Genomic DNA, 286825 nt, shown 5'->3' on the forward strand with positions numbered 1-286825 from the left:
CCTTGTTGCAAGGGTTCTTCCTTTTTGTTTCTTTTGAAATCCCTCTTTTTGGTTTAGGAATGACTTGTGCAGATTATCTATAATGACCATATTGACAGCCTCTGTGCATCAGACTATTGAAAAGGAAATAGGAAATGCACATTCCTACCCTTCTTCCAGTGAAGTATATTTGTAAGTGTCTGATTATGTGCTATAAAAATAATGATTTTTTTTTTTTTCTCCCACTAGTTTGAGGATGTGATGTATTTTTTGCATATTTTTTTCTTCTGCCTCTAGGTTCATAATGAATTAAAGGCTGTTGAGCACTTCAGAATTACACTTTTTGGGGGACTGGAGTCTCTTCATTTCTAAGTTTAAAGTCTTCTGTACTGCAGGAGAAGGTGGCTCCCAGATCTGATGGGTAAAGCTGACCGATAAAACTGAGGCTGATGAAGAACATCGTCTTTTCCTTCCTTTCTGTTTAACCATGCAGGAGGTCTGTCCTTGCACTGCTTCCCAAAATCAAGAACCAAGCTTGCGATGCCGTTTTGTCCGAGGTCCAGGATTTGCTTTAGCTGGCTTGTCCATGAGAACCATGGTTGCTAAGTAGTCAGAGGTGGTTTTTAAATCCTTTATCTTTTACATCGCCAGTTTACTGCTTCCTTTTTGGAGTCTGCTGTGCAGCCTTTCAGTAGCCTTTCTTTCTAGCCCTTGGAGGTTGCGCTGACATTGAACCTCTTAAAATAGCATCTTCCTGAACCTTCATTTAACACCTTCATTTCCCATCCTGAGCCCTGACCCTGATACTTTTCTCCAAATTTCTCTCCAGTTGGTGCAATATGAGGCTAATGCTGCAGATTATGTGAAAGAAAACTCCAACCTCCAGCCTTTTGCAGCTTAATAGTTTTTCTTGAGATAACCTGAGGAATTATACTAGTGGGAAGAAGGTGCTGATACGAAGTCTGTTGGAATTTACACCCACGCAAACCTTACCTTTGAAATTTAAGGTCTGCTATATTGCTGTAATAAGAAGTAATGTAATTTTAAAGATGTCTTAAGAAGCAGTACATACTTTCAAGTAACTGCCTGGATCAGCGATCAAAAGGCAAGGATCAAACCTTTCCATCACTATCACAGCCTTGCAGGGGACAAGAGCCATTGCCACAAAAACCCCCTGAGTCACTGTGGGGTTCTGTTACTTGCTGAGATTGCTGTGCTGAAGTATAGATGATGTAGGGTTATAGGAAATTATGCTGTCCCCGGGGAGTCAATGCGAGTGCTACAGCTGCTGCAGTGAAGAGCTTTGCTTCTGACGCTTCCCTCTGTCTGGGACTGTTCGGGGCTGGATGAAAGAGTGTAGATGAGTCCAGCCCGGTGGCCCCCTCTTACAACCTCGACATTGTTCTTACCCCCGGAGAAAGTGTATTTGCGTGTATCTGTTCAACCCGTGCAGCTGAGCTGTCTCTCTTACTCAAGCGTGGTTCGCTTTCCTCCCTTTGTTTTCCCCCATTCTCCGCTGGTGCCAGCTCCATCCTCCCGGGGTCCTGCCAGCACGGCCCCCTCCAGCCCCGACTGGTACCTGCTGTGCCGCTCCCTCCCGCCCTGCCGGCCCTTCGCTGGGGACGTGGCTGCTGGGTTGGCAGTAGGGACGAGGTGCCCACGCACGAGGCTGGCCGGCACGAGAGGCGCCCGTCGCTTCTCAGCTGCTTTGCAGAAGCCCAGCTCGCTCGGGCTGGTGAGCAGCGGGGTGCCTTCACACGGGCAGATGTTTGTAAACCTGTAGCATAGAAGCTGATAAAAGTCCCTGAGTCAGTGTCACCAACTGTCGCAGGCACAATAAAGTCATCTGGTGATAATTGCTGGCAGCAATGAGACGATGCGAATCAACAGGCTGCCGGTTCCTACTCAGAGGCCAGCAGAGATGCGTGCCGTATGGCTGCGGGGCGGTGGCTGGAGATTCATCAACTCCTCCTCCGGCTGGAGAAGGACCTTTGGCTTGCTGAGAGGAAATGGAGGAGGCAAATCTCTTCTTACCTTTGTAAAGGACAGGATTATTTAGAAAACTAAAAATCACAGTGTTAATAGGGGTGAGGCTATTTAGCGGTGGGGCTTCCATAGAGCTTGGTCTGGTGTCTGTCACTGGGCCCTTCGCCGTGTCATGGTTCTCTTGCTCTGCACTTCTCATGGTAATTTCTAGTCCTATTGAAACAATTCTTGCAAATGCATTTCTGCCGATCTCCAGCGTGCAGAAGGATGTGAGCACGTTCACACATGGTGTTTTGTGGCTTTCCCTGGCTGCCAGCTTCCCTGCTTGTACAGGGGAGGGCGTCACGGGCTTTTAGGAGCTCCCCTTTGGTGTACTTGCTCCTTTCCTTTTTGCTTTACTTTTGTGACTGTTCAGTTTAGGGAAAGAGCAGATGATGGAAAAACCTTGTCACATGCTGTAGACATCTGTGCTTTGCCCAGTTTCGCAGAACTTCTATTTCTTGAGGTTATTCTGGTTTTTTTTTCTATGTTCCTCTTCCCTTGCTTGTTCATATTAGTTCTTCATCAGTAGTTCTCTTTCAGCTTGAAACAAATTGCACCAGTTTAATAAAATTACTTGTGAAACAGGTGCAATTCCCTTCTGGAAGAATGCCCTTGTTTGGGTTGGAGTGGTTTACTCGGGGAGTTTTAGCTTATGGTAATCAGGAGTCGTTTTAAACTAAACTTTGCTTTGAATCTGGGCATGCTGGTTTAGTTTAATAGCAATTAGAGTTGAACTAGCGGCATGTCTTCCATGGTGGTGGGCATCATTCAGCTGGGGGCTCGGAGGAGGATGGTGATAGATCAGCACGCTGCTTGTGCCAGTTCTCTCTGGCTTGAATTTCTTCACAGCGTGAGATGAAGCCTTTCCTGCAGTAGGTCCCTTTGCTAGTGACAAAGTAGGCAAGTCCTCGTTGCTTTTCTTATTTGGGCTGCTTTTCCCTGCCCTACGTGCAGCTGAAGGTGGTCTAATGAGCTTTTTGCAGCCTTTCTGCTATAATTAAACGATTGCAAAGTCCTGACCTGCAAATAGACCAAGTTGGAAGGAGCACAGGTTTGTAGAAGAGCTTTTTCAGGAATGCGGTTGTACCTGGACGGGTTAAAGCAAGGAGCAGCCCTGTCTGCGTGGAACCTGCCAAGTGCCGGAGCTGTCCCTCTCACCAGGTAGGTGTGATAACAGCTACATACAGCTCTTTCCACACTCTCCCTCTTGTCTGACATGTTGCTGCCGCTTCCCAGGGCGCTCGCCTGCGTGTCTGCCCGCGGGATGCGCGGAGGAGCCTCGTGACGAGCACCTCTTGTGACCCTTGCCGTTTCCCATGGCGCTAGTTTTGTGTTTCTTGGGTCAGAAGGACAATTCATCCTTTCCTCTTGTCACAGGTTAATGAGGGGACCCTGCTAGTGAGTTTAACCTCGTGAAATTTAAACAGCGGCTGCTTCAGAGTGCCTAACACAGGTGGTACCTGCCAGTGCTCCTTGAGTGCGCCAGCAGGAGTAGAGATGTAGCAAATTACTTGAGACTCCAGCAGAAACACTCTGAACTGAGTCCTTGTGGGTCCCTGATTTCCAGCCTCATGCTCAGGTCATCGCTCTGGCCTCTCGTCCCATCGTACTGGCACACACACGTGCACGAAAAGCAAACCAACTTTGGCAAAATGCTGAGGCTGGAATGAGTTAGAGATGTTGAGCTAGAATTATTTGGCAGTTTTGATAGCAGAAAAAGATAACTGTTTGGTTTACTTGCACACCAACAGAAAATCATTGGGAGTTACTTATTCTGCATGAGGAGCAAAACAATTACGTTTTTTGTTTCCAAGAGGGGAAACATAAAGGTCACTGTGCAAATATTGTTTGGAATTACACAGTGACCATAGCTTAGCCGCTTTTCCTGTGGAATAAATAAGAATTTGGCGATATTTCAGCACAGTTGACTTTGGCTTACCTCGATATCCTAGCCTTGCCATTTCAGATGCCAGCTGCTAATATCCCCCAGCAAATGAGCTTGCAGCCAAGCTGTTTCTGAAACAGGAGTGATACCCTCCCCTGTGCCCCAGATCGTGGTTTAAAAATAAATAAATGGACAGATCCACTGCTCATCTGCTTCATTTAATGGAGCCATCTCGAAAACACAGCAAATTTTCTTTGATTAGCAATGAATGGTCAGTTACCCATGATACAAGCCAAGATGCTGCTGCTGTTTAGAATAGCAGGGGTACATCTGCCTTACTAAAAAGATCAAATCTGGGTTGATCGTAGGTACAGAAAGGTCACTGGACAATTTTCTACATGAAGCAATGAGATGGGGAGAAGGGCGGTTGTGCAAGTTCAATTTCATGGCTCCACACAGAGCTGAGGTTTATTTCTTTTTGTTATCTTAATAGATTGGAGCCACTAGAGAATATCTAGGCTGAAGAAGTGGTGCATCTGATTAATCTGGGATTCAGATAGAACATGGAATTAGCACTGCAATCCAGTAGCTTTGTGTCCTGTGTTGCATGATTAGCGTGAGATTTCTGTCAGCGTGTAGTGCAAGATCTGCCCGAGTGCGACTGTTTTCTGTGAGATCCCACTGCTTAGGGACATTTCTGTTTTACAGGAGCAATTTGTCAGAACATATTTTACTGCTTCGGCATATAGACAGTTGGCTGCTTATTCAGCGCTCCGATTTCTCTCGCTTCTGTGCTATTCTCAAATCAAGGACCTGGTCCATTTTGTCCAAATTAATTTCTTTGCAGTTTTTCTCAGTAGCAAGCGATGTCTTAATTTTTTTTTTTTTTTTTTTTAATTTTCTATTTCTAGCTGGGATTGAGATATTCATGCTCAGACCTGAGTGGCTGAGTACCTGCAGGTGACATGGTCTTCGCGGAGCTCTGCGATGAGCAGCAGCACACTGACTTACACAGCGGCCACGCTGAAGCTCCCCTTTTTGAAAATTGCCCAGGGATTTCGCAACAACTGTGTGCTAAAGCTGGGGTGAGAACCCCAACATCCAGCCTCCTGACTTTGTTGTGATTTATGCTCCTAGGTGCTTCCTCTGACTTTGGACATAATTTTATGTTTTTAAAAGATTTACTCTCCAAGCACTAAGACCGAACTTTATGTCTAGTTGTAGCACCACAGCAATCGCTGCAGTATTTCACTCTCGGCGGGTGATGGACTGCAAGGGGAGGAAACAAAACATTAACCGCTTTCCTCTGGCTTTTTCCTTGTGCAGTTTCCACCCAGCCTGGGCTCTCGGCTGCTCCTCACCCTACACCAGAGTGTTTTCAGCCTCACGCTCCTGCCTCTCGCCCTCACCAAAAGCCCAATAAAAGGGAACGTCCTTTGGGTTTCTTTTGCCAAGACCACAGCATGATCGGCCCTTTCGGTCCTGTGACGCAAGGTGGATACAGCCTGTCAGTGCCCTGTCCCCTCTCTAACGTGCTTTTATTTACTGAACGTCAAAGCGGGCCTGCTGGGAGCGTCACGGACACTGTGACGGGTCAATGGTGGGGGAGAAAATTTGTGCCCTTCAGAGTTGTCTCTCCGATAAAGTGCAGCAGGAAAATTGGAAATCAATCCCCTAGCATGAGACTGGGGGATCGGGGGGTCGGCAGGGGCGGCTCGGGGAAGGGGCTGCGCTCCCCTCGCCTTCAGCGGGGGTCAGCGGAGCCACGGCCGCCCCCCGCAGCCCCCGGCATGCAGACAAGCATTCTCCCCTTATCCTGTTTGACTCAAGAAAGGCAAAGCATTCGGTGTTCTGTTCCTCGCTCCTCTCCACAGATTTGCCCACCTTGGATGTGTTGTGTTCCCGCTGGGGGACACCCACATGTGTGTGGACCCCCCGGCTCTGCACTGGGCAGGGACAGCGGGGCTGAGCCGGAACCCCAGCAGAGGTGCGCTCGCACAGCTCCGATCACGGGGAAGTTAATTCTCTCCCACCACTGAGCTTTTGGGGGGTTCCTTTTGGCTGCATCTGATGGACGTTCCTCACTGAAGAGCGGGAGGAACCCGTCATCCCCTGGGGACCGGGACTGAGCCTTTCCCAGCACAGCCATGCCATCTCAAATGGGGATGCTTAAACTAAAGGTGAGGTGCCTCGAGCTCTGGGGAGTGCTGGTGCTGCCAGAGCACTAATTACAGTTCCCGTACAGCTCTCACATCAAGCTGTTCATTAAGTAGCACTGAAGTCTCTCCTGATCTCAGGCATCAAATGTATTTTGGAGCCAAAATTTGATGAAATTTAATTTATCTGTTGGTTTTCTTTTCCCAACTTCTGCCCAGATACAACTGAGCACAAAAAAAAACCCCTCAGCTGAGAAGTTTTCGTAGTTGCACCAAGATCTCTAAAACAGTTTCTCCTAAAATATTCAGGCTTAGTCACCAGTGTGAAGGAACAGCGAACTTCGACGATTTGGGAGCTGCGTGCCGACACAGATGCGCAAAACGCCTCCAGCATCGCACCTGGGACCCGAAGCTCCTGTCAGCACCGGGGTGAAAATGAGAATAAAATTAGCTGCTGGGAGGCCCAGCCGAGCTGTGGGGCAAGCTGGGCTGCCTGCCCCGAGAGCTGCCCTGTCCCAATGTGGTTTCCCGATGCCAATGTTCGTCCTGCCATTGCCTTCTGCCTTAGGTACAGCATCTCACTCTTCCATGCCTCCGTTCCTAAACCCGTATGGTGATGGTTATAATCCTGCCATCCTTCTGATTTGTATGCTGGGTCTCAGTGGGGGAGGTTTCTTCTTTTGAGCAGCCTTGCTTTCAATTTGACAACTCTCTGCTTTCCTGTAGCAAATTGCAAATAGGTTCTTCCAGCTGCTTTTTTTTCCCTACACCAGGTTAATTTCTTTCCTTGGGACTTGGCTGCGCCGTGTTGGGTGAGGAGGAGGAAAACGCCTGCCACGAGCAGGCTGTTGGTGCCGAAGAGCTCCTCTGAGCTCCTGGTATTTCTCCTGGGGCTTCCTCCGGTCCAGAGCAAGGAACAAAAATTAAAATCAAGGTAGTGGAACACAATATTTTACACTTGTTTGTTTGGGTTTTTTTTTTATTTCAGTGTTTTTGTGATGTATTAACTCCAAAGCAGATCAGGGAAAGGTATCGCATTGCATTTTTGCATTACAGTAGCATCCTGTGTACATGAGTGGGATTAAGACAGGAATAATAAAACACAGTTAAGACAGGCTTGTGCCCTGGCAATGGTTTGTGGTCCCTGTTGGGGAGGTACCACAGCTCCAGGACACTGTGACAAAGGATGACGGTGAAAATAATGGGAACATGTGGCTGGCTGCACCTGTGACAGTGTGTGTAGTTTTACGAGCCTTCTGGATATTTTGTTTTAGTGATGCAGTATACAAAGAAATAAAAAAGCATCAGTGAAAACTTGAGGCAGTTGGCCACTGCCAGTGTGGTAGTGGTTACTCTTACAGAAGGATTTGAGGTTTAGAGTTTCAGGGTAAATTTGGGGCAAGAAGAAAGAGTATTACAGGGTATTTCCAGCAACCTTTGCAGCTGCCTTCTCGTGCTGACATGCACCTGGCAGTAGGGTGGAATGAGATTATGAATGGATAAACTTATTTGGAATGCTAAATTTCTTTAAAGTGATCATTTGTGTGCCAATCATCTCTGCTCTGTGCTCTAAATGGACACCGCATGCCCAAAGAGATAGATAAGCTCAGAAGAAAGGAAAATAAAACAGTGAGGTTTTTTGGCATCATAAATATTTCGGGAGTCAGATGCCGTCTCAGATTTATGAGCCGAGGTGTAAAACCAGCTTCGGTGCCGATCCAGCATCCCCCGCCCCACCCCAGGAAAGGCATGTCTGTTACCCATGAGAGAGACATCAAACGCACAGCCAAGGCTGGATCCTGCTGCCACCAGGTTTCTCTGAGAGAGAAACCATTTTAGACAGTGGGGTTTTTAAAAGAAAGAAAAAAAGAAAAAGTAAAATCCTTGAGAATTCTGTAAGGCTCCTCTGGAGTCTCGGAGGGAGCTGACATTCATCCTGCACCCCTCCTTGGAGAGGGGCTGGGGTGGGAGCCAGCTCCCACCGACAGCAGGTTAGGGACAAGGACCCAGGGGGGTTCCTGCATGGTGGGGGCCATATGTGGGGGACCTTCACCCGGGGACCCCCCACCTGGGCCTGGGGAGCTGCTGCCTTCCCCCTGCGGACAAGGGAGCAGACAAAAGCTGCCGAGATCTGATAATAAAATCTGTTTGGAACAGCTGTCTGCTGACAAGTATAATAAACTGTATTAATGGTGTCATTATTATTCCCTAATTAAAAGCTAATAACTAAGAGTTAATTGCCTTTAAAAGATGAAGCAGTGCTATGGCAGGGATTTATCTCTGTTTTTCTTTGCTTGCCTGGCTGTGCTGATATTTCCAGGCTAATTTATTGAATCAAATCTTACCGAAAACTAATAATCTCTCTGTGTCGATTGAACCAATTGAATTAAAAGGTGTTCTCTGTGCACTGGGTTTAAAAAAATAGATGTGTGGTGTTTGCAGGTCGTTACCTCGGGTGGTGATAGTCAGCAGGGCTGAGTTCGGACTCAGTGGGGAAATATTTTGGTGGGGAAAACTGTCCCCTGATGTTAAGAGGAGGGAAACGGGGCAGCTCAGGAGCCGGAGGAATCCCACTGCCTCTACGTGGGTCATTGCTGAATAGCTGATCTAGTGTAGCTGGACACGGAGCCCCTGCAGCCTTAATAAATGGATTTTATCCAGAGACAACAGAAAAATAAAGTACAGCTATACAGAGATTTTTGTCTTCAGGTTAAGGTTGTTGCGGTCAGTGTGGGATGTGCTAGGGTCTGGTTATTTTTTTCGTCTGATGGGTGAGGAGCCATTCGCCAGCCTCAGCCTTGCCAGGGCCAGGACCATTTGCTGGCACCGGTGCTGGTCTCTGCCGGCCTCCGTTCCCCCTCCGTCACTGCTGTCCCATGTGCTTGGGGGGTGGTGGTGGGGGGGGTGGGTGTACCACCGCTGAGCTGTGCATGACACCCACCCCTGCCCCCTTCAGCATCCTCCTTACAAGCTCCTGACGGTTGTACGATGCTAATTGAAAGGAACCAAATGTTCTTTTTAGAAGTTCACTTTATCGGCGTTAATCTTCTGTGTGGAGTAATTTTATTAAAGTTCCCCAAAGAGCAAATTGTAAATTCATTGGTGCCCATTTTGGACCGCACCTTACCTCATTTTGGGTAAAAAAAGGAGATTAGAAGTCATCTGGGCTCCGTGATAATTAAAAAGAAGATGCTCAAACATAATTCTTAATTAAACAGTAATGAGATAAGAACTTGCGTAGTCTGCTTTTAGTCTGTTGGAAAGATGCAGAGGTTCCCATTATAATTATGTGATTTATGATCTTCCACACAAAGATGTAATTAGGTTTTTTTACCCCCCTTTTAAAAATTTAAACATTATTTAGATAAAAAATTGCATGGCAATTTGAATCTGCTTTTCCTGGTGGAACAGTAATTTGTTTTGATTTATCTTTAGGTTTCAACCTAAAGAATTCTTGTATAGCTGAGAGGCGATATCCTAAAATACCTTTAAGGAGAGGGAGGCGGGCTGTGGGATGCAGTGGGGTGGTAGTGGGTGATGGGGAGCGAGACATTTGAGGCCAAGAGATTGTGAGAGCATTTCCTTCTGCTTAAAAAGGTGAAATTTGTGTTTCCACATGACGCCTGTGGAAGGTGTCCCCCCCTTACACCAATCTGCCATACTAATTAGACCTGTCGACGGTTTGTTTGTGCCTCTCTCATCTGCTGTGAAGAGCTGGAGCGAGCCCTGGGCGTGCTTGTGCAGGTCATCACCGGGGAGTTTGAGCACATCGACCTCAGTGGAGCTACGTTAACATTAAAAACATGCATATATATGTATACGTGTACATTAAATGGCATTCTGCTCCACAGGGAAGCATGCCAAAGGTGTGCAGACTGCTGATGGTTTCTGTGTTTAAACACCTGCTTGAGTCTCCTTTTGAAGCTCTGCTGTCTTGGACAAGCATTGCCCTGGAGCTCATCTTTTTATCCCAAATTCTCTTAATCCCATTTCACCGCGGTATGGGCTGTGCATACCGGCCGAGGTGGAAAAGCCACCTCCCTGGCAGAGGGAGAAGGGCCGGTGGTGTAAGATCTGACCGGTGCCTGAATGTGGAAAACAGCAAGAAGACCTTGAGGTCTCACCTGTGGAATAAACATCCAGGTTTGAGGAATGTGATTTTTAGACCTTGCCGCTTCACCAGAGTAATGCTAACTTGCCCTTGGTAAAAATAAAATAAAATAACAAAGTCTAAACCTCCAGACACTGTGCCTCGCACGGCTTTTGCAGAGATTCAGCTTGACATGGCAGGGGTTGGGGCAGGGGTGTTCAGCGTGGAAACACCGAGAGTGGGATTTGGTCAAAGGCCGGTCGCTGGTAGAAGAAAAACTGTTTTACAGCAGGAATTTCTCACATGTTGCCCCGTCTGGTGAGCGGGGAGGTCCCTGTGGCAGCCACACAGGTGGGTCCTGTCGTGCCCTTTGCAGCTTCACCTGGCTGGGCAGACGAGGGTCTCTCCTCCCGCCCAGCACCCCCAGCTCTGCGGGGGAGCGGGACGGACGGACCCTCCTCTCCTCTGCAGCAGCAGGGCACCTCCACCTGCCAGGCAGACGGTGCTGTGTTGTTAAAGTACCTGGGGGGCTGAGCAGCATCTTCTGAACGTAACAGCCGCCGAAGCTGGGAGCGTGAGGGTCAGCAGCCAGTCTGCTTTGCATTTGGGAAGTGCAGGTTTCTGGGAACTGTATTCTGAAACATTTTAAAGATCTTTTCTTTTGTGTGACAGCTGTAACAGCTTCTCTCTTTGCTTCTCTTTCAGCTAAAGAAGCAGAGAAGAACATTAATGCTTTTGTTCGTGGCCAGGAAGGGGCTGTTAGAGCCGCCCAGCTGCTTGGCTGCCCAAAGCCCACACCTGGTGCCACTCAGGTCCTGATCATTTCCAGCCCTGCTTTGCCCCAGCTTGCTGCTTCGTCCTCCCCGTGCTGGTCCCAGGGCAGCCAGGCAGTCCCAGGCCCTCAGCGTGTCCAGGAGGCTTCACACTGAGGGATGGATGGAGGGATGGGCCAGCTGAAGCTTCGTCCTGTTTGTGTTGCAAGACGAGGTGGGTCTGCAGCTACAGGTATCGCTGGTTTCTTACCATAGTCCTCCCGGCTTGTTCTGCTTTGACGTTATTCCCTGGTCCCTGCTGCATCCCTCTCCAGGGCTTTTTTGCCTTCCTGCTGTTTGTCCGGCTGCTGCAGGGGGCTGAGCATCGGAGCGGCTGTCGCTGGCCCCCCAGGTCGATGTTCTTTGCTAGTGTGAAGAGCCTGAGCTGCTTCAGGAGGCTCTAAGGTGGGGGTTGGTGGTGGTGTGGGAAAGCTCGTGTTGATCCAGCTCTGTCCTGGAGGTGGTGGTGACCACATGGCACCCAGGGAGACACACACCGCGCTCCCCGCACCCCCCCCAGCTCAGATGGAGCTGCCAGGAGAGGGAGAAGCACAGTGCCCTGTGCTTGCCTTGGGGCTTGCCAAAAGCTGGCGTCGCTCCTCTAAAGGCACGTCTTCAGCATCTCCTCCCCAGCCCCTAAAAATATCCCGTGGGTGGTATCTGCAGGGCCCACGGCAGGTGGGGTTTTTTCAGTCATTTGCATTTTTTGGTCGTTTGCATTGTATTTCTGGCTGTGTGATTCAGCGAGGTGCCGTATGCCTTGGCTGTCATCTCCAGGCCAGCCGGTTAGAAGGATTTGCACCTCACCCCCGAGGCAAATGCTCTGCGAGCTTCATTTCATTGTAGTGTTTCTGAGGAAGTGAAGGTGGATGCAGGTTCTACTGAAATTCCACCATCCCTTCCTCCCCCATGTTTTAGGAGAATATGTATAAATCTCCACTGTGTCCTCTTCTGTCTGTTCAATGTAGTGGTGGGAAAATGTTATTTCAGTGTCACCTATTTTAAAACGATGGTATGGATTAACAAACCGAGCAGAAGATCTCTGCTGCTGTTTGAGTAGGTGTTGCCGTGTCCTTTCGGAAGACCCATGGCTGTAGGTTGCTGCCGAGCCCTTGGCTTCACTTGTGCTTCTGCTTCGCCAGATGATGATGGTGATACTGGTGCCGGTGCCGTCCTGTTTGGAATAACAGCTTGGTAGGGTTCAGAATGTAGTGGAGATACCTTCAAAACCACTGCCCTTGATTGAGGTGTCTTGGTGCGAGTTGTGTTAGAAAGCCAAGGGCAAGTTTTCTGAGGAAAAGTCCCTTGGGTGGCTGGCAGAAATGAGTTGGGTTGCTGTAAGGGACTGAATTAAAACTAGGAACCACAAACACACGTTTCCACTGGATTGCTTTGTCCCTTGTTGTGGTTGGGGTTTGGCCAGGGAAAGCGAAGGAGGTTGCTCTGGTCTAGTCCTGGTGCTGCCGGGAGGGTGAGGAACAGCTGGATCCAACCTGGAGCTCGTTAGCAAAATGGACCCAAAGAGTTTGAGGCAGTTAAATAAACCGCAGGGTAAAGGTCTCACAGCTCCCCTTTACCCACCCCTGTCTTTAGGAGCGCGGCATCCACTGATTGTAACGGTGAGTCCTGGAAATGCAGGAACTGGGGTGGAGCTGGGGGGCTCGGTGGTTGCCGTGCCGCTGGAGCCTTCGTCCCCTCCTCCTCCACGGGCAGGCACCAGGACCACCCCACCTTCCTTCGACACGTGGGCAGGCACCTCCTGCACCTTAAGGGGGCATTTATTGTCCTGAACCCAACACGATGTCCGCGGGTGGCTCTGGGCCGCCCTTTGGTCACAGCAACAGCCGTGTGCTGTCCCCATGGCTGCCACAGGGCCAGCGGGTGTTCCGGTGGGCAGCACCTGGTGCTCCCAGCCAGAAGGGGTGGGAGTGGAGCCTGAATTAGCGATGTTAGCAATTTCCTGAACAGCACCTTACATGCAGCTCAGGCAGCATGTTAGGTATTTAAAAAAAGGAGATATTTTTTTTAATCATTTGGACATGATTTTGGGTTTGGTTTTTTTTAGAGGGGTTTATTATCCTCAGTAAGCCTGGGTTAAAACCCTTGTGTAACTATTAATCTGGCATTGCCATCTGCATATATGTGTGTGCTTGTAGGTACACGTCGCCGCATACATACACAGATGGACGGAGCCCCAAACTCTCTTAATCGGGAATCTCTAATGACTTGAAGGGAATTGTGCATGTTGGTCTTCCAGGCGATAAAGGCGCGGTGGGATAGCAACTTCAGGGTTTGATCTCTGGACAAATTGCAAGGGGATCTGGAGTTACTGCTTGGGTGGGTGGATAAGTAGACAAGAGAAAAATAAGCAGATGAGAGATGGACCAGGATGAGTATGTTAAATAGCGGGGGAGAGCACACTGTGAGCAAACAGAAATGTAGCTCTGCTGTTCAGGCTGCAGCCGTCACCCAAGGTCTGGAACAACGTGGTGGTTTGCATCCCCCCCCCACTCACACTGCTTGTGGCTGCCAGGTCGTGCCCTGGTTAGCCACCAGGACAGTGTTTTCTTCAACTTCTTCATGATTGTGTTTTCTTTATCTGCTATATCCTAAATGTGGCTATATTTATATGCCCCCCCTTCCACCCCAGAGATGTTTCAGACAACAGTAGAAGCAGAGAGGGGCTGTGCCTTACTCCTCCTCCCTGGCCTTCCTCTTGGCTGAGTGGGAAGCAAAGCTGTCTCCTTTCCGAGCCTGTTTGATACCTCCTGTATCATCTTGAACAAGAAATTACAGGTCAAGCTAAAGCAACACTTGGGATTCAGTCTTAGTCTTTTGGATCTGCGCTGCTGGTGGCGTGGGGTCCCAGTGCCGCTGTTAGCCCAGAGGGCAGCGTGTGCAGGGCAAGCCATACGTTCCCGGCTCCGCTTATATATAGATGGATTTGGCGATGGGACGTGGGGATGTGCAGGGGGTCCCTCCCTGCCGAACCAGCCCACTGCGGCCAGCACAGCACCATCAGTGCCCGCCAGCCCGAGAGGGGAACATCCATGGCCCCTCGCTCCTGCATGCGTGGGGTGGTGAGCGGGGGTCCGAGGACCATCCTTGGAGCCCGTGGAGTTAAAGGTGTCAGGCTCCTGCTTTCAGGATGCCAGTGCAGGTAGGGGTTTGCTAGCAAGCGGGGCTCCTCTCCGCCCCGTAGGGTGTTTGGCTTTGTAGGACAGAACAGCTGCCGCATGGGCCGGGGATGGCTGCGGTTGCGCTGGGAGTTGGTGCTGCATGAGCTGAGGGTGGTGCTGAGAGCAGGAGGGATGCGAGCAGCTGGTGGCAAGAAAGTGGTAGGTGGGGTGGGCTCCTCCTTCCGACCCGAAGCGCCGGCGGGTGGGATGCGAGGGGGGAGAGCTGTGGCGGTGCAGCTGCCGTGGGGCTCCAGCATGGGGTTGGCTCCTGAGCCGGGGGGTGGGTGGGTGTCCTGCACCGCCCTGGGTGAGGGGAAGGGGCAGCGGCGTCTCTGTTCGGGTGCCTGTTGTGACACTGCCATGGACATGAACTTGTTGTGGTTTCCTTCTTCAGAAATTTGGGAGCAGTCTGCCTGTATCCCTTTACCGGTGGATGAACTTGAGATAATAAGACAATTTTCTCAGCGCCTGTGAGGGTATTTACTACTTCCATTTCAGTTCTACATCTGTTCAGTTACTGACTTGGAATTTGCAACCATCTTATTTAGGAGCAGGAATTGATTTCTCATTCCGTTACTGCTTCTCTTGGTATAATTAAAGCGTATTGCAACATGAAGAATTTCTCCTGGCCTGGGAACTGGTTTGCCACTTGGGTAATTCTGTAAACCAAGAAAGGCTTTTCCTTTTCCTCTGGAATGTAAATTACAGTTACATCTACTTTAAAGTCTTTGTTCTGCTGCGGGGGACTGAAGGGGCTCTTGGTTTGTGCAGAGGCGCAGGGGCTTTTGCAAATCAGTCCCTCAGCGCTTTGGTGTCCAGGCCATTGCAAATTAAGGCTGAGGCATAAACTGGTTTTGCCCAACATGGCGTAAATGAGTATGGGGACAAGCCTGCTCCCGCCGAGCACTGCTCCGTGTGGCAGCACCGGGGGGTCTGGGGGGTCTGGTTGCCCCTCATGGCCCCAGCTGGGTGTCCCATGGCAGATGGAAGGATGGACACGCAGGGTCCCCGCTGCCTGGGGGTGAGGTGGCCAGGCTGGGGGGGGCAGGGTGGGGTTGCCATGTGCCAGGATGGGGTCTGCTGGTGGCCCTGGCAAGGGAGGCTCAGTGGCCTTCCAGGAGCAGCGCTCGAGCAGAGAAAGAGTAATTCAGGATTGACCTTTGGATGTAGCATAAATAGAGAGTTACATTAAAGGGAGAGGAGAGGGGGGAGGGTTTACGAGACATTTGTTAAACTCTGAAAAGAATTGTTCAGGGTTTGCACGTAAATGACGTCAGAAATGCCTTGAGATGCACCTGCTGCGGGGGGGAGCTGCTGGGGGGTTGGGGGTGAGCACTGGCTCCGGTGACATGGGTGCTCACCCTCAGGGTCCCTGGGGATGGGACCAGCGTGGGGCAGGGTCAGCTCCGAATCCTGCCGGGGCTCCTGGCTGCCTGCGCTGCTGCGGGATGCTGCTCCTCAGAGCAAGCACTGAAATACGCCCCGGACACTCCGAAAGGCAAACGTTCCCTGCGTGTAGCCTGTCTTGGAGGGGTGGATTTGGATCCGTTCTCAGTGTCTCTCTCCCCTTCAGTAAAAGAGGGCTCTGCTGCTGAGACTCCATTGTAAACCCACTGTGTATGCTTTAACCCTGGTCCTCCATAAAGAATCGCTCTCGGCGTACATCTAGTGCCCTGGTGACAGTCCTTTTCTGTAAAAATATTGCCTACACTGGTTTACTCCTTCCACCTTGTGCTAGCATTGCTAATAAACTTGCTGTCAAAGCTGTCTGTTGGAGCTCATGTTAAAGGAGGAGTGAGACAGAGATTTAAAAAAAAAGACCTTTGGATCAGTAAGAAACAAGAGCCTTCCCTACTGCCCTGCTGAAATTGGGCATTAATGGTCCATCACTTAATGTTTAATTAAAACGAAAGGAAAGCGAGCTGCGTGCCAGGTTTCAGGCTGGTGCTGTCTGGCAGAGCAGACCCTGAAAGGATGAGCTTTTAGCAGGAATTTGGGTTTCATTTGCTCTTTGCGGCAAGGGCCAGCGCCGCGGCACAGCCAGGGTGTCCCACCACATCCTGGAGCCCGGAATGGCTTGTGCTCAATCCCCCCAGCAGCACCTTGGCCTGTTGCGTTCAGACACCGCACGCTCGGATGCCGTGTCAGCAGCCAACGAGCACCGGTGGAGGGCTGCCTCAGTGGGGCTGAGTCGTGCAGGTTTTCCCGTGTCGGTGGTGCCTTGGCTGAGGCTGTCCTGGCCTAAAGCAGAGACAGAGCATAAAACCCGCTGGTTATCTTGGCTGATGAAATGGGTCTGTGATGAGCTTTGCAGTAGGAATGACTGAGCTAAGTCAAAGTAGCAAGTGTTCCAGCTAGGAGGGTTTTGTGGAGCGGAGATCAGGTCTCTGCAGGTCCTCTGTTGTCTCTCTTTGCCTTTAGGAGTCTGTACGTGGCATCTGCTCTTTGCTTACGGTCCTTTGGGCTTTACTGCTGGAATCTTTAGGTCCCTAAAAGCGCAAGGACCAGCGCAGTTCGGCTCCGATGGTCTGAGCCAGCCCCTGCCAGGCCCTGAGCGATGTGGCGCTTTTTTCCCAGACCAGTGAGCGTGTTCATTAGTTACCTGCGGCACATCCGAGCGCGGTGTCCCCACCTGTTCTGGCCACAGGGAACCTCAGAGCTATTTATTGGCGATGGGCATCTTGGCTCCTGTCCTTGTCGGTGGGGGTTTCTCCGGCTGCTGCAATCAGGATGCCTCAGGTGGGTTTTTCTGTGCCAGCATCGCTACCCGCAGCATCCCGGTGTGTCCGTCAGCGGAGGGCTCCGCTGCCTCTTCCCTCCCGCCAGCTCTTCCTGGTCTTATGGCGTGAGGAACGGAACGGGGGGACCGAGGTTGTTGCCACTGCTAAGGACTCTGCTTCAGTGTCTGCTCACATGCTTTATGTTTTGTGTGGAGTGATGCAATGGCCATTAGAAGGCAAAGATGGTAGCGGGATTTTCCTAGCAATGATGCTTCTGATTCCTGACCTTCCGAGAGGAGCACTGGGGGGCCATCCCCACTGCGGCAGCCTCAAGGCAGACTCAGTGTCACTCCTCACTTTGCAGCTTTTTTAAGCCTTATTCTTGCGCCGAGAAGATTTCATTCTGTGTTTGCTTCCCTAACTGGCTTCCTACTGTGTTGGCTGGGGTTTTTTTTTGAAGATTTACTTAGTTCCCAGCTGTTGTTCCAATTCTCTTTGTCACTCACCTTCCTGTACTCCATGTGGAATTTATTTCTGTGCTGCAAGGGTTTTGCATCTCAACACGGGGGACAGTCACACCAGCTCAAAAAAGGATAGAAGAAAAATAAGAGACTGGAGAGCGGTGATGAGAGCGATTAGTGTCACAGAGAGACAAGAACAGTATTGCTGAGAGTACAGGAGAGTAGGTAGACACAGGAGGGACCTAGGGAGGCTGATGAACAGAGCTTAGGAGAAAAATCAGTTTTTCCTTTCTATTCTTCAAGTATAAAACAAAGTGAGCATCAAAAATCAAGACGTTGATTGATGTAAGGCTGATGTCCTGTGTTGCGTAGCTGATCGGTAGAGTTCAGTGCTACAAATTATCCAGGAGATTATGATGAGTCAAAAATCATTACTATTCACACAGCTGCCTGGGGGTGCTCATGTACATGAGACATGATTATAAACCAGCTTTTTTTTTCTTCTTTTTTTTCCCCCTTTCTCCTTTTTTCCTGTGCCATCAGGGTTGTTGCTGTTTGATGTATGTTTGTTTGGCTCCCCCCCCACTTCCCCTCTGCTCCATCTATCACGTGGAATAACAACATTTTGGAGGTGATGTAATTCCCTGGGTTCACAGCTCACGTGATGTTTGATCACGGTTCTGTGCTAACTTGCTATATTATTATTTTTTCTTTTCTTTAAACTTGAGCCAAAATGCTGATGGTGGTGTCACTGTAGTAAGGAGAGAGGGTTGGTGCCGGTAAAAGGAAGGGGAAAAATACCTGATAGGGAATGCTTGCGTCGTCCTCCGTGTCCGCGCCAGCCCTGCCCCGCTCAGCGCCTCGCTGCCTCGACGTGGATGAAGAGGGAAGCTCGGTCTGAGCCCACCGGTGAGCAGCAGGGGTAGGAGCCACTCTTGGCACAGACCAGTTAAAGCTCCGTAGGCTTTGGCTCAGCTTGACAATGGTTTTTGAAGCAGCTCACACCGGCGTGGAGAGGGCAGCGAGGTGTTCTGCGTTCAGCATCGCCACCCCACCGTGCTGCAGCTGGGGCACGGGCTGTTCCAGGCGGTGGAGGAGCTGTGAGCTGCTTTCTGCTGCGGCTGTGGGCTTGGAGTAAATCAGTCTGTCTGTTCACCAAGTTGTTTTTTACTCCTTGCCTGCAGGCTCAGAGCCATCATCCAGAGCCAGGACAGCACCTGGACAGCGGGTGGTGGCAACCTCTTCCCACCTGGGCTCCAGCCCGAGAGCTGCTGCCTCACCCAAGGGAAATGCAGAGGAGGCAGCAGGAACTGCAGTCACCAAAGGTTTTACACCTCAAGGTGGCCACAACCCATGCACCTGTGGCTTCTCAGTCCTGCGGTGGTCCCGGCTGTCGTTCTGAGCTCGCCGCGAGCTCCCACCTGTGTCACTGCAGCTATTTGCCCAAAAGCTCTCCGAATGAGCTGGTTTCTTTGCAACCACATGTTTGGCTTGTCAAGGTGACCTATTTTTAGAAGGAGCACAAGCACAGCAGAGGGAAAGCAACCTGCTACCTGGCCCTGGGCACCAGCAAAAATGTTTCTGTGGTCGCTGCGTTACACCAAGCGGCTGCTTCGCTCCTTGCCCGCTCCTACCAACAAACAGGTTTGCAGTCAGGCCTTTCAGACAATCTTCCTTTAATACAAAGTCAATATATCTACATACACAAGTGGTATGAAAACCACTTACTGTTTCAGTTTGAAATAACAGTGTGAAAGCAACAGCACTTTGCTCTCATACAAAGGAAAAAACTTCCCCCCTCCCCCCAGCTTGTCCAGTAATTTTGCTGCAACAGACTTAGAAATTTGGGCAATTTTCACACAAATAAGAAGGAAAATCTTGAAGAAGCCTTTCGTTTCTTTCTTTTTTTTTTTTTTTTTTAGTTAAAGACAGGAAATAGATTGTTGTGGGGTTTTCTGGGTAGCACTTGATGGCCATGATTTACCCCTTCTAGAAAAATAAAAAAAGGAAAAGTCACAGGCAAGCAGTGTTCAGGGCAGTGTGTCTTCTCCTAGACTTGCTGTCCTCTGTGCACTTCTGCAAGAAAACTCCTCGTCCCGTACACCTGCAAGAGCATTATATCTACAACGCAGCGCACGATGGGCCATTACCTACGATACACCTTTGATGTTAAAAAAACCTGTGTGCGTGCTGATGTTTGCCCTGGCGCTGATATCACTGTCTTTCTGTCTTCAGTCATGGTAAGACACTGGTATTGTTTCATCTCCCAGTTCAGCCCTGGCCCAGTTAAGCCCAGAACATGGCCACAGCTGAAGGGGAGGTGGGTTGGCACTGCCACCGCCACCGTGTCTAGGCCTGCCTGCTCATCTCACACCCTTCCAGAGACATGGGGTATGTCTGCGATCGATTTAAAACAAAAGAACCCAAAAAAAAAAAAAATCCAGAAAGGACATGTTATTCTTACATGAGCAAGTTAAACCTTTTAAATGGTAGAAAAGCAATATGTAGAAGTAGCAATTTGCACTGCATTTTTATATATCACAGCCATTACACGTAACATTTCTACAGTGAAAAAATAGACTGTCTTTGAACATAATATGAACAAATAAGCAAATTTTTCTTTTAAATTCATTGACTGATATTCTTTGTCTTTTTTTTTTAAAAAAAAGGAAAAAATACACTATTTAAAAAAAAGGTAATGTCACTTGTTACAGTTACATCGATACTTTAAAGAAAGCCACTCACAGTATATGCCATTGAATGCACCTTACTTGATCTTTCCCAGTTATTTATACAGCTAGGGCACGTTCGTAGCTGTGCCAAGGAGCGTGGTGTGACATGGTACCAGGAGAGTCCTGAGAGTCTCTCTGCATCGCTCCCGGAGAGCCGCAGTGTTCAGAGGTGAGGGGTTGGCAGCAAGAAGCAGTTGGCTATTGGAAATAAAATTCTTAAGGGTGCTTCTTGGGCTCCTTTCAGGGAGATGCTCCTGGCCTTCTGCGGCAGGAACTGGTGGGGTGGCACAGCTGCTTGCAGCAGAAGTGGGGTTGTGTGAATGTGCAAAGAGAAAGGAAAGGGGCTGCCGTTCCTTGCGGGGTGTCCTGCCCAGGTTTAATGCCTTTGTGTGGTAGCTGGATGTGCTGAAACAGGGGAACAGAACCAGCAAACCCAGCCCCGGGGAGCTGCCACCTCTACCTGCCCCACTGGCGTGCAAGGGGAGGGGGCCACACCACACAGCCAGGTATGGGGTTTGGATCTCTCTCTCCCTCTCTCGCTTTGTCTCCAGAATTTTAAATAGCCTAAAAAATAAATTTTGGAATTAGAAGAAATGAGGAATGTTCCAAGTATTCAAAATGTGAGCTATAAAACCTCTCGCGTGGCAGGGGCCTTCGGTGAATGCTGTTTGCAAGGTGCCTGTAAGCCCAGAATCATCCCAATGTTGATACTGAGGTTATTAAGACTCCAGCTAGAAGAACTCCTGACCCTAAGTTTGCCTAAGTGTTGAGATTTAGTTCCTTTTCTTATCTTTTACGGAACACCTTCAATTCTGCAAGTGACTTCCTTTAAAGACTGCCAACTATATTAGTAAATAAACTGAACTCTAATGATGTAACCGAAGTCGGTTTCCTTCCCTTCTCCAGCGGCAACATTTCGCAAGGTGTGTTTTAGCTTTTGGATCTGTTTCATGATGTCCATACGTCCTCCACAGCGAACACCACTTGAGGTAACAAGAGCAGTTCACCACTTAAAGCAGTCCTTCAGCAGTCTCCTGAGCTGCCTCTTTACGGTCCAGGTTACAACATGGAGTTCCCGAAGGGGTGTTCCTTGCAATCCTTCCCCCTGCTCCCCAATGCATTGTCCAGATGAAAAGGTACTTCTTCTGATTCAGTTTGTAAGTTCAAGCGCTCCTCCTGGGTCAAAAGAGGCCTTCCAGGACTTAAGTGGTTGGTAGAGTCTGCACAACGGATGGCTTTTTATGTTGCATAGTGATCAAAGCTTCCCAGATACTCCAGAGCTGCCTGGTAACAGAACTGGTATTCATCCTGCAAACAGCAAAGGGAACAGCTTCAGAGGTTTGAAACGGCTCTTCAGCATCCCTGCCCTGCTTCCCAGCTAGCACAGGCTTGGGCAGGAGCCACACGCAGAACCTTTTATCCTCGGAGAACTGTGAACGACTGGGAAAGGAAATCCCTTCCCTTTATTGTTTGGGCGTCTCCCAGGTCGGCATTTCTGGCTCCACAGCCAACATGGGCTGTGTTTCGAGGCAGGTGAGTCGCCCCTGCCTTGGAGGTGGGGATGAGATAAGGAGCACGGCTGGCAGACTGGGATGAAAGCTCTAACAGACTTCATACATTACTTTGGTAAAAGCAGCGGCGCAGCCTGGGCTCGCTCAGTAATTTTCAGGTAAGGTTTTGTTTTGCTGTGGTTAGAAAGGCAAAAAGCACGTTCCACGCAGCCGAGGTGCTGAGGGGGAGGCTTTGCTACTCAGCCCCCAAACCTGTAGAGATGGGTTCCCCACTCCGCCTTACCTCTGTTTGCACCATCGCGGGTCGTTGTGTTCGCAGCATCTTTACTGTCTGGAAAATATCTACAACACCCTCATAACGCATTCTTTCCAGGACGATACTCAATGTGATAAACACTCCAGTTCTGCCCACGCCGGCACTGCAGGAATGGGACAAAAGAAGGAAACCGTATGTTACAGCGTTCAGATGCTTCTCTAAATGCTGACGTTCTGTACGGCTGAGCTGCGTGATGAGCATGTCAGACCCGGAGACCCTCAGTCAGTCCTCCAGGAGGTAGGACACAGTGAAACTGCCAGTGTGTGACCCAAACAAATTGAGAAAGTGAAATTAAAAAAAATCAAAAACTTCGGGCAGTGATAAACAGCATTCACTGTGGAAAACTATTACCAAATATGTCACATTAGGCTTTTAAAAATAAATAGTTTGAAGAACACGTTATCCTCTCTGGCCCAGGGGCAGGGAGGTACAATTCTTCCTACTAGCACCAGCAAACCCAGCCCAGCAGCGTTAGAGGTGCCGAACTGGGCTACGACTGGTAAAAAAAATACTTCTAATTCTGCAGGTCAAATATTGATTAACACGGCGGTTCCCATCTCCTTCAGAGGATGATCAGCATTTCCGACCTCTCCCCTAGACCTGAAGGGCCAAAGGCCTTGTGGGCAGTGCCCAGCTCCGAGGGAGACCAGTCTGGCTGGCAGAAGCAGTAGTGTTTGGCACCCTCCCCTCCAGACACCCCCAAGAAATCTGCCTGCAAAGGGTGTGGGAAAGGAGGGAGGTAGCGGTAGGGCTTTAATTCCTTCTGCACTTTTGCATCCCCAGTTGAATTAGCCATGTCTATCTGCACGTGCCTACCTGCAGTGGACAGAGATGGGGCCATCCTGGCCAAACTGCTCCTTGGTCTTATGTACCTGTCCGATGAAATCGATAAAACCTTCTCCTGATTTTGGCACACCTTGTTCTGGCCAGTCAGTGAACTGGAACTGGCGAACAGTTCGTGACTGACCGTCCTGGGGGAGAAAAACCAGTAATAGTGAAAACATCCTGTGTTTGTGGCACTGAATACAAACGGCAGCGCCACCCCCCCACCCCCTGCCCCCATTTTGTTGCTGGTTCATTAAAGGGCAGAAAAAGTTGAACCAACTTTGTGTTACGGTCATGAACACGTATATATTATCTAGCTAGATAATGATGAAGCTGCTCGTGTTGCAGCTGACATTTCTGGAGTCAGCTTGTCAGTAGAGATCTATACTTCTGGCAGGTGTGCTGAAAGCTCTGACCACTGCAACAACGGCACAGATGGAGTCCTCAGCAAAGGAACATTCAAGGTGAGGTTATGGCCTCTCTATCAATCTTCAGAAGAGTTGCCACAGTGTCAGAATTACAGCTGACAGGAAGATAAATCATCTTCTACCAGGACTGATGAGGCATCCTCTGTCTCAACCTTGCAAATAGAATTATCAGGTTCTGTAACACTGGCAACCTCAAAAGCATGAAACACTACTCCGAGAGCGAGGGTTACATCTGCTGAACAAATTTCAGAGGTACTGAAATGTTCCTTTGGGTGAGAAATCTGACGTTGAATCTGAGATTATTTGAGTGGCTGTGCCCCTCTGAATATGAGTAACAGTGGCTCCTCTTAAAGCCAGAGGAGAAATGTACGTGTTCTGTAGGGTGCAGAGCATCCTTTGCAAGTCTGGGTTTTTTACTAGCTCTTTGAGGAGATACTCTTTTCTGCTTTCCACATCACATAAGCTGCAGGTGAAACCAAAGGCTGGGTACGTCTCTAGTAAAGCGACTCGCCACCATGATTACTGAGCAGAGGTTAGAATACTTTCAGTTTGTCAGAAGATATATTCAAGTACAGTCTGTGTTTGTGTGTTTTGTTTCTTTGTTATCGTGGCTAAGCTCTCCTCCGCTGACGATAATCCCAGACTTACAGAGAAACCGTTCACACCTCAGTCTTTCTCATGGGAGCCAAACCACACCAAACTGCCTTGTTTTCTGTCAGCCACCTTCCCACCTGGCTTTGAACCACTCCAGCCCGTTACAGCCCTCGCAAGCACAGGCTGAACATTCTGCAGCACTTACCCTGGCATCAGTGACCTTGAACTCTCGCAGGATGTACTGAGGCATGTTGTATTCAGCCATGGGATCTACTACGAAGTACTGGTACCGGGCAGAACGCTCCGCTGGCCAGTACTGATGGCACTTTTCCTGCCAAGGGATAGAAAAGGTCCCCGTTAGCCCCGTGCTGCAGGCTTCTCCCCACGCTCCTCCTCTAGCCCCCGCTTACCCGACCCATCTCGCGAAGCTTAGTCAACATCACGACAATGGTGGAGTTGTTCTCCCATAGCATCCGCCAGAAATCTTCAGTGGTCTCTGCCAGGGGCCCTTGAGTAGCGATGTACGCCTTCTGCTGTCTGAAAGAGCCCAAACGCAAGGGGTGGGTCAGGGGGCTGCCGAGAGCTGCTTGGGCAGACACATACAACGGCTGGAGAGTACGAGAACAAATGGCAATGCTGGGAAAGAACTAGAACAGTGCAAGGTCTAAAGGGGCTGGAAGCGTCTTTGGTGCTAACAGTCAAAAAAAAAGTCAGTGGCGAAGCTTTCTCTAAATACCGTTTCCAAGGGGTAAAACTAGATTACTCCAGCATGATGCCTCACATGGAGGAAGGTGTAAGATGCTGGGCTTCCTGGAACTAGAATCCGTGGTTTTTGGGCCTGAGAAGCATCAAGAATTCAGCCGCCACCAGGGAGAAGCCCTAACCCCGGCGAAGAATCCTGCACAGGGGGTTGCTTTGTTCCTTTGGTGCTGGGCTCCGAGCACACCAGTGGAGGGCTGCAGCTCCTCAGGCTGGAGCTCGTGGCACATAATGCCTGTGGGAAGCTGTCACAACTGCAACGTCCCCAAATCACAAAAGTAATAAAAAGGCTAATCTGTTTTTAGAAACCTCCCAACAGCAAAATCCACCCCTCACTGACACTCTATGTTTAGGACCTGCTGCTGGAGAAGGGTTTGGTTTGCTTTAGGGGACCATGGAGAATAAAGCTATCAAAAGGCTGTATGCGTGGGTCGCTGGCCATCCGCGAGAGCTCACCTCCAGCACTGCACGCGGGCACGGCTAGGTGCCGGGACAGGATTCCTGTTCATCTGGAATTAACAGGACTGCCCCTGTTAAGACCTAGTCCAGCCCTTAGTACCTCTGCCTCCTTGCAGAGCAAACCCCCCGGCTGCGGCGGGGCTGCTTACCTGTAGCCATCAATAAAGCTGGCATTGATGTAGTCGGAGCCCTCCACTCCTCTGATGGGCTGGAGGCAGACCCGCGTGGTCTCATATGGCATGATGTTGACAAGGCGATTCTTGAATTTGTTGCATGGGAGGTTGGCGCTGATGAACCTGGAGGTGTGGGCTTTGGAGTTGGCAAGTCGCTGAAGGCAAAAGCAGAGTCACAACCATTTGTTCAGTTGGGTTTTTTTTGTTTTGATTGAGCCCTGTGCCCGCCCATTTAACTTGCCCGCCATGTTCCACCATGCTGTTCAGCCTGGTGTGCCTTGTATGTTTTTTTCTGGGGGTGGGGACAGAGTCTGAGACCCTTCCCCTAAGCAAAACTTTCAGAGAGGAAAAAAAAAAAAGAAAAGAAAAATAAAAAAAAACCCCACCCAATCTAAGGCGGGAGTAAATTCAAGCTGGATTTGAAATGACCAGACAAGCCTCCCACAGCAACAGGTAGCTCTCCTGTGAGAACTGTGGTAGAATAAGTCAGAAAAGTAATTACTTCTCTAAGATGGAACCAAAAAATTCCCATCAGCTTTATAAAGGCTCCCTGTCTGCTATGCATGAGTGCCAGCAGAACAAAGCTCCCGGGAAGAACACGGAGCCTTCCCCAGTGACTACTGTCCCCATTCAAGCATCTACCATTACCTTGAACTCCAACTCCATGCCCGTCACATGCTCTCTGACTTCGATCTGTGCCAGTTTCTGGATGTAGGTGTAGAGATTCCTAGCTGGGACCTCTGTGTTGCCGCAAGCGACAGCCTCAAGCAAGGCATCGTGTATAAAGCTGTACTGGTCTTCTGTCTGTACCATGTAGTTGCGCTGCGACCTCATGAGGGTGACATGCCCATAAATGTCCACTGTCTTCTCATGTTTTATCCTCTCTAGCATGGCGTCGATCACAATGAAGCAGCCGGTCCGTCCAACACCCGCACTGGAAAGAAAAGGGGAGACAAAAATAATAATAAAGTGATGGGTTATTCTGCCACTGGAGAAAAATATTGCAGACGGCCACCCAGCAGTGAGGACCTTCCCTGCCACAATTGGCAGCAAACACAGGGTGGAAACAGATGCACAGGGCGGAGAGTGAAGCAGAAATGCACTCAGTGACTGGGAAGGAGCCCCGGCCTTGTGAACGTGGCTACCGATGCACCGAGGCAAAGGGAATCTCGGCAAACCCACGCCCATGTGTGTCTCCAGCCCTCTCATGAGTTTTGTTGTACTAAAGGAACTTGCCCAACGGAACCGGCGCTGCGAGTGCTGCTGCCCACTCACCTCAGCGCGTTGCTCGTCACGTAGTTTAAAAACGCTGTGCTGGGTTTGGACAGCTGTATAGCGTGTGGTGGAGGACAGCGGTGACACCAGAGTCACTGCTGCTCCGAGTCACACAGAGTGCGGCACTGGGGCTGGTGAAGCCTGCACCGGAATCTAAGGAGCCGTTTTCTGTGAACTCTGCCAGTGCTGCCCCAACAGCAGGGAGAGGCTGCTGGATCAGGGCCAGTGGATGGAAAGGTCCCCTCAGCTGTGCCGGTCCGTACACAGGCTTAGCCCCAAAGAGCTCAAAAGGTTTGCTTTGCTCGACTCAGTTTAGCAAAAACTTCCCAAACCAAGTTTGGTCTTACGTCACCCGAGGACAGGACAGAAGATGAAAAAGTTGCCTCTGCTGACGAGCCTTATTGCCCCTCCATACCGATCTGCCCCGTTTCTCCTGCCTCTTCATCTGCAACACCCCCAGGACAGAAGCTCTCCTGGCAGACACACAATTATGACAATTCTAGGTAGGGGGCTCCAGGCTTGAACAAAAGGCTGGCACGATCTGAGGCTTAAAAACCACGGTCTCACTTAGATCTTCCAGCAAAATCACTCAGATCTTCCAGCAGCTCAGAAACTACCGATGTTGTAATGAGTAACTTGCATCACCTCTTTTCCTAAATGTTTTTGTGCATCAAGGTAACATCAAACTTGTATGTAGTGGCATTTGTGAATCAGCAGGGTTCTGTGGATCTGTGCATTTGCTGCTGCTAATAAAGGGTTTTGTTTTACTATGCCAGTGCAGCCCCTTTTTTCATGAAGCCCCCTTGATCTCTGTTAATTAGACTGCCTAACACCTGAACCAAGCAGGTGACTGGGAGCTTTGGCAAGAATTTAGCAGCTGATCTGGGAGCCAGTTCCTGCACCTTGTGAGCTGACAGCTCTCTTTATTCATTTTCTGAGAGGTGCACGATAATTGCCATCTGCAAGGTTAGTGATAAGTTGCCCACTTACAAAGACTGTTTAAATGGCATCCTCTAGGAGAGGCAGGGTTAGCTTCCCCCAGCAGCCTGTAAAATTCAGATGTCTTTCCTCAGTGCCGAGTAACCTGCAGGCTCCTCCACACCCTCCTGAGGAACACAGGGATTTATCCAAGTTGAGGCTGCAAGCATTCCTCGTTGGGCTGTAAATTGAATTAGGAACCTTACCTGCCCATAGGGGCCTTCAGTTGGTCATTATCAGAAAGGCTGCGGCACTCAAAAAACCCACCCCCACCCTCTTTCAATCACTGTCAGCTCTCTCTCTGACAGCGAGGCAGCTCTGCCTCCCAGACACCTGATGCAGCATCACAAAGCAGCTTCCCAGGCTGCCCGTGATCTTCCTCCTTCCCCACTGTGCCCAGAACCAGAGCCCAGTACAGCATGGACGGCTCTGGCCTGCTGGATACTCGCTGGGAGACGGTGCACGTCTCCTGGGTGCAAATCAGCACGGGTCCGAACTCCTGGCTCCCTTGCAGGTGGCCCCACTCAAGGCTTAGGTGAAGGAAATCGGTACCTGCAGTGCACCACAATGGGACCAGCATCAGGGGGGTTGCAGGTTTTCACCCGTCTCAGGAAAGCCAGGAATGGGGTGGGGTACTCGGGCACGCCATGGTCAGGCCACGCTGTGAACTGGAACTGCCGGACCTCTCGCTTCTCACTGGAGCCGTTCTGCAAAGACAGAAGGGCACCGAGAGTCACGTGAGGTGCCAGCGTGCTGCCGTACCCGCCGCTGCTGCGAACGGAGGGCACGCTGCAGCCCACCTCCAGGGAAAAACCAGAGCCGGAGAAAGCTCACCTTATGAAGGGAGAACGTTCGAACGCAGAACGTGGCCAATTCGATGGTATCGAGTAATGTCACTTGTATCATTCCATAGGTGTCGGTACCTCGGCCTGGCCAGTACTGGTCACACTTGATCTGCAAGGCAAAAGGCAGAGCTCAGTGCTGGAACAAACCCTGCGCTGCAGGGGAAGCTCGTTCCAAGGCTGCCCTACAACCACTGGTACAGGTGAAGCTGCCCAGGTCGCGAAGGGGAGGGAAGGTGCAAGAAATGTCTCTCCAAAGCACCAGGGAAGGGACAGACCCGGCATGAAAAGCTCCTACTGACTAAGCACAGGCTTTGATGCACCACATCAATCATCTAGACAATAGACTGGAATGATCTTGAAGATTAGAGTGAACGTACTGGGGTCTGTTGAACAAGAGAACTGAATGTGAAACGTGCCACATGATTAACTCCGAGACAGACCTACAAAGCATGCGATGGGATTGAGTGCCCTCTTCTCTTGGAGTTGCAAAGGAGGCTGCAGCCTTCCAGGGTGATTGGTTTGGTTTTTTAAAAAGCAATGAATCACTGAACTTTCAGGGTGCTGGCAAAGCAGGCAGAAATCCCCCACTGACATAAACGTGGGCTGCAGATCAAAGGGATTTACTGTTCCCCAACCCTACCCTCCAATCCCCCAGGATTATGACTAACTAGTCATCCCTCTCATGCATCTTACCCGTGATTTCTCCTCCAGCTTAGTCATCATAACAATAGTAGCTGAACGCTGCTCCCACACCATCCTCCAAAAATCTCCAAAGGTCTCTGGCAGAGGCCCCTGCGTGGCAATGTAGGCATTCTGCTTCCGATAGCCATCAATGTAGTTGGCGTTAATGTAATCGCTGCCCACAATTCCTGCATTAAATCAGCAAAAGCAAGTTAGTGAATTGCACAGGACTTTATACAGTTGGAAGCATGAGGAGATCTTTGCAGGAATGCTGTTAGAGATAATTCCCCTGCAAAACCACCTGAGCCTTCATGGCTTGGTGGGTTACAATCACAGCTGGGAGTAGCAGGCTCTTTGCATGTTTTTCCCAGCTCCAGCTCCCGCCTTGAAGGCCTGCATTGCAGTGAGACAAATAACTTCTTGCAAAAGGTATTAAAGAGACTGAACATCAAGCCGTGAAACCATGCTCTTCTGACTGGTGTTGCAGACAGGAGCTGAAGTCCTGGCCTCTGGCTCTTGCTTCGCTGACCTCAGATAGGACAAAAGCCAAGTCCTCATCCCGAACGCCTGGTGTCTGGGCGGCATGTGCACCTGGGGATGCACGGCACCGTCTGTAGTCCCAGGCAGTGAGCCACAGCTGGACAAAGGAAGGAATAAAAGCAGGCTTGATTCAGCCAGTAAAGGCTTTGAAATTACAGGCTTTGACTTGCTTTAAATTGTCCGCTGTCATTTCTAGGAGTGTGTTTTTTCTCCCTATTCGCATGAGTTACAGGCTGTTGAGTTACAGCTGCTTGCCCGTGTCCTTGCGCACAGGGTTCGCTGTGAGTGGCAGGAGGCGCTGCCAGAGAAAAGAGGGCAATGGGGACATGGCAGGAGAAAACTGCTCTGAACTTAAAATGGACACTGGCAAGCAGTGATGTTCGGGTTCAGCTTTAGAGAGCCTCCGAGGCTGGCACAGCAGATCCGCGCCATTCGGCCATTTGGCCCATTCCTAATTACAGCAGAGCAGCTGGCACAGCTGGCAGGTTTCTGCTAACCTATGATTAGCTCAGTACAGAATGCTTAACTCCTGTCTCGAGGGCAGCCAAGGGTGGGGAGCAGCACCAATATGAAATTGGGTTGCTAGTCCTCATCCTGATGTAGCAGTAGACATTGCTGCTTCTGTTGGCGAGGTGCAATCCACGCTGAATTGCCTGCCAGTCCTCAAGGGTACTTGGTAATTTCAGCTGCTGGTAGAAATGGCTTTTGATTAAATTTCTGGAGAGTTCCCTGCCCCCATTCCTTCTCAATCTGAAATTTCAGGAGGGAAGGTGGCTGTGCAGCAGTGGCAGGGACGTGATCAAGGCTGAGCTTCCGGAATTAATCTCCTCTCCAGTCCCCCTGGGTCCACTCTGTAATTTCAAATGGTGGCCATGAACTCCCGCAATGTTTTGCTGTGTGACAAGCCCAGTTAGAGACAAGTCACGGAATTAAAGCCAGTACTTCTTCCTGACCAAGCAGACTGTGACAATCTGCAGCCTTGACAAATCCAGATTTAAAACAAAGAGAAAGCAACAACTAATTCCTCCAACTCCTTTCATCTTCCAGCCCTCAGCGTAAAATACAGCCTGGTAGGAAGGAACGCACCAGCCAAGGCATGTCAGAGCCTCTCAGATGCTTGAAAATTAAACCTTGGCCTGTCACACTCGCACCATCAGTCCCTCACGCTGCCACCTGGGCAGAGTTAGGGCTGCTGCCTGCATCCAGCCCCGTGCTCCTGTTTTCCCGAGAGCTGAGATGAGCCCAAAGCATCCTTCATTTCTACACTGGTGCTCTGCTCTTTTCCCTTCAATGACAAGGCAACTTTTTAAAGACTGTTTTCCTTGGCTCATACAATATTAATCTCGGAAGAAAAAAAAAGCCAGAACACAGTCATCTTCACAATGAGAAACATTTAAAATCCTCTAATGGCAGACAAGACCGATCCAGATTTGTGCAGCTTTTGGCAAAACAACGTGATCTGTCGTTACCCCAGGAACGGCTCTTCCATCTCCCCACGTCCCTCAGAGCTCCCTCTTGGCAGAGGGAGATTATTCTAGCAATTCCCTTCTCATGAAGGCTTCTGACTTAACCTTTACATTCACCAGGGGGTTATTAGGACACCCCATATCCTCTCTGCTCAGATGATCAGTTCTTGGCAGTGCCAGCCTGGCTCCAAATGCTTTATCTATTCCGCACAGCCACACACAACCTGGGATGATGAAACTCAAATATTATCTCGGCAGCAGCAACCAAAGCAGATGCCCTGTTAAACTCCATCTCCTCTCCACCAAAAGCCCCTCTTACCGTAGCGTGCACCAGAGCAACTCTGTCAAGAGCCACGAGTTGAGATTTAATGTAAATTTTCTGACTGCACCATCACTCACATAAGCAGCTCAGGAAACAATTTATGACCTACCAGGCTAACGCTAACCCCTTCTTATTCTTAGCCTTTTAGGGGCCAGGACTGCAGCAGGAGCTGCATATCAAGTAATCTTTAGGTCTGTACAACTCAGCAACCACATCTTTGCTACGTTGCTGACACTCAACATTAGTACAATTAGCCCTGTGCTTACTTCTCATTCATCTGCTGCACAGGTACACTCCACATTCACCGCCACCCACTGCCCCGCTCCTGCTCTCTTTAAAGCACTATGTGGTCTGAATTCTTCCCGTTAGCCAGAAACGTATCGAGCTGGGATCTCCACGTAAAGGGAAGACAGGTTCTTGATAAACCAGCCCTTGAAATGAGGGATTGCAGCTCCAGGGAATATGTCAGTCACCAGAACTGAACAAACGCCTGCTTTACAGAGGTATCTCCTGCTTGCTAAACTCCCAGCGAGATGTTAAGAGAAGAATATAAATAGAGGGTAAGAGGGAAGGGAGAAGAGCACACGCAATATGTTTCCCTGCAGCAACTTCAGCCTAGCGCTACCGCGTAGGAGTAGAGACACTACGGTACCTTCAATGGGCAGCAGGATGACGCGCGAGTGGTCGTAGGCAATCACGTTCGCGTAACGGTTTTTGGGCTTGTTCACTTCGAGGTTGGAATGCTCCCAGGTGAACTGCTGGCCAGGGTCAATGGACTGGAGGAATCGGGGAAAGAAAATGGAAGACTCAGAGAGGAGAAAAGCAGCAAATCAAGCTCTGCGTACCTTGTTCTGCACGGGACAGATGGGGGCTCTGAAGGTCTAGCTGGGGAACGCAGCATTTCCCAGCATTTGCTTCCTTAAGAATCAATCTTTGCTGCGGAAAAGCCCCAGCTGGGTGGCACAGGGTACTCATGGCCCATATCCCTCAGTCCCAAGCACACCCAGAGTGGTACCTGCGACAGTTCCCCCTCGGGCACAATGCAGTGCAACCCCGTGGCAAAAGCATCGGTGCAATTTCAGGCTGCAGTACAGAAGCCTTGGCTCGTACTTCTGCTGAGGCCGCACCGGATTAGTTACAGCCCTGCCTCACCGACAGACAAACGGCCGGGAATTGGGAGAGAACAGGAACAATCACATCAGAACGTATTTATGAAATGATGAAGAGGCTAAATCTATGCATGGTTAAACTAAACAATTAAGATGGCATAAATATACCGGTGTCTTGTTGGGTACTAATACCTGGCAAAGAAGATATTTAATCTAGGACAGGCTTTATAACCACATGTGCAACTGCAATATGAAACATCAGGGAAAAAACTTGCTGTCACGGGCAGCAGGAAGGCAGCTGGCTGCTCTGCACAGAGCAGAGACAGCAGAAAGCGTTCCTTGGGACCGCAGACTGGGTGCCAAAGGTCTCCCTGGTGCAAAGGGAGGTGGGAAGCCCCACAGGAGTGTGGCAGGGGCAGGCACCTCCCCAGGCAGAGAAGGGGTGAGCACCCTGGCCCTAAGGAACTGAACCAACATGGCTTTTCCTGGAAGGGATGAAGGAGTAAACAACAAAATGCACTGGACAAAAATTCCTCTCTGCCCATGTTGGTGATTTACGCCAGGTTTGGTGGTTGGATTTTTTTTTCTGTCTTAAGTCCAGCTGTCCCAGATATGGAAATTAGGTTAATTACGTTTACCTCTAAATCCTCAGCCAGAGAATTAAATAAAAGGCTTAATTCCTTCATCATTTTGCAGAGCCCTAGGGGTTTGCCTCAACTGGAGGCTTGGCAGGAGCGTGCCGAGTTGTGCTTCCTGCTGCTCGCTCTCCCTGCCTGCCACTCATGGCCGGTGGGGACAGGGTCCTGCGCGCGCCTGGCTGGATTTGCCCCTTTGAGCTCGCAGGGGTCAACCCTTGCCAGGCACCCGTGCCGCCCCGAGAGCTCCCCAGGCACAGCTCGGCTCCAGCGGTCGGGGCAACGCTGGTACAAAACCACCAGACACAGACGTCCTCTCGCACCCTGGCTGCGGAGCATTTCTAACTAATGGGTATTTATACTATTGTAATGTGTCTGTTTGCTCTCTATCCCTCTAATCATGCCTCACATTCATTTCATTAGCGATGTTTGTTTAGCTCTGGCTCTCCCACTAGAGGAGGTTGTACTGGAACGAAGCCAGGGCACTTGGGATATTGCATTATGCAAATCAGTCTTTGAAATCTGGATAGAGCATATTAACGGGCTGCTGCTCCGCCCCCCCCGGCACCCCAATGTGGGGTGAAAGACCCCAGGAGAGCGAATGTGCCTTCTCCAACACGCAAACCCCCCATCACGGGTGCGGAGCCGTGAATACAGAGCTGCTTCACACATACCGATGTTTGCAAGTCAGACCAGGGAGAAAGCATCCCAGAACCAGTCCTTTGTTCAGAAAATATCCCCTCGTGCTCTGCTGGTGAACAGAACTGGGCAGTCTAGACTACTTGTTAGTCTAAAAATATCGGGGCGTTTTATGTCTTTGAACAACAACAAAAAAAATCCAGTCATAAGTTCTATCTGCAATGAAAGCAACCTGTGTACCGATGGCCCCGACCGCACCGGGCATTCGCAGCAGGATTTAACCAGCACTGATGCGGCCACGATACCGCAAGCGGGCAGGAGCAGGCTGGTGCCAGCACACAGCCCTTCCCGGCGGCAGCAAGGATGCCATGCTCGGAGCGGCAGTGATAACGCATGATAACGGGGGGTTGTGGTGCTCTTCACCTTCCCCCCACCGGCTGCCTGGGGACTGGCCTGACCTGTCAGCCCCAGCAAGGTGGGAACCGCACAGGCTGGGGGAGCGACCTGAAATTCAAGACCAGCAGCTGCGGCTCTGCCTGGCTGGTTGCCTGCAGGAGCCCATCTGAGTAACCAAACATTAGCAGCAAGGAGAAAAAAAAAAGAGCACAAACCCTCAGACAAGACAAGGAAGGTACAAATTATCCTGTTTTCTCAGCTTTAGCTCCATGGCTGCTGATCATGTCAGCTGCGGAGGACTTGGTGCTCATCTCGCTTAGCTTCAGCTCTCTAAAACTGGGTACCACATTCCTTGGCTTGGTCCTCTCCATACTCAGGAGCAAGACATAGGCACCCCCCAAGGACAACTCCCCAACCCATCTGTCTGGCAGTCATCTTCCCGAAATGCATCCCCTTTGTGAAGGGAGCTCAGACCCTGTCCCAGATGCCCACTCTTTGGACAGGAATGGCTCATGGACCAAGCCTCTTTCTTTTTTATGATCTGGAACTGAACCTAGCAAAGCAGGGAGCAAGTACTTAATTTTCAAAATGCAAATAGCTTTTTTATTTCAACTAACCCGATCCTTAAAATGAAGCTATGTTCATTTGGATGAGGGCCTGTCTCAATTTCCTAATTCCTGGCTCTGCAAACTCATGCACAGCACTCACTCTTGCTCATACCTCATACTCTTGGGACAATTTCAGGTTATCATTAGCTTTGAGATGCTCTGTGTGTTCAGCCAGCTCGGAAACGGGGATTGGTGGGTGGCTGAGCATACCTAAAAGACAAGACAGCAGGAAAAGAATCTCATTTAATAATAACAAAAATTCACAACCATTGCACATTTTATAAGAAAGAAGAAACAAGAAAAGAAAAAAAATTACAATGTAGATCTGCAATGAAAGTAGGGAAGTTAGAAGAGAAGAATTCAGGGCTCGAAATTGTGTCCTTGGAAGTCAAAAATAAAAATCAAGGAAATAAAAAAACCATTAAAATGAGTGTTCCCATGATGGCCCCATTTTCAATGTGTAAATCAGAGCAAAACAAAAAGGAAAATCCGAAGAGCAGATGCATGTTAGCAATTCCAATAGTGGACTTAAAATGAGCAAACGCTGCCAGAGGAACCTACGCAGCAAATGTTACAGCACCCGCAATGATCATAAACAAACTCCAACACAAAAGAAGGGAAGGGGCAGGGATCCAGCCAACCATGGTGATGTGGGGCAGGGGAAGGGAATGCAGATGGAGGGAAGCAGGGGAGGCTTTTCAGGAACTGTCCTTTGCACAACCTTGGCTCTGTAAGCTCCTTGGTGGGCTCAGGGACAGCTGTCTAACCTTCCCCGCTCCAAGAGTGTGGCCAGGTATGGAGGTGTCAAGCACCGGCTCCTCTTCCCGCTCGTGGCCAGTGGATCATATTCCTTCTACAGCACAGCTCAGCCACGGCCAGTGCTGCTGTCCTCCTCGCCCTCCCTCCTCCACTTGCGGGGAGGGCTGTACCAGCCCTGTCCTGCTCTGCTGGGGACGCCGTTCTAGTTTGTGATGGAAAGGCAAAAGATCCTCTTGCCCCTTTCAGTCTGGGGGGTGGGAAACAATTTGCTGCAGAGACCGATGCCTCCCAGCCCTGGTTCACCTGCTGCCCTTGCAATTCTCCCCAGCGCTTAGTTGTGCTTGTACTGAGGCAGGCAGAACTGCCAAGGAACAGACTTGATCTTCTCCAAGACACACTGGAGGGCCCCGCTGCATCGGACCGGTCAGGCTGCAGGCATATCTCGGCCACAAAGGGGCTGAGCAGCCAAGGCAGACTTGGTTTTCAGCCTGAAGCATTATTTGCACCTCGTGCTCTGAGAGGGGCAGCTGGAGCTGTGGGGAGGGCAGGGAACCTTCCCTTCCCATCATCTCAAATAGCTATGCTACAAATCGGGGTGGAAAAGCGCTCCGTGCTTTGCTCATCTGCATTGGGTTATGTTTTTCCACAGGCTTCCCATGCTGTCTGCTAGCCGATCCTGCTACAAACAACAGCGGACGGGCAAGGACAGCAGCATGCCGAGAAGCCCTAGGCAATATCCCCCATGAGAAGGACAGGAGTGGAGAAGAGATGGAAGCCAGGGAGAATTTCGAGCCCCGTGGGTGTTGGTGTGTGACAAAGCAGTGGCGGTGGCAGCAGCATGGTCAGATACTCTGAAAACTCAGCACAGAGATGGCAAAGCAAGCATGACATCCTCAGTTTTACAGTGACTTCTGGAGAGATGCTGCCTCCCCCAGGCCTGGGGACAGGACGAGTCTGCCACAGAGTGGGGATTCGAGACCACCACTCAAACAGGTGTCTCCTAAGCTAACTAGACATCTGTATTCAGCACAAGGAAGTCTGGCTGAAAATTACAAGGATGGGTGGGGAGGAATGGACCAAAAAGTTCCCAAAAATAACCCCAAGGTATTCTGGAGGCTGCACTGGCTTCATACGAGTCTGCTGAGGATCAGGGCAGAAAGTCTCTCCTGGCTCATGGAGGAAAAGCTCCCAGGTAGCCTCTTGCTGTCCTGTAGCCCACCGCACCCCAGGAAGGATTTCCCCTTTGCTTCCCGCCTGGGACTGGAAGGTGGCTGCCACCCACCCCACTACCACAGCACTGGGTGCAGACAGGGGGGGTAGGGGGCTTGGAGGAGCTCGTTGGAGGGAAGGTCACACCGGCTGAGATGCCCGAGACCAGAGATGAAACCAAAGGAGTACTATAAACACTCTTCTCAGTGTCTGTCCTGCCTCTGAAAGTAAGGGCTGAAGAGGACAGCAAACATAACTTGAGCTGTGACATTAGAGCAAAGCCAAAGCCTACTCAGAACAACTTCTGGCAACACAATAAGCCGTCTCCAGACCTCTGCAGGTCACCCCCTCACTGACTTCTCTCCCCTTGGGCTGGGAGGCAGCTGGGCAGCTCTCAGCCCAGCTGCTACCACCTGACTGCTGCAAAAAGCTAGAGATTATTTGCTGAAGTGTGCTTAGAAACACAGCGCTGTAAATGAAATCCCAAATGATGAACACGTAGGTCAAAAGGAAAAAAAACCCCAAACAATCGAAAAACGCAGTAATAATGAGCAAGCAAGAAAAAAAAAAATCCCCCAGATTCTCTTTGGCTTAGAAGTCATGGAGCAATATGTGTCATTCCCTCTGAGCAAACAGGCTGCACAAGAAAGGCCCACTGTGCCAATCTGGAATGAGAAGTCACATTCCCCTTGAAGGCATTTCACAAGTTTCCTTCATAAAAGCTCCTGGAAAAATCCTCAGTGTGACCAGCTCCTGAAAACCAGCTCTGTCTCTTTGCTGGGGAACATCCCGTCCCCACCTCCAGCCCGCTGCAAACAGCCACTGGCTGAGAGCACATGGGAACTCGCCTTGTTCTGCTGCTGTCAGAGACAGAAATCTCCTCGTGGGATCCATTTCTAGGGCTCTTTATTATAAAAGAAGACCAGAAACCTCTGTAGCGATAAACACTTCCCTGGTCAAAATGCCAAGTGCATGGGGGTTCCCATTAAGATCCAGGAGAAGTCTGATCTTAAATGAGCCAGAAGTGGTACTTCCCAGTGGTACCAGTCGGCACTGCTGTGTCAGCTGCAGCAGCTTCTCTTTTGTCTGCTTTAATTCAATAATTCTTTTTCAGACATGAAGAGAAATGGCTTGCAGGTTGCTCTGCTCAGCAGCCTCTTGGCTACCTGTGGGGCTGCCACCCAGGGAGACCTCCCGCAGCGGCGAGGATGGCAGCGGGAGCACTGCCGGGGGCCGAGGATCGGTGCGGCTTGAAAAAACACACAAACCCCCTCTGTTACAATAAGGTGGTTGAGGGGAGGTGGCAGGTGGACTGGGACAGTATTGGCAGGAGTATTCAATACCAGAGAGACCAATATTTGGATTAAACTAGTCAGAAAAAAGCCCCTGCCCTCACAGCTCTGAGCACAAGCAGCATCTGTGATTCTTCACATTTGTCAGCTGAAACCTCACATCTACTTCCCTGCCCAGCATTTAAAAAAAAAAATAAAATCAAACCCAAAACCCACCCTGCAAAGCTGGGATCTTGGCTTCTAACGGGATGAAGTCTTTTAGAGCCAGTCTCATCTAACGTTTCAATCACTTGAATCTCTCTAATCTTATCACAAAAGACTTGATTCTCTATGCACCAGCCAACTCGCCAGAAACGTCACCCTAACATCTGTTACATGGGCCCGAGCCCATTTATCCTTGCAAAATCACCGCGGCTGGATGGCACTCTGCATGAAACCCAGGGGGTGTGGAGGACCGTGGAGAGGCCTCCGGTCTTTGTGCTCCTGGAACAAGTGGATGCCAAGGAACAGACACCTGCCACAGATGGGAAACGGCCCTTTTCCTCGCCTGACATGGAAAGGTGCCTGTGCGGTTCTTTCCAAAGAGGGGGGTTCATCAGCTGCAGCTCCGGTTTTCTCTTTCCCTGCGTTACGAAGCAATGAACACAAAAGCACAGGCACGCACACATACAACGCTCACACACCAGTGCACAAAAGATCACCTTCTGCCCGTCAATAAGTACGGGGGACATTTAGCCAAGCTGCTGAAATGAAACCTCTTCAATACTGGGGAGAAAAGCAAGCCTTGAAACCCAGGTCTTTCTCCTGAGACAGCAAAAGAGACACAGAAGGACGGCCAGTGTCCCATGCTGCTACTGGGGGCTCTATTCTGCTGCTGTGACTACCCTCGTCTTGCAAAAGGCCTGTGAGTTGATACTGTAAAACTGGAAGCGCAGTTCAGACAGACAGATGGCACAGAAAAGGGATGAGATGGGCAAACACGGCAGGAATACAGAGAATTTGGCATTAGAAAAAAAATAATAACAGGAACGAAACAGAATTGGAAAGGAAAACGACAGAAGAGAAAAAAAATAATAATGGGGGGCGAGGGGGAAATGAAACCAACAGGAACAAAAACACACAGGAACTAACTTTCAAAGTCAAACTCAGGGTCACTGAGAGGGCTGCTCAGACCAGAATCTGCAGAAAACAGTAAAAAATAAATAAATAAAATATACACTTTTGTAAAAATTTCATGCTAATAAAAAAACCAAAAAAACAACATAAATGCAAAGAGGAAAAGAAAGTTATTTTTTGTGCTAATTAGGCTAGGACAGGATATCTAAGATGTGCTATGCTTCCCCCTCTCCCAGCTGCACAGATGCTCACGCACGCTCCCATCCCCATGTCGCCCCTCCGTTCTGCTGTTGGGGACACGACAGAGACTCCGCTTGCTGGACCCCGGGTCACCTGGCTGGAGCAGAGCCTACAAGCCTCTTCTAAACCACAACATACTTAATTCAAATTATTTCAATTCAGACAGCACCTATGGAGTCCTCCCCTGCAAACTGCACCACCACAAACTCTCCATCACCACCTGCACACTCCAAGCTCTGATTTTCCATCTTCAGCCAATTGTCTGCAAAATTCTGTGGGAGGCAGGTGACCAGCTCTCCCAAACCCTTTAAAACCTTTTATTGCTTTACAAACCATATCGCTGAATAAATGAGCGAGATGAACTCTTTGGCTAGATAAACTTACAAAGAAAAGGTGGCAGCCTCTTTCTAAAGCTGGACTGGACAAAGCCAGGCAGCCTTTTGAGATCTGCAGACCTTTGCCTAGCAGAGCCTTAGCGGCAGGTCTGCATGCCATAGCTACCTTTCACAAGCCTCTTAGACCAAGAATTCAGAGGTGCACCATGACCAAACCAGCAGGGTCAGTAGAAGACAGACTCACTCATCTATCAGTCGTGTTAACCGAAGCTCCAAGTGCCCTTAGCTGACTGCTATCCTGCGGGGACAGGGAGAAATACCCAGTAAGGGAAACACGTGAAACCGTACTTCCAGCTGCTTCTTAGCACCCAGGCTAAGCTGCATGGCCACAACCTTTTATCTTTATTGTTATCTTAGCCTAAGTTTTCACATGTGGGAGTGCAACTCTTCCTCTTGGGTCTCACACCACTACCTGGAGCGCCCAGAAGCCAACCTGAACACTCCCAAAAGGAGCTCCCCTTTGCACCCAGTATGTAACACTGAGCCCAGACAAATGCAAACTGCTGCTGAGCCGCAGCTGGGGAAACTCAAAAGATCTCAAAACACCTTCAGACTCTCCCGCAAGAGCACCACTAAGCAAGACCTGATTTAGGGACCTAACTGCTGCTGAACTGCTCTGCATTCAGTCCCTGCATGCTAGACGGAACCTGCTTCTATCCCTCAGCTCAGACTCAATCGTTGCTAAGCTTGGGCCGATACTAGCAGGCTGCTCCTAAATATTTTTGGTATGAAGCCCTTAGCTTGGTGCTGCCTTTGCGCTTCCCCAAAGATCCCTGCCCTCAAGGTACCTACTTGACTTGCCATGCTCACCCTAGAGAAAACTCAGACAACGCTAAGGACAGGACTGGGATGGGAAGGGGAAACAGGAGCTGCAGAAACATTACTAACAAGCACAAAACAGCAAAAAAATACAAACAAACTGAAAACAACAGCCAGCCCCCACAGAGCACAATAAATTCCCTTCCAAATCCTCAAGCACCAGGAACTCGGAGGCAGAGGTGTGTATCAGTGTGCAGGCACTGTTCAGCATCACCAAGTGTCTGTCTACGTGAGGACGTGCCCGTGCTGGGCTTTCAGTGGTGGCTTGCAGAGGTGCCATGCAGGCAGCTTAGACGTGCACGTACGTGGGGACACACATGGGGAGAGAGGAGGGTGCGTGGAGCCTCTCCGCCTGGTAGCTGAGTGCAGCTACACGCTTGCTCAGCAGCTGCCTGCAGCGGCAGCGCCTGCACTGAGCGAGGAGATGCTGCCTCGCCTGCACGAAGCAACCCCCTGCCCCCTGTCCCCGCACAGCCCGCCGGTGGGCCCGGCTCCCAGCAGGAGTGTTTGGCACATAAGCAGAAAGCTCCCGTTACAGACGTGGCTGGAGTGCTGCGTGCTGGGCAGCCTGCCACACTTCGTCTCCACCGCCCAGGGGATCTCCCAGCACGAGGCACGGTGCTGCGCGGCAGCATCGGTGCTCCGGCAAGCTTGGCACGGCCACGGCGCTGCAGCTGTGTACTCAGCCCAGAACGCAGCAGTTGAGCGGGGGATGCGGCGCAGCCCCTCCTCCCGCCTGGCTAGCAGGGGCACAGCCTGCACAAGGTCCCCGAGGTTGCCTGGCACAGGTTTCTCTCTGCCGTCTCGCTCAGCACAGGCAAGGCTGGAGGTTCCTTGGCTGCATCCCGGGCTGGCGCGGGCGCTGGCAGGCAGCACTGCAGCAGCCTCCACGCAGGCAGGAGGGGCCAAGGGAAGGGCAGTTGCTCCGCTCCTGCCTTCCCCGTGAGAAAGGCCGGTTAGCAGCCGGTTACCTGGAGTCTGGAAGTTGATGCGCCTCATTTCCACAGGGTCCTTAGGGTGGTGAGGGGTGATTTCAGCATTGTTCAGGAGGCATTTTGTCCGTGGCTCTGAATCTTTCCGTTTGCTTTAAACAAATTAGAAATAATAAAAAAAAAAAGAAACAAACAAAAAAACCAAAAAGAAAAGCAGCTTAGCTTATGGGCCTTTTAGTCTCTTCAGCTACTCAGGCCAGTCAGACCTGAGCATAGCTCCCACCAACACCAGGGTCCGAGGCAGACAAGGATGTAGATTACATAAAACGCATCAGAAAAGGGATAAGGTTCGGAGGGTTTTGCAAGTGCTGTATTTGATGGGTTTACAAGGGCCCAGCAGCCCCTTAGCAGCTTTCAGACAAATCTGGAAGTTCCCCCTTCTCACAGCAGAAGTACAGACAGGCAGCAAGGAACAGCTGAGGTGCTGTGAACTCACACCTCAGCCTCCCTGCACAGCCAAGCCTCCACTGAACTTCGCAGAGCTCTGCAAGCAGAAGCCTTTCCAATCGTGGCCAAGCCATTTTCAGCCCGAGAGAACCACAGCCAACATCATTTGGAAAATCATTTGGAAAAGTACAGAATCTCCTGACCGTGACCTTGGATGAAAAGTACTGCTATTGCTCTGTTGGCTTGTTTAGGAGCTCTCAGTGCCTTGCTGCAGACAGAGAAGTCAAAGCAGTGATTTTCAGCCTTTCTTGATCTGCAGAACCCTAAAAATTGGGTTCAAAAAACAGCGTAGACACACGCTTTCCCATCACAGCTGTGCCTGCTGAGATCTGTCTCACCTCGTGCCAGAAGCTGAAGCCCACTCCAACCTGCCAGCTGAGCTGCACATCTAAGTGCTTCCTAATATATTTTACTCAAAACGGGTTAAGTTAGCTGAGGCAGTTGAAAGTCTTCGCTGACCTAGTGGCTCATTCTCCTTGAAAAGAATTTGTAAGCAAAGCCCAGTGATGATCTGCAGATGTCATAACCTCTGGCAAGGGAACAGTGACAAGCTGCCGGGAGCAGAACTTCTCCAGTGGGCAGAGAATGTGTACCCACACCCTGCGGCTTGCAAATATTGTCCAGCTCTTCTATAGCAAGATGGCTGTAGAGCTCCTCACCTCACCTGCTAGGGTTGCACCGAAGCTTCTAATAATATGCCTGCAGCAGTAATGGCAATTACTTAGGCAGAGAGAAGGTTATTCAGTACATTTTTAGCTGTCTCTTAATGTCATTAATAGCTAGAAGAAGTGGCACGAGCCCTGCCAGCACTGCATGGGGCAGCATTTTAGAATTATACCACTTTGCAGTTTGGGAGTAGTTTATTTTTGCCGCAGTTCTGAAACTGCTGTTAATAGTTCATTGGCTAAACCCATCAGTTACTTCCAGTGAAAGCTCTCCCAGCCTCGGAAATGGTTTGAAATAAGTCTAATTTCTGCAGTCATAAACGAACTCTGTTAGAAGTCCCTGGCTGATGGGGCAAGAATAGCTTTTGCAACGGGGCGAGGACAACTCAGCTGGTAAGATTCTGCCTCCAGTATGCCAGCGGCTCAGGGACAGCCTGTACAGAGCAGTCAGACATGGAGAAACCCACTTCCACCTCTGACTGCAACACAAATGGGTGTTTCTCTGCTCCATTAACTTAACATTTTATGAGCCGTTTACTGTCACTGCTGCTCAGCTTGAGAAAGGGCCATTATATTTAGGAACAGACAAGTAGGAGAAAGCTGGGCTTTCTTTACTTTTTCTGCCCTGATTCAAACATGGTCTCATGCTAGTCTGACACAGGGCTCCTGTTAGGACAGACGTAACGGTAGGAACCATACCAACAAAGCCCCATCACCACAGACACTAAACACTGCCTGGCACACAGCAAGAAAGAACCTAAACAAATTGCAAATCTGGTGCTCTTACCTGTCTGGCTTGCTGTCCAGGAAAGCAGTAAGTGGAGAAAAGACAAGACAAATGTTCAGGTTAGAAAGACCTTGCAGAGGAAAGGGGAAGCATTTGCTCAGCTCTAACCCTGGTAGCACAGGTAGAAGGTGGGACCAGTAGAGATTACCCACTTAGATCAGGGCTAAAGAACACCAAGAACCACTGGAGTGTCTGACCCCAGAGCACTTGTGAGCCTGGCAGCTTCACACCTGCTGGGATGCAAAAGACACACCCTTGTGCATAAGTGAACACACCTGTGAGGATGAAAGATGCAGCAGGGTTAAAAGAGCTCGCTGCCATCCTGGGTATGTGATGTCCCAGGTAAGGACACCCCTGCATTGGCTATAGCTGCCATCCTGCCCTTTTTCTTGCCTTATTTTGCTCAGCATCTGCTTCCTTTCCTCTTCTCTTTCATTGCACAGTGTAGCCTGGGTGTGCTCGAGAGGCCCCCGGTCTCATCCACGCACCATGAGATGCTCAGAATGCCAAGGAAAAGGGCGAGATTTCCAGGCAAGGAAAAGGGAGAGATTGCCAGGGGTTGTTCCCTTCTCTCTCCTGCAGACTCACATCACAACCCTGCTTTCATCTCCCACCTCCAGCTGGAAACCAGTTTGAGAACAATGGGGGTCTCTGGTCTCTGCTGATCCACTGCACAAAGATGCTTTCTCTGCAGCACCCCCACTCTGCACACAGAGCACAGAAAGGGGAGCCTGAGGCTGTGAGCAGCTCTTTTGGGGGAGACAGGCAAGAGACCTGACAAACTCATTGCACATGTATAACAACAGACTGCCTGTAAGATGAGCACAGCTTTACTGAGAGTGCCATGGGTGCAAGTCCCTGCAACCCACTGCTAATCTCTTCCGTGCCACTCAGACCCCTCCATTTGTGCCTCAGGGCTCCTCTCTCTGCTGCTGGTGGAAGGATTTGCCCTCAGCTGACAACTACAGGACCAAGGAGGAAATTCCCTTTAGGGACTAGAGCTGGGGACATTCAGAATGGTCACAGATCTGGGCAAGAAGCATCTCTTACTTTTTGTAGAGTAGGATAGCGATGACGATGCAGATGATGAATACCACGGCCAGGACGGGCCCAATGACCCAGATCAGCCCTTCCTCTCCATCAATGATCGGCTGTGGGTCAGGGTTGTCCAGCTGGATGGGGTCGGAGAAAGGACTAGCAGCAAAAGTCTGGAAGACACGAGAAATTGTGGGACACAGTTCAGAGATGGAATTGGGACAGAAAACAATGGAGAAGTACTCCACAAGAGAAATTGCTAGACAGGATGTGAGCTCTCTGCAGCACAAACCATGTAATAACAGAGAAAAATGTGCTCTTTCACCTGTAGAAAAAACCCTTGTCTGTGAGCATCCATATGACAGGTATCTTCCTCCTCCAGTGCTCTGGGTAAGACATGAGAAGCGAAGATCACATCACGTGAAGTGGTAAGACTGCCTCGTGCCTACGGCTCACCTCATCTTGTAGCCAGGAGGCACTTTTAGAAAACCAGTTGACTATGCCTCTGTTCCACCACATCCCTGAGCCCTCTTCACTGCCACAAACACTTTTTCCAAGCTCTCATGCAACCATCTGGATTTTGACAGTCAGATGGGATTACAGAGAAAGAGGGAAGGGATTAAAACAAGAATTAACGCTTATAAAGAGTCTGGTCTGATGACTGAAAAAAACCAACCCTGAAATATAAATAAATAAAATGCAGTATGTCTCCTCTGCTCCCTCTGCAGTGAGCTGGGCTCTTGAGGAGAATCAGAGGCACGTTTGAACGCACCAGAATCCAAACTAATGAGCATTGCCTGCACTCTCGTGAGCGCTACAATCTCCCCATCCCTGGAAGGATGCATTTCCATCTTATACAGAAACTAAAATGCACAGAGGAGAACTGGCATGGCCTCGTTTGAGTGAAAAGTCTGGGACAGGACAAGAAGAGAAGATCTGGACTCCAAGTGCTTGAACTCTGTCAGCTCTCGGCAAGACCGAAATACTGCTACATACTTGGGAACTGCTGTGAATCCAGGCCGCTGTGAGTGAGTATGTAGTACCTTGTTTTAAAGCAGAAATTACCACAAGCTGCAGTAATCCGATTGAGAAACCCATTCAGAAGCGTGTCAGCCTAATCCTTTCATATCAAATACGCAACTAAATATTTATTTGGGGAAAAAAAACTCTGAAAACCCTTAATTTCAAATAGCTCTCCACTACAACTCCATAGGGGGATTTAAAAACAGCAAAGTATTAGACTGCTTCCTATTGTGTGTGAGGGAGGAGGCAGGTAAATATTACAAAACAGTTGTTTTCCTAAAGCCAAACACAGCACCACTGAAGCCAGCAGAGGTGCTGAAGTAGTAGAAAGCATATGTAGTTTTGCATTAAAAAAAATACTCCCCTCTCTGCTTGACAGGGAACTTAGTAATGACCAGGGCGTGTGACATGCTGTTCTTAAAGCAGGATGGCTAGGGTCATTGCTCTAAGGAATAAAAGGACAGGCTTTACAAGAAATTACCCTTTATTGGACCTAGGGATCTCTGAACTTGAGTGCAGTCCTGCGTGGATAGTTCAGTACTCCCCATTCTGGACTCCAATCTGGAGCTGTAGGTATATCAAGTCCTGCCTATGAAGACCAGCAAAATGCAGCAGGAGAGCACAAAAGCTCGCATCATCAGCCTTTCTGCTTGGGAAAACACGTTTGCTGCGTGCAGACACAAGCACAAACAGCTCCAACAGCCATATGCAGAAGCTTCACAGCTGGACTGGAAGGTCTTTACAAACACAAAAATCTCAAGATCTGGCACCTGGTGGGAGAGTTACAGCGAATGCCAGGAGGGCACCAGGGCTGCTGGCAGCTCGCAAGGGAGCACTTGCTGTCTCTGGTCACTAATGGGGACAGAGGGGCACAAGCATCTGAAGAGGGCAAGAGAAAGCAGGCAGCACTTACAGCCTCGGGTTCCTGGAGCACTGCCAGGATGAAGACAACATATTTCTGCCCTGGCTCCAGGGCTCTGTTCTCGAAGTTGTCGTAGTGCTTCATGTCCCCCAAGATGAAATGGGAGGGGAGGGAGCGAAACCGGGCAGCAATGTAGGGCTTGGGGAAGTCCAATTGTCGGGAGTGACGCAGACTTCGGCGTCGGAGCCTGGCAATGTCCTGAACAAGCTGGAGGGAGCAAAGGAACACTCTGAGCCCTGATGCCTTCAGCACCATCAAGGGAGCAGGAAGGGTGAGCCAAACCATCCCACTCAGGCTGGCCACACCATAGCTACTCAGAACGTGGAGCACAGACACCCCAAAACCACCTTCCCAGGTCACCATCCCACCCATTACAGCTGTTTCCTCTACGCCCACAGCTGGCTTCAGTTTCATCCACACTCACCTCCTCCAGATCCATCTCCTCAGGGCTGCCCAAGGGGTTGAGGAACTGTCCTCCCCGGGACTTCCTTAGAGGCACCACCACAATGTAGTAAGCCCTAAGAGTTGGGGATAATCAGAAGAAATACAAGGAATTGATCTCCTCCGAGCCACAGCAGAAGAGAGTGCATGCAATGATGCAGAAGGCTAGGTTTGCCAAAACAGCCCCACTGGCTCAATCCAGCAAGCCCCTTATTTTTACTTTAGCACAGTTGTAATTGATGCTCCTGGAGCAAGCTTGAATTCAGTGGCAGCCCCTTATGACATGTCTCCTTATCTACTCCCTTTGCATTTCTCTGCCATCCCCTGTTAGCTCTGCAAAATGGCTCCAAAAGACAAGAGTCAGGCAAGGCTACAAATGCAGGGAACGCACTCCCTGCCACTGCCCTTGCGGATTTGTACTGTGGACTCCAGCCATCAGGGCTGACCCCCCCCCAGCATGAACTGAGACCCCACATCTGCAGTTTAACAGGAACCTACTGGACAGGCACAGAGCTCTTCACGTCTGGGAGAATCACCACCACGTTGCCATCAGCATCAGGCTTGTGGGTCACCTCTGGCTTCTTTGATAACATGTCAGCAGCTGTCCAGGCAGCAACGTTCTGCTGCAAGCCACCCATGCTATTGCCCCGGTTCATGAGAACAAAGTTGTAGAACGTGCGGGGCTTCAGGTTGGTGATGAGCTTCTTGGTGGTGCGGCCATCCACATCAACATTCAGCCCGTTGTACTGGATCTGTGGGAGGTGAAAAGGCAGCGAAGCTGTACCATGAGCAAGGCTAATAATGCTCAAGCAACCAAACTCCCTCCTCCCCACTGCTCTGGTCTGCAGCGAGGGGCACAGCTTTGGCAGGAATAGAACACAGGAATAGAAGGCACATGTGTGGGGAGCCGTCTCATCTCCTGTGCCCACTGCAGGGTCCCCAAGCATAAGGTAGATGCAGACAAAAGCCTTGAGATTTGAGACTAGGAAAGAAATTTTTATTCAGGAATGGGAAAATTGTGGTAACTTGCCTAGGGAGGCAGTGCTATGGTAACAGTGGTGGGAATGCAACCCAACAGCCCTGATTTTTGGCCTACCTCCCTGTTGTAGTGATAAACCATCGTCTGCCCATATCTGAGGCAGGGATTCAGAATTCCTGCCTCTTACAACCTCGTACTCAAACCAAGAGACAAGACTCCCAGGGAACTGGGAAGAAGCACAGTTCTGACCCCTCCATTTCACTTGCCTTGTATGGGGTGGGAGAGTTGTAATTCTCAGGAAACTCCCAGCTCAAAAGGACAGATGTCTTCGTCACCATCTTCACCTTGAAGTTTTTGGGCAAAACTGCTGAGAGAAAAGTGAGGAGGAACAGGAGATAGGAGAAGAAAAGGCAGCAGAGGGAAGGAAGAGCAAGAAAGAGAAGGAAGAGAATGTCAGGCACTGGCAAAAGGGTCTGCCAGGCTGGGTCTGGCTGCTGCTGCAGGGATGGAAGACCTTGCTCCCTCCTCCACACTTTGCTCGTGTTTTGCCAAGGTCCATCTCCCCATGCTCCCTGTCCCCACGCCTAACCCCAGGGAGGGGTGAGGGAGGGTGCATGGCTTTGCCCACACACTTATGGGTCTGGGTGGCTGCTGCAGGAACGAGGTGCTGGCTTTCTGAGCATGCTCAGGTGAGGAAACCCATCCCAGGTCACGTTTTGAGGGTTTTTTTTATTTTTTCTGTTTTCTTTTGGCTGTTTGCAAAAGCTGAAGAAAATGCTCTTCCCACCTGTATAGCGACTGGCCCCCCACTTCAGGTGCCAGTGACAGAAGGGTGTCCGGACTTAACTTAGAAGAAAGTGGTAAAAGGGACTTACCTGGCACAAGGCAGATTGGAGCTGAGGGACTGAGTGTGAAACCGGAGTGCTTTCAGTTACTCACGAGCCTGGCTGAGCCTGGCTTGACCTCTCCAGCTCTCTGCCTCCCGGCACCAGCCCCGGGTACAAGGGGAGAGAGAGGGAGGAGAAACCGGTAAGTCCTACCTTGATCCAGCTGGAATGTCCGATACTGGACCGTTGGGCTGTATGGCCCGGGGCCTTTACTGGTGTGAGCACGGATTTTAACATCATAGGCAGTGTTGGGTTTGAGGCCGTTGAGGGTGTACGAGTTCTCTGGGGAGGGGGGCAGGTCTTTTTCCAGCAGGTTGCCGGGAGAACCAGCTTCCCGGTAGGCCACGGTGTATTTGACGATGGCTCCATTTCTCTCGGCCAGCACAGGGGGAAGCCAGCCAAACTGGACCGACATGGATGTGATGTTGCTCGCCTCGAGGATTTGGGGGTAACCCTTGGGGATGTCTTCAGGGGTGGTGAGTTCCTGCACAGCTTCCTCCCCAAAGCCAGCCCGGCTTTTCACGGCCAGCTTGAAAACATACGTGGCGCCCTTATGTATGCTGGGAGCGGTGTACTTATCCTCCAGGGCCGTGAACTCCAAGGTAGCCAGGGGGTCGACATCCTTGCGGCCAAACTGGAGCCGGTAGCCCATCACCTGGCCTTCCGCATCCAACGGAGGCTCCCATTTCACCAGAAGAGTGTTCTCTTCTGTCTGGTGCACAGACAGGATGGGCTTCCCTGGGACTGGGAGAGAAGAGAGACACCTCCAGTCACACGTGTGGCAGAGCGTGGCTGGTGAGGAGATGCAGACTCTTAAGCTGTGGCAACAGGTTCCTCAAATCAGGGCCAAGGTTTCTTTCAGCTCTACTCTGTGCACTTTAGTGTATCCCCTTGTAAATCAAGCTGCTGCCACCCACCAGTGGTGGGACAGGTGGACGGTCTCTATCAAGCTCAGGAAACGAGGTGCACTGCCAGCGTGTCAGCTGTGAGGTACTATCATGTTTCTGGATTTATTTTCTTCCCTTTCCTCAGGATGGGAAGGTATGCACAGCTCCTGCCTTACCACGGGACCACGGAGCCTCCCACAGCTGGGAAGAACAAACTCGGGTTTCCTGACTCCCAGCCTCCCGGCCTAATCCCCCCAGCAGACTGCTTCCCAGGGCAGTGAGGAAGGAACGCTGGAGTCCCCCAGACTCCGATCCTCTCTCTCTCTCCCTCCATTACGCAGCACAACTCATGCAGAAAGAGACGGGAACAGATTGGCTCAGGCTGGGAAGTCCAGAGCAGCTGAGGGTGAAGTAATGAAGGATGGGAAAGAAGTCTGGGCAGCCCCAGGTCCTGAGCAGCGGGCACGAGGCCAGCAAAGAGAGTCTGGCAGCATCTGATCACCCAGTTGGGTACAGAAAGAAGGAAGCACGGAGAGGATGGAAATGGTGCCCAAAGTCTGTGTGAGGCAGAGGGCAGGGAGAGTCGCTGGTTACTCTGTGCAGTTTCCCCTCTGGAGGAAGGGAAAAAGAGAGCTGAATGCTGGTGTGTTTTCACTTACTCCCTCCTTAACCTGTCAGTTAGTTCCTCCACATTTGGGGGGCTATTGCGGGAGATCAGCAGTGCCGTGCCTCTGTCTAATGAGCCTTGGCACTGCCCGACCGCTAAGCAAATCCACAGCCACAGTTAAATGGCATGTGTAGGCTCAGAGGTTCCTGAAGCTGGAGAAACCAGAGCATTAATTCCAGCAGCTCATGCGTCATTTACACTCAGCTCCACTATTAGAGATCTAATTTCCTTCTCTCCGCCTTTCTTCTGGTTGAACAGGTGGAGGAGAGAGATGGAGTTTGGAGAGATCCCGGCCCACTCTCGCAGCGTGAGTCTGGCCAAGCATCGCCAGGCTGGAGGACTGTAGCACGACTCATGAAGCAAGCAGGAGGGAGCTGGCAGGGAAGGATGCTGCCTGTGTCAGGGATCCTGGCAGAGTCAAACTGGGGAAACCACTCGGCCTGCTGCACCGACTGACAGCCGAACACTGGGATGAGGGGTAGCCTCTGAAACAAATGCTTTCTCCATTTCAAACTGCCAAAGAATGGCTAGGGAGCAGTGCTGGGAGAGTCTCCCTTGGAAATGCTTAAGAAACACATTAAGGAGAAAATCAGTGACATTACCTTTATGTTTTGGGTTTTATCACAAACGTTGCTATAATCAGCCGAGCTTGAAAATATTACATTTGCACAGCAAATACTGTTTGGAAGGAAGGTGAGAAGAAAGCACTAGGGGTGTGTGTGTGTTTTATTTTGCAATTGGTTTGGACACTAAGGGAGAAAACTGGATGTATTACTGTATTTAAATTCAGCCCCGAGCCCTGAATGATAAAGAAAGAAATCTCTCCTCTCAGAAGGTATATTGACTCAACAATGCAAAGAAGGTAAGAATGATACAGAGCCATTTGAAAGGTTTTGTGGGTTTGTTTTTTTAATAGCTATTTCAAGTTGGGGGAAATTGAGTTTTGGGTAATAGTTGCTGTGCTGGAGAAAACATCCCTCTGTGACTGATCACCTGCTCTGCAAATCCTAATGGGGAGAGATGAGGGAGGGTGACAAGGGAGGGAGGCAGAGAGAAAGGCTCCGGAAGAGAAAAATGAGAAGAGCAGAGAGCCTCGGGAGGAAGGAAACGAGAAGAGAGCACCAGGGAGCTAGTGAGAAAAAAAGGGGCAAAGCTGGAGGGGGACGAGAGAAGGGTGAGCGAAGGAAAAGGTTTAACAGTACACTGGCACGACAAGGCGTGAGGACAGGAGCCTAGATGCTGACATCCAAACGCACCCTGCTGTAACGTCTACAAGAGCTGGTGTCCTAGAAAGCAACCTTGTTCTTTTGAATACTGTTCCCTTAACTAGGCAGGAGAGGCAAGAGAGGACGGGAAGCCTGAAATCCCATTCGCTTGTCTGAACACAGGAACATAAAATGAGATGAAGATGTGAGTCAGGGTAGCGAAAAGGCAAGGGCATGGAGGGCAGCCGCGGCTCCAGCCCTGTGCGTTTCGGGCCAGGGCCCCTAAGCCCTCTCTGTCCTGTACACTCAGTGGAGTGTTTGTGCTGCCTCCAGAGCCTGAGCAGAGGTTTCCAGATTAATTATGCAGTGCTGACCAAAGGCCTTCGATCCCTGCAAAGGCAGAGAGCCATGTTCTTCCAGAAGCAAGGGATGGTGTCAGTTTATGCAGCTGCTGCAGGCAGGGTGAAGATGACTACCCCAAAACAAATAAAACAGCTAGGGTTGGGAAGTTAGTGCACAAAGAAAAGAAATAACAAGTGGAGAAGCCATCATCTGACAGCAGGAACAAGAGAATGAGCACAAGCAAAACGGGGTGAGAGAAGGTAATGGCAGTCCAACAAGAGATGGGCTGGATGAGGGACAACTCCATGTCTAGGCACCATAGCCTCCCTCCATTGCAACGAAACCCATCCCACACTGCAGAGCAGCAGTTTAGTCACTAGAGCAGAAACCACAGGAATGCAAACACTGACAGGACAGGTGGAGTGTCTCCTTTCTGCCTGCAGCACAAACTATTTGGAGGAGTAACGGATACCCTGTTGCCCTTTGTCATTCCTCTGTCTGGGCCCTGCCACCCCAGCTCAGCACCACATCCTCTGAGGCTGACAGATACTTTGCCACGAAGAATAGGTCAAAGGGAGCAATGAATCTGGGTGGTATGTGCAGACAGAGCCCAGGTCCCAGAAATGCTAGCGAGGAAAGGTCAATACTGCCCGTACTTTTCCCTCCACTAGTCCTGAGTAAAAAGGGGACTTATATTCAGAGACAATAGTAGAAGAGTGGGCAGTATAAGCTACCACTGTCTGCCCACTGCTTTTCAGATCTTTGCAAGTCAACACCACGACCACAGACCTCTGGCTCTCCTTCTTCCCGGGGTACCTGTGTGTGCAAACCATCAAAGTTACACAGCCTCTCCACTGTCAGACCAGGCAGAGAGTCTCTTTACATCTGGTGCACTGGAATTTACAGCACAAGAGATTACAACCAATTAATTAATCCTCTGTTGCATTTCTGGGTGTGTCTGAGCTTTCTGCAGCACTTGACAGAAAAGTGTGTAATTTAGTGAGGGCTACAAGTGAGGAACGAAGGGGTTTCTGCCTTCCTAGAAGTAATTCTGTATTCGGGGCAGCACAGCATTTGCTGCAAGTCTGCCCCTCATGAAGGGAGTGGGATGAAAGAAGCCAAGTCTGGAGAAAGAGCTTTTCTTGGTTTTAGGAAACTGGTGAATCCCAACAGTTCAGGAAAAGGCTCTTACCTGCACCCTTTGTGGTGACCACTTTCGGTTTGCTGCGAGCACCATCTCCCTTCATGGTGTAAGCGGCTACGGTAATGGAATAGGCAGTCTCAGGCTGGAGCCCAGCAATGATCATTTCCTGTTTGCAAGATTCCAAAGGAAAATCATGTAAATGTTCAGGTACATACACACGGGTAGATCTCTCCTCCTTGCAGGAGTCTCAGGCCTTTTCTAGCATGCAGGAACATTCACTGAATCTGAAACCAGGAGATGCTCTGGGGCAACTGGGTAGATGTGGCAATCAGCAGGAGGATGAGAGCCACGTTTCCTTAGCGAGAAGCACGCACACCCTGGCTGCAAGCAGTCCCTCTGTAAACACAGCATGTCCCTGCAGGGCCCTGGTTCAATGCCTTCTCTTCCAGATCTACCTCTCACGCATTCCCTATCTCAACACAAACTGCTTCAGCCATCAAAATGCTGCTGCGCTCTTCAAAGTGCTCCTCGTCACTATGCGGTCTCAGAGGAGGTCTCAGCGGTTTCAGGGAGATTACATTTTTTTCACCATTACCCCCTCCCTCCTCTTCTCAGAGATATTTTTTAATGCCTTCATAATATTAAAGGGATTGCTTTAACGCAAAGTGCAAGGCGACATTTTCTGCTTGCACACTAAAGCTCCCTGCTAAATCCCCAACACCCTCCTTCCTCCATCCTCTATCAGCCTCACCACACCTGGCTCCCAGGAGCTTTTGTTAGAAGACTGGCCTCAAGAATAGCCCTTCCCCGTGAAGTATTCAGCCCTTCAAAGGGCTCTGTTGTAAAAGGAATACCCGTACTACATCAAACAGGATGACAGCGTATGCAGCAGGGTTTTCTCCAAGGGCCTGAAAAGGAGGGAGATGTGAACTTTGTGCATGTTTTATGGCCTTCCTCTCCCTCACCCCCCCGCTGCCCCTTTGTGCTTTCAATATTAAATCTCAAGGCAGCACATGGGAAGAATTTGCTGGTCCTGAAAATATCTGTATTGCCCCCAAAGCTGAGCAGGGAGTGGAACAGCAGAACTTTAAAACAGCGGGATTTTGATCAAGAAGTTTGGAAGCCGTTAGCTACAGAGACAGGTCTGTCTTCTGGAAGTCAAGAAACCCGTTCTGCTTTCACACACTTGCTGCTGAGTTTTGTTAAGAATTTAGGCACGAGACTTTGCCTTTCACAGGCCTCAGTTTATCCATCTGTAAAAGAGAGGTCCCTCACTTTTGCAGGGCACTTGGCAATCGCTAGGAGACATGAATACAACCAGTTTAGTAGTGCGTTATCTTGGGATCACACCATTCCAAGAAGGAAATGCTTTCTTTACTGCTTTGTAGCTGTAAGGTCACGAAAAACATTTAGCATTTTAGCAGAAGTAGCAAATGTCGAACAGCCAAGCTGCTTTTAAGGTCTACTTAAAAGTGCCAATAGTGATTCAGAGCTTTGCATCAATGAAGTATCTAAGAACCTTGGCCCTCTGAGGGCACAAAGCATTTCCTCGTGCCCTGATAGCTTAGGACTTAGGGGGCTCTCAACACCCAGCGCTTTCCAGCCTAACCATGTTTTTCAGCCACAAGCCAGGGGTGCTCGCAGACCAGCCCATCTTTAAGTGTATGTTCAAGGTAATCCCAAATCCAACGTCCCATCTGCTTCCCCCAGGAGGAGCAGCGGACTCATCCCTCCTTCAGAACCGAGGGGAAAACCCTGCAGTCCTGCTGCGTGCTGACGGATGACACAGTCACACAGGGTGGCAGAGCAAAGTGAACAGGGTGGGGACAATGTGTGGGGACACCAACAACAGGCTTTAAAACAGGCACACTGGCACTGCAAAAAATAAAGGAAAAGGAAAATATCACACCGCAACAGGGAGTGGGAGAAGGGAAGGGACAGAACCAGGATGGGAGGGTTTTTACTTTTTTACTTACGTATTCAGCAGTGTCATCTGTTTCCCACTGGGCAGAGAACAAGAGAGGTTTTGCACATGAGAATACAAGAGGGGAAAGAAGGGAAAGACAGAGACACAGCATGAGGAAGGAGTCCCTGAGCAAGCAGCCACACAAGGTCAGAAGTTACCAGGCCAGCATGAAGGAAGAAGTAGAGTGGGAGAAATTAGTAGATTCCACTGTGGCCTTTGCCTGTCTTAAAAGACTTCCCAGACACAGGGAGGATGGATGGTATTTAGTTCAGTGCTGGGACTGCAGTTCATACTCTTCCACAACAGCTACTGTCTGGGAGTGCAAATGAACTGCAGAAAGACAACATATACCTTGTCATGGAGACACTCATCTCCCTTCTCCAGCATTATGTTGCTTGGGATGAGACAAGGAGCACCCACCCCCTGAAAGCTTCCGCGAGAAGAGACCAGAGTAGGAGGCCAGTGCTTACCTGGGCGTCAGCCAGCATGATATCCTTGATCTGGGGCAGCCCCCTGGCCTCTCCGTTCTCCATGCGGACATAGTGGACCTGGTAGCCGCGGATCTGGCCATGCTGGCGGTTCTGGACTGGAGAGCGCCAGAACACTTGGATTGCGGTGGAGTTCAGGACCTCCACCTCCACTTTCCGAGGCGGCGCACTGGGCACTGCGAGGAAGGGAAGGAAGGGCTACGAGTCACTCGGCGATTTCCATCTGGAGCCTCTCACTTCACCTATGGGACATACACACCCCAAATCTACAGCCCCAAAAGGAGGGGGGCACTTAAACTAGACATGCCGCCATCTGTCACTGGCCTTCACTCAGTGAAACAGGGAAGGAGTTCTGGGGGATCTCATCTGCATGGCTCGGAGATACGCATGGAAACAGGTCCATCTCATAGTCCAGCCACTCTTCCATAGGCTTCTTTGTCCCCAGTTTGCTCAGACGGAAGAAACCATACAGTTCCAGCTCACATCCTGAGGGTAAAGCCACTCTCTGATGCACCAGACAAGATCTGGTCCTGCCTGTGGGATGTCAGGGTGGAGAGGATGCCGAAAGGGACTTGCCCTTGGAGCAACCTGGTCTCCCAGGCAGGGCAGGGGGATGCGGTTACAGCCGCTGTGTCATCTCAAGACAGGAAACAAGAGATGTCCAGGATGAATTTGGGCTGAATTTTTGGAAATAATAATAATAATGGGCATAACAGCTTCATCTGCTAGAAAACCATGCTTAATCTGAGCAAGGTATTCTACCCATTTGGGTACGTCCAGACACTCAGGGGAACAGGACCCACACTGGGGACAAACCTCTAGCTTTTTTAAAAAAATCTTTTTATTTAGGATGGAGGAAGAAAGTTTGGAATTTATTTTTAAATTTTATATTTATATTTTAATATTTTTCATTTACTTGACCTGTATTATCTGAGGGTTCTACCTCACCCTCACAGGAAGGGTGCTCTCCCTTCAAGCACACGTTCACATCTTTTCCTGGTTTTATTTTACTGTAGAAATGCCAGGGAAATTCAAGCTTCGTTGTTCCTGTTCATGCTAAAAAGTCTCAGAGCTGGGCCACTGAACTGGAGTCTAAGCTGCTTGTCACTGAAGGATTTTTTAAACTTTAACAGAGATCCTTCCTTTCTACCACTAACCAAAACTCTGACTTAATGAGGAGTTAATAACAAGGAATGTGTGGGAAGAACTCTTAATATTTTAAAACAGTTTCTGGCAGCAATCGTCTCTGATTTCATTTCCTTGCTGCCCCAGCTGCCTCCTTGCTCGCTAAGAGCATCTTTTCAGGAGAAGTGGCGCAGTCAAGGCTGAGAGACTTGATATTAAAAAAACCCAGAAATCAAAGCCAGCCCCAAGCCTGAAGCAGGGAAGGACGACCCTTGGACCGCGGATCCTGGGGGACCCAGGGGGCAGCAGCCCCTTGGGCGGAGGCTGTGCCGAGCCCGGCAGCCTTGGCTCCTGCACCACACAGGCCAGGAGAAGGGACTGGCCACGTCCCCCCCAGCGTGGGCAAAGCCCACTCCAGGGACACGCATTCACCAGGGGGCTCAGGAGAAAACCAGAAACAGTGCAATTACCATCTTCATCTGTCCGGACGATAACCGGCGAGCTCTCCGGGCCCGGCCCCACCTCCGTATGAGCCACGACAGTGATGCGATACTCTGTCCACTTCTCCAGGGACTCCAGGAGGATCTGACTGGTGGTTGGGGGGATATCATTCACCTCCTTAAGTTCCGTGTCCTCGGAGTCCAGCGCTCGATAGTAGACGCTGTAGCCAGCCAGGATGCCATTTTGGCTTTCAGCCGGAGGCGGCCGCCAACTTACCAGAATGGCGGTGGATCTGGTGCTGACGCATTTTACGTCTTGAGGGGGGGCAGACGGTTCTACGAGGGGGGAAAATTCAGGAGGGAAAGGGAAGAGGAGGGGAAAAAACAAAAGATGGGAAAGATAAAAGAAAAAAAAAAAGGAAAATGATAACAAAAAAATCTAAAATAAAACGTACAAAAATTTGGTTTAGGAAGATAAAATTAAAAAAGGAGAGAGCTTTTTGTTGTTGTCTTTTTTTTTTTTTTTGTAAATGAAAAGAAAAAAAAGCCAACGGAAATTGAATGGGGCATCAGAACTGAAATGTTATAAAGCAAAGAACTGAAAAGCAAGCGGGCTAGCCAAGAGGGGTCCTGCTGCTTCCCCAAAGTGTGGCTGGCACAACACTAAGCACCCAGCTTTACTCTGCAAAAGACCCTTTCCTTTAGCTCCCTGGTTTACAGCAGTCTGGCAAATCCTGCCCTGGCTGGTAAAGCACTTGTTTCCAAACCGCAGTCTCTGGGATCTTGAATTTCTTTGAAGGGATCTGTGAAAAGTGAGTAAGAAGAGCAAATCTTTTGCCAAGAGGCTTAAATGGATGAGTCTGTACCTCCAGATGGAAGTTATTAGCTGTCCACAGACTGAAGAAGGCAAAACCCCATGGTGGAAACGCCCAGGACACTGCCAAGTAGTGGTCCCCAATGGGTTTAGACAGAGGGGCTTTAGAGGAAAGACTTGCAAATGAGCAAGGCACAGGGCTTCTTGAGGTACCAGATTTTCAGAAGCAGCAGCCGGTCTAACTCCCACTGCACTTGCTGCCTGTACTGCACCAGGGTATTCCCGAGAGTCCTGGGAGCACACCTTCAGAAACGCGGCCCCATGCAGCTGCCTGTTCTCACGGTGGCAGCAGCTAACTGTCCAAGGGCTGATTTTCAGGAGATGGCGAAGGTGTAAACCACAGCTTTCTAGCACAGGGCTGCTCACTTTGTGGTGTTTACTGAGCTGCAGTAGGTAATTTTAGTGCGGGCTGCTCAGTAGGACGCTGACACCAGCTCTGTCAGACGCTACGTGCTGGGGCACACACTGCCATGCCACAGCCGTGCCTTGAGATACAACTGCAAGAAGCACAGGTTTGTCGACAGAGATGCCACAGGTCTCAGACCTTGGCAAACTTGGGACAAAGAGTCTGCCACTTCTGTAACCCAACCATAACCTGGGCACCTGGGGAAATCTTAGACCAGACTTCTTTCAATCACTAATTACAATCAATCAGCCCAGGCAAGCAGAGAGAGTGATACATTTGCAAGGCTAATCTGCAAACGCAATCTCAGCCCATACAGTCAAACTGCAATAAATAGCTTTTAACTCTCTGCAGACACTGCCAGAAACTGGGGCATCTTTATAAGCCCCCAAAGCATCACCTGCAAGAAGCCTGGGAGTTGGTAAATGCTGGTTACCATTTCCCATTCCTCTGTTGCTTTTTAATCGACAAAAAGCTATTTTACCAAGGAATGATTTTTTCAAACCTCTTACTCCCATCCCTGAGTCACAAACAGACGTTTAGCCCCAGCTTGCCTTGAGGACTCTGCTAAATCAAGTCATACTTTGCCCAGTTTGCACTGGACTGGAAACCACATGCTTTGCCTGTGCCTCCATTAAACAGAAGTGGGCTTTGCAGAAAGTGTAATGATAGTCCTCACACTGCAGAGCTGAGCACTCTGTCCAGTAGGACGTTCTGGGTGCTGTCCTCCTACTTTCATGCTTTACTTTGCAGCATTTTGGCTGTATTTAAAATGGCAGAATGAAACCCTTATCCTCAGAAAACCTACTGCAGAGAGTGACGATCCCTAGCCATGGCTAGCCACGCAAAATAATACAAAATATGTCAAACAAACAAAACCAAAAGGAACAAACTGGAAAATAAATCATAAATCAAGCCAGTAATTTGAAACAACAAAAAAAAACATCAGAAAGGAAATCATAATAATAAAATAATACTGATACAAAAAGTGACTCCTTCCAGAACATTCCCCGTCTGTTTACCTACCTTCCACGCTTCAACTGCTAACTTACAAGACTTTCTTAAGAGAAAACAAGAGAAACTGAGCTGCGAGGCCAGACCAAGCTCCTGGTGGGTTTCTGCACATGACTGGCTTTTAAAATGCCACCCTGCCCCACCGCTAGCCCCCCTGGCTGAGTTACTCCCCCTGCCAGCAGAGCCCGAGCTCCCGCAGCAATGGCAGTTTTGGAGCCCAGTCTGTTCTCTTCTGCTAAGCCACCTGCACAGGGACCAGAGGGCTGGGCAGCAGGTTCCCACTACCGGATTCCCCTTCCCTGTAGCTCTCTCCATCTGCTGTGATTGACATAGCACCCACACCCCAGAAGCAACTCGAGTCCCTTTCAGCGTATGGAGGAAAAGACTCGACCCTCCTCCAGTGCCTGCCATGATGCTGTTGGCTCCTTTTTTCTCCCCATCAGGGGCTGGTAGTATTAAAAGCCACCTTTCCTGCTTAGCAGTCCAGCCAAAGCCAGCACGGCTGAGAAACCCACTGCAGAGAGGGTCTGACCTGACCTACCCTTTCCATCCTGAAACTCATTATGAAAGCCCCAGTAAGCAGAGCTGCAGCTCCGGCTGGCACCTGGGTTCACTGTTTGCACTGGCAGCTGCTGTGCGTGGCCACGCTCGCTTGCTCACTCACCCTCTACGTTCCAGCACAGGGACCTACCAAGAGGCCCTTTTGGGATGGTTTGCACTTTCTCTGGTCAAAAAAGGTGGGGTGGGGGTGGGGAGTGGGTGGGTGATGGGGGAGAAGGCCCAGATCCCACCCCGACTCCCTCCCCGTCACTCTCATCGACTACAGCACCTGGATGAAAACAGCCACCAAGTGCTGGCTGGCCATACTGGAGACGCATCTGGGGAGTTCATGGCACTGCGAGTTTCCTTCACAATCCAGCCCAACCTGCGTGACCCTGGAGACGTGCGTGTGTGGGGACAGCATCGAGAAGGTGGGAGCTGTATGCACGAGGCGAAGTACCACAGCCCACACCAGGGGCTCTCAGCTCACCTCTGCAACAAGCCCCTTTGCTGGAAAGGGAGCCACAGTGCAGACAGGAGCCCCCCCAGCCAGGAGACGACCATCGTTGTTTGCTGGCCCGTTTTTAGCAGGCAGACAGCTCTTTGGAATCCCCCCTCCCTCTGGCTCCAGGACATACATGAGCGTGTGCAGATCCACACACGTGTGTGTGAGCCTGCAGCGACAGGGTGGACTGTATTTGTGAATCTGCTTGAGACCAGCCAGTACTCACCTGAACTGCATCTTTTACATGCTTTAAAGTTGACTGTCCAAGCCACAAGAATGACCCTTACTGACCTTGTACAATACAGTGTTTTTTAACCCTTTAGGTACCATAGACTTTGTATAAGTTTTGTTCACTTTATCTAATGTAAGGAAGGGGGAAGGGAAGGGGAGCAGAGCTAATGGGTGGGGGAAACATCCTTTCTTGGGAAGGAACACAGGGTAAGAAAGCCCCGTTATTCCTCTACACCTGCACATGCAGCCTCACAGCACCCACCCTGCCACCCCTGTCTGTCGACACGTGCTTTGCACTCTCACATTTCCAAGTCGGAGAGCTGCCAAGGAGCCCTGGGAAGGTCATGGCTAGTTAGAAAGGGCAAACCAGCTTCCTCCAACCATGAGATTCTGCTGGTTTTACAATCTACGTCTCTGGTACTTGAAGAGTTAAAACCCAGCTACTTCAAGAAGAAAAAGATACTTTACCTTTAGTTTAATGGATTTTACTTTGGTTATGATGCTCAGGAGGAGCCACCCTGACAGGGAGGTGGAGGGTGTTGTGCAGAAAGGTGTGCAATGCGGGGAGGGCTGCGGCATGCAGGCACATGCTTGCCAGCTGAGCTAGGAGGGGAAGAGTACTGAACGCCTCAGCAGGCTGCGGGAGGACGAAGGAGGCTTTGCTGTTGCAGAGACAAGATGCCATCGTGGTGTGAAACCGCTCAGCGAGAGACAGACAGACAGAGAGCAGGGAGCTGGTTTCATCGGGCTGTGAGAGCATGCAGGCAGGCAAGCAGACAGCAGAAGAGAAAAGAAAGAAGAGCCATGGAGCGGGCCGAGGAGGAGCTGAACGGAAAAGGAGCTGCAGAGGGAAGACACAAAAGCCTGTCCTGAGCCAGAAGGTCTGTGAGCCGAAGGATGTCGCCCGGACCAGGGAGAATTGACTCGTTCCTCCAACAGCCAGCCAGGAAAAAATGTTTCACCATGTTACAGGACACTGACAGCTCCCAGCTGACGTTCTGAAGAGCGTTAAATTAATGAAACTACCCCTATGAAAGCTGAGCTACAGAGAAACAAACCAGGCCTCATTCTGGGCAAGTGCCGAGTTACAAAAAGCCCCAAAGCCTTCCCCTTTCCCAGATCCCCTTCTCCTCACCCTTCAGGGAAAAATTTTCAGTGTTACTAAGCCCTACTGCCATCAGCTCCCACACCCCTCCTTCCAGCCAGTTTTTATTGACCCGGAAAGCACAAACCCTCTTTTCCTCCCATCCCCACAAATCTCAAGGAGGGAAACCCCTTGAAAAACAGAAGCAGAGTGTTTTTTCAGGTCCTTTCAGTTCATTTCCCCCCACCCCACAGTGGTGCTCCCTCTGACAGTACCATACTGGGATCAGAACCAGCAGATTTGCAGCAGAGTCAGGAAAGGATTTTCTTTCAATATGTAGAGAGAATAAAGGGGAAAAAAAGGGGAAGGAAAAAGGGTAAAAAACATTTGAAGGAAGGAAGAAAACAAAGTATCTTTGAATGGACTGGAGGCCTGAGAAAGCCCCAGTAAGGAATTCTGTCTATGCAGAAACAGACTCCCCTCTCCTCCCACTCCCTGGGGGGAGAGAAAGAAGGAGAGAGACAGGGGAAAAGAGAGACAGCAGGATGTGACAATTAAAACGGAAAGACGGGGCAGGCACCCAGCTGAGAGCCTGCTGCTCTCCCTTGTTAAGGACTCTGAGAGATGGGAGCAGGCACTCTCTCTCCTCACACTGGTGACCAGAGCCATTTCTGAGTTAGTTCTGCTCCCGGCTACTCCAAACTGCAGCGGAGTGATTTAGTAGAGATGAGAGGAGACAGAAAACACAAAGAACAGCTGCCACAGCCACTCATGCAGTGAAAAAAACACCTCATTTAAAAGCAAAGATCTGTGAAAAGCCCAGGTTGAAATATTGCCATCCAGGGTTATTGTCCCCAGGGCAACAGCGAAGGGAGACAATCCATTAAACTAAAACCAGCACATTTTGGTTGCTTACACTCCATCCTGGTGTCATTAATATCCCCCGCCCCAGCTCCACATGACTCCTCTCTCCCCCTCTGCCGGAGCCCAAACGGGATCGTTCCCAGCACTTGCTGGGCCAGCAGGCCTTCCTCCCTGCGGCTACCAAGTCGCTCACAGAAAAGAGCATGAGGACCGCTTCCCCAAAGGCTGCTGAAAATGCTGGGACTTTTGATTAATCACCTTCCCTTCTCCTCTTCCTCCTGATCCCCCCACTGTCTCCCCACTCCATTGCTTGTGCCCCCCTTCCAGACAACTGCTGCTCAGTTTCTGCCAGCGGACAGGCAAGCTGCTGCACCACGGTGGGCTGCCCTCCTCCCTGAGCATGCTCAGCACCACGGGCCAGCGCAGCCCACCAGCAAGCCCTTCCCTGCTCCCCACCCCATCAAGTGGACGGTGCTACCTGGCCTCCCACCGCCCCCGCCCAAAGCATGCACTGGCTCTGCTCCCTCCTTTGTATCTCAGCTCTCTGGGTCAGCAAAGGGAGAAGGGAGCAGGTCCCAAAGGTGCCCCGCTCCCCGCCGCTGCCCACCTCCCTGCAGAGGAACCCCAGAGGTGTGAAATGCCGCAGCACCGCGAATGTCCACCCCACAGCTCCGTACCCCTGTGCCCACCATCTCTGGTTCCCTGACTGTCTTCCCCTCAGAGAAGGGTGGGAAAAGGAGAGACACCTACTAGACTGCAAGGTGCGCTCCCTGACCTCCGGGGTGAAGGCCCCCAGGCCCAGAGCCGAGCGGGCGGCCAGACGGAAGACATACTCAGTGTTGGGCTTCAGGCCTTCCACAGTGAAGGAGGTCGTTGGCTCGAAGTTCTTCGGCACCTGAGATGGGCGAGGGGGAAGAAAAAAAATAAAACCAAACAAAAAGGAGCAGAGGCGAGCCCTGCCCAGACACCTGCCCTACTCCCCTCACTCGGCCACCTTGGGGAACGGAAGGTGGGATGCTCCTCAGCGTCCCAACCCTTTGTGCTGCTTCTCTCTGGACTCACCTCCCTGCCGTGGTCTCCTTCCTTATAGAGGAGCTCATACTTCACTATGATCTCCTGGCGGGGAGGGCTCCACGACAACACGATGCTTGTCTCCGTCTTGGCTTCTGCTCGGAAGTTCATCGGCTGCCCGGGGACTGACACAGAGAAGAAACCGATGGGGTAGAGGAGGAAGGTGAGAGACAGGAGAAGCCACATTAACTTGGCTAATTAGAAAACTCCTATGCTGTTTTCCTCAAAGCCTGCGTGCAAATCAGGAGCAAACTGCCATGCTGCAGAGTAGGCAGCCCTTCCTTTAAAGCACTGGAGGGTTAAATCCCACTGCAGGACTCAAGCATGTCCAAAGCTGCAAGAGTCCTGCTGGATCATATGCCTCTTTCTTGGCACTGCAGAATCCAGCCCTTCCCACTAATCCCCAGTACTAAGGGATTCTGGAAGCGGGAAGCCCCTGAGCAGCCCGTTGAGGATGCAGGGTCTCCTCACCAGCACCCCTCGCCGCAAGCGGGGCACTGAAAGCATGCTGGGCCACAGCCTGTGGTACAACACCTTTCGTTCCCAGCTCAACACATCTGGCAAATGTGGCAATGGCAATGGCAAATAAGGCTCATCCCCCACTCATCTCCGAGAAGGTAGTTTCTGGGTACTTTAGGAAGAGTTAAGCTTCACTACTGCCTGGACAGTGAGTGTTTTTAGGTCTATTAAAGACATTTAGAAACTGGAAGCAACAAGATACCTCACTGTGAAACATGGCGCAGCAGGAATGGATTCTCTTTGCTTAATTGCTTGCCCTACCCATTTAAGCAACAACCTTTCCGAGAAAAAAAACAAATCGGAAATCATGCACCAGGCCCTCTGGCTCCAGCCACTGGACCAAGCTTCCTCCCAGAAGGTTACTTCTGTTTTAACCAAATTGAATTAATAAAGACAAAAATGCTCTGGTGACACCGCAGCCACAGCTGGATAATGTCATGAGCCACCACCCCACCTCCCGCAGCCCAGTGCCTCCCAGGACAGTGACACAGGTGCTCACCTCCTTGCTGTGTCTTAACCTGGATGGGGTCAGAAAGAGGCCCGTCTCCCACGGAGGTGAAGGCCAGGACCCGGACTGTGTAGGTTTCATCCTCCAGAAGGCTGCCCACTGTGGTCAGGAGGCTGTCATCCACGTTGTGCTTCTGCCAGTTACTGACGGGTTGATCAGGCTCCATGGTGTAATACACCCGATAGCCACGGATCTGCCCATTGGGCTCCACCGGTTCCTCCCACTGGATTATCATGGTGGTGCTGCTCAGCATTCGTCCCTGCACGTTACGGGGGGCACTGGCAGGAGCTTGTTCCCCAGTGCGAGTGACCACTGACTCGCTGGGAGGCCCCTGCCCGATGCTGTTGACTGCAGAGACCCAGATCTCATACTCAGAGTTGGGGCTGAGCCCCCCAATACTGTAGCGTGTGGTGGTGATGTCCTCTTTGATCTGATATGGTCCATCCTGGCTTTTAGACTTGTATTCAATGACATAGTAAGATACAGGGTCTGGATTTCCAGAGTCCCAGGTGATGGTGATACTTGTTGCTGTTGTCTCTGTCACCACTGGCGTCCCAGGAGCCTTGGGGAGTGCTGAGAATCAGGAAGAACAGACATTTAAAAAAAAACCACATATGCTGAAATGGTGCCTAATTGGGCTAGTTAGGGCTTGTAGAAGCCAGAGGCACAGTACTGATCACAGTGCGGCAGTTCAGTAAAGTGCTGCTGAAATATTATGAACCTAGTTATACACTCTATTATCATCCTTAAACTGCTCCATCAAAAGGGAAGTGTTCAGCTAAACATCTGGAATCATTAGCACAGACTTCAGCTGCACATCCGCCAGCTCACACGGCAGTAAGGAAAAGCAGTTTGGCAGGAGCTCCTTCCAAGCACGTAATCACATCTTCCGAAACAGTGCTGGCAGCCCGGCTCCGGCACTGCTGAATCTCTCCATGTTTAGCGTGCACGTAACGGCACAGCGCTGACTGTGCTCTCCAGAACAAAAAAACCTATAAGTACTTGGGAGTGCTTCCTCTCAAGCCACAAACATGTGTTAATACTCATCTCCCCTGCCCCTCATCCAGAAGACTACCTTTGGAGCTTGCTGGAGACAGCATGCTAAGTGTCAGACACCTTTAACAGCAAGCTTTATGTGTTTTCCTTACTACACACTTCAGACCCTTTCCAACCTCATCTTCTCTAGACTTGAGCACCTCTAAAGCTCTAACTTCTTTCATCTTCTGCCTGGGAAAGATTGCAGATGCTTACACACAGGAACATAAGGGGGAACAGAATACAGATACAATGACAAAAGGGAGAAGGTACGAGCAGGGCAAGATTCCCCGTCTGAGGAGACAGGACAGCTGGAAAGCAGAAGTAAGGTATCTGACACAGTATCTTTTGAAGTTGACAGGGTAAGAGAGGGAAAAAGGGGAAGGAAGAAAATACTCAGGGAAATAAAGAGCGCCTTAGCCCAGTCCCAGGCAGCCTTCTGCTAGCACGTGAGCCCACTCCCTCTGCAAAAGCTCAGGATGTGTCGTGGCAAGATTCACTAGTCCCTACTCATTTCTACTGTCAGACCTTCCTTAGATCAAGCGATACAACAGGATTGTTCTTCCTTAGCCCTCCCCTTCGAAGTATTTCTCCTCCTCTTCCCCCCTCCCCACCCACATCCTCTCCCACCCTCTTTCTCCCCAGATCCCTCGTGGGCAATGCCATCACTCAGAGCAGACACCAGCTCATACAAAGAGCTCTACACTCACCCAACCACAGGGGCATCCTGCTTGGGTTTTAATACTCCCCTGCTGAGGACAGAATAGATTGAAGATTGCACCCGTGCTCCTCTTGGGAATTGCTAGCTGGAAGCTGGGGTTATTCCCCTCTTGCTGAGGCAACAACAGCCGCTAAGATGCTGGAACTAGGCTCTACTGCAAGGGTACACATGCCAGAGATCCTCAGGGCCTTGGCTGAATCTCTAACCTTGGAACAGGATGGCATGCAGGCTTCAAGCCATCCAAGGCTCCTTGCAAACTGCCCAGCCAGCCTCATACCCCAGGACAGAAACAAGCATGCAGGGGTTTGAATCAGAGTTTGCTTCATAACAAACAGCTCAGTTGTCTGAAAGCGAGGAAACATCTCAAGCCACCAGCTTCCCATTCACTGTGGATTTCTTTGTGTGCGGGATCCCCAAAGATGCCTGCACAGACACTAGCACATGGCACTCATGGTGCACAAGTGTGTTTTCCTGCTCAAGCTCATATACCTATGCATGTACATACAGGCTTGTAACAACATGGACGTACATACATGCAGCCAAGCACCCACATGCCCATACAGTCACGTTGTTCTTTCTTCCATGCACACACACACTCATGCACGACTACCTTTTTACATGCATAATTACATCCCCACACTCCTCATGTGCAGATCAGTCACAGGCTCACCCCATGCAGATGCACAAAGACACAAGCAGAAAAAGGTACCCACACAGTCACACTGTGACATTCCCACTCATGCACCGGTGAAGGCTGACAGGCACGACCACAGATCTACAAAGGCTCACATGCATAAACATGACATGTGCCCACTTTTGCTTTGCGCATGTGCTCGGACACTCTGTTACAACTGTGCACCCAACACATGCCTTGCACATATATACACCCATGCAGCAGCTCGCACGCTTGTGCATGCACACTCCTACAAACATGCAGTCAGGGAACCCACGCACTCGCTCACGCAGGCGTGCTCACACTCTCTTACATTTCACCGTGATCTGAGCAACGGCTTCTATGACTCCCAGACTGGACATGGCCACACACGTGTAGTTGGCTGAGTCCTTGACATCCGTGAGCTCCAAGACATTACGGCCCACAGGCATGTCATCTTCAGGTGTCAGGTCCTCTGCTCCCTGCATCCACTTGACGTATGGCATGGGCGAACCCACGGCCACGCAGGTGATGTTGACATTGCCACCAGGCATAATCTCGTGGCTGACGGGCAAGATGGAGAAACGTGGGGCCACACGGCGAACTGTGGACGAGACGCACAGAGGTAACAAAAAACAAAACAAAAACAAAAACCAAAACAAAACAAAAAAGAAAGAAAGAAAAGAAAAAGAAGGGAGAAAAAGAAAAAGAGCAAAAGATAATTTAAATATAGATGGGGTTTGTCATCATTTATTTTCTTCCTTCATTAAAAACAAAACAGAAAACAAATGAACTAAAAAATCAAAAACAAAAACCAAAAAAATTAAACTCCAAATAAATTTTTACTTCACAAACAATATATAGAATATAGACATAAAAGCGGTATTTCATAGCAACAGGGTTCCATTGATCAAGATTAGACCCATCACAGCACAGATAATTACACAAAAATTTATTAGCAATTTCTCATCTTTACTGGCAAGAGCTGGCATGGCGTGCGTCGAAAAATCTCCTCCACAGCCGCTGGGGTCCCCAGCTCCCCGCACCGCACCCCGAGAAACCTGCTCCTCCCCTTTTCCAGCGGAGTCTGACTGCCGCAACACCTCCTCCCACAGCAAAACCAAACAGCCCCTCCACCACCACGGCCATCTCCAGAGAGGGGCCCGAGCCCACCAGCCGCTCCCTGCCCCAGGGATGCTGCAGAGGCGGGGTGGTGGCGAGGAGGCGGCTGTGATGGAGATGGACACTTCTCGAGATTTTGCCTTGTTGGACCCAGAGAATTCAACAAAGAGAGAAGTGTCACGTCCCCAAATGCCAGAGAGACACCACTTGAAAAGTAAAGAGGTAAAAAATATTTTAAAAATGGAGGAGAGGGAGTCCCCGGAGCAGGACAGAATTTAGTTAGTGTCTGCGTGTGAGAATCGTCCAGGGGGAGGCAGTCCCTCTGGAGCGAGAAAGAGTGTGGAAAAGATGAGAAACTCTAATGAAATTTTTGTGGTTTTCGGGTATAGAAACCCTAACGAAGCCTCTTTAAGATCTGACACGGTTCCATCGATAGATGCAGCTCTCAGAGTCACAAACATCATGCAAAATAGGTAAAAAAGAGAAAGAGAGAAAGATAGAAAGAGAAAGAGAGAGGAAAATGCAGAGGAATATAATTTATGGGCGGCTAGCAAATGCCCACATGGATACTGAATAGAAAGTGAGCAACAGAGAAAGAAAGGAGAACAAGAAGGGGAAGGGAGAAAGAAGAGAGAGAAAGAGAGGGAGGGGAGGGGGAAACCCACTTTAATGCTGCATACTTTTTCTAGCTGATGTGACCCAATGTGGTGGCTCACATTGTCACATCTCAGCCCTGGCGGAATAATAAATAGAATAGAATTAATAAGAAAAACAAGGTAATGAAAATTTAACGTTGAAAAAACAGTGACATGTTCTGTGCATCTCCTTAGCAGAGAGGTGGATGCAGCTTCCAGACCTTACACAGTAAGAACATGGATGCAGAGGGGGGGTGTGGTTTCCTTGGCTCCATTTTCTGAACTAACTGGGCTGGCTGGCTGGCCGAGGTGGGTGCTCTTCCTTAGGGCTTGAAAGTGGGAGAATGGACAAAGGAGAAACGTAAACGGCTCAGAGAGGTCCTAAGGAGGGAGCTGGGGGCAAGGTCCCATGCCGCAAGCTAAGACAAAGGGTACAGACCCTGAGAGGATGCAGACACAGCAGCAGCCTAAGGAGAAAAGGAGCGCAGGTTTCCTGCAGCTTCGGAGACAGCCATGCAGTAAACTCCCCTCAGGCAGGGCGGGTGAGGGGGGCAGGAGAGTCAGCAGTGCTAGGATTGGAAAAATATCTGTCCCTCCTGTCCTATTCCCAGGTAAACTCTCTGAACAAGCTCTCTAAAAAATCAGTGGCAATTGCATCCATGCAAAAGCCATGCAAAGGACACCAGAGCTTAGCCTGCTGTCACTCTTCCCAAGTCCTAGGGCCTTCAGATGTCCCCTGGAAGCAGTATCTTGGGTTTTTCCAGTATTTATCTTCCAGCCCACTTCCCTGGCTGCTGCTCAACATTACGGATCTTTTCAGATGGGAAGGGTGCTGCCAGGAGCGGTAGTGGCTGTTTCCCATCTAGTGGGACTTTGTCAAACAAAAGCCAAATATAGCCCCCCTGCCGCCTCCTGCAAGCTGACAAGGAGATGTCTTCATTGAAAGGTGTGCTCTTCCCATTGTGCTATTGGATCCTTTTCTGCATGGTTACCAGTATGCAGGAACCAGTACTGAGAGGCAAGGAAGACCTGACTTCCAGATTTGTGGCATTAGGAGCTTAGAGCAAAGGAGAATTCCTGCATGCAGGGATTTGCAAAAAGAATGGAGCGCATGCCCTCACCTCCAGCGCAGCTGGGGAAAGGACCAGAGTGTGGAGGGAGAGACTGCAAACTCACCTGGACACTAACAGTAGGAGATTACTTCCTGCTTAGACAAAGGTGTAAGATGGCATTTGCACAACCTCAGGCACCAGCACAGGCTCAAGGGACTAGGCAACATGCTCCTTCTCCCTCCTGTCACACCCTATGGAAGACTTTTAGCCCTAGATAGCGATGAGGGCATGTCCCTGTTGCCTACTCCCTCCTTCTTTCCACTGCCTGCTTCAGGAGGTACTGCATTTCAGAAAATGGAGCCACGTGAAGACCACACCGGTCACAATCTGAGGCAAGATGGAGAGAACTTGAAAAGAAACAAGTGGGGTCAACATGCAGACAGATCTGGGGTGGGGATGACTCTTTTGAGGAGGGGCTGATATGTAACCTTCTGGAGAGGGGAGGCAAGGTGGGAAGAGGTGAGGAGAAATGGGGAGACATATGCCGGACAAGATCCGGTCAGCAAACAGCATCAACAGCAACAAACAACGGCAGGTGGGATGCAAACACTGAGTTGTCATGGAAACAGAACAAGATAAGTAATTCAAACCGAGGCTAATAACAAAGAAATAAAACCAGACTAAAAGAGAAAGAAGGAAAAAAGAAAGAAAAGAAAAAAAAAAAAAGGAAAAAGGAAGAACAAACCAGAATTTAATAACTGAAAAGTGTCATTTGATGTATGGTGGAGTGCTGAGAATCGGAGTCTGAAGGGAACAGACTGCTGCTGTCTGCGTGGTTTGGAGCAGGGAAGGGCAGAGATCCACTCACAAAACACAAGCTCAGGGCCACGGAGCCGGAGCCGTGCAGAGCATGCTCCTTAACTGCGAAGCAATTCTGCCCACCCTCCTCGCAGCACCCAGGGGTTTAGAGGTCAGCTTCGCAGGGTCTCAGGGCAGCGTTACTTTTGGTTGTTTTAACACTGGCATTCGTCACAGTTAACTACTGGGAAGCAACCAGAAAACCTGGGTGCCAGCCCAGGACAATGCGCATCCTACCCAAAGGGAGAGTTCGGATTAGGGTTAGCAGCAGGCTAATGCAAGACCAGAAGAGGCAGTAGCCCTTCTGTTGTGCATCCTGGTTTAAAAAAAGCTACACAGTGTGTGCACAAATAAACAAACATCCACACACCAGTCTAGGATGTGAAAACAACTCCCAGCATTAAACGTTGCAGACCTGAGAGAGTCCCTAGGTACATCCCTGCTACGGCTCGGGGCTGCGACAACCACATTTACTGTAACAGGAATTACTTAAAGGGCTGGTCTCTGGATACTAAGAACCATGATGCTGCTGTTTATTTCAATTGCTATACCACTCTGATTTGGCTGTTGACATGAGATTTGTCAAGTTGAGAATCTCTGGGTCAGCGTTTAGGTCAGGGCCTAGGAGGAGGACAGCAGTGGTGGGAAGAAAGCTTGAAGTGCAGCTAGAGATTGAATCAAGAACAATTTCAGCTTTGGGTCCAGCTGAGTTTCACACATTAGCAGCTGTAAGAGTGAAATTTTACACGTAAAAAAAGCAGTGAAGAGATTCCTTCCATTTTGCTATCCAACTTATTCAAAGGACACGAAAGAAAAGAAGAACTGCCCTCTTTGGAAAGGAAAAGTCAGGATGGGGCAGTCGAGGCTCTACTTTATGGACACTTATCCAATACTTTTACCAATTACTGGTTTCAAGAAGCACCTTCCCTGAGTTTCAGGGATGCTGGTTTCCATGACAGCTTTGTCAGACTTGTTTTACGAAGCCAACCTTGCATGCATACACATACGTGCATGCTCCATGTGCATGTGCAACATCTCCCGATATACACACACAAGCAGGCACACATAAACACACATTTCCAATGGCCAAAAAACTCCCAGGAGCTTTTTTTCAAACAAGGATACAGCTTGTTATTGATAGAACCAGATTTTAGAACTGGAGCTGGACATTTGTGATACAAGTCAAATTACTTCAATGCAGATAAGCCATTTCAGAGGCACAGAAAGATGTCTTAAGTGCAGTTAGTTATGAATCTGTTTAGATATTGCCTGTTGGGTAAGTACTTCACACAGGCAAATCGGCACCCCAAATTCTGCTTAACATAATCTGCATTAGAAATGGAACAGATCCATAACTTCTCATACCCTTGTAAAGCCAATTGGTTTTGTTGCTGCTCACGGATGCAGAGAGGTTAACCCAGTTTGTGTTCTGTGAGTGGCACTTTCAGTGCATTATTCTTTCCAACAAGAAGGTACCAATCAACATTGCTAAGGTTCCCCACCACCACCACTCAGTTAAAAAAGAGAGCTGGGGTCCACAAGGTGAGAGATGTTTTTGAAAGGGACAGATTTACAGACCTGGTCGGAAGAGACACTGGGAGATCCAGGGTTGACTTTTGCAACACCAGAATCCATCCTTAAAATGTGTTCCCAGGACGCTGCTAGTGAGAGAAATCTGAGGACCAACCAACCAGTTTGTGCTGAGGAAACCAACCAGTTCCACTTTTTAAGCCCCTTCCAGATTAGCTCAGGGAGAAAAATGTTGGAGGAGGAGCGAGGTGGGGAAAGGGGAGCGTACTAGACAAGAACCCGTCACTTCAAACCCCGATTCACATTAAACGGACTAAAAAGTAAACATATTTTATATCTTAAAGAAGAAATTAATTGAAAAAGGAAACAAAAGAAAGTGAAGTGACTGGTTGAAAGCACCAAACAAAACCAAATGGTATTAAACATTTTGACACTCAGCAAGCTGCTGCTCCAAATGAGGTGAGAAGGCGGACATTATTGGCCATTTTGGTGAGACAGGAGTCATTCCGTCTTGCTCCAAAATGAGGAGGGGGTAGGGGAAAGGGTGCCAAAATAATGTGCAGCCTCTACATTATTAGTGAAGCTTAGATTACACCTGTCCTCCCCTCCCAAAAGGTGGTCCGTCCCTGCCCCTGTGCTGTCCGTGCAGCCGCCTCTGCTTTCTCCCTCTCCCATTCCAATTGCAAGTTCATTCCGCTGGGGCGAGACGCTGTTCGGGTTTGGATTTCCGACCTCCGTCCCTCCAGAGGACGAGATACTTCCCTCCTCATGCCCATCTCCTTCCTAATTTCCTTCACGGTAAATAAAAATAAATAAGTAAATAGGTAGATAAATAAAGAATGAGACCAAGGCTTGGATTTGGTCTGGAGGAAATCCATTACCTTCCCAATCATTGTTACTTTTCCACTTAAAAAAAACACATTAGTTGAGTGACAGGCTGGCTGAACATCTCTGGTCTTTTGCAATTCTTTTTTTTTTTTTCCTGTTGTTTTTTACAGGATTGAATATAAAATAATCAGAACCCAACTGTTTTTCAAGCAGCTCTGTAACATTCAACACAGACTTTACTATTTTATTTTTGTTATTTTAATTTGACAAGGTGTAATCTAATTTTTTTCCCCTAAAACAAAGAGAACAGCGATGCAAAAGGTGTAAGAGACACAGGCAGGCAGAGATTTCGAGATCAGTACAGCACAGTGTTCCTGCAAAGTGCCCTCTATAGAGAGATATTCATATATATACAGTTTTGATTTTTTTTTTTGGGGGGGTGGCTTTTTGTATCCACTTCCATTTCCTGATACCCTTGAGAAATCCTTCTGCAGAAACACAGCAAAGTCGTTTGTTGGCTTTGTTTGGTTTCGAACTCGAATTTCAGAGCTGAGGACACCCCAAACACGGACAGGGCGCTCCCCCACCCATGGAAGTGCTAACATAATGCTTAAAAATTGTCACAGAACTCTCCCTCCCTAAACTCCAGCACCTGGAAAATGGCACTACAGGGGCAGCTGTACAAACTAGTGGTGGTTCTGCCTCTCTCCTCTTCCATTAAAGAATTTATCAATGCTAGTCTAAAAAGGTATTAAAATTCCTACATTTTAAAATATCAGTGATTGTTCTGACCTTGTGGCTATTTTTTAAATCTATAGTGCAAGTGAAATTATTTCCTTCCAACCTCTAAATGGCATTGAAAGCGAAAAGCTTAGCAACTGTTCCACTTGCCTATTAAGGGATGGGCTGAGCCACCAGCAGCTCTGGTTTGATGGTCAAATTACCCATGAGCCAAACTTAACCCAGGAGCAAGCTACAGGCTAAATTATTTGTTAAATTAGTCACATTTTAATATATTTTGAAGCTTTATTTCCTGAGGTCCTAGGCACACTATTTCTGCATTTTCTATAGTTTATTTTAATTGATTTCAACTATCTTCGTTATTATGTGTTTAGCCCTGGCCTGTTTTCATCTTCGGTCTCTCAATGAGTGCAGGTTTTCCTGAGAGCCTTGAAAAATATTTGAAATGTTCTCAGCAGGACCTGGGCTGCAGAACCTGATTCTGGGTGACTAAGCACTGTACTTGACTCCTGCAGCAGAAGAGGGAAGGCCTAAGCAGGCACAGAGAGTGCACCGTGCTGTTTTAAATGCCTGCTGAACCATTTAAAACTCCCTGGGCTTGAAAAGAGCAGAACAACAAGAATCTCAAGTAGAGGGGAAAAAAGGATTATCCCTGCAGCACCACAACTGCTGCCTTTTGTAACTCCTGACAGGGCACCACTGTGTGAAAGAGGGGAAAATTTTTAATTCTGGTAAATTCAACCACGACAATTTGTCCTGTACTGACAGCGGCAGCTCTGCGTACTCAGAGGTTGCTAAAGCACAGCCCACACAGCTCCATGGTGCATTGCTCATTCTTCCTTTCCTTTTGTAACATGGGAGAGCACGTAGAGAGATGCGGTCCTTACATACGATGCTCTATTTTGAGCCAAGCAGCTGGCTATTTGGATCAAAACAGAGCAATCAAGGTGGAAGTCTGAAGCTTTCAAAATTAACAGGAGAGCCACAAAGTGCTCCGTTTCAAGGGGGCAAAACAGCTGTGGCCATAGATCCTGGCCAAGCAGACACATGCCCCCTCTGGGGCAAAGCCTGGACCCTGCATGTGTTCACTCACTGATGCGAGGAGAAAAATACTGTCAGGTTCAACCAGGTTTTATCCACCAAAGCGGAGTAAGCATCTCAGCCCTTCTGGGCAAGATACAAAGCCTATTGAAAAGGGCAAAAATGTGTCCCTTCCATTCTAGCCGAAAGCAAGCCACGTGGCTCGCTGCATGGGAGCTATACACAACCATTCGCTCTCCAATTAGCTCTAGGAACTGCCAGGCTCTCAACCCAGCCTCCCCCGTGCTAAGCAAGCCCCTGTTGCTGTGCAAGGAGAGGCATGAAGCTCTCCACCACTGCCACTGAGACATATTCTCTTGATACACAGGACTTTCAATCTGTCCTTTTCCTACAGTCACTATGGGCCAGAAGTTTGATAGTATTTGTGTCCCTAGGGATACAGAGAAGCATCCAATGGGACTTTTGAAAGCCAGGTGGGTTGTATAGCTCCCCTAAAAATCAGCATCCCCATCTTAAGGTGTGCTGACTTGCCTGCAAGAGCTGTGTCCTTTCACTGACTACGGGTGAAATCTGGACAACTGGCTCAGACTAGAAACTTTCATACACCCCAGACTGGTGGCAGAATCCATCTCACACCTATTTCTAATCTGCTTTTGTGGGTCTCCATAAAGATACTTCTGCATCTGACCTTGGAAATTCCCTGTTAGCAAACTCTTTGTTATTTTGGACCACGGCATGATCTGATCTGTAATAATACACAAGGCAAACCCTTAATAATTTCAAGACCATGCCCATAACCTGTGGCAAACCGTATCAGCTCTTTTAGCCAGGTATCAAGTCTCTATTTCCTCGCCCAGTGTCATTCCAGCCTATCATGACTAGATCCAATTTAGCTTTATTTATTGTTGTTGATATTATTATTTTTATTGGCTCTTATGGAATAATTTAATCTTAAAACCTTCTCAGATCACAAGAGATTCTAGCAGCAGCAGTGCAGTTTGGACATGTTAGAAATACTTCATAAAAGATAAAATAAACAAATAAAAAACAATGGTGTATAAATCCCTTTTTAATTGCACCTAAATCCTGAAACTCAAACTCCTATTAATGAAGGAAAATCTTGTAATTAGTAGTGATTATCACCTTTTAGTCCTAGGCAGGAGGGAGGTGGGATGGGATCACCTAATTTCAAATACTATTCTTTCTCTCTTGCTCTTTTTACATAGAACAAGCCTTTTCTTCTTTTCTTTTTCTTTAAATAGAGCCTTGGGGCTGGGGGATGACTTTTGGCTATTTTTGGCATCAAAGTTAGAAAAGCCACAGCTGGCCGCTTCAGAAACACATTATCAACAGTGCAGCATTTCGGAGTGGTACCCTTGTATCTAAGGGGAGAGGGGGAGAGACTTGAAAGGGGGAGGGGAGAATACCAGCACTGAGGGTCCGAGCACTGAAATCTCAGCATTTTAAGAAAAAAGAGAAGGACAGACAGAGAGAAAGAGAGAGATAGAGAAAGAAAGAGACAGATACTGTGTCAATACTGCACTGGATTTCTCAAAAATCACACAGCTTTAATACCTGTACACTAGGAAAGCCACTCCTTTGGTAGATTATTGAGTAGTGAGGACTCACGGGCAGAGGGAAATGCATAAACAGGGAAAGGAAGGACATTCAATTCTGCAAAGGGCCAAAGCACCGAGCACCAACGGTACAACTAACACACTGCAAAAAACCCACCTGTTTACTATCCCATGTGGCTCACCCACTCAGGATGCACACATGGGAGGCAACAGAAGCTTAATGGGGATAAACAGGGAGATGAGAAGAGGGAAAAGAGGCATTTTCAGCTAGAGTGTAACTTGTCAGATTTCTTGTTGCTCTATACAATAGAAATGCAGCTGCCAGATGTGTCCCGGCAGCCTCTCTCAGTGTCTAGCACTGCTGCGTTTCTCTTTCTGCACTCCTTTAGAAAGGAGGGCTCTACCTTCCCTGGACCTGGCTGGTTTTCAAGGTGCTGGCAGCCAGGCAGTAATGGTTAAATGACAGGGAAGAAAGATGGTAACTGGGGAGAGGCAGAGCCGTGAGATCCAGCTACCCTTCTGCAGAAGGCGGCTGGCTGGTTGCCCTTCTCTCCCGACACTGCAAGGACGAGGCATCACCCTCCTACAAGGGAAGCTGCCAAGCTCTGCTGACGAGACGAGACAAGGCACTGCCTGACGATGGGCTCTCCACGCACACGTGGGTGCCGAAGGAAAGGCCACTGCGTGTGACTCAGTACCACAGCGGGAAGCTTTCTGCCTCTACCCATCCTGGGCTGACGGCAGTTCAGCTCCCATACGCAGCGCCTTGGGTATTCCTGGAGGGAAACGCCAGGTACCAGTGAGCGAGTCGGCGTTGCTGGGGAAGCCCTTCAGAGCAGGGATCAGGGTTTTTCTTTGTGTGCAGGATGTGGAACAAGAGCCACACCTCCAAGAAACATGTAAGTAATAACGTGACCCAGGGTCTGTTCTAAGTCTTGGAATGACACCCTGGCTTCTTACCGTCTTTTCCACTTCCCAGATCCCTCCCTCCCCCCAAAACAAAGGCTTGTCCCAAATAGCAGGGCTTCCATGGACAGGCGTTAGAGCTGTGTGACTCCTTTCCTCCTGGAGGGATTGAGGAGTTCAGTTACCACCGGGTGGGCAGGAACACTGGCTTCTCACAATGCGTTTGGAATAAACTACAGCACAGCATAACCAATCAAAAATGAAATAGGAAATCAAGAGAAAGCAAAAAACCCAACAGAACAAAAAATTTAGAAAGTAAGAGTAAATCCACTTAAAATAAACCAGAATTGTAAAAAAAACCCAAAACTGTACATATTTTTATATAGAAAAAATAATTAATAATTAATTTAAAAAGTGGCATGCAAAGAAGATTGTTACATTCTCCTATCATGCATCAGGCCCAATGTCCAAACGGCAAGGTAACCATGACGACAAAAAAGTGCAAGAACTCAGCAACATTACCAAAGGATGCATAGAGAGGCCCACAATGCAACTCAACTCATCTCTGCGAGACCCGGGAACAGGCGGGTCTCGCTCATCTTAATTTCTTGCTTTTTCTCTTTTAATTTTTTTTCATTTTTTTTTTCTCTTAAGAATGTAAAAATGTGGGTAAAGAAAGTAAAAAAGAAAAAAACCACACCAACCTTCTCGTAGCTCTGAGGGATGTTAAGGGGGTTTGATGCGGAACACAATGACATGAGGAGAAGAGAAAAATAGGGGAAACACAGAGAGAGTAAAAAAAGGCCTTCTCAAGGCTGTCAGCTGCAAATTGATTGTTTTTTTTTTTTCTCTTAACCAAAATAAAAAGAAAGGAAAAAATGAAGATAGTAACGACCCTCTTTCCTGCCTTCCTGACTTTCCCCCTCCCATCCAGCTAGGTACCTTTTGGTTAAGACCAACCAAGCTCCGCACGGAGGTCAGACGGTGCGCAATCCTAACCCAGGATCAGCACCCGACAGAGGTGCCAACCCCGGCCGGGAGTTCTCACTTCTTTAAGTGCATCTGCTCTTTAGAGAAGGGGGAGCGGATCCTGTACCAGGCAGAGGAGACCCCGATACAAAGGAGATCCCAAGCTGGAAATCCGCTCCCCCAGCCCGTGCTCCCACCAGCCCCCACACCCAGCCCTGCTTGTGCTAACTTCACAATGGGACTGAATAAGGAAAAAGAAATAATTAGAAGAAAAGAAAAGCAAAACAAAACCAAAACATTTCCTTGCAATGTTAAAACTTACAACTCCTATCCCAGGTGTTCTATAGAGACAAGCATGTTATGGGAGAACAAGTCAATTGGAAACACAAGAGTGTTCAAGACTCTTTTAAAACAAAAAACGGGAAGAAAAATGTGCATGAACTTTCCCTCCCCCCAAAGCAAATCCATTTCAGAAATTTGTTACCTTTCCACGATATTAACACACAAGAAACAAGGAATTAAACAGTATGAAGAACACCCAAACCACAGGCTGAGCTTGCTTACACGGCGTTTCCTGCACCCTCTCGGCCGGCTAATGCTGGCTTTGTGTTCCAGGCAGGCTAACCGGGACAGAGAGCGCTATCCACCTGGAGCCGACCCTCATCCAGGTGTGGAGACAAGCAACACCAGGCTTACAACCTTTGTCTCCTGCTAGTTTCCGAGTGGCCAGAAAGGTTGAGGAAATTTAGAAATAAAAGAATAATAAAAAAATCCCCGTATTTTTTCCTGCTGCTTCTTTTTTTTTAAAGAACCCAAAACATTCCAGCTAAGCTGTCTGCAAAGGATTTTAGCCCTGAATTAGGATCACAGCCAGATTTATATTCCCAAAAGAAGAATTTTGGGGCCCAGGCAACAGGGCAAATTTCAAACGCAATTTTCCAGCTGGCCACAAAAGGCTATTTAAAAATTTAGCTTGGAAACATTAAATTATTAAAAGCCTTCTCTCCATGTGCATGTGATTTAGTGAGCGTGAGACACGAGAGAGAGAGAAAGAGAGAGAGAAAGGAGTGCACATAGGAGCATGGCTCTGCGTTTGACTGCAGAGTTAACGTGAGTGTAGGTGGGAGGCGCTTCCTCTGTCGATGGGATGGAAATGGGAACAGTTTGCTGGGATGTAACTTTTCTTTTTTCCTCCCAATGGTATTTTTCTTTTTTTTAAAAAGTGAGAAGGACCAGCCCTGCTCTCTCATTACCAAAAGGATTTTGCTGTGGAAAGATATTAAACCAAAGCTATACACAAAATATTACAGGTCAGAGAGATTAAAATGAAATAACAAAGAAAACAGAAAGGCTGTTGCCCCACTGGGTGTGAGAACATCGAGGGGGCATCAGGCAGAAGCCAATCCCCCTGTCATCTGTTCCCCGTGCTACATGGGTGAAGGAATCTGTCACTACGGCAGAGATGTCTGCTGGCCACCTCCAGCTTTCTGCGAGTCTGCCCATGGCCAGCATTCGTGCCCAGGGAACCAGTGACAAATTACTGCTGGCAAAGTGAAAACCAGCTGGGACTTAGACCAGAAGTGAGAATGCACCCTCCTGTTGCAATCTGGTGAGATCCTGGGGACAGACAGCTCAGTGGAGGGGGCTGAGAGGGTCCTCCCCTCCTCTCACACCCACACCAATAGAACTGAAACCTTCCCACTTCCAGAGAGCAGGGATCCTTTGGGAGAAAAGGGGATTATGGCTTCTCTGCAGTCAGAGCTGTTTGTTCCCCTCTGGGCTCTGCAGGCTGATGCTGGTAGACTCTTGGGCACACTATTTTGGGTCATAATTGACTTTGCTGTGGGTGACGCAGCCTTGTATTGCTGCTCTGCAATGCTGGCACAGGAGCTGAAGCCACCAGCAATGGTGAGGAAGTCAGGGTGCGTAAGGGCGCACCAGGATGCCCCTGCAAGCTCAGCAGCTCGCTGTAAGGATCCAGCCGATTAACACCAGTGCTTCCCCTGCGCTCAGGGACGGGATCGAATCAAAAAGCTGGGGACAAAGGAAGGCCACGGGGAGGGAGATATTTGCCAGTGTCGTGAGCCGATGTGCTCCCTACCTCTCACGTAAAGGTTAGCAGGGGAGGAGTAGCGCACTCCGGCGCTGTTGCTGGCGACGCATTCATACTTCCCCTGGTCTGTCTCCTCGCTGCTTTCAATCTGCAGGCCACCTGGGAGGAGAGAAGAAGACGGCAGCAAAGACACGATCATCACCATTTAGTTCTGTTTTGAAGAGAGAGCAATAGCATCAGAGTTTTGCTTTTTCCTCCCCTTGGGCTAATACACACTGGGACGCTGCCTGGGGGTCTTGGGCTATGAGCTCTGGCAGCACCAAGCCCCCTGCCCGACATCAGCTGCTGCCTGCGCTCAGTGTTACGGCTGGATGTGCACCCAACAGGCAGAGAAAACTTAATACCCCCCTCTGTACTAAGTGTTGCTCTCCATACTGAACCATTCAGCAAAACCATCAACTTCTGTGGCTTCTGCAATGCAGGCATTCTGCACCAGAACTGAACCAGTAATCCATAGTACTGTGACCCCCAGAAATCTATCAGAAGGCAGTCGCCTCTCCCCTGCTCGATTCGAAGCAGTGACCATAAAAGTGAAAGGCTTTGTCACCCACTGCCTAGGACCCCATGAGCACTTTTATCCCTGCTGCCTTTGTTTTGTGCCCAAATACCTGATTCACAGGAATTCTACAGGAGGTAAGAGCCAGTGTGAAAAGCACCTTACTGACAGTGGATATTCCTAAGGGAAAACCCTGTAAACACTGCGTTGGAATTTCCAAATTGCCTGTGTGGTTTACACCAACTGGGCCAAAAGGATTAAGGTTTTTCTTAAACCTGCACATTACTACAGCCTACAGGAACATATCCAGAGCCCATACTAAACATTCCTGTAAGCAAACATGCAGAGATATTCAGCACGTAACTACACAGAAGAAAATTGCCTCATTTACCTCAGAAGGCTTCATCCCTGCAAAACTCCAGTTAAAATACATACTGCATAAATAATTCAACAGGCTATCAAATGTTTTATGTATTAGGAGTACATGATTATACTACAGATATGGACAGTGCTCACGTGGTAAGACTCTTTTAACTCACATCTCTGGAAAAAAACCTGAATATGAAAACCAAACAATTCCAGCTCAGCGTAATATTATTGATAAAATCTTAAGCAAGAGAAGTGCAAATGATATCACTGTTGGTTGCAGATACAGCCTCTTCAGGAAGGAAAAACCAACGTGTTCACATGGGGAGGACATGGAGCTCATGTTCCCCTGTGTGTGCATGGGTGAAAAAGGATCCTGCGTGGGAAGATGTGAGGCTGTGAGAGTATTTATGACAGGGATGGGGTGTGATAGTGTGACTCCTGCCAGCATCCACTGTGCCTGGTAGCTCCCAAAAGCAGAACAGATAGAATTAAAAACCGAAAACCTTCCACCCAAGCCACTAAACCAAACCAAATTCATTTCAAAAGAATCTGTGGATATTTCAGCATAACAGGAGTTAGAAACCAAATAGAATGAAGCTTCACACTGAGACACCAGCTGAGCATATTTCATACTGAATTACAGCTCAAGCATGCTCTGTGATTGGAAAGCTCCACTTCGGCGGAGAGCTGGTCAGCGAGTTTTCCTAGAAATTTCTGTTCATTTCAACAAATCTGTGGGTTGCTCCTACTGGTACCAGACAATTTTTTTTGTGTGGCTCATGAGCAATGCTTTTTGTGCGGCTCATGAGCTGAGCATACACAAAGGGAGACGAAGCCACACTGCAGAGCAGGAACAGAACCATGAACTGCAGGCAGGCAGCTTCGCCAGGGGAGTAAGGACTCACCCCTTTCATCCTGACCACTGCAGCTTTGCTGGTGAATGCAACAGTGGAAATTATACTGTAGAGGTCAACGAGTTTTCAGCACTTGTCAGGAGCCACTAGAAATTATGTGCAAAAAAGTAGATCTCACCTACAGCACCTCCTGTTGCTTTTACCAGCAGATTATTATGGACTATTTAAATTTGCCAGTGTAGATAAAACCAAAGCAGGGTCTTTCCAGGGGGTGCACGCCCAATCCCTGCTGACTTTCAATGACAGCTTGAGGTCTAGCATCTTTTTGGCTCCATTAAAGAGACAGTGCACAAGCTACTTGCCACAAATATCTTTCCCAGAGAAACCTAAGAGTGGGGAGGAAGGGGGAAGAAGGCTCTGAAGCCACGCTGAGATGGTAAGTGTTGGAGATCTGACTGAGCAAAGGATTGGAAAACTTTCGCCACCATCAGTGGCTCAGGAGCACTTTGCATCAACCAAGAAGGTCCTAAGTATTTACCAAGCTTTGACAAAATTTAATGCTCAAGATAAACTTCGGTCCTTCACAGTCCTGGAGAGATTAGCTCTTAAAACTCTGCCATAAATCTGAGGCAGCACAGCCTGAGATATTATTAGAATAACAGTATCAGTATTACGAAGTGCACCCAGCAAACAAAAAAGGACATTATAACCATATATAAAATAAATACAGGTATAAAAAAGAAATATCCAGAGGTGAAGCAGGACAAGAAAACATAACAACAACAACAAGAATCTGTACTGAGCACAGGTCAATGAAACGGGAACTGAGTGGAGATAAGTGTTTGGAGAGTGGGTGAGTGAGTGAGCTGGGGGTGTCTTACCTCGGATCGGTGTACCTTCTGCAAAGAAAACAAAGAAAGTAAGTGAAAAGACTGCAAAACCCCAAACACCTGGACTGCCCGTGGGAAAAGGACCTGAGTCAAGGAAGACAGTTCCCAGTAGGAAACTTCCTGCTCTACCTCATCTTCAATTATAGGGACAGACTGAAGAGAGCTCAGGGTACTTAAGGTGGGGATGCCCTTTTTAAAGCAGTCCCATTCAGCTGGCTGTTTACAGAGCTTCCATGGCACTCTGCTTGAAAATTCTTAAGACGGGCTCCATTTTGTTGCTAAGAATGCAAAGAAAATCGTCAAGCTCTCAGCTAACATTACTGTTTGCTACTTGCAGAACACATGAACCTGCATTTCTCTTCATCACTCCTGGGAAAAAGGGTTGGCATTACAGCTGTGTTAGCCCGGACAGGGAAAGGGACATCCAGGTACCTTGCATCACATTAAGAGTTGCAGGTCTGAGACCACCTTTGCTGGCAAATTCCCAGTTTCAAACTTTAGTTATTGGCACAGATATGCAAGGAATTCAATGCACGTCCTTATCGGGACCTTCAGTGGCTCTGCACAGAGACTGAAGCCAGATGCTCTGCGCTGAAGAAGGCCACGCTACTGTACAAGTGAAAGGGCGACCTCATGCAACTGCTCTGGAGGCCTCTCTGCCTGCCAGTGCAGGAGGGGGTTGTATGGAGAGAGAAGAGTCCTGCTACACTTGCCTGTTGACTGCATCTCCCTTGGATTACTTTTATTCAAACCCCCTCCAGTTGTCTTTAAGTGCCTAACATAAGTCTTCTGCCTAGGCAGGTCTCACAGGTGGGAGAAAGTGCTATTGTGGCTGGTGAACCATGCCACCATCAACGGTAAAATCACTGTCCCCCCGTTTGACCTCCTGAGGTTGCAACCATCTTCCTTTGAAAACATGGCAGGTCCTTTTGCTCACAGCGGCATTCAAACTCATCACACAGCTTATCAAAGAAGGGGGGGTTTAGCTGGTTGTTTTTACCCCAATCCTGAGAACAGGGCAGATTCCGTAATTCCAAGTATTGCCTCTTACTTGGGAGAAATGCAAGGGCTCCTCTGCAGTGGTAACATTGCTGCCATTCTGCAGCACCTCCCAGCCAGGGCTTGGATAGCACATTACATGGTAAGTATCAGCCTTAGACCCTCTCCTCTCCCCCAGGGAGGTACAGCAGCATTACTACCCCCGCTTTACAGATGGGGAAACCCAGGCAGAGGTGAAGCAACGTGCCCAAGGGCACAGAGGGAAGTCTGTGGCAGAGGCAAGACCAGGAGGAGTCAGAGCCTCCTACATGCCAATCTGCCTTAACCACCAGAAAACCCCTTCCCTCCTTTATCCTTCAGCCCTGCTCATCCTTATTCTGCTGCGGTTCAAACCTCCATTCTCAGGATAGAAGGTAAAAAAATATAGATACTGATTACAGTTCACTTTTATTTTTCAAAGGAGGTGAGGGAAGAGAGGTATTATAGTGTTAGGATATTAGGTTCTAGTTATACTCAGCTTCTAGTTAAGAGGTTAGGTTATTTGCTTGAGAAAAGTTAGCATCTAGTTAGGGTTAGGAACTAGCTAAGGTTAATAAAGCAGGCTGGTTAGCTATCAGGACAAAGGTTGAAGAGACAGCGCTTGAAAGAGAAAGAGGTGGGGGAGCGTGTACTTGGGCAGATCTCCACACAGGAGACGGCAGAAAGGTTTTAAAAAGCAAGAGAGAAAAAGCAGGAAAGGGTTATAGTTCAATTCAGTGGAAATAAAAACAGCCTCTGATACATCCTTCTGTCTCAAAACCGGAGTGAAAATCTGCCATCTGTGGCACAAATATGGAACAAGGCTCATGGAAAGAGGGTTAGAGGGGAAGAGACCCCAACATGACCCACAGCTATAAAGCTTCTTTGGCCTTGGTTAAGCCTGGCACTTAACTGCAAAGGTTCACACTAATTGGCAGGAGAAACACGATGGAAGTTAGAACTATGTAAGCATAGATACAACAGCTGCTGTTACCTTCTTGTGTCATTGTAGGTTAGTTATTCACTGTTCCCTCTAAGCATCAGCGTTGCCCCTGGAAATAGGTTGTCAGCAGCTCTCAGAGACAGACTGCCTTGGAGACAGTGCTCTTGGAGAGCAAGATAAGCCAAGCATTGCCACCTCGGTCTTCCCAGTTCTAACTCTGACACACAGGACACAGAAGTGAGGAGCAAAACATGTTTTGCAAGATGCCCCATACCAGGGATGGAAGGGACAGAATTTGAATCAAAATGAGATCAAGTAACTTGTGAGGAAAGAACTGCAGTTTGAATGGTGGCGGAGACACAGATGGTAGATTTTCACTATTGGAGTTTCACATCTAACCAGCTTCATATTCAATATAAGGGCAGCAGGATGGTGCTAGAGGACAATATCAAATAGAACAATTATTCTGAAGAGCTCTTGACAGGTCCTGTAAGATTGGATATGGGGTTGTGGTGGTGGAGGCTGGCTTGCCTGGTGTCCTAAACTGTGCACAAGCAAATGCACAAGGCTATAACCACTGTCCAGGGCAGAATAACCAGCTTTGCAGGAAAACGAATGGAAGAAGTACTCACGCTGGACGCTGACCTTCCAAGTGAAAAGCTGGTGTTGAGACGCCATGTGCAAACTATTCATATCTCCTTCCACAGCCTCCCAGGACCAGGAGATCTGCCCATTTAGGGCAAATTTTGAGGCTGCAGGAGCCCAGCTGGCCAGCCTAGTGTTTAGCAGCAAAGACAAAAGGCAGCTTAAAGAACTTGCCTCTGGATTATAAAGGACCAAGATGGTACCAGGCAGAATACCCCATGCAGGTGTTCCTCTCTGTCACAGAGGACAGTATCTGCTCTTCCACCATCCCTTCCTCTGACCTCCCACACACCAAGCTGCCTACGGATTCTGCAAGCCTTGAAAACAGGGAGAGGAGGACAGTCACCATTGCCATGGTAATGACAGAAAACACATCCCCACCTTCTGTCAGGCCACGTGTGAGAACATGTGTGTGCTATGCTCCTCTCCCAAGGGCTGGAGGGCGCTTTCTATTCTAAACAAGCAAGCAATCATCAAGGGTCTTCTGCAATTTTAAAATGCCGGATCCTGGCTGACAGCTGCAATTGCTACATCTCTAATAACAAAAGGGGACTTGGCACACAGAGGAAATGTGACGTGAGTTCTGCAGACAGGCTCCTGGCTTCTCCAGGGACGGAGATGATCTGGGGGCGGGGGGGGCTTTTCCTTTGCTCAACCTTTTCCTGTACCCGATGACTTGTGATTTACAGCTTCAATTTGAAAATGTCGCATCCCCACCTCTCCCTTCTAAAAATGCCAATAACCCTGTTAGATGTGAAACTCCAAGGCCTCCTGCAGGTGTGAACACAATTATCACAGTTCCAGGGTACAGGCTATTGTGTAATTGGGGAATTACAGGACAACTGTTGCTAAGATAAAAAAGAAATACCTATCAAATATTAGGAGGTTCATATTTAGCTGTTATTCTTTATACAGATATATTATATTTAGGATGATTTTTACTCTTTTTGTAGCCTGCAATACCCCTGCAGAAATTCATTAAGAGGGCAAAATATCCCTACTGAAAGAGTTAGTAGAAGAAATGCACAGCATGCCTATCAAGAAGCTGTTACAAAGGAATTAGTTTAAAGGGCAAGGGTTACAAATCTGGACATCAGCAGGTTTGGGGTTTTTTGGTTTGATGTTTTTTTTTTTAAAATTGAACAAACTTACCAAAGGTCTCTGAATGTTAAAAAAAAGTGAAAAGAAAACAACAAAAAGAAAAAACAAAGTTTGTTATAGACAGTTATTTAGAAAACAGAAGACACACATAAGACACAAAAGGTTTTAGTGCTTATGATGCAAGGAGTGGGGGTGCAGGCTGCTTCCCGTTACACCCCTAGGTGGCACGGCTGAGTAAAGGACATCGGCTCCCACTCGGAATGTCCCGAGACTGCTTGCATCGGGGTGAAGCAGAAATACCCCTTTCTCTTCCACCACCAAGACCACTGCAGCCCTTAGACAACCTGGGTCTCTAAGGCTGAGATGCTCATGTATGTCTAAGGGAAGCAGAAGCTTGGACAGAGCTTCTTGCCATCCTCCTCTGACTGACAACTCAGCTTTTCATTCAGTCAAAACACCCAAGCATTAAAAGATTTCCCATTGCTTGGAAAGTTTATCTGGAGGTAGAAAGGAGAAGAAATAATGAATAGAGAAAAGCCACTATGGTTAATGATGTATCACCTGTTTCCCAATTATACTGAAGACCCATAACATAAACGGGTCCCCAGGATGATGTGAATATAATGACCGTGGTCTCAGAGGTCCATTTATATTGCTAGTGAAACATTCAGTTTTCATATAAATGAGAAGCAAATCCAGACACGGCTACCTGATTTTGCAGAGCTCTGTGTATGACATTTCACTTGTACCTTTTAATGAACTAATTTGCATTTTTGCCACTAACTCATATATTGATATAAATTCAGTTCTTAACACCCACAGTAATAAAGCAGCATGGCTGCTATCCTGATGACTATCTCCAGGGCAGAACCTGGGTGACTGTCCTGTCCTGCTGCTCTCTCAGCCTGGCCCAGCCTCCGTCAGGGAGCAACGCACAGGTAAGTCTGCAGAGACAACAGAGTCACTGGCTTCCATCCTAAATCTGTTAGCACAAAGTGTAGCAATGAAGCTGTGATTTAGGACCAGGGTCACTCCTCCACCCTGCACTCCTATTCACAGAGGGCTTGTTGAACACCCGTTAAGTTGGGTGTAATCGTTAATCCCAAAGAAGCTGGGCAGGAGTCATAGTGATGACCTGTGGGTGAAAGGCACTGAAGCTTATTAGCAGTGTCCTGAAGCATCCAATGCCCTAACATGTGCTAGTGTCATGCTTCTGGCAGCAAAATTTGCTTTCTGGAAAGATAAATATATTAAATTAAGACCTGACTTCAGCAGCACTCACACCATCAGCGCTCAACCAGCCATTGCCTTGCACACCACACTCAGGTTACAAACACACACTTGAATCTGGTCTGCCTTGGCCTTAAAACAACTCCTTTCCACTGACCAAAATACTAACCCAGCACAGATGACCCTAATGTTAACATGCTTTGCTCACAGGCCTTTGCATCACAGAACATGAAAGTTTTGAAAGGCCATAAAAGTAGATAAAATCAGACAACTTGAAGTCCTGACTGTTCAGGAATCTGCACTCCCTTTCACACAAGCAACAGGTTTCTGCCCCTAAGGACAACAGGGATGCTTCAGGGTTTCACCAGTTCACTAATTCAAAGCAGCTGTAAATGAGATTAATTCTCAGCAGGTATCTTCTGATTTATCAGAAAGGCCAAGAGTTCACCCTGTAGCTAACAATCCACTAGAATAAAAATGCAGCACTCAGGTAGCTTTAAGAAAAACACCAGATCAAATCCTGTTAAAGAGTATAAAGGCATTCTAGCAAGATGATAAACGTATAAAAAATATTCTGCCTATGCATTACTCACACTTCAGATCATGGTCACAGAGCATGATATAATTCTAGTTTACCCCTCATTATTTATGCTGAGTGATTTTTTTTATTTGCATTTGCCTCAGCTGTTACGATAAAACAGGGAGGTCAATCTCATCTGTGTTTGTGGGATTCAACAATCCATTCTAATTCAACAAAGCAGTTTAAGTATCTGCTTGTAAGTTTGCTTCACTGAATAAGGATGCATTTATGCAGGTGTGTAAAAGCTACACTGAACTGGAACTATACTGAATCTTTTCCACCCGTGGCCCATGGAACTAAAAATCTTCACATAGAATCTTTGCCGAACAGGGCAAGCGAAAAATCAGGCAGTTACGTTCTCTGATGTTCAGATCCAAGACGACAGTAGTCAGAACTGATTTCTCTGGAGCCAGCAGCCGTCTGGGCAGAAGTAGTCAGCTATCACTTGACTGGCTGACTTGTTAAATGTCTAACATGAACAGAGCAAACTCGGTTGCTTCACTGAAGCCTCTGCTTTCCCTTTGCCTGCAACAATGCCATTCTTTCGCCAAAAAAGACCTTGAAAATGCTCCATCTGCCTTGGCTGAAGGAATGCTCTGAGTAGCTGAAGTGATGCTAGTGCTTGCTGGGTCCAACCACAGTGACACGTTTTGTCTAGGCTGGGTCAAAGCAGTCAGTCCAAGCAGTATTTGGAAAGGATTATTTCTTAGGTTAGTTTTTGTCAAAACTTCAAACTTTCAAAGCTTGTTTCATTTTTGCAGCTATCAATGGAAGTGCTTTATGAGTAGTACTCAAAAATAAATATACCTGTGCCCTCTTTCCACACATACACACATTCTCACACAGTGAACTTGAAGATTTAACAAGTATAAAAACAGCTCCTGAAACGTGAATATTAAGAGATGTCATGTTGACACACACACAAAACAACAAACATAAAACAAACAAGAGAGACAGATGGACAAGCAGATGGGGAAAGATGGAAAACTGACAAGAGCCACAGAGCTGGGGTACATCTGTTCATGGAGATCCACTCCATGGGCAGTGCCACTGAGCACCAAGGGATCACTCCAGAATGTTCACAACTGCTCTCCAGCGATGGCTGCAAGGACTTGATGCTGGAGAGATCCTGCAAGAGCTGTTCTTCAATGCCAGCTTTGAGAGGCTCAATTTACACCAACAGGACCATGTTACAACAGTAAGAGGCTCCCTGAGCTGTGGACCCTATACCAGGTGCATGCAGCCTAAAAAGCCGCATCTCCACAGCAGTTCTTTCTTCCTTACCCATTTCTTGGTCTGAGGAGGAAACCCTCAGCCCCCATCCAGTCCCCAGTTTCCCCTGGGCCGCGAGAGCACTGTTATCCAGGGAACTAGTTACAGTGTGTCCTAGTTGGGAACCAGCTTCCCTGCTGTGATTCCCTGTATATCAACTAGGCAGTAGGGAAGACCAGGAGGATGGGCTGGAGGGGAAAACACTCCAAGCACTCCCCAGGTAAGAACGCTGTGTTCCAAACCCAAAGAAAAGCTAATGCCCCAATCCACACCAGTGGGGCCTATGTCTATCAGCCCTCTCTTCTGCTTCAGAAACCCCTGAGCAGTCTCTTCACGTCTCTATCTAGGTCTCAGTTCCTCTAGTCCCACACAGAGACCTTACCTGATCTCAGTTGTTTTATTCTCCCATTGCTCGCACTGGGGTCGACAGGCAGGAAATCTTTGAACCAAGTGATCTCTGGGTCTGGGTTCCCACTGGCTGCACAGAGCATTGTGGCCGTTCGTGTCCGCTCCACCACTTTCAGCTGCGGACCCATATCAATGTTTGGGAAACCAGGAGGTAACTGGTCCTCTGGTGGTAAAGAAAAAAGGAAGAGTGGTTAAACACGTACTAGGGACTGGGGTGCCTGACGGACCTGTGCAACGGAATACATCGAAGAAAGCATCAGGCAGACTTGCTGCCCAGGACTCTGTGCAATGCAATTTAAAACAAGGCTACGGTAAATGGTCCATAGATGGTATGTGAAAACACGCTATACAGTAAAATTTACCAGCTTGTCCATTTTGTGTGACTATTCTAACTACCCACAAGAAGACTCTACATTTAAATGCAATCTATTAAAACTCTCTGGGGCATGGGAGTAGTCATTTCAAAGTTTCTCCAGGTCTTGCACTGAATCCCTCTGTCAGGTGACTGGCACTTATTTCTTTTTTACAGCAGAAGGTGTGCTCACATATGGCAAGGATCCCTGTGCTGCAGAGTACAGTCTCTACAGTCACATTTAAAAGGAGGGGTTCACCTTCCTCTGCCAAACCCCACAGAACAAAACAAACTGCATAAGAGAAATAGTGAAAGCGACTATGTGAAAAGGCCTGTCAATGACCCAGTGAATACTAAGAGAGAGGGGAAAGGAAAATACCATGCAGCAGTTACCAGAGAGGACACACATAACAACAATACGCCAAGTGCCGTCAGACAGGGTGTGATTTTCGGATTTATTAATTCAGAGTGCTGCTGCCCTAGAAGAAGAGGGATGTGGCACCAGCACCTAGAAGGCAGGCTCAGCTGAGCTTCCTGCTTCCTCTCAATCTTGCCTTTGCCTTCACTAATAAGGGTGATGAGGGCAATCCTAACCGATGCTGACTAATTTGTGACAACTAACACAAAACTCCAGTGCTTCCCCCATAATCTTTGTCACGACCTCCTAACTCATGTGGAAGAGAGCTGTCTTCTGCTGGCTGATGCAGCTCAGGAATGTGGCATTTTTTCCCCCCAGAAAATCAGTCTCTGGAAGAGGGCAGCTTGGAAGGACGATGCCAGCACTGGGACGAGACTTTACAGGGATTCTCTGTCATTTCAGATGAGGCGTGTTGAGGAATCACAGTCTCGGAAATCCATGGCATTGAATCCAACCCAAAAACAGGTGTAGGAACAGAAGGGAAATAGCACGGAAAATTTAAAAAAGGTGGGATTTTTCAAAAAGCAACATACAGCACCATCAGTCACCCAGTGAAACCAATGGGAGCTATCAGAGTGGCAGCAGAGATGGGCTGGAAACCCTTGCCTTGGTCGGGAAACATCCCTGCCGACTACAAACACAACAAAAGCTCATTTCCTACTGCCAGAACATTATGTATCAGAAGGAATGGCGCCAAAGTACATATGGCCAAACCTGGAGACGGTGGAATGAGAGAGAAATCCAGTGGCCTTGCTGTGGTGGTGCCTTGTCCTGTAAGAGCAAAGCAGAATCACCAGTGCTGCTCTACGCAAGCTCAGCACACTCATGATTTGGTTAGGAGCTATTCCACGCTGCCACCTCACACTCGACTTCTAAAAATCTATGAAATCATGAAGGCAGAGCTAAAGGTATGTATGTTGCTCTGATGCCCAGTGCCAAGAAATTCTTGTCCAATACTATTATTAGCAGTGCACAGCTACTGTAGAGAAGAAAAGGGTTTAAATGCCTCAGTTGTGTGTTTAGAAATATGCATTGTTTCTGTCCTCTGACCATTGTTGGAGAGTTATAAAGGACCTATTGTGACTCACTGGAGTGTGAAATGTATTAACCACACCTCTCCTCATATATCAAAGGAATCTGACCACAAATAAATATACGTACTGTTTCATAACTGCTAAAGTAATACTGATCTCCTAGTATGGCTTACAGTTGTACAAAAGGTGTAGTCATTTCGGTGCACCCAAAGCACCTCTAAACCAGGATATTGCATTCTAAATTAGAAAAATAAACGTCTTTAACTAGGGACTGAACCAAACCTTTGAGATCTCAGTTCACCAGGCTGTGCTTGGGCACCGCAGGAGACTCCAAACAGTGTGTGCTCTTGTAGATCACGTGTGCTGCAAAACCCCAGCCCCCCAAGAGTGAGCTCAGGACAGAGGGGCCCTGGGAATTGCTTTGCCTTTGCACAGCTTTCAGCCAGGCTTTTAACGTCTTCTCTTCCCTTATGCTATTTAACCAGGCGGTGGTGTGTTGTTAAGGAGCCACAGAGCAGCTGCCGCATTGGCTGAAGATGACATCATTATTGATTGCTGCTTTTATCCTGCTCCCTGGTGATGCTACTCCACCTGGCTCAAACCTGCAGTCCGTTAATTTCATGAACCAATTAATCTACAGAGAGACTAACCCTCCTGACTGGCAGGGTGTGTGTGTGAGAATGTGTGTGATTGCACATGTGTGTGTGTTGGGGGAGGCCTGGTACAACTATTATTACTGAGTGTTTCTAATTAAACAAAAATGTTAATCTTGCAGCACAATGTGCAGAATTCCTCTGAGTTTAATTAAAACAACTGCGACTAGAGGCGTGATCAGATTTGAGGATCGGATCAGCAGAGGAAGCATCTCTGAACATCACATATTGCACTGATTCAAGTGCTCAAATTTCCTTCCTGCCAGGAAAGTGAAACTGCCTTCATCCCCTAACAACTGGATTCCCTGTAATAATGCAATTACAACCTCAACTCAATCCCCACAAGACATGAGCACACATGCCCTGCCACTCTCCCCATCAATCCCCAAATGTCACCCCAAACCAAGTAAATAAATAAGGAATGGTTTGGATTGTGAATTCCCTTTCTAAATGCAGCCCAGGCAACTACAAGAACAAAAGAACCAAGACGCAAGCTGAAGATGCTTCAAGGGCACATCTGGACAGCTGACTGCTATTGAAAATCACGCTAGCTTACGCAGGCAAATGTTTTCACGTGTTGCACTTGCCGTATTAACAAAGCATCCCAAACACCTTGTTCATAACTGTTCTTAGACCAAGTTGTTCAAAGCCCCCCCCCCCAGTGAAAACCTGAAGGCCACTGAACAAAGTAAGGTGAGAAAGAATAGGGGAGGAGGGATGGAAGGAGGCAGGGAGAGAAGAGAGGAGCACTTCAGCATTCATTTATAATAAATCCTACCAGAGGACATGCTCTGTGCTGGGTGACGTGCCTTGAAACCAACCTGGGCGCGTGCGCCCACACACACATGATCATACAGAAAAAGCAAGGGTCGGCAGCTACAGCGAGGGGAGACATCGGTGCCTGCTGTCTCCTTGTCGCTTGAAAAGGTGGCAGCTCTGTGTTTAGATAATTAGCTGCGCTGGAAATGAGGATGAGAAAGAAAGATAAAGCGGGTGTTGCTGCTGCTCTTTTTCCACAGGGTGCGCACAGTTGTTTAATAATTCAGAGGAGAAGGAGGGTGTAAGCATGTACAGGCGCTCTATGTACTGAATGCAGAAAGCCACAGTAAGGATGCTGCTTAAGTGAAGAGGAGCAGTAATTTTTTGCTCTTCTCTGGAGACATACAGCCCAGCTCATGGATGCTGGCTGGTCTCTAAAGCAGTCAACTATCTTCAGTTCAGGGTGGAAGAACCAAGAACACAGAGATGAAGCAGCTTGAGTGACACTAGTTTTAAGCAGAATCAGGATTAAGATCCAGCACTCCTGAAACTTATCCCTGTTCATTTCATTAACTTTATGAACACTTGCTGCTGCTCCCTCCCAAACAGGTATCCTGGCATTATGCACCTTGTGAAATTGCATCAAGTTGCCTCTATCAATGTGTAAGTACGCGTGTCTTAGTTAACTGTTATTTCACAGTCAAAGACAATTTTAATATGTGAAGGAGTCTCAGTAACACCTTCAGTCTGTTGATCCCATTTCTTTTGATCTGCAAGTTTTACTATGAAAATACTAATAGCCTAACAAAGTTATTAAAAACCTTCAGGCTTACAGACAATGAATACACACTTAGGTATGTGTGTTGGACCCCGTAATGATGCACATAATACACTGTCTTCTCTACACTAATGTATCCCTACGTACCCTCCTTGTAAAGGCATCTTGATTTAAAATCACTCTGACATTATTCATAAGCTACAGAACTAATCTGCTTTCAACATTGCCTGATTTTCAGGTCACTACAAGAAAAGCAAAACAAGTCAAGTTTGAAGAAAGACTGACAAGAATTTTTCAAGTGGCAAGGTAACATTTCAGAGGAGCCAACTTCTCTTTAAGGGATGCTCTTGGGGGACTGGATGCTTTCTGCTGAGCATTTAGAACTGCTTTTTGTTTACCTTTTGCTGATCTAAAGCCAACAATTACAAAAAACAACAGAACAGCAGGGATCTTGCTAGAACTTTATACATGCCCACACCAGATGTCCTCTTGGAGCAGGAAATATGTGAGGAAAATTTCAGGCCAGAATTGTTAGAGAAATGTATGAACACTTCATACAAAGAAATCAACAGGGAATCACTAGAAAAAGAAGTTCTGAAAGTCTGTCCATAGCAGCCTGAACCATACTCCAGTAGCAAGTGCCACAGACCTTACCTGTCTAACAGCCAGCCTTCCTCCCTCTTCCAGAGTACAGTAATCGTCAGGTAAAGAGAGCACTGGCCAGTATGCGGTGATGTATCAGGGCACAGTGAATTCTGTTCCACTACATGTAGCTGGACCAAGCACTGTTTTTTATGGGATCGCGCTGCATTTACTAACGACTTACAAAGGGTAACCTCCACAGAACTCTAGTAGCTTCAACAGAGCAAAGGACTAAGCCAGTCTGGCTGGCCCTTCTTGAAATCCAGCTTGTGCCTCCCAGCAGCAGAGGCAACACAAGCAGAAAGTTGCATCAAGGCTCCCCTGTACTCTCAGCCCACTCAGCTGCCAACAACATAGGAAAATCTTTTGCAGCATGAGAACCTCTGTCTCAGGCTGTTAAAGAAGCAGAGAGAAAGTATAATCTATAAACAGGAAGCAATAACAACACTAATAAATTTGTATATCTTTCCTGGGAGCGTGGAGCTTAGAGAAACTATACCAAGTGGGAACTGGGCTGCCTGTGCCAACTGGCTTCCTTTCTGCCTAAGTTACAATGAAAAAAGGACAGCACCTGGAGTCAACAATAACTGGAAAACACTTCCCCAAACCATTTTCTTTCCTTTTCTTTGGGCTCTACAGGAATCAGGTTTGCAGGCACTATGTCTGGCCAGCTGTGGGAAGAACAGCAAGTCTCCATAGCCCTATCAAAACTCAGATCCCTCGAGAGGAAGAGCAGGAAGGACAAACAAGCCAGCAGAGCTGGTGTTAGAGACTTTGTCTAAGTTGTACCACATCCATCACAAGCTGTGCTTCTCAGAAGCTCCCAAAGGTTTCCTCTCCTGCAGCTTCCTGTTTTTTAATGCATGTGGATTTCTGACAAGGTCTGATCCAGTAGCTGTCATGTGCATAAGCAAAAAAGGGTTTACTCTCAAAACCTTCAGCAGCTGCATCTAGTAGGGAAGAATGTATTATTTTCTCTTCTGTTCATGAGACTCCACCAGTGTTGAAGAAATCCTGTAACTGTTCATGCATGTGTACAGCATGAAGGTAGACACATGTATGCTGAACTGTGATTACAACAGCACAGCCAACAGGCTGCGGAATTACTACCAAGCCCATCCTGCAGAGCTTGTAACAGCTGGGGCCCAGGTTTCCATACTCCACAGTACGGCAAGGTAACAGCTTCTGCCGATGACAGCTCACATTCATCTCCAAGCTGTGGAGCAGCCCCCCCACCCCCACATGTTAAGCATTAGTTCTGAAAGTGAGAGAAGAGAGTTGGAAAGGACAAGGAGGCCTTGCAAGGAAAGGTGGAGAAGAGACAAACAGAAGAGTGGGTGAATGCAGAAGTGGGGAGGAAAAAGAGAGGAATAGATGCCAGCATGCTAACTTTGTCATTGTGGAGATTAGTGGATTTGTGCTTCATCCTTTTAACTTCCCCAGCACTTAAAAATGCAGATAAAAGAGGAGACAACCTTTGCTGTGTGAAAGCTAAGGAGAGATTAAGGATGGAATAACTCCAACTGAGGCAGGGATGGGGACGGTATGCTGTAAAAACTACTTCCTTGATGCTCTTCAGCAATGTCCTGGCCCAGGCCCGCAGCCGATTACTGCTCCCCAAATCTGACAAACTGGGTACCCTACCTGCTCTTGCACTGTCAGTTAACAAAGCTACCACACCAGGTCCTATTAGGCAAACAGAACAGGAGTGCTTGCAAGAGCAGCACAACACAGGAGCAAAGCACACAGTAATAATGTTCTGGTGGGATCAGCAAAGTGCGTAATTAGTCAGGCGGCGGGGAGATGTAGCTCCTGTTCTGTCATCTGGCTCTCTAGCTGACATGTATGATGCTGATACCGGAAGGAAGAGCTGCAAAAAGACACGTACGAAGAACCTTGGTCCCTAAGGACAGTCACTGAGCTCAGCTCATCGTTTCCCATACACTGCAGCTTCCTTTCAGTGGAGAGTGCCTTAAAAATGCTGTGAGAATCCAGGATTTGTGAGGGCAGCAGCTGCAGGACAACCACCTCTCTTGCCACTGGTTGTAGCTAAAGTCAAGGGGTAGAAACTTTGAATATGATTGCAAGAGCACTTCCCTCAAACTGTCACAGCTCCCAAAGAATATATGGGAATAAGTGTGAAGAATAAGGCTCCCAGCCCTGCAGGATAACTGCAGCTAGACACACTCGTGCCATAAAGCACTGTTCCAGTCACCTGACAGATACATCCCACCACGTACTGCTAACAGAAGGTTAAATGCCATGCCAGGCAAAGGAGCTACACAAAGATTCAAATGCACATACACAAATCTGTCAGACATGACTGGACCATGAGCCCGCACGCTCAAAGGCAGCCAGCATCTTGACAACACAGAGCCTGCCAGGTGGGCAACAGAAGGGATATTCCCCACTACAAGGGGAGGTCAAGGGCTCTGCCATGCGCCCTCTATGTCTGGTCTTTATTTACAGCCGTACATTGGGGATTTGCACACAGATTTCGCTCTGCACTATTAAGGATGTGCTCACTGTCTCTTCAAACAAGAAGATTTAAGATGCTCTTGGAGACAACACAGAAACTGCAGAAGAAAAAGCAACTGTCATACAGGCAGAGCTACCACTTGGCCTTACGAGGATCACACACTGCCTGGAGCACCTAAAACTATGGTTAGCCATGCTCACTGCACAAATAATGGCTCTGGCTGAAAGTACCCTGATTCAAAAGCCCATGGCTTTTCTACAGCATCTCCTGCTGATGGCTTCATCAATAGCCAGTGCTCCCAAGCTAAACTCCCTTCAGGAGCTCTCAGGCAGTTATCCACCACGCCTTTTCTGCCAGGATCACTCACACTGTGAACAGAGACCACTATGTACCTTTTCCACTAAAACGGGTCAGTTTTAGCAAGCAGCCTAGCTTAGTGTTTCACACAGCAATTTTACAGATCTCTGGGGTAAGAGTAATCATTCAGAGGCATCCACAGCAAGACCATATTGTTCCCTCCCCCACATCAAGTTCAGGGAGCCTATTTCAAACAGATGACATGAAGGAGGCATCCATGTAAACATCCTTTATAGTGGGGACAAGTGAAAAAGAACCAGAACAAAATGGAGAGGGGAACTGTTTTCTTGGAGAGTACATGGAGCAAAGGACCTCTGGAAAGAGGGAAGATGCCCAGAAGGGCAAAATAGGTATCTTGCACATGGGAAGAGGCTGGCATTGCTACCAGCTGTATGAAAGCCCATGCAGATACACAACCAACCTCAGCCCATTCAGTGATTCCTCAGCTAAGGTTTTCTTGGGTGTCTGGATGAATGGTGCCACATTTCTGAGGATAATGATGAGGATTTTCTGGTGCTGCTCATAAACCCGGGGAAGGAATTTTTATTGGAGGGCAGGGAAGGTCACAGGGTCACAGGATAATTCAGGTTGGAAGGAACCTCAGCCCATCATCCAAAGCTCCTGAAGTGGTCCATTTTTAGCTTTGTTTCTTACATAGCAATCTCATGACTCTCTGGGGTAATAATAGCAAATAGATCTGACAGGTCAGAATAAACCAAAAAATGGAGGACTTTGTGCCTTGGCCACACATTTTTTAACAGCCTTTCCTCTCATCTGAAGGGAGAATCTGAAGGGTCCCTTCTCCCCTGTGACACTGACATAGGGCAGGCAGGCATGCTCTTTACCTCGGAGGACGGTGAGCTTGGCATGGACGGTGACCTCCCCATGAGGGTTTTGAGCAACACACTCGTAAATGTTCTCATCCCGGGGAGTCCGGAGGGGCTGGATCCTCAAAACAGCACCTGCACTTTCATCAAATTCAATTGTCTGGGTGATGAAGGGAAAGAGAGACAAACACATAGTAAGCCTCCTTGGATTAAAAGCAGAAGGCTCATTCTTGCTTCTAAAGGAGGCAGCAACATACACACAAGCACGCACACTCACAAACATACTTCAGCAGCAGCCCCACAATGCCCTGCACATAACCGACATGGTCAACTTGTCTTTCCACTAACCTCAAGGTAACAGAGAACTGTCACATGCCAGACCCTGTCTCTGACCACTGACCCACCAGCACTGCTATGTACATCTCAAATGCACTGAAAGAATGAGCCATGGTGACAGTGTGTATGGAATGGGTGTTCAGAGGACAACTGTGATGAAGGAGGAGGAAAAAGACCAAGTGAAAACAAAATGAAAATGAACTCCTGCCTTGTTCCTCCATCTGCATGGGCAGCTGACACCACAAAGCTCCTCTCAGCACACAGCTGCCTGGCTGGGCTGAGTCCCACAGCAAATTCCACAGGATGACCTCCTAGTCCTTGTTCCTCCCCTCTCATTTCTATCTAAACAATGCCAATTGTTTGGGTCTGGTTGCCAGCAACTGTAACGTTTACTCCAGGCTGTCCCAGGGTTAAAATAATGAGCCATGGATGGGTATGAAGGTGCATTTACAGAGCCGAAGTACCACTTGGGGGTTGGGGTTTTTTAGGGAAGGAAGAAGACAGCTTTATATTATATCCCAGGAGGGGAAAAAAACCAACAGAACAAAAGAAAAAGCTCCAATCATGTAAGTGAGCCAAGTTCTCTCCTTCTTTGGAATAAACCCAGCTGTTGACATGGCCAAGAGCTTGCGTTTCACTCCTTCCACTGTTAAAACTCCTCCCCTTCCAAATCTCCCTTTATTATCGGGTCTGGAAATGGCCAAAGAAAAGCACTAACTGCTTTGCACCAGTCTCTCTCTATAGATACAGGCACAGATTTCAAGGACTTCTCTTACCTCAAACCTCTGAGAGTTTACTTTTTTTCCTTTCTTGTTCCAGGTCACCCGTGGCTTTGGGTCTCCAGTCGCTTGGCATACAAAGGAGGCCACCCCTCCTGACACACCAATTTGGTCCACAGGTTTTTTAATGAACACAGGGGGACCTTTAAAAAAAAGAAATATCATCATTGGCACAAGGAAAGACAAACTCTAACAGATTGTTTGTAATTACTAGTAGCATTATCACTGCTATTCTTTAATGATCCCAGATGAAATTACTCGGCTTTTTAGGAACAAACAGTCTCTACCTCCATTTTACATATGAAGAAGCTACAGCACAAAATGATTAAGGGCCTGATCCTACAAAGAGATTTCAATGCGATGATGTTGCAAAGCCTCTTTTAAAAGTGGACTTTTAAACTGTTCTGCACAGGGGAAACTGCCCTGGCAAAGTCCATCTAATGATCACCACCAAAAGCTGCCAGAGCTGAAAACAACATCTAGAAACACTGAATTGCACTCCTCAGATCCTAGCAGGGGATTTATATTATTATTAAGGAATGGGGGAGATTTATAGGAATGTACCCAAGGCAGGGGTAAAAAGTGGGAGAAGGACCATGAAATAAATGGTGCAGTAACTTGGCACACAGTGATACTGAGGATGAAGGTGTGAAACAGGCTGATGCCAGAGGCTTTAGAATATGAAACTTCCTTGGCTTGAGCACCTCTGTTTCCATCAGCAAATTTTTTCTCTGGCCCTCACTGGTACATTTACACAGCAACAGGTATGCCACCCTTTGGAACAGGCAAGTTGATAGGATACAGCCCAACAAACGAAAGTTGTGATCATTTCAAAACCATCCAGTTGTCAAAACCAAGAGCACGGCAGCCAAGTCTGCAGTCTGCTCCTGCAGTTCCCCCATCCCCTCTTCTCATCATGAGACATCTGAGAAAAACAAGAAATTCACGCTGCCGAAGGAAGAAGCTAAAAGCTTCTCAAACTCCTCTCATAACCAGATGCTCAAAGGTGCAGTGATGCCTGAACAAGCACACCCAGAGCCTGGGGCTGCGTTTTAGCCAGCCTGGACCCAAAGGAACAACACTTGAGCTTGCAGCACCTCTCCCTCACCCCCTGCCGCTGATTTCCATCCATGTCTGACTGCCTTTGCAAGGAGGGGAAAGATGCCGGGATGGGCTTTCTGACCAAGGAAGGTATCAAGGGCCTTCTCATGAGAAGACGAGGCCAGGAGTGTTTGTGCACAGCCCATATTGCCTCTACCCTCAGGGAATCCTCCTTCCGTGCTCTAACCTGTTTTCCCTGCACGGTTTCCTCTCATCTCATCTAGTTAGTTTAAAATTTATTGAAATATTTAAATTACAAGGCCACAGCTGTGTTCAAATAAAATCACTCAGATCATAAAGTTGCCGTCTGTTATTCTTGAGAAAAGCAGACCACATGACTCTGAAATGTGTGTATTTATATGTACATACTCAGAGTCTATAAAGTAAGATGTAAACAGCCTACCAAGGAGCTTAAGAAGAGGGCAAATGGTAGCTAGAGAGAAGTCTCCAGGGTCTTTTAGGGGTCAAAATACAAAAAGAAGAATTCTCCCCTTCCCTGCTTGGTGTGGCCAGCAGTATATAAATAAAAGCCACTGAGCAAGCTCATGTGATGCAATCAAGCATTTGTTTCCACGCTGGAGGTAAACACAATTTGCTGGAGCTGTTTATGTCCCACCGAATGCTGTGTGTACAAAGCATCGGATTTATAAATATCCAAATCTATATTTAGAGGTCAGAGTCTTCTTTGCAATGTTACAGCTAAAGGTTATCAAGCAAGTCCCACTGGAGGTTCTGGGACTGGGGTATCTGTCTTCCATCTGGGAAAGGCAAACCCAAAACTTTGCTTCAGGCTAAAGTATAAATGCTCACTCTGCCCGCAACCTGACTTTCTTCCTCTCTTCTCAGTTCAATTTCTGAAGAGTTTGCAGAACTCAATTCTGCAGGTACAGCCAAAAACATCCAAGGCTTTTAAGAACATATTATTGATGCAAGTTCATTTCCTAAAATAAAACCCCCTAATAATCCTTAATGTCACATATACATTTAAATGGGCACAAACAGTATGAGCAAAACACAGCTGAGGAGAAAAATAAGGTTCTATTTCTGTCCTGAAGAAAGGGACAGTGCTCAAAAAAATAGTGAACTTGGAGTCATTGCTCAGCAATCCCTTTTTGGGGACCTCTGTTGACTCAGTGTGTGGTTAACAGGGAAGCCAAGCTGACCTGTGAACGCTGCTTTTCCTGAGCTCACTGCAATGCTGAACTGCCTACAATAAACCCTTAGACAGTGAGAGACAAAAGAAACCCAACAAACATCCTTATCAAACAATCTATTAGATGTTGCTACTCGCTTGTAAAAATCAGTGCAAATCAAAGTTAAATTGTTCATTTTAACTTCACCCAGGCCTCAGAACTCCACACTTTGATTCCCCGCCCCCACCCACCCCCAATCACCCACTGTGCTCCCCACCTATGCACCCCTAGTCACTGCAGCGCTTGTCACTGCAGCCCACGCCAATCACAGAACAACCCTCTCCCCTCGGAACAAGAAAGCCAGCACTATCACAGGCAAGGTGGTGATGATACAAAGCTGAAACAAATTCCTACATGCTGCGTAGGACTGCCACAGTTCTGCCGTGCCAGGTCCAGCTTGCAATGAAACATACAGTTAGAATTCAGTCTTCAGCTCTGCAAATGGCTTTGAAAGCCTCCAAATGCAGGAACAAGGTGCCATGTGAAAATGAAACACTATCAGCCCACTCAGAGGGGCTTATGTGTTTCCCCTCATTTACCAAGACTGCAGGACCTCCATTTCAAATAAATAAATAATCAGAGACAGGCATTTTCCAGATGACATACTTGCAATCCAGGAGATTTTATATCACTTCACATATACTCTCCCTCATGGAGAGCTGAGAGAAGTCAGTGTTGGAAAGACCAAGTTTGAGTTCCACCTAGGTCCAGTGGTTACAAGAGATTTTTCTTTTTCCCCTTTCTCTGCTTGCAAAGTAGCAGAACCTGTTTTTTTGCAGTATGGAAAACCCTGGAGCTTAAAAGAATTTTCCTACTATGAGAGGCTTCCTGCAGGGTCTCGGTCTCTGGAGAGAAGGTTGAAAAGACCGGATGGCTGCTGTGTACCTGTGATTCTTCTCTACAGCTTAATGGAAAGCCATCAAGTCAAACTGAACCCTTCCCTCCTGCCCACCACCTACGCACTTCCCAAAAGCAACAGCCAGGGCAAGTGACACACTGGCTAGTTGCCACAGACTGTAAGGAAGAGACACATATTCACCATCCACCCCGCACTCTGTAATTGCATCTGCAAAGACGATCAACACACATGCTGCCTGCCCTTTGACCCAACCTCTGCCACCCCTTCCAGAGAGCTCCGTGCTCCCGAAGGCTGCCGAGGGCAGGCGATGGGACCATGCGCTCACCATCCCAGTCACTCCTGTGCAGACGATCTCCAGCTGGCTTCACATTCCACAGCACAGACCTAGGGGAACACGGGTGGCGCTGGCATCTCTTCAGAAGGGACATGACGCACATTTGCTGCTGGGATTTTGTGAATTCTAAGGTAGACTTTGAGCAGAAGCTGCAAGGTATAAGGGTGGGGTCTCCTACTCATCGCCGAGGCACACGCACTAGAGGAGCATGGTACGACATCAGCCCACGTACAAGGGCTGCACAGCAAGGCGGCTTTCCTCACAGAAAAGGAAAATGGTGCTGCCTCACCTCTCCTTCCTTCCTTCTTTCATGTAACACCAAAGCAGAAATTCTTCAAACAGAGTCATGTAAAAAAACCCCCAATATCTCCCTGCTAACAATACACAGATGACAAAACAGCCTGAGAAGCTTTGCTGTAAAGAAGCTTGAAAGACGTAGGAGTAGGGAAAAGGAGGGGACATCTCACCCTTTAAACCCAAATGTCCCTCACGAACTGATGCTATGGTGAACAGTGGGTGACGGACAAGGAGCGAGGGAGACAGGCCAGCCGGCCACCATATGCCTGTCTGAAGCATCAAAAGCCGAAGAGAAAGGGATGGAGAATCCAGAGGGGATTTCAGGGTGGTAGAGGCAGGAGCACAAATGGGCTCAATATACCTGAGCTGACAGCTAAAGGGGAGCAGGATGTGGAGGAGAGAAAAAGAAAAAGCAGAGTTAAGAACTTGCACCACAGGACCTTCCCCCTTGCTTCCTGCAAGCCTCGTGTCCCAGCAGAGCTGGTGGTGGTTCTGCAGCACTGCAGGTGGATTCACAGAGGGACAAGGATGAGACATTTGGCCTCGCAGACCACAACATGGGACAGGAGCAGCTTTCTCCACACTACCCCAGTATGCTCCAGCCACAAAATGGGAGAGAGCCTGAAAAGCTGAGAGGAAAACTCACACCGGCTCAGCCGAGGCAGCTGAACGAAGCCCTGGCGGTGCCACAGGCTGTGTGACACTGGCATGGCAGCCGCCAGCCCACTGCCCAGCTCCCTGGGTCGCTTCAGGGAAGACCGACCCGGGTTAGCCCCAAGGGGGTAAGGAGAGAGGCAGGTCACGGCGAGGAGACACTGACTCCCCTGGGTCTTTCTGAGACAAGACTGATTCTCCAAGCATCTTGTGCCAGATGGGTACCCCAACACCCCCCAGCCGCATGGCTCCGGGGCTGGCTCAGGAAGAGGAGGCGCTTTGGGCAAGGCCTGGCATGGGCCACACAGAGCAGCCCGCACCCTGCCCCCCCGGCCTGGGTGACATGGCCAGAACCTGCCCTCCACTGCGGGGCTTCTGAGGTGAAACCCTCCGCCCCGACAGGCACAGGACCAGCCGGCAGCACGCCGCCCTCCACCTCTCCGCCATGAGGAAAGAGAAGACCCCACACACCTCGCTGCCAAAATGGCCAGGAGACCCAACTGCGAACTAAACAGCTCCTCCCTCCAGAGCTGCAGCCTGCCAGCTCTGCGGCAGCTCCAAGGCAGAAAGCTGCTCCCACAGGGAGAATGACAATATGTCCACCATGTTCCCTTCATCCTGCGCCCCAGAGGGAGGCCTGGAGGTGTCACTGCCTTAGTGACAGGCCTGTCTCACCCCACAGGGGCCCAGAGGATGGTCTCTGACCACAATTACTGTATTATTTGCCCCAGCTGTGGGAGGGAATGGGCAGTGTGTGTGAGCTGACCCTCTGCCCCGCAGGCTCTCCCTGAGGGGGCTGCAGAGAGGCACCTCCATATCTCTGCTTCCTCTTGACCCCCGCTCACCCCCCTCACCCCCAGCCCCCCAGCAAGGACCCACCGTGGATTTTAGATGGCAAAATTCACCTCTGCGCTTAACACCTCCGCCTTCTGCAGCCCCCTCCCACCACCCCCAGGGAAGCATCCCAACAATGGGCCACAAATAAAGACAAAGCCCTGATTCTTTCATCTGGCCCCAGCACAGGGAGCAGTGTGAACCTGGCTGACAGGGCCTATCACCCACAGTGACAGCAATCCATGGAAACAAAAGAAAGCCAGCTAGAGAACGTGTATTTTAAAAGGTTTTGCTTCCATTTTCAGTGCCCTGGACCCTGTTGTCATCACTGTGGAGGAGGCCCACGTGCTGGTCCTGCTGACCCACAGTGATGGCACACGAAGCTTCAGCTCCTCCTTCACTGGTGAATAAACCCTCACCATCTCCACCATGGGGAATGGAGCCGGCTCAATGCCATACCCAAGACCTGCCACAGAAACGAAAGCAAAAGCACAGCAGCCAGGCCATTTTCTTGCTGTTTAGCTGGCTTATCATAGCCTTCCTAAACAAGTGCCGCAGCCATCTTTTTGCTCACTGCTCCTGGCTGACCTTCAACAAATGGCCCCACAAAATGTCAGCTGAGCCCAATATTTCCCTGCAGAGCAGCCCACCATGAGAGCATGCCCACACTACAAGAGACATTCAGGGCATCTTAGCCAGTGACAACTTTTATCCTAGCTCAAAAATGCTCAACTGATCAAAATTCACCCTTTTTTGGGCATATATATACACACACATACGTGCAGTTCTGCCTTTCAAGAGCAAAGGTAAAAGATGAGACCATTAAGCCACACGTGGTCAATGTTAATTTGCTGTTAGCATTAGCACACCCCAGTCTGCTCTTCCAGGCTCCAGATGATTCCTACAATCGGGATTCAGATCTCTGGCTCTGACACGAATTCAGCTGACCTTGGACACACACCCTTCCCTGCACCTCAGTCTGCCACACGCAGCGCAGAGGTGACAATCGTCGTTTCTCACACCTGCCTGCCTGCCTTGGTCTAGACACTACAAGCAATTTGGAGCAAAGGATGGTTTCAGAATAGATCTGTTCAGCACTCAACACCCTAGGTGGTATTGCACACAACTACAGCCTCTAAATATCGTAATACAAACAAAAAGAAAACAACCACACAAAAAACCCGCTAGAGACAGAAGTCAGAGACCTTCTCCCACATGTACTTCTTGGTGGGAGAAGAAGATAAAAAACAAAACCCAGACAAAAGCTTTGCAATCTCCCAATAACCAGGCCATGTTAGCTTGAACAGGGACATCTCTCATCATATGTCACTCACCCTCTTCTAACTTCGAGAGCAACCAGGAAGGAATCCAATGGCATTCTCAACGGCATGCAAAGGGTCAACCCCCCTGTCTTCTCCTGCTCTTCCTCCTCCCCCTTCGCTGTGGTTTTTGGGCTTAAACTTTCTGCTGATGTAGTGAAACTCCATCTCTGTTTTCCATAACTGCTAACAGGCTCACCATCGGAGAAGGAGCACAAGCTGCTCCCCCAGCTACAGCCCTGGGTGGTAGTGCTTTCATCTCCCCTCCCAAAAACCTCTCTGGGAAAGTGAGCTCCAGGTTTGGCCAGGCACTGAGTGTTCGCTGGATTAGGAAACTTGTTTTACACACATGCGCTGCTGCGGTCTGTTCGCATGCAGCAGATGCATGCCCTGCATTTGAGGGATCGAGATGGGAGCACTGAGCAGCTGGGGACAGACTGGGAAGCATGGCCAGCGGAGCAGAGGAACAGCTTTGTCACACCAATGAACAGGGAAGCTAAAGAGGGGAGCAGAGTGTGGAAAGGATGGGAAAATCAGTGAGGATAAGGACAGAAGAGATCAACAGGGAAAATGCAAGAGAACTGGAGCAAGATGGAGAGGAGGGAGGTGTTCAGAGCCAGAGCAAGGAAGTGAAGATTAGATAAAGCAGACAAGCCACAGAGCAGATGAAAACAGGAGAGAGCAGCCAAATTTGAGACAGATGGAGAGTGGGGAGCAAGAATGCAATGTTTGGAATGGGTACGCATTTCAAAGCAGCAGCATTAGGGAGCGGGGGAGCTTGCAAGAGGGGTAGAGGCAAGAAAGATGGCTCCATAATTCACATTTTTCTTCACGAGAGGAGCGAGAGCTGCAAAGTGGGAGCAGACTGATGCAGGCTGTGGGGAGGGTCTCTATGGAGACACTCAATAAGATTGAAAACACCCCTTGGAGAGGTCCTGCAGAGGCTCTGGTTCCCATGAAATCCAGGGTTTTACTGACAGATTTTGCACTTTTTTTCCAAGGGCTGTTTCTCAGTGCCTCACAAATAAAATTAAAATGAGGGTTTTCTGACAGAACAAACAAACAGGGAGTGAATTATATTCCATTTCCCCGTCAATAACTTCTCCCCAACCCAGTCGTCTTATCATCATAAAAAGTCCATTAAGCAGTAATTGGGGAGGCAGGAGAACACAGGGCTGGTCCATGAAACAGAAGCACGCTCGCTCCCCAACTGGCCTTTTCTGGGAAGGCAGACAGGATAATTATAGGCTTCAGACAGAAACTTCCTCTTACTGTCAGCAGCTCTTGGCTCCCTTCAGGGAGATGGGACTGGCAAGGTTGGGGAAAGGAGGGTATAAAAAAAGGACGAAGTATTTTTTTGGAAGTGAAGTACTTCCACCTTGCTATTCCCCTGCTGCTGATCCACGAAAGCCCTTACCTGACTCAGAAAAGCTGGGCTATACACAGGTGAATGCAGGCTGTTCCCTGTTGGACATGAGGGAATGTCACTTGAAAGATGACCTCTTCTCCTTTCTTGCAAGGCCCCAGAGAGGGAAGGACAGAAGTGAAGGAGGCAACCCAGCACAGGATTTAACACAAACAGAAAATGGGTGAGAAAGATCAATAACTCATTTCATCCATCTTTACTACACTGGCTGTCCAACAACCCCGGCACCTGCTCCCTTCCAACGCCTGCCCGTGCTGCCAGCTCCCACCTTTCCCCTCAGCCAGGATGAGACAGCAGACCTTTCGTAGCCAGCACCGTGCCAAGCTGTTCTTGCCATGAGGCTTGTAATTTTGGGGATCTGGCACATCCGTACAGCCTTCAGGCTCCTATTTGCAATGCACTCAGATACAGACCCTCTGGAAGAGCAGGTACGAGCCTCCAGTAGTGGAGGCAGGATGAGACTGAGGCTATCGGAGATCTATTCCTAGTTCTGACACCCAAGGTGAGAAAAACCACGTTATTCTGCCTGCTGGAGGGGAAGCATAATCCTTCCTTCTGGTCTATTTAAACTGCTAGTTTTCAGGGATGGGACAGTGCCTTATCGCATGGGAACAGCAGCTAGTACAAAGTCATCCAGTTTCGGCAGGACATCTCCAGGCTACCATCGTACATCCATATGTATGGAAAGGATCTGCCTCCCTCCATAGCACAAATGGTATTTGTCACTGCCACAGATCAGCCCCAGTACCAGCCCCAGTGACTGGCACCCTGACAGAGCCAAGGAAAATGTTCTTCCAGCTGTGATTTATGCAAATGTATAGGGCACACTGTAGGGATACACATATACAGGATGCAAACTGCTCTACAGGGCAGGATGGAGAGCTGTCCCTGTCCTACAGGGAGTGGGACGGTATTCTGGACCTTCTTATTCCCTCCCTCCCTAACACACGAAAATGTACCTGGTGCCTCGAGCCATGCAGTGTGCACACATCAGAAACCACCCATCCTGTGAAAGCCGTGACCTGGTGGAAGCCCAGAGCACCATGTGAGCTTCAGTTTAATGAATGAAAAATGAGGGATTAACATTAGGGGTGAAGGGATCTGTATTTTGGCAGTAAAGGACAGCAAACATGGCAGGCAGCTGGTGCCAGCATCAAAATGGACTCTGCACATAAGGCAAGAAAGGATGGAAAAGAAGCAGCATTTAGCAGCATATGAAGTATGTGCAAGAGGGAACATGATGTAGAAAATACAAGACTGAGTTTGCTTTTCAATGCATTCTGTGGCCCCACTCCACAAACCTCCTCTTCCCGTGCCTCAGTTTCCCCACCTCCCTTCTCTTATGAATTCAGATGGAGAGCGCTTGAGGTGTGCTAACCACATCTCCTTATGCTTGCTGCCTGCACCCAGCGCATGGCGGTTCCACCCTCCCTTCCTGGTACAAATCAAATTGAGGGGCAAAGGAGAAAGTGATAATGCTGATGGCCCTCTGGCCAGGATACTCATTCACCTTCTGGCACTACAACACAATGCCAGGAAGAAAGTTGCTCCTTGTGATCAGCAAGAGCTGAAGCAGACAAGATGGTAGCCCTGGGATCAGCCATTGAGGGGCCAGCAAGCACAGGAGCACATGCAGCCTCAGCAACGTGTCCAGCCAGGACCCTGGGGGTACACAAGCACTTTCAGTCAACTGTAACAACATCTCATTCGTATTTGTCCACAAGCCCTATAACAAGGCATAATAACCCAGAGCAGAGAAAGAACAAGAAACCCAAGGAGTTATCCTGGCCACTTAATGAGAGCCCCTTGTCCATCAATGTCACAACAGCAATCCCAGATTGTTTGACATTAGAAGCTTAAGGCAGGGAGCTCTCCCTCCCCTTGCCATGTTACTAGGACAGCTTCTACTCCAGCTGTGTCATCGATACTGGCATCCTGGAGAAGCTCGATTCACCCACTACCTAGAAAAGACTTGGCTCTGTACTCAACCTCCGCTGCTCTGTTTAAGCCACCAAAGAATCAGAGTCCAGGGGGGATACCAGAACACGAAAAACCACCTCCTATGGGACAAGCCTGAAAGAAGAAAAAGCTTAACGAGCAAAGATCACAACTCCCAGGGGGCCGTGCCATCTTAATATAGCCCAGCAGAGGTCCTGAGCCACCGAGAAGTGACAGCAGAGTCAGCAGCAATGGGGAAAACAAACTGCTACAAGCTTCTGCATCTCATGGTCTTTCAGAGGAAGAACAGTGCTAGAAGCCCCAAGGATGTCATCAGGGAGATCAGTTCTGATCCTTGGTTTAGTGATATGACAAAGACCTTTGCAAAATGTAAACACAGCTAGGTCTCCTGCCTTGTACTGCCAGCTCAGAAGGGGCTGCAGCACTACAGCAGATGAACGATCTCAACCAAGATTTGCTAGCTAATGCATATATGTAGGGATCATTTGGGGATGAAAGGCACACCAGATAAATAAAATATCATCTGATAAAACTCTGCTCTTTTACTCCTGTAAATAAAAGATATATGACTTCCACTTACTAGCTGTTGTCTGCTTCTCTTTCAGGCAAGAGAGGAAGTCTGGTCTACAGGACAAGGGTAAGGTATAATTCCTAGAGCACAGAATTTGGGGTATTTTCAAAAGCTTGTTACATCACTCCTATCCAACCTCTGGTAAGAGCTCTCAGCCCACATTTTCCATGCAACAAAAGGAGATTCTGGGTATACAAGCTTGAAGCATCTTACCCTGGGTCTTAACGGTATATTGTGAGCTTGTACTGCCTGTTAGTATTGAGGCTGGGATGCCAAGGGAGCTCAGGATGGGAGATCTTGAAAACAAGAAACCAAAACCTACCAAAGCCACGATTAATGGATGAACACAACCTTTAATGATCATGAACTTTGACTCCTACCACACGAGTCATTACAATTTCTGTCTCTTAACCACCATACTCATCATTCAGATTTGTAGCAAGCACATCAACACAAAAGAAGAAAAAAAAGGGAGAATGCAACAACAGTGCTGAGAACTGACAGTGGTGGGAACCTACCAAATTCAGCTTTGGCGTAACTAGAGATTCAGTGAGCGAGAAAAATAACGCAACACATGAGCGAGAGAGAAATGGAAACACGAAAAAGCAGCAGCAAGGACCCCTTAAATTCTTCTATCAAAGACAGCAACTGAGGAAGGTGAGCTTTTTTTTTTTTTATTAGGACAGGTTTCTGTTCATGTTTGACACCTGCCAAGGAAGGCAAGGGATGGCTTCTTATCAGAAGGCTGTAATACAGCCCCTTCAGGCACCAGGGCAGAAGATGCCTTCCCCTCTCAGGTGAAGGCGGTCCCTCAAGTGGCAGCTATTGGAATTAACTACAATTAGCAGGTCTTGCAAGGAAAGGGGAGTATCACAGCACTTACAAAGAAAAAAAACCACAGAGAAGGCTCTCAAAACCAAACAGATCCTACTCGTGCAGACAGACAAAGAAAAACGAAGAGCTGAAGGATCTTCCTGGTTCAGTGGGTGATCCCATGAGAGTCAGTCTCAAGGTGATCTTTAACAGCTGAACTGAAAAAAACCTACACCATCTTTTTAGAAATTCACTCAAACAAATCAAAGTCCAGGCTAAAGATTTGTAAGTGACAGCCCTCCTAACACTGTGCTCAGACTAATTTATAAATAAATCTATGAATTCTAACGGAGTTGAGGGAGGAAGATGACATAGCCAAATTAATTTGATTTTATTAATTAAAAAAACCACCAAGTTTCATCACCCCACCACTCTTCAGAGGTTGTATGAGAGTGGGGGGAGGTATGCTCATTAATTATGCAGAAAATGCAAAACTATCATCCTCTGAATGAGTTTAAAACAAGGAGAAACCCTTTCAGAACGGGGAGAAATTACTCCCCAAGGCAGCTGAAATTTCTCTTGCAACTTCAAAGGACAATAAATTATTCAAATCGCTCACGTCACTCCGCACACTCGCTCACTCTCTCCCCTTCTCAATTTTATGCTCCTGAGTCAATTAAAGGTTTGGAGGACTCAGAGAAACTTTGTAGAATGCTAAACCAGTTGCAGCTCCTTCTATTTATTTTTTTCCTCTTTAAAGCTTTGCTTTTCCTCTCAGCCTCAAAAGGAAACAGTAATAATTCTGTGCATTACAGATTAAGCTAGCGGCATTGGTTTTAACCAAGCTCGTATGAAAGTCATGTGTCATGTCTGCAACAAGCAAGATGGGACATGCGAAAAATTCTCTACACAACGATACTGTAAAAACAGGTCAATTCATGCTCCTTCTTGTCAACTGTTTAAATCACTCACTGCAGTATGCCCTTTCAAAGTCCTAGCAGTAGACATCCAAAATATATTTATAATGCTCTCTCCTGGCCATCTTCAGGTTTAGGTTAGCTGTGATCTCTTCCACAGTCACGCTGTTATCTGCTGTGCCCTTGGACGGAACAGGCGCCTCCTCTGCCAAACTGTAACATGACTATTTAGCGTTTGCAGTATGAGAACCCCAAACCAAGGCTGAGACTAATTACAGCGGACAACAACATGGCAAGAGTAGTCCTTGGTCAAAAAAGCAAATCTAGACAAGCAAAAGGGGGGAAGGAGGGTTGGGAAGGTGTACCCATGGAGCGAGGACGCTCCTGACTCCTGTTCTAGTACCTGGCCCATAGGCTGGATGATGGTTAGCTCCACCACGTGCAGCAGATGGTATAAAACGTGACTATTTTAATGAACTTTAATAATCCCCCAAAATTAAAGGCAGCTGCAGTGCAGAGAACATCATAGCTTTCTAAGGTGGGAACTGGGACCAATTATGTTGCAAGAGAACATCCTTGACTGGAGGGGAAGACTGGCACAGAGTAAATAAAACTGTTCTTTGGAGATTGTGTCTCACAGGCCAATTTGAGCCCAGATTCCATCCCACACACACTGAAGAACGACATTCCTCTGGTCGGGTGTCCTTGAAAAACACTCTGCTTGCCTTCTAAGAATAATATCGGGCTTGCCAGGCCACAAAAAGGGTGGGAATACCCTCGCAGATTCCCTTTAGTGACCCAGAATTTTCCTATCTATCCTGTCTTGAAAAGACACAACCACGCAGACCTTGCCAGGCAGATGAAAAGCTGACGTGACCCAGGGTCTTGGTGCAACACCAGAAAGATCCTGTCCTTCCTGGCAGCGTGTGCAAGAACTGTTGGGCAAAAAGGACACCCAAAGGGGAAAGTCACAAAGAAGTAAGTATTGGCTTTCTGGTAAAGCCTGACACAGAGTAAAAGCCCTAGTCTTGGCATCCAGGTATGGCGAAGATTTTCTCTATCACAAACACTTTGTAGATGACATTTTCACACAAGCTGCTTGTTTACACAACAAACAGATGCTCTTTTCCCCTAACTTAGACATCTAATGAAGCTGAGCAAGAACCTCTGTTTGGGAAAACATCCTTTATCAGGAGACACCCATGACTGGGTCCCAAACACCCGTAGCTGCTGCTGTCCCCAGGTGCTCCTCAGCAGAGATTAATCTAATAAGCATTCACAGCGTGGGGCACAGCTGAGACCTGGGAGGTGACAGCCCTCCCTGCCCCCAAGGAAGCTCTTTCAAAAGATGATTTATTTCCTCTTCAGGTCCTATAGAAGACACAAACTTTACAATTCAAGTTATCTAAAAAATAAAAGACACACAAAAAAAGAGAAACACACCACTCAATCCAGGCAGGCAAGGTTTAATTCAATCAGGCACTTAAAGAAGGTGATACAGAGGCTTCATTTGGTGTCCTTGAGTGGAACAACTAGTCCAGAACCCTCAGCAACCGCAGCCTGGATCGCAGCTGGCAGAGGGAGATGGTGGCAAAGGAAAGGGCAATTCAGAAACAAGGACAAGCGAGGTGTCTCCTTGCCTACAAAGGCAACTGGTGCATGGGGAATACAAGCAGCACGTGGATCCAGGGCAGGGCAGCAGGGATCTCTGCCTTCTGGGAGGATGCAATTCAGATGGTGCCTCTTGTTGCACACTGTTAAGACCCTACTCACTGAAGGAACAATGTGCAACACCAAGTAGAAACTCCACCACCTACCAACCGACTACACAACCTCCCACAGGTCCCCACCTTCACTTCTGTTGCACACTGCTACAGCCCACATTCACCAAGGGAAAAGAGCCTTTCCACAGCATCCCCCCAGCTCCTCAGCGCCCAGCAGGTATACTGTCATATACCTCAATTGCTCGTGGGGCAGTTCAGCCTCACCACATTTCGGCATCTTCCTTCTCTTAGGACAGCACTGTTGCATTGTCATGAATCAGTCTCCAACACTCATAAATGGAGCAACTTTCTCCCACAATGCAGAACAATTCACTTCCTACTGATGTCAACTTAACATGCCTATCAAGTCCTAAGATGGAGCCTCCTTGATTTTTACTGCCATTTTATCTGACAACTGCTGTCTTGGCCAACAACAGATCAAAACTAGGACCTTCAGAGCTAAATGCTGCGAGCTCTGCTGTAGAGGCTAATCCTCTGTGGATAAGAGCACAGGACCATTCAGAGGAGAGGAATCAGATACACCTGTAAGTCACTGTGATCTGGATCTCAGCAAGGCAAGTCTTGCAGCCAGCCACCAGCTCCTACATCTCACACCACGGAGCACACACGTTCCACACAGCTTTTTTCACTGCATCAGCTCCCAAAATGCAGTACCACTTTGTCAACCTGAACATGGACCTACAGGAGCTCCTCTCCCAACCCACAGCACTTGTTTTCCATCCCCGCATGCATGGTGCAACCCTTACTGCCATCTGCTGCCAGCCTCCACGGATGCACTGCAGCTCATGAAGCGCAAGAGCCTCCCGCACACATGCACGTGGCATGAATTACTGTGTTCTGCAAATTAATGGTGGAGCAAGGGCAATTAAAAGGAAAGCAAGCCAGGGTAATGCATCATAAAAAGGGCTTTATTCTTTTATTTTGTCAATTGCAATTTAGATTTAATTATTTATGGTAATACTTCAGAGTGTGCTAGTAAGCGTTCTATAATGTGATTTATAAAAGGAAGGAAACCTAAGTAATAAGTAATGTTCACTACTGCATCTGCTATTAAATCTTTGCTGGGATGGAGAGAGCCACATGCCAGCCTTCTGTATATGCAAAGTACCAATTAGCAAAGCACTACTGTAAAACGCAAAGGTTTAATCAATGGAAAAATCCACTTGAAAACAGCGAGCATGCTGATTTCAGTTATAAAAATTACCCCATTTCTATACCATAAGTGGCTTTTTATCTGCAACTGAGGAGCACTTAAAGTGGGCATGTTGTTCCTTCAGATAGCACAGGAGGGCAGGAGTACCTGACCACTGCCCTAAACCCCAGTCAAATGCAGCTGCACCCTGCCCAGTGCGGGCAGGAAAACATCCTGCCCAGCCACAGCCAGCCAGACAAGACTGATTCTGCACAAAATGAGATGCTTTAAGGTGCTCACTGCAGGGATTTTATGACTAGGGCTGGGTGCATGACCGGGAAACAGCAAGGCTTGGTTCCATGCCCAAGTACGTCAGCAATTTCGGAAACTGTTCCCCTCCCTGGACCCATACCCAGACCTCACCTATCTGTGCTGTCTGGTTTGCTATCAGCTCAAAGGGGCACAAGATCTGCCTCCTTGGCTGTGCAGTGCAGCACAGCAAGGCACAGCTCTTGGGAAAGGCCTCCCCTAACTCACTGCAGTAATGCCGATTAACGTTACTCACACGACCAGCTGAATTCTTAACAAAACGCTAATACATTCCATTGAATGTGAAGCCATTGAAAATAATCACAGTTAGCAATTTCCAGTTCTACGGCTGCACTTGACCAAACAGAAGAAACAAAGAAAGTGTCCATACGCAACCCAAGAAAAAGAGAAGAAACAGGTCTGCTTTATACCTTTCAATTATCCTCTTCAGCTTCACAGGGAAGAACAGTAGGCAGAAAGCAGTGTGGCGCTTTGGTTTTTTAATTTAAATAGCAGTTTCCTTTAAATAGAATGTTCCTGCCATAGAAAGATTTAAATCACTAACTGAGATCAATTAGCCTCGGAAACAAGGGAAGTATTTTAATGGTCCTTTGATTGCAGAGGCCGCAGCTCCTTCAGTGCCGCACTGGAAGAGGAGGCAAGTTCAAGCGTTCAGCCCCACACTTTGCTGGAAGGGGAGCTGCCTCCCGGCGACGCTGGGAAGGTGGTGCCCTCCAGGAGCCAGCAGCCCAGGGGGTTCCCACCTGTGATACAGGCTTCTGGCCCCCGCGGGGGCACCACCCCGGCACTGCCTGGCATCGCACGCCCTGGGGGGCTGTAATGCCTTGGCAGCCCCCCTGGTGAATTAGGGCAGGAAATCGGGTCAGCGTCGTGGCAAGTGCCAGCCAAATGGAAGCTGGCCAAGGGATTACGCGAGAGGCAGTGTGACAGAGCCCAGGGCCATCTGATGGGAGAGGACATTGTCAGAACAGAGTGACAGGTCCTCACACAGTCTCTGCAGTTGTGACAGACAAAGCTGTTTGCTGTTTGCACGCCTCAGTGGGGAGCACTGCAGACCAGCTCAGATGCTACTGACTGGCCTGGCACAGGCCAGGCCTCCTCCAGGCAGGATTCGGCAGCCCCTCCAAAACCAGGAGCTCTCAACTCATCGTTACCAGGCAGAGAACAACAGCTGCAGAGCAGTTCAAACAACTGGCAACATAACGGGGAGCATCTCCAAGGGCAAACAGGTCAGGGAGATGCTGACATGCTCTACAGGTTAGGAGAAGAGACACCGCTTGGCCAACTTCACCTGCGCATCAAGCAGATAAGAGCAGCCCTGCCTTGGACACCGAGTCCTGCAACCTGCAAAGTTCCTGTATGTACATCTGTGAGCAGCAAGAGGAAAAAAAAGCGCAAAACCTCACTGTTCAGAATCCAAGGACACTGCAGAACTACAGGAGGGAGAAACTTGGCTGCTAGCGGCAAGGTGTCTGCTGAGCAGTGACAGATTTCAGCGGGGCTTGGGCCACACAACTGGTGCCTTCTGTGTCTGATCAGCATCAGCCCTTCCTGAGGGCACATTTCCACCAAAAGTGCTTCGTAGCAGTCAGACAGCATGTGGGATCTCCCAGCTCTGCTGGAACCTCTGAGCAAGTCTTGCCCCACAGAAGACAGGGACAGACAAGGTGCTCGTTCCTTCCCAGGAAAACCACACACACAGAAAAACTGAAGCCACACAGCCATGATTTTGTGGAGCTTTGATTCTGCAGAGTGCCCACTCCCAGCAGTGAGCACACATGGCTTGGTGTACACTTAAAAGAAAAGAGGACCTCAGTTCTCACAGGCACTCAAGACATCACTGCAGATGAATCAGGGCTCTACTCAAACAGAGAGGCACTTGCACACACAAATCTCCATCTGCGCTTGCAAAGCTGCATTGCTTGTTTTGTAAAAAGGAGGACAAAGTGATTTGGCCAGGAGTGTTGCAGCAAACCAGTGGCAAGAATGGGACTCTGGAGCCCTGACACTGGATTTTCCACTGTTGCATCCCCTCCCCTCCTGACTCTACTGCACAAAGAGCCAGGAATGGAGATTTCTGCTTTGCAGCCGCCAATGCAGGTAGCAGCCTACCTCCCACCAGCGCCCACTTTCACAAGCCACCAAGGCCACCGCAGCCCAGGTGGAACACAGCAGCTGGCTTTAACCATCCACGTTGGCTGCTCAGACAGAATACAAGAGCATCGGCTGCAACATCCAAGCAGGACCCTGGAATAAACACTTGGGCAAAAGGCTCATGCTCGGTTCCTTGCTGCCAACCACTGCACTGCTCCTGCTGCTCAAGACAGGCAGCTCAAACTGAAGCCTGGGTATGTCTTTCTGAACACTAGTGGCACCGTTTGAGGTATGGACTGACCCACAGCTACATGCCAAAAAAATGGCCCTATATAGTGAATCCCCCCGGAGCCCAGCTCACTTCCCGGGCTCATTAAATGAAGAAGAACAAAAGGAAACATTACCTTTCCTCACAAGGACATTTGTCCCACCAAAGGGGGGCTGAACATGAACTGAACAAAACTCGATCATGGCAACGGCAAATATAACCCCACTCGCTTACCGCAGTGAAGAGAGAAAGCCATGTTCAAGAAAAAAATCTCCCAGCAACAAAAGGTCGAGGATCCGTTCAATCCTCGGTGACCGCATCATCTTAATAAACCCTGATAACGAAGCGATTACGTTAAAAGCTGTCAAGGGCTACACTGACCAAAGCAGCCCTCTCACCAGCTTCAAGCAGCTTTGCTGGGGAAGAAAAAAAAGTCATAATTCAATCAGCTTGGAAAAGTCTATTCCCCACTGATCCCAAGTGATCAGCCTTCGTGTCGAAGGAACATTACATTCAAGTCACTGAAGATTTTAACTTTTTTTTTCTTCCCGTTTTCATTTTTTACAGCAAGAACTGAAAGGCAGTGAAAGATAAAAACGGTGTTAAACTGGAACTGGTTCACTCAGGGGAAGGAGAAACACAATGCTCTTTCTTTGGATGCTGTTTTGAATCCAGCCCCAGCAAGTAACATGACAACGGTCACTAGTGTCTGACAGATGCCTGAAAGGCAAGAGCAGGAGAGGACAATATGGGTGAGCTGGGTGAAGATGGGGCCGGGAGAAAGGGGAGGAAGGCTCTGGCAAGAGCTGTCAGGCAGTTCCCTCCCCTTCTCTCCAGCTCTCTGGCAGTCTTAGGTGCAACTTGAGATTCAACGCAGGCTATGAGGACATAGCTGCCCTGCGTCCCTCTAAGACAGGACTGGGAACAACAGGAAGGCACTGGTGGAAAGCTAAAGACGCTGGAAAATTAAGATACATGATCAGGTAGTAAGCACTTCTTTGATGCTAAAAAGGACAGGGGGATACTTTGCTGGCTCTAAGCATTAAGGCTTGTTCCTGCAAAGCATGGGTGAAAATAAGGAGCAGAGGAACAGCAGAGTCACTTACTTTCAGCTATGCACCCTATCAGCAGCACGGAGAGAAGGTTCACGAGGGAGACCAGCGAAGACATCCCAGGGCTGGGAAGGATCCTCATCCTCTGCAATGGCCTTTAGCTCCAGCCAGGAAGGCTCCGGGTCAGCAGGACTCACAGCGTCTCCCCAGCGTTGTCAGCACCTGCGAATGCACAAAGGCAAAGGGGTGAGCACTTGGAGGGAGGTCGAGGGCAGCCGACATTGCAGAGGGAGGGGGCAGCTGAGCAGTGCCCAGAGCACCAGCAGGGTCCCCAGAAAGCGACTGCTGTGCACGGCCTCTGTGGGGAGGCCAGGCAGTCCTTCGCCTTGATACCACAAAGGACTTGGCCAGCTCCATCGCCAAGCAGACTGGTGGGGGCATGAGGCCAGCCTGCTCCAGCCTCCCTGCCTCAGCAGGTAATGGAGCATTTCTGTGCATGCACTCACACAAAGGGAGGGAACAGCACAAGAAAGAAAAGTGTAATCAGAAGGCACCAACTGCACAGAGCCCGTGTTTGAAGTTTAACACCCATCAGCTTCTCTCCCCTCCCCAACAGAGGAGAAAGGCAGCGCTGGCCAAGCAGCACACACGCAATGAGGTGTGAAGGGATCTGACCCGACAGGGCTCAGGGACCCTCTTAAAGGGCGATTCTTCCACAAAAGCACAGGGCAGGCAAAGAAAAACTGAAACCTCACTCATGAAAAACCCAGAAAGGAAGAAAAAAAATCCCCCACAAGAGGGAAGATGAAGCAGGAGATGTCTCCCGTGTTCCCTTTTGTTTGCTGAGGATCCGTGCATCTGGGGGAGGGATTTCTTTCCTGCAGAGGCAGGCTCTGTGCTGTGCAGCACTCACCCCAATGCAGCCAGCCTGAACCTCAGCCCTGGAATCAGCGTAGGTGCTCCAGAGCCCCTCCTGCAAGGCAAATGCATGCTCGCAAGTCTCCCAGGCTACTCACCGTAGCTGGGATTACAGCAGCTACGCTGCACGGCTGAGAGTCCCTACCCTGCTCGGTGCCCCAGTTTCCCCACCCGCAACACACAGAGGAACGGCGTTACTGAGCTAACACAAAGCTGGAGGAGACAAAACCTGGAGCAGGGGGTACCACCATTGATCCTGATGGACCAAAAGGCACAGCAAACAAACAACTTGCAAGGGATGTGCAGGAGAGATTTTCTCCTGACCGCTTCTGCCCTGGATGTGGAAGAACGTGGCTGCAGGAAAGCACCAGCACATTAGCACAGCTGCGACAGCGGAGCAAGCCCAGCACCAGCCTGCTCCCCTTGCCCTGCTGGCACATTTCCATGGAGACAACTCCCGACTCCAAACGGAGCTGCCTGCTTACAGCTTTATCCTGATCCTTTTGCAAAGCTGGAATGGCATTAAGGGAGCTGTATTCTTAGCAACTACCCCAGTCCTGTGTGTCAATACTGGTAAATGCTTCCTTCAGTGATAGAGACAAGCTTTGCCCCAGAAGGGATGAAAATAGAGTGAAAACTGCTGTCACAACCCCCTCACAGGGTCGGCAGCTAAGAGGTTCCTCCATCAGACATGCTCTGAGCACCAGAATAATGGGTTAGAGTTCTGTGAAGGATGTTCTCAGATCTGTACGGATTCCTTCCTGCTATCAGCTACCCCAATTAAAAATCAAAACCGGGGTTTATCACCTTTTGGAGAAAAGCCAGGTAGGAGATATTGTACAGTGATCAAAGGCTTTAAAAGGAGTAAGGGGATAGTGAGGTTGCTTAAGCTTTCTGATACACATCAGGGTATAAGACCATCGGGACAGGCCATGTGAAGGGGCATTTTAATCTTTTTCTGTCCCATTAACTCTCCAAGGCTGAACTGTACAGAATTAAAGGAAAAGCCAGGATAAACAAGAAGTCCCCATATGCACTCAGCCCTAAAGAGCAACTTTTCAGCAAGGAGCTTTGGACTTGCACTTTGAGGATTACAAAGCCTCTGCTGTGTGCTCTGTGCTAGTCTAGATCCATTGTGCTTCAGTGCTGGCTTGTGAAAACCAAGCATAAATACCGATACTCTTACAAAAAAGAGAAAAAATCTGAATTATACCACTGGGAATCTCTTCAAATGTTTGTTCTAGATGCACTCAGAGAAACACACAGAGGCTCCAGCCAGACTTAATGTGGGGTTCACAGGGTTCCAAGGGCACAGAACAGCGCGCTGGGGTTTCTTTTGTTGTTGTCAGAGGCGAGCAGAGACCGGGAACATTATGAATAGCTGTGATGGTAATTGTTAATTAAACTGGGGATGTGGTATCAATGCCAGCACAACAAATGGAACTGAGTTGCTGTTCACTGGCTCTCCCTTCTCCCTGCTTCAGTCATGCAGCTCCCAGTTCCCACCAGAGAGGCTGGAGGGGGAGAGGGCAGGAGTCTGAAAGAGCAAGCATCCCCCCAACCATTTTAGCTCTCTAGATTTAAAAAAACCAACAACATAGGGCTAATTCAGTCAGCATTTCAGAAACTACTGTTTTTCTTTATCAGAGCAATATCCCCCCCGCAGCCCCAGTAAATGCTACCAAACATCTCCTTGAGCCTCATCTGCTCTCCAGATGCGGCACCAGTGACCTTCCACAGCTCAGAGTAGCCAAGAGCTGTGCTGCCCCATGCAGCATGCCCCCAAAGTCCCCCGGATAACAGAGCTGAATGCAGGCATGTCAGAGAAATGTTCTGCCTCCTCCGAAGAGAGGAGCCTGGCAGCTCTGCTGTCGCATACCTAGCGTGGCTTTTCATGCCATATAACAGGCTCCAATAGAGAAGGTCTGGTAAAGATAGAGATAGAGAAGGTCTTGTCCCGGATCTAGTGTGGCTTTTCATGCCGTATAATGGGCTCCAATAGAGAAGGTCTGGTAAAGGGGATATAGCAACATCTCCAAGATTAGAGCAGGAGATGCCAGAGGGTGACACTTCCGCTCCGGTGCTAATGTGCTTCCTGAGCCCTTGATGGAGACAGAAAGTGCTGGCAGAGATATTAGGACATGTCAGCTTCAATCCAGCAACTCATCCTTCAGAGCAGGTACATCACTGGCTGTCTCCCCCAGATATGGGATTTTCAGGACAGCAAGTTGTGCACCCACCTGGTTCCCCTGCGGGTATCAAGGAGCAGCTGGGACAGGAGTTTGCTCTGCCTTCCCGGAAGCACCCTGCCAATAGGAAGACTGCAAACAGACTCTTACCCACGGACGATTCCTGCCTACAAGGCAGAACACGCAACATTTGGAAACCCAGCTACCATGCAACAAGGCTCTCCTGCCCTCCCAGTGGTGCTGAATTCAGGTAGGAATTGCTTTGATGAATGCTCAAATCATAAGGGCTCTATCACCCATTCTCTCTTCTCCTCTGCACGGGCACAGCTTACCTTGTCTATGCTCTTTGAAGCAGGTTTGCATCGCTCCTCCTGCCTGTCTGCTGAGCACCCAGCCAAGCTCCTGGCACCATATGAGTAAACATAATGGCAGCTTTCCTGAGCTGCTCCACGGACCTGCAAACCCTCACTAAATTCTCTGGCACAGGATCTCCTGCAACACAAGCAAACTACCTAATAGACCTCAATCCTTGCTAAAGAATGCAATTAAGTGAAGCCATGGCCCCCAACGGGGTCAGATTTGTGCTAGATACGGTCACATTTCAGGAATAAGATTAATTCTTACAGTAAAAGAGCTCCTGCAAGGCATTCATTCTTGTGCACTGCCTGATCTCTAGCTCTAAGTATGTACATGTGTACATCTTGTAAGTGCTGAGCACAGGACCTTGAAGAGTATTATTAAAAATAATAAAACTAAGAAGCATTTGCAAGCAGCTTCCCACTGTGGCTCCTCCAGCCAGTACCGAGCTAGGGATCTCCAGGGACCCAAGGGTGCCAGGCACAAAGGGTAAAATGCTCAGAAGGGCCTACATTTCTTAAGAGCTTAAGTTCCATTGAGAGTCAAAGGGACTTAACCTAAGCTGCTAAGATGCTTTTGAAGATCTTCCTCCCAGCAACTTCCATTTCAGAGGGTGCTGGACACCTAACTCCCTTAAGCTACTTCGGGTATCTGAGGGGATAAGAGGAGGGGGCTTTATTTACAGGTAAGTTTGGTTAGCTTGGTCCCCGATGCTTAAAGAGGGAGCCTGTGGGAAATGCTGCTAAAAACAAGTGTCTGCACAGTTACAGGCACCAGGATGGGTCAGAGCTACGCAGGTATTTTGCCACATGTTACTTTTTCTTAATCCCCCTGGAGCCAGTGATCAAAATGTTTGCTCAGCATTTACAAAAAAAACAGGAGGGAGGGACCACATCTTCATTTCAGATTAGAATATTACAACCTGAAAAAACGTCACAAAAAAAGCACTTGGGCTTCTCTTCTGTTTCACCTGCATGTGAAAAGGAGAAGGGTGACTTCAAAAAAATTCTCTGCAAAAAGTTCCACACAGATCTAGCGGATGATTAAACATCTTCATTTTCAGTAGCTGCTGCGGGAGAATTACTCCCATTAGACATATCAATCGAAGCAAACACCTTGCAGGCAGAGGGCTGCAACTGAGGGCTCTCTTCCTTCCAGCAGCACCAGCTTAGTTTGTGCTGCGTATTAACAAAGGTCAGTGGGTCACTTCATTTCCTCCCAGCAACCTCTTTAAAGAAAGACAGAAAAGCTTTTAGCACAACCGCTAGCTCATTTGTCACCTCCCCTGGGGAGGGGAGAGATGAAATTTAAATTTCCTACCCCACGTTTCTGTCTTGCTCCTACCTAACACCCTGCCCTCGGCAAACCCAATCCCGCCAGCGCTGGGACGGGGCTGCCAGTGCTGGTGCCTCATGCAACGCAGGCAGCTGCCTGCTTGGACCTGGCCCAGGTCCCCATGGGCACTGGGGAGCAAGGAGATGCCAACAGGCAATGCTATCCTGGAAGCCTGCACAGCCCGTGTCTCCACACTCAGGTTGCTTTGTTTGCAAGTATTAGCCTCTTTTCATGTAGGAAACACAGCATGAAGACACGAGCTTCCAAGTATGTGTTTCTGACGCTCGTTTCCCCCTTCCCACGCACTAACATGCTGACCCTATTTAATGGGGGGGGGGCAGGGTAAACCGCAGCCATCGTGGTTCCCTATCAGGAATTTGAAAGCCAGTGGGGGCGCAGAGAGGAAGATGCTGCTGATGCCCCTGCTCAGAAAGCAGCCACGCGACCTCAAATCTTGGTTAGACAGGAGAGCCCCTGAGGAAGTTCACCCAGAGAGCAGGGTCTGCACGCAATGGTATTGTTGCTGCCGCTCACAGGGTTAGCTTATGGGAGAGAAAAAAAACAAAAGAAACCTGCCAGCCACAAAAGAGAAATGCTAAATGTCCCAGCGAGACCTGCTGCCAGAACCATGCACATCCTTCCCCCACAACAGGGAAACTCCTAATGCTCTGCAGCCCCCTCACCCTGAGCCTCCCGAATCGCCCTCATCAGGCCAGCAAAGCCCCTAAAATGACTTTGTCTTCTGGGCCTCTTCACCTCAGCAAAGACACCCCAGGTGTGGGGGAGCCTGTTGCTGCTCAGAGGACCAGTCTCTGCTGGGGCACGTGGGACTGCCGCGCTCCCATCTCCCACAGGACCCACCTCCCCCACAGTGCTTCAATAAAGCTTAATAAACCAAATACAAACCCCATTCACCGTTAAAGCTCATCTCCAGACTAACTGGTGGCTTTAGGTGCCCGGCTCCAAGGGCTGTGCAGGAAGGACTGATCTCAAAACGCGTGAGTCTGCCTGAAAAAGGAGGTGTCAGACCAACCCACTTCAAAACACAGGCCATGGTCTTGGCAACCACATTTAGAGCGGCCAGTAGAGATCCTTCAGAGCTAAGCATGACTGTTTATCTATCAGGGAGTTACTCAGATCTTAAAAAAATATATATTTACAAGTATGAGGCAGAGTATTATCTTCCGTGGGGAAACAAACACAGATGGAGAAAAAAGAGCTTTGATCAGAACTGTCTTGGTCCTATACGCTGCTTTTCATCCCCAGATCTCCAAGTGCTTTAATATGACAGTATTATCCCTTTTTACAATGTGAGAAACCAGAATAAACTGCACACTAAGACAGCACTCTGAGCATGAAGTCATATTGCCTCTCGCTGTGTTTGCACGCACACATGCACACGCTTTTTCTGTCCCTGCAGCATTCCTGGTCCTCCTGCGTGCAAAGTGCCCAGCACTGTCGCCAAGCAATAGGCACGAAGGGCATTTTGGGGTTCAGCACTGCGGGTGTTGCAAGAGATGCTACTCCCTGCCCAGGGGCGTGATGGCACAGAAAGGGTTAAGCCATGGTCACCGGAGGAGAAATGAGACAGGAGAGCTCCCCGTTGGGTTCGAATGGTCAGGAGAAATTAATTTCCCACCACCACGTTCCCTGCAGTGACAGCTCTGACAAGCGGTGATGCATCTGTGGCGGCCAGGAAGCGTTCCGCAGGTGTGGTGCAGCACAGACAGGGGCAGAGGGGACACTGCCATAGCCAGAGGCAACCAGCAGTGAGGGGATGATGATGATGAGGAGGAGGAGGAAGCACAACTCCCATGGCCAGCATGCACCCCTATTAAGCCCAAGCCCAACCATACTGTGAGGTGCTGTGGCTGCAGCCCAGGGAGCACCCCTGAAGGACCACCCCTGCTGCAGTGAAGGCAGAGCAAAAAGCCTGTGCTAGTGGCAGCACCATGGCATCACCAGTGAGAGGGAGGCAATGCCAGAGCAACCAGAAACCCCAGGAGCATCCTTCTGGGCCCAGCACAGAGCTGAGCTAAAGACATAGCTTCTCCTCTGCCTCTGTGCATGCAGGGCAGGAGCTGGGATGCACAAAGGCACAAGGCAGGGAAGAAACCCACCCAGGCTCCCCTCTGCCCCATCCCCTTCCCCTGCACGCAAACATACACTATCCTTCAGAATTTACCAACAAACCATCGCAGATCTCTGCCGAGCACCAGACAGCATCAGTGATCATCGACAACTACATTTCCTTGTGGTTCAGGGTAATACTTCACATTTCTTTTTTCAGGTCTTCGAGCTTTATTTATTTATTTAGGAAGTCATTCATCATTAGCCCCAGCTTAGCTGCCTGACAGACTGGGAGTTCCTTGGGGCACAGACTGCATCTCGTCTCTGCGCTTGCCATGTGCACACCAACAGCACTGGGTAAATAATCGTCCGTCAGTCTCAGCTCACAGCATCCTCAGCACAGCACACCAGCCAGCCTCCACAAGGGGAATAAACACGATCTTCTGCAATAAAATAATGCCAAGGAGAAAATCACCAACATCCTCCCCTCCCAAAGCATGTGCATCCCAAGCCTGGGAGCCCAGCAGATGGGTGATGCTGGGTTATTGCAACCTGCTCAAGACTGGTGGGGAAACGCCAGGCAGCAAAGGAGCATGCACCAGCACCAAACCACACTGGCCTTTGGGACACTAGGCACACTGCCAACTAAGATTATACATGATTTAAAAAAAATACCAAAAATCTTTTTTTAATTTGGCCCAAATGTTTGCAGCAGGTAGGGATTCCTGAACAAGTCTGAAGAAAAGGAATATACGCCCACTCTGACCTACAGCAAGCGCCCCAGGCTGCAGTTCCTTCATATATACACACACCATCTCTTGCAAGAGACTTGACATCATTTACACTCATGTTGGTTGTTAGCAATCTGCCAGTCTGTGTCGTGTAGCGCAAGTCTTCACTGAAATTTTTGCACTGGCAAGAGCACTAACACCTCTCCCCATCACAGCCATCCTTTCTCTGACCCGGGCAACGCAAACATAATCATCACTGGACCTTTTCCAAATCAGAGATATCAAGCAGCACTCAAACAAAGCAAAAGAAAAAAAAGGAAAAAACCAGAAAAAAACCTCAACAAAGAGCCCAACCAAACAACAGCCCACTGCCAGCAAAACCACAACAGTCTTTCTCATGTCTGGAGTCCAAGCTAAGAAAAAGCATTTTTCCACCCCAGATCAAATGAAGGATCAGATCAGCGCTCCACCTTCCCGGGAAAGACTTCCTGGACTCACATCTGTGTGTGTCAAACTAAGAACATATGAGAAAAACACTGAACAATGAGGAAACAGTGCTTTCCTGACTCTCAGCATGGCATGAAGATGACCTGTACTGGGAAGAGTCCATCCAAATGGCATCTGTCCCTCCAAACAGGCTAATCCCTCCAGCTTTGGCTTACTGCTCCCTTCACATGGCAACTTGGATGCTGCTGCATCTTGCAGCCTTCTCCACTCTCTAAACCCTCTGCCAGGCCTGCACAGGGGCTCCTTTTGCTGTCAGCAGCAGGAGGCGGTGATGGCCCCCTCCCCTCACCCCCAAAACCCTGTGCAAGCAGGAGGGGTCAAACCTTGTTCCTGGGGCTGACAACGCTGCTCCTCACTGACGGCAGCTCAGCTGCGGACAGAAACCTGCCTGGCCTTCCTCCAGCTCCTACAGCTTTCTGCTGCCCTCTGAGGGCAATTTAACCTGCTTTCTTCAGAAAATAGGTGGTTGTTACCAAAAAGTCTCATGCAAACCTTCCCCTGAGGACAAGTGGTGGGTTCCCAGCCCCAGCAGCCAGGCCAGGAGCACGGGAGGCCAGTTCCCACAGAGCGCATCACTCTGGGGCAGGACTGCAGCTGAGCGACACAGCCTGCCCACCCATTGCTGCTATGAGTTTGTGTCCAAGTAAAGCATCCTACGCCAGCCTTCATCAGCCCATGCAGAAGACAGAAAAAAATATTAAAGAAAATAAGTTAATTAGGAAGATGGGCGTACTTCATCAGTTCCAGCTTAGAGTGCTGGATCAGTGTAGGATGCCACCAGTCCTCTTGCAAGAACAACCTTCTCATTACAGGCAATTGCTGATCAATTGCCTCCATCAGCGCTCGGGCTTCTCAGAGCTCTCCATTGAACACAATACCGAGCACCCAGGCAGCTTGCTGGGCCCCATGGGACGGTGGCAGCAAGACCCTCCTGGTGCTCCCACAGGAGCTCACCCCCCTGGCGCAGGCACCCCTCTACCACCAGCATCACCCCAGGGAGGGGAATGCTACCACCAGCTTTGTCCGGATTTTGCATGACTCCTTTTTTTTCCCCAGGTAGACACAATCCCCAATAATATGAGCTACAATAAATAGAAATAACCCAAAAGATCCCCAAATCACACATACACACCCCTCAGGCCAAAACCAAACCCCCAAACTCTCTCCAAACACAACACCCTGGAGAATTTCAACCCATCACTACAGACCCAGGCAAGGACCCTGCTCCCTCACACCCCACTGAATCCAGAGGGGCTCCTGCTGAGTAATACCAAGTTGGTCTGGATTTACACTAAGAGGAAAACTTGACCCCCTGCTTATCATTTGTAGGGTTGCCCATGGCCAAGACATGCATAACGACTGCTCTGGCTTTCCCATTCTGGAAAAGGCAATTAAACTCCAGAGGCTGGAACAGCTCAAGCCCACACAGAGACAAGCCAAAAGCCTTGGGAAACAAAAAAAGGAAAGAAATCTATTTCCTTCTATGGCCTGGATGTGACATGGCCACTCTTGTCTGCACGTCCCTGGGTAGCCAGGCTGGGAGACGAGACGGGAGTGCGCAGTCCCTGTGCAAGGATGGAGCTGCCTGCACACACTCCACTTATCAGCAAAAAACAAATGAGAGGAAATAAAAGTAGTGAAGCAAATATGTAAAGTTTAGCCCAATTACCATGTGGTGGTAAATGAAAATCATTGCGGCATCAGTGCAGTTGATGATCTGTTTTGTTACCTCATACCCCATGAAAAAGGTAAAATTGTGCTTCAGTTAGGGAGGGTTAGAAGCAGCAGTGGGAACAGAAGGGTGAGTCTTGCTGCTCTGCACAGCACCACTGTACCAGCAAATCCCCCAGCAAGCGAGGACGGGGATCCTGAGCCGCAGTAAGAAGGATAAAGATTCTTGTCTTTCTTTGTCCACACCACAGAGCTGGCCTCGCCGCCACAGCTTGCATCTTGCTGATTAGTGACCAGCAAGTAAAGCCAATCAAGGTTATTAGTAAGTGCTATCTTCCCTGGGTTTTGCAGCAGCCTGCTCAGAAGTACTGCACGGGAGGACATTTACCCAACCTCGGCACACCAGGGATGCTCCACCCTGCCATGAGGACCCACCACTGGCCAGCACACAGGGCAACATGGCTCCCACAGCCACAGACCCATCAGCGCCTCCATGTGTGTTTTTTCCACCCCAGGATCAAGCATGCTGCAATCAAGACCAACACAAAGGCAGAGTGCACCCCCTGGGCACTGAGACATCGCTCCTGGACCTCCCCGATCTCTCTAGTTCAACCTGCCTGTTCCTTCAGCATCTCTCCCCCAACCATTTCCTTGTCAGGTGCTCCAGCCCTGCCAGCCAACAGAGGGGTTAAACTCCATAAAGAGGATTTGGTTTTGAGCTTGCAAGACAGAAGATGAGCAAATCCCTTCCCTTGCTCTGGCAGGAATCCTGTGTCTCAGACCCACCAGCCAGGGGAGATTAAGAAAGGAGGAGAGAAAGAAAAAAACCCATCCATCACTTGCTGCCATGATCTCATCTGAATTTAAGAGCTAAGCTGGGAGGATGGTAGGTCACTGTTTGGGCTGGTGGAGCCCTGCAAACCAGCAGACACCAGAGCAGCCTGGACAGGGTCTTAGGCTGCACTACTCAAGGTCAGCAACAGGGCTAGGAAGCTGCATCCATGCTCCATGCTTGCTTTCCCTCTCATTTAATTCTGGCCTGTCTATCTAGGGAAGCCTCTGGCCCTTGTCACATCCCTGCAGAGTGCCCCAGCTCGAGCGGGCGCCTCCATGAGTTACCTTAACGCATTGAATGAAGCCCCACAAAACACACCAGCGTGCAGCAGCGCCCGAGTGGTGCAAGCCAGGAATGCTTCTCAGCCTAGCAGCTCAGCCAGGCAGGGCTGTGCTGCAATTTTCATCCTCCATATGAGATGCAAAATTAATAGGCTGCTAAATAAGCAGAAACTGGGAGTAACATCACCCTCACGATATTCCAGCTCCTGCCTGACAGCCTCATCTTGCCAGGCTGGCTTACTTCTATTAAATATGATTTTCCTCCCTTTCTGCTCTGAGCAGCTGTAGCAGCATGGTCCTGCTGACATCCCACCCCAGAGTAGCTGCATTTCATTGGTTACGATAAAGCAACCCATACACAGCCAGTCCGTGCCAGCAATGCATCAGAGGCAGCTTAAAACATTTATAAGCATTCAGAGATTGATAATATCCCTCCTACAGCAGGCTGTAGGAAAGGAGCTTGCAAAAGGACCCTGGGAGAACCTACCCATTACCCAGGATTCAAAAAGACTCGACCCAGTAGGCACATCGCTTTGTATTTTACTTTAAACCAGCATAAGGGTTTTTTTGACAAGCTGGTGAGATCATCTAGGTGGTCTTTGTTACCAGTCAATCATGACAAAGATCAGGAAAAAGAGATTCTTCTGAGTAGGCTGGCAGAGTATTCACAGCAATGTTTTTGTAATGCCAAACAGCACATATGCACGGGCACACACAGCCCCCGTGACAAGTGGGCAATGAATTAAACATGCAATAATATTTACTCGCAGGTGAAGACCATCAGTGTGCAACGAGCTAAGCCTGGCCAGGGAGAAGGATGCTTTTTGTCCTCCATTTTCAAGCAGGGCAAGGAAGAGCACTGCCTGATAAAAGCAGATTCTTTCACTCCTGATGAGTGCAGATGCAGGAAGCTTTCCAGAGCCCACGACCCCTCTGCCCACCCAGCCAGCATGAGCACTCGGTAAGGACTTGTCCGTCTTCAGAGGCACTGAGCCAAATAGGAACGGGTCCAACAACAAATCTCTCCTTCGGACGCACAGAAGCCACCATATTGCAGAAAATGCTTTTATTCTCACTGCACCATCTGGAGTCACTGGGAAATGCAACTTCTTTTTCCTCATCAATTACTGAAGGGAGAAATCTGCCGGCCCCTGAAAGGCAAAACTTTCTGCTTTCTCCCCGTACAAGGGGAGATGGGTGAGACAGAGCTGAGCCCCCTCTGCAACACACTCGGGCTTTATAACCCCCCGAGCCCCCACACTCTCTGCTTTTGGGGGCTGACCCACAGCCTCCACCAGTTCGTTCCTGCCTGCCCTGCTCAGGGGTTCCACCTTGCTGGAAAACAGTTTCTTGTGCTTCAGTTTTTTAAAACAAGAGGAGATGAGAATCCCCCATCCCATCCCTTTCACCAGATGCAGGGGATAGTGTGGCCAGTCCGGAGGACCGATGGGGAGCATTTCCCAAGGGGAGGGCATCACTGGTGTCCCACAGGAGAGGCCGCGTGGGACTGAGCTGGCAGTGGGACCCCAGCCAGGCAGCACAGGCAGACGGGGAGCACATCCCAGGGATGGGAACAGCATCACCGCAGGTTTTTATGAAGGCCAGGCATGCATCTACCTCAAACGACTTCCAAAAGCACGACGCTGCCTTGGGCCAGCGAAAGGGACTAATTGACCTTCCAACCTCCCTTCTGTCGTTACTTTCTATGATTTTACAGCCTCTCTAAACGGTTCATTTATTCTGAGCAAATTCCTGCTGCATCCTGCTCATCAGCCAGTTGTGCAGCCCCTTAGTCTGGCCACGCAGTGTGAGGGCAAACCCACTGCAGGTGCAGGGATGGACCCAGCAGGGGGGCAGCCCATGGGGAGGAAAAGAAGGGGGGGGGGGAACCCCAAACACCTCTTACTGAAAAAAAAAAATAATGTCAAGAAGCATCCGGAACCCCTCAACTTCAGGCCTGTTCATTGGCCTGAATTAAAGCCCAGACCCTGAAGGTGATACCTTGTGGCCAGCATGGCTGTTGCCTGGGAGGGGTCAGTGATTCCAGCAACAAGGCCACCAATTAAAGCTTTTAACGATGCACACCCAGGACCTTGCTAAGCCCTGAGCAGCTCTCACCCAGTGTTCCCTTTGCTAATAACCCAGTGCTGCAGCCGAACAATGGGTGCTGGGCTGCCTGCCTTAAATATTTATGACGATCGTAGATTGCTTCTTTCCTCTCCCTAATGATCCCCCCGTGCACGCCCCCCTCCACGCAAGCCGCAAGCCGGTTACCGCCTGTCACTGCTCGGGCAGAAGGGACCCGTCTCCCCCCGGCACACCTCCAGGAGCATCAGCATGTCCCTGGAGCAGCAAGGCAGGGTGCCAGGGCGGGATTTTATTTTGTTTTTAAAGCCTCCCCCCAATCCTTTCCCACTACAGCCTCTGCTCGGGTTCTCTCGTTAATCTAATTGTTCTCCTAATGAAGATCTGCAATTCCTCAAACATTAATTACCAACGGCAGCAAGCAGCAGCAGCTGTGGAACAAGAGCTCCCTGTTCCTAATAATACGCTTCACACTTTTGCCTGCCACAGCTCAATTTAGCTTTGCATGATTTGGCTAGGGGGAGATAAATAATATTCCAGCTACCAGGCTCTGCAGACAACCCCAAGAGGAGGCAACGCTCACCCCACACCCAAGGGGCTCTTGGAACACTGCAGGTCCTCAACCAGCTGCTAAAAACCCCCTTTTTTATTCCACCTGCAGCTCCAACCCCCAGCCCTGGGGCTGTGCCTTCATCACAGCACCATCTTCATCAGACACAAGCTTTTAGCAGGTGTAAAGAGCTCTGCAAACAGCTGGACCCACGCCAGCTGGAAGCAAAAGAGAGGTGCTACATCCACGGTCCCCATCCATACGCTAAGCACTACAGCAGCGCAAATAAACCAGAAAGAAAGCTAGAGCATGGGTAGAGAGGAAAACAAACACCAGCAGGATGGGCTCAGGGGGTTGGGAATGAGTCAGGGGATGGAGGCAGAGAGAAGGGGGAGAGCGGTGGGAGGGAGGGCGAAGCTAAAGCCATTATTTGTTTCACTTGCAATAAAATGGAAAAATAAATGAACGGGAAGGTTAGTGGTGATGGCGAAACTTGAATACGATTGCAATCCTGGAGGGAAATGCTGGTGCACACAGCGCCGCCCCCCCCTCCCCCGGTCCCAGGCAGGCTGCCAGGGCAGGCAGGGAGAGGTGGCGCAGGGGTTCCAGCACAGCATGCTGCCACCCAGGCAGCTCCTGCAACCGATGGGCTCGCGTGGATGCAAGGGGTGTCCCACGCCCCGCAGGACCCAGAGAGTGCTCCCATCGAGCCCTCCCCCTGTACTCAGCGCTGGTGAGGCTGCACCTCATATCCTGGGTTGGGTCTGAGGACACTGGGGGTGCTCAGCCTGGAGAATAGGAGGTTTGGGGGGACCTTCTTGCTCTCTACAGCTGCCTGACAGGACGCTGAAGGCAGGTGGGGTCCGTCTCTTCTCCCAGGTAACAAGTGACAGGACAAGAGGAAACAGCCTCAAGTTGCACCAGGGGAGGTTTAGATGGGATGTTAGGAAAATTTTTTCCCCAAAAGGGTTGTCAAGCACTGGGACAGGCTGCCCAGGGAGGTGGTGGAGTCACCATCCCTGGAGGTGTTTAAAAGCTGTGTAGATGCAGCACTTGGGGATGTGGTTTAGTGACGGACTTGGCAGCGCTGGGTTAATGGTCAGACTCAATGATCTTAAAGGTCTTTTCCAACCTAAATGATTCTATGACTCCATAAACTAGCAATGGCTTTGGCTACAGCTATGCAGATGAAGGAAACCAAACACAGAGGTCCCAGAGCCAGCACCGATACCGTCCCTGCACCTCAGAGGACAGCTGATCTCTTCCACCCCTCATCCACCGTGATCCATAATGCAGTCATGGAAAAATGCCATCCACGTTGGCTAAGGTCAACCCCTTCCAATCCCAGCAGCATTGTCACCTCTGGCCCAAGGGTGCGGGGAGAAAGACGTGCCCAGCCGGAGGAGAGCTGCCAGCCAAGTCCCTCCTCATAAAAGAGGCTCAAAACCATGAGTTAGGAGAAGCAGCTGAAACGACTGGAGCCAGCAAAAGCTGTAGCAGCTCCCTCTCGCCAGCACTGCGCAGCCAAAAATACACAAGGGGAACAAAACAACACACACACATACACAAAAAAAGCCCACAAGAGTTTTCAGTGACAAAAGCAAACAAATAGATTTGTGAATAAATATTGATTTGACAGGAAGTCAGACAAACCCTTCCAAAAACACGCGCTGGCACCAGGTCCCTCTCCCAGCACGACGAGCAGCCGTCATCATTTTATGGGTGCCTTTGCACAGTTGGCAGTTTGAGCTGCTTCTCAGGGTTCTGGATTCCAGGGGGTACCAGTCCCCCCCAGGCCGGGTGTCGCTCACCGGCATCATCTTGAGGAATTATTTCAAGAAGTAAATGCACGGTCTGGACAGCCAAGGAGCCGGTGCTGGACATAGTGTGCAGCACAACAAGCAGAAGACTCACTATTTGCCCTAATTTCTCTCTGGGAGGGGAGAAGCACCCAGCTAACGCTCTCTGGCACTACAGGCTCAGTTTGGTTTAAAGGGGTTAAATCTCTCCTTCAGCCAAAGCACTGGGCTGAGTCAGAGACCCGGAGTCAGGGGGCTGATGGGATGCCACTTCACACTCGCTTTTTCCTGACCACAAACACATCTGCACATACCCCGATCCTTCATGGATGGACACACACAAGCCTTTCATCCCGGGAAAACCCCCACAGCACTGCTGGTCTGCAAAAACTAATTAATGTGCCTATACAAGGAATTTCAAGACTAGCTTTCCGCTACGAAGCGGGTGTCTCCTGGGGAGACATGGGTACCATCTCATCGACGCAGCACTGGGATCGTGGAATAAAGTGCATATCCAGTACGTGGCAGGGACCTGCCCTTCCTCTGCCTCGCACAACCCTTCGTATTGGGTTAGTGAACCTCCTGCAAACCCCCACTTTGCCCCTTGCAGCCCCCCAAGAGCCACACCACTGCAGTAGAAAGCACCAAGCACCAGCATCACTCATTTTCAGCGCTTTGCCACTCAACTCCCAGCCTTGCTCTGCTTATGGGATGGATCTAACGGAGCAATCCAGATGGCAGATTTCACCTCATTCACCCCTGGAATCCTCAAGCTATGGGAAAGAAAACCCAATGCATCCAGGGGTTTTCAGGTCATTGCAAACTGGCTGGAGGCTGGCAGAAAACACCTTGGACAAGGTCTAGGTGCTGCATCCCAGAGCTCATCAGGCAGCAATCGTGGCCGGCACTCGGTAGACACATGATTTTGGGGTGAGCATCTCAGCACAGATCCTGCATGCCTCCAAAAAAAAGGTTTCCTTTGTTCAGCTTCCTCCCAGCACAGCAAAGAAATCCCAGCCCCGTGAGCGCCACGAGGGGCTGGTGACGCTGATCACAGCTTTCCTGCTCATTTCTTTTTCAATGAGTGAATTAGCAGGCAGCCAGCTGACTTGAACATCCCCTTATCTCTGCACCAAGCTCGCTGCCGAGGATTTGCATAATTTTAATCTTTCCCACCAATGAGCATGAAAAAATTAGTTTTCCACTATTTTATCTTCTATTTGTGTTCAATAAACAGAGCTGGCGGCTTTGCTCCATGTGTTTATGCTGAGAACTGGGAGGAAGAAGGTGGCGGTGGGGGAAATCCCACATCCCCAGCACTTGGCCAGGTGGAGGGTTAAACCGAAGCAGGGAGGCTGGGGGAAGGTTCTGCAAAACAGCTTCACAAACAGCAGCTGGAGACAGATTTGAGGTAGAGGCCCAAATTTCCTTATCCAATCCCAGTTGTTTTCTCCAGAGTCCCTTTCCTATCTCCCGGCTCCAGCAGCCAGGCTTCCTCCCATCACCAAAACATTTGATTTTCCTCTCAAGCAACGAGTTTGCTGGACTCAGGCAGAATACAGGCTCTAGATCCCAAGATCAGGACTCCAGGGATGGACTGGGAGGTGCCTGGACAATGAGGTCCCACCTGGAGTCTCTATTAGCAAGGACCCATGCAAACACAGGGACAGAGTTACCCCACGTTCCTGCACCTAATGAAGGTTTTGGCTCCTCGCTGCTGCAGGCACTTGGCTCTACAAGACCAGTCACGCTCAGCAGCACCCGGCAGATTCAAAGCACTGCCCTTCACCGTCCTCCTGGGTGCGTGCAGCCAGCCCCAGCTCACACCCTTCTCTTTGTTTGCAGGATCCTCCATCCAAATTGCTCGCACTTCATGGAAGGAGGGAAGGGAGAGGGAACCACGCAGAAAATAACTGCTGCCAACGCAGAACTTTGGGCGTTTTTTTTCATTTAATGCTTTCTTTAAAAGGACGCACCAAAAATTAAGCTTGTCCATAATAAAAAAAGGCACTTAAAAGAAAAAGTTCCTGGTTTCTCCCTTTCTGCTGCAGAATGAGAGCATCTTTTTTGGCAGCACACAGCAGCAAGGGATGCACGCTGAGCCCCAAACCCCACACCCACGCACTTCTGGATTACACATCTGAAATCACGGCTCCTCTGAAGAAAAAGAAAATGCAGAGAAAACTGAGGCTCTCCTTGCGTGTACCCCACTCCTGAGCAGGGTGGAAGGCGCAAGCATGAAAATACATTTTAAATTTATTTCCGTCCTATGGAGCCAAATGCAGGTCAGGGCATAAGGCAGCAAGAGGCAGAGGGCAGATTTCCATCATCTCCAGTAAACCTGGATCAGCCTTGGTGCCCAGCGAGGTCCCAACGTGGTATCCCCCGAGGCAGGTTTGAAGTAAACCGCCCCCAAAACGCAGGGACTAATGGCAATGAGGTGGCTCACAGGACTAGTCCTCACCCTTAGGGGGCTGGGGGCCCCCCAACCACTTGCTGTGGGGTCCCCCATAAGCACTGTGTAGAGGAAGAGGGTGCAAGGAGCCCCGGGCAAGGCAGGGTGCAGCTGCCCCGCAGCAGGGCAATGCCTGGCAGCCCCGAGGAGCTGGTTTCTCCTTCTCCCTCCACCCAGCTCTTCCCTCTGATCCCAGCCTCTACACAGCCTCTCTCTGCTACCAGCTAATCTGCACCCGAAGGTGCAATTACCTTCCATGTATTCTCTATTTACGCTCTAGGAACCATATAATTTTCTAGACCAAAAACATAATTAAAGAGTTGGAGCTCCCTGGAATGGAGCCCTCCCTCCTGCCATCACTCTTATCTTCTCTAAAAATACCCTGGCACGGCAGCCCTGTGCCAAGGGTCAGCTCATGGCAGGGCTGAGCCATGGAAAGAGGAGCAGCAGTGCTGTGATGGGTGTCCTGCAAGAGGAATGCACCCAAAAGCACCCACTTTAGCCCCAGAAAGGGGGTGCCCCAACAGGAACCCGTTGCTCTGCACCCAGTCCTGCTTTGCTGTAGTCGGGGCTCCAAGGGGTCGCCTATGCAAGGAAAGGTTAATTCAGATTTAACTTCTAATGTGGTTTATCTAACCAACTTTAAAGCCTTGGGTGGACAGACTAATTGAGAATCGAGGGGACTTCAATGATCATTGCTCTACCAGCAGAAAAAAAATCTGGGGTTGCATCCAGTTTATTCCAGGATAAATCCAGCCTTCCAGCTGAGATGCAAAGGCACATGTGCACAGGAGAATATCAGACCCCAAAGACACCGGCTTTTCCATGGACAACAGCAAATGTCCATGCTCTCCATGCTCCGGCTCACATGCTCATTCTGGTTGAAAACATGCTCAGGCGGGTTAATGGCAATCAGCCCCCCCAAGAAACCCCCTCCAACAGAGGATGTGTGACCACAAAGTGCCCGTGCACCCCAGGGAAGTGCTGTACAGGCATGTGCCAGAGGCAGCCAGGGTCAGAGGCACAGGGCAGTTCAGGGGCCAGGGTGCCACAGGTGAAGGGCAGGGTGCGTGCCACGCTCTCCTCTATGGAATGATGATTTCACATCCTATATGCAGCTGAGCATGACCAAGGTCACACAGCAGGGATGTGGCAGAGCCATGCATCTACCCCCCAGCTTCTGTAGCCATCTCAGATGCCACCAGCAGCAGCAGGGAAGGAGACTGAGCTGATCACACTTGCTCCCTCCCCCGTGAAAATGGTCAGTGCTTGTTTCCACACCCAAAAAAGCAAGCAGCATCGCAGCAGGGCACAAGATGCCCAGCAGTTGCACAACCAGACCCAAGCCAGCTCAGAGCAGGAACACAAGGACACGCCATGAGAGTGGCTGCTCCCTGAGCCTCCCCTGCCCTCGTGCTCCTACAGCAGAGCCTGAGATGCCACAGACTCACAGGCCGAGAGCTGCCGAGGACACGCAGCCTCCGCAGCAGTTACGCACCTTCCAAGAGGCGAGAGGCAACCAAAAAACCAAACCTCTGCTCACAAAACACAGCACAAACAAGCAAAGCAAGAGTTTGCAAAGCCCCGCCGGCGGCACACACCCCGCGTGCCCACCCCGCTGTGGAAGGGGGAGCTGGGAGCCGCTTCCCGGGCGGGCAGCCCTCCATCTGCCCCCTGGTCCTGCCCAGCTCCAGTCTGCACAGACAGGCGGGCTGAAAGCTGGGCTCAGCTCCCCGGGCCAGAGCAGCTGCGCTGGGTCCTGTCCAGCCGTTCTGCTGCAATGGCTCAGGGTCGGTTGGCCACGGACCCCGCTGGCTGCTGCTCCTTTCCAGCTCCAGTTTGCTTCATCTGCATCCTGTGGGCAAGGGCTGCATCCCCCAGCAAAACCGGACCGCTCTCACCAGGGCTCAGGGGGAAGGAGTGGGGTCCCGCAGCTGCTGCGGCATCGCACGTGCGTAGGGAGGCGGAGGAATAAGAGCAATAACATAGAGCGGGAGGAGGGGAAAAAAAAAAAAGAAAAAAAAAGAATTGAAAACCAAGTATGAAACAGCCCTGGGGGAGAATCGCTGGCCTGGACTTGCTGTAATTACACTCCTACTGCTGAATACAAAGCTCTTGGCTCAGTCCTCTTATAAAACTGGGAGAAGGAAGGTGAAAGAAATATTATTTTTTTTAAATATCCTGAAGGGTCAAAACAACCTTTTAACTTGTCGACTAACAAGTTCAAACAGGACTGCAAGTACTGCTTTCCATAGCTTCCAGGGAGAGACATTCAGACCAGTCATCTGAACTCAAGTCCTCCAGGCCTTTATGGTTTTTTTGACAGCCAGAAAAATCAAGGTAAAGGTATTGGCAATCTACCCCAAAACCACTTCCCAGCAGAAGCACCAGCCTGGACACAGTGCTCCAGCACACGAAACGGAGCTGCTGAGCTCCAACCCCAGCTCCATCACCCCATGTCCTTGGGCAAATCATCTTGCCTTTGAGCGCACAGGTTTCCACATCCTTCCCTGTAATTACACCCTTCATCACCTGCTCTTGTTCTCTGCCTGCGTGTGTCACACAGACTACCCCGCCAGCACGAAGCCACATGGCCCTGGCCAGGGAGGAAAGCTCTGCCATCACCTCTCCCCTGTTCACATACACCTTTGCAAACGGTTCAGCCAAACCAATGCAAATCCACAATAAACACACTTACTGTGATTTAAGAAACTGTTTCTCGCAAACTCTGGGCTGGCATGGTTTTAACGTGAGCTTGTTAGAGCATCACCCAGAAGCCAAAGTACATATAGAGTTCCCATGAGCTAGGTGGTGAGTGAAAAGCCAAGGGACCCCACAAGTTTTGCTTTCCCTTCTTAATTCGTGTGAAATTGTAAGTCTGCTCTGATGGAACCTTCTCCTGAGCCTCCAAGTAGCCAGTTACCCACCTGAAGGAGAAAAAAAAGCAGCATCCACAGAGCCTTCGGTGCTAACTTTAGTAAACACATCATTTCCTCAATTCCCTTTGGCTTTGTGGGCCAGGTCTGTATGTCACTCATGCCACCCTAGCACTGAAATCAGCGGCAGAAAACCTTCCGAAACCTCACTTTTATTGCTTGAAGTGCTGGCAGCCCTCTCTCCACTGGAGCACTCCTCATTGCCATCCTTGGAGATGCCCTGATGAGGTCCAACATGGGGAGCAGAGGTTTGAAAGTCCCTCCAGCACAGGGGAGGCTGAAGGCTGCTCCTCTTCCATCAACTTCACGGTTACTTTAGACGCCCTTGAAGACACCAAAGTAATTCTTCCCAGTCAGAGACTGGATGGGTCCACCAGAAGAAGGACCAAAGCTCCCGGAGGCAGGAGCCTTGTCGGGCTGAGGAGTCTAGAGGCACCTCCCTTGACAGCCCCGGCGGTGCTGAGCATCCCTTCTCCGGCAGACCAGACCTTTCAAGGAGTCACTGGTCTGGCTTAAAGGAGGGTCCCAGTGATGGGTTTTACGGTGCATCTGCAAAGCTGTGGGGGTACATTTACGACACATCCAACAACAAATCTGATTTTCAGGTTCTGAAGTGATTAGAGGAAGGGTCTGATGAGGACTTTTCCATGTTTGTTTTCTGTGGTTTTCATTTTGGCCTCTTACACAATATTTACGAAGGAAAAAAGGTGTCTGAAGGAGCGGCTTAAAAACACATGCATTTTTGTAAATCCTCCCACTTCCAAGATTGTATCAACAAAAGAAAGGAGGAGGAAGAAAAAACATAAATAGGAGTTTCACATTGACAAGGTCCCTTTGAACAATTTTCAAAGAGCTCTACTACCTGCTCTCCTATTTGATTTCGGTTTTTTCAGAATATCTACAGCGTGTTCCTCCATGTACGGAATGACTCCACCAGTTCAAGTCCCTTTTCTGAACTGTTTCTTGAAGAAAGCACCCCTGCAGCAGCAGCTACCACAACAACTGCTTCAGATGTCCGCCCAGGACCGTGGTTGTGCCAGGATCTATTCCAAGGTTTGCTCGATGAGGGACTGCACATTGATGCTTGAGATCTGGGAGCTATTCCCAGCTCAGTCGCAGATCTGCAGTGGCTGCTTCCCTTCAAGGCAGAGGTTGTCTTCCATCAAGGATATCCAGCATGGAGGAGAGCTGAGCCTTTCTCTTGGGTGGGATCATTATGAGTGTAAGCAAGGAGCAATCTTATGCATCCACCAAACTTTGGCAGTTGAAGACCTTTAAAGCATCGGAGCCCTTTCCTGGATGCTGCATCCTTATTTTTAAACGAGTATTTCCATGTATTGCCCTACTACACTCTGTGCTTTTAAGAACAGGTAAAGCAAGAAGAGTCCCCAGACCCCACCACAAATGGATTGCAGTGACCAGGAACAAATCATCCCTTAAAAATCAGTCATCCATCCCTGAACCAAACAATTCATGCATCAAAGCCAGGAAATCCTTCATTTTATTAACCCAAATCTAAAGCCAAGAATTTTACACGCAATCTTTGTGGTGGTGCTGGTGGGGGTGGCTGCTCCACGTTAACGGCTTCCTCCCGCTACCAGTGGCCTGGCAGCTGCAGCCTCCCCCAGCCCAGCCAGATGCAGCTCCAAACCGCTTGCAAAAGAGCTGCTGTAGCACACATGCCCCTGTTCTAAGCAACGCTTGGTCGATACCACCATCCTGGAAGCAAGCAGCCCTTAATTCTATCTACTCTGCAGCACAGGCAGCTCTGGGCAGGGGTAAATGCAGGAAAAAAGCATCTGCTGTCTGATCTAAAGGACCCAGGTTGCCCTAGAGGTGCTATCTCCCATCCTTTGCTCAGCTAAGTTTCTTCACTTCCAACAGAAGTCTGAAAAGGGGAAGAAAAAAACGTTTGTTTGGGACTGCAGAAAATAAAAAGATACAGGGACAAATCCCCCAGCAGCCAAACCAAGGAAAGCAAGAAAGAAAAAGGGCGGGTTTTTTTTCAGGGAAGCTCACTCACAGTATAACTGCACCAGAAGCTCCATGCCCTCCTCTCTCCTCCTGAAGCAAATTTCAAGGCCAAGGTTCATGTAATGCCTACAGATCTTCCTCTCCATCCTCTGGGGGGGATCAAACTGTGTGAGAGGCAACCCTGGGACCCACGCAGCTGACACTGCAAGTGACAGCAAAGTCTAAAGAACAATCAAGTTTCGGATTATGATGGGAAAGAACCACCGCATATACATGGGCACAAACCGTAAATAAATAGGAAATAAATCCCGTGGATGTGGTGACAGCAGCCCCCAGACAGATCTGTACAAATTGCCTTTTACAAATAAATAACATTATATCAGGGTTTATGGGCTTCCCTGAGATGGGCACAGGCAGCGCTGTAAATACTGCAATGGCATTAATTAGGCAAAAGGCAAAGCCATAAGGATTTTCTTGGGGCCCACAACATGGCTCTGCTCTACGACGGCAGGACAAGATGAGGAAGAGGAAAGAAATATAGTCTGGCATCCCCAAGCAGTGGGAAGCACCGCTAGAAAAGGACATTTTCCACCATATGTCATGCCAAAGGGTCACAGAAACCCAAGTTAATCAGATCCCCGCTTAGCTCTTCCAGCAGCGAATGTCTTGGCCAAATCGTTCTGCCTCAGTTTCCCCCCTGTGCTACATGAATAGAGAACGCTGAAGAGCTACTTAACAAAACCAAGTATCTAATTCACTGAAGATGTTTAAGTGCCTTGAGATTTCTGAAGGATCTGCTATAGGAAAGGCATTAATTTAAATATCTAGTGGCATAGAACATAATGCCAGGCAGATTTTATTCCATTCTTTTATAATAGCTTAATAATCCTCGAAATAGTTTCATTGTTAATACTCCTGTTGTGTATTTTATTATGGCTTTTCAAATTGTAAAGTAAGGTAAACACTCCACATTTCTCTAGCACCTACCAAAGCGCTTTTCAGAAATAATTACTTAAGCTCCACAAACACCCGCGTGGGGGGACCCTTCCTATTTAGACAGGAGTGCATCATCCCCCTTTTCAGCCAAAGCCACCCAAGATACTCTGAGCTGAACAGCAGCAAAATGCACTCTCCTCCCTCCTCCCCCAGGCTTTCATTACCAGTTATTGTCTCCTCTCTTTAAAGATCCACTGATTATGATGAACAAAAGGAGCAGCTTGCCTGGCCCTGCTGCAGCCCCGCTCCCGCCAGCCCGTGGCTCTGCAGATACGTCGGGCTCCAGCGCCAAGAGCAGGGCACGGGCAGGGTACCAACCCCTGACCCTCACCCAGATGGCCGCAGAGCAACAGGCCGCAGGCAGACACCGATACATCCTCTGTCAGGAGATGAAGGAGACAGCAAATTTTCAACTATGAAAATTCCATGGCTATTAAAGGCTGTCCACACACAGAGAGCAGGGTACACATCCCCTTTTCCTTCTGCTCCTTGTGACTGTAAGGCTACTGATGCTCCTGTAGCTTCCCACCTATGCATCCCCGGCACACACCTACTGCTGCATTTATTGCAGAGCTCCACGACATTTTGCGCATCTGCCATTGCACCCGTTATCCCCAACCCAAAGATGCAGAATGGAAGGACTAGAGGCGGCAGCGGCTTGTCCAAGCTCACGGAGGAACCCTGAGGTCTAAGCAGGAGACTGAAGCTCAAATGCAAACCTGAGTTTAACACGCTATTATCCTTTTTTTGGGTTAAGTTTTAGCCATTCATACTTGCAAGCTGGGAGGTCCTGTGGCCAATATGCCACAGCTGAGATGGTGGGATCTTCCAGAGCAGACACAGGCTGAGCTAATAAGGACAAAATAAAAACTCAGAGGAACGGGAACCATCAATTAGCAAACCATCCTTAAAAGCACAGCAACACCAGTGCTATAGCAGGGTAAGAATGAGAGATGTTCAATTCATAGGTAAATCTCAGCCTGACACAGGAGAAAAAGAAAAAAAAAAAAAGAAACAATCACATTTGGGGAGAAAAATGAAAAAAAAGAGTAAAGTCTTCTAAGGTCTACAGTGAAAACCACACTCCCCCCCCCGAAAATATACAGAAAGAAAAATGCAAGATCAGCCAGAGTTACTGATGAAGAAGCTCCAGGGTATAGTCAGTTATTGAAGTTTTGCAACATAAAGCTTAAATTTTATTTTTTTTTCCTAGAAAAAGAGAGGAACAAAGCATCTCCTTCCTCAAAAGTTAACAACTGTGCGACATCATCTCTGCATTGTCTCCCTGTTTTATCACCACAGTACAGTGCTGAGCAGATTCCACCCCAGGGCAGACACAAAACCACAGGGCCACGGTTTCTAATTATACCCTCTATTCTCAGGGAAATGGTTTATTTATTAGCTCTTTGAGCTTCCCTTTCATTCATTCTCAGTCCCAGTACCAGCGGCAGCGAGGGGCTCTCGACAAGAGAAAATTTATTAGGTTTTCTCTATTCTCCACCTTCCCTGGTCTGCAGTCTCCCACCCAGCCTCTCCCTCCTCTCCCCCATTCAGCATTACAGGCAGTCTCATCACTTTTAATTCAATAACTTGCAGTATAATTACTCCGTAATAACACTATTATCTTAACATTTACTCAGCAGCTGTGATCCCCTTACAGCAAGGCAAGGAGGGAGAGGCGAAGGGATTCTCCGGGGAGAAGCCACGGGGAGAGACGCCTTCCTGCAGGAGAAAGGCCCAAAAATAAACCCCAGCCGGAGATGGAGATGCTGCGGCAAGGAATATGAGTGGGGTGAGTCCATCCATTTTATCTCCCTTTCATCAGAATCTGGCAGGTTTTGCATGCGGAGGAGAGACACCAAAGGGACGCCGCGTACGCACAGCCCCAGGTCTGTAATTCCACAGAAGCCATTTAAACAAACACTGCGCTTCATAACCTCCCTAAAAAAAGAGCCTGCCATGAGGAAAACGGACTAAAAATGGGGGTAGGCAACAGCGAAAGGCCCACTGAAGGGTACAACTGTGCTCCATGTTACAGGAAACAGGATCATCTCCTGCACAAGTCATCTATTTAAATACAAGTATTAACCACTTGTACATTATCCCAGCTATCACTCACTACAAAGCCCAGTTTAAATTTTTACTCCAGCAACCCCTCAGAAAGAGAGGTTCTCCACATCTCACAACAGCACATCTGGTAAACAGGGTAAGAAATTCTTCTAAAGCCGTAGACTAAAACGCAAATAACTTGTGCGGCAAATGAGGCAGGGAACAGCCTATTTAATATCAGACACAACCAACTCCAAGCTTGCCTAGAAAGGCAGGATTTCAACCTACAAGCCTTACCTAGCTTTTACAAAGAGCTCGGGTGTTGGCACCTTTTGCCTCCTTGCTGTGGTTTTATTTTCTGTGATATTTAAACAAACAAGCCCACTGCATACTTACGCAGAAATGTTCCTACATGCACCATAGAAAGAGCAAGTTACTACAGCCCCTGCTTAAGCCAGCATGATTTCAAAGCCTACAAGGTGAGCTCAGGTTCACACAGATATCAGATCCTGAAATCACACCCGAAACTCAGTACAAACACCAGCGTTAAAGAATAATTCACACTATAATGTATCTGTTTCATACACATGCTTTAGCAAAGGGGTAAACACAGTTTATTTTGATTGATTATCCATCGTGTAATGCAGAGCTGTAATTCCATCAAGCCATCAAAGCGATTCAGCAATTATATAAATCACGGGAGGAACGTGCAAAAGATTTGTTGTTAGAAACTCAAAATGGAATTTCCTTATATTACATTGCTGCATATTGGCTTGTTTTTTAATAATGCACAGTCAGATTATTTTGGTTTCAAATTCGTTTACATGCCCCTCTCATACACCAATTCACTGGTTACTGCCAATGACAGATCTCATCAACATTAATAAGACATTTTTTGCTGCCTTCCACTCTCAGAAAATTTCCAAAGCAAATGAAGACTGAAATGCAGGGGACGTGATGAAAATCACACCCTGTGCCATATAACCCAACCTCTCAGAAATGGCTGCACCTCCATAATCCCAACCATGTGTAATTCACACGGACGAGGAGACTTCCCACTTTCTGCTGGGATATGACAAAGGATGCTACTGGGAGCCCCTGATACAGCTCAGGTTTCGTTATTTATAATGTTATAGAAACCCTTTACTACTGAATAGATCTTGTGTGTGGACATAATTATATGTATATGCATTATCATAATTAAATCTACAATAAAGTAAGACAGTTTATGATGCATTATCCAGAAACTGTTATTGAGTTTTTACACCTATTTAGTTCTAATTTAGTAGAAATGACAACCCCAAGCTCTAGGACATTCCCAATGGAGACAGCTGCTTTAGGAGGCTTAACTCCCTGTATATTGCCGCCTCATTCCTCTCCTACGTGACTGCGATCCCAAGCACTGGGGCAGAGGAGAGCCCCTGCAGAGCTCTCCAAAGCTCATCCTCTTCCAGCCCAGAAGAGTAGCAAATCCCAAAATCCAGGCGAAATGCACCAAACTTGCAGCCTCATTGATGCTGGTGTCAGTGGGCTCTGGCTCAACCGTATCTGCCCAATCTCAGCTGCAGAGACCAGCCCTGTCTGAGACACAGCCCAGCTCCTGCATGAAAAAAAAAATCATTACAGATTTGTACAAGTTGATGGCAAAACTCTCCTTGCCTTCAGTGACAGCGGATGTCATCTCACTGCTCTGCTCTACCAGCCCAGCAGGGAACTGCCCAGGGAGAACACCACTGCAAGTCACCATGATTATTTGCTTTTGCCTTTTTTTGTCTTTAAAGATAAAAGGAAATCCAACCACTCTGCTTGAATTGTGGGCCCTAAATCAGTATTCATAACCTGCTTTTTAGAGTTTGTTTGGTTGGTTGTTTTTTTTTTGGGGGGGTGGGTGAGAAGGAAAGAAAAAGCCATGCAGAACTGCACACTGAAAAGCCACCCAAGAAAAACCGAAGCAGCACTAAACGTTGTGCTATTAAGTGAGAAAAGACTACAACTTTGATGTGACACTTGGCTGTTTGCTGGCACTATAAACTATTGCACACTAAAAAAGTTTGTTAAATGCTCCATAAACTTTAACACATTGCTGAAACACGTCAAACCGAGAATTTTATTTGGCTATCCACAAAGCCATGCTTCATAACAGGCAAAGAACAGCAAATGCATATTTTTCTGTAGAAACTACCAGCATGTTTTAATTTCTAGAGTCCAAATCAATGAAATTAATACAGGCAGACTTAAGAATTCCCTGAGAAGAAAGCACCCATGCCAGGTCTGCTTTAGGAGGACAGCTGAAGCCTCAAAAAATGATGGAGTCTTTGGGGTTCATCCCTCCTCTGGTACCTCTGACCTTTATATTTTAAGAAACAACCAACTCCTGGACATCAGGGAGCACCCAGAGAGCAGTGAAGCACTAGAAGAGCTCCACAAATTGCAAGTGGAGTTGACGCTTCATCTTTTCTACGTATCTGCCTAGACTTGCATTTCCAAAGCTATTCCAGGAGCTCTAAACCAGGGTACCAGCCAAGAAGAAAAAACACATCTTTAGAAACATAATCCTCAAACATTTTAATACTAATGTTCATTCCTCGTCACAAAGAAAACCATGTATTTCTCATGATTTTGCCATTTTTCCCCCAAAGCAGGAGGGAAGATGAGCAACTCCCCAAAGGGGCAGCAAGGTGTGAAGCACCACAAGCCACCCACAACTCCCATCGTGTTCATCTCCACCAAAATTTCACACTAGACCTGAGATGCTTTCCAAAGGAATATTTTTGTCCAATGAAACTTGCTGAAAACCCTAAAATCCACTAGCTGTCTTAAGCATCATTGGCTTTGCATAAAACCTAAAGCCACTTTTAACATGTCACTCATCTTCCTTATTAAGTCTAATGGAAACCGTGTGCCACGCGGCTCCCCGCTTAGGGACAGGCACAGATTTGGATGAATCACCCAGAGACAGTGAGGGACCAATATCAAACCTCCACCCTGCATCCCTGCGCCTGCACATTGAGACCCCAGGATGCAGGGGACCGAGGAGGGGCAGCCACACCCCCTCCCAGCCCAGCCCCGTACAACCTGCCCGGCACGCTGGCTGTTGCAATCTTCTGCTTTATAGCAAGCAGTTGCTCCAGCACTGGCACAAGGGAGCAGCAGGGATAGAAATTCATTTTGAATCACAACTACACCTGGGGCTAAATCATACGGATGGTGCGATTTACACATTCCCACCTCTCGGGGCAGCGCATAAAACACAGCGCAGGCCCATCATTCATTTCAGGATATTGCTCCGGAACGTGCTGTCAAGCGAGTGTTTCATGGCACACGAGCGAGGCTTGCTGCAAGGAACCGGGCACACTCAGCGAGTGGCACTCAGTGCTTTGTGTGACGCTCCACCTTCGTAAGAGAAATGGACTCCTGGTAATGGACTACAATCCTTCCTCCCCAGGAAGGCAGCGCTGCAAGCATCAAACACGTCAGGCTGGAGGCAACAGTGATTCATCTAGTCCAACACACCATCACCAGCAGCACCCAAAAGCAGACGCTTCAGAAGCATTACCTGTCTGGGTGAAGTTTTTCCCTAGCTCCAAGCCACCACTGCTTGGCAGAGGACCTGAAGCAGGACTAGATCAAGTCTGGTGGGGCAGAGACCAGACAGGAGCGCTTGCCAATGGCATTCTGCAGCATCCAAGACACCAAATCCATTAACGCTGGAGAAACGGTGGCAAAACTGAATTCTCACTCCTTGACACATACTCAATGCAATAGGTGCAAGGCACGGATGGCACAAGAGCATTCCAAGGAGAACAGGAACCGTAAGATACTACAATACAGGGATACTGCTGGGGAGACTGGAGCCTTCCTGCCTAGCGGGGCTCGTCTCCAGCAGGAATTAACCCACCTGGGAAGCCTGGAGCAGCCTGAATTTCGCAAGCTTTCCTCCTGCCTGCGCACTTGGGGCTACAGCCTTCAGCCTCAGCGCAAACCCAGGTCTTGGTTAGTGAAATAATCCTTTGAAATCAAGCAGCTCCCATTTCACAGAACAACACAGCTGTTCACTTCCCTGCATGTGTTTTTACAGTGAGTTCTTCCCTCCTCTCCCCCATTCAAATAAACACATTTTCAGGATGGCAGTCATAATTTTATACCTTATTTTTCATTTTCCTCTTTTCAGACCAGTGTTTCCAGGCTTTCCAACTTCAGAAACCTTGCAGGCACAAGGCTTGCTGCATTACCATGGCCCTTAGCCACCACTTTGTTCAACACAGAGAAGAAATCAAAATTCAAACAGCAGTTCCACAGCCTTGACATTATGGCTACAGCAACATAAGGAAAGACAAAAGATCCACCGGTTCAAACCCTCCAACACTCCTCAGGTGTCTCATGTTTCACAGTACCTCCTTCAGCTCAAACCCAAAGTTTCCTTCATTACAGATTAATTTCCTGCTCCTCCCCACCCCCAATTTTCTTGAATTCTGCTGGAAAGAGGGAAAAAAATCACCCAGAAGGGCTTATTTTACAACACGAGCACGAAGCTCCCTGCCTGGCTGGGGCCTTGCCTCCGCTGTACATTGCCCGTGTCTGGCAGGAGGAAAGGAGCTGTGTGCGGGGCGGCTGGACATCCCTCCCCACGCGAAACAAACCCAGTCCTGAACAAAACCAACGTTTATGACGCACTTGTGTGCACGTGTAGCCCCCAAAACATGAATCAAAGGCCTGAAAGTGCCTCCTGGAGAGCCAACTTCCCTGCAGCAGCATTTCCAGGAGGCAAAGCCAGCAGACGTTAAATTTTCTGGGCAGTTTTTACACGTGGACTTGATCCTCAAACACGGTGCTGGTCGGAGATTGGATTTCACTGTGGCTATTCCTCGAGGTCCCCATTTCGGCCAGTTCCCAGCAGTTCTCACCACTATGCAAACCCTCCTGCTCTCGAAGGCAGGCAAGCAACAGGGTATTTCCACCCACGCATGGACACTGGCTGGCAGAGCACTCCGGGGAAGGACCATGCGATGCATCCCGGCGACATCCCCAGGAGGCTGGTCCTACTCCAAGAAAAATAGCAATTTTTCCCTTTCCAAACCATAGCGTATTGAAGCATCTGCCCTCAGGGGAGGCTTTTAGAAAACAGGATTTTCCTTTCTACTCCTTCACTCAATGAGATGGGGCAGAAGATATCCCACATCCCCCTCCTCCTCCGGCTCAAAAGCTGTTGATTCCCAGTGCAGCCCATTTGGTGACCATGGGGAAAGACGGATGGACAGGGACATGCAACTACCCAGATCCTGTAACAGAGCATGGGGAGAAGCTGCTGCGCGCTTCCTTAAGTAAAGGATGAAGTTTTAATTTTAGCTGATCTCTGGGGAGAGAAGGTTATTGAATCCATAGGAAGCAACAGGGAATGAACTAAGTGACCCTGAGGCCAGGCGCAAGCCAGCAGAATTCCCAAGGGTTACAAAGCTGGAGGGACAGACCAGCACCAGATTTGCTGTGGATTTTTTTCATCCCCTGCTTCAGACACACACACATTTCCCTTGTGCTGCCTTACAGAGCAGACAAATGTAATTTCTTTGGGAAAACTGGAAAGACTATTTTCTTCCCAAACCTTCCTCCTCTCCAAATCCTCCCCCCCTGCAGCTTGCAGAAAAGTGCCCCTAATCCCCAAATTCTCTCTCTACCTGCAGCAAGAGCTGAAACCCTACCCATCCCCTCCCCCAGCCCTCCAACCACACTAATCCATCAAATTCCCTGGGCTAGCAGCCCACCCCCAGCCCCGACAGCAGCAATCCTGGCACCAGATGTCCACTGACAAAGGCAGCACCAAGCATCAAAAAGCAGTCGCCCCATCACTCCTGTCCCGTTGGGGCCCCTGGGCAAAAAAAGAGTTTAAAGCGCAACAACCCACCTGCGCAAGCAAGCATCCTTCTGCTGCTGCACACCCCGGGCGCCAGTGAGGGGCCACGGCAATGCAACTCTAACCGCATCTGAGCCCACCGAAGGGTTACAATTCCCCCTCTTGGATCAGGGATTTAAAACAGGGGTCAGTGATGGAAAATAAAAGGGATTGTATTTAAAAAAAAATAATCAAACCCAAGCAAGACATCTGTGCTCTGTCCACACAACGGCTGAAGCAGCATTAGCAACGACTTTGTTTAAATATGACTGTTGCAAGCCTCTTCCCAGCATCCTCCTCACTGCCTGCCAGAAGGATTTTGCTAGCCAAACCATGCTCCAGATTAGCCATCTGGATTATCTGTATTTGCTAAACCCAACCGCAACACCGGCCTTTAAAACAACACACCCATCTCCAGGGATTTGTTCATAGAAAGAAAAGGGGAGGGGGGATATTCTCCACTCCACATATTCAGTACCTTTTCAAATGCACTGATTTTTTACCCTTTCTTCCCTTTTCCTTCATTTGTGGGGGTTTGGTACTATTGCTTCCAGAATTAGAGCATGCTACTTACATCAGCCTCCTCTGTCAAGTCCCACTGGGCAGTTGACAGCCTCAACCCCCCATCCTTATCTCACAAATGCAATTTCAAGCTTTCCTACATTTCCTGCAGAGAAATGGGAGAAGCAACATGCCAGCCAGCACAGACCGTCCCAGCACCGCGCAGGAGGGTCAGGCTGTGTGTGCAACAGCACCGCCTGAAACCCATCCCGAAAAAAACCTGTGTTAGTGGAGCTAGCCCATGAGCAAAACCCAGCTCCCTGCCGCATGAGAGCAATGCCCTGTTTCTACAACTAATTAATTGCAACAATCTCCCCGGTTGGCTTTTGAAATGGCTCCAGCTAATGGTTTCCCCGATTTGTACGGGATGAGCACCTCTCCTCCCTCCCATACCGGAGCATCCCTGTGCCGTGGGGACAGCCCCTGCGCTCCCCAGCCACCCACACTCCCACCTCTGCTGCACACAGGGACCTGACACGACAAATCCTCCCAAGGTTGGAGGTACCGAGGCTGGGGGGAAATTTGAACTGTCATTTTCCCTACTACACCCAGCTTTAGTGCTGCTGTTACAGCATCATTTTATTTATGGTATTACTCCTGTCATTATAACGATCCTACATAAATTCCAAATACCGATTCCGTAACAATACTTGCTGCTATTATAATAATGATTCCATCTGAATGGCACAGGTGCCATTATCAGAAAATCTGTTTGTAGTAGAGAATCAGCTGTAAAAAGAGGCATTACGCCCAAATGAACTATTTTAGAATTACCATAAACAAGGGGCTAGCCTCAGTTCCCTCAGCTGCAACGCACTGCTTCCTGCCTGGCTGTAAATAGTGAGTCAAAATCAGCAGGTAAGTCATCCCGCAGCCTGGGAGCTGATGCTGGAACCAAGCACCTTGTGGCTTCCTCACATGAGTAAAACCCACCTCTGCACAGATTTTAATGAAGAATTCTCGCAATGCACTTACTAAGTGCTAACGAGAGCACTAACCGGTATAGGGAGAAATTGAAACACACCCTTACAAATCCATAAAAGAGTTATCCATAACTAGACAGGAAAGGCAGAACAGCTTCTTTAAAAACCTGAACTCACCCAAGCACGTGTCAGCTCATACAAAATTAAGGCAGCAGTCACTTTGGAAATGACAGAAGATGCACAGGAAAAATAAAGGTGTTGCAGGGTTCACTTTGATAGGTCTCCATCCCTGCATCAGCCCCTGCACGTTCACAGCTCCCAGGTGCCTCCTGATGCAGAAGGCTTCACCTACTGCAACAGTTATTAACTCCTACAAAATAGTTCTGGAAGGGCAGCTACTCCTTCAAAGAGAGCATCCAACAGATGTTTTCCCACCATCAGCATTCAAACAAACACGGTGTCTCACATTCCGCAGTCCTTAATTTTACCAGTTCATTCTTCACACCTGCAAACACAGCATGAAATAAATTCAAATGCAACAAGATTACACTTCCCTGGTGCCACAGGATGCACTGCAATCTCTGCCGAGTCCAACAGCCAAGCCTTGCATGGGAATAAAACATACTTGGGGTTCAAAAACTCTTCAAACAGAGGGCAGAGGAAGGCTTGGGGGGAATGGTAATGGGATCGAGTGCCTTTCATCTCCAGGTGACTGGTTAAAAATTCAGCCCAGGTGAGCAGCATCTACAAAGTCATTACTACACAACGACTGCACAAAAGCCAGCATGAAATGAGTAAGTGGCTTCAATCCAGCTCTTCGTGGACCAGTGTCAGACAACTTGTCACTCTGACACCTGGCACCATGGGACAGACCCTGAAAAGACACCAAGGACAGGATTATGCAACCTCAGTTTTCTCCTTTACAGGTAGCTGGGTGACACTGGCACTGCTGCTCTTTTTTGGCCTGTGCCCACACGCAGCAGACAGGGACGCTAGAGCCAAAAACAGAGATACCGGCTCTATTCCTGGCATCGCTGCTGACCTGCCGCATGAGCCTGGGCAAGCCTCGCTACTGCTTCTGCCTCGTCTCTTTTTGGCTGAACGATCCAACCCCTGGCACTTCAGCGCTTTTCACTGGTCAACCCTAAAACACTTTACGGAAAGAAGTTATGCATTGCTATTCCCATTTTACAGACAAGGAAGCTAGCAGATTGCCATTTCCCCAAGGCTGTTTTTCTGGCACGCTCCTTAGAGATTAAATCTAGAGAAATAGCTTTGCCTTACAAGAATCTGTACCCACAGGCCAGATTCAACAGCTAGGGTAAAGAGGGTGTTTGAAACTTGCTGTGATCAAGGTTAAGAAACATAATAAAATACCATATCCTGCTTTTCCAGCTCTGCAGCGTAATGAGGGATTTCCTCATATACCTGCTGCAACTGTCACCTTTGCAGGAATTTAGTACCTAATACTAAATTCACTCTCTGTCTGCACACTGAACCATCAGATGGTTTATTTTGGTACCTCTACCTCCCCCAAAAAATGGTACACATCTCTTCCATGTCAGAAGTGTAATTGGGCCTTCTCTGGTTTCGACAACGTTGAAAAACTACTGCTTTGACTTTGGCTGCAGGAGGAGGTTGCAGAGCAGCTGGATGGCAGAGCAGGAGCCCTGACGTTCCTGCACTCCCTTGTTCCCACTCCGACAGGCTTTGGACTTGGAACAAGCGTACGCACTTCTCCCAGAGACGATGCACCTCTTCCTGCACTAGGGATCAACGACACAATCCACAGATGATAAAAGATAACGATACTTTCTGTTCTACTTGCCAGGTTCTTGGAACAGTAACACGAAAGGATGGTGAGCATTACAGTTTTTACCCAGGGATGAAAAGCAGAAGAGGGAAGCGCAGCCTGGGAGCTGCCACCCTCTGTGCAGCCCCTCCTCCAGCTCAGTCACAGGTGCAGGACCACCTCATTTAGCCAGAGCTGCCATCTGAGCAAGCCTTACTCACCATCTCCAAGCCCCCAACCCAACACATTCCTCCGCAAGAAGTGAGGGGGTGGCCTGAAAGGCACCAATCAACTCCAGACGCTCATTACGTTAGAGAAAACGCAAATCACGAAGAAACTGTTAAAATAGCTCAATTAGCTCAAACGCAGATTTTTCACTTCCTCCTTTTGGTGAAAAAAAAAAAAAAAACCAAACCCACCACCAACCCAAACCCTAACCAACAGTGTAAGTCTGTAAATAAATATTAGCCTTGTAAAACACCAGGGCTGACACGCACCTCTGCAGCCAGAAACAGACCAGCAGTGGATTACTGACGCACACCCAACAAACACCAAGCTAGTTATGAGAGAAGAACAATTTCCCAGCGCAGGTGGTTTGTTATTCTCAGAAAGTCTCTTTTCAACAGATGTTCCTCTTTTCCACGTGTGGCAATCCCAGCATACTAGAATTTGTGATCTCTTCTCTGTTAAGTGACGTTTTCAGGAAAAGGGAAATTAAAGAATAGCAAGATGCAGCTAAACAAAGCACAGGCTAGAGAACGCTTTTTTTTTTTAAGAGAGGAACCATAATGTTAACACTAGAAACTGCTTTTCATGTATAGTAATGATCAACTTAATCTTTAATTTTTTTTCCTTAACTGCAGGAGAGTCCTCTGCCAACAAACAATATAAATTTAAATTTAATTTCAACTGTTCCTTTAACTGCCTTGAGTCAGACCAGCTGCTGCAAATTCAAAGTTAGAGCCTTGATGTAAAAGTTACCTGCAACATAGAAGTATTTTGCCTTTGCAGAGTGAGAAAGAAATCATAAAGGGATAAAATATGTCCATTTCTCAGGAAAGTTCTAGCTACACGGTTCCCGTAACAAAATGCAGCATTTCTTTTTCTTCTCTTATGTTTCTAAAATTATGCATTTTAGAAAAATCTGCATCTTGAGCTTGAGCAGTAATGTAATGGCTAGCAAGCAAGTCACATAGAACAGAGAAAGCCAGTTATATTTTAATCCTGGGAACCAAGCACAGCAGTTGTGCAATGTTTACAGTGAATAAATTCTGTACGTTACTCAAACGCCCAAAGCCCGAGTCCAGCCCCGAGCTGTGGAGAGCATCCTGCAGGCGACTGCTGCGGACCAGAGCTACCTTTCACTCATTAAAAAATAAAAGGCATTTTCCAGTATGAAAAAAAAAAACAACCAAAAGGTAGTAAAAGGGGTAACTTGAAGAAAAAGTATGAGCTGGCGAGCCGGCCCTCTGCAACGCGGCGAGCGCTCCCCGCACAGCCGGGGATGGGGGGCTGCACTCGGTGTCCTGTTCCGCAGCAACTCTCTGCCAGGAGCCCCGGGCTGGGGGAGGGGGAGAGGGGGAGGGGAGGGGGGGGGGGGGGAGAAGGAGGGAGAAAGAGGAGGAGGAGAAGGGGGTCCCTGCGCATCGCGGCCCCAGCCCCAGCCGCGCTCCCCTCCACCCAAGCAGCGCTCCCCATTGCCCCCCAGCTCACAGGCCAGGCCCGGCCCGGCCCCGCGCAGCCGCTCAGAACCGGGTGCCTCCACACGCATCCATCAGTGCGACCCGGCCCCGCCACCCCCGGCCCGGCCGCCCCCCCCCCCCCCCCCCCGGCCGCCCCCGCCGCTCCCCCAGGCCGCGGGCCCGTCCCACACGGGGCGCCGGGAGGGCCGGGCCGGGCGGGATGCTCCCCGCAGGAAGGCGCTCCGGCGGGGCAGGGGGGGGGGGCGTGGAGGGGTGTGCTTCCCCTTCTTAAAAATGAGTACAAAAATAAAATTTTAAATCAAACCGACTGTGCGGAGTCTGGTGCCGGCGGGGCTACGGGCCGGCCCCGGGCCGAGGGGACCCCCGGGAACGCGGGGCAGGCACTTACCGGGAGGGGCCCGGCCGTCCCACCCGCGCCGCCCTCGGCGCCTACGGACCCACGGGCGCCGCGACCCCGCCGAGGAGCCCCGCCGCGGCCCGGGCGGGGGGAGGCGGGGCCGGGGCGGGGCCGGGCCGCGGGGCCCACCCGCACCGGGGGAGCGGGGCCGGGGGAGGCGCCGGGGGGGCGGCCCGCCAGGCCCGGCCGGTGCCCCCCTCAGAGCGCCCGGCCACGGGGTCACTCACAGCCCGGCCCCGCACTCCTCACCCGGTGCCCCCGGAGCTGAGCCTTTGGGGTGCCCCCGCCTCCGGCCTGGCCCCGGGGTCACCCCAGCCTGGTCGTTCAGGCTCTCCCGGAGCCTGCCCTTGGGTCCTGCCTGGGCTTTGGGGTCCATCCCCGCGTGCCTGGGCCCTTTGGGGTCCATCCCCCCATGCCTGGGATCGCTGGGGTCCTTGCCCCCCCCCCCAGCCCACACAGTGCTCCCCCAAAAAAGAAGCAAGAGAAGTTCCCGTCCCCCCTCCAACCGGGGCGCACCGCCGCTCCCCCCAGCACCCCCAGCCATGCCACCGCTGGCAGCGCCTGCCCGATGGGGAAACTGAGGCAGCACAGCCAGCACATGCACCCCATCCCCTCCAGCCAGCAGCACCCGGGGGGTCTACCCTCAGCAGACGCCACCCAAGCAGGAGCTGGGGCTCCCCCTGAGCCCCCCAGACCCCAGGCACAGCGCAAAATTCGGAGCACGGGGCAACCTGGAGGGGCCGCATGCCGGCCCGGCGCAGAGCCAAAAGGGAAGGGGCAGCCAGGATAACCCCCGCCCTGGGATTTTTGGCAATACAAAGCCCAGCACCACTCATCGGGTTCTGGCTACCTTGGGCGGGGCTCTAGGATCAGAGAAACTCTCACCTCCCAACACTTTAAAAAAAATAAAAAAAGAAAGAAAAGAAAACCCAACAACAAAAGGCACAACCTTCTTCATTTATTTTTCATGGAACTCTACAGACGTGCAAAGCTCTCGCAGCCATCTGTAAAGAGAGAAGGTAATTCCTAGCCTGAGGACTTCATAGTTTAAATAAGATATAAACGCTGCAAGAGAGGACAGTGAAGAGGAAGGCGAGAGGGGTTTGCAACAAAAGGGTTTCTTCAGCGAGAGATTAGGATATCACCATTCTATGTATACATCTTTGCATTGACTCTATATAGGATTTCAGAGTAGCTCTGTTATCTCTGGGCAGGAACAAAACACTCTGTACTTGCTCTCTTCCAAATAACACCAAGAAGCTGGAACCAAACAAAACAAAACAAAAATCACAACAAAATTCCTTCTCCTCTCGATTTTGCCTTTTTTTTTTTTTCCCCACCCCCACCACCCACCACAGAGAGATATTTTGCTTTTGGGGGTTTTGGGGGTTGGTTGGTTGGGGGGGGGTGTCTGTTGTTTTTTTTCTTTTTTTTTAAAGCTCAGGGTTGAAAATCCTTGGTCACTTGGGAATTCTCCAAGCCAGCGACTGTAGCAGGGCAGAGCGCAGAGAGGCTCTTGGCTGGCCCCAGCGCAGAGGGCTGTGCTGGAGCATGTGCCTGGGAGAAGGAGGGGGGGATGCAGGGGGCAAAGGAGGCCACATACATTTTTAGATGAAAAAAAACCCACCAAAAAAAAAAAAAAAAAAAGAGAAGAAAAAAAAAGCACCACCAAGGCCTGCCTGGCGCGCACGCCAGCTCTGGGGGCTGGGAGCGGGGGAGCGCGAGGAGGAGAAAGGCTGGGTGGATGGAAGTGAGGATCCAGATTGAAAACAGATGGGATTTTTCTTGCCAACCTGACATCCGAGACCGCGGGAGGCGGGGTAAAACTTCCCCTTCGGAGAGGCTGGCAGCCAAGAGATATGGGGGGGACGGGGTGACCCCAAAAAAATCCCAGTTTGGTTTAAAATACCTTCTCGCTCCCTCTCGCTGGGGCTGCAGGGCTGGCAGAGAGGCCCCCACTGGAGCTGGGTTGTTTTTAATACTTTGAGAGGTTTGATTTTACCATTAAGTGTCTGATTCATCTGTTCCTGCCTGCTGGAGCTAAGCCCAGCCTGGCAGCTAATACTTGCCCCTAAGCGACATTTTAGGGGCATTTTGCACCCTCACAGATCTCTCTGGATACACACAGGAGAGAAACCTGCATCCATGCACTGCGATGACCCCGCACACACCTTCGCCCTCCCGCATGGCACACATCAACCTGCAGCTAAACACGGGCCACAGCCTCTGCCCAGGGACGAGCTGGCACCGGCAAACCCGAGCCCTGCAAAGATCCACATTGCCACGTAAAGGAGGCACCACAAACCGTGGGAGGACCTCAACATCTCCTGGCACAGCCCTGGGCACCTGAGCTGGCAGACCCCAGAAGCCCAAGCTGCCCAGGTTTTAAAAAGCTGCAAACAAATGATGCCACAACCCTGAAGTGACGTAGCGGCAATGCACCCGGGAGGAAATCTGTGGTTGAAGCAGCTGCCGCTTGGAGTCGCGTCTCCCACTTCACCCCTCCATCCACGCACTCCACACTTCAGTTGCAAGAGGCACCGGCTGGTGCAGATCCCACCTGGTCCGCAACAGAGGTGGCACAGGGGTCCCTGGTGACATGGGGACACAGTTGCCACACAAGTCCCTGTGCTGAGCACTGCATTTTGGAATAAAGATTGCCGCAGGAGAGCAAAAGGCTCAGGGTGTGCGTAAGCTGCTACCCGACATACATCAAGCGACTGGCAAAGCCATCCCTCTGGCAGAGCATGGGCATCCTCCCCAGCCTGGCAGGGATGTGGGGTCCGTGGCCCCCTCCCCAGGATTTCACAACTACTTTACAAACCAGAAACAAAAAGTTAATGGTGTGGGCTTGACCACATATTTTCCAGGGGCTCTGGGAGACTGGCTCTCCGCAAGCCAGCTAACACACACTCTTTTCATTCAGCGCTTTAAATACCCAATTGTGTCTGTTTTCAGCACGCTCATTTTTAGCATTTTAATGATATGGTCCCCGGCTCTCACCCTCCTTGGATTGGCCGCAGCATGGGGTTTTTTCTTCTTTCTTTTCTTTTTTTTTTTTTCTTTCTCCTTTTTAACATCTTGCAGAGCATGAGGGGAAGGGGAAGGGGGTTAGCAAGAGGTCACACATTTCTCCTAATCCAAGTGTTTTTCCAGCAGGCAGAGGGTCCTGCCGGGGACAAAGGAAAACCAGCCCCTTCGGCTGCCTGTTGGCTGCAAGTGCTGCACCTTCTGCTGGGGGTCCCCAGCGCAGGACGGGCACGCTGCCCTCGCTGGCGCGCTTCAGGAAGGTGCACGATCCAGGCACACTTCCCACGAGAGACAGTGACCCACCCCCACACCACGGCACAGCCAAACCCTCACTCACCACAACCCTCCCTGGAAGAAAGGGATTGGGGTTTTCCACTGCAATCGCTTTCCCTTTTTCCCCTGTGGCCAGAACCTTCCCCCAGCCCCATCGGCAGGATTTTGCTTGGCTGCACCGCTCTGCTTGCAGCTGGGCAGAAGACCCCATTTGCAGGCAGGACCCATCACAGAGCATGGATCGCAGCGCGGGCACAGCACCGGCTCCCAGGGTCGCACTCAGGCAACCCGGGTGCCTGCACCCACCTCATGTCCCCCCACTCACGGCCTTGGCCTGTTAGAGCAGCTCTGATTATTCCACTGGAAAGCTCCCAAAGAGACTTTGGACGTGTTAGAGCCCAGAACAAAGACTCCACCAGGAACTACAGGGAGCCCTGAGACACAAAAGCACCACGGGACCCCCAAATCCCATGACCTGGGGCTGTCCCAGGAGCCTCCCTGGATGTGGCACCACACTGTACCACCATGCTGTACCACCTCCCCGGCACAAAGCAGCCCTAAACCTATATGGCAGCTGCTGATTTCAAACAGCCGGCTGCAAAACTAACCCCAGCTTCCCCACCAGCTCTCAAGCCACTCGCTATGCTGCCTGGAGTGCCCATGGAGAGGTGCTGGCTTGGCCCTGGGTACACGGAGGTCTGTCTTGCTCTGCATCACGGGCAGCCATCACTGCACTGACACAGCAAAGCTGCTTCAGGTTCAGGGCCAACCCAACCCTGCTCCTAAATGAGCCTGAGCACCCCGCGCATCCCGGTTGTGCAGACAGAGCCGAGGAGGCAGCAGGAAACGTGCGACGGCACCAGAGAAGAACCAAAATTGCAGGTCCTACCTCCATCCCTTAGCTAACATCACCATTCCCCCCCTTCCTCAAGCACACTCAGCCCTACTTGCTTGTGCACGTGCTGCTGTCACCCAGCTCTTGGCCAAGGCCAGCCCTGAGGAATGTCTTTTTCCCCCATCCTCACCACACCACATCAATATTCAGCATTTTCCCCATCCCCTCTCCCCAAACACATCACACCCTTCTTCACCCTTCGCGGAGTGCTTCGACATCAGCCACTCAGCAGATATATTTTTTTTTTCCACCAAGTAATATCGAAATGATATTTATTAAATTTGCTCTCTAAGTCCCTCAATCTGCTCCATAATACAGTGAATCTGCGAGGTGGTTTCACTGATCCCGCCTCAATGAGACCAGATTAACAGAGATGATCCCGGCTTTGCGGCTCCCTCGTCCCGGGGAGGGTCAGAGGTTGTGTAGAGAGGCAAAACCTGCTGGCAGCGCCGCACCAGAGGAAATCATGTGGCCTCTGAACATGATTTCTGAGGTTAATTCCAGGTGGGAAGGAGGGAGCACTCAAGAGTGGACACGCAGCAACTTTTCAGTCTTCAGAAAACCCGTTTGGCTGTTTATTTCAGCCTCTTTTGCTATTATCTCCCTCCTCAAGTGCATTGATTGCACCTGCCCCCACCCTGCTCCCCAGCAAGAAGCCCATTAAATCTAAAGTTAGCTCCAGAAACGTTCATCAGATCCATTATCTCTGCATTCAGCTAAATTATGAAAATCATTACGATAAGGAGGCATGGAGCCTATTAGTTTCCTGGAGAGGATGCTTTACAATTTTTTTCCTTCTGCTTCCACATTTAATTACCTGAACTTTCATAGTATTTAATTCCATTTATTAAACCTTTAATATATAAAAACCAAAATAACAACAACAAAACCCACTGCTGGTTGCCTTTAGGAAGAGCCCAGAGCCAGGGCATGGAGCAGCCTCTGCTTCCCCCATCCCCTTCCCTGCTCAGGTTGCATCCTGCAGCCACACACGGACCCTCGCCAGTGAGCTGCAACTGTGCTCATGCAGGATGCATCCATTAATTACAAAATTAAGGATATGGCCTGGGGTCCATGCAAAGGGAAAGGGAGCAGTGCCAGGCCAGGGTCCTCCCATGGGGTCCCCCCAGCCGGGCTGGCCCCCAAGCCAGCTGCCGAGAGCTTTGCTACAACCTGGAGGAAGGACACCAAAAGCAGCAGGGTTGTGGAAATTCAGTTTTTATTTTTTTTTCTAAAATTGCAGGAGCACAGTTTAATCCGCAATGCCACCACACCCAGAAAGCCCTCACAGGGCCAGTATTCCCACAGGTACACACACAGGGATCCTTGCTTGGTTATTGGTGTTATTTTTTTCGGACAGATGCTATTTTAGGACACGGATAGCAAGCCTATGGAAACAGCGAAACCCTCACACACTTCAAGCAAGGTCAGTCTGAAGCATTAGCATCTCCCTGGCTGCATTTTGCCTTCCCAGAGATGTTATTTAGCAATCTTGGTTACTATTAGAGCAGCATCTAAAATGCCCTTATCCCATAACATCAAATAAGCTGTAACCCTCATGCCGGGCTGTCTCTGCCATCTAAACAGGACAGAAACCAAAGAGTAAAACCAAAACCAGAGGCAGAGCCAGGGAAGAGCTTGGCACAGGGTCACCACCATGCCATGCATGGAGGGGAAGATGCCAAGCTCAAGCCCAGCTGGTCCCCAAGACCACCACCACCCCAGGGCTGCAGATCCACATCCCTGGGAGTGCACAGGCACTCCCATATACAGCATCACCCAACACCTCCTTGCACGAGATTTCAATGTTTTGACAATTCAGGGACCACTAAAACTTTTCCCAAGAAGCTGCGGACGGTCGTGGAGCCCCTCATGAGCCGTTCATAGACCCTTTTCCCTAGCACTTGCAAGGCACAGTTTGCAAACGCCGCTGCCTTCAGGCCTGTCTCATCATGCATCCAAACAGGGCCCCACAGCTCGGAGCAGCGCAGTTTCTTCCCATCGACATCTCTTACAGGATTAAACCTCAAACTTGGCCTGCGTTTTGCATTTGGTTTTTAAATCAGGAATCACTCTGGAAAAGTAGCACCAGGAAGAAAAAAACAACTTGCTAAAGTGTTCCCCACAGCATATCCACATACTTTAATATAAAAAAGCTGCTGCTAATTTAAAAAACAAATGTTTAAGCAATCAAGCATGTTTATTTAATTTGTCCTTTCTGTGCCAGAGAAGGCCCCAGTCGCACGCAGTGGCTGCCACACGGTGTTACCGGGAGCGCTCATGGCGAGGTCCCCGCACACTGGGATGGGAGCAGCTTGGAGCCCCAACACAACCCGGCCCTCAAAGAGGAGATGGGCTCCTCCTGGCCCCCAGGAGAGGGTGTCTTGGGGTAGTCCAGCCTCAGACCTGCCACTCCGAGATGAAAACAGACATCCAGAGCCGAAGGACAGGACTTGGGATTCAACCCGTCGCTTACACCCAGCATGAACCAGATCATCTCTGTTCCTCCAAGAGCAGTGACATTTTAGCTCGTTTGCCATCACTGCAGGCTAATGTTTTTTCACTAAAATGACCACGTATCGTTCTGCTTGCAAAGAGGTGCAGGATGCACAGAGACAGGTACTGGGGAACCCAGAGCCCCACAACAAACCTTGCTGGAAAGGGGCAGGGGCTGCCTGGCCATGGTGAGACACCGCTGACCAGGGGTCCTTTCCACCCATGGGAGCTCACCACCAGCAGCTTAAAAATACAGCTTGCACTCCATTTAATTTAAATTATCTGAACACAGATCAACTCTTGATTTAAATATTCAGTGGTGCCGAGACAGGACCCATGAGCCATCTGGTAAGTGGGTTGGGAGCTTCATCCCCCACCAGGGAGCTCACCCTCAGCTCACTGGCCGCTTCGTCCTGCCTCATGGCCACGTTCCCCAATTAGCGCCAGCCACGGAGCCTGCATCTCTTACGGCAACCGTAAACTCGAAAGGGACTTTCCCCCCCTCTTCCCGAAGCCTTGCCAGCAGCGAGCTAAATCCAGATCTGCTCTTCACACCCACCCACAAGCTGGGGCAACCAGCAAAGGTTCATTAGCAGGAGGAGCCGCGTTCCTCTTGCTTTGAACATGAAAGCAGCCTGAAGGGGGATATTTTGTGGGGGAGGAGAATATTCATCAAAAAAACCCCACCCCAAAACATGGAGCGGCACACACGGCCTTCAGCCTCCTTGATGCCAACAGGGCTCCTGTGGACAAGGTTAAGGATGGAGCGTTACCAAACCAGGCAGGGGGGAGAAAGGTTTTTCTTCTCAAGCCATCTCTCAAGAGACCTCTGTCCACTCGAGCTGTGGGATGGGAGCGTCTACCTGCCCAGCTTTCCCTCTGGCCCCCACACCAGCGTGTTTGGGGCTGGCTCTTACACTCACAGCCATTTAACCTGCCATTTACATAGTTAATATTCCACAAAAGCAATGCAATACACACACAGCCCTACGCCAGTAAACAAAGAGCCCCATCTCCCAGCTGGGCAAACCCTCCATTTCTCTTGACACGGGAACCTGAACTGTTATCACTTGGCGTTAAATATCCCTCAAATAAATTGGCCAGGAGGAAAACTTCAGGGAGACGCAACAGCGGCAGATGGACAGCAGCCTCCCAAAACTGCATCCAGCTGTGGGAGGTCCCTGCCACCAGGCTGCAGGAGTATTTTGGATGCCACTGAACACAGGGGCTCAGTAGGGGACACACAACACTTGGTGTCCATGGGGGTTTGCTCTGCAGAGACGAGATCCAGAGGTGAGGATGCTCCTTCAGCCTTCCTGCACCATTAACTCTGCAATCAAGAGATTCTGGGTGCTTCCACAATGCGGTGCTTTATTCTCAATGTCAGAAGCCAAATGTTTTTTGGTTAACTTTGAAGAGCCAACACAGAGTAGCCAACAGCCCCAAGGAGCCAGGTAACGTTGGCTGCTGCTTTAAGCGAATCATCAGTAGCCCAAGGGAAGCTTGGTCTTCCTAAGTTCATGGCTGTCCCATGAAAACCTCATAGATGCACAGTGAGTTGAGGCCTGGATGCCTGATGAAGCACGGCTCCGTGTGTGCCCATTTCACAGATGAGAAACTTCAGGAATGAACTGGAAAAACAATGTTCCCTTGGTCTGCAGCAGAGAATGGAGCCTGCTCCCAACCATCCTCCCTCCAACAGCCACCACATGAGGCATTTCTCACCAGGCACGTGCTGGGCGCAGTTTCTGCAAAGCCCTGAGAACCCTCCAATAGCCCAAACTCACCAAGAAATGAGCAATAACAACAGGACAACGACACTATGGATAATCCAGATTTCTCACAGAGCCCAAAACACCTAAAAGGACCCAATTCTCAGAGCACAAGCAAGTCCCCAGAGAGGCTGGGGAGCCCTGTGCTGCTCTTGCCAATGCTGGAAAATCTCAGACCTGGATGGCAGATCAGGATCTCCTGTCCCACCACGGCACTGTCAGGAACAGCAATGTCTTGGGGAGGGAGTGGGAGCGCAAGAGCTTGAGTGAACCCGTCATAAGCAGGAACTCAATTTTGCCCATCATTATCGTTGGCTTTAACAAATAGCTTCTGGGGATGGCAGGTACTTTATTAATTTTTCCCCTGTACAGCGTGCAGGATGATTGAAGAAATCACTAGCCTGTTCATTTGTTTGCCTACCTGGCCCAAAATAACTAGCTATTTATTTTTAAACATCAGGATACATCAAATCCTCAAATCGAGGCAAAGGAACCAGGGAGAACATGCCACACGCATCCATGGCACTGGTGCCTGGGCAGGTGGTTTCAGCCCCTTTCTCTGCATTGGGAAAAAAACCACATCCAAGTCTCCCAGTTGCACTGCAGACATGGGAAAATTGAATAAAGGGATTTTCTACCCCATTGGGTTTCTTCTGGCAGCCACGTTCTATGGGACTCACTCCCTGCTGTGCCTGAGCCTTGGTCTGCTTGAAGCCCAGGGATGGTTTGGACACCTCAGCCTCAAACACAGACCCTGGCCTTGGACTTTTCCGCACATCCCTGATGCTCAGGGAGGTGGGGACTTTCTGGGTGATGTTAGGACAGAAAAAATGGCAACGTGGTCATCAGGAACCAAATAATCTTGGAAGCTGCTTCTGTCTCTACCAGGTCTCCTGGAAGAACACAGCCATGGGAGACACCAGGCAGTGGCTCACAATGCAGCAGCACCTTGCTGAGTCCTCTCACACCCTTCCAAGACCCAAGCAAGATGTTTGCCACAGCCCCAAGCCCTCCTGGAGCCCTCTGAGGTCAGCAGCAAGCTGGGGCCAGCGCGGGTGCCAACGTCCTCATCAGAGCTGAAGCTCCTCTCCCGTCCCAATGGCCGTGGTTGCTCACACAGGAGGATTCAAGATTCGCTTTTTGCCCTCCCATGGGATTGCTCCAAGAGTGCTGAAGCACAAGGACTCATGTGACCAAAAAACCCGAGTTAATCAGCCCTCCCGAGGAAGTGTCACCAGGGCTGCCAGCCGGCTGTTTTGGCGGTGCTGGCCCGGCGGGGCGCATGGGCGGGAGGGAGCATCCAGCCCAACGACACCCGCGGGATGGAATGTCCCTTGTGCAGCTCCGCTTCGTAACAGCATCCCTCAGGGGAAGGAGCTTCTCAAGTCCCACAACCCCAGCAGAAATTACGCCAGGCAGCTTCAATATCCCCACCCTGTAGGACCCTACCGATGACCTTTTATTGCATATTTTAAGCTTCATCTCCGTTCTTTGTGGTTACTGAGAGTGTTTTCCATATGAGCAGGACTGGAGAGTCTTCCAGAGCCTGCAGCCATCCCACACTGCAGCCTGCTGAGCAGCCAAGCGAGACCTGCAAAACCCTAACGCAGGCTGCAAGCTGCCACAAGGACCACGTGGGCAGTGATGGATCTACCGAGGACTTACAGCAAAACCACTGCTGGGGACAGGCAAGGCGGAGGGAGCTGTAGCAGCCATGTGCCACAGCTGAGGGGACGCAGGGACAGAGAACAAGAGCAGCCGGCTCCAGCGCTGCCAGCATCACTGGGCTGGTGCAGGGTCCCCAAAGCCCCAAGGCAGCGGTGGCTGCTGCCTGCCACAGTTTGGCAGGGAGCTGGCTCTCCCCACGCACATTCACGCGCTCCACAGAGAGCCTTTTTTGTTTGTTTGCGTTCTTTAGAAAAAGAAAACGGGAAGGGAAGCAACTTCAAATTCTCCAGGGACCCAGGACTCTTTGCATCCATCCTCAGAGCAAGGTTAAATGCATTAAGTCTGAACAGAGCTTTCCAAGAGCCTGAAAGCAGAGGAAATGTCCTCCCCCTGCACACACACTCCCCAGGGATGACAGAAGGGACACAGGGGTGCACCTTCTACCTGCCATACACACGCACCACAAATAACACGACGCGCAGCATGCTATTTAAAAGTGGGTTCTGTGCAATAGTCTGCTGCACGTAGAGTCATGCCAGGCAGCGGCATGGGCTGGTGCCTGCCTCCCACCCTGGCCAGCGGGGCCTGGGCTCTGTGCAAACACGACAGGCTCGTGCCCAGGGCCGTGCACACCAAGCCTGGCAGCTGCTGCAGCGCTGCCCTGTCCAGACCTGTCCGGGCCCAGGCTGTGGTTTCTGCGGCAGAGTCGTTTGCATTGATCTTGCTTTGCCACTGTAGCATGCTAGGGTAAATCAGCACAGGGTAGCATCACCTCATCGACAGAGGCAGGCACAGACTCCACTTTCCCGGCTTGGGAGACAGAAACGGGAATTGCCACCTCGACCAGGCTGCACTGCAGCAGTGACACCTCAGCTGTCCCATGCCTGATGCAAAGACCCATCTCTTCCAAAAAGACCTCCAGAAATGCACTGCTGAAAATGCAGCAAATAATTACACACGGCTGTGTAACACCCCCCCAGCTCCTCCTCCCTGCGTCCCAGTTGCACTTTCCCTCCCTTTACCACCCTTTCCCTCCCTCTACCACCCTGTCTGATCCACCGCTGGCCACGGAGGGGCCCTGCCAGCTGACAGATGAAGCTTCAGGTTAACAAATCCAATTTGTCGGACACAAAAAGCCAAAGCATTTCATTTCTGCTGGCTTTTTCTTTATGAAATTGCTCAGACATGCAAGACGTGAAATGTCACCGTGTCACTTGGTGGCAGCTGAGGGCACGAAGCTGGAAAGGTCAAGAGAGGCTCTCCGAGAGCTGCCCCTGCTCAGCTCCAAGGGAAGGGGGATGAGGCAGACAGGGCCACCGAGGCCATCAGCCCATGCTGCCCAAGGTGCAAGCCCAGTGCTCCCAGTCCCATGAGCTCTCAGCAGAGTGCAGAGGGACGATAACATGAAGCACCAGAGGACAAGCACCACTCGTGATTGCAAACAAGCCTTGGCCCCCAAAACCCCCTCCACCACACTCCTCTCGACTCAGGGGCCAGCTGGGACCATCGCATTGCCCTGAGCTTCCCCACCTTGCTCTGACCACCCCGAGTAACAGAGGGCTCATTCTGCCTCTGTGATTCCCCAGAGCAAAATAACATAGCCAGGATGCTTAGCCAAGCTCTTGCATCCCAAAAGAATAAACAATCAACATGCACTATGGCAGATCTGCCCCAACAGCCAAGAAAGAGCCGTGCCACCAGCTGTCCCACCACAGGGTGGAAAATCCACTGCAAATCCCTCCCTGGAGGAGAGCAAAAGTTTGCACCCCGGAATGGTTTGGTTGTGGGACAACACTTGCTCGGAGCCTTCCAGTAACACTCCAAGCAGCTCCCTGTGCCCCAGCAGAGACCAAAACCAGTTCTCAGGTACCCCAGAGCCCCCGGGATGCTGCTCCGTTTTACCACAGGCAGTAACAGCAACAACAGACAAAGCCAAAGTGTTTTGCCCCCCCCCCCCAGCCACTCAGGGCACCTGCTGCTTGGGCAGGACACCGTGGGAGCATCGGAGGCAGGGCAGAGCCCATGTTTACGGTATATGCTGGTGAACCACGCAACAGCGCTTTGCTCTGACCTCTGCCAAGCCGGGGCTCAGCGCAGGGATGCCCAGAAGGGCCAGCCACCCAGCAGGGCTCAGGGCACCCTGCCTCCAAACCAGAGGGACCCAAAAGCTGTGCCAGCACAGCGGGAGCCAGCCGCAGGGGCCATGGCCAGAGACGGGGCTGCGCTCCCCACCAAGACAATGCACGGGGCAGGGAGCGAGTGCTGCAGCTCCTGGGCACCCCTCCGGCCAGGAGGGAAGCTGAGACCTCCCCCCACGGGTGAATTTACAGCAGGGAACATACAGTTACAGACTGGCCGATGCCAGAGGCAAGGCAGAACAGAACACCCCACAGCGAGAGCGCCAGCCTGCAATCACAAAAGCACCTGAAAATGAGAACGGTTGGTGTTCGTTTGTTCCCAGGGTCAGAGCCGCTGAGTCCACCAGCAGCAGCTTTGTTGCAGACACCGCTCTGGTTGCGTGTTTAATTGCAGGAGTCTAGGGAGAAAATGAGCTGCCGCAGGTTTCTGTGCATCAGCCCCAGCCTCCCAGGGCTGGAGCCTCCCCGTGTGTTGATGCTGGCTGAAAAGGCACCTCTGCTCACACGCACTCACAGGGGGTCAGCAGCCGAGGTCAGCTGTAGCATCTCCATCCCTCCCACCAGCCTGCAGGCAAAAGGTTATGGGGATGTCGCACTGCTGGTTGACGTCTCAGGCTCTGTGTGACACTTGAAGCACAACAATGTGATGCAACATGGGAGCCCACGCTGGGGTTTCACACCCCTGTCCCAAAATGCCATACCCCCATCCCAGAGCACAGCAGGTACCAGCTGAGAGAGCAAAAGCTGCTTCCCACTCCGGCCTGCCAGGCTCGCTGGATGATTCCTGATCCGAGCAGTGGGAAAGGCTGCTGGCTTCTCTGCCTAAGACGCAGAGCAGGGATGCTGCACCAGTTTGTCTCTGGGGCACAAGGAAAAACAGAAACCAAGAGAAGCACTGCCAGGAGGGCCTGACCCAGGCAGCAGCATGCAGCCAGAGCCCAGAAGCAGAGAACAGGCAGACGTGACTTTGGTCAAGCTTGGCCGAGCAGTGCCCGCCAGCCCCATGCCCGGTGCTGCAGTACCCGTGGGAGAGACGCCACGAGCATCCATGGGGGTGAGATAGAACCTGGACTCTCCTGTGGCAGCAGGGAGCTCCCACTCCCACAGCACGGGGCTCCACCAAAGCTTTCCTGCATCTCCTGGGAGGGGGTGGCCATGGCACGGAGCCCCGCCAGGAAGAGCAGCACAGCCGGAGAGGGGGCAGCTGGCACTGAGCTGAGCAGCGGGGCTGCGCACCCCCTCCGCCGCCGAGCTGCACGGGCTGTTCCCGCACCTGGCGTCCCTTCCACCGCCTCCTTCCCAGCGGCATCCCCCGCGCACCCGTCTGCTGCCACCCGCTCCATCCTCCCCCACGCGCCTGCACTGAGCGCTCCCGGCTCATCCCATCCCGCCTGCCCCAAAGCTTTCTCAAGAGCCCCAAAACCCTTGCCGGAGCAGTGCTGCCAAGCAGCACCGTGGGTTTTCCCAGCTTTTGCCTAGTTGTGCCAAAGTACACTTTGAGAGACTCAATGGCAAGCAAGCACGTGCTCCCGGCATCAGCCAACTGCAGGCACAAGCGTGCCGAAGGGCACCTCTGTCCCGCACCCCACATCCGGAGGCTGTGATCGCAAGAGGAGCCAGGAGATGCACATACAGACCGAAAGGGATGGACAGACAGGACTCCATTTGATGCCCCTGCTTTCCGCACTGCCTTGACAGAGTGCACTGGGAAAGCAGTACAGCCATCTCGTGACTTAAAAAAGCCCAAGACCAGCAACTATCTACATAGGCAAGATTTCAGGATATGTTGTTTTTCCTCCCCCCCTCCTAAGAGCCTAATTAGGAAAGAAAAAAAATGGTTTCAAAATAAAGTGACTTGCAAAGAAAAATCCATGTTGAAAGTCTTGTTTTAATTTTATCCTAAAGATTAAAGCGCGCCATGGCGTGTTCTGGGGGCCTGATGCAAGTTCGGCATCACAAGCTCATCCAATACTTCCTAGAAAAACCTGCAATCAAGTCACCTATAAACACTCCTCGTGAGAAGGCTGAGAGGGATAGGAGGAGAGCAAGGCTCCCCAAGGCAAGCAGCACCTGAGACACTGCCAGACAGCCCCTGCCTCGAGAGCATCTGTCCTGCAGGAGCCAGGATGGAGAATGAAAAATTGAGGCACAACTAAGGGATATGACTCGCTCAAAGACATTGGAAAAAGTCAAGGGTAAGCCAAGAACAAAGCATTGGGCTGGAAGATCCAGTTACAAGACAACGCAGCCTAATTACAGCCTGGCTCTGGGTGGGTTTTAAGAGTGAAATACAAGCCTACGTGCTCCGGGGATTGAAGCGGCCAGACTGGCACTGGGGACGGCAGCTCTGGAGCGCACAGACCCCTCTGCCCTGCTGCCAAGCATTCTGAAGAAGAGCTCTGGGCAAGAGCTGAAGTGCTTGTCTCCAGGCTTCCCATCCCACCGGCACACACTGGGCATGGGCTGCTCCAGCAGCATGAGGCACTCGAGCATGCAGCAAGCTCACCCCTTTGAGGGGGCACCCGAAGACACACAGACGTGACCTACCTGGCCCCCCTGCTTTGCCCCAGCTCCCCTGGACACAAGCAGAGACCCAACCACATCACCTGTCCTTGGTAAGTGGGGACAGCCTCGTAACTGAAGCTCAGGATGAGGCAGGACATTGAGGACGATGTCGCAGGTGGGTCCTGACATGCAGCTCTGTGCACACACCTGGACCAGGAAGACCCCTGCCAGCTGCAAACACACCTCCAGGCATGAAAACTGCACCTCCTCTCTTCATCCCCTCCTCACTGCTCCTCACCCAGCCCAACATCCAGCTCCTTGCCAGGCTGGGCACACATCAGAGGGCCACGGCACCCATCTGGGCACCCACAACCCATGCAGCACACTCCCCAAGGCAGCCGGGATAAGAAGCCTTAGCTGCAAGGGCCATTACAATATTTAATATTTGCCTCTCTTACTTCTAAGAAACACTTCACTTCCTCCCCACCTCCTTACTTTTCCTCTTTCCAAAGCAACCTCACACCTATTTTTAGGTCAGCACATCTTGGAGCCACTGGATGGGTGCCATCCCCTGTATAACCTCCAACGGGAGAGGAAGCCAAGGGACGCTCATGCCCCCTGCACCGCTGGGGCAGCTGCTCCGCCTGGGGATTTTCAAGCTGCTTTGCAGACAGATGAAGGGATAAAGCATCAAAGTGGTCATCTTGCAGCTTGCAAGCAGATGCTGAGAGCGCTGGAGGTCTGTGGTCGTTCTCAAAACCCAGACGGCCTCACTGGGATCCCGGTACAGGGACCAGCAGCGAAGGCTTTAGGGCACGTAGTCCATGGGCAGCCCCAGGGGGGCTAAAATTGAGGTGCTGAAATGTGGTCAGGGCTGCTGGAGCTCCCTCCTCATCCTTCTCCAGGGAAGCAGGACAACATCGGAAGGACCCATAGCAATGGTGGCTCATCCTTGGACTTTGCCATGACCTCCTGCCTCATGCCCAGCCCTGCTTGGAGCACAACAGCAGGTTTATCCTCGGCTTTTGAGGGTGCCAAGTTGTGCTTTGGGCTTTTGGAAAAAATAAATCTTCTTATCAGTATGGTGTAACAAGTACTTCCAGGGAGGAGTTAGCAGGGAACTCGGCTGCCCTTCTCAGGGCTCTGAGCAGGTCTGGAAGCAAAGCTAGAGTTTGCACGTTACGGATGGACGGTGTCCGGCGACTCCAAATTCAGGGGGACTTTCCTCCTCCTGACAAGTTGTGCAACAGAACAGAAAGAGGCTGTGAGTCTCAGGGCCTGGATGCCGGAGAGGAGCAGAGGTAACAGGAAATCCCAAACCAGAGGAAAATTCAGCTTGTTCTGGGTCAAATACAGAGGAGGAAACGGAGGCACAAGCAGAGGTGCAGGGAGAGGAAAGCCCTTTCCAGAAGAGCGGCCTGAGGGGTCAAGTCTGTACAAGGCTTCTGGGGACTCACAACACTGATTCTGATGCCGTAAGTCAAAACCCCAGAGACAATCCGGGAGCTGGTTCGCCAAAACCTCCAGGGTCTTCCCCAAAAGGGGCTCAGAGGACAATTAGCCAACAACTCTCCCTGCTGAAGTCCCAACGGCACAGAGGACCAGCAGCTGCCATCTCCCACTGCTGTGCAGACAAAAAAAAAAATAATTCATCCTGGGTGCAGCAGACATCACCTCCTTGTTGGAACTGGTGGCCTAGGCCAGGAGCTGGCACACACCAGCCCACCCCACTGCTGAGCTCCCCTGGCCAGAGCTCTCCATGCAACCGCAGCCCCACCTCAGTGGTAAAACCAATTAAGAGAAGAATGAGACAAGCAGCACTTTGATGGATGCTCCCTGGCTGCTGGCACCGTGGGGACACAGAGGCTATCGTGGCTGTGCTACATGCCCTGAGTCCGCCCAGCATCACACCCCGCCTGCCAGCGGCTGAACCACTCCCAGGACTCCTGCTGGATCCTGCAGGCTCCCATCCTTGCTCCAGGCATGCAGGCAAAAGGGTTGAACGGCTTGTCCGAACCATACATGGCACATTCCTTGCTGCATGCAGGGCCACTGCCACCCCGGTAGCCTGTGGCACATCCCCTCCTGCCACAATCCAGCCGGGACAGCGGCTGGGATTTACCCCAGGGGGTGGGAGAGGTAGCCCGGCTGCCCAGTGTGGTGGGGGTTAAGCTGCATTGGAGTGTTGCCCTAAACCCCCAGCCGCGGGCAGGACAGGGGCTGCATCCAGGGGTCCCTCCAGAAATCCCTGGACAAGAAAGCATGGGCGGGTGCCAAGGACACCAGGTTACGTTGGAACCACCACCATTTTAGAGCCCCGAACAGAAACAGCCACGTACAAACACCACCAATACACCTGGGAAAAACAGAGTGGCTTCTTTATTTATCAAGCGATTCTCTACACCCAGGCAGGAGAGCAGGAACACATCCCCGAGGCACCCTCTCCCAGCTCCAAAAATGTATTCATTATCCCCAGGCGGCTTCTGGCAGGGCAGAGAGATCACTCTCCGATTAGAGATGTTTATCAGTAAGCTATAATGAAGGAGGGACACTGACACTGTGATGAATATTATATTTCAGGAAAATTTAAATGAAATGATCCATCATGCCCAGCAGAAGATCAGCAACACCTTCTGCCAAGCACCCGCACCGAGTGGAGCGGCTTCTCGACCGAGGCTCCGCTTTGGAGCCCTGCAGTCACCTTGGCTCTCCGCTCCTGAGGAAAAATAGCAGCAAGAGATAAAGAAAAGCACTTCGTATTTCCAAGGGCACACAGCGAAGCAGTAACGCTCGCTTGCAAGGGAGCCACAGTCTTCTCCAACACAGCAGTGAGATCTCCTTGCAGTGGCTCCGCCAAGGATGGGGACAGCCTGTGTTTCATTTACTTGGGCGAGTTCGGGTCCCAGCGTTTAGCATACCCAGAAATAGAGTGCCCTCGGAAACAGGACGTCATCCGGGCAGGATGCGGAGGGGAAGGGTTATGGAGCGGCTTTTCCCTTAAGTGAAATATTGCCGCCGGCTCAATGGAAGCAGAAGGTTTCGTCCCTCCTGGGAGGAAGCTATCAGAAACCACTCTCCCTCCAAGCGTGGCTAGTCCACGTTTTGCTACCTGTTGCATTTTCTAATCAGGCAAAACACTGGAAGAGTGTAAGACGACATTAAAAAGCAAGAGTGGGTGCAGCAGCATGCAAGGGATGGGGCGCCAGAAACGCTACAAGCTGCTGCAATCCAGACACGAATGCATTACACATTCATCTGAATTTTAAATACAGAGCATTATGACTGGCATCCTCACAACTGCCACAGCAGCCTCGGCACTACAGCTTTTATGGTAATTCACAGGGAGTTACCCACAAGGCACTGCAGAGATTTTCTTGGCAGCCATCCTAAACTAATTTTTATAGGTTAGTGTACAGTTATACATAAACGTTTAAGAAAAATAAAATGGCGACTCAGAGGGAAGGAGCTGAGTGGGAGGGTGCTGTGCCACTCCAGCACTAAATGCCGCAGGGCCAAGGCCTGTGCCACCACCAGCCACCCCATGCTGGGGACCAGAGGACAGGAACACCAGTTGGTTCACAAACTGGTTTGCACTTGGGCAAGGCTCATGCATTTGCCGCCAGGACGCCTAGCCCTCTGCATCGCTCCTGCACCTGTGCCTCTGGGCTCCACAGCATCCCCCTGCTCTTTGAGGGTGTTTGGCTCAGCCAGGTCATGCCTGGGCAGGAGACAGCTCTGCCACCACCCAGGCGGCCCATCGGGTGCCTGCCTTCAGGTATGGGTGCAGGGCTGTGCTCAGCCCCGATTCTCCCCTTCCCCCAGGTCACCCAGGGCACCTTGGGTGCGCTGGCCAGCTGCCTGGAAAGGACAGGATGAATCCCAGAGGACAACAATTCGTTGGTGGAAACCACAGCATCCTGAGAAAAACGTTTGATGTGCTTTGACAGCACATCCTCCCAGTCACCATCCCTGCCCACCCAGGGCCACCCCTCTGCCCCAGGCATGTCCCCTCCCGTGGGGAGGAAAGAACGGTTTGCCCCCCACCTGCCTGCTCCACCTCAGAGCTCCTGGCAGGACACGGCTCTGCCCATCACCTTTGCTTTCTGCACATCCTGAGCCGTGCTGGTTGGGTGACACGGGAACTTCACGTGGTGACTGGAAACTGCTGCTCAGCTTCCGACTGCCCTTTGCAGCCCACAGAGGAAAGAGTCAAAGCCACTGCCAGCGAGCAACAGCACCGCGGAAAACAAAGGAAAGAAGCAGAGGGAGGGAGGTCTTGATCGGTGCAAGCCAGTAGCAGCAGCCATCTCCATTTCACAGGAATCAGAGCAAACTCTTGATGATACCAGAGCTGAAGATTAGTTCTTTTAAAAAAAAATAAAATCCCAATTCCTGCAGATGTTGCACACATGCACACATATGCATTTGCAGCACAGCAAGCAGGCAGTCTGCCCACCTCTGCTGTCTTCACAAAAGCAAAATGGAGGGAAGCACCATCAGGACTTCTAAGGAAAGAACCTTTCACATTGCAATCATCTGTGGAATTACTAGCAACATGGATTTGGATACGGGGACACCACAAAGAAAAACAATTAAGCAACAGCTCAGAGGGAGAGATGCTGAGATACAACTCAAGCACCACAAAGGGTCAACACACTGCATTTCAGACAAGGCTGCTGTTTCCCTGAGATGAGATTATTGCATTTTGAAAAGTCACGCAGGGACCAGCACACTGTGCCCTCCCTCACCTTCCCATGATTTTTGATCCCAGCTCAGTGGTTGCAAGCAAGGGAGATCGAGAGCACCTGGCCTCCAGCCTGGTGCCTTCTGCACCCAGCACATGTGGTTACCCCATGTAACAGCATCACTTCACATGTCAACTGCCCACAAACAGAAATTAAAGGGCGGGGGCGGGGCAGGGGGGACGGGACACGACCCCTGAAAGCAGCACTATGTGAAGTTAGGGCATTTCTGAAGTTAGGATCTGGTGTATCTCAAGTCATCCCTCCATCAGGCGTGTTAATCCACCACCTCCCAGGAACACAGCAGCAGGTGCCGAAGACAGCAAATCATTCCTGAGGTCTGGGCAGACAGGCTTACCTCTTGTGCTCTTAAACTGGTTAACCAGAGGAAACTCAGCGCTCGAAAGCGGGACACCAGATGCATTCCCACCCTTCATGCCCCTACAGACCTACAGTCTGAGATGGCCAAGAGCCAAGCAGGGAGACAGCAGCGGGATGGGCAGGGTCCCCCAGGCACCGCGCTCCCCGCACATGGACTCACACACAGACACTTCGCTACTCAAACCCTAACAGGCTTAAAAATCCCCCCAGAGCGACAGATCCTTCTTGCAAACCACCCGCAGGACCCGCCACGCACTGCAGATCGTGGCTGCAGCCGAACCAGCCACAATCCACATCTCCTACTGCAGCCACGTGCTGCCGGCTGCCCTCCCACCTTCCGAATGGTGCCACCAAAACCCACCCGGCCTTCGGGTTCCCTGCCTGGTTAGGACATCCCTGCGAAGGTGGGAGCATCCTGGTCGCTTGTGGGGTCACAGCCAAACTGCAATGCCCTGGTGTGATGTAAACCAGTGCCGTACAGAGCGGTCACCTACAACACACGGCTGCGAACAAGTGATTCAGCTGCCGCTCTGCAAAAACAGCCCCAACACCACAGCAGGAGTGGAGACCTCCAGGAGCTGGGCAGAAACAGCCACAGGCTTCCTCCTAACCTAAACCATCCCACAGCCCTGATTTAATCTGATTTATGCAAATATTAAACCAATTTACGTGTGCACGTTGTATGAGTTGCCTGGCCCAGTTTAATTTGATCAGGTTTTAAACCTGTTTAGACAAACTGAGATCTGCTTTCTAATCTAAAGCTGCTCTTAAAACTGCACGGATGTTGCCAGGGAACTGGAGCACGGATGTGATGACAGAGCCTGTTTGTATGACCACACTCAAACTGCAATGGCCCCAGCTATGGCAGTGAAGGGAAGAACGGAATGCTAAAATTCCCATGTCTCTGAGCTGGCCACACAGCAGGGCTGCAAAACTCGGCTCCGCTCTGCCTGGAGCTTTCCAAACCCAGAGGAGTCCCAAACAGCCCAGGGCAGCAGCAGGCTGGCTGGGCTGGGACACAGCCATACTCGCTTTCCCGGAGCAGGGCACAGAAGTCCCTGATGGGGCCAAACAAGCCTCCCAGGGAAAAATCTCAGCATGGGGTCCTAGGGTGCCCCCCGTGCCCACAAGCTAAGCTGTCGTCCCCCTCATCACCACCCCTTTGCATCCAGAGACAGAGCAGAGCACCGCAAACCCCGGTGAAGATCTGCGCCTCCTTTAAAAACCTCAGGTGTGCACAGAGCTCACGCTGCATTCCTTGCACCCTGCTCCTTCTCACACCTGGACATCCTGGGCTGGGGGACACATCCCCTCCCTCTGCCCCGGCAGCACCTCCACCTCCTCCCTTGGCACCTGCGCCCTGCGCGCGTGGGAGCCACGCACAGCCCACCCACCCTTGGGAGCCGGTGGGAGACCAGGAGCCAAGAGGCTTCACAGATTAAACAAATAAGTTCAAAGAAACTCACACCTCCCAGCCAGCTCCTTATCAAGGGATGTCAAGAAGACAACACGGGCTGAAAATTACTTTTTTTTGGATGATGGTGGGGCTGCACCGGGACGTGGGCTCCACATGCAGGACATATGGCTCTGTGAGAGCTTGTTCAGGTGAGCAGCAAATAATCCGACAGCGCAGGCAGCTACTACGATGAGAATGCCAAGCTCGATAAATTACTAAGCCAAGACAATGATAACCGAACTAGAAAAAAAGAAGTTGAAGAGTATCATGTTGGATCAGACTTGGAGATCTGGAGGACAAATTTACAGTTTGCTAGGCTGATGTAAAAAAAAATAAATATATTGGTCAAGTTGTAAAGTAAACAATCAGAAAGAGGTCTAGAGAAAAAAAAAAGTCTAATAGAGCCCTCAGATTTTTCCAGCTTATCATGAAATAAACTTTGCAGAAAGGAGGCTGGCCTGAGCTTTACTGCTTCAGGGCTCACAACTTTAAGAATGACAATAATTTTAAAAATATAATAATACAGTTATAGCCAGAAGCTTCTCAGCCCAGCTGTTTTCTTCCCTTTCCAAATATCAAAACGTTCTGGGGATCCTGCCTGGAGCTACCAGCCTGGGGCAGAGCCCAGGACGCCCAGCCAGCCTCCGCACTCACAGCGGGAAGCAAAGAGCTCCATGGGCAGGGGGAGCTGGGCCCAGGGAAGGGACTATTGGAAGCAGAAAGTTCGGCACATTTTTCACGCTGCTGAAGCAACGATACTTCACTGGAGTCATTTGCAGATTTTCTTTTTTGGAGGAGAGAGTTATGAATAATATGCATGTTCTTCTCAACTCATATAAGAAGAATTTAAAGCTCAAAGTTCACCAAGTGTGGATTAAACTACTTAGCAGCACCTTTTTAATGGAACCGAGTAACCTCTCTCCTTACCATATGCTCGCACTGCCACACTGACTCGGGTTAGATCTGGCTTCACTTTATCTCTGTATCCTATGCTCGCAATTTTATCTCTGCAATGCAAGAGAAAAACTGTTTTAGTTGGGAACAGAGAGGGTTTAAATAAAATCCATACGCACTGGCAGGCCACAGGCAACATCTCGCATCCAGCGCAGCAACTCACCACCCACGCAACCTCATGTGCCACGTGCAAAAGCAGATAAACAGTTCAACATGTGTTTACTACCTTGAGTTGTTCAGCAACAAGGCGAGCAGCTGGATGGGACCCTCACCCTGCTCTGAGCTGGGCACTGCAGAGGGCATCCATCCCAACCCACTGCCAGCCACTGTATTTTGAGATCTCAAAGCAGCATCAGGTGGGACAGTCTCCCACCTCAACGACAGCTTTGGGGTCCCTAAATCCAAGCCCGCTGGACAAGCGCAGCAGGCAGGAGTTGCTCCTATGCTATGAAGGGTCACAAACATGCCCCTGCCTCAGTTTCTCCAGGGTGCAGCCACATCATCTCCTTGGACATCCCACCTGGCTGGACCTCAGGTGTCTCCTCTCCCTCAGCCCCACCGCTCCCCCCAAAGCAGCAGCATAAAGTGATAACAAGGACCCACCCTCATGGAGGCACATTTTGCCTCCTCTCTGTAGGCACTGCGTCACACATTCTCCAGCATCCAGACCAGAGGTGGAGCAACCCCCCATGCCCAGTGGGGCGAGACACCCCAGGAAGATGCTGCATTTACCCAACTCGCATTTATAAAACCCAGAGAGCACCAGGGACCGGGGGGACAGAGACCCAAGGGACCTGAACCCGTCCTGTCCACAAGGCTGATGCCAGAAGTCAACTACAAGAGGACTCGAGGACCCCCTGCCACCCATTACCTCCATCACCCCACACCCACGAATGGCTTTGCTGGGGGTGGAACCCCTCCCCATGGGCAGCCCCCCACGTTAGTGGCACAGCTTCAGCTGGAAGCTCCTCTTGCATTACTCAAAGTATTTATGACTTTTTCCCCCATTTGAAATATGGGCCCTTACCACGCACAGGAAGGAGGAGAGTGCCAGCAAACCCGTTAATTTATAAGTCAATCTGGCAGGGAACAATTAACAGCTTTTCCCACCGTCAAGTTGGCAGGAGGAGGGGGGAACCTTCCCCCTAGGAAGGGCAGGAGGGTCCCCGCATCAGCACGGACGCGGCTCCATGCTTAGCACCCAGATGCTACTTTATTCCTCGCCCCCCCAGGACCTCTCGCACCCTGAGGGGACGAGCAGCCCTGTCCTCCGCAGCGGGACCCCCTTTAGGTCATGCCACCAGCTCCCCCAGCCCGGTGCAGGTATGCAACCCCAAAAACATGCTTTACAGGGGAAAATAAAATATTAACATATATATGTCAATCCATAATATTTTGCTGCTCAGGACACAAGTCCCTGTCCAAGCCGAGCTGCAGGCAGGAGGAGAAGCACAAGTGCCCGTGGGGAACGTCCCCTGCAAATTTGGCAGGGGGTTTGCCTGGGGAGGGGATGGGGGGAGGCTCCAGATGTGCAGCCCCTCACCCCCGTGGGGTGTCCGGGCTCAGAGGAAGGGCTGGACACCCACCCGCCCCCCCCAGCCCCAACCAAAACAGCTTTTTCTTCCCAATTGTAACGATCGCTTTTCCAAAAACAAAGCCTCCTGGGACTCAGAGAGGGCAAATGCCCAAAAAGCGGAGCTGCCCCCTGCCCTGGAGAGCACAGCGCCCATCCCCGCAGAGCCCAGCACCCCTCCCACAGGTGTCACCTCTTCACCAGCATTTTTCCCCCCCCTTACCCTACATTTGCACCATTTCCTTCCCCAGGAGGGACTGCAACAAGATCCTCCCAGTGAAACACAAACGCTATTAATCATTACTCTTTATTTTTTGGGGGGGTGGCGGGGTGCAGTTTACCCTCCATGTCACAGTTTTGGCTTGGGGACAGCTCTCGCCCACCGCAGGATGGCTCCAGGGCTCAGGATTTCAGCTGAAATCCCTGAGGGTGGATGGAAATCACCACCAGCTGCCCACCCCAGGGGCATCCCGCAGCCCCCCCGAGCCAGCTACACCTTGCAGGAGGCACAGGATTGGTGCAGCTGCCGCAAGGCAGGGGGACACCACCCCACCCCCAATTCCAATACAGGGTCTTGCGTAGTTTTGGGATGACCCATACCCTTCCTTGCTGCTGTCACCATCACCAGGCCACCACACAGTCAGGAGGAACAAGGTGAAACTCAGTTCCTGATGAGCTCCAGAGCTGGTGGTGAGGACAAGGCACGCCCCGGTGTCACCGGTGTTTGGGGTGGGGAGAGGGCAGCACCCCAGGGGGACAGAGCTGTGTCCCCAAGCTGCGACACTGCCCTGCTGGGAATGCTCCGATTCCTCCTCCAACACCTGCGCCCCGGCGATGCAGCTCCAGGAGCGACACCGGCTTGGCCACTGGAGCATCCCCGGCACACGCAGGTGGTGGGAGGTGGAAAAGCCACCAAGAGGGGACATGGGCCCTCGGCCACCCCCCGCCAGCACGGGTGGTCCCACAGTGCTGCTCCGCAGGAGCACAGCCCTTTGCTTGGGGGTGACACCACAACACCCATCCCAGGGGGCCGCACCCCGCACTGAGCACCCGCTGGAACCGCGGGCGGGAAGAGGCGGACAGGGGGGACCCAGGAGCAGCGCGGCAGCGATGGGGGGGCCCTGTCCGACAGGTGTCCCCCCCACCAGTGAACAGGCACCGGGATGGAGCGGGGAGCCCAGCCCAGGTACCGGGGCACCGCAGAGGGGCTCACCCTGGGGACCAGCACTGGGACGCGGGATGGAGCGGGGAGCCCAGCCCGGCGACTGGAGCAGGCGCCCGCCTGGCGGTGAACCGGTACCGGGATGCAGGATGGAGCAGGGAGCTCTGCCCAGTACCGGGGCATGGAGCATGTCCCCCCTCCCGGTGAACCGGCACTGTGATGCAGGACGGAGCACGGAGCTCAGCCCGGGTACCGGGGTATGGAGCAGACCCCCCGCGGTGAACCGGCACCGGGGATGTGGGATGGAGCGGGAAGCCCAGCCCAGTACCGGGATACGGAGCAGCCCTCCCCGGGAACCGGCACTGGGATGCGAGACGGAGCGGGGAGCCCAGCTCGGGCACCGGAGCCCAGCCCAGTACCGGGGCACGGAGCCTGGCTCACGCCACGGACCAGCACCGGGACGCGCCCCCGGCCCCCCCGGGCCAGCTGCCCCCCTCCCCGTGAGCCAGCGCGGCGCGGAGCCCCCAGCCCGGCTCTTCCTCACGTCCTCCCCCCGCCGCTGTAAGTGCCGGTGGGCCAGCGCGCCCCCTCCCTGCGCCCCCCGCTATAGCGCGGCCCCTTCCCCAGTGCAGCCCCCCCACCACATAACACGCCCCCAGGTCTCCGGTGCCACCCACCCGCACACCCCCTGCCCACTACAACGCGACCCCCACCCCCAACACCACCCGGCCGCACCCCCGGCAACGAGACCCCAACGCAGCTTGCCCGCACACCCCCCCCAGCGACACCCCCCCGCTATAACGTCAGCCCTTGCCCCCAGCGCGAGCCACCTGCGCCCTTCTCGCACCGTGTCGCTACCCTGAGGCCCCCGCTATAACGCGACCCCTCCCCAGCGCGACCCCTCCCCAGCACGACCCCCCCCCCCCCCCGGCGCTCCCCCCTGCCCCGCTACAACGTGGCCCCGCAGCGACACCAGCGCCCCGCCAGCCACCGCCGCTACACCCCCGCTATACCGCGCCCCCCGCCGTACCTGCCGGCGCGGCCGCCCGCTCCCATGCTGGCCGGCGGAGGGGCGCGGAAGGGCCGCCGCGGCCGCCTTCCTCCTCCTCCTCCTCCGCCTCCTCCCTCCGCCTCCGCCCGGCGGCTGCGCTGGGCCCGCGGCGCGGGGACACTGCGGCGCGAGCTCCCGCCCGCCGCCGGCCACTCGCACAGGTGATGTCATTCCCTGAGCCGCCGCCGCCTGACGTCACCGCGGGGCGGGACCCCCCCTCCCATCCCGGCCGAGAGAGGGGAAGGGGGGGCGGGCGCGGGGGGCGGCTGACGTCACCGCGGAGGCGAGGGGCGTGGCCGCGCCTTAAAGGCCCCCCGCCCACGTGGGCGCGGAGGCGCGAGGGCCGCGGGGAGGGGCAGCGCCGGGGGGCTCCGGGGGGCTCCGGCGGGGATGGGGGTCTTCCCGCTGCGCGCCGGCTGTTGCAGCCCGTTTCCCAGTGTGTCCCCCCTAGCGGGCGCGCCTCCATTACCTGCCGCCGAGGGTCCCCCCTCGCTGGGCTCCCATGGGCCACTGAGCCCAGCCGCGACCAACCGGGGACATCGACAGTCGTCCCCGACGCCCCTGGTAGCCAACCTGCTCCTGTGCGGCGCATTTGCCGCACTTGATGCGTTGCCAGTGTTCAGTGTGTTACCTGTGCGCAGCCGGTTTGCTCTGTGTGGCGCATACCTGCGATACAGATGTCACAAGTGACACTTCACACCTTCACTGTATTCCTCATATTCAATATAGTTCCTATGTTTAATGTATGCTCCATATGTCATACATTCTTCATATTCAATATATACACCATATTCAATATATTTACTGTTTTCAGTATAGTTCCAGTATTTAATATATTCCTCATACGCAATATATTCCCCATATTTAATATATTCTTCGTACTCAATATCTACCCCACATTCAATACTTTTGTTTCCCATATTCAATATGTTGTTCATATTCAATGTATTCATTCTATACGTTGAATATATTCCCTGTATTTAATATATTCTTCATATTCAATACTTTCCTCATATTCAATATATTCCCCATATTTAATATATTCTTCATACCCAATATCTACACCACAGCCAACATATTTATTTCCCATATTCCCCCTATTTAATACATAATACTCAATATATTCCCCCTATTTAATCTAATCCCCGTACTTAATAAATCCCCGTATCCAATATACGTCCCGCACCTGCTATTCCCACCTCAGTGCCTCGCCTGTCCCTCCCCTTGCTGTTCCCCATGGCCGCAGCCCCCTGCCAGGGACCGCCTGGCCCCACCGTGGCTGCTCTTCCCATCGCCAGCCCCTGGTGCCCCCACAGCCCGCGCTGCCCTGTGATGCCCCCCCGTCTCTGACGGCCAAATAAAAAAATTAGCAAAAGAATGGCACAAATTTACCCCAAAGGATGGGAGGGGGGGGGCAGGGGGGAGGAAAAGGAAAAAATACAATTTTTTCTCTTTTTCCTTTCCGGGGCCCGAATCCTTCTCAGTGGCGGAGCAGGTGGGTGCTCTCGCTCCAAGGGTGACCACCCCTCCCCCATCTGCTGCCCCGTGAACTTGACCTGATCCCCTCCTACACCTCCTAATACCGACCAAACGTCAGCCAAGCGCCGAGTTTGGGCTGTTCCGGGAAAATCCAGCAGGAAAACGTTACCACTGCTGTTCCGGGGCCAAGGGCGGCCGCTCCGCCTCACAGCCGCAGGGCACATGCTTCGATTCAGAGTTTGCTGGTTTTCCTGCGGGAGGAGAGCCGCGGCTGCTGGGCCAGCCAGCCACCGGTGGTACAGCCTCAGAAAGAAAATGTGGGTGTTCAGCCTGCTCCCTCTCCCTCCACACACCGGGAAAATGCCATCAGGTCTCAGCAGTGGCGTCAGAGCGGCAGGCGGAGGTGCCGCGTGAGCAGGAGGCTGTGGGGCAGCACAGGGAACCTTCATGTCGGTTTTCTAATTCATTTTCCTCTGCAAGAAAGAGCCATTTCCACTGACAGAAGCCCACAGAAACCCCCAGAAGTCCATAGGAACTCACAGAGACCTGTCAGGATCTATAGGGCTCCATAGACCTATAGGAGTCCATAGGAGCCCATACGGATGCATAGGGGTCCGTAAGAGCCCATAGTGGTCTACAGAAGCACATAGAGATCCATAGGGGTCCATAGCAACCCACATGACCTGTGAGAGCCCATAGGAGCTTGTGAGGTCCCACAGTGGTCCATAGGAGCCCACAGAGACCTGGAGGTGTCCATAGGGGTCCATACAGACCTGCAGGGGTCCACAGAAGCGTATAGAGACCTGTAGGGGTCTGTAGGGGTCCATACAGACCTGTGGGGATCCGTAGAAGCGCATACAGATGCATAGGGTTCTATAGCAGCCCAGAGGAACCCAGACAGGTTCACAGGATCTCATGGGGACCCACACAGACCTATAAGAGTCCCATATGGATCCACAGGGATCCATAGGAGCCCATAGGTTCCCATAAGACTGGCTACGAGGTACCCACCATGCTGCGGCAGGGTCCAGCCCCACCTTCCCGTCTCCTGGAAGAGTCCAGGCTCTGCACCAGACACCCCTTCCCAGGCTTTCCTGCAGCATCTCCTATGAACCAGGGATGGAGCGCTGATTTTCTTCCGCATCCGGAAAATATCCGCTTTTGCCATCAGCCCAACTCCTTCCCGAACGGCTGCAGAGCCTGGTGGCGAGCACCGCACCACCGCGGCTCCCGCGTCCTATCTGCTGCATCTGTGTTCTTAATGGATGTATAATACTTTACAGCAATTTCCTCATTTGTCATGCAATCAAATCCTTTGATCAGACATGGGAGAAATGTAAATATCAATTATTAACCATCCCATCCTGGTCTCGCTTGACTGGATTTTTATTTTTTTTAGGAAGGAATTGATTCATTTGCAATTCAACTCCCCAACATATTCGTAATTAGGATGCTTTCTGGATAGGCTATATTTTTGAAGGGAGGGATATTTGATCACTCGAGCAATCAATGCATCCATGTATATTTTATAGCTGAGAGATAGTTGTGAAGGAAAGTGTAAAATAAGTGTGTGGGGGGGGGTAAATCCTGTGCATAGAGGGCTGCTATAGGTTTAAAATCTCAGTGGCCAAATTTCCTGCTGCACAGTCATTTATAGCCCTTCCAAGTGTGCAAAGCATTGGCATGAAATGGAGAGGTGGCCGGGAAATTTCTGACAGCATATTTTTTCATTTGCAAATAGTTCTCTTTTTTTATGATTTTTTTTTTTTTGTGAGTGAAGTGTATTGTATAAACATGTTGCCTTAGGTGAAAATGGCTCTGGAAATGAAAAGAATACACACACACACACCCCAGAAAAAAAAATAATAGAAAAAGGTGAAACTCAGCTGCTTTCTTTTTGTCTTTCCATTTGGAAATGGTTTCCCATTCCAGGTTTGAGAAGTTTCTGGTGTATATACAGCCTGAAAAGCCAGGCTGGGGCTGTGACACACATTTCTCTTTGCCTTTCAGCATCCCTGCTCTCATGGCATTTTCACTGGTGCCAGTTTTGCAGGAGGTAATCCCCATCCTTCCCCCCCATAGAATCCAAAATGTGGCTTAAAATCCAGGAAACTGGGAGCCTTCTCCTCTCAGCCAGGCTGTTTATTTGATTTCTGGAGTTTTATTGAAGCTCTGAGAGTTGCATTTTGCAAGCTGTCTTCCTCCTGAAAGCGAGCAAGCTGCGCCTCTTCCTTAATCATCTGCTTTTGTTTGCTTGAAGGAAAATACCAAATATCTCATGACTTGCCATAAAGCCGTGAATGACTGCAAGGATGCGCAATTGCTGGGTGTCCTATGACTAATGGGTGAATTTTCAGGTGCACGTGGAGCCTGCGGAGATGTGCCCCCAAATCCCGCTTGTTTTTTATTTTTTTATCGGTTGATCCACTAAAGCGTGTGACATCCTCTCACAAGCCCAGCGGCGGCTGGTGCGGAGAAGCTTCTGCGGTGCTCCTGCGGTGTGCGATAGTCACATTTTAATGCCAGCTTGTCATCACGTTGCCCCCAGATGATGTGATCCGGCCCATGCAGATGTTTTGTGGGTCCTCCGAAGCACAGCACGACTTTTCAAAGGTGGGAGCATCCCTTATCCTGTAAACCCAGCACCCCCATTCAAAGGCATCACCTAAGGGAATCAAAGGTTGGGTCTTGACCTTGACACTTGGGGTTTGTGCTGAAGCCGACTTTGCTCCCAACTTCTTTTGCAACCTGTTTTTTGTTTCCCCTGGGTTTTAATTCATCTAAAAGCCGTGTGGAAAGTGAAGCTGCTCCAGCAGCTGTAGCCGCTGTGCCTAGGCGCGGTCACTGGTGGGTCATGAAAAAAGCTATTGATCTCCCCCTTGACGGCATTTGAATTCAGTTCTTAAATTAAAGCTGGTAAAACAACAAGTTCAAGAGCAAGCACGGCACGCGATCGATGCCAGCTTGCGGCTGGTTGAAAGGGCAGGTGGATCCATCAACCCCAGCCGCTGGGCGAGGAGCCCGTGCCACGGCCCCATGCCGAGGACCGTAGCTGCCGCTATCACTTCTGGCAGACGCTGAGTGCGTACGTACCTGCCACCTGGGGTAGACAAGCTAGGGGATAACCGAGTTTGCATTCTCATTGCATTTTCTGTTTCGTTTCCATTTGCTTCCAACCAGAGCGCATCAGCGGTTCCAGTGGTCACTGGAAGATTTTGGCAGGTCCGCCATGGGGAGCGACCGACCCCGCCGCTTTCCAGAGCCTGCTTTACACCCTCCTGGGCAGTGTCTCATCAGCGGCTGAGACATCACTGCAAAAACTCGTCCCGGGGCATTCCTGAGGCAGAAACTCCTGGTCTAACTTAGGGTGGCTTTCCACCGCTGTCGCCCCACCAGCACCCGGCTCCCGCGCAGCAGCGGTGCCGGGCCAACCAGGCTGATGGAGCAGCAGAAGGGGGTAAAGCCCAGCTCCCTGCTGCCGTCAGGAGGTTTTGCTGCAGCTTTGTGCTCTGTCCTTGCTCCCAAATCCTTACTACATTGTTTTCCAGGGAAAACCGGTGAGGAATAAATTCGTCTCCAATCACAGCAATGGGGGAGTCCATGTGAATCCAACCTGCGTGGGCTGCCTGCCGGCCCCGGCCTTGGCCCCCACACTGCCCAAACGCCATGGAGCTGCCAAGACTGATAAAGAAAAACGAACCCCCCTGCCACGTTAAGCAGAGCCAGGGGATGCGCTGCGAGGAAGCTGCCTCTGCTTGGAGGTTCCCCAGAAAACACATGTCCGTGAGACACATGAAAAAGCTCCCTGGGCTGCAGGAGCACATTTTAGGCACAATCTGTAATCAGTGGAGGCAAATGCCTTCCAGAAAGGTTTTTTTTGAGGGTGATGGTGCCTGCAGGCTGCGGGGTGGCAGCTCGGGCTGGAGCGTTGCGGCCATGCACCCAGTGCCATCCCCAGAGGGGTTTCCAGCAGCATTGCTGATGCCTGGGGACCTTGTTTGGGGTTAGAAGATGGGCACGCATCAAACACATAAGACATGCTTTGGCACCGTCTGCTCCTGCAGAACAATAGTTACTCTTCATGTTAGTTCAGTTACAGATCAAATAATCTGAAAAATTCACAAGTGGCTGCGGATACAAATTAACTTAACAAAACATTTTGAAAACGTTGCAGTACTGGGGAGAATACAAATGCGGCACGCACTGGCGGGAGAGAAAAGCCAAGTGTCTGTACCCAAGTCCTCCCCATCAACATTTTCCCCGCGTCAGATAACACAGAAAGCAGCTAAAGCTGGATGAAATATAATAATAACAACGCAGTCCAAGATGGAGCGCTGCCATATGGAAGCCCAGGGAAGTTTTCACTGCTCTTTGCTCCACTGATGTTTTTCAGCTGTGTCATTGGTACTTTGCTTTGGTACAGGCTGAATTCTGTCTTTGCAGTGAAAAATGGCAGGCTGAATTTTGCTTTCCGTTGCACCAAAGTCATTGGTGTTGCAGGAAGGTAAAGGACAGAGGTATTTGGCTTGTGGTCACTGTTTCATAACTGCAGAGCAAAAGCTATAAAATCGTGATGGATCTTTTTCCTTTCCAAGCCTAAGAACAGCTCTCTGTGCTCCAGCCTGGCTCGGTGCGAATGCGGGTGCCCTGGATCAAGGCAGCAGCATCCTTGTGCCCAGTGCTGACAGCAACCTGTTAGATGCAGAAAGCAATCTGTTGGGGAAATAAGCCATCAGTCGATTTCCCTCCGGTTTCATTTCCAGGAGGGATGTTTCCAGCTCAGCTACTCAGTGGGGCTGGAGTTCACCCCCTGCTCTGCCATGGCTGAATTGAGATGGGTTGTGTTGTGGGTAGAGGAGCCCGTGGGATAGATATGGAATGAACTAAATAAGGAAAAGCTGCGTGGGATGCTGCGAACAGCCTCGCTGCGAATGTAACCCACTCTGTGTGTAAGGTCCAAGCTCACACCCGCACTGGGGTTTGGCTTTCCCCACCATGAGCCAAAGCTGATGTGAAACAGCAGCATGGTGGGTGCCCTGCCGGGCCAACTTCCCAAGCACCGGCTGGACCCTGCGGGAGCACAAGGGAGGAGGGGAGAAGCAACGGCAGGAATTTCCCCTCCTTGCTGCAAGTGAATTTTCCCTTTTGCAGTGGAAAAGGTGGCACAGGGGCCGGGAGGAGGTGGCACATCACAGCTGGGCTGGCCACAGCCATGGGCATGCACCCTGGGCGATGCTGCTATCAGCCAGGCACCAGACTTTCCTGAAGGCAAAACAATCCCACAGCGCTTGGATGGAGAGCATGTTGCAAGGTGTATCTTGGGGGGTTCTCTCCTGCCTCTGGGCTGAGTCCCCATGGGTCTCCCACTCTCCAACCTTTAGTTATCACCTCTTCTTCCACCTCCAGCTGCTAAACCAGGCTTTATCCTCACCTTCTTGCCTCCCCTGGGTTTGCTCCCGTGCTGCGTGCACCTCCTCCAGCCCAACACAGAAGGATCCCTGCTGCCAGGGCTGAGTCCCAATCAGCCCTGCACCCCAAAGTCCCACTCATCACCCATCCCACCTCCCCTGTGCCTGGGGTCGCCCCATGAAGCTGCCAATAAAAAAACCCCACCTTTGTGCAGCACAGCACGAATGGGAGCCACCAGCATTACTGCTACTGCTGTTCTTAGAACAGCTCCTCCCCAGCAAGAGCAGGCAGCAGAGGCTTTTTGTCTGAATGAAATGAGAACAAAACTGATTGGAATAGCATGGTGAGATTAGTCATTAGTCATTTCACTTTCTTTGGGAGCCACGGCTAATTGAGACACTCAAGCATTGCTGTCGCTTGCAAGCTGACTCACTCCAGCCCCAGCACTCAGACCCCCGTGCCAGTGGGGCTGGATTTATGGGTGTCACTCAGCCTGTCTCTGCTTTTGGTTTTGTCTTCATGGGCTCTGGAAGCTAAAAGAGGGGGGAAGCAGAAGCAGCAAACGGGCTTGTAAATTCCAATGGGCCATGGCAGGACGTCTGTGGTGTGGCAGGACACAAGCTGGGGCTGCCGAGCCCGAGGAATGCGCAGGGAGGAAAGGGAATCCCTCTCTGCTCTCCTCTTATGCAGCTGAAGATCCGGCCCTGGAGGCTGTCATTAACCCACCACCTTGCTTTCCTCGGCTGGGGAGTTATAGCCGATTGATGCCTGGTATTTATACAGCCCTCATTACCCTAGCAGTCTGTATCCCGGGAGCAAGGGAGATGCCATCACGCCACGTGCCTGTGTGCAGCCCTTCATCCTGGCTGCTTTGCTGGCTTTGCCGTCTCCGGGTGTCCACGGGGTTTGCAGCATTGCTGCCCACAGAGAGCAAAGCCACAGTTTGCAGCGAGTGAGCAAGAGTGGCTGCAGAGGTCCTGCTGTTTTGGCTCCACTCACAGCTGCACAGGCTGGCACCCATCATTGGGTGCTGCACCCACTGAGCCAGCACCAGCCCCACCATGGGAAAATGGCAATGTGATGGCAAAACATCCACTGCCTTCCAACGCCAAAGCCCTTCCCACTGATACTGGGGAGTGACTGCAGGCGAACATCACCACAGAAGGGACCAGAGCAAGCTCAGGAGTTGTGGCAAGAGGCATCAGGAGGAAAAGCCCGTGCACAATTCCAGGCTCAGGTGCTGAGGCCAGAGCATCGTCACCTCCTAGGAGGTGGCAGCTGGCTGGGACTGTCTATGGGCACAAGCGAGTGACACTTTACCATCACCACCTCCATTGCCCCTGGTCCAGCAAAGGTGCCTGATGAAGCCGGTGACTCTTTACGGAAAAGTCCATCAGAAGGAAATGCAAAATTATGGCAATACTCTAGCCTGAAATCTGTGTGTGTGTGTGCATATGTCCTGTAGCACCTAACAGTGGAATGACCCTCCAGCATGTACCCAGGGGTAAAAAAATCCAGCTCTGCCCCCCAGGAAGGCTTTTTGCAGGTCTGTGCCCATTGACGTGTGCAGGTGCGTTGGGGAATTGCTGTGCTTGGAGCAGGGAGAGAAGCTTCTGTTTGGACTCAGTTAAATTATCTGGAATATAAAATAGGAAACAGTCTACTAAGGCTGACTGAAATGTGCCATGTGGGACACTGGTGATCTCTGTGCTAAACAAATGAGGTCTTCATGCTCTGCCTGCCCTTGAGGAGGAAGAGAATTTATATTTCTTCCTTCTTTCCTTCCTTCTTTCCTCTGTCCCTTTCCCTGTTGTCCTCTCCCAAATGAGAGGCTGGTAAGGGAACTGCAGAGGTTTGGCTCCATGTCTGCCAGAGAGCCCTGGAGACCCGGCTGCTGGCAGCACAAGCCTGGAAACAGGCTCCGCACGCTCACAGTGTGCAGCAAAGTGGAGGCTTCCCCATCCTGGAGGAAGCTCCCGCATCCCAGGGACCCGCAGGATGGGAGACAGGACCAACCTCTTCACAAACAGCTCTTTTTCTAAGTGAATTTCTCCTGTGCACAGGTCCCTGAAGCTTCACTCGTGCATGGGGGAAGTCGAGTTTAAATGGGAAATTCTGGCTTTTATTTGTCTGCCAGCACAGGTGGGTGGGCAGGTGAGGCGCTTTGGAAGGTTGTTTTCCTTTCGTTTTGCAGTCTTATTGGGCAGCTATATTTAGGCCAGTTTCTAATTTTCTGGGCTTAATTAATGAGCTGAAGTTTTCACTCACAGGCACTCAAACAGCTTGGGAAGTTCAACCTGGTCGCTGGGCAGGAAAAAAATGTTTTTCTTCTCTGCAAGTGCTGGGAAGTGACCTGCAGGTAACGTCGGAGGAAGCATCTCCCTGGGCTCACCAGGACATGCCAGCCCACCCTCGGGCACCCTGTGCACAACATGGGCTCACATGCCCCGCAGCTACATGTGCAGCACCTACTACTCACCAACACAGGGATGTGCTGCCTGTGTTCATGGCATCCATTCAGGTACCAGTCACACCAATACATGGATATGCCATCATCAGCGTATGTGATCCTTGCTCTGTCATATATGAGCCTACAGGCACCTATAGAGGTTTCATTCTATTTTTTCTCTCTGCCGAATGGGGCTTGGATACATTGTGGCGGCATGCACTCCATGCTGGGTACCAGCAGTCCTGCTTTCACCTGACACACAGACCATGATCATCACTAATCACGTGAAAGGATTTCCAAGGGCGGACGGCTGTAAATCTTTGGAGTTTTAAGCCCTTTTCCAGCTTCAGGTTGCCACCTGGCTGCTTACCAAATGGCTTGGCTGATTTTCCCACGGACGTGCCAGACGCTCTCAGAGCAACTCCAAAGGCACGTTGGCCATTTGTCCGTATTACCTGGGTGGCTTTTTGTAGTATTTAACAAGGGTGCTATTATAATAACCCACCACCAAATGCATGGGGTGCTCAGGGAGATGAGTGCACACCCAGCTCACCTCCAGGGTCACCCAGCCAGACCGAGACTGGGACCAGGGAACCAGACCAGAGCCCTCCCTGCCGCATGCCTTGGGATTTGCTTATTTTTTTCCCAGCTGAGCTTTGCCTCGCACGCAGTACCTGCGGGGTTAATGCTGCAGAGCCCTTGCCTACTCCCTGCCTGATGAGCTCTGTCAGATGAATGCTCATCTGTCCAGATGTGTTAGGGCTGAGCAGACTCATGTCTGCCAGATGTGTCCCTGCACCCATCTACCCCCTTCCTTCTTACCAGGTGCACTGTGGTGGTGGGGGAGATGTGGGTGCTGCCCCTTGAACCCTGCATCACCTACCCACCTCTGGGACAGTCTTAATGTCCTGGTGTAAATCTCAAGACCAGCAAACAGGAGGAAAGGGGCTACAGCAGAACTGGTGGAGCGCAGGGTGCGGGAGGCTGCGGAGTGACCCTCACAGAGGAAATGTCATTCCTCCAGGGGGAAATTGGGCTAAGAAAGAAGGAAATAAGATCTGGAAGGGGTTTTGGTTTGATGGTGTGGGTCTGGGGTTTTGCGTGGGTTTCTTTGGGGGTTTTTTTGTGGGTTTTTTGTTTGGGGTTGTTTTTTTTTCAGTAGCCTTCTTCTCTGGCGTTAACTTTTAATGAACACTGCATTTTAAGCTTGCTTTCCTCCTAGCCCAAATCACAACTTCATTCTTCCCTGGCACTGACATGGTCATTGACACCAGCATAACACAGGTGCAGAGAGCGCTGCAGCTTGGGGCTGAGCTATCCCTTGCTCTGAACAAGCTGCCCCACAGCTCTCACCCAGCAATGACTCTTGCACGGGTCCCAGTTTGCTCATGGGGATGTAGCAGGGAGAGATCTTGGCTGTGTTTCTCACACCAATAAAGCACCAGATGTGGGGCATTGGGGTTAAAAAACGCAGGAAGGAGGGGAAGCGGCTGGAAATAAGGTGTTTTCTGCATGACAAGGCTTAATACCACAGGTCTCCCCAGCTCCTTGTGTAAACACGTTACTCCACCCCTACGCCCAGCACCGGCACCATCTTAAAGCAGATCAAGTTTAAAATAACACCTTGCTTAACCCCAGGCAGATGCATAGGTTTTCTTTTCCATCAATAAGGAGTTTTTTTGTTTCCAGTGAGAACCTGTTCAGCTGGAAACAGGGACCGGGGAGAGAGGGGTGATGGCGCTGGAGCCACAAAGCCGGTGGTGGGGTGACCCCAGGCTGCCCTCCCTCCGCGATGGGCAGAGGCTGCAGCCACCCAGCCACTTTCGGGCTGAAATCCAGCAGATTTGTGGGCGAGGAGGGCATCTCTGGCACAGGAGGTGCTATAGCAACCGGGTGAAGGTGCTTGGAATCAGCTGAGAGGGGAAATAAATAAAATAAAAGCATTGGTGGGAAGCAAAGTGATGGTAAAAGGAGGAGAGGACCCAGTGATGCCGGGGCGCGGCGTGGGGTGCCTGCTGCCAAAGCATCCAGGGGGATGATTCTCTCACGCAGCTTTTCAATTTAATTTCCAAAGAGCAGCTACAGTGCACGGGGGAGAAGAAGCAGTGCCAGAGCCTCTGGGTGCTCCCAGACTCCAGTGTAGCCCAGCACATATCCCAGCTCCATGCACCCGCCAGGTCTTCTTCATCCCCCTTTCCCTCCTGCAGTGCTGGGTGCAGTCATCCCTTCGTCCCCAGCACCATCCAGCCTTGCACAGCACCCATCTTTTTGGGGCTGGCCCTCCACCCCACCCAAGTCTCAATTTTAAAATGAAGTTGAAATTGCCTTCTGGCTGGTTGAAACCTTGAATTTGCCAGTGCTGGGGCATCCCTCGCTCACAGATGCTGTGATGTGCTGGGCACCCTCCTCATCTGGTGGGAGAAATCCGGCACCCTGGGGGCTGTGGCAGGGAGCAAATGCCTGTGCCACTGCCATGGGAAAAAACACCTTTTTATTATAACTTTCTCTATACTACATTTGATTTTATTTTTCCCTTCCCCCCTAGCCCTTCCCTCACTGCCACATTTTGGCAGGATTAATTTGAGATAAAGCCACCCTGAGTGACGGCCTTTGCTTTTGTGTTCTCCTTGTCTATTTTCCGCCTCGCTAAACCTAGAAAAACTCCAGAGAAATTCTCCAGCTTCCAGCCTTGCCAGGGGGCCCCGGCTCAGCCGACACTCATCTGCCATCTCCACATTCAACCGTGGGGAAAAACACCCCACCTTTTGACAAGGGTTATTTTTATTTCTAATGAAAAGCGAAGCCTGCTGTGCACAGGTGGAGTGGGACGGATGACAGGCGCTGAGGTGTGCACATCAAAATGATTGAGGGCTCACATTTCCCAGGGGAGCCTTTTTTGGGGGGAGGGGGGTGGTGTGAGTGGACGAGACCCCCAAGCCCCTGGTGTTCGATGCCTTTGCAGCCTGGTCAGTGATAAAATATCACTTCTGCGTTGGGAAAAGGCGAGAGGTAGAGGGATTGTGGCAGGCAGCATCGCTCCGGCGGTGCAAACCGAGCCTCTGGTTTGTGCTTTGCTGATCCCCTGGGTGCAAGGTCAGGTCATGCTGTGATGGTTGCATGGGCATAAATATGAGAATAGGTGTAAAAAACATGCAAGGTGCATGAAAATGACCCAGGAGCCAAGGCTTGCTGCCTCCTGCCAGACGTAGGACCTGGCTGTCACCCTGACAGGGTCCACAGTGGGTTTTCCTCCTGGATGCAAAGGCGTATCAGGCGTCCAGCTTGTCCCCAGTGGGTTTAGGCTGGGATGGTGGCATGGGCTGAGCCGGAGCTGCTGCTGGCATGCTCACCAGGCTCCCATCCCATGACTTCAGCCAGTCATTGAGCTCTGTTATGACTTTGTTAACATTTGCTTCTGGACTTGCAGTAATTATTTCTCCAGCCAGGTGGAGGTTGTTAGGATAACTGCTCCTGTTGTTAGTTTAGGTTAGTTGGGGATGGAGAAAGGCAGAGAGAAGCTGTTGCTCGGAAAATGGTGTGATGATGAGCTGGGAAGGGCGGCTGGGGGAGAAGGCAGGGGAAGCTCTGCAGTCCCCCAAGGCTGCAGGGGGCTGCTGGAGGGGACAGTCCCACTCCTCCCCAGGAAGGTGGGCTTACGGGGAGGCAGCATCCTTGTGCAGAGACACAGACCTGGAGAGCAAAACCCTGTTTGCAAGGCTGTGATGCTCACCCACTCCCTGAGTTCAGACATGCAAAGCTTCTCCCTGCAAGCCCTTCACTCCACTGAGCCAAACTCCAACTTTCTTTTGTACCCAAGGAAGGTTTTTGCAGCTTACTTCAGGTTTACACTGCCATGCCTCAGAGCAGCCCCAGCGTGGGAGTGGGAGCATGTTTGTTGACACTCTCCCACCTCTGAGCTGCATTACGCAGCTCCAGTAAATGCCCTTTCCATCTTGCTCTGATCATTAGCTGAGAGTATTCTGCTCCAGAGCTTTGCTGTAATGAAAGGCACTGAACTTCAGGATCTCAATTAACTATAGCAAATGCTCTGGATCCTAGGAAAATACTTCGCTCAAATTATATTGCAATAATAATATGTACGTCCATTTACTCCTCTGGAGCGGAGCAGGCATGCGCCATGTATCTCAATTTTCCTTCTCTCTCATGTCATTAGCTTGATCTGTACATCTCTTTCCTGCCCAATGCACAGACTCATTCCTAATTCCTGGGCTCCTCTGCTATCTCACAGAACAAAACCAAACCCTAATGCTGCATGGCACTCCACCTCTGCCTGATAAATACATTCCAGCTCTTAATGAACGACAGCAAGTCATTATAATTAATAAACAGATGCAGGCGCAGGGTCCTTTGGCTGCTAACTCCCTTATTTGCAAAGCTGTCACTCCGGCCCTTGAGATCTTCACAGCTGGAAGGTCATGCTCTGGGTTTGGGGAGTAATTTGTGGAAGAGGGAGAAGAAGTGGCATCTGCAGCCTTTAAATAAGCAAATGTTTCTTGCTGCATGGCAAGGAAGGAGGCAGAGATGGGGAAGGGTTTGGGCACCTGCATGGGCACCCATTGGCCTGTGGCAAGGGGTGCTGTGGGGGCAGGGCCGGGAGATGGGGTTGTTTTGCCCATGTCTGTGTAAAGGTGGGTGAGGGGGAGATGGTGCCTGCGCGGGATGCGATGCTGCCAGCATGAATGGGGCTGGCAGTGACGTGCTGGTGCCGTTCTCCAGCCGCACGCTGCTGCCTTCCCAATCTCGCCCAGCCTGCAGGAGTCTAATAAAACAAGTCCACACGTTACAAAATCAATTTCCTCTCTATTAATTTGGGTCTCTTAAGATTTATCATCGTCTTTCATCACCAGATTAAAAGCAATTGGCAAAGTCTCAAATAACGTTTTAATTCTGAGCCGGGAGCCAAGATCCAGATACACGGAGCTGTGTCCTCGGGGCGGGGGGGAGCACTGTCCAAATGGGATGAGGTCCGGCACCCCGATTCCAGCCCAGTGCATGGGCACATCTATATCTGTCCTCCCCATGGTGAGTCTCAGCCCAGCTCTTGGCTGGAGTGGGGCGGCAGTTCATGATGGAATTAATTACAGTTCTTCCTCTGCCTTCAATCGAAGCCTGCACTTTGATATTTATGTTCCCAGTTGTGGGTTGCGGCCTTGATTCATTAAGTTTTGCATAGTAATTGTTTTCTTCTAATGATCTGGGAGGATGGCACCGTGGGGAGACATGTCCAGCACACAGGTGCGGGCGAGCTGGAGCACACTGCTGAGCAGCATTGCCACCCCCCGTGCATCACACTTCTGACCGGGGTTGAAGTGGGGCCAAAACTGGGCCAAAATCAGGCCAAAATGGGGCCACAGGCTTCTGCAGCCCCATCGCACCAGCCTGTGCTCTGTCCAGGAGAGATGATGGGGTCCACCTGCATCTGCCATGAGCACCCAGAGCTCCTGTCATCACATAGCTGGAAGGGATCTGCAGCTATTTTTTCATTTTCAGAAGTGTTTTTCGTGTTAAAACTTAAATTTTCCACTGGATAGACCTGATTTCCGCATGTTCCCTGAGTTGCACATTTGGTTTTGATGGACAAAACTAGTCTGAAATGATCAAAACTTCCTTTCTGGTGCTTAGAAAGAAAAACTCTCCTGTTCCTCCAGCTTGAGTTGGGAACAAATTCACGTGCAAAGTGGCATAAAAACCAGGACTCATTTTAAAATGACGGAAATATCTGATATTGCTGAAATCCTCTCCCAGCACTGCCCTTTCCCCTCTGCCTGGCTCCCAAACCTCTGCAAAAACCTCCATTTCCCATTAGTTCATGTTAAATGTTTGGCTCTGGACTGGGACAGGAGATCTGGGAGAAGAAAGTTCCCTTTCTGGGGGGAAGGGGGGGGGGCAGAAATAATGAAAAAGAAAATCTTGTTTCCTTGCTCAAAAGCAAACCCCAAATCTCTGTGCCTGCCATGAGAGCTCTGGGAGCTGCCGCTGCCTCCTGGGAGCGACGCGGGGCCGATGCGAAGCACCTGGCTCCCATCCCAGATTTGATGGCTTCGCTCCCTCCCGCTCCTCATTATATTTGTATATTTGATGATCATTTAACATTCGTGTGGCGCTGGGCCTCAACAGAGAGCAATGCCTCGGCAGCGCAGAGCTCTGCAGCTCCATCACCAAACGGCTGGTTTCTGCACCAAAATGTGGTTGGCTTCTCCTGACCGTGGCAAAGGCAATTTGGGGCAGCCTGGCCGTGTCTCTTCAATCATCCGTGAAGATCTCATTGCTGTCAGCCCTCCGGAGTGAGCTATCTGATCTCGGCCTCGTTCTTCTTCTCTAGTTTTTATTTGTTTTCTTCTTTTTCTTTTCTTTTTTTTTTTTTAAGAGGAAGGTGAAGTCTCTCTGGGAGCCTGACAGAGTCACTCTCAGGCTGCAATTTATCCATCACCATCCGTCCCCACTCCAGCCCTGCCACATCACCGCAGCCCCAGCTGTTTCCAAGCCAGGAAACACAGAGAGAGAAACTTTGTGAAAAGCAAAAGCAGAGAAAGCTGCCAACAGCCCTCCTGGCCGCTGACAGAGGAGGATGTGATGCACATCCCCAGCCGGGACCTGGGTGCCGCAGGAGCCAAACGCTTCTGGAATTTGTGGTCTTTGCTATTTTGCTTTGTTGGGTGCTGAGCGAGGTGCAGAGTAGCTGCAGCTGAAGGTTTTTCTACCTGCACCTCGTGCAAAAAGCATCAGAGGAGCAGAGTCACCTTTTGCATTTGGAAAAGTCACATGTTTGGGGGTTTTCTTATTTTTTATATGCTTGATCCAGGCAGCCCATAGTGACAGGACCACAGGGAGGTGACGGGAGACCATGAACCAAAGAGATGTCTCAGGGTTTGGTTGAGGAAGGAGCTGCTATAAATGCACCTGGAGCTCATATCTCACATCTACCCCTAAAAGTTACCACTTTTTTGCTACTAAATTCCCAGGAACAGAGCTGGCCATGCTCCTGATGCTCCTGCAGCTCCTTGGATGTGGAAGGGAGAAAACTCCAATGAGTTACTGGACCAAAAGCTATCAGCCCTGAAGCATCCGCAGGATCAGGATCACGATCCCCAACCCTGCCACCCCCCCAGCGCCTTGGGAAATACAAATCAACGCTGGAGAGTGATTTAGGGGGAGAAGCAGCTAATATCATTATCGAGCCACCCTCCCCGTCAATGCCTTTTCCCCCGCGCTGCCGCCTCTGTAATTAAAATCGTTGCATGGCTGGAAAGGGGAGAAACCAGGGCTGCTGGGGAAAGACATCAAATTGGAGATGTGGAAATTTGTTGTTTCCACTGCTTGGTTTGTTCTCTGGAGCCTGTGGTAATGAGCACAAATTAAGATAAAAGCAAGGGGGAAAAGGGGCACCTGGGGTTGCAGTGAGTGTTTCATTTTTACATGTCATAGGGGAGGAAAGGCGAGTTTGGGTGGAGGAGGAGGTGGCCTGTGCATCCCTTGCTGTGTTGTAAGCAGTGATGAGAGCAGCGTGCCTGGCAGCCCATGTGTGCGTGGAGCAAGCTGGAGGAGATCCCGTCTGTTTGAGAGTGGCAGCATGGTCAGGACCGCTGGGATGAGGTTTGCTGCCATGCTGGTGAATATAGAACTCTAGAACGGTTTGGGTGGAAAGGGACCTTTAAAGGTCATAGAGTTCAACCCCCGGCCATGAGCTGGGACATCTTCCACTGCATCAGGCTGCTCAGTTTTGATCTGGTGCTGCGGCAGAGCTGGGTTTCCTGGGTGGATGTGCCGGTCCTGCCATGGGCATCCTCCTTGGAGATGGAGAAGACGGCAGTGGGACAGAGACACACTTGCCTGCTGAGGGCGTGGCGGGGGGGCACGTGCAAGCTCCAAGTTGGGCTGAGACCGAGTGAAGCACTGCCCAAGACCTGGAGGATGGAAGGAGGCTGTGAGCAAGGAGGCTGGAAGTAAATGACTGCACAGCTCTGAACTGACAAGAAGAGACCATTTAAATCCCAAGCAAAGGTTAATGATATCCTGACAGTGCCAGAGGATTCGCAGCTTCTCCTTCTTGCAGATCCAGAGTGGGAAATTGCAGCTGAGTGGCAGCCCCGAGATCTGGAGATAGCAGGGACGGGCTTGGGTTGGGACATAAAATATACTGGGGACAGCAGCAGTATTTCAGCTGCCAAACCAAAAGGTTATGTGTGGATGACAGATGTTTATTTGTATACTTTTATGATTGAAGGGCAGTAATTGTGTTGGCTTGGCAGGTTGAATGGCAATCGTTCTCCAGGTGTGCACCTCCTCCTTTGGGGCAGGGTAGGAAGAACGGGTCGGAGCCCAGCTCTGCTTCAGCCGAGTGGCTGCAGAAGAAAGATAATGATGATGATGATAATAATAATAAAGGTGGGGCTTTTTCTCTGTACACCCAATCTGCTTTGAAGATGATTTTCTCTCTCCCAGGGCAGTGATGGAGATCTGACCAGTGATTTCCTAATGGGGGAAATTCCAGTGGGATGGTGAAGAGTTCCCAGGTATGGGCTCATCCATGGTAGCTGTTGGGTGGGTGCTTTCCCTGTCTGCCAGGGCAGAGAGGTTTGTCCTCCTTTTGCTGCTGCTGGGAGCAGCTCAGATTACCCGGGAGCACCGCAGGCAGTGGTCCCATGGGTGCTGAGTTTTGGGGTACCAGCTGCAGCAGCCGTCAGTGGCAAGCGGGGGCCATGGCCCAGCCAGGCTGCGTGGGGAGGGGGCACGATGATCTCCCCTTGCAGGCAGCACCAGGCCTCAGTTCACATCTTAAGGCTGATTGAAGCTCCTCGTTCAGCATTAAAAAAAGCCGCTCCGGCTCCCTCATCACAAGCCCTTTGCAGACCCCTGCCTGCTTTTCCTCAGGCAGGCTCCTGCTCTCCTTCCACCCTCATTAGAGACATGAACCGAGCGCTTTGCAGCTTCTTAAGCTATTCCCAACCAGCATCCCATGGGATACGAAGCAGAAATGCCTCTTCTTTGAAGGACCCACACCAAAGCCTGTATCCCAGCTTTGAACCTACCACGTGTCATCGCCTGGAATAATTCATGTTAAACATTTGCTTGTAGTGGTGCGGGGACCAGAACTCCCCTTACTGCTGGGCTGTGCCAGAGAGTGGCAAAGCGGGGGAGAGCATCTCCAGGGTGTTTGTGGGGGTGCCCATAGGTCTGCAGAGCCCCTGGGGAGCAGTGCTGCTCGTGGGGTTAATTGGCTGGGGGTAGGATGGGTCCTGGAAAAAAGCTGCACTGGAGGCCATTCTGCACTGGGAAGCAGCAGGCTGGGAGCAGCTGCCGTCCCTGCCATCGACAGCAGTGTGTGTGTGTGTGTATTTATAATGACAAAATTGATGCTTAACAAAGATGAGTGCAAATTTAGAAGGAAAACAAAACTATGGCTTTGAGCAAATACCTCATCCATGCTTTATGTTCCCTGGGAGCAAAGGAGAACATTATTTCTCCCCCTCCTTCTTTAGAAATAAAAGCAAATAGGGAGGGAAGGCAATGGGATTTAGGGATGGGATGGTCCCACCTTGCAGGGGGAGAAAGAAGGTGGGGAATGGGACAGAGGTCTGCAAGTAAAGGTGAAAGATGGACATTTATTAAGGCAGAAATCACATCCTGCTTTGGCATTTCAGAACCATCTGGCTGAGTCCCAAGTGATGTGGGATGGAGAGCGCTGCCCCATGCAGATAAGTTGCCTGCTCTGCACCGTACCACCAGCCCAGCCAGGATCAGCACCCAGGGGTGCTGCAGGAGCCCAGCCTTCATCCCGCTAGCTGTGAAGCACAGAAGAATCACAGAATGGGTTCAGTTGGAAAGGACCTTAAAAATCATCTGGTTCCGACCCCCTGCCATGGGCAGGGACACCTGCCACCAGCCCAGGCTGCTCCAAGCCCCATCCAGCCTGGCCTTGGACACTGCCAGGGATGGGGCATCCACAGCTGCTCTGGGTACTCTGTGCCGGACCCTCGCCACCCTCACAGTGAATAATTTTTTCCTTATATCTAATCTAAATCTCCCCTCTTTCAGTTTAAAAGGAGCTCAGAAAGTCTGAAGTGAGGGACGAGGCATGCATCTGCATGGTACATTTCTCCTAAAACAGTCATTTTGGCAGATAAGACTACACTGGCAAAGCTGCACCGAGTGCCTTCCATGAGTGGTTGGGGCTGGGGGAAAAAATATAAAAGGAGTAGCAGCAGAGGAAGAAGAATTCAATATTTCTATTTGTTCTTATCCAAATAAATTGAGATGTATTTGTGGAAGTGTCAGAGAAGCCCGCAGGAATGATACTATAAAATAACACAGCTGCTTCATGAGTCTATGACAGACAGCATAGATTAATGTACCGGCGTTTTTATGGTCTGTTAACAACTGATATGGGTTTTAAATATATTATCTCCCATTGTATTGTCTGTCATTTTAAAAACTGCTCATGTCTATTGTGTTTGCTTTTAAGAGGTGCTTATGGAACAATCACCCAGTCGCTTCCCAATCTCTCCTCTCCTCTCCTTCCTAGATATATCATTGTCTCACCCTCTTTCTCACTTTTTTTCCCTAGATAGGTTTTCCCCAGTACTTTCATGGGCAATTTATTCCAAAACCTATCCAAAGCCCCTCAAGTTCCTTAATTCCAGGAGCTTTAAAAAGCCTTTCCACCTTCACACCTGGTTACCTTTGAAATGTGGAGGAGCTGGGCAGAGGGGTCAGGCTGGAGCAGTGATGGGGACAAAGCGGCTGGAGGGGTGCAGAGGGGGACGTAGGTGCCTGTGTTACGCTGGGCTGCGACATGGCCATATCCAGACCTCCAGGTATGTGCTGGGATGGGCATGGGGGAGAAAAGGAGCTGGAGGTGCAGGCTGGGCTGGGGGAACCGGGTTTTACTGAATGTTCTTAGGAAGTCACATAGGGTTTTGAGGTGAAAACCCTGCGCTGGCTCTGTCTGATGGCTGAGCAAAATTTGGATTTTCATCTTAGTTGGGACTAAGGGAGAGCAGGAACATGATGGGTGGGGCTCCTGGCTGCCCCAGCAAGGAGGATTTCAAGCCAGATCCTCCCTCAAACCTCTCCAGTGAGTCCCTTTGCCCAGGAAACCCTCCAAGGCAGAAGTTCCCCATGACTTTGCTTTCCTCATCTCCTTTTGGCCACTCACCTTGTCCATGTCACATCTTGCAAGGGAAGACCCATGACCTCCTCTAGTGTGCCTGGACTACTCCCCATCATCATCATCATCATCATCATCATCATCATCATCATCATCATCATCATCATCATCATCATCCATCACTGCTTACGACTCCCTCAGCCCACCCTGGACCTTGCGCCGCTCCTTGTGTGGGAGGCGCAATGAGATTGATGACTGCAGATGGCTCTGCCACAGATGGAGCCAGAAGGAAACATCTGGACCATCTCGCATGGCATCTGTCATGGAGCAGTGCTTCCAGCCAAGCGTGGGCACATCAGCAGAGGAAAGTGCTGCCCAGTGCCAGCTCCTGACTGGTCCCACTGCCCCCTCCCAGACCTTGGGGCCATCCTTACACCCACAGGACAGCATGAGGACCAGAGATGCTCAAGACTGGCTCATCCCCATCCTCTGTCTTCAGCCCACCTGGCCCTAAAAATGTCCTTTTCCTTCACCTTGCATCTCTTAAGCCCAAACCATGGGGGTACTGCAGGGGTGTGTGTGTGGGGGGAGAGAGGTGGTAATGGATGTGTGTTTGCATCCATAATTTTCTCAAAAGGCTTGAATTGCTACATTCAAAATTACATTAGATTGCAAGAACAAAGATGCCCTTTTGATGCTCTGTAGCAGCACTGGAGATAATGAAAGGAGAGGAATCTCGATAAGGATGAAAGATAGCTTCCTTTGGCTTTCCCTTGCTGATAAAGTGCTGCCCAGATGAAGAGAATTTAGAATAAAAAGCACCACAGAAGTATAACAAAGTAAGCAAAGCCCAGTGTCACTCTAACAAGATAAAATTACACTGTGGAGAGGAGACAAACAGGACAATAAAGAGAAGCACTCAAGGTAACGGGGAGGACAGCCTGGATTTGAGATGGGAGCAGAGATGCTGGGAGCAACCACAAGGGAAACAGCAGCCAGGAAAGGTGCTGAAGGTGTGAATTTGGGCTCCTGTGTCTCTCGCTGCTGTGCCCTTTTGCATGGGCGGCAGCAGGAATGGCCCCTTAGTGCCATCGGGAGGATGAGATCAAGAAGAAGGTGCTGCCAGGGTCACCCTGGGTGGGAAGGGCAAGGTGCTAATTTTTTGTAGCTGCCACTGGGTTTAGAAGTGTCATGTCTGGCTGTTTAATTTTTTATATCTATATATTTATATATATAAAGCACCTATCAGCATATCAATAAACATTCTTTGGAACCACACTTGATGGCAGAGGTAAGAACAGGAGTCAGCCTATTAGTACCTCAGCAATTCTGTTTCCAACCAATTTAATAATAAAAAAAAAAGCTGCAAGACTTTCCTGCCAGCCCGCCTGGCTGGTGTTTGATACGCATTAAAAGGGCATTTGCAGGGTGGTGGGGCAGCGCGGAGGGTCCTGCAGAAAGCGGTGGCCGAGGAGCTCCCGGGCAGGGGACGGCATGTGTCCCTGTTTGTAGGTCCCAGCCCTCTGCCAGGGCTCCAGGCTGGCTCCTCGCTCTGCCCTGAGGCTCGCTGCGGGTTTGGGGCTGCCTCTGACACCTTGTTGGGGCCCCACTTGTGCTTGGCCATCACTAGCCCTGCTCAAGGCAGTGCTGATCCCGGCTCTGCGGCATATGGTCTGCTCTGCACTGCCATGGCAACCAGGGATGCAAAATTGCCGCTTAAAATGCAAAACAAACAAGTCCTCCACGCCACAAAACCCAGAGCATCCCTTTTGCCTCGCTCCCCCCAGCCTGTTTTTTTTCCCTTGGGACCAGCTCAGGAGCCGTTGCTGCCCAGCACCCTCTGCACCCGAGGTGTAAATAACTGCACCATCCCATTCTCCAGCGCATCCACCTTCCCAGCCCATATCTCAAACAGGTAATGTTGTGAGGATATTTATCAAAATAGCTAGTTTTTCTCTCCATGTTTTGCACCTTTTTCAGTGCAGAGTTGGTAACCATCTTGCCCACCGAGCCACTACGGTTTGGGGCATGCTCCTTGCTTCACTAGCTGGAGAGGGGGAAATAAGCCCAAGAAAGGTGTGAAATGGCCACATACACCAAGGCTGAGCCACCCCTGTCCATGTCCCCGCTGCAGCTGTAGCAGCAGGGTACGATGCTCCATTTGCACCCTCAGAAAGGGCTGAGGGCTGCCCTTGTGTGTCCACAGGAATGACGCACCCTGGGAATGTGCAAATGTGTGTGCCAGGGACCCTGTGACAGTGCACATGAGGAGGAGCTCAGGACAGGGATGCGCCTGGGGACATCATGCAGCGTGTGACAGTTATAGCACCACAGGCTTTGGATGTTTGCTGTGCCATGCTGAGGGTCTGTCCCAAATCCAACGTTTATGTACATGGTGGCTTCTTGGTTGCCTAAAACTTGGGATTTATTTTCCAGCAAGGGAAATATTTGCCTTTTCACCCTCATCAATACCCACTGGCTGGGTCAAAGCCCCCGACTCAGCCAAAGCCAGACTGTGTGGCTGCTGTTGTCTCACTGCACCCGGCCAGGATCAGACCTCCCAGCAAAACCCAATGGTACAATGCTCCAGGGCTGTACTGGGAGCTGGACCAAGGCAGATTAATATAAGTTACTGTCTTGGGAATCACGGCAAGTCCTTACAAAAGAAATCCTAAGAGATGCTTGTAGTATTTAATGGGGATAAAAACCAATGGGTGTCTATAGAAATGATACTATAGGGAACCGCAGCACATCTCCTATAGGAAATACATCTTCAGCAATTTCTAGGATCTGTAAGATTTAATTATCTGTAGCTGAGCACCTTAAAACCTGGTTCGGTGAAGTGAATGCAGAAAGTTTGCATTTAATTGAGTGCATCTTTGGAAACGAAGGCAGCACAGCGACAAAGTGAGCACTGGAGCCAGAGCATCCGTCAGCTTGGAAGGGAGATGTTTTGTGGCTGAAGGACTCTGCTGATTTCGGGCAGCTTTCAGGGAAAGGCCTACTCGAGGCCACCTGGAGTCATCCCAGCTCCATTTGACAGTGGGAGGGTGATTTCTCCAGCCCAGATACCTCCCTTGGGGGAAGACAGTCTGCTCCAGAGCATCCTCCGACAGCCAAGGAGCCAAGATCTAGCTGTTTGGGGCAAATGGGGCAGTGTTGGGATAGCACTTTGTTGTCTTGAAGTTCTTGCCCTGCTTCTGGCCTCTTTGGTGGAAATGGGCGCGTCTCCTTGGGGTTGGAGGGCATCATGGTCACTGCAGGGATAGTGATGCTGCAGAAGGTAGTGTGATAAATATATTCAAAGGCAACTTAGAAGAAAAGTTCTGAGGAGATTCTAGTTTAATCATTTGATCTCCCAGGTAAATATTAACACTGGAAAGCCATTTGTTTTATTTTCTTCAAATATCTGCAGTGTTTCTAACCAGGCAGGATTTAAACCTGGGTTTATTCCAGGTCTGAAATCTGCTATCAGTCAGCTCCTGCCGGGATTAAAAGCAAACAGACACACTGGTAGCTTGGGGAGATCCCAGGCCAGCCCTCTATCTCTGGGATCTATGTCCAGTTGGACTGGAGGACAGAGGCTCAACCAAGGCCCATATTGACTTCCCAGAGCTGCTTTCTGTTGTCTTCATGTCTCACTGGTAGCTGGGGGAGATCCCAAACCAGCCCTTGATCTCCAGGATCCACATGTGAACCACTTGGGTCGGGGAACAGCGAGGTGACCAAGGTTCATGTTGACTTCCATGAGCTGCTTTCTGCTGGCTCTCCATGCCGCAGGCGTGCAGGAGAAGGGGACGCTGATGGCAGCCCAGGTTTCTCTGTGCTGGGCATGTTGCACCACGAGGACCATCAGTGTCCTTGTCCTGCTGATGCCACCGCATCTACCCTGAATTTTGTAGCAGGGGGAGAGCAACATATAGACCTCACCTCAAGGGATCAGCACCGTGGGGAAGCCCTCTCCTTCTTCCCTCCTGTCCCAATACACACACCTGGTTACAAAGACCTTCGCAAACCCCTGTGAAGCCAAAGCAAAGTGATCAGTAAGGTGATGAGCAAGAGAGAGACGAATCCCAAAGAGAGGGACTGAAAACTGCTCCTGGAGAGCAGTGATGCCTCCTCCAGGACTCATCCCCTCCTCACCCTACCCCACGCTCCCATCGCTGCTAATGGGTTTCATCCCAGGCATCACATGGGAATGGAGTTATCGAAACTTCTCTGCAACGATTTTTTCAGACTTTTCTTTCTGAAGTCCCCATGTGCTAGAAAGCATGTGAAAATACAGAGGGAATAGACAGCAGAAATGGTCTAAACAAGCCCAAAAAGACTGGGAACTCAAATGTTGCCAACCATATGCAGCTTCATGCTTCAAATCACCTTAAGTATTTGCAGCACGCACCAGGATTGTCTTTCTATCATAATTAAATATGTCTGTCTCCGAGCAAAGGGAGGAGAGCTTAGGGGAGTTGTCACCATCCTTAATCTCAGCTGCCATTCCTCAGCAGCGCTGTCAGGGTGGTGGCAAAATGTGGTTTGGGGGGGGGGAAATGTCTTCCAGGATAGACTTTGAGAAATGTCCTGTGCCTTTGCATTCTGCTTTGGTGTTTTAAAAGCAGGGTGGATCCAGCCTGGAGAAGAGCAAGGGCGTGTTGGAGCAGGAGGGGTGTTTTGTGAAGTCAGAGTTCAGCTGGTTGAGTTGGATTCATGGGCATCTTTGGGTGATGAGGAGGAGAAAAAGGGATGGAGATGTGTGAGCGTGGGGTGCTGAGCCCCCATCCTTGCCCACTGCTATGTATGGACATCGTGTCTGCTCTGGGGGAAGGGGCTGACCTTACCCACCCGTTGGATAAGCTGCAGGAAGAGCTGGGGGCTGTGCTGGTGCCTGATCAGTCGTGGCCCCTGGTAAGAGGAGCTCCCCAGATCCTCACATTTGTCTGGCTCCGTCCCCAGGAAGGATCCCCCCCCTGAGCAAGCATCCATGATCTGCCCATATTAAAGCCTCCATCTCCTCCTCCACGGGTGTAGATCATCTCACTGGGGGAAGATGCCTCTGCATGTGGCATTTTCATTGATAAAAATGGGGCAAAAATGCCAGTGTGATTCCACTGAATGGGAAATCGATAGGACTCCAATATTAATTAACTGTATCTGCAGTGGGGGGCAGCCATTGCAATAAAGCGGAATGAAGCTTTTCAGCCAGAAGCTGGGGCAGGATCCGTCTCAGGGTCAGATGCCTCCATCTCCATTTCTTTTCACCATCCTCCTCCATCGATTCCTCCCTCTCAAAGCTCCTGTCTCTTCCCCTCCATCCCCACTCCGACCGAGAGATGCCGGCTGGCCTTTCTGGGGGGCTTGGTCCGGAGGGCCCCACCACGAGCTGCTGAAGGTCAGACCAACTGCTGCTTCCCGATGGGGCAGCCTCCAGAGAGTAAACAATAATTAACCTTAAATTAAAACTGGTTGTAATCTTTGATTACCCGCCTGGTTCTGTGATGTGCCAAAGCCCATTTTGTTGCTGGTTTCCTTGGAGATACCACCAGGTCTCCCCACCCCCTTCCAGCTCTGCTCCAGCTTTTTTTTTTTTAATGCAGGTTTAAAAACAGCTATTAGGAGAGCTTGTTAATCATCATACCAGGCTGCTAATAGCACTCTGGCCACAGTTAATCATAGCAAGCTACAAAGATGGTGCAAATTCTTTCAGTGGATGTCATCGCCCCCCATTCCTTCCCTCCGCTGCATCCCCTTTCCCTTTTTGAGCAGGAACATCTCCTCTACCCAAGATGAGAAATCTGGATGCGTGGTACCACTTGCCTTTTTTATTTCAGCTTCGCTGGTGGTGACACCCTCTGTGTCGGGGCAGGGCCGTGCTCCCTGGAGCCCCAGTTTGCATCGCAGCTCAACAGCAGCAGCACTGCACGTCAGGCTGTGCCATGAGGAAGGGGGATTTGGGGGGCTCAGGGCCGTGTACCAGGAGATGCAGGGCTCCAGCTGGGGATAAGCTCTCTCTGGGGGCTCAGATGCCATCAACAGCAGGTTACGGCTGCAGCCGCCTCCTTTCCCTAACATCACAGGAACTTCTGTTTTACTCATCAGTGCCCCATACTTTGGATGTGCTGTCAGCTGCACTTACAGCAGCTTCTCACCGAGAAAATCACTAGATGGGGGTGAGGCTGGTGATAACACACATTCCTGGGCTAGCTTCATCGCTGGGGTATCCTCCTCCTCCTCCCTGGAGCTCCTCCAGCTTCCTTCTGCTGTAGGTGGAGGCAGGTTTGGCCTCCAAGGGCACAAATTTGTAGATCAGTTCAACACATTATTTTTTTCCAGATTAAGTTGTCCCTTAAAGACCTTCCTATACAAGCCCAGAGCATCGTGCTGGTGCCGTCATAAACAGCTCCATCAAGACTGGAGATGTGAGGTTGCCCTGTGCAGGGCTAGTGTGAATCAGGAGTGGGACCGGTGGGGATGGATCCCCAGAAATCCCCATCCCCAGCACCTCTGGCCAGAGTGTGGGCTGCTCTGCCCTCACTGATCCCATTTAGCTGGGTTTGAACTGGGCGACCCACCTGTGTGGGTGTTAATTGTGGCTCTGGCTGCTCCTGCTGAAATGACAGATAGGGGACAATTCTGCCGGTTGACAATAATTGTTCTCCTAATTACAGCAATGACATTTACTGGAAAGCGACTGCAATCCCATTACCTTCTTATGCTAAATTCTGCGACTTTAAAATTACACTCCCTGTCTTCTTCCCCTGGTATGAAGCCCTCTGGATACAGGCTTGTTTACTGCATCTGCAACCATGCAGCATGATGGGCAGTCCTGGGGTGCCCTGCAGGAGCTGCTCCTCATTTGGGTGGGGGGGTGAATATTGATACATTTTGCATTTCTTGTCCTGCATTTCTCAGCCCTTCACCTGGATGGGGTATGCAGGAGGGTGCAGCTTGCTGTGGAGGTGACAACACCCAGGCACTGCTACCCCAGAATTAACCCATTTCATTAATCCATCGCTCCTCGCCCCCCCCCCCCAAAAAAAAAAATACCAGGGGACACCAGCTAGCATGCAGAGGGAGTTTTACAACAATATTTCTCTTTCTGTATTGCAGGTAGCCCGCTCGAGCCCATATATCCTCATTCTCCCCCCATAAACAAGCAGAAGGTGCCTGTGAATAGTTAATTTTTAAGACCCTTAATATTTTATAAATGGTTGTAATGAGCCGATGTTCTATTTTGTTTAGCTGTTTATGTGTCGTTAAGTTGGGAGGCTGCAAACAAGATACTTTAATTTAATGTGTTGCCCTCAGAAATATCTTTTAATAAATAAAGCACTATAGTTCTCCTCTGGAGAGCCAGAGTTTGGTTAAGCTGGATAAATGATGATGATGATGATGTCTTTCAATTGCTTCTTCTTTACCGCCCTCCTTTTTACATGCTTCATGCTGAACCAGCTCAAGTTAATTATTTAAAAGGGGGAAAAGCCTGATTTTCAGGATTGGGAAACCTAAAGTAGGATCATGCACAACGTTAGAGCCGTGCCCCAAAGCTGGAATTTCATCCCAGGCCATTAACAACCACCACAGTCACATCTGAGACAGAGTAAGGAAAAGGCTGGAATTCAGGCACAGAACCACTGCAGAGGAGCTGGCCCCTTCCCTCTGCGATTTGAAGTCAAAGGGGCTGGCCCACCTCCAAGGCAGAGAGGAGCAGAAGCACCATCTCCTCTTTGAATTATAGTCCTTTTTTTTTTTTTTAAAAAAAAAAAAAAAAAAAAGGAAAAAAAGATCTTTCTCCAGGACAACTGCTGGGAGGTGATCATTTTTCTTTGAGAAACTGAGGCTCCATTGTAAAACTTATGGAGAAATAAGGTCATTTGTCAATTCAAGTCATTCTCTTCCATACATAAAAAACATGGCAAGTGCAGCTTTTGTAAAATCTAAATTGAAAGTAAATAGCAAGCGGGCAGTTCTTGGTGATAAAACCGCCCATTCTGTAGATTTCTGGTACAATATTTATTTTATCCTCTTTATAACTACAAGGGCTGTCTCTGTGTGTTATTAAAGTAATGCATTTGCTTAACCTGCACTTAAATTCCCTCCCAACCTTCCCTGATTGTACATCTCACTGCTACATGTTCCCAGCCTGCTGGTCTCAGCTGGACAATTATATTAACTGCTTCTATTTGCAATTACTATGAATCATAAAGCAAGTCTGAATGGATTGTTTTTCTTTATTGAAAATGTTTAAACTTAATGCATCGCAAATGTCACAGCCATGGGGCTGCTCCTCAGCTCTTTGGGAAGTGCCTGGCTGCCTTCAGCTGCTGCTGATGGAGCATTACAGATGAAGTTTGTCATTTCCTCCACTCTGTTCATCTTTTCCCCAATAATACACTGGGGAAAAAAAGAAGAAAAAAAAAAAAAAAAAGAGAAAAAAAACCCAAAACACCTACCAACACAAATATTTCCCTTCATATCTCTATGAGACCTGGGGCTGGCAGGTGATAAAGGCATCTCGCCCCTTCCCCAAATGCCCACAGATGCTTGCAATGAGCTAAGTTGCAGAGGAGATTTAAGCCTGAGCTCATCCCAGAGCTGTTCCCTTGGGCTGCCTGCAGGGTGCTGCAGAGATGTTCTCCAGGGAAGTCTGGAGAACACCTGGGACAACCACAAGGTTACGGGCTGTGGTGAGCAGCCCTGCTGCTTCCTGTCGGGTTTTTCTGGATGCTTCTCAGCTCTACCAATCTCCTTTGGGGCTTCTCCTCTCTGTCCCCTAAAGTGCTCCACCCAAGTTGGTAGGATGAAGTTTTGGAGGTCTCCGAAGCTCCTAGCTATCTTTGGTGTCTCTTGGTGCAGAGGCAGGTGAGTGCTGAGGGGATGATGGATTTTGTCCAGCAGGAACTGGATGATGTCCCACAAAGCACTCTCATTCCCGCAACTCATCTTGCAGCCTTCAGCTGTACTTTGGTGTTGTTTTGTTTTTTTTTTTCAAGTCCAGCTAGGTCAAATTCTCCTTGTGCTGTGGGTCTGGGGTGGTTGATGTCCCTGAATTACACTGGTCTGACTGGTAAGAAAAGGAAGGTGACCTAAAACCATGGAAAATCAGGGGGAAAAGGGGTATTTCTGGTTAGGGCAGGGAAAGCTGAGCTTGGAGATGGGCAGGTTGTGCCAGTCCCCATGATTGACAAGGAGCTGGGCTTGAGGAAGAGGCTAAATTAAATTACTAAATTTTGATTTCTTAATTAATATGTTTTAAATGTCACCACAGGGTGGTTTGTGCCAGTAGCAGAGAGAGCTGATGAATTGAATACAGATGGGCCTGACCCAAATCCTGGCATCCCACAGCTCTGGGAAGGTTTGGATTTGGCTGGGACCCGTGTCTAACTTGGTCTGTCACTGTTGTCTTTTTGATTTGTGGAGCCCCAAATTGATGTTGCAGCTATGGGAAAAGCTTTGGTGGCTTGGGATGGCTGGCCTTGGGCATAGGGCTGGGCGGTAGGACACGGTCCCCTCCATCCCATGGCCCCTGGATGCTGTTGTTACATGGAGGAGCACATGGGAAGATCTTTGCAAATGCTTTGTGGTCTGGAGGAGGCTTCAAGGTTTGGTTTTCTGCATTGAGGATCTGCATTTCTGACACCGTGCAAGATTTGCAAGCCCAAGGTGGCCCTGTGCCAGCTCCCAGGGTTGCCAGCACAGTGGGCAGAGCTGCTCGCTCTGAGCTCACTCTTGCTTATGCCATAAACTGGGAGTAACTCCAAGGACGTGGGAGAGGTTGGACAGTGGATAGCCAGTCAGGATGAAGCAAAGCTGGCGGGGAGCCAAAGCAAATCCAATTTTCCTTCCACCTCTGAGACAGATATTTTTTGTGGAGTGAAGTTCAGATTCGGCTCTGCATTTTGGTTCAGCTCAGAGCGCTCCCTCTGTTTTCGTCTCGGTATCATCAAAGCCTCCTTAATAAGATTTGTATCTCCAACGCATTCATTTTCAGCATGTTGTTAATGCATCCAAAATGGCAACGTCCTACATCCCATAATAGTTGCGTTTTTCAAGAATTATATGCTTTTTTTGGTGGTTTTTAAATGACTTTTCAGGTTCAGGCAGAGCAAGATAACAGTACAGATGAAATCAATAGCATGCAGAACTGATAGAAAATTACCCAGGCTTAATAAACTTCACACATGGCTTCCTATTGCAGCTGTATATCAAAAAGAAAACAAATATAGAAGCTGTTCTGGAGAGCTGGCGAGGAGAAGTTGGTGCTGTTTGAAATAAGATGGTTATTAAAAGGGTTACAGATGATGCAGCTTTTATCTTTTCCAGGTGGTTTTGTTTCCTCCAATGCTCTTATTACATTCCCGAAGGTTGCGGGCTGTATCTAGATCTCTTCTTTTCCCTAGAAAGTCCTGCAAGGAATTGTTGCATTTCTAATAACTGTTTCCTCCCCTTGCAGATGGGCTGGGCTTGGATGCACAGTCCCTGTGCCCAGCCCTCATCATGGATATTCAAGGCAATTTTGGGGAGATTAATGCTACTATTCACCCCAAAAGCTGAGCGGCCGTCTCCTTTTGCAGCTGCGGCATCCTCTGTGCGGGTGGCAGCTGCAGAACTAGGTCCCTCACCCCCTTCCCCAGGGAGATGTGGGAGAGATCAACATACCAAAGCAATTAAAAAATAATAATCACAGACCAGTAGCAAAGGAAAAAGCATAAAAAGTGGGACTAATTTTATGACAAGAAATGAGGCTGTAAAACCAGGAGCAATTAGACCACAAAGGCAATTACAGCATTTTCAAAAGGCTCAGTGAAATTTATTTACTTCTTCCTTTTATTTCTGGAAGGCTTTTGGGGAAAGGAGACTTTCCCACTCTCCCCCTCAGTGCTGACAGGGACCTGGCACCAGGAGATTCTTTTTTTACCTCCAGATCTTAATTCTGTGTTTCTGGAGCTTAATTTTTTGGAGGAAAAAAAAGGCTGGTGCTTCTCCCTGCAGTGGAGCAGCACAAGCCATCCCTTAGGACATGGATCAGCTTTGGTTTTGTTGCCTGCTCCTCCCAACACCTCCCCAGGCAGGGATTTTTAGGTGGTTTTCCTCCTCGCAAGGAGGGATCCTGGAAATCAGGGAAGAAATGCATCCAGAGGGAAGTGTGATGGGGGGAACACCCCTGCGGCTCCCCAGCCTGTGGGTTTACATCACTTTCCTTTGCACCGTGTGGGTTTGGGAGCCAAGGTGTTGGGCTGGAGCTGAGGGCATCTGGATTTAAACCCAGGCAGTGCCCCAGGATTTCTGTGGGGTATCAGGAAAGTCTTTTGATGCAGCCATGGAAAGGAAATTTTCCTCTTGGAAAACGCTAGTCAGGACATCAACCACACCTGAAAGCTGTGTCCTTGAGCATCCTATCACTTATCTTAGGCATCACATTGCCTAAGTTACAGCACCTAAAGTGCATCTCTGGATCTCACCCTGAATCCTGGAAAACTCACTAAGTGCTCACATGTTATGAGATGATGAGTTGCCTATAACTCTCTCTAAATATGTATCTATATATATCTCCATATTCACTTAAAGGATGAAGCCAGCTGACTTGAATATTTATTGCTGTATTATTGATGCTGTGTGTTGCTGTAGCCCTGAGGTGGAGCAGGACCCTGAGCCAGCCGTGGGGTTTTGTGGTCAGTAGGGGAATGTGAAGTCTTCTGCTCCCCTCCGTGGCCTGTGACTGACTTGTGGGAGCCTTCCAATTGCTTCGTTTGGCCCCAGATTTCCCTCCTCAGCTGTGTTAAATGGGGTCACTTACAAGCACCTTGCAGAGTGTCCCTGCTCCCAGTGAGGGCAGTAAGGGAAATTAGGGAAAACCTGATTTCCACATGGTTTAGTGCCTTGGTGAGATTTTTTTTTCTAGCATTGCATCTTTATTCAACTTGAAAAATACCTTGAAAGACTTGAAAATACCCTGTGCTTTTGCTCTGCAAAATGGGTCAAGCCACGTGGGGTGGGAAGACCTTGCTGATAACATCCATAGAGCCCCCACATCGCTGCTTTATTACCCCAATGACATCCACTTTCACCTCGGTCAGCAAATTGCAGTGACTCCTAATGGCAAAGAGGCAACATAAAATCACCTTGGCTATTATTGTTAAAACCTGCCCTCTGCAGCACAAACCTGATGTACTGACTTTGGCGCTTGTCCTGCCTGGTACCTCTCCCTGCTAATAAAGATGTTGAGGTTGACAATGAAACTCTAAGAAAGCTAGTGATGCTGGAGGAGATGCATTCCTGGGTGGACCCACAAGGGTGGGTGCCCCTATTTTGGGTTCATCAATGATAGATGTCAAGATATTTTCTAAAGGAAAAATTCCCCTGCATTTACAGCTGAGAGCTGAGGCTCAAACCTGCTCCATTTCTTGATGCCCAACCTAAATTTGTCTGAATCTCTCCTGATTTCTCAAGATGATTTCCTGGTTTGTAACTAGAAGAAGATGTAAGTTTTGAAGAGCCTGTAGCCTGGGATTTACTCTGTTCCTGTTCCCTTTGAGTTGAGAACCATCAACAGTCATGGTGTGTCACAGGGTGTCTAAATTACAACGCACCATTTCAGCTGCCTAATTGGATGAATGAATTTTAGAGAAAATTAATGAATGGTGAAGAGCTCATTTTATTATTCCCCCCCACCCCACCCATGCAAATTTCTTGGCGATGTAAATCAATTGTCTGCGCTTGAAATTCATGAAGCGTTCAGGGGATCCCCACAGCTTTCCCAGCTCCCTGGTGGCTGCCTTAGGAGCTGATGGATAAATACAGCCAGCCAAAAACGTTGATTTGCTGGAATAGTTTTGCAAATGGTTCTTCAGGGTGTTTTTCCTGCTCTGCTGTCAGCCCAGAGAAGGAGGGTCTGTCATGTCCCCCCGAACCTGCATCAGCCTGAGGATGGGAGCAATGGTGGGGCACATCGAGCTCTGGTGCTCAGCTAATTGCTTTGGCCTTTTACTTGGTATAAAGTAAGACACTAAGTCTGTAAAGTTACATGTATAATTTATCTAAGATATATATTAAAAAAATACTCAAAGTAAGATACAAAGTCTATAAAGTAATAGAATAGAAAGTAAATATATCTATATATGTGTGTGTACATCTATATTTTTTTATGTATATATATATTGGGGGTTGGAACTAGATGATCTTTAAGGTCCCTTCAACCCAAACTGTTATGTTCCTTAATATGTATGTTAAAGAATTAATATATATATATAAAAACAAAGCTATGGGCTTTTATTTCATCCATGAAGGTTTAACATCCTTTTGCTTTAGAGCTGCTGACCTGTCCTGGGATTTGTTTAACTGTTGGCAGAGGGCAGGGGTGCTCTGGACGATGTTCAGTGCAGCTGTGGGGGAGGCATGGATTATTTTCCAAGTTTTCTTCAGGGCATGTTTTCTCCTTCATTTATTTTATCCTCTCTCCTGGAAAGAAGGAGCTGGTTTGGAGGGAAAGAGAAAATGGGATGGGAATGGGGAAAAGGGGGCAGGTATGGCCGGTGCCTGGGAGAGGGGTGCGGGAGGCTGACCTATTTCCCCAGTCATATGTGTATTTATACACAGGGCCAGGTGTACTTATTTCCTCTTGGATTTAACAGAGGGAAGTAAAACAGGACCCAGATAACTGACCTGGTTTAAACCAATTTGCAGAATTTAACACAGAAAAAAAAAGTCCCTCTAGATTTAAGAAACTTCAGCTGAAGTTTTACCACTTGCAACACATTCGAATCTCACCAGGTAACTTTATTTGGCTTCCTTAATGAAGGCTGCACAGCAGGGTTAATTCTGCTTTCTATGTAAAAAGATTTAGTAGTAGTTGGGTAAAACACTTCATCACTGAAGTGATTTTCAGGATGTACTCCTCTGAAGGCACAGATGTAATACCTGCTTTTAAATTCAATTAGCTCTGACTCAGTTGTGTTGCCTGAATACATTACCGCAGCTTGAGACAGTCAGTGTTATTCTTTAAAGCTTAAAAAAAAAAGGGGGGGGGGGAGAGAAAAAAAAATATTTGGAGATTTCCCTAAATGTGTTTTAATTTCCTCAATATGTCATGTGCCTTAATAGCTCCTGATGTTCCCAGCCTGGGTTTCCCCCTTCCCTGGCATCAGTTCCCCGTGCTGGCACGCAGTGGGGGGGGCTGCCGGGGTCCCAAAGGGGGAACGGATGCAGTGATGGTCAGCTTTTTCCCAGCTTTTTTTCCTCTTTTTTTGACACCTTTGTGCCTTGCAGGCTGAAGTGTTCGAGGGGTTTCCCTCCACAATTGCTGCTGACCTATCACATGCCCCAGAGCAGGTCCTGCCTCTCCCAGTACCTGTTTATTAAATTTTTATATGACATCAGAGGGAAAGGCTATTTGAAAGCTGAATTAATTAACACTTGTAAAACACTTTTAGATCCAGGGATGAAAGACGCAATAGAATTGCAATTTATTTTATAATTGAGACAATCCTGAAAGACAATGAGGTTCCTGTTGGTGTGGGATGTTTTATTTTAATTAAAGCTGGGGCTGTGCTGGGGATGTGTTTCCATGCAGCAGTGGGCAGACACCTCCTGCAAATTGTGTCCTTCCAGCAAAGTGTTGCTCTGGGGCTTGGGGCTGCTGAACTGGGAGGACTGGGTTGTTGCAGCCTGGAGGTGTGCGTGAGGAAGAGGTTTTTGCAGTGGGTAGAAAAATGAGGGCTGAATCTCACTTTTTTCCCTGCAAAGCAAGGAGGAGATAATGGGGGAACCCACTCCTCCGTTTGGGGTGGGAATAGGCAGAGCCATCACATGCCTCAGGATTGCTGGAAGTGAAGGGGGAAAATCCAAATTCATAGCAATTTATTAGCAAATATAAGTTCTTTTAAAAAAAGTGTATTTTAAGGTTATTCAAGCAATCCTAAACATCTTTTGTTGGCTTTTTCCAATCCATCCATTAATTGTTTGCCTGTTTCTCTCTGCTATAAACCATCTGTTTTATTTTTAAGTGAACGTGCTCAGGCTGCCATTCGCTCTAGGTCTCTGCTCCCAAATATTTCCCTGGGGATTTGAATGGCTTTCAGGGACACCCCCACCTTCTTCCTCCTTCTGTCTGCCCATGGCCACCATGGAGTGGTTGCTCTGTGCCTGGTGGCTTTGGCTCTTGTGGGCAGAAGGTTAATCCTGCCCTAATAAAACAAGATCTCAGCTTGCTCTGGCAAATTAATTGCCCTCAGCCAGAGGGTAGTTTAAAATATTGAACTTTTAAAATTTGATTTTCAAAGCGCCCCTGAAATGCCCCATTCCCTGGGGGCTGGGGAGCTGTGCTCTCCTTCACCATGGGGTGTTGGTTGTTGGTAGCTCTGATGTCAATTTGCACTCATTTTTGTGTTCCTGCAGGGGCAGGGGAGCCTGAAGAGCATGAAAAATCTTCAGTGCTACTGTTGAGCGCTCCTCTGGGCAGGCCAGTTCGCCTTCTGCCCCGGTACGTGCAGCGGTACTGTGGCTGAGCACAGTTCTATGGCAGTGACCCTACAAGACCCTGGAGAATCCACATACACTACAGGTGAGACTTTTAAAAAAAAATAAAATTTAAAAACCACCAAGGGTCCAAAAACCCTCCAGACAGATCCTGCAGCCTCCTACACCAAAGTCAAATCCTCCACAAATCTGGACCAGCACTGGGAGCCTCTGTTGGCCAGCAAACACCCCCCCCCTGCTGTGCTGCTGGTGGAAGGCTGAGTTAGGGCTGTCCTAGTGGTTTGGGTAGTGATGTGGAGAGGGAGGCTTCCTGGAGAGGTCACAGGTCTGCCTTTTCTCAAAATGGGTAAATATGCAGACCATAATAAGCAAAACTGGATTTTGGTCAAAAAACCCACCCACCAAACAACCAAGCAGATCCTTGTTCTCAGTGATAGACCACCAGTGGCCGTTCTTTGGTCCAGGATTCATCTTGAAGTCAAGCAGCAGCGACTGATCTTGCTGCAGATACCTTTGCATAGGGGAGAACCCAAAAAACAGAGTTCATCAGTGTGGTGTATTTTTTGATGTGGCTTTTGCCACATATTGGCTAAAACAGGGGTTTTGAAGCACCTGCAGCTCTTAGCCACCAATGCCTGAGATGGGTCCTGCTCCTGCCAAGTTCCCTGGGTGCCAAAGCTGGGATCATCAAACCTAAGTATTGCTCCTTAAAACGCTGCCTCCAGAATTTATTTCTGAAGGGCTGTTGCCAGCTCCTTGCCTGTTGTCCTGCCTGTGTGCGAGGGTGATTTCTCTTCCCAGTTTTCACTATAATGCTGAAGCTGAGATCAAAATGCTGCTCTGCAAACACCCCGAGACAACCCCAACTCCAAAGAGGGAGGCAGGGTAGAAGAAAAGAGAAGTGGAAAAGCTTATTTGATTGCTGGGGAACCTGAGGCAAGAGAAATTACATGACCTTCCCAAGACCATAGAGAAAACCTCTGACAAAAACAGAAACTGTGGTTGGATCTTCATCTCTTAATCTAAATTTGTTCTTACAGTCGGGCTGGGTTTCTCCTCCTGGGTCCGAACCTCATGAAAAACTCCAGGTCCATCTTGATGGAGCGAGATAGTTGGACTTTTTGAAATCACTTCCTCCCGTCATCACTTAATTTCTCCAAGCTCCTTTCTGCCAAAGACAGCGGGATCTCTGGCTGCTGTGTCTTGGCTGGAGGAATTCTGATTAAAACTATTTTAATAGCGTGCTATTTTTGAAAGCCTTGTGGGCTCTGCACGCTGCATACCAGATCAGAGCAAGGGCAGAGCTTCCTGCAGCGAAAAAGGGCGCGCAAAGGCTGGAGAGAGACTCTCAGTAAATCCAGCCAGAAGTGCCGCTTCTCCTAATGAGTCTCCCCGGGTTTTCTGGCTCTGAGAATCCTACAGCACTAAAGACGGAGCAAGAGACCCTGGTAGTTGTGCTGCTCTTAACAACAGGCACATAGGCTCATTGATTTAATGCAGCTTTGCTCCATAGATTATTTTTTTTAATTATTTGTAGTTGGTGCATGTCAGTCAGGGGAAGCAGGAGGCAGCAAAGCCATCCCGGCTGGGAGAGCTTGGTCAGAGACGTGGTGAAGTGTGGGGCAGTGATGGAGAGGGGTGACAATGTCAAGGAGATACCAGGAGCCACAGGGATGAGGCCTGCTGCGCTGCCAGCCCCACAGGTGACAATAAATCATATCTGCAGGGACACACCAGTGGGGCTCGGCTACTGCCATGTCTCTACTCATGGGGGCCCCCCCAGCTCCTCCGAGGGGTCACATCTGCTGTGGGGGCAGCTTTGGGCCCCAGCTGCAATTAGCAGTTACTGCTTGGAGCTGCGTGAAGGGTTCAAACACGGCCACTTTTTGTGCCTGAGCCCATGACCAGGGGGCTGCAGGGGATGGTTTCGGCTCTGGGTTATATTTTTCCCCATCACTTTCAGTTGTTTTCTTGCTCCTTGGGGGTACCCTGGCTGCCTGGCTTGGTGCTCAATAGCAGCACCCACCTGTCCATCTCCCTGTGGATTTTGGCTGTGCCAGGCTTGGTGGGAACGCGAGGACGTGCTCTGGGCTGTGGTCATGCAAGGAAGGACCTGGGCCCCACCAGCATGGTGTAACGGGGAGTGGGTTGACTCATCAACTGCTGCAGGGGGCATTTTCTGGGAAGCAGCAGCTTTCTCTGCTGTGGAGAATCCAATTAAGCTCTTATTAAATTCATTTGCGATGTGGTGTGGGGTTTGTTTTTTTTCCCCTGTCCCTAACTTGCTTTTAGAGCCTTGGGCTGGAATTTTCCTAAAGGAGCCTCTAATGGTGGTTGCTTTGGTCCTGGCAGAGGCACCCGTTGGCTTCAGTGCTCGAGGAAGGATGTATGTGCTCCGTTATGGGTATAGTGATGCTATGGGCTCAGCTGCCCCAATTTCAGTAGGCATGGGAGAAGAGCAAATGTCTGGAGCCTGCTGCTGCAAACACAGGTGATGGTGATCCTCTGTGCAGGGGTGATCCTCAGCACAGGGATGCTCAGGGAAGTCCCCAGTCCCACTCTGACATAGCGGGAGTGTTTGCTCCCTGCCCAGTGTCCAATGCATGTTGGAGCTTTTCTTCCATATGCTCCACTTCTGCTCATTTTGGACCTGGGAAACAAGCTGGGGGCAGTTTTCCAGGAAGAATTAAACCCCAAAAACAGTCTGTAGGCAAACCTCCCTGCCAGAGGCATGTCAGTGCTTCCCAGGAAGCAGTGGGAAGGCTGGAGAAGTCTCTTGTAGAGCCAAGGTGATGGATGAGGGACAGCTATCACTGTGGACAGAAAGGCAAGGTGGGCTGAGAGGGGCTGCCTGGGGTTACGGGGTCCTCCTGACTTTGCTCCTGCGGTGATTTCCTGCACTTGACTGGTTTTTAATGTTTATTTTTCATCTGAGCACCTCTAAAATCAATGATCACTACTAACAGCAGCAGAGGCATTTGATAAAGGAGGAATATGAGGTAGAGGGTGACAGAATAAGTTGGGGGCAGCCACCTGAGCAAGACCAGGGGCTCTGCCCTCTATGTGCCTGTGCAGAAAGCTGGGGGGTGGGGGGGGTGGGGTGTCTCTGGGATCCTCCCACCTGCAGAACCCCCACTGAGCCTCACCTGGTCCCTGCATTGCTGCATCAAAGGTGACTTTGAAAGGGGGACAGCCCTGTCCCCAGCTCACCCACCCTGAGAGCTGATGAGCCCCCACTGCTTTACCCTCTGGTAATGCAACTGGCAGGGGAGGATTTGGGTCTGAGCCTGGCTGGCTGGGACAGGGTGTCCCCAAAACCCTAATGAAAGTGTTTAAAGCCTGGCTGGAGCTTCACACAGAAATATTTGATTTATTATATGAGTCAATGATGTTCCTCTGCCAAAATGCATAAAAGGTACAGGCTGATGAGTCAAAGGCAGCTCCATTTACATAATGGATTTGTTGCCTGGAAGGGGGAGGCAGGGATGTCTCTATTAACCTCCCTGGACCCTGCAAGGATGGGACAGCAGGCAAGGCCTGGCAGAGAGTTTATATATACATGTATCCACAGACATTAAAAATATGTATTTAACCCAGCATTTGAAGTGACAATGCAAAACTACAGCTCTTCAGATATAAGCAAAAGCCTTGGATTTACCTGCTGAGAATCCCCACGGACTCCCCTGCCACTGCTCTGACATGCAGCATGGGAGTGCGGGATGTGTATCAAAGGGTGCGATGTAATCTCCATTTCTCAAAATGCAACGATTTTTTAGTCAGTCTCATGATTTCTGGGTCCTGTCTAATGATTTTATTTTTTTTTTTAACTGGCAGCGCTGTGATGGACCTGCCAGCTTTTCTGTTGTGTAAAGATTTCTTCTTTAAATGACAGGAAACATGATTTCCCCCAATATTTATATTAATTCTATGCCATTATTTCTTTACTTCTGGGCTCTGAAAGCATGAAGATTTGTGTTTCATAATCCATGCAGGAAGGCTGAGTTGATACATTGGTTGCAAATGAAGAAAAGCACATGTGGCTTTACCCCAGTGGGTTTAATTTTATCCATCTGGCTCAATCATGGTAGCAGATTAAGTAAAAATTTTCAGTGGCATTGCATTGGCATAACTTGGCCCTTTTTTTCTTAAACATTGAGGTAGTTCCTGGCCTGGGGAAGAACCTAATTCCATATTTCTTGCCTTTTCTTTTTTCTGCTGGTCTCATGGGCCCCAGCTGGGCACCCTTGCTCCTTTTACCGGCACTGCTGATGCTGTCAAGCTGCTCGCTTCACTGGCACAATGCAGGAAAACGCTGGAAATTGTAAAATGTGCCCCAAAAGATTCCCTGGGCCATCCTGGCCATTGTCTGTCTGTCCCCAGCTTGTCCTTCTGTCCCCTGGATTTCACAGAAGGGGTGAAAATTTGCAATATGCTTTATGAGTATTTTTGTCAGTGGTCACTGTTGTAGCATGTAGCTGGAATTTCTGGATTTCCCTCCAGGTTCTGCACAATTGTTTTCCCTGAATGGTTAAAGCACATTGTTTGGACGAGCTCTGTGGATTATAATATCAAGCCCATTATGCATATTAAATTAAAGTATTTATTTTAGTGTTGGAAATCAAACCTGAATCAGTGCTGTGGAAATGAAATGACTCCCTACTACCAAAGTTGAGGGGAAGCAGGAGGTACATCAACATTATTGCCCATTGCACTAAACCCCAGGGTGCTTCCAGCTTTTCTGGTGGAGGGGTGGTGGCAGGGGTCCCACATCCCACCCAGGGGGGTCTCACCCTGCTCTCAGTGTTGCAGTGCATCAGTAACCAGTGCTGCGTAGCATTTGCATCCCTCCCAGTGCAGTTGCCAGGGGTGCTCATGGCTCCACAGCAGTTTAATATCTTGCTTGGGGGGCAAAAGGATTTTTTTTATTATTATTTCAGCTTCCTTTCTTATTTTTGCTGAAAGTACAAAAACTTGTGATGATTTACCTCCTGGCACAGCAGGCTGAGGCTTTTAGGCAGCCACAAATCAGCGGTGGAATGAGAGCCCATTTGGAGCAGGGCCACAGCTGCAGGACACTGCTGGCATGGGGACGCTGTGCCCGGGGGCCACGTCTCCCATGGGGTGATCAGAGTGCCATGGGGTCCCCAATGTCCCCTTCTTTGCAAGTTGTGATAGTGTCCCTGCATCTGGCTTGGTTGTGCCCATCGGGTCATTGCAACCCAGGGCAGGGGCTGATGATCAGTGTGGGGCTGTAAAAATAAAAATGTCTCTGGTTAGTGCCAGGATAAGCCCAACCAAACATCTCTTGCTGTCACTGGGCCAAATATTCAAGGAGACTTTGGGGATGCCAGGAGTGGCAGCATGCTGAGCTCCCAGCTCCTTCTGAGGACACCGCTGCACCCATGTGATGGGACAGGATCAGCCCTACTGGTTCGGGGACCTAAAATAACCCTAGCACTGTGGTGCTGAGCTACCCCTGCTTGTAGGACCAGACTAAGTGCTGCTGGAGGGGATCCTCATGCGTCAGGTAAAGCAAGAGGGTTGTGCCTGGGAGATGTGTATGGATGTTTATTCCCCTTTTTTTGGCTGGAAAAGCTGCATGGCAGCACAAGCTGCTGGTGAGAGCCAGGCACCTGAGGCAGGGTGGGCAGCAGTTAATTAGCACTGAGCAGGGCTGGCCCTGGGAGGATGCTCAGGACCGGGGTCCATGCACCAGAGGGAGGAAACCAGGCCTGAGTGTTCTGAGTTTTTAACCTTCAGTTCAGGAAGCACAAAGCCTCCGAGTAATATATCTTAAAAACCTGGAGAGGGTTTAAAGGTGAGCGCAATAAAGCCTTGCGGCCAGGCTGGGAGGGAGCCGGCCGCCCGCGGAATTGAGGGACAGGCACTGCTCAAATCAGGATGATTTCCCTCAAATTTCTGCCTCTGTCCAGAGATGCTAGAGGGACCGTTTCTTGGCACCACCCCACAGCGAGGTATCAAGCCTGCCGTGTGCTTGCCCAGGAGCATGTGTGGAGCCTGGCAGAGAGGATTTTTCTCTGCCCATTTCACTTCTTTCAGCAGATTTGTCGATTTCTGTGTTTTATTTGAGCGGCACGCTGCTGCTGCTGCCCTTGGCCACCAAAAGCTGTGAAGCTGGAGGTGCTCGGGGGGCTCTTCGAACCTCCTGCCTTAGCACTGAAACCACGGAGGGAAGGAGATTTAAACCTTATTCTGGATTGGGATCATTCACCTTCAAGGAGCCTCTACCCATGAATCCTTCAGACATCTCCATCATCTTGTCTTCCCCAGTTTTCCTGCTGTACATATCCTGAGGTCCCCGAGGTCCTTCCACAACCCATTTCCAATCTGAGCAGCCAGGAGGGAGAGTCAGAGGCTCGTCTATGGGCTGCTGCACGTTGGGAGTTAACATTTGTGCAGAGCCAAGAGCCGCAGGTGGGACCGGATCCAGATCTGCAGCCACCGGCCCCTAATTAAAACTTAATAAGTAGTGCTGGAGTTAGTAGTGCCCATCCATCCATCCCCCCCAGCCAGGCACTGGGACCTGTGGGAAGGGGTGAGCAAGGCAAAGCTGAATCCACTGTTAACTCCTTAAATCCCCCAAATCTCCACGAGGGGTTTCTGGTGCTGCCCTCTGTTTATTTCCCTCCTGGATGATGCATTTCCACATGTACATCTAGATCCAGCTGCGAGGAGCGCAGCCAGTCCACGGAGCTGAGGGAATACATGGACCAGGTCTGGCTGCTTTAAAAAAACCCTGCCTGATGCAGTTTTAAGCACTCTGGGGGTTTTTTTTGTCTGCATTTCTGGCTTCATTCTAGTGCTCAGGTGGAGGAGCAAGGTTGCACTCTGCTCCACGTTACACCGCTGCTGTGTCCTGCCAGCGAGGATGCCTCCAGCAGCTCAGCCCCTCATTCCAAGCTGGAGTGTTAGGAACCAGCCTAAGCCTTGAAGCCTGAGATTTAATGTGCATTGTGAAATGTTTGTTATAATTAATTACGATAACTCTGAAAACTCTTCACATAAATAGACAAGCCCTTTTCTTCCTAATCTCATTCAATTTAGCTGTCGTTCCATAAATTTCACAGTCATTTTTGGCAAAAAGCTGCAGTTTCCAGTAGAGTTTTTTATTCTTGCAATTTATTTATTTAGTAATCATGTCTTTTTTTCTTTTTTTTTTCCCCCATCAGTGAACTAACTGGATTCTTAAGGCAAAAAGGAAACCAGGTGAAAATGCATAAATACAGTAGCACATGCCTGGGTTTTGACTCCATTCAGCAGCAGCAGAGGAAGCTGACTCATCCAGTAATCCACCGAGTGTCTGAAACTGCAACCAAGAGCAGGATCTGGCCTCTCTGCTCAAGGCTGAATCCTCCTGGCGTGTTGCAGACGTCATGCTTTCAAGCTGCCCCATCCGAAATTGAGACATTTTCCCTCTGTAACAACCAAGGCATGAAATAAATAAAACCCCACATCCTCTACTTTTTCACCCAGTAAGTACTGCCCCCCACCTCTTCCCTTTAAAATGGCTGATTAACCAGCCCCGAGCTGGGACGGAGCAAGGATGCTCCCTCGTCCTCGCCTCACTGTCCTCATGCCTCGTTGCTTGTAATAAATCACCGGCAGCCACAGGGAAGTGGGGGTTAACAATGCATGACTTCATCCTCCATCTCGCTGTCCGAGGGCCTAAGGAGTGAGGAATGGCCACTTTGGCTGAGAAAAGAAGAATAAAAAAGGAAATAAAGGAAGTGGGTGGCTGGGGTGTGGAGGATCCTGCACCTGGCCTGCCCAAACGCTGTGTTTTGTCTCATTGATGCTCTTTGCTGGCTCCTTTGGCAAGATGATCTAAGAAGAGGCGGCGGGGGGGTGGGAAGCAAAGATTGAACAAATATCTCAGTGACTGAGTTACCCGGAAAGAAGGCTAAAACAACAAGAGACAATTACAGAAGAAAAACAAGGACATGATTTTCCTAATGTAATTTCAGTCGCATAGAACAGCCCTCCTGGCCCGATAAGCGAATCTTTTACTTCTGTTTCAAGCTGCCTTTAGCCACAGAGATCAGATATCTGTTTCTGCTGCTTTTATTATCAAAAGAAGTTCGTATTAGTTCAGTTTTCACTTGGAATTCAAGAATAAAATGTTTCCTTCCTGACAATTTTATATATTTATCCCTTTGGCTAAAGCCTTTGATTCTGAAAAGTGCAATTAGCAAGTGGCGGGTGTGCAGTTTGACTTCTAACCAGAGAAACTCCCAGTGCAAATGAAAAGCAGGGCTTTAATGAAACACAACATTTCCTTTCGCCGTCTCTCTGTAATTTATTCCGACCCATAGACACCTGAGCTAGTGTGCAGGCACGCACACACAGGAGTATATAATAATAATAGTGTCCTTGTCATCCACAGCCCTCCAAGCACAATATAAAGCAAAAGCAAATAGTGCAGAGCAGAGACTCATGAAATTGCAATCTGGTTTAAGGAGACATTTCTTGAACTCCAGAGCTGCAGATGGGCAGATTTCTACTCTCCTTGAGCTCCAGGTCTGTGTTGCTTCATTTACCAGGGTCCTCATCCTGCCTGATGTCCCGCATTGCTCATCCATAAAGTTAACACGTGAAGAATACAGTTCCGAGAAATATTTATTGCCCCCGATTTAAAGACGGGGAAGCCAAGGGGTGAGTAGGGTGGTAGGGGGGAGCAAGTCCCGCACAGTGTGGTGGTGGCAGGGCTGGGACCGGGACCAGTGTCTCCATCCTCACCACGGGATGGTGCAAGGGCTCACAGACAGACAGCCTTCTGCCGCTGCGTCTCGGGAGATGCAGAGGAACGTTTTGGGACAGCAAAACCTGGGTTTGGTATGACAACAGCTACAGAAGGGCTTATTCTCTTTTTATTCTGGCTCCTTAATAGCCCAGCTCTGCTTTTCCAGCCTCTTGCTACAAATTACAAAACCACTTTTTTTCTTTTTGCTAAATCCCTCGTGGATTGCCATGGCAGAGCTGGAACAAGGACCAGGTCCTGTGCCCAGGCAGGGTTCCCCATTGCACCACACAGCTATTGGTGCCTGAACATCCCATTCACCTCGCAAAGGTTGTTCAGTTACCCCCAGTCACTCACCTGAAAGACAAATCCCTGAAGCCCTTCAAGCCATGACATGGGCCTGATTCTGCTCTAGAGCTGGTGTCAGTGGGGTGAGCCCACAGAGTGGTGTGGCAGAGCCTCTGTGAGCAGGATAAGACCCATGTCTGCCCCAGGATCTATCTCTTGCTCTTGGCTCGTGTGGCCACAGGAGCAGTGGGGCAGAAGCTGCCTGCTGTAATTCAGTGCAAACAGGCAAGTCTCTCCTGGGATGCCCATCTCACCACCATAGCCGTGTTTAGGGGGATGTCCTTGGTCTAGACCTTTTCCTCCTGGATGGGTAATTCGGTGGGGGTGAGATGTCCCTGCACCTACACAGAGCCAGACTTGTCCCCAAAGCTGGGGTTGGCACGCAATGAGGGGACCGTGAGGAGAAAACCCTGACAGTGAGCGATGTAAAGAGCTCCCTGCTGAGATGACAACACAGTGTTACCTTCGGGGAGAACGAGGGTCCTTTGATTTAGAGAGAGATGTGTGAGACAGGAGCTGACTCAGGCGGGGAGGTGCATTTCGGGTGAGCAGGCAGTGGAGCAAAGCAGGGGGTTCCTGGTCCACGACACCACCATGTACCACTCCAAAACGGCTCTAATAATCCCCATCTCTGCGATTCCCAGAGCAATGGGGGAACTGTGATGGACAAGGTCAGCCAGAATGACTGAACAGTCTCACCTGGCCTTAAATCCAGGAATTTATTGAACAACTTCAGAGCAGCCAATGCCTGTAGTGCCAGTGGGGTCTCCCTGCAGGTGATGTCCTCAAGTTGTTCCTTGTCAATGTTGTCAACTTTATTCACGACATCTACAAATTGTCTGGGGCTGTGTCCCTGCATCTCATGACGCTCGGTAACAATTGACACCTTGTGCCCGGGCATGGGAGAGCTGTGCGTGGGTTTTGTTTGGGCTTTCCTCCAGGAAAGCTCCCTTTACCATCAGAAAGTGGGCACGTGCCGCAGCCGGGCAGCCAAGCCCTCAAACCTCCAGCAACTGAGATGCAGTGACCACATCTGCAGGAAATGTGCACCCACCCCTAACCAACACCTGCTGTGCCCACAGTCCACCACCCCACCACCCCCCTCCCCAGCCCTCTCGTTAACCTTGCTCAGACCTTTCCCCAGGGCTGTTTCACCTCTCTCCAGCTGAGCAGCCGCATTAGAGCACGGTGTGGAAAACACAAAGGAGCATCCTGCAAGCAGGGTGCTGCTGGGTGTTTGCTGGGGTACCAGGCAGGTACAGCTCAGAGGCTAGATACATGTCCTTGACAAAACACACACTCCTTTCCTGCTAGGAAAACCACTTTTGTTAACCTTAAACCACCCCAGATCAGGCAGCCAGCAAAGTGACTCCCCAGTGCTGCCATAGAAGGTATAACATGCACGTGCACGCACACACAGACGTGCACACACAGACGTGCACACCCATGTACATGCACAGCTGCATGTGTCACTGCAGCTGCCCATGCCTGCAGCCTGGGAGCCTGCAGGCTGTGAGACAAAGCCGTGCTCCCAGGGGCTGTGTGAGCTGGGTACCACGATGCTGCCATCACGCAAAGGGAGAGGCAGAACAGCAGTCTGAGAAGGAGCTGGAGATAAAAGGATGGTGGCAAGGAGGAAAACTTGTTGATCCTTACTTGAACTGGAGGAGGTGAGGGAAGGCAGCTAATACCTCCTGCAGCTCTCAGCGTAGTGATGCTGGGATGGAGCACTCTGCCTCCCTTTGCTCAGGCAGGCTTTTGGGGGCTGTTTGTAGCTGGCCTTCAGGCAGGCACCCTTTGGCAGGGGAAGGAAGGAGTAAAACCAGAACCCTGCGTTGCAGGCACAGTGCTCTCCCATCCACCACTTCTCAAGTGTGCCCTGATTTCTTTTTTAAACAAAATCACATCCTTTTCACTCAGAAGAGCAAGAAGCAGGTGCACATTTTGGGTCCAGCATGAGATGAGCTGGGGTGAATTTCCAAGCCATGACTGAGCTCCTGCAGGTCCTGTTGGCAGCAGGGTGAGGTACAGAGCCTGGTCTGTGTGCCAGACCTTGGCTGTTGCTGTGCTTGGCAGCTCTCTCCCCTTCCTCCAGCCCTGATGGAAGGACAGGATCAGTGCAGCCACTCTCTGAGCCCAGGGGAGTTCCATGGCCAAGCACAAGGCTACAGGCAAACTCTGCATGTCCCAGCCTCACTGCAGAAGCAAAGGCGAAGCCATCACATGATTCCCGTGAGGTTTGCAATGGGCTGAATCGCCCCTGGACCAAGAACAAGACAGATGGAGGCTGGGTAAACTGCCTTGCACAGCCAAGGATAGGGGTTTCCCTGGAGTAAGGACCTGGAGGCAGAGAAGCCTGGTATAAAAGCTGTGTGTGCCTTTTGGCTGAGAAAAGACCTGGGGATGTTCTTGCTCTTTGGGTTGGGGTTCCTCTTGCCAGCAGGCTGAGGAGCTCAGAAATCCAGAAAGGACAAATATTTTGGCCCAGGCTCACATCAATGCCCATCTTCAGCCTTTTCACCCCTGCTTTAGTAATACACAGACCTTAGCAATATGTAGCTCAGTTCCCCTTGGTCTGCACTGGGGACTCCAGGTACTGCCGTACTATGGTTTGTGCTGCTTTGGGAATAAAAAAAGCACTCCCAAAGTGTAAAATACCAATGTCTTTGGTGCTTTGTACAAGACCGCTGTAGCTTAGGTGGGAACAAAGGAGCTGGATTGTTTGCCTCCAGGATGGGAGAGCAGAGCTTGCAGTGGCAGTGACTCAGAAAAGGATTTAGGGGTCATGGGTGTATAACTCCCTCATCATGAGCTCCCAGCACAGAGCTGCAGGAAAAAGAGAAGTTGATGTGATCCTTGATTGAGCTTTAAAAAAAAAAAAAAAAGGGAAAGAAAAGCCGAGAAGTGCTCTTGAGGCTGCATGGTGTGTGGGGGAATATGATCGAGCTAATCTGCCCAGCTGTTGGGGCCAGCACTCCTTGCCGTGCCAGCCAGCCTGAAAGGGTAAAGGGAATTCAATGGCGGTGGAAGGCAAGTGGTGGGGTGGGAGGCTCTGGGTCCCTGAGGAGAGGCTGGAGCATGCTGGTGCAGAGGAATTGAACTCCTCTGTGTGTATCAGGCTGGAAACAGAGCCTACAGCCTGTCAAGCAAATGTCGAAGAAGCCCTAATTGCTGGAAGCTGAAGGCAACCTTGGAGGAGGACATGCTGCAGGGCAGCGAGGGCTGACGGAGAGCAAGGGACCAGGGATTTACTGTTGCTCAGAGCCTCCAAAATGAGATTTGGTATTGCTACAAACCAGAGGCTTTAATTCAGCTGCTGGAGGAGAAAAATAGCTGCAGAGTATGCATTTGGGAGGAGCAGGGGAAAGAGTCATGGTGGCCCCTCCTGACCTTAATTCATAAATCCCTCCTGCTCCTGCCCTCGGCAAGAAGGCTGTCCCGCTCTGCCCTCAAAATGTTCGTAACACTCGGAGTTCTGCAGCGAGGCCATGACTATAACTTATCCTGAGCCTCATCCAGTTGTCTGCAGGAGTCGAGGAGAAATGGTTTCTCAGGCACACATCTGGCCAGCTGTTCTCCCAGGTGCTCTGACTCACAGCAGGGTGGGAGGTGGGATGCTGGATGGGCAGCAAGTGTTGTGACGGGGGTGTAGGGACTCCTTCCCGAGCCACACTCACTCGCCGAGTCTCCCTGAAGTGCTTGATCTGATTAGCAGATTTGGGATCAGGAGGAATTTTCCACATGTCAGTCTGGCAGAAATCATGGAGATTTTTGCTTTCCTCTGTATCATGGCGTGGAGAACATCTGGATGTATCAATCACCCATGACTACATGAGACATAAGCATCAGTAACGCCTTGGGCTGCCTGAGACAGATCCCCAGGGGATATGCACAGCCCCTGAGGTGACTTTGGGGCCCATCACCCCAGTCCCACGCAGGGCTGGCGTGGTGATACATCATCCACAGCACTTGGACAGGTTTACAGGTGGCTCACAGGACCAGAAACTAGGGAAATAACCCCAAGGTTAAGCATAACTGGGGTTACTGGGCTCTTCCTTAAGGCTGCGATTTGACTTTGTGGATCCTGACTGCACTAAAATTAGCTTTAATTAGTCCTGAACAGCCTCACCTTGGACCTGCACCCCCGCACTCAAGAGTGCTATTTAAGCCCAGGATGGGCTATGGTAGGAGTGTTTTTTTCCTCTAACCTTGATTTTTTTGTGGAATTGTGGAACCTCTTGCCTTGTTTCCAGCCTCATCTTCTGCCTGGAGATCCCCAGACCTTGGATCTTCTTCTAGAGATGGCTGTTGCCATGCTCAGGTACCCCACGATGTGCCTTGTATGCTTGTGTGTAAAGAGGTACATGTTTGAAAACCTCTACCGGTCACCATCAATATATCTGATCCTGAGCCTCCTGTTGTCTGTTTTCTCCAATTTAATTTCCAGCCAAATCTTTGCTAATTTGGGATAAATTAGCCTTAATATTACCAGTTCCCCCTAGCTCAAGTCAGGACTTGCCTGCTTGGTCGTGGTGCTCTTGCATTAGTCATCTCATAGCTCAATGAGCACTGGCAAACGTGCAAAGCAAGGAATGAGCTAGAATTTCCAAATCATCACTTGGAATGAAATGCAACTTGTTGGAAAATGTCAACATGGCTGTTTTGATGGACTTCTTACTCCTAAGCAGAAGACTTGTCAAAACCAGCCCTCTCCCTGCAAACATATCTTTTTTTCTTCTTTTCCAAACAGAAAAAGGGGTATGTTGCAACAACTCCTGACTCAACTTTTTCCTTATCCTGCCAAGGTCCTACCACCTCTTCTTGAACTCTAACACCTCTTCTTCCAAGAGCCAAAAATTCAGCTTCAAACTAAAATGTTGACTCTTTGGGAGGAACTTCCCTCCTGTGCTGGAAGGGGATAAGAGCCCCTGAGGTCCCCCAGACCAAAGGAGAGGAGCTGCTTATGCAGGGTGGGGATCTCCAGCTGCTTCCCAGCCTGCAGCTTGCACCTCCTGGCCGTGCCCTCCCCTGCCACCCACCCACTTCGATGCCAGCCTCCTGCTTTTAATTACGTTGTAGAAAAGTCTCACAACTCAGCGATTCAAGGTGGCATTTGAGAGAAATGATTCCCTTTAGCATAGCTGACAGCTAATTTGTGTAAAGTTTAATTACAGCTAGCATTAATTAACTGGCAGTGTGTTGCGATACTAAAGCACGACCATCTGTTCTTTAAACCGCCTCCCCCAAATTTCAGCCTTAATAATTTTGGTGCTGAGGAGGTTGCTTTGGCAGACCTGGTGTAACCGCAGCCCTTGTGGGAGGGTGTCACCCACCATTAGTGATGCAGCACCAAGTGCTGTGGGGTGAATTGCAGCTTGAAGTGCTGCTGCTACATAGGGATCAGCTTTGGAGAGCAGGGCTTTGGAGCCCACGTGCTTCACTGCAATGTTGCCTCCTGTATTGTGTATTTAAGTGGAGGGTGAAGCTCTTACCTTCCCACAGTGTTGCTGCAGAGGGGGGTTCAGTGATCTGGGCTGCCCCAGCAGCCAGCCACATGCTGTGTTGCTGTGTGGGAGCATTTTGCTTTTACTGTGTAGGGGAATGTGTGGCCACGTGAGATATGAGGGTTGGGAGAAAGGCTCCAAAGCAGCCATTCGCTCCCCTGCTGCAGGACAGGTCTGTGCCAGCACTGCTGAAGGTGCACTGACATCCTTGCTTCTGGAAAAGCAAAGCTGATAACTTCTCCAGCCTGAAAAGAAGACTTCAGTGTCTGAGCACAAGTGCCCAGGTCTCCTGGCTGTGTCCCATAAGGTAACTTTGTGGTTGTTCCTGGTTTCAGTCTGTCCATCCCCTGTGTGGAGATGTGAATGGCCTTAGCATGTAGCTAGCAGAAAAAAAGAGAGAGAGCGAGCACTGGGAGCTCTTATTGGCATAAACTGCTAGAGGCTGCTGTCTGGAGGCATATTTAGTGCCAGAAGGTGAGTGGCACCGAGCACTGGGTGCACACAGGTTGCAGTGGGCTATTGCAAATTAGCCCAGCTCATCCTTCAAACAGCTTGGAACCCCCCGGGTGAAATGGAGATGGGGCAAAACTATACAACCAAATGCCCCAGAGCTCTGCCCTCAGTAAATCCCATCTAACATCAGTGCAGCTGCTTTGATCTCATCATGTAAATCTAGATGAAAACAAATACATACCCAGTGAGAGATGAGCTCGTCCTCCAGGCTCTCGGCCAAGCCTTTGGCTTGAGGGCTTTGAACAGGACTCAGCAGCTGCTGGTGGGAGGAATTTCTTTGGTCAAACTGCAGCTCCCAGCTTGTCTCACTGCTGATTTCAGGGTCAAATGGAGCCTTTCCTCCCAGTCCCCCAAACGTGGAGGTAACTTAGTCCCTGAGCTCAACACCGTGGCTTGAGTCCAGCATTTTCTCTCCTGAGCTGTCGAGTTCTACCTTTGTGCTGGCTCATGGATTGAACGAGGTTTGGTGCTGGAGCGTCTCTGGTGGCCCCTTGCAAGGCTGTTCAAACCTGGTGAGTGTGTTTGAGCAGGGAGCTGATGTACTGCAGGAGGCCTCTGTTCTGTGGGGATGGCGTGGGATACAGCAGGAGCCTGGGATTTGGGCAGTTCAGGCTTTCATCCCTGCTCTGACGTCAGCTGCCTGCCTAAGCCTGCTCAAATGGAACTCATGGCGGGTATCAGGGCAGAGGCTCTGCTGGCAACCCAAGTGAAATCCTGAAATCCCAGCTTCTTCATCTACTTCCACCAAGTTCCTTGGGCAGAGTTTGTTTTCAATGATAGGAGACATGGTGTGTAACACACTGACAGACGTGGACAGACGTGGTTACCACCCACGCTGAACCAAACACAAGGAGGGATGAGCTAACCCTGGGGCTGGGAAAGGGTAAAACCTTGACTTTGCTGATGTCAGTGGGAATCCTCCATGGACTCCCAGGTGGGAGTGAGGTGAAATCCCACCTCCTAGAAGCTGTGTACAGCTCTACTTCCACCCTCTTGTTATAAGAGCTTAAATCATGATTGCACGCAGCCACGTTAGCCCACAATGGGCTGCTACAGTGCCCAGCAGCCTGCAAGCTCCCTGCCTGCTGTGGATGCATGTAAAATATTAGCTTAAGCTCCTACAACAGTTGTTACACTAATTCATTTCACCATACAAGTGCACTGATGATTCCTGCAGCTCAGCTAATGAGAGACAACTCGGAGCTCTGTTTTTTGTACTACTTTCCCCCCCAAAGAAGTCCCTGTTTTGCCAGGCCTGCTGCAATCCAGACCTCAGTAGCATGCAGCTGTGCTAGCCAAGCCCTTTTGAATTGATGCTTGCTGCCGGCATCCCATGGGCATGCTTCGCTTGCAAGCCTGGGATACGCTCCCCTTGAGCAACACAATTACACAGACTCAGTAGGCTGACGTGCCTGGATAAAAAGCAATGCTGGGGAGGCTGCAGCAAGTACAGCACAGGGTGATTTTCCCAACGTGAAGGGGATGATGCATCCCTGGCTTTGCTCCTAAGGACTCCCCTGCTTGGAGGGGTCAGAACTGGATTGCAGTGGGGAAAGTCTCTCTCCCTGTGCTGCAACGGAGGTTGCGAGCAGACCTCTGGCAAGCAAGAGTGCTAATTAAACAAATGTTTGCTGGTGTATAAGGTGTCTTTATGCAAAACAGAAGGTTGTGGTTCTACATACAGTGCATCTTGTTATTGCTTTAGTAAGCTGCAAGTGGGAAGGCAGAGATCTGGGTGGGGACTGTGGCCTGGTGGGACCAAGGAGAGGATGGGTGATTCAGCAGCTTTGCAGGGTCCCACATCAAGGGAAAAACTGACACGGCTGGCTGAGAGGCACCCAGAACTCCAACACTTTGGAGTGGTCCATCCTGACCATGCCATCATCTCCAAAGCCTCCAGCTGTGCATCTGCTCACCTCCTAGTGAAATGGGGAGGGAAGGGATAAATCCAGGCCTGGAGGAATGTGGGCAGTGTTTCTCACCTTGGTTGTTTGCAATTAGTTTAATGAAGCGGTTCGTGTGATATTGTTGCCCTCTATTGGACCCAGCTTGAACGGCTTGCTCGGTGCTGATGTGCCCACGTTAGGTGGGGAAGGGTCTCGGGCTTTTCCCCAGCTAATTGCATCGGGGCTCCTGGGAGAAGGAGAGTGAGTTCTTGCCTGGAGCTATCGTGATCGAAGAGCCAGAGCTAATGCCAGACAGAGGTAATGAGCCTTGCCGTGGACTTCAGTGGAATTTGGATCAGACCATTTGCAGTCTCTGGGGATCAGTTCTGCGTCGTCTTAGTGATGGGCTGGAAATGTGCCCAAGTTATTTGCAGAGAGGCTTGTAACTCGAACGGACTCATCTTAACTCCCCCCTGTTGCCCTTTTTCAGAGCAGGAGAGGTGCTTTGGGATGGCAATGCTGAAGGTAAGATGCTCCTTTGAGCATCATAAGTCTGCTGGTGGTGGCTGCAGGGAAGCCGGGAGTCCTGGCTAGGTTTCCCAGGCAGTACAGACCCACCCGGCTCACTGCAGGGGCTCAGACGGGTAGGAAATGTGCAGTCACTGCTTCCATTTCTTCGCTGACCTGCTTTGGGCCAGGGTCTTGCTCCTGGCCACAGATGCTGGGACTGAATGCAGGGTGGGTCTGGCTTAAGTGTGGGGATGCTGGAGTTGTTTCTGGGGGGACCAAGGCACTGAGGGAGGCTCAGGTTGAATGTTGGTGGAGGCGTTCAGCAGAGTGGGTTCCTCTCGGCTTGTGCTGTGGCTCATGGTGCTGCAGTGTCCCTGGGCTGGCTCAGGCTCAGACATGGGGACTTTTCTCAAGCCTGTGGCAGCCCATTTCAGTGAGGTGCCCATGGGCTGGCCCTGCGGGAACACCAGCCCAATGGAGATAAAAGCCTTTTTAGCAGATTGATTCGATATTGGTTTTGAACTCTTTCCCAGTGCAGGGAAGTGGTGGCTCACTCGTCAATGACAGGGCTCTGCATGTAGAGTGCAGCAGGGCTAAATGCCTGCTAGATGGGATATGCAAGGTGCAGGCAGTGCCAGGCTGGTACCCAAAGAGGTCCTCTTCTCTCTCTCTCCTCTTGCTGTCTGCTCCTGCACTGTCACTGTCACACTGTTGGGATGCTGGGGGGGTTTTAGCACAACTCAGCAGTGCTGCTCTGGAAGAGAAATGTCCCATGGAACTGGGGAAGCTGTGCTACCCCAAGAGCAAAGGCACCAAAATAAACAGCATCTCCACAAACACTGAATATACAGAAGCAGAAATGGCTTGCTTTTCTTTCTTTCTTTCTTTCTTTCAACTGAGAACAAGTAGGGAGAGTTGGAATAGCTGGGAGTGTTATAAATGATGACATGCCTTTGAACTAGCAGCTGGGTGAATGTCTCATCCCACGCTGTCTATGTTCATGCTCCCCTGTCATCTGCTTGCGAGGGCTAATAGAGATAAAACAATCTGAGGATGGATTTCCAGGCAGAACGGTTCTGCCAGGTGTCTCCTCACGCTGTAGCAAGGGACTTTAAAAAAAAACACAAAAAAACCCCCACCAAGCAAACAAAAAAACCCCAGAGGCAACAGTGCCAAAATCTATCTGGTGAAGTTGAGGGAGTTACGCCTGGGGTAAATCTGAGGTCTTGGGAAGGAGGAAATGGTTGGTTTGACCTTGTGCTGCAAAGGTGCATGCTATCATCAAAGCCTCGCAAATCCTGCCCCAAAGAGGCATGGAAAATGTATGGCTTGTGTCAGAGGGTGAGCTCAGGCGCTGATGGATGGCTTTGTAATGCTGCAGTCCTGCCTGGCTGGAAGGACCATCCATGGCTACAGAAACACAGTTTGCTTTGTCTTGTAAAGGCCTTTTTAAAGACTCAAATAAATATTTGCACACTGATGCTCCTTGGGCAGCATGCACCTCCTCTAATTAGATGTAATTTGTTTCATGGAGCTCTTATTCCTGCAATAGGAATCCCAACTGTGGGTGCTGACACCAGACTCCACCAAACCTGTCTGGTTCTGCCTTTGCACTACTGGCTCAACCCCCAGTGCTCCCAGGACACTGCTCTAAAAAATCCTTCAGGCCACACCACAAAGGGTTTTGGGGAGGTTCAGTAAAACAGTTTGGCTGTAAACCTCCGAGCAGAGGAGCCAAGGCTGAACGAACAGCTTGTTTTTGTTAACCTTCCACAGCTAAAGAAATATAGGGGTGGATCTGCCTGGGTTGGGTCAGTCTCTAGGTTCTGTGTCCTGGCATCCTGCTCATCACCAGGCAGTGAACTTGCCAGGGGGAAATTACTGATTTCAGGGGGCCCTGAGGATTATCAACCCCTGGCAGGCCTGCTGGCTGACACTGGTTGCACTCTCTCTGTGGGGGAAGGCAGTGTAAAGATGCCAGGAGGTAAATGGGTGGAAAAAAACAGTGCAAAGCAGACATAGCTCAGAGAAAACGAAAGTAGAGGTGAGTAGAGAGGCTTTGGTGGTGCAGGGCTCTGGGGTGGCAGGGGAGTGCCCAGGTGCCACAGCAGCATTGGGCAGTGCTATTTAGGACAGAGCTTTCCTGGAAAGGTCAGGCTAGGATGAAGTTTTCTATATGTATTTCATTGACCAAAGCAAATGCATCTCATATACTAATTAAATGCATGTCACTCACCCAGAGCTATTGCTAGGGTTATTTTTCTTGCTCCAGTGACGAATATGGCCAATTAAATCAACAGTATCACTTCCCTTGCATTCATTTTCTCTCACATTGCTTGAAGGAAAGCAAAATCAAGCTGACAGTGGAAAGGGTTTTCAAATCCAATGGGCAAAATACTTGAAATCTTTCCCTTTGGACTGTAGAGTTCTGGTGAGGCTTTTGGTGCCAGAGACAGGTGCTGCTCTGCACATGCTTCCCTCTTGCTTTCTCCTCTTCATCAAAATCTCCATCTTAAGCCCTGCGTTAGCCTGCTTCCAGTCGTCCTGTTCAATTTCTGCCTACTGACCTTCGATTTAGCTCTGTGCTGGCCCATGGTACACCTCCTTACAGTGATGCACAGGAGCTGCACACCTGGTCCTGTAACATAGATGGGCCAAGAGCACCTGGCCCCTGCAATCATGGGTGCTGTCACTTGTCCTGACGGAGCCAGGGCTTCCTACAGCCCCAAATGTGAAGTTAACAAGGCTGAGCTCTTAGAGGTAAACTTTGCTGTCCATCTGAAGAGTGGATAATTTTTATTAAAAGGTCTTAAAAAGTGTCAGTGAGCAGAATCAGAAAAACGAAGTTTTTTCATGTGAAGAGCTGTATTAAAGATGCTGTTCCTGTTAGTCCAGCTCTGTGCTGCTTGGAGTGGTCTGGATTGATGCACTGCTTCTTTGCTTATCTGGATAAATGCTGTGCTGATGAATGAGGCCAGAGCTACTTATCAAAATCAATCGGGACTCCAGTTAATTAGGGAAGTTGGGGCCAGGTCAGTTTTATCCCTATTTCCCGCAGCCTTGTGGCAGAGGGGCATGAAGGTCAAAAGAAAAAAATTGACTTTGATCTCCATCCTTAGACTAATACAGTAGTTCAAACTTAGTCAATAAGCAAGAGTAATAAGGAGATGCTTTGTGGAATGGGTAAATAGGGAGTCTTGGATGTGCCCCCCTTCTTCAAGCACCTCTGTTCCATACCTATAAAGTACCGATTTATTATCCACAATCCTCTGCTTTCTCTCTCAGGAAGACTTTTGGGTTCCATTTACACAAGTTAGTTGCCCAAGACACATAATTTTTTCCAAGTTCCTGGTCTTTCCCTCCTTATATTGGCCATGCTTGGTGCTGGCAGCAGGGCCAGTTGCCCTCTCTGGGCATGGGAGGGCAGAGGAGCTCTCCTGCAGCCAGGGCATAGGCAGTGAAAGCACAGAATAGTCTTCCAAGAGGTAATGTTGCTGTTGCTTCTCTACAAGGCTTTTCAAAGCCTGCTTCAGTCTCCCTAGCTGTTTCTCAGTTCCTTCCTCCAGACTCTTGAACTTCTCTACAGAGCCATTTTTACCCCCTGGTTTCTGGGGTAGAAAAAGACACTTGTCTGAGTCAACAGAAGAAAAATTTTTTTTTTCTTCTTTAGGATCACAGTCGCATACTGGTCTTGGCTCTTCAGGCAGGAGATGCCTCTATGGAGGATGCTTCTCAACACCTGTGATGCCAGGCCAGTGATATGTATGTTCCCTTCTTCCCAGTGCTACTGTGGCTAGTGGGATCTAGCACTGGAGAGACTTTTTACCCTGTTGATATATCATTTCTTAAATTTCTGGAGTAACATCTCCGCTGATTTGAAGAGAGGGGAGAAATTTGTGGAGAATGTTTTTGGGGTCAGGGAAGCAGTGTTGTACCTGATCATGCCTCATCTCTTTAAGGGAGGTGTAGAATCAATCTTTGTGATTAAGCAAGAGAACAGGTAGCTTGAAGCCTCTGAGACTTTGCAGTCTGCTCAGGTCTTGGTGCAGACGCAATGGGAAAAGCTGGGTCTTTATTTTCCAAGTATGACTGAATGGAAAAGCACCAAAGAGCAGAATTGTTCTGGTGCAAAAACAGACATGGAGCAAAAGTATGATCTCTTCTGATAGCAAGAAAGGAATAGCAGCAGCACAGCAGAGGAGCCGTATCTTGTTGCTTACTACCTCAGCCTGAGACTGTCATGTTTTTTCATCAGGGAAAGGTGTTGGTGTTCCCAGTATGGCCTTGACTGCTGGCAGTTCAGGCCCAGAGTCGCCAGCTGCAAGCATCTGTGCTGCGGCATTAGTGTGTGCAATCAAAAGCTGTACGTGAGCTCAGAGCTGCTATAGTAGAAGCGGATTTGGTGAGTCAAGCTACTTTTTTTCAAAGCACTGATCCCATTTCCTTGTATTCTTAAGTAGCTTCAATCCATCTTACTGCATTACAGAAACTGTGTTGATTGTTCTACTGTAGTGACTAATAACCAGCCATACTCTGCAGATTACCCCAGAGAGCTGGATTCCTGGCTTAGCTGTACCAGGCTTCCTATGTGTAGAGCCACCTCAGGGTAACCTGATTTGTGAAAGTACTTGTGAGGCTTATCCATGAGCAGGAGAGGAAGGGGAGCATCCTGGGGGATGGACAAGGGGCAGAAGGGGATAAGGAGATGGGTTGGTGGGAGGCAAAACTGGGCATCAGAACCTGGGGTGGGGAAACCTGACCTGGAGAAGGAGGAGGCTGAGAAATAGTCTGGGTGGAGGAAGGAATGGCTAGATCCTAAGAGATATATAAAGGGCCAGCTGTATGTCCTCATGTGCTCAAGATGCTTGGGGAACAGCAGGGAGCTGGGTGGTGAAGCTGCTGATGCCTAAAGCTCCCTGAAGCCCACTGCTCCTGCATGAGCCCTGACAGTGGGATGGAGTGCAGCTGCCAAAGCCAGCCCCCGTCCCTGCTGCAAGGGGGATGGGCAGCCTGTATGCCAAGCGCAAAGTGCTGGTGGGCATGGACATCTGTAAGGAAGGTCCTTTTTGTGAAATGGAAGTGCTGGGTAATGGCTACCTCGCAGGAAAAAACAACTGCAATACAATAGTGTGGGAGGTAGGCACTATGGCCCAAGGAAGGAAGGTTTCCATAGATGTTGCAGCCTTTGTGTAGCAGAGACTCCTGGCCCTGTGGGCAGGCACATTCTGTCCTTCATCTCCATCCCAGATGGATTTTGGAGATCAAAGGTAAGGCTCTCTGCTGCTGTAATGCTATTGATGTCAATCGGGTTGTGCCGCGGGGAAGTTGGTGCTCTCCTTTTAATTACAGTAGGTGTTAGACTTGAGTCTTCAAGGTTGAAATTCCTACCTTTGGCCTGTGCAGGATCTATAGATTACTCAAATCTCACCTAAACCCTCAAAGTAATTCTCTAAATGTTGTTGTCAAGGCTTAGTGCTGGCTCTCTGCATGGGGAAAATGTTTCAGCTGGATGGCTGCCCGTAGGCTGCACGTGGGGTAATCAGCCACCCTAATTGCTCCCAGTGATCTGTAGCATTGATGTTCTGGTAGTGAAGTCAATAGCTCCCAGTGCTGGATCATCAGCCGCTTCCCTCTGGGTCACAGTCTGGTGACTCTCCCAGCAATATACTGAACCATGTTTGTGCAGAAAAAAGCCTGCAATAAAATGTGCAAGAAACTGCAAAGAACCTCCTGATAAATGAGATCTGTAAGTCTTTTTGAGGCCATGCCGGAACCTGGTTATTGCTTAATAGAGTATGTGCAGTGGAGCTTGGTTTATGGGGTAGGAGCCTGCTAAAAGGAGGAGGGCTCCTGGCAGCTCATTTAAGCACAATGTTTGGGTGCTCCCCCAAGGCAGAGTTAGCAGTGGAGGTTCCACGTGGGTTGTACTGGTGCTTCCAGCCAACCCTGGTGCTCTGATCAAAAATGTACATGTTGGATCATCCTTGGCTCTTCCCTCATTAGGGCTTTCTGATGGGTTCATTAGGGCTTTGGTTGCTTCTCCAAGCTGTTCCCAGCTGAACCAACAAGACTGCATTTGCCTTCCCCCTCACTCCCAGTTAATCTTTTTCGGCACAGCATTTGTGTAAAACATTTCTAGTTATCCTTTTTCTGGCATAAGTTTGAAACTCTGCAGATAGCATTTCCCTTCTGCTTGAGCTCTGAGACACAGAGAAATTGGTGCTCCTTTTGCAGTAGCTGTTGTCATCTCTTGCCACCTCTGTGTGGTTTGGTGGCAATTAAATTCACTGCCATTCCGGCATCTCTGCAGAAGCCATGAATCCTCCTGTAAGATTTGTCCATTCTACCTCCCAGTATGGCCTTTTCCCTTGTCTACCTGTCTACCTAGACCTTGTCTACCTGTGCTTCCCTTAACTTCTCTCTCACGACCAGCCTACATCACTGTCAAACTGGGTCAGCCGTGTCCCCCAAGCTGCTGTAGGATATACAGCTCCATCGCTGTCCCCTCTGTCAACAGCTCTGCCCGAGCAGGACACAGACCCCTTGGGCTCCTTTCCCCCTCTTGTCTATTGTAGTTCATTTTAAACACTGGGATAGCGCTACCTCCAGAGAAGTTAATAATCCTCATTCAGGCTACAAGGGCTTCATGTCCCACCCTGGCAATAAGCTAACCTTGCTATGTTAGGAGTGCCATTAAATGCTGATGGAGGGCAGTGGATCTGACAGCTGGAGGTCAGGCTCACTGTGGCACACATCTCAGATTTGCAGTGCAATAGGCTTTGATAACATTAAATGGAGTGATTCTGTTCCTTTTTCCCCCTCTCCTTTTTAAATTAAGGCAATGTAGTGTTGCGTTGTAGAAGGATCTATTTTTCTACTGACCCACTTCACTAAAAATTCAGCCCATCTAGAGCATGTGCTGCTTTTGAAGGCGGAAAAAAAATCATGGATATTAAGGGCACCATGATCAGCTCATCTCACCTCATGCATAATACAACTGGAGAATTCCCCGTGTGACTCTCAAGCCCATCACTCTGGAGCTGGATGGCACCATGGCTTTTTGTGTGATTACCCAGAACTATCTGAAGGTCTGGCTCCGGGATCTTGTTCAATGCCTCTTTCATCAGTTGGATGCGAGGCACTTGCTGTGGGAGACAGCAGTCTGTTTTGGCCCACTGTCCCACAAGCGTGCAGCAAACACTGGCTCTTCAGCCTGCTCCCTGCGCGTTTGCAGCATCTGTGCTTTTCAGACCTTGGTTGAGGGAGAATGAGGGCAGTGAGAGTCCTACCAACATCTTTCTCTTTATTCCTTCCCTTTGAGGACCTGGGGTTGCCTATCTCAGTGGGGGCTATGGAACCAAGGGAGCTTTCAGGTCAGCTCTAGATGCTCAGCAGTGGGTGAAGAAGATGACATTCATGCAGCTTAGCTGACAGCAGAGTTGCCTCCAGAAGGCAGTTAAAGGCACCTAAACGAACTTCCTGCTGCTAATCACCAGCCAAAGGACCTGTCTCCTTCCTCGGATGGAGACAACTATGGAGACAACTGCTTTTGCCTTCTCAGGCACCCTATGGGGCCTTGTTCTGCAATGGAAGTGATTTATAACTCCCAGGATGCTGCACATCCGGCAGAGGAGGGCAGTTTTCTTAAAACAGAACCGACTTAAAAATCATTTTTCCATTTGTTCCACAAATAAAACGAAACAGCTCAGTCTGAGGACTTGCAGAAAGACTTGTTTCCTTCAAGTCCTTGGAAATGCTGTCATGTTTCATTCCAGGAGAAACTGGTTTGAAACTTGCGTACTGCAAAAAAACCCTCCGAAACTGCAGTTTCCTCTCTTCCTCCCACCTGAAGCTGTCTGTTCTTCCCTGGGGCAAGAGTGAGGGATTCAGGTCCACCTTGTCTATGGCCCTCACATGTATTTATGTATCTTTTCCCAACCCTTTGAGATATGGATATCTTCAAGCAACCAGAGTAATTTAGGTGCTGTTATTTTCAAAAGTCACCAAGGTTTCTGTGTCGCAGAGATCATGTTTATCTGTTTTCACGCAACGTTTTTCTAAACTCCTGGCCTTTTGAGTTTTAATGTAGCTACTCAAAAAGAAAATGCTCCAAGGCACTAGTCCTACTTGCTGGCCAGAGTTGTGTTGCCTTGTTGCATGGTCCAAATAGTGATGTGATGACAGCCCATTTCTTGGATACTGCCCATAAGAAATAGGATGTTTTATGTTTAGAGGAGAGCCTTTGATTTGGGAGTTTAGCTTTTGTACAGTTGTGCAGGTTTGATGTCCTGGTCATACTATGTTAGGGCTGTTCACTTCCTTAACATTTGGCATTTACTAAAGAGGTTTTATGCCTGCCTCTTATATAAGATTAAATGCTAATAGTGGTTTTTGAGTGTTTCCAGCTCTGTATCCCCATATGCAGTTTGGGACTTGGCTGCCCGCCCCATCCACAGTGGGTGTTAGCCGCCCATACCAGCCTGGGGAGCTAGTTTCTGCTTGTGCTTTCCCTTTAAGCAGGATTGGAAATGTATTCAGAGGCTGCCCAAATAATACGTCTCTACCTGGTGTATCTAGAGAAGAGATGAAGATCTGTTTGCATCATGTTAGTACATAAATCCAGCTCCCCTTAAGGTGCTTAGGCACATTTGGATAATGACCTGGAACAACCTAGGTAGCAGGAGGTTACATGTACCTGTCACATCAGCCTCCGTGTGCGTGCAAGATTGCCAGCCAGCAGGCAAAAGCAGCCAATTATGCCATGCTCAGAAGTATTTCATTCTTTTTTCTTTTTTTTTTTTTTTTTTTTCCATCTACTCAGCTCCACAAAGCAAATCCTGCTGTAAAGACCTCTACCTCCCACTGGCATCACCTCCTGTCTGAGGGGATAGTGTTTAAAGTTTGCAGCACGGATTTTCTGCCAGTGTAGTTAAAGGCCACGCTGTCCTCTGCAGTGGACTGATTTACTGTGATGCCTGGGGACAGTGTGTGTCAGTGCATTGGGTGATGAGGAGGTGCTGGGGGCTTGTAGGCTCTGGTTTTGCTGATGATGAGAAGGGGGAGTTGCTTCATCTTTATTCCGTGCACCCCCCACCCCCCCCTCAGTTTAGGAAATGGTTCCTGCTGGCTGCAACACACAGGGAACAGTTCTTACCTGGGATTTCTGAGTGTTCCTCTTAGGTAATGCTGAAAAGCAAGATTCAGTGTGTTTATGTGTGGGCATGTGTGCCCATGCACATGTATTTTGGGAGGGAATTGAGGAAGCATTCTAGCCGATGTAAACCAGCTACCAGACCAAATGTTCTGAAATCCCTGCTTCCCTCCTCCTTTTTGCTTCTTTACTGTTGCTCTGGCTCAAGGAGGTTTTCGTATTTCCAGCTGAGATTTCATGCCTTTTTTTCATTGTGGGGACCAGGGGCAGGGAGCCAAAACTGCAATGTTAATTGCTTCCCAATAATAGCTAGCCTGGAGCAAGAGCTGAAGGAAAACATGGGGACATTTCCCTTGGTTTAACGATAACTTATCCCTGCCATACCTCAAATGATGATGCCTTCCAGTGCATCAAATTCTTCCCCTTCCACTGTGCTTGCATCATCTATCTACTCTTCAAAGAGGAAAAAGTATTCATCTTTATGCCCTTCTTAGAGTGTATTGTCTTCATCATGGTCCTGTTCCTCCTCATTCACACCTTCACCAATCTGCTCGTGGCAAGAGAGGTGTTCACCAGCTGACTGCAGCACGGACGCATCTTGTTCCTGGGCCAGATGTGGAACCAGGTGTCAATGCAGTCACTGTGTAAGCATGGGAACAGAGCAGGACCTTCAGCAGGTCCCCTTTCCTGTACTCTTGTAAGCAGATCGCACAGGTCTCATTTTTGTCTCCCTGCTTCTTGCAAGCCCTGTTGTACCATCCCATGATAAGCATAACTGTGGTAATGGCCACAATGATGTCTAATATGGTGCTGGAATACAGTTTTCTGTATAACAAAATGGAGATTTTCTGCAGCGTTTTAGCACTGTCTTGACAAGGATTCAAATAATGTTTGCTATTTGCTAGTTTCTCATTTCTCAAAGTCCCTTGCAAGTGAAGGGAGGCAAATTGTCCAGTAAAGAGTGATATCATCTTAATCAGCCACTGGATTTCTTTGTCATCAGCCATCACTTGCTCTGAGACCACATTGCACACAACAGCAGTTTGGTATCCAGCCTCCTGAGCAGGAAGGATATTTTTGACAAAGACAGCAGCCATACAGCTGAATGAGTGCAATACGTGTCTCAAAGGCCTTCCTGGGTGCTGGAGGATTCTCTGTTGCAGTACAAGCATTTATCAGCATCATCCTCATCAAATTCCCTGACAGCCTTTCTGCCAGGAGCCCAAAAGCCAGGCGGCCCAAAGCATGTGGGCAGGGCTTTTACCGCAATGCACTTGGAGTTGTCATTGTAAGCCATGTAACCAAAGGGTTCAGCAATAGTGGTGCGGGAGGCAACAGCAACCACAAAGCAGCTGAAGAGTCATGCTGAAGTGTCATTGGGTACCTCTGAATACAGATTTCCAGGCTGGTCCCAAAGTGTATGAGTCACAGGAGCACTATTCCCACCTGGGTTTTATCACTGTGCTCTGACTTGGAGCCACAGAAGGATGAAGATGAAACCCCATTTCTACAGGTTACCTGCCATATGGAGGTTCCAAGGACAGAACTCATGTCTCCAGCTGCTAAGCAACACCCTTGTGTCATCTCTGCAGGTCTGTGACGTCACCTGGTAGCTCTTTCCCAAGGCCAAGTTGCATAACGTAACTGCCAACCTGCTTCAACTTCTCCCTTTCCTTTTTGGTCTGCTCAATGCACATAGCTTCTAGTTTCACCTCCCTCTGGGTGCTGATCGGGTGCCTACTCTCATTTTGTGAATGATGTGCAGGCAGGATAAATGAGCCTCCCCATCAGCTAGCTGCGTGCCCATTGCAGGCTGGAATGCTTCACACTGGTGGCCAAAGCAATCCGTGGAAAATGTGGCAGAGTGGGAACAAGCTGTTAGCCTCCATCTGCTGTTGGGTGTGCGTGCGTGTGGCAGCTTGGACTGGTCTGGTGAACATGCACTTTTTCCTTAAAATGTTGATCTTTGAACTGATACCAAGCCAAATAAATTGCTTAGGGTAGAAGGGGTTTCTGTCATTTGAAATAAGTCAATCAGTAACTGTCAGTCAAAATGGCAGCTAGCAGGAGCTTGAAAGGCTCTCTTCAGCGGTGTGGCCTCACTCTGCCATGTCCCAAACTTCTGAGAGAGCAGATTCCCCTCCAAGGCCTCTGAGCAGCTAGGTTTGCTGAAAGGGCCAATACTCTTGGGTCTTGTTGGACCCCTGCCCTGCCACAGTAAGAGTGGGTGGTGGATGAGCTTGGGAGGGCTAACATCACCTTTTGTATTGGGGCTTTTCCCCTTATTTACTTTAAAAACTCAGTTGCTGGCAATCAAATGGCTGGAAAAGGGACTTTAGCTTCTAGCTATAAAAACTGATTTTAAAATCCTGGTTATAGTTTAAAAAAGCTGAAAAAGGAGTGGAAAGCATAAGGCACAAGTGTTCTCCCTCACAGAGTGTTTGACAGCAGAAACTCTTATCTTTCAGGCAATTCCCAACTCATATGGTGACTGCTCAGTGCCCAGAGGAAGGGACACCAGCCTGATGGGAATGCAATAGCTTTGCTGGTTGTTGGAACAAACTAGGTCTGAATATGCAACAAACCCAGGTCAGTTCGGAACCACAGATCCCTAAAACCCTGCACCTTTTAACAAACAGCCCTTTTTGTTTAATGATCCACTTGAGAGTAGCCCCATGGTTTCCACTGCCATTGTGTTGGACCTGTAGTTAAAAAAAATCACTCATGTACTAGGCAACTGATTTGTTACTTAGCCCCCTTGGGCTCTGCTTGAGACAGATTTCACTGGGAAAAGAGCTACAGAAAATGTCAGCAGACAGTGTGTGTGCACGCCAGAGACTCCCAGCAGCTGTGATTTCAAATCGATTTTATTTTCCCCTCATCCAAAGAGTTTTACGCTTGCAGGGAGACATTTTGATGCATTTAAAAACAAAACAAGGAAAAGGTTTGAGGAGGAGGGAGAAGCCAACTACTTTCTAGTAGAATGAAATTAAGAAGAAAATGGAGGTACACTGGGAGATCCTTTTGAGAGTGCATTTTTGGCTTGGTCTTATGCTTCTTGTGATGGCATCCATCATCCTAGTGCTCTTTAAAATCTTCACCTCTTTATTTGCACTCAGTGCTCTATTTCTGCCCCCAGATCAATGCTTTATGTAGTGCTAGTGACTTGCTGCTTGCATAAGGGGCAGGTCAGTCTTTGGGGCTGGGCAAGGAGCCATGTGTCTGTGTGAACTGTGACAGATGTGGGACCAAGGAACTTCTGTGTGCTGTTATCTCCTGGCTGCTCCAGCATCACCTCATACCCTAGAATCAGCAAGGCAGGAGTGAGCAGCCATCCTGGCTTGTTCACCAAAACCCTTGGGAAAAGGAGAAATGACATGTTTGCAGTCTCCAACCTGGATCTCTCTAACTGTTAGCAGTATCCCAGAGAGACATAGGCAAAAGGACAAAACCTCTGCAAGAGAGACTGGAGAGTGAGGAAGAGGGGAATGGGGTGCAGGGAAGGCCCTGGGCAGTGAGGAAAAAGGAAAAGCTGAAGTCTGGGTGAGGAGCAGGATACCTGTATCCCATCCACAGGCAGTGTGAGACAGGAAATCCTAGCCCTTAGCCGCCTTTGAAATCCCTGAATGCTTTTGCAGAAGGAAGAAGAGGGCTGAAGAAGGACTTTGACCAAAATGGCCTTCACTCAAAGAGCCACAGCGGTGCCCTGTCTGTTCTGGTTCCCTTTTGTGCTTTCTGTTTGCATCAGCTGCTGTCTGCATCCTCCATTGTCACTGCCCTGGAGGCTTTGGCTCCCGTTGAGGTTAAGCCAAGCATCCTACCATGGTGTGGGGCTGTGCCAGGCTGTCTCCAGCCCCATGCTGCATTCATTATAGCCAGCACTGTACTCCCCTTCTTATTCTGCCCTGCCTCTGTTATACTCATGTGTTAAATACACTGCAGATGCTCCTGGACGTATTCTTGACCCATTTTCCCTGGAGACCCTGCAATCTACTTTGTTGGAATAATTGCAATTTATTTAAATGTCAACAAGCCACACGTGGGAGACAGCAGTTGTGTGCAAGAGCAGAGCAATTACAGGGAACGGGTCCCATTTTACCACTTGAACAAAGATCCAAGCTAGAAGAAAGGAAAAGACCATTTACCTCTATTAACTGATAATTTACCCCACTACTCCCAAAGTCCCCGTCTTCCTTTATACATCTTCTTTGGGGCTATCACCTAGTGCAGGGGCTGGGATATAAAACGAACTCTTACTTTTGCTTGTACTCCACAGAAGTGTCTGCTCAATCCAGAGGAATTTAATGCTGATTTAGACTCACATAACTGCTAGCAGAGTCTAACTCTGGTCCTGCCCAAACAGCTTTAACTGTAACAGAGATGCAGAAGAGACTGACTTATGTGGATGTCATTACAACTCCAACAAAACACCCAGTACAGGCCCCAAATCCAGTATTGATTTAACTTGGGGAATAAGTCTAGATGGCTTCTTCCCCTCTGAGGTTTTCTTTGCAGCATGAAAAAGAGCAGCCTGGAAGTGGGATGATGAGAGCTTGTACATAATCAGACTTCTTGTCCTTTATCTGTATTAGGTCAGTGGCTTGGGTCCACAGGCTGTGGCACTGAACAGACACAAAACAGACTCCCTCTACCCTCAACAGTCAAAGGCCAGGAGCAGAAAATGCCATCGTGGGGGTTAAATGTTTTTCTCAAGACAACTTGGCAGGTATCCCTGGTTCTAGTTTGGTGCCCTTCCTATCAGGGCATGCTGCTCCTCTGGGGTCATGCTATAGAATTAGTGAAGACCAGGCTCTTGGAGCTAAATACCTGTGATGTACAGTCAGGGAAGATCTGGGGCCATCTACTGACCTTCCAGTGAAAACGTTTGTGTTTCCAGTGCTCCCAGTTGCTCTTAAAAGAAAGATATGTAGAACGCCTTTCCTCCTTCCTGCTGACTGAGCAAGTCCCCAGCTCTGCAGCGAGCCAGCTGGAAGGCAGACCTGCACCCTGTTGTTAATGATTTTTTTTTTCTTTTTTTTTTGCTAGGAGCTGATTTAGAAACTGGTGCATGTAACCACCTCCTTTCATCTAGGATTAAAGGAAAGGATGACCCATGTCTTTACAGAATAGATAGCTGAAACAGTTGGATTCACCACCCAAAAAGCAAGCTGTGTAGATGAGAAATGGAGTTGTGTGTGCGGAGAGGTTTTGTGCCTCTCAGTTCACCACCATGGGAGAGACATGGAGAGCAGGTCTGTGGGAGCTCAGCAAGCCCTGCTGTGTGCAATGTCCCCTACACATCTCACTCCTGTGCTCTACCAGGTGCCTCTCCTGGATTTCCCGGAGGTCCAGGCAATCTCTGCTCTGTTATTACCAAGTACAAGCATGATAATCTGGGCCCTAATGCATACAGATTATAAAGCAGTGCTTTATGGACCTGCTACAAAAGTACCCATAATCTGCTAATGCCCACAATTAAAAAAAGGCAGTTGAGCAAATCTGGGCCATTGCAACTTAGTACTCATGTCTGCAAATGGATTCCAGTTCCAGCTGTTTGCCTTGCAACAAGGGGAGACATCTTTATTGGATATTGATGCTGGAAATAATATCTTGCCTTTTCTAGTTTTGGCAAAATGCCTTGCAAACCTTGGGCATAAATGAAAACATCTTTTCTGTTGAGCAGGGATTTTGTACTTTAACTATCTGCATGCAAAAAAAATAAAAATAGAGAAGAGCACTTGTTTTGTCAACCTAGGTTTTGTGGTAAAAATTAGCTGTTAACTGTAGCAACTGGCCATTTTATTGGATTAAACCTGTCTGTGCAGACTTTCAGGAGGGAGGGCTTAAGAAGCAGAGTAAGAAGAACCTCAGGACGAGCTGTCTAGGGGCTTGGCAAGAGCTAGCCGCTGCTTCTGTTCTGTGGTTGTGACCCTCAAACCTTCTGGTGTGAAGCAGCCTTGTATGTGCTCAGCTGCCCAGACTGGGCAGAGCAAGGATATGTCTTCAGTGCTCTGTCCGTCCAGTCTGTATTCTCTACTCCTGCATTTCCATATTTTTTTTTAATCCTGTGCTGTGTATGCTCTTCCTGTGAGAGACGCTGACTGGAGCTTGGATTTGTAGGGAGAGTGGAAGACAAAGCTGGTGAGCATGTGTAGGGGAGGGGTCTTGATTTTCCAGGAGGGAGTTTGGTTGAGTCTTCCCAGGTTACTCCTGCTCGCAGTAGTGTGCACCGAGGTGGATCAGCACGACCGCAGTCACGCTGCGCAGGCAGAGCGGGCAGGTCTTGCTGCCGGGCTGAGCACAGTGCCACAGGTCAATGCACTTGCGGTGGTAGGCATGGGAGCAGGACAACAACTTCAGTGCCTTGCCGGGCTCGTACGCCTGCAGGCAGATGGCACACTCGGAGTAGCTGGCAGCCCCCCAAACCGTGCTGCGGGGAGACTCTGGCCGCCACTCCTTGCTCTGTTGCTTGCTCCCCCTTTGGCTTTGGTAACTCTTCATACATCTTGCAATAAGCTGGATGCCTGTTATTGTGGTGACCAGGATGCTGGTGACCTTGCAGAGGGGCAGGATCAGACCATAGTAAAGAAGGTCTAGATTGTGGGTGAGACAGTTGCAGACATGGTGGAGGCGCCACATGGTGTCATTCCAGCAGCAGCACTCATTCGGGAGGACACCGACCCCCTGTTCAGCCTGGCAGGTCTTCCTCCAAAGCATCGTGTTCACCTCCATGATGAAGGCTGCCATGGGCCTTCCTTTGATCTTCCCATTACGTGGTACCACGTCCCCAAAGCCTGGTGAGTTGCGAGACACCTTGTGTCCACCTTGCTGAGCAGGAGGGGCCTCGGCCCTGCGGCGCTGGGGTCTGCGGGCCAAGGAAGCTGGGTGGGTATGGCTGAGAGCATGGCCGCCCGCCATCTTGTCCTCAGAGAGCGACAGCCCCAGGCATGCAACCCGAGCTGGGCCGCCCAACCCGGTGCCGTTGGCATGGCTGCTGGCAGCCTGCTGGAGGCACAGGATCACTGTGGCCATGCAGAAAGGGGACAGGAGTATGTGCCACATGTCAGCGGCAGCAGGGACAGGGGCTGAGGTGCCTCAGCCCCAGGCAGGAGGTTCTTGGCGGGCTCCTGAGGCAGCCCCAACTGCTGCTTTCTAGAAGCTTCCCTGTACTTCCACAGGGGCTGCTGCCTCACAGGGCACCTCTGCCTTTACCTTACACCTCTCCCACAGCTTCCCATCTTCTCCCCCTCACGTCCATTCTCTCCACCTTTATTTCTTTAATTCTGTGGCCCATCACCCTGACAGGGCCTTGCAGCGAGCAGCTGCAGCTCTGAGGCGGTTGTTTCACAAGGGACAGCGTTTGCCTTGCCTTTGAGGGCCCTGGGGAATTTGGATGTGCAAAAAAAAAAAGGTGGAGATTTGGGCAAAACCAGCTTCTGCCCCATCTCATGGCTGAAAACACACTTTGCCCTTCCTCCATGCTGTGCCAGTGAAGCGTGGCCAGAGCAGCTTTCCATCACATGAGGTTATACCGCGATGGCACAAATGCATGCTCCTCCAGCTGTTTCTGATCCTCCCTTTTTCTTTTCTCCCATTTTTTCCATCACTTTCCCTCCCCAGTGCCTTCTCTCTGCCCCCTATCCCATGATGTTCACCCCTCGCAGGACTGGGCACCCAAGTTTCCCTGTGGCCACCAGCCACACACCGGCTCCCTTTGCTTTTCCACAGCTTTCCACCCAAATTTCTCTGTGTGTTTGTTCCTGCAGCCCCACCCCTCTCTCTGGGGTGCTGCAGACAGATGAGTGCCTGCCTTGTAGAGCCGGTGCTATGGCAGAACCAGGAGCGTGGTTCCCTGGGGTAATCTGCAAAGTACAAGTTGTTATTACTCGCTACAGCAGAACAATCAGTGCGGGCTCTGTAATGCAGTAAGATGGATTGAAGCTGCTTAAGACCAGAGGAAAATGGAATCACTGCTTTACAACAAGGAGTTTAGCTCCCTCAATCCACCACTGATGAGTGATGAGACCAGAGCAAAAGCCTAGATTTGAAAATTACTGGTTTCGGGAAGCGAGATGGAGTTGTGCAGCAGGAGCCCAAATCAGACCTGGATCTCAGCTTGGCAATGTGATGTGCCAAATCTGTCTTGTAAAAGCAACTCTACATGTGCAGCTCTTTTTCCCAGTAGTCTCAGAGAGGATGCTGACATCTTACACTGCTCAGGTGTGATCAGTGCCAGCGTAGCCCTTTGGAGATCCCCTTTTTCATGACAGCTACACTGTAGGGCACTGACAGCCTCCTGCAGCGATCCCACCAGGGCAGGGATGGGGTTTCCAGGCTGCTGGAGGAGCTGTGGATGGAGCCTCTCACCACCTTTGGAGCTATGTGCCAGACCACAGCCAGCACATCTGTGTCGGGATTTAATAGCTAAGTGGCACAGAGCTCCTTTTGTAAGTGCCGTGCAGGTCTGTATGGCTCAACCTGCTTGCTCGTCCTTGATGTTGGTTTGTCTTGGAAGAGGACTTGGAAAACTGGCATGGGTTGGAAAAGCAGTAAGACACAGCTCGTTGAGACTCCAGGAGCCAGCAGAAATGCTGTAGGTATTGTGGGCTTCCTGCAACACAGCATGGGCTGGCTTTTCCCCTCCTGTTGAGATAGGAATGGCCTAAGGAGGTCCCTTCAAGGACTGGAGAACTTGCTGCTTCAGGAAAGAGTTTGGATTTTAAATGTGAAGTTTATAAATGAGATGGAGCTAGGGTAAAAGGAAAAAGGGTGCTAAGAGAGCAGGGGTGCTAGCTGTGCTCAGCAGTGAAGTTTGGGAATCTGCACAGATACTGCCACCCAGAAACAGCTATTGAGGAATAATTTCCCTGAATTATTCCCTGACAGTGCCGGTGTTGGTGCACTCTGCTGATGCGGTGAACTGGGAACCTATCCAGACCAACACAGGTGCGTAGCTGAATGGGCTCCTCTGTGGTTTTGATTCCATGTTTTCTGGGTCTGGTGTGCCCATGTGTGTGTCAACAGAGAAAAGCTGCTCAGAAATAAAGAATTGTAGCTTTCCTGGTTACCACAGAGAACAAGATTAGAGCTGTCCTGCTTTTTTACAAATGGAGGTGCTGATCCTTTGTGCAGAGTCAGACCTCTCCACGTTTCAGTCCCAGATATGGGCCCTTCCAGCTGGAGAGGAAACTACAAAGAGGAAAAAGCAACAAACTTCCAACAGTTTTACAGTAGTGAAGACACTGATTTCTTCTCAGGTGCCTCTAGGGGATTTTAGATTGTACAATAATGAGATCTAGGTTATTACATGTTTCTTCTTTCTTCTGGCTTGAATGTGAGTCTAGCTTTCTTCCTGCTTTGCCTAAGATGAATAGCAGGTCCTCTACTGTTACATTAAGGCAGATTTAAAAATATGATAAACTAGCTATACAAACCTTTGTCATCTAGGGCATAAAACAACCTCTAACTGCTTAGGTTTAAGGAGATGCTTGCCTTAAAACAGCCAGCTATTTTAAATACTTTTCTGTTAGCTGTCAGATGCCCTGACTGCTTGTTATCACACCAGGGGATTTGTGTTAGGCTTCAGTGCCAGACTTTGCTCTGAGACTGGGGCCTGAGGTAAGAAGGAGCTGGGGCTCCCAGTTGTCTCTCCAGCAGCTTGCTTTGGCAAAGGGAGGTGAGTCTGGTGTGCAGAGTGAGGAGGCAGGCTGCAAGAGCTAGCCTGAGAGACCCTGGGATATCTCAGAGGGTTTCCAGGTTTGCTGAGCTAACATATGCTGACTGTCTTGTTCTTTCAGGGTAAAAGGAAAACCAGGGAGATTTAGCTGGTCATAAGAACGTAAGGTTTGAGAGGAGCACACAGCCAGGTGCATGCATGTGTTTTTTAAATATATGTTTTTTCTTCAATGTTAAATTATCACACTTTGCAATAAAATCTCTCATGGTTAATTTTGCTTGTTGTGAGCTCCCAAGAGGATACACTGTTTGCAGCTGCACTTTGCTTGAGCCCATAGGGTCAAGGCAGAGGGTTTTAGGAGAGAAAGATCCTCAGCTCCAAGGTGAAGCTGGAGAGTGACTTGCCTGCAGTTGGGAAGTGAAGGGAAAGGTTTCTGCTCTTTTCCCACATCAGCACCCTCTCATTTAAAGACGCAAGGTGAAGGCAGCAGCAGGCAGGCTTAAAATGATGCCAAAGCACCTGCGTAGAGGTGTGCAGAGATTTAACTGTCTTGGTATTCAACTGATTCAACTGATGTGACTTCAGATCATTAATGAGCCCCTGGGGAGGGAGCCAGGGGACCTGGAGAGGCCATGATACCAGCCCTGATCTGGTCTTGACAGCTGAGCTCTCACCCACCATAACAGGCAGGGGCAAGGCTGAGCCTCTGTCCCTGCTTGTTTTTCTTTCTGCATTGGCTTAAACTGACTGCTCTGTGCCATGAAAACCAGAGTTTCCTTGAAGCTAGCGTGACTGCCAGCTCTGTGCGCTTCTCATGTCACTGGTGCTGACCCCGCCGTTGCCTCCTTGCGTGCTGTGAGCAAGCATTTGCAATCTGAAAGCATCGCCTTCATTAGCAGAGGTCCATCTCCTCCCCTTTACTGTTTCACCCGCTGCTGTTGATTAAGTTTCTCTTTGCAGCTCTTCCAGGAAGCCAGGGGCCTGTTGTTTTGGAGATAGCCTTAATTTGTTTACTTGTGCATATGTTCTGTCTTGTACAATGATGCTTCGCAGCTGGTCTCGAGCAGCCTACGGCACAGGAGAATCAGCAGGTTAAGTTTAAACCAAAGGAAATAGCTAAAAGCTGGCCTGACATGATAATCCAAGTGTAGGCACCCTGAGACTGATGTGGTAAAACATGCTGCCGTATTGGTTTAGATAGTATTTTTACATTTATTGCTGGTTTCCATCACAATATAGACACGATAACAGTTTGCTTGTGCAGTTTATCAGTTAAGCTTTAAGATTTAAAGATAGAACACTCCCTGCCTCTGGTTTTACTATGCAAATGCTCTGAGAAAGGCAGAGAGTCAGGGGTTAAGCTTGAGACTTGCCTGCTGGACAGGACTTCGGTTGTGCTCTCAAGAACCAGACACCTGTAAAAATTCATGGTTTCAGAAGTGTTGTCTGCCCAGGGTGTGCTCAGGAGCAGTGCAAGCTACCATCCAACAGAGTTGCTCGCCCTCCTGTGAGGCTTGGAGCTTGCTAATGCATCACTGGGGTACCTCCTCCATGCTTTCACTGTGTGTCAGGATCCTGCCCTGTGCCTCTATAGAGGCCCACTGTGCTCTTGATCCACCAGGGAGAAATCAAAATATTGGTGCAGCAAAGGGATTCAGCCCCTGTGGTGGTCCTGAGGAGATGGGAATGGCAGATCCTTTTGTGCTGCTTTCCTGCCCCTACAACCTGCAAAATCTGGCTCTGTCAAAGGGGAAAAAAAACCAACCCAACCATTTGGATGTTTTACTGCTACTGTAAAGCTGTTACATCTTCCTCCACCCGCCCTTTAGAGGGAAAAAAAAGAAGCCTTGTTTAATTTGCCAGCTTGCAAATGGCTCCTAAATAACACAGTTGTCTTTGGCTCAATCGATCAAAGGACTCTGCCCATGAGAACGGTGACACTTTGCAGTCTCAGATTAGCTTTGTTTCAGAGGAATTGGATGCCTTTTTATTTTTTTGTTATTTTTAAATGATTCTTTTTCCAGGTTGAGGCTGAGCCAGATAACTGAATGCATAGAATCAATATTTTGCAGAACTGATAGAAAATTAGCCAGGTTTAATAAACTTCATGCATGGCTTCCTATTGTAGCTGTATATCAAAAAGAAAATAAATATATTGACTGGATCTGCTTACAATAGCATCTATAAGTCACTCTGTGAAATAAGCCAATTGCACAAATGGTTATGTGAGCCCATGCTGATTAGGGTAGAAAGGGATCATGCTCAGGACACCTAGGTTCTGTTATTGCTAATTTGCTACATGACCTTGAAATTCAGGCCAAATTTTCAGGTATGTCCATGAAGTTTTTTTGCCTCCTGTCTGCTCGAGTTTTATTTGAGATGCTGAGGTAGATGCTTAGTAGCTCCATGTTCTGCCCTTCTCCCCCTGTACCAGGTGAAGTTGCTGGGATCTGGTGGTACTCCATTCCACTGAGATAGCTCCTCATGTTCTTCCCAGGTTCATTTTTTCATTATGGCTTTATTTCTTCATGGCTCCCCTGCAGTGTGGGAATACCAGTGCTAGCGAGGCAGAACTAGGTAAGACTCAGATCTCAGGTGACTTTTTTTTTTTTTTTTTTTGCATTTGCAGCTGAATGCATTATTTTCTGGAATTCAGGTGAAATAGCAACTGTGTAGCCTTTGCAAATTTTCCCTTATGATGTTTCACACAACCCAGGCCTCCCTGCAGTAAACGGACAGAGGCATATGGAGCATCCAAACTCACTTTCATTCATCTTCATTTGCCCTGGCTGTAATGGACAGTGGCCACAAAACTGTCCTTTGACCATAATGTGAGACCACAACTGCTGCTCCATTGCTACTCCATCTATTTGTTGTGGAGAAGCAGTCGCACATAATTGTACATGGTTTGAACATGTTGCTCTTAATCCTGTGTGCAGCTGCCTACAAGGGTGCCTGGCATGCAAAGGTCTGACAGCAGAACACATCAGGCACTGCTGCTGGCAGAGCCAGACAGCATCATGAGGAAAGGCAGATGGACCAGCCCTCCGTTGCTGCTCTCCCCAGAGGATGCTCAGTGGCGGGCGGGATGGAGGAGCAGATGTATTGCCCTTTTAGATGTATCTAACCAAGGTGTAGCGGTGTGGAGGCTGGTGTGAGGGTCTGGGTCAGCTCCTTGTCTCAGTGCTGAAAAGGAAGCACCCATCTCTGGGCGTGAGAGGACATCAACAGGACTGAAACTTGCCATTTATACCTGAAATCACTGGGGAAAGAGGGTGGTTGGGTCCTCTGAAGTCAGTCCTCTTGATGTATGGTTAAAACTGGAGGGAGGATCAGGCCCTCTGAGCTTCTTTTCCTTTACACCTGCAGTTTGCAGCGCACAAGGGGGCATTACTCTGCATCAATTCCCCTTTAGCAGCTCTGCCACTGTCCCTTGTGGGTTTTATCTCATGCCGGAACCCACTATACATATTTTTTTCCTGATAGTTTGCATATACTGTGGGAAGAAGATCCATGGCTGGTGTAAATCAGCACAGCTCCTAAAACTTAAGAGCTTGTGCTGGTGGGGTATCTGGGCCCCATTCCTTTTGTTATTGAGCTGTAGCTGTTCCTGCAGCTTGTTGAATGGTGATGGCCCCTCCTTCCCCGTAATGAAGTGAAAGCTGGATCAGTTTTCCAGCCATGCAACTGCAAGTGGAAAATAAATGGGGAGGATGAGCAAGTCATGGATGGGTGTTTTTGCTGGGGATGTTAAGCATATAACATAATTCATTGCTTAAGTAACCTTGAAACAGCATTCATTGCAATGGAGCTGCTACATTGGCACTGCAGCAGGCAGAGAGGCAAGAGGGCTGTGCTAGTGGGCTGTGGTTAAGCATGCACCTGCCATCATTCATCATCCAGTTAAACCTGCAGCTAAACTTCACTTCAAAAATACCTATTTTCCCCTCTTTCCTCTCCTTTTCCACACCTGCCTACCACCACTGGCCATCAGCACGCCTGGTTCCTGTGGCTGCTGTGTAAGCCACTCTGCTGAATGCAGAGAGGAGGGGAGAGAAGGGCTGGTGAGCATCTGGGGTTTGCTCATGTGTGTGGATGCTCACTGGTGATGTGTGCACAGAAAGTGAGATCAGATGGCTGAGTGCAAGGAGCAGAAAGGTTTCTGTGTTGACAAACGCAAGGGGAAGGCACCACAGCAGACAGCAGAAACGTGTTTGTTGAACCACAGGCACATATGTGTGTGTGAGCGACGGCAGGGAGAGTGCAATAGGGACTAGACGGGTGCGTGGGCACACATGTGCGTCAGGGACAGTGAAACACGTCAAAAATGTGTGTACTGAGGCTCGGGCAGATCTAAGGCGGGGGGATAAGAATAGTGCCTGGATGAGTAGGACCTGGCAAGCATAAAACTCAAGGAGTGGAGGTGTTGGTGCGTAAATAGGAATGGGGGTGCCCCTCCACGTACATGCAGGTGGTGCGGTGCAGCAGGGCAGGGGATCAGGCTTGCTGCCTGTTCCACCAAGGAGCACCACGTGGCCCGGGTGCAGCTGGCAACTGCTGGAGCAAAATTGACTCCTGTTGCCTTGCTGCAAAAATAGCTGTTCACAGATCTGCATTTGAGGCAAATCTTGTGTTTGTACCATGAAAATAAGTGTGTGGTTTGACTTGGTTTTTTTCCTTTTCCGTTGGTTTTTCTGACTCTGCAATTCCCCACTGCAGGAATGCTGATGGGCAGATGAAAATCTGATTGCTGGGAATTCTCCAGCTCAGCTTCACAGACCTAATGTATATCTGAACTGCTGTGCCCTGTCTCCGAAACCCATCCTCTGTCTTGTCTTGCTAGATGCTTTCTCTAGCTGCTGCTGTAGTACTCAAGATAATAACAAAGCCTCTGAAATGCTGGAACTTCCCTTCTCTAATGAAGATCAAGGGGAGAGTTATGTCCCTGCACGTAGAATAATAAGCAGTGCAAGTTTTACTCTATGTCTGTACACTGAGTGTGGAAGTTAGTCGTTATCTTTGTTTTTCTAGGGGAAACATGAGCCAGTGCTGTTGAAAGAGGAGCATTTGTTGGGGTGATGCTGTTTGCAAGAGTGCTGGACTGGGTTTGCAGCTTCTGGTTTGGGCCTCAGCAGAAAATGACCAATTTTGTTTAACTGAGACTATTCACGACACAGTTGTCCTTTCATTTTTCCAAAGTTTTTGTTTTCCAAATTTGAAATCCTTTTAATGTGGAGGAAGAAGAAAACAGTTACAAGCTTCTATACAGACTAATTTGAAAACTGAAGCATCCTTTTTGGTCTAACATTCTGGCTAATTAAATAGTAAACCCTTTTGTCTTACACATTACAAAACATCAAGACCTCTTTCAAATCCATTGGTGATTTTATTAGTCTCTGAAATTCTCATGGAATAGAAAAAACATTTCCCTTCCAGCTCTGCTGTGTCAGTTAATGTGTGAGCAATCACAGTATGACATATTCACTGAGAAGCATGTACAAATTGAATCTCTACGTGTGGTTGTCAGGAAACAAAACATGCTCGATATCTGCTTCAAACACAATTTTGATTTTTAGCAAAGCTTTGGTGGAAAACTTAGCAACAAAGAAACGAAAATGACTCCTGTAATTTGGGAGCAGGTAAACAAGATGTACAAAAATCCATGAAAATACTATACAGTCGTCTCTAGGGATGATTTCTTGCATGCAAACTCATCCTTGGTGAAGGGAGGAGTAGGACCAGATCCCACTCCCTGTCATCTCAAATCCCACTGAAGTCATATGCAGCTACATCAGTCTGGGAGATCATCATGGTCTCTGAATTCAATGTAGGCACCAGCCAAAGCTGCAGGGCTCAGCAGCAGTTCAAGTAAGCATCTTTCATCTCCTGGGTGGTCCTCAAGTCAGGGCCCTCATCTTTTTCCTCCTTCTTTCTCAAACTAGGCATTTGCTGATGCCATTGTTTAATCCAGCCAGGGATCTGCTCCATTTTCCATGCTCCAAGGTAATTTTGCGAGGCTGCTCTGTTCTTGCATGCCAGTTAAATGTCTCTCAGGCAGGTCTCCTTCCATGGGGCATTCGTAATCCTGTGAGATTTGTGTGTAATAAATCTCGCCTGTCTGGTTTTTATTCTGGGGGAGGCTTGTGGTGTAAAATTGCAGCCCTTCCTCTGTGTGGAAGCAGCTGAGAAACAGCTCTTCCGATAATTCCTTCCAGATGGGGCCAAGGCAGCGTTTTCCTGGCACAGAGCTCTGCGAGTGTAATGGGCCCTTCTTCAGGTCTCCAGTCCCCACCATGGTGGAAGAAGTCCTCCACTGGTATTTCAGAGTAGAGAGAAGCTCCGGGGTTCGGCATGTGCCATCGCTGTGTAGGTATGTCTGCATGGCAAATGCCATCACGCAACAGAGCAATCCTGGACCCTTCATGCTTTCCATGGTCTCCCTTTCTCTACCCACAGGGTAGACCCCCATAAGCAGTGTTGTGGCTCTCCACTCTGTCCCTTGCCAATTCTTTGTGTGTCATCAGATCGTGAGAGGCAGGAGGTAGATGAAAATTGTCATGGGCAGCTCTTGGCTCCCTGGGATGGGACAAGGTGTCGTCTGTCTCCATCCACAGCAGGGAAGGCAAGTGCCGCACAACCCGGAGAAGCTGACAGCAGGCTGCTATAATGACAATGTCACACCAGCTTAAGAGCGAATTAGTACTCTGCCCTGTGGCTGTACCAGCGCTGGCATGTAAGGCAGGACATGGCTGCGCTAATATATTAAAAAAGGGAATTCTTTACTGAGGCTGCAGGACACAAGCAGTTGCTGCTGTTTGATGATGCAGGACAGAAGGAACGGAGTCATCGAACACAGCCCCTGTGGTCATGAGCTTCCGGCCTCATTCTTTCAGAAATCATGCTCCATCCTAGAGTACTTATGATTTTGGTCCCATTTTATTCTCATGGGGATCCTGATCCAGAGCGCTTGGACTGTCTCTGAGGTAGGGATGTCTTTGTGTTCCCAGCCTGCATTTATTCATATCCAGGCAACACCTTTTACCACCCTCACCTCCTGCAGCATTCACTGATGAATGCAGACAGGGGGATCTGCTCTGGTCCCCACCTCCATTTCCCTAGGCTGCATGGGCCACATGCTTTTCTGAGTTTCAAAAGTGCTCAGCACCACCAGCCAACAGTTCTCAGCACCCTGTATCCAAAAATGCCCACCCTATATGACAGGTGTCTGAAGCAACAAGTGAAACCTGGCCCTGGAGCCTTTCAGGATGCCCCTGAGCATCTGGTCTCCTCGCTCTCATGTCAGTGCCATGGAAAAAATCCTCCTTTGAAGAGGGGAGGAACAAGTGTGCAGTCAGTGGCTGGCAAACCCCCAAATCTGCTGGTACATAAAACCTGCCTGGCTGCACACATTTCCCAGCTGTTTGCCTGAAAACAGCACACGGCAGGGTTGAGCTGCCTGCCGTGGGTGGGCTGGGAAGAGGATCCAGGCTGTGAGAAAAACAAAATTGGTAGCAAAATATTAAAAGAATTTTTTTTTCCATTCCTGGTGTACCCCCTTGGCACAGTGAGCATTTACCCCATCATCTCTCTCCAGCCAAATTGTGCCAAGGCAGCTGCCGGCACGTACCCAGCACGCTGCTGTGAGGGCAGTCACCACGTGCTGGGGTTGCTACTAGCATGGGTCTTTTCAGGTTGTGAGAAAAGCAGGTCAAGCACGCAAAAGCATGGCTGCTTTTTAGGCAAGCTGTTTTGCACAGTTCTCCAGCAAAGAGATCTCCCCTTATCAGAGGAAGTTACTAGAGTGGCCAGAGCTACAAAGCAAGGATTTGAAAGCATCTATGAGTGTTGGAATTGAGATTAAGTTTTCCTGCTTTAGGGCACAAGCTGAACTCTAAGGGAGGGGACCAGATGGAAATTTTCCTTTGAGCAGATTATGCTATAACTTTCAAAGACGGGTTTGATTTGATAGGTGAGGGGTTGCATCTTTGCCTGCAACAGCTGATAACTGTGAGCTATTGGAGATGGACTGGCCAAGGGATGTCTCAAATATCCTCTTCCTGCTGCATGCGAAACATGTGATGGGAGGAGGGGTGCATGTGATTTGTTCATCAGGGATGGCCTGTCAGTGTCCAGCTGGGGATCCAATACGCAGTGGGGGTCCTTTTTAAGGATGTTTTTTAGGAGACAGGGGGATAACCCCCCTCCCACTGCTGCACCTTTCCTGCTCCCTAGCCTTGGGTACCCAGCACAGCTCCCAGAGCAGAAACTGCCTGCATCTGCTGTAGAGGTTCAGGGCAAGGGAAGGAGCCTGGTGCTGCACTGCAACAGCCCAAGATGCCCAACATCAGGGAGGACAAGGCTGCAACCTCGTGGTCAGCGTGGGAGATTTGCCTTGCTCAGGGTCTGGCTGTTCCTGTATTCCTGTGTTATAGCAGGTTGTAACATGGCACAATCTCAAGGTACTTTTCAAAGGCACTTTGGTAATTCTCATTATCCTCAGTGCAAGGACCACGGGCTAGCTTTGAGCAGCACTTGCCTCCATTTCAGGCCAAAATTTCAGTCTTCTGTTGATGCTTTCTTCCAGCTGAAGGAAGAAGGAGGCTGAGTTTTGCTTGGATTGTCCCTGGCAAGAAGAGGAAGCACCCACACACTCCATGTGCTTCGCAGGCTGATCCAAAGCCTGGTGGATACATTCCCTTTGACTTCAACGCAGTTTGAATTTCAGCTGACAGTATTAAATGATATCACTGCTACACTGAATAGCTTGCGCTGCTGCTGGCTTGAAATTGGCGATGACCTAACAGTATCAGTAGTTTCTGTGATCTGTCTCATTTAATTCCATCCCCAGAAGTTGGTGTGTTTGATGAGCTGTACCTACTACCTGGAGATGGGAGAAGAGGCAAACACAGGCATAACCCCAGCAGGGTCCTCCTGAGCTGCTGAAATGCCTCCTGCCCAAGGATGGAGAGAAATACAGACTCACCCATGCAAATTCTTGCCCCTTAAAGTGTGCAGCTGTCCTCAGGCAACTTGAAAAGTGATTATTTTTCTTCCACCAGCTCAACTGTTGGAAATGTTTCCTCCCTTCTCCAAACTTGAGTTGAAACTTGGATGTTTTTGCTCCAGCAAATAACAAAATGAAGCAGCTGATTTGCAGCCAGGGTGTCCACTTCTTGCAACGATGCTCCAAATGAGTCAATGATGTTCAATAATGTAGGAAAGATTTTTCTGAAGGGCGGCAGCAGGGTGGGAAGGAGGCAGCTGCGTTGGTGTTCTTGGCTTTGCCAGCTGAGTTCTCTGCAGGTTTGTTGTTGCAGATTGTTCCAGCAGTCCTCCAGGCACGTTGAATTCCTACAGGCTGGATCTTTCTGCTTGAAGTGATGGGATTTTGGCAGAGCGTTTTCTTTTGGAGCTAGAGCAAGGCTAGCTGGAGCTGGCAGATAGGACCACGTGTGCCACCCATGCTGCAATTTGGGCACTGTGGGAGTGACACTCATCGTGGCTGGGGTTAGGGATGGGCTCTGCAATGTTTTTCTGTTCATGGCAAGCAGGCGTATGTTGCCAGGCTGATTCTTGCCTTGAGCCAGCATGTGTATTTATTTGTTAGCTTTCATCGAAGTTATTCTTGGTCTATGCTGCTCCAAGGTGATGAAAAATAGGCCCTTCTGGGTATGAAAATGTTCTCATTTTAGAGTGTTTGGAAAGCAGTGCCAAGGATGACAAAAGCAAAGACCCCCGTAAGCAAAGAAACGTTCCGTATGTGCATCTTCAGAGCATTTGAGACCCAGGCTGTGTGGAGAGGTGTGTGTTGGCATGAAGCCATGGGGGAATGTGGACTGGAGGAGCTGCAGGTACCAGAGCTACTGGGCACAGCTTTGTGGGTTGGATGCGTCCCCCCCCTTAACACCATGCTGAGGCTAAATCTTGGTTATTTGCTAACCAGGGATGTGCAGCTGTTGAACCAAGCAACATGTTGACTGTGATGTGTCTCTGTCTACAGGGTTTGCAAAGATAAGGCTTCTATAATTCAGCTTTGTCGTGCTGTCCCATGTCTGTAAACGCCTCATCAGTCTGCCTCTGCCTCAGTTTACCCTTCCCTCCTACAAATTAGATAAAACCTACCTCAATAAAGCCCCCCTATTGACTTCACCAGGGTGTTTTGAGAATTAATTAACAGTTGGCAGAATGTACTGAGATCATGGGATGAAAGCAGCTATAGATATGCAAAGCAGCATCATTATGCAAAGATAAAATTTAGAACCTTTGTAAAATAAGTGTTAAAATGAATGTACCACAGCGTGTGCCCAGCCCTGCTCAGCTCTTGGGCCTTTCCATTTGATCACCTGATAATCCCAAGGGAAACAGGAAGAAAATTAGATTTATGGGAGAAGTGTGAAAATGCAGAAGCAAGGTCTTAAAATCAGATTAAGAATGAAAAAAAGAGAAGCTCTGAAGAAAAAGGAAGAACTTTTCCTCGTTATCTCTTGGAGGTCTATAAATTCCTGTGTACACACCATAAGCCGCAACCTAAGGAAGAGCCAGAGTCAGGTTTCAATTACTCACAGTTTATTTATTTCCTTTATTTTTTTTTGCACTGGGGAAAAAAAAAGGGAGGGGGTGGGGTGGGGGTGTGTGTGAATTTCAGGTATAATTTAAAAAGAAAAATGTCTGATAAGGGACACACTCCATCAACTAATTAGACATGTTACAGAGGTGCAATATTCCCAATTAACTACAAAGGTGTGCTTCCACTTATAATTGCTGACAGTTTCTTTTGGTGCCTATGTACAGATTAATTGTCTGCAATGGGTAGCTGGTTAGCTTGATAATGTAACGTTTGAAGTGGAGGTGGTAATTACTTGGATTACTTTTTTTTTTCCAAATGGCAGCTGAAGATTGGACCTGAGGTTTGGAGCAGCAGCTAAAAAAATGAGAGATGGGGAAAACCCAAGGTTTCTTTTAGAAGTTTAAATCTGGTGGGGCAAAACCTTCCTATGAGAGAACTCTGTGTCTTTGGTGGGGATTGCAACAGCCTGGAGAGGAGTCATGCAGCTGGTGAGCTGCAATTTGAGCACCAACCAAGGGAAGCCGCTCAAGTTCTCTGTGCATCTCCTGCAGTGCTAAAAGCCACCAGCCATGCAGCACGCCGGCAGTCCTCTCGCAGGCTGGGCTAGCAGGGTGCGTACCACAGCTACTGCACTCACACGCATCGGAGCAAGGGGAGGTGCGGACAGGCTGGGGTGGCTCTGCAGGGCTCACCTCCAAGCAGGACACTCCCCTGGGACTGAAGTGTGGGCTGTGCCCTGGGGAGGCTGGAGGGGAGGGCAGTGGGTGAGCAGTCAGAGGTGCAGCTACTGCCTGTACCAGGCGCTCAGAGGTGGGCCCCAGTGCTGTCTCCAGCAGCAGCAGTGTGTGATGGTGTCGCTGGGCAGCCACAGATGTTCCTTCCATCCTCATCCTCGGTGTTCGGCAGCCTCCTGGCAGCCGGCAAGGAGGGAGGCAGCCGGCTCCCTTCCCAGGCATCCTGCCTGTCACTTGTGCCTCTCTCTTGATTTTATTTTTGCTGGTGTGGGAAAGACCAAGGGCAGGAGGCCGAGCTTGCAATTCAGCCCCCAGTTTCCCATCTCCCTCTCAGCTCTTGGCAGCTGAGAGGTCTCCTTGCTGGAGCCGAGGCATTTCCAGGCTTTTATCCTCTGCTGGCTGTCAGCTCTCTGGTATGAGATGAAGTCACCTCCTTCCTTCCTCCTGTCCAGTCCTGCCGCTCATGGCAGCCCACTGCAGGCACCCTCTCCCAGGCTCTGTCCCGTCGGAGAGCATTCTCTCGCCTTCCCTCCCTGCTGCTCTCTGTCCCTTTATCTTTGCTTTCTCTTCTCCTTTCCTGCTCTGGGGCTGTTAGCAGAGCTGAGCCAGGTTCAGGAGGAGCATGTGTAGGAATTGGATAAGGAACAGGATTCACTGGCCTGCAAGAAATCTTGGCCAGTGCCTGTGCCAACGCTGTCTTCATTAGAGCGATGCTCCACCATGTGCCAGGCAGAGGGGGGCAGCGGGACAGCGCCTGGGCTCAGGCTCCGGAGCCTGCTAACCCTCCGATCCCTGCAGCAGCACAGCCTCACCCTGACTCCTTGCAAGCTCCTTCCTCTCCTGCCTTCTTGTCACTTGGGTCTCTGCTGTTTTGCCCTTGGCTGGACCAAGAGCCAGGCTGAAGGGCAGCGTGTGCGTGCAGAGGGCAGGTACCCAAACGAGCTGCATGGCTTTTTCCTAGAGAGTTAGATTGCCCTCTCATCATAATTAAATTGGGAGACAGGAATTTATTTCCCTGGGGGCGGGGGCTCTGACAGAACCTCTCTATTTGCAATAGTTTGTGAACGCTGCGTGCTTGAGTGAGTCTGGCAATAGCCCAGCCGAGGCACAATCACTGACCCGCCAGCAGATGATGGGGACACAAGGATGATGGAGACAGGGGGGCAGGTTAATTTGCTGGAGAAAAACAGGGGTTAACAGCTGTGCTGGCAAGGAGGGAGGCTTATCCTGGGGTTTTTTTTGAAGCTGAGGAGCAATGGGCAATTGTGCCAGCAGTCAGCAAGGCCAGATGCTGCCCATTTTAATTCCTCAGCTGTCATCAGCTAGCAATGATGGGGTCACTTGTTAGTGCAGCTCTGGGCCCCTCTGGAAGAGGCTTGCAACAGCTTGCACCTCCCAGCAAGACAGTGCTGCTCTTTGCTGCTTTTTAAGTAACTAATGCAAATGGGGAAACTGAGGCACGGGCTCTTTATTTAATGTTTTCACAAGAAGAACCTTCTTTAGTGCAATTTTTTCCCTGATTTTTCCTTTTTTCCACCTTGCTTTCCTGTCTTGCTCAGGTGGAGAGCGTGTCAGGGACTTTTAGGGATGCTTCTCCCTGTGTGCACTGACATGACCTCCCTGTCCTTCCTCCAGGTCTGCTGCGTCTTGCTAGACCCATCAGCCCCCTCAAATGAGGACTGTAACTTTCATCATGGGGCCCCAATTAAAGGACACCCTAATACGAAGGAGTGTGTTTTATGAAGCAAACACTAATAAAATCCTCTCTTTCAGTTATGCATCGTCACATGGCTCTTTTAATGTCACAGTTAGGGGAGATGATTAGATTCTGTGTTTGGTGATGGTGCTCCTGTATTTTTCGACTCCCTCTGCTTGTGAAGCTGAGTTTCCGTGGTTACCAGGTCCAGGGCTCTAAGCAGTAGAAAAATTAGAATCATTAAAAAAGAAAAAAAGCCTGATCAAAATGATCTGAAATAGCTCATTTTGCAAATCAGGCACTCCCAGTTTGAAGGTCTTCAGAAAACCCATTGGCAAGGTGTTACCCCAGCTCACCTCAGGGCATGGCTGAGGTTACAGGTGGTTTTTACCCAGCACTGAAGCAGTGATGATGTTGCCAGCTCAGGGCAAGTATCTTTTTTGCAGGGTTTCTGATCAAGGGGGGGCGTTTCGATCTTTTTTTTTTCTTTTTTTCTTTTATTCTTTTTTATTTTTAAGTCGAACTACCTCTTAAAGGAAAGCTATTTTCCAGTAAATTTTGCAAAACTGAATCGAAAATGCAGCAAGTGTGTTCGGAGCATTTCTAGCCTGTCCAGACGAGCAGTGGCTGGTGGAGTGGGATGTGGGCAGTGGTGTCTGATTAACGCAGCTTACGGCATGGCTCTGGCTCCTGGGCTGCTCCCTGAAGTCCCAGGCACATCCAGATTCTTCCATCCCAGCTGTCTCCCTTGCTGAGCAGGATGCTGCTGCCTCTCCCCAGTCATTGCTTTAACCCTTCAAAGCTCAGTTGCCCTTGTGGGAGCAGCTGTATCCTCCGAGGGAGTCCCATGCACAGTGTGCTTTGCAAAATTCCCCCTCCAAACCGCAGCAAACCCCAAATCTCCTCCCCATGGGCTCCACTTCCATCATCTTGTGTTTGAGGGGGATGCAGGTGGCTGGGTTGGCCATACTCCTCCTTGGATGTCTGCACAGCCCAGGAGAAGGAGGGAAGTAACCACAGCTTGGCTCCTGTCAGGGAAGGCACGAGTGAGTCCCCTCCATGGTGGCCATCAGCAGGGCTGAACCTGGCAGAGATACTTTACTTTTGCAGGCAGAACACAGGGACAGGCTGTCCTGTGGCCCTGGGCCCTGCCAAGGCAGCCCAGAGCAGGATGTGGGGTACCAGGGGCAGCCCTGTGCCCTCTCCGACTCGGGAGTGACATCTCTAGGCGAGAGCTCAGCATCTCCTCAGCCATTGCCATGGTTTCCTGGAGCATACTTTCACCGGTATTAAACTCTGCTGCTCAAGAGCTGGAGCAAAGGGATCTTCTTGCTACAGGAGCCCCTGTGGGTATTTTTCTACGGATCTGTTAGGTAGGGGGAAAAAAAAAAAGAATAAAGAAGGCTTTTTTATTATTATTTTCTGTGACATCTGCAGTCATGAATTGGGCCTATAAAATACTGTGTAGGAGACTGTTCCTCCCTTCACTTGATCTCCTTTCATTCCCAAGAACATTTTTCTCATCAAAGCTTGCAGATTTCAGACATACCATAAGATATTTTTAATCATTTTCTGTCACGAAGTTTCCAAGTTAAAGGAGCCTGTGCCATGCAGAGAAAAGTCTATTTATTCTCCCTTGTTTAAAATACCCCGGCAGATATTTTAATTACAATATCTTTTCCCTACCCCTCTTGGGATGTGCAAATGCATTTACACAATTTACAGTAGAAGTGGTTTCCTTCTCCCTGTCCCCTCACGCCTTCCCCATCACTTCCCTCTTTCCCCAATACGTGTAATGTGCGCAGTTTCAAATATCACAACTTGGCAAATAAATATTACAAGATTCAATAAGAGGGAGCTGCATTTGCAAGTCTGAGGCTAATTTAATAAATGATGGCAGGAGCTTTAAAACATGTCTCCTATTTAGAGAGCACAACACTGGAAGGAACTGCGAAGTGGGCTAAATCTTTTAAAGGCTTTAAATGAATTCTTTTTGTCTAAAGCTTGGAAAATTAAAATACTCCCGAGCTTGGTTTTGTTTGGCTTTGTCAGACCAGATGTAATCCAAACCTGCGAGTGGCACCAAGTGCACCACAGGCTCCAGGCTCAGCGTGGGACATCAGGTGATATCTTCAGGCTCATTCTCTGCAGGAGATAAGGAGGAGAAAAGGAAGTAAAACTTAAGTGGAGGAAGATGTAAGCCCTCTTTATGTTTATAGGAGAAAAGGGGTTGAAGGTTGCTTTGCTGCTTACGCAGAGCCTCGAGCGCATGTGTTGGCTGGTGGGGCTGGTTTGGAGATGCTGCCGTATGGCTGCGGTGCTGGCTGCAGTCTGGCCACCATGGTGTTTGCTCCCAGTTTGTACTAACAACGGGGACTGGTTCTTGAGGGAAAATGGGGTGATGTGTGGTAGGACGTAATGCAGAGATCAGGGCTTGGCCAGGTCTCCCCATCTCCTTACCATTTCCCAGTCCCACAGATTGCCACCCATGCTGCCTTAGTCTTTTGTCTCTGCTTGCTTTCACACAACCCTTCCAGCCTGGAGGATCCCCAGCCACCTTCCCTCCCTCCCTCCACCCCTCCATGCAGAAATGCAGCTTTAGGAGATTATAACGGACCCTTCTGACTTTGAACTCTATTAAATCTCTGCAAGTAGGAGATGGCTTTGGCAGGTTGGATTGGGTTGGATTATACCTCTTCGGATCTTTTGCTTGTGAGCTACTTCAAAGATCATCAGATCTTGCTTCCTCTGGAAGCCTGAATTGGTCTGGTTAGGATCTTGGTTGGATTTAATCAGAGGTAACTCGATGTCAGTAACAAACAAACAAATAAATAAATATATTTAATGGACTTGGTATTTTTACATCTCTCTCTGTTTTACAGTGGCAAATTGTATTGCAGATGGGGAAATGGAAGCACAAAGCAGCAAGATGCCTTGGCAAGGAGTCCCTCAGGGTTAATCAGAGAGCCAGAAGGGCAGCACTGGCTCTCCTGCCAGCCCCCAGCCTGCCAGATGCCATGCCAGCACTTGGTACAGAGGGACATGCGTTGGATGTAGCCTGTAAAACTTGGTGTCACCAGATCATACAGCACTGGCCCTGGCAGGATTAACCTCTCCCTGTTGACATCCCTGCTGGGGAGCAGCTCGCTCTGGTCTGGAAATGATTTGTCAGATTATTCCTACCTGTTGTGCCGGCAGGATCTTCCCCAGCAGTGCCACACCAGAGACCACAATCTTGTTGGGCAGATTCATGCAGAAAAGGAGACAAGAGAAGGGGCAGAACCACCATGCGAGTGCAGGAAGCTAACTGTGTTTTGAGGCTGAGAGCTCAGATTTAGCAACTAATCCTTCTGGGGCTTTGGGAGGAATTAAATTGTGTGCCTCAGTTTCCCCATCTTGATTTCACATTGGCTGTGAGGTTTCCACTGTTTCCTGGAAGGTATCAACGGGCTCAGCCACACACCCCGAGCCCTGTCTATGCCCACCGATAGGCAGCAACGTGCTGTACTGCTGATGGAGGTGCACCAAAGGTCCCATCCCACTGTGATGATGAAGGTTTGAGTGACCTAAATTGCCAGGTGGGAAGTTGTAGCTGGTGTTGTATTTGTTCCCAAAGTGTATTATATATGTTTATATATTTTATGTGTATTGGCTTATTTTATGCATAATGCTTCTCAATGTTTATACAGTTCCCATTAACGGACAGGGCTGGAGCAAACCCTGAAGGTCAGCTGTGGTGGTTCACAGTCCACCATACGTGCTCCTCCGAGCTGGAGTGGTGTGGTGGTTTCACTGGTGTGGTGTCCCCACTCAGGACCCCAATGTCTGTGGGAGATGCTGAAACCTGGGCTGGGCCCCTGGGCTGGGTCTGTCCAAGCAGGGGAAAGCAAAGCACCTCCCAGTAACAGGGGGGACACAGTGGATTTGAACATTCAACCAGAAGCCAAATACCCTCAATTAGGGTGATTCTATGAAAAGCCTCGTGGGCCTCGACAGCTCTCCACCACTGTAATGTGCCCAAAGGAGCACTGCTGGCCACTGCCTTGCCCTCTCTTCCTCCTGTGAAGTCGGGTTATCCCCCTTTCCTCTCTTGATGCTGGCAGAGTCTCAAAACACATCCCCTCATGCTTGGTTTCTAAACCAGACTCTGCTCGGCAGGGTGTAATTAAGTCAAAGCTCTGGTTTGAGCAGTTGGAGCTTGGAGGGGGTAGTGGGGTGAAAAAGGACAGAATATATACATAAATCCTTTTTCTGTGTGCTCTTATTCACAGTGACAGCTACAAAAAAGCACTTTATGGCTCCAGTCACATCACATCTCAGCATGATGCGTGCCACCACAGGGAGACCCACTATGCGGTGATTTGGAAATGGCAGCTTCTCTTAAAATTTTCAGGGTGATGAGCAAAAATGAAACAGAAAAAGGCTCAGAAAAGACTGAAAAAGCTGATGTAATTCCCTTGAAGAGAGAGGGCATTGGAGAGATGACAATGGCCTGTCTCAGATGGTGGGCAGGACACTGAGGAGCTCAGTAGCAAGCACACAGCTCCATCCCAAGGCAGTTGTGCTCCCCCTTGGTCATTGCCACAAACCAAACTTCACATCTGGAGGGAAATACCCACAATGATTTTATTTCCCCTCTCCTTCTGCAAGTTTGTACCTGGGGAGACTCTGCTATACATCAGGTGAGAGAGAGGGGAGAGGTCTCCAAATGAAGCAAAGTTGCTTCGTTACGGTGCACCTGAGTTGTTGATGCTGATTAATAACATCTGCTCAGTGGTTACAACTTCTGCAGGATTGGGAGAAGTTTGCTGGCATTGATTGAGGGGGTGTTTGCTGAGAAGCTGAAGAAACCCTCCTGGGATAGCTGCTGGCCAGAGGTGAGGAATGAGCAGTTTCTTTGCTTGCGTCTGAAAATTAGGATGGCACCACTGGGAAAGAAAATAATAGTTGAGAAAGAGCTTGCAAGGGAAAGCAAATCAAAGTACACTAAGTGTCTGTCAGTAAAGAAGCCCTGGCATGCCACATTTTAAAATGTCTCTCTTATTTTGAATTATACTTAGTATTTTTCAGTATATAAAATGAGGAATAGAAGCCCCAGCAATACGTGGTCTGGCTGTATGTCTAAGAAATTAACTGAGTATTTTCCTGCCTTAAGGGTCAGGCAGGAATTAAGACTTCAGCTGTTACCTCCGGTGTTTCCCAGGTATTTGAATAAAATTCATGTTACTGAAAAGGAATGTAACAGCTTGTATGAAAAAATCGGTTTTCCTTGCAGGCTGTGCTGGTTTTGGTGGCATTACTGGTGTGAGTGTCCTGCAGTGGTAGCAAGGAGGGTGCAATCTGCTCTTTAATCAGGAGTTTTGCAGCCTGGTTCAGTTAAGGGTTGCCCTCATAGGAAATTTATGGAAGAAAATTGGGATCTTTGCTTCTGTACTCTACAAATGGGAAAGTGATGTTCACCTTGTAAAGGTGTCATGATCTACTGTTCCCTCTACTGTAGCTGGTTGAGACCTTTCCCTCAATGGGGAAAGCATCAGATGTGGGGTTTTGCTGCAGCCAAGACGCCTCTTTTTGTGAGAATATTTTGGTTTTAATGGTGTTTGCTTTTGTGCTTTGGTGGCTCTTTTCTCACATCATTACCAGGAGGCATGGTGGGATGGGAGGGATAAAAAGAAAGCCCCCAGCGAAAAGCCTGAGGGGCTGACCCAAAATGGATGTTTTAACATGATTCTGTGTCACAAGAGGTTTTAAAAAGTTTGGGGTTTGGTCTGCAGAAGGAAACAAATATTGCAATGGTGAGAGGTCCTGGGAACCAGCCTCTTTCCTTTGAGCTGCTCTGATGGTCAAGGTCCAAAGGCAGACACTGTTCTGTGCTGTTCTCAGGTCGGATTTCCAAGGAGGCTCTTTCCCACGATGTCATTTTCTGCACCCTCCCTGGAAAGCAAAATGCCACTTTCTGCTCTGCAAAGCCCAGTAATAAAACAACCCTGGTTTTGCCATTGAGGCTTGGTGCAGCCAGCACCAAACATCTTGGTGAGACAAGCTCCCTTCTCCGCTCCCACCAGGTCTCCTGCTGTACTGCCAGAGCAGAAATTGGAGAAGCCCGAGCTCCATCCCTGCTTTCTTGCTTGATCCTGGCTAGGGCAAAGCCTGTATTGTGGACCCCATCTGCAGGAAACCTGCTGCTTAGATAATCATTTCCCCTCCAAGACAAAAAGATGAGGCTGGAATGATTTCCAGTTGCTCACAGTTTGTGCCATGATGGCACAGAGCCCTGGAGGTGAGAGGTGTGGGGTGGGCTTTTGCAAGGCTCCCACCAGAGCTGGCTGTGGAGCAGGGAAGGCTGCTGGGATGCTCCACCACCGACATGCGATGGTGGGTCCCGAAGGAAGGGGTTTGCCTGCAGCATTGGAAAACTGCTTCTGAGCCCTGATCCTGCTCTGCAGGAGAGCTCAATGAAGCTGGCAGGCAGAGTCCCTCTGGAAAACAACATCCAGCCACAGCTGGAGGAGGATGCTTTACAAAGAGATTTAAAGAAATGTTCCTCCTTGCATTCAAACCCCTGCTGTTATCATGTTCCTGCTCCAGCCTGGTGGCCTCTTCCATTTGCTGTACCTGCCACTCCAGCTTTTCCGCATCTCTAATCTGATTTAAATAATAACCCCACTCGGTGAAATCAGTGCAGACAAGCCACTGTGCTTCATGCATTGATTTGACTGCTCCAGATCTGTTCTCTGATAGCAGGCAGGGCTTGGAGCTTGGCTGCTGGTGGAAAGGGCCAGATCCTCCTCTCCCACATGTACTGAGGCAGGTGAGATCGGCTCCGAGCCTCTTCAAGGTGATTTTCAATGCTCTGTGTAGCGAAAGAGAGATCAGGGCAGGCAGGAGGACTGGCAATAGCAACAGACTGTTAACGCTCCCTGAATGCGGGCAGTAAATAGGCATTATTTTGCATGGGCAGAGGAGCTCGCTGCTGCTCCATGGGCTGGTGGCACCGCCCTAATCCTGGTTGCTCTGTGCCTTTGTTGGGATGTATCTGGGTTTTCTTGAACAGGTTGTCTTGCCCACGCCCACCACCCCCCAGCCATAAGCTTTGTCAGGGAAGAGTTTGGGGACCTTGCCTATCTGTGGGATTGCTCCCCGGGGTGTCAGACTTGCTGTACAACCACAGTGAGACTCACCTCCACGGACCATCTGCTTTCCAGGCTTGATGTGTTGCATTTGGTGCTACACGCTTCTCTGATGGGAAAGTCTCACCCAGAAATAGAACAGCCTTTCCCCGAGGCTCCCTGCTCACAGGGCTGTCTCATCGATACGGAGAGCATCAATCTCTGTGTGTTGGGAGGATCCCCGCAGAAATTCAGGTTTTATTTCCCCCTTCTGTTCTTTAACTCCTTTTTGTTAAAAGCTCATTGGCACTGGGTTTGCAGGATACCAGCATGCATAGGAGCAAAACTGAGACCCACCAAACTCATTGCATTTGTGAGCAGTACAGTTCTGATTTCTCGTGCTGGGAGGAGAGCTGTGTGGGATGCAACTGCGGTCCCCGTGCTGCTGGAGCTGCTGTGGGAGTGCTCAGTCCCCCAGCCATGTCATGGGGAAGGGATGGAGCTGCAGAAGTCCATCAGGAACAGGGCAGCCTCTGGGGCGGGTAGCCCCTGCCCCAGCCCTGCCAGCAGTGATGCAAGGTGTGTGTTCTGTTCAGCCCTGGGGACCCGTGTGTCGAGCAGAGAGATTAAAAACCCAATCAGCGTCTTTTCATCTACTCCTTGATAACTGCTGCGATGCCATGACCTGGACGGTTGGCACTGCATCTCCTCCCAGCCCTCTTCCCTCCACCTCTTCCCGATGCCCTGCGTGGGCTGTTGTTATATATTTATTGATCTCTTTTATGTAAAGCTCATCCCTGCCATTCACTCCTGAGTAATAACCAGAGCTCTTTGTTCCCCTGCACAATAGAGTGTCCCTCGACAGCCCCAGGGAGACCAGGAGATGCTTTAAAAGGTTAATGTCTCTGTTAGATTACAAATCGCTCCGAAGCCGTCTGCTGTCACTTACAGGAGTTCGGAAATAATCACCCAGATCCTTTAACTATTAACAGAGCCTGAACGAGAGGCACTTCCAGCTATGGGAAGATGCTGTGTTGGTGCTGCTACCTCTGGCTATCGAGGGAACAGTCACTTGACTCGCCCGAGCGTCTGGGCGGTGCAGCTTTTGTGCAAATTTCCCAGTGCTGCTCCCTTCATTTGAGATGGGGCATCGAGGCTGAGACCCTTGCAGGAAATGGGGCGCTTACACCAGGGTTAGCAAAGGGATTTGAGGGCTCTTCAGCTGCTAAAATGCTGCTGCGTGACCCTGAAGGCTCTGCCTGTGTGCTCCAGCATCCCATCGTCCTGCGGGGACAAGGTGTGTGCTGCATGTCGGACACACGGCGTGTCCGATGCGCTGCATGTCTGCTGTGTGAATTTCTGGTACAGCCACGTATGGTGGCCATGGGTGCTGGGTCGAGTTGTGCACGCTGCACGTGGTTAAAGGGTCTTCCCTCCCCTCTGATCATCCTGATCAGGGAGGGAATTGCAGGTCAGGGAATTAGCTCTCAGGCAATTGAGATCCCAGCTGTGAATCTGAAAAATCATTGCTGCAAGAATTTAAGAAAAAAAATATCAAACTAGACACAGCTCATGACTTTGGCTTGTTTGGGCAAACAGTTGGACTGTGCTCAAACTTGACAATGGGAAACAAATCTGCTGCTTTGCCTCTTTCCCCGAGCCCCCTGGTCCGGCGGCTCCCGGGCTTGGCGTGGTGGGAGCAGGCTTGTTAGCATTTCATCTGGTAACATTTTTATTTGTGTGTGTGTGTTGTGCTCTTGGTTGAGTTAAATCCTAATTTGTCTGTCTTCAGGGGATGGCAGACAGCTGCTTTAATGAGTTAACAGTAGGGTTTAAAATAACCGGCATCTGTTCTTTGTGTGAGCAGGGGCTCTCCTACCACAGCTCTGCCTTCCAAAAACAACCTTGCAGGGGAGGCACGTGCTCAGGGCCCACTCCCTACAGATGTCTCATCCCTCGTGGCTTTGCTGCCTGGGTGGGATGAGTTTCCCTTGGCAGCTCCTTCTGCAACTGTTGCTTGGAGAAGCCCTTAGCCAGGAGCAGACGCGTCTCTGCAGCAGGTAGGGGTTATCCTGGACTTTGCTGGTGCAGCTTTGATCATGCCTTGCTAGAAACACATACTGGGGGCTTGTCTTCCACCTGCAGCTTTGACCCCTCTGCCTGTGAGTCATCCTGAGACTCACAGGAGACCCGTCTTACCTCCCCAGCCCTGATGTGCATGTACTTTTATGTGGGGGCGCAGGATGGAGTGCAGCAATGACTGCCTTCCCACCCAGCAACTGCACAAATCTATAGAGAGGGTTTCCTTATGCAGCACAACCACCCTTGGTGCTCACGAAGCCCAAGGCACGCCCAGATCTGTGCAAATCCTGCAGCCACGCTGAGTCCCACAGATCTTCTTGCAAGCCCAGCCTGGCACTGCCAAGGTGGCCAGACCCAACTCTCTGTACATCAGTTGGTCTTTGAAGCACTTTTCCTGGCTGACACCAGCATCCTCTGCCCTGGGAACGGATGCAGGGAGCAAACTGGAGGTGACCTCTGTGTGTGACTTGGATCCATTCACTCATAGGTGAAAGCAAATTGGTGTCAAAGTGAACTGAGCTGGGTCCAGCATTGCAAGGAGATGGTCAAATCCTGACAAAATGTTTCCTGCTGGGAGCGGGACCACGTGTCCAGGCTACCAAGCCTTGGAGCCAACTGCCAGCCTGGTTCCCTCCCCCTCTCATTTTCACTGGGTGTGGGAGGTGGTGGATTTTTTTTAAGTTTTTTTTTTTTTCCCCGGATACATCCAGCACAGCGGTCTCTGCACGACACCAAATTAATTAATGTTGGGCAGGCAGAATGCAATTAACGACCCTGGAGCCTGGCCAAGGCAGGGGGAGTACTCCTTGCTCCTGCAAGAAACAACCTGGGAGCTTTCCCGGACAGGACCTTGTTTTTGCTGCACAGCTCAAGGGCAAGAGGCTTTGACAGAGGCACGTCCTTCTGGAAATGCCTCCCTTGGGCCCCTTTGCTGCCCTGTACCTGCACGCAGATCCCATTCTGTGCATGATTCCATTGCTGCCTCTTCCCCCCCATCCAGCCCCAGGAGGTGGCAGGTGAAGGGAGGCAGCATCTGCAGGAGGTTGCAGCACAGTTGGCAAAATCCTGGGCAGAAGTAATCAAGCCATGGTAGCGTTTCAAGGACCAACTGGCTAGATTTTATTTATTGCTGCCACTCACTGAGAAAATGGACTCAGGAGGAGATTCCTGGGCTGTGGCCGCTGTGCGAGACGGGCAGCTTCTGTTAAATAGAGCATCGCCTGACAGAGCTGTGATTTAGCTGTGGCTATTTAAAGGGGTTTAGAGGCAGCCAATGCAGAGCATCTGCAAGCAAAATGGGCAGCTTTGGCAGTTCGGCTACTTTGAAAGTCAACTAAATTTAAAAAAAAAAAAAAAAAAACCCAAAAAAATAAAAAAAAAACCCACAAACAACCTGTGCAGAAATACATAGCAGTTGAGGAGGTGGCTGCAGAAAGGAACTGGTGGATTTGGGGATCCAGCTGAACCCCACTCCTGAGCTTCATGTGACCCATGCAGAAATTTGTCCCTTCCCTTGCAGTCCCAGCCCAGCTGGGCCATGTTATGCATCATCTCTTCTTCCTTTAGCCTTCCTATTTTTCTTACTGTCCATCTGTACCTCTGGATGTGCATAACAGTTTTGCATCTGGGATGTGTGTGCTGTTACCTGAACCCTTCTTGTTCCATGCAGGAGGAAGGTTAAAGCCCAGATGGCTTTGAATAATAAACAGGGCTATAAATCCACATGGTGCTTGTGGTATATACAAACTCATAAAGCAGTGCTTGGCAGGACACCTTCCCAACATGCCATTAACGGGACCACCTCCCCATTCCACAGTGCCCCACCAGCCAAGAGGGGTTTGGAAGTGAGCACTGGAGATGGATCTTGTTAGATCTTAATTCCTAGCCTGGATAAACACCCTGTTCCCAAGGAGGAAAACCAAGATTCCCAGTTAACTCTGCTCAGCTCCATCCCTGGGCCAGGTCTTCCATCAGCCCAGTGTTTCCTTTGGGTGGTCTAAATCCCTGAGCTGTACAAGGTCTGTGGCATTCAGCTTCATCAGGATGTTGGTGTTTCATGGGCCAGTGTGCCCCCAAGAGCAGCCCTGTACTTCACACATTATCTTTCTCCTCCAAAGGGCAATTTAGAAGTGTTAGGATCAAGATTAAAATGTTAAATACATTCTTCTTTGTTACGTCAGTTATATTGCTTTACTCCACTGAGGCCAACCTACCTCTTGTCTCCAGCTTCAATTGCAAACTCCTCTATGCCCAGCCTCAGTGCGATGGGGCAGGTTCTCCCACGCTTTTATGATAAAACAATTTAAGTTACAAGAAATGTTGGATCTGCACCCATTTCGGCCAAGGCTGAGCTGTCCTCCCACAGCACGCGGTGCCTCGGCCAGCAGCCATCTGGTTTCCCGCCCCCCCCCCCCCCCAATGGCTGGTTATTCTCCATCTGTGGCACAGGGAGTTGCAGGAAGCTGTTATCTCTCGCATCTTGGCCAAAATTTCATCTTTGAGAAGCTGTAGATAGCAAGGGCTGGACCTGATTTTAAAGCATCATATTTCTGGGAATATTCCCATCATCAGATAAGTTATTGGCAAGGTAAGATGGGCCAGAAGCCTCTGATCGGTGACAGTTATATGTGTTCAGACTCTTGTGCTAGCTGGAGTCCTCCAGGCAATTGTAGTGAACAGGGAGCTTTTTCTGAAAACCCCCATGATTTTAGACATTAAAAATAGCACATATCTTGTGGAGTCAGCTTTCCCCAGAGGAGGACACACATGGAGCCCCAGCCCCAGCCAAGCTGTACCGACAGCACGGGCGGGTGAGGCACAGCCCCGGGGAGCAGAGCTGGTGTAAATCACAGTGTCACCCCTTGCTCATTACACACATGGCTACAAAGCTGCTAGAAATAGCATGAGCATCCATGTAGCAAAGGCAATATGACATAAATGGGTACATGGCTTAGCCACCCCACATCCCCATCAGGCTCTCCTGGTGGAGTGGTGACCCCACAAAGAACATGCATGGGTCCCCTGGACCCTTTGGGAGTGCAGACACGCTGCAGGTTTGCCTTGGGAAGCCCAAGCTCCTGCCTGAGGCCAGAGTAATTTTTAATGCTCTGTTCTCCCCTAACATGACACAAGATTAATTAGAGCCATAAAAACATTAGGAGCTTTCTAAATATTTTATGTAAATAAGCACACTCAATACGAAGGTTTTACTTGTTACGTTTTTGTAAAGGACATTTTGTTTGTAATAACTAGGAAACCTGACAGGTGATTTTATTTTTAGTGCTCCTGTCTGCTCTGAAGGACTCCAAAAAGAGAGAGGAGATGAGGGCAATAAAAACCATGCTCAGAGTCCCAGGGAGGGCATGTAGAGCTAATGAGGAGGGGATTCAAAGAAGGCAGCCACAAATTTCAACCCAAAACCCAATCTCAGTTGCCCTTGAGGAAACCACCTCCCTTTCCTTGCTCCAGAGATCTGGCCCTTGTTTAGCTTTGGCTGGGAGTGCTGGTGGAGTGGGAAGCAGCTTGCAGGCAGGGAATGCTCGACGGCTGGCAATTCAAATGCAGGTTGCAACCGCGGCTGCAGCAGGGACCCCCAGCACTGCGTGCCGGCAGTGACGGTTTGTGCTGAGGATGCATGGCACCTGCTCGCCACTCCCAGCTGTTTTGTGATCTGTAAATAGCAGAGGCTACGCCAGCACTAGATCCCTATGCAGCTTGTTGGAATTTAACAGGAGCTCTGTGGGTTGGTGATTTTTCTATCCACCTTAGGTCTGTCTGCTGCTGGAAACTAGAAATAAGAAGGCACCAGCCTGTTTTTTTCCTGGGGTAGGTTAGCGGCTAAATCATCCTCTCAATAATGGAAAAATTTGGGGGTGTGCTTGATGTTCCATCTGCCACTGTCAGCCTCGAAGGGGGCCTGTGCTAAGCACTGCCAGGCAGGAGTACCCCAGCCTGTGGTGTTGCAGGAGATTTTGCAAAGCTGCCTGCAATGGCTTCATGCCAGCGGCAGATCCCCGGCGAGGCACCAAGGGGAAGCCTCAAAGCTTTCTTAAGCAGCCAGGGAAGGTTTGAGGATTTGGCTTGTCATCTCTGTGTTTGAAAGACTAGATCTTGCTCGTCACTATCCAGAGAGACAAGACTTTGCAAGCAGTTCCTAAAGCAGGATCCAGTCCACTCAGGTGGGGTTCATTTGCTGCCTGGGTTTCTCAGAAGTCAGCCTACATCTTCCTCCTTGTTCATGCCTGGCTGCAATCTCAGGCAGAGCAGGCTTGGACATCTAGCAATTACAACAGACAGCACTTCTTTCCTCACCCTTCCTGACTATCTCGTGCGATCCCAGCAAGTCATCCAATTTCCTGGTATTACTGTGGCAGTGCAAGGCACGAAGCCATTAGCAACTGGGTCTCGATGTGTCTCATTCTCGGTTTAAATATTGAAGAGGCTTCGAAACACCTCTTCATCCTAGAAGTTGACCTGAAATGGTATCTGTTGCATCGCGCAGCTGCTATTTTTTAGTGAGCTGTCATGGTTTCTGATTGCAGAGCGACGAGATGTGGCGCTCCCGAGCCCTGACACGCAGCAGGACTTGGAGTTTGTGCTGAATATTTCATGCAGACACATGCAGACAGAGGCACCAGTCTGTTTTCCACTCTGATTTTTCTCTGCTTCTCGAGCTGCATAAATGTTGTATGTTGTTTAAGCTTCCTGATTTCGAAGCGGGGAAGAGTGACAAATGCCTTTGCCATTGGTTCCGTGAGTTTTGGGTGACGCAGACCTCGTGTCTTCAGCTGTCCGTACAATATCGCAAGCAAAGAAGGCTGCTGGCAGCTGAGCCCTGGGCAGCCCTCCTGCACCACCAGCAGCAGTCGGTGATGGAGGGACAGGGGGACCAGGGTGGCCCAGCACAGAGGCAGGAACCAGCCCCTCTTCAACCAGCTCTAATACCTGTAATCTCCAGTTAATTAGGTGTCTGTTTTGGCCTTCCCAAGGCGTTATCAGATCAAACCGGTGCTGTTTTCACGGCAGTTAATCTTCATTGAGTGATTCCAAGTGAAACACCAGCCTACACTTGTAGTGAAGGAACACTGAGCTGCTATTGCCCAAAAATCCTGCCAGGTGCTGGCCCCACCGTGGGGAAATCCCGCAGCACCACCTCCCACAGCCCTCGAGGTTTCGCCCAAGGCATTACAGCACAAGCTGTTGCCATTGCCACGTGCCGCTGGTGTTCAGGCTTGTCTCTCCTGCTTTCATCAGATCACATGGGAGCCACGTTCAGACTTTGGAGGGGTGACACTTGTTTTTGAATAGCAATCCCTGCCCGGAGCAGTGAGGATCTTCATAGGATGGTGACGGCGCAGCCAACCGTGGCAGAGGATGAAGCTGCTTCTCCGACAGCCTCTGCTCGTTGCCCTGCCTGGACATGGGGCCCTGTGGCTCCCATGCCCGTGATTTTTGGAGGTGATAAGAAGCCAATTAGAGCCATCACAGAGTCAGTACTAATTGTGAAATACGGTTGCTGGAGCGAGCGCGGAGCAGCTGTCAGGGAGCAGAGTTAGGGAGCAAAGTTCATTTCATCTTTGGCACGAAACACATTGAACAGCTTTGCTTTGGGGCGAAAAGGGACTAGAAAGCTGAGGGGTGACGTGTTATTAGTGCCTCAGTGTCTGCCTGGAGCTGAGCCAGCCCCCAACAGAGAGACGACGATCAGTGCCTGCCCATCCTTTGCGTGGATGAGATTTCTGTTTCACAGTACAGGCTCCGTGGTGGCGGTGCCTTGTCTGAACGCGAGCGATGCACCAGCACACTTGGGCTGGGGGAGATGCCTGAACAAGGACTGCGGGTTTGCAAACCAAAATGGGGATCAAAATGGGATTTTGCCTCTCTCCCACTGCTCAAAGCATCCCAGCACGATCTCTCAAAGCTCTCTGCTCTCCCACATGTGCCTCTCCACTCCTTTTCCCACATTTTGCACCGTTTCCCTGAGGCAGGACCCCCACATTCAACCACCTCCTGTTCCTGCATCCACCCCACCCGCAGGGTCCACCCTGGCTGTGGTCGGGGGGACTCGGGCAGAATCAGTCACTAACGGCGTGTTGGGAAGCACCACACCGAAGCAGCAAATTGCTGTGGGTTTTCTCCTGCCTCCTGTTGAGACATTGTCTGTGGATCCTTAGAAAAATTTCACCTCAATAAAAACAGTTTGTGGCGTTTTCTGCAGCTGGAAAAGAGCGATTAGAGGAATTCCTGGTGTCATTATAGGCTTTTCTTTGTCAAGGCTCTCATAGGGTCAGGCAGCCTGCCGATTTTCTCCTTAACGACTTACCAGTGATTGAGAATACAAAGCAAGCTGTCACAAAATGAGACAGAAATTGGTTGTCGATGGGAGCTTTTCTTTAAAGGTCAAACAAAAATTATAATGCAAACCTCAAAGGTCTAGTTTAGAAGTGATTGCTGAAGGTAGAATCCACTACCTTGGCCGCTGAGCTGTGAGGGAGTGGTGGCTCTGCCCAGGGCCGCATCCTGCCCACAGGGAGGGAGCACAGTCCAGCCCTGGGCAATGACGAGCTGCCTTGGCCATTGGGGATGTGCTGAGCCCATGGTGGCTCTGGAGATGGGAACAGGCATGTTCCAGCCGTGCAGGGACCAGAGGGAAATATTTTTATTTATTTTCTCGCTTCTGTAAATAGTCATCTGTGTCCCCAAATTTTACTTTAGGCAATTTAACAGAAAGAACACCCCCAGCGTGCATCTTTTTATCTGGAAAGGGTTGGGATTCAGTGACTTTCTATTACTATGAATTTCTGGAAATTCTGAGTTAATTGCTAAGAAAATTATTAGTATTAACTACCAAGAATTAATTATTATTCTTTGTTAATTACTAACAAATTCTGAGTTAATGCCAGCAAAGGCAGAGACCACAGGAAGCCCTTCAGAGCTACTGAAACCAACATCTCTCACCACAGCACCTGTAACGTTCCAGCATTGGGCTTATGGCTTCTTGGTGTCTTTTAGCAGATCAATTTTTGCTTTAAATGATGGTATAAGTTAATAAAAAAAACCTGTTGGAGTAAAAATGAAACATCTTGGCCAACACTTCTCCAAATCGTTTTCAGCACTTTAACCTAGTTTCTTTGTCTTGATTCCAGGCTTGGAAATCTCTGCAATACCTTGACATTTTGGGCAGGAGAGGGAGAAAAAAAACCCAAATTTGCACTTAGATTTCCCCTAAGCAATGAAGCAGTAAAAACGTAGATTTAGTCACCTGGACAGGCTCTGTAGTTCAGCCCTACCCCCTTTTTCCTCAGGCTGTACCTACCGCTACGGTCTCCATAAATAATCTTCAGACATCTTAGGGCCTTTAATACTAATTAAGTCTCAAAGTAGGCAGAAACGAGCTAAGGGAGACTTTTATCACAGGTTCCTTGGTCAGTGTTGTAAGTACTTTGCCTCCTGTCTTCAAAGCATTTTCAAGGGAAGGTTTTGCAGCGTTTTGCGAAGACCAGGTTTATTTAATGATCCTGGAATTTGGAGTTGCTCCCCACTATAACCTTTGTAATTCATGATTGCTGGGTTGGGGGAACTTTGTTGCTGTTTCTCCCCATTTAAAATAATCAAATGGGATTTTATTCCTGTTTGAGGGATTTGGGATTTTTATTAAATCCTGAAGGAGGGTTGGAGGGCAAAAACTGGTGCGTTAAAGCACTCAGATGGTTCTGGCTGCATTATCTGGTACTGGTGGGAAAGGGCAAAAAGCTCTTGTAAAGGGAGATCTACTGCATGGCAGCATCAAAGCATGTTCAGGGACTCGAGGTTGGAAAACAACATTTCCAGCACGTAATTCTTCATCTCAAAATGACCCTCAATAGCTGACAGGTGCAAACACCTCAATGAGAGATGCTGTGTATGTATGAATGGGGGAAAGGACCCTGAAACCTTTTGCTTTTCTTTCTTGCTGTATTTTCAATACCTTCAGTGCTAAAAGCCCTCATTAAAGTTCAGTCCTCTACACTAATTCTTTACATTCACGATGTTGCCAGTCTCCCAGTAACCCCAGCGTCCATTTGGAGTTACAGAGCTGACGTCCTGCCTGGTTTATTGGATTTGATTACAGCCAAATGCTGCAGCAACCACCTCCGCAGTGGTGTTTTCCCTTCTTTCACCAAACAAAGCTTGTTTTAATCTGTCACAGCAAGTTTAGCTTCGGTGTTTGCAATTGCTTTCTGGAGAGGATAGTCTCTCTCTGTTGACTGAAGGGAAAAGTAGTGAAAATAAGTAGTTAATTTAGAAACACCAGAGTCAGTGCTGGGAGAGGTTTAGGCTAATGCCTGGGGAGAGGGATGGTTGGTGACTGGTCTGGGGGAACAGGCTGAGCCTTCAGATCAGCATCAGACCATGAAATAGACACCGACATTCCCTAACCGATGTGTAGGTTGCAATGGTGTGAAGGAAAACATCATTTAAAACTGACCTAAGATTTTTATTTTTTTGTGTGTGAGTTGGAGAAAAACAACAAGTTTTGTCCTCCATGTGTAAAAACATCCATCATCTTTAGAAGCCATTTCACAACTGGATGTAATTAATTTCTAGATGAAACTTCTTACATTGGAAACATTTGGGTTTGGAAATGCTGAGGAAGAATTTTGACTCATGAAGGACATTTTTAAATATTAAAATTCTTTTTTTTTTTTTAACCAAACTTCACCCTGGTTCACAAATCTGGGATGTGCATTTTCTGGTCAATTGGATTCAGAAAAAAACTCTCACCTGGGCCTGGTTAGAGGATAAACAACAGGTAACAGAGGTGAAGAGGGGAAGGGAAAATAACTGGCTGGCTTCATCCAAAATCCCAGGCAATCAATGCAAAGTCTCCAGTGGGCTCAAGGCCACGGTGAGATAGAGGAGATAAATAGGACAGGCAGATCAATCGTGGGCAAGAGGAAAGAGAACAAACACCACAAATCCAATATTTTTTAAAAAGAACAATGCAGAGTTAAAAGCTTTGGTTTGACGGATTTGGCATTACAATATCAAAGCTTTTGTCAGCACTGGGAAATATTCCACCTCAAGTTGACGCTCTTTGGCAAAAATAAGGAAGGGGAAAAAAAGATACTAAAAAAAAATTCAGCTGGTTTGTTTTTTTTTTTTCCCCTGGGCAAAGAAAAAAACACCTCAACAGAAAGATTGTTTCAATCAAAAAGCCATGTAGCATCTTGCCTGTTCCCAGAGAGACTGTGGAGAGCACAGCCCAGTCAGTAATTTGAACAGAACAGCAGATAAATACACAGATCTTTTAAATTCCAGGCATGAAACAGGGAAAGCAGCGAGCAGGAGAGCTGGAACAGCACTGGGCAAGAAGGACACTAAGACATAGGTATGGGCAGGGATACACACACTGCTGTTGGCGGCAGCACCCACCTCCCCCCCTGCTTCTCCCCCAGCGCTCATCTCCAGGATGAGCAAATCTGGTTCTCACAGTGGAAATGATGCAAAGATTTGCAAAGGATCCATTTCACCCTCATCTCACCCAGCCTTCTGTATCACACGAGCTGGGAAACTTTCCCCACCTTCCCCAGGTATGGGGCTCCTGCAATCTGCATCCAGCAGATTTTGGGTATGGGCTTGCCTGGGGAGGCAGACGTGATGGCGAGCCTGGTTTTCTCTCACTGCCACGCGCTTTCCAAAGGCAGCTTCCAAAGCGGCTCAATTAAGCTCCATGGTTGTTATTGATATTAATGAAGGGAGAAAACTGGTCTCTGAAGGCTTAGCTAATTTCTGTGTCTGATGCTTGCGTTGTGTTGAATATTTGAGGATCTTTATTAAATTCTTTTAAAAACAGAGACACCAACGTAGTCTTAGCTCTCAGTCAAAAAGAGATGGGTGTTAGGACGAGGGGAAGGAGATCTCTTCTCAGCCAGCTCTGCCTTGGAAAATACATCATCCATTCAAATATGGCAGAGGATCTGTTTAAAAACATGATTCATTTTAATTTCAGGTGTTTGGAGTGGCTGCCAAAGTGACCTGTTGGCCAAGGCAGCCCTCAACAATATGCCCCATTGGGGCTGGTGGATCCTGAGCAGGATTGATTAAAACAGCCCTGGAATTCATCCCCTCCAAGCCTCCACAGTGTAGCATCACAGATATGGCTTCAGACGAACCTAACCAAAGCCCCTGTCCCAAATTTCCGAAGGGATGGCATGGGCACAAGCCTGACAACTCTGCTAAAAACAAGGTCTGGTCAGCTGTGCAGTGTGGTGCTGAGGGAAGGCACAGTTTCGGCTCAGTTTGAGGCTGCATGAATTACGGAGGACAGAGAAGGAGTCTCTTGCTGGCATGTTTTATTTATTCAACTGCAAAAGGATGGGGTTTCATACCGGCTGCTGCTCTGAGATGGTGGAGGTTCTCCCAATTAGCTCCCAGCACTCCAGCACGCTCACACCTCTCCCGTGAGGCTTTCAGTCAGGTTATCTGGTGGGGATTTTCTCTTTTCCAGCTTGTCGGAGGTGAAAGGTGCTGGGTTTTCTCCCATATAATGAGCTGTTTTGTGCATGTCAGTGCTAGCTCCGTATTGTGTCTTCGTTCACGCCTTCACGGAGAATTTAGAAATGCAACATCTTGTTTCTGGTTCGGGCTTTCAAGCGTTTTTAATCCCTGCACACAAACAATGTGCAGCAACAGGAATCACTTTTTGCATGGGGGGGGGGGGGGGGCGGGGAGGAGGGAAGCAGATTTTCTTGTGAGTACATATTTACAAATTACTTTCATCCCTTCTCACTGTGCTGGGTCTGAACAGCAGCATGAAAGGAGGAAAGTGTGCAGCACAGGAGGAAAAGACACACAAAG

General features: G+C 49.7%; 2 protein-coding genes across 23 annotated transcripts; both read right to left on the bottom strand.

The window, feature by feature from the left end:
- Positions 1-18969: 18969 nt before the first annotated feature.
- PTPRS (protein tyrosine phosphatase receptor type S) lies at positions 18970-181663 on the bottom strand. Of its 22 annotated transcripts, XM_037384774.1 has the most exons (39): positions 181499-181663; positions 177707-177786; positions 118477-118644; positions 99483-99628; positions 98389-98530; positions 90046-90234; positions 86633-86641; positions 82867-82884; positions 80255-80365; positions 77889-77900; positions 67229-67498; positions 64478-65059; positions 63451-63584; positions 63139-63283; positions 56904-57209; positions 55291-55484; positions 54831-54857; positions 52903-53020; positions 48763-49353; positions 47989-48086; positions 47242-47495; positions 46727-46820; positions 46294-46509; positions 44373-44530; positions 43323-43334; positions 41403-41515; positions 38993-39040; positions 34714-34811; positions 31867-31990; positions 28899-29074; positions 28195-28314; positions 27913-28067; positions 25756-26041; positions 25084-25262; positions 24127-24253; positions 23922-24047; positions 22686-22840; positions 21837-21972; positions 18970-21350 (listed from the first exon to the last, which is right to left on the bottom strand). In XM_037384774.1, the coding sequence occupies exons 3-39, from the start codon at positions 118562-118564 to the stop codon at positions 21282-21284; spliced, it is 5826 nt and encodes a 1941-aa protein (XP_037240671.1). In that variant the 5' UTR covers positions 118565-118644; positions 177707-177786; positions 181499-181663; the 3' UTR covers positions 18970-21281. The 22 variants fall into 22 exon arrangements, with proteins under 22 accessions (XP_037240671.1, XP_037240670.1, XP_037240673.1 ...); XM_037384773.1 differs by lacking the exon at positions 177707-177786; XM_037384776.1 differs by lacking the exons at positions 177707-177786; positions 181499-181663 and adding an exon at positions 155415-155512.
- Positions 181664-244653: 62990 nt separating this feature from the next.
- ZNRF4 (zinc and ring finger 4) lies at positions 244654-248091 on the bottom strand. Its single transcript, XM_037382672.1, is given in 6 exon segments — positions 244654-244769; positions 244772-245195; positions 245197-245343; positions 245345-245474; positions 247734-247806; positions 248058-248091. Coding segments are annotated over 6 exon segments (924 nt in total).
- Between the last annotated feature and the right edge of the window lie 38734 nt (positions 248092-286825).

The sequence above is a fragment of the Falco rusticolus genome, chromosome 4, assembly GCF_015220075.1.
Source record: "Falco rusticolus isolate bFalRus1 chromosome 4, bFalRus1.pri, whole genome shotgun sequence".
Taxonomy (NCBI): domain Eukaryota; kingdom Metazoa; phylum Chordata; class Aves; order Falconiformes; family Falconidae; genus Falco; species Falco rusticolus.

Bases quoted from the DNA above. Each gene is read 5' to 3' on its own strand.
- PTPRS (XM_037384773.1), bottom strand. From the start codon at position 118,564: ATGAGGATCCTTCCCAGCCCTGGGATGTCTTCGCTGGTCTCCCTCGTG. The intron at 57,210-63,138 runs GTAGGTGTCTCT...CCCCCCTCGTAG, and splicing joins GGAGCGCACCTTGCAGTCTA to AACCGTCTGCCCCCCCTCAA. The intron at 21,973-22,685 runs GTAGGCACGTGC...CCATTCCTGCAG, and splicing joins CCCATCTCTGTCCACTGCAG to TGCCGGCGTGGGCAGAACTG.